This window comes from Rhinatrema bivittatum, chromosome 3, assembly GCF_901001135.1.
Source record: "Rhinatrema bivittatum chromosome 3, aRhiBiv1.1, whole genome shotgun sequence".
NCBI classification, from domain to species: domain Eukaryota; kingdom Metazoa; phylum Chordata; class Amphibia; order Gymnophiona; family Rhinatrematidae; genus Rhinatrema; species Rhinatrema bivittatum.
The window spans coordinates 492,961,024-493,196,613 of NC_042617.1; the positions used below are offsets into that span (position 1 = coordinate 492,961,024).

Consider the following 235,590-nt stretch of genomic DNA (forward strand, 5'->3'; position numbering starts at 1 on the left):
ACATTTCATCATTTAAATATATGCATAATTTGCATAATTACTATAAATATTTCTCCCATAAAAACTATAATTTTTTAAATTATCATTTATGGCTAAGCAGGTATTCTTAGAATCTTAGCAGGTTTTTATTTTTTAAAGATTTTGCTTGTTTTTAAAGTGATTTTAGACTGAAGATGGACAAGGCTTCCATTGGGGTAATTTACAAATTTAAAACACCTTTTGGGGGCTGGGGAGTTGGTGTCAGACAGGTGTCCAGGGTCCCCTTATCTGGCTACCCATTAAATTTTACTTAACTTCATTAAGCCACAGGTACCCACTGAAGTCACTGAGACCATAGCCTACACAGGTCTGTCATGTCGGAGGCTTCACTTAGGCCCTCTGATTGCAGTTTTTTTAGTTTTTAAATTTAAATTTGAGGTGGCGGCAGCATAATAAGAGAGGCACTCAGCCGAGCAGCAGTCATAATGATTTTGGCAGCGATGGCCCTGGCTTTGCTGCAACAGTCTCTTTTTTGTTTGGGGCTCTATTCATGGGCAGAGGATATCAAAAGCAGTGGTCAATTACTGCTGCTCAGCTAATTTATCCCGCTCCAGCTTTTCCGATGCTCGTGGCCTCGGCGGTGCTCATCTTCTGAGTCGTGGCTCCCTCTTTCTCTTCGTTGGTGGCCGGGCCCAGCAATCCGACACCTGGTTTCCCTCTCAGGCCCCTCCTCCGAGTGATAGTCAAGTTTCTTGATCCGGGTATGTCTCTCCTTGCACGGCAGCCTCTTCTCTTCCCAATAGAAGCAGTCATCTACCTCTCGCTGCTATTGCTCCACTGCACCATGTCCCTCTGTCCTGCCCTCTCTGGTCCAGTTAACTAAGGTACATCAGACTGTATGGTCCCCTCTTCCCCTTCATTTGCCTCCTATGAGCCTTCCCTGTATTACTTGGCCTCCTCCTGCTGATGCAGAATCAGCCACAGGCCCCTCTCTTACAGCCGCAGCCCATTTTCTCTGCTCCAGCACTCATTTTGCTGGTAAGATTACAGTTTTTCTCCAGGTCTATCTCTCTTTCTTCATCAGGTGGGCCCTGTTTTACGTTTTGCCCCTGCTACTGTTATTGCTGTGGATCACTGTACTTTTAGGCCATGAGGCCCAGGTATGGCTCTCTTATTTATTATTATATCCTATTTAAATATGGATGAAGTTTGTAAAATCTCTGAAACTACTGCTAGAATCAGAGTTTACATTAGAAAAACACATTTCCAAGGTAGCTAATCTGACCTTCACCATGTTAAATGTTATTTGTAAATTGCATCACACATCAGTTTCTCTCCTAGACTCACACATAGGCTGCAGATAGCACAAATGTCGTAGGCAGAGCAATTTTTGGCTGCTCAAGATATACGTCTACTATGTCATTGTTTCTGGCTACTGATTAAGCTATATGCTCAATTTAAGACCCTGTGTTTGATCTATCAGACAATATGAGATTACAATCCAACTTACTTGAGTGAAAAAACTGGATTGGTACATTACTGCATGTTGCCTTTATCACCTGCTACCGACCTCTAAATGCCTCGGAGATGCCGAGGAGACCAGGCAGATGGTGCTGGCAAGAGCCGGGTTAGGGGAAGATAGAGGAGTTGGGGCCAGGGGAAAAGAGAGGGAAATGGAGAGGAAGTGGGGGCACAGCGAAAGAGAGAGGGAGTGGAAGTAGGGGAGAAGCCACAGAGATAGAATGAGCAGGAGGAAAGAGAGAGGGGTGAATGACAGGTGGAAGAGAGAGATTTGAGGAGTGGAAAGCAGGAGTGGAGAGCAAGTGGGAGAGAGAAGGGGGCAGGGAAAAAGTACCCATAGAGACTTGCAAATGTTATTTTTCTGTGGATAATTTTTCCTCTGAAAAACAATGCACTAAGGGCCAAATATTCAAAGATATCTGGTAGTCTAATTTATCCAGCTAACTTAATAGGGATATTCAGCAGTACAGATATGCTGCTGAATATAACCAGATAAATTCCAGTTAGCTGGATAACTTATATCTGGATAACTTTAGACCTGCTATTGAGCTGGTCTAACATGTTTGGTTAATTTAACCAGATAAGGCTGAATATAATAAGCATTTATCTGGTTAAGGTAACCAGTTAAGTTGTCTTACCTTTATCCACCCATTGCCCGTCCCGAAAATATCTGGCTATCTACTTATCTGGTTAAATACTTTTCTGGCTAAGTGGTGGTCATTAAACATGGCTGGATATTCAGTGACTGCCACTTAGCTGGATGAATCCCTATTTATCTGACTTAAGTAGCATTAAATATCCGCCTCATAATTTTTAACATGGAAAGCTATGCATATTTTTACCTCCTCTGGCCTAAGCTCACCCTGGGAACTCCTCCAAAAAAAATACAGGTAAAAGGCACTTTGTTCCATCATTTACTACTTTTATCCATAATAGTGAGGACAATTTTCAAAAACCTCTTTTACCACGTAGCCTTTTACACGGGTAAATGGCTTTTGAAACTTGCTCTCAGTGATTTAATCAAGTAATGTAAGTAAGAAAAAATGACATTAAGTGCAAAAGTAAATTAGGAAATCAGCAGGTAGGGTGGTTGGAGAAGGGGTAGTAGAGGTTAGTTTGCTTGCTACCCCCTCAACTAAAAAGACATTCCATTGCGCCTATTTCTAATAATAATAAAACAAGGGGATACTTCATGAAACTAACAGCAGATTTAAAATAAATCATAGAAAATATTTTTTCTCAGCACACAGTCAATCATAGTGAGGTTTAAGGGAGGTTTAGACAAGATCCTGGAGGAAAAGTCCATAAAACATGATTAACCCGGGTACTTGTGATCCAGACTGGCCACTGTTGGGGAGACAGGTTGTTGTGCTCGATGGACTCTGGTCTGACCTGGTATGCAATATCATATAATTTTCTGTTCTTGTGAATGCTTAGTCATTGAAGAAGGATAACTTCAGGGAATGAGGTTAAAGAGATCTGTGAGGGAGGGTAGTTACCAATTAACTCGGTTTACTCCATGGAATCCCTGGCTTGTTGACAATGTTCTGTTTTCTAACATTACAAAGTATACTTTGGTTATCATATTAAAAACCTGTCTTTTTCATTTGTGCACCACAATCATGCTTTTCTTTCATGATATAATCTTGTCTTGTCATCTGGGCAGTTAGTTTTGGCAAGATCTGATTAGGGAGGGGACAATTTGGAGGCATGACGTTGTGAAAGAAAAGAATAAAATGTTGGTGGTAAATCTGGGACTTTAGGATATCTAACCAGAGGCAGCTCTTACATCAGGCAAAAGATTTGTATTTACAGTTTTAAGCTGTCTCAAACTTGTTACAATACTAAGCATAATGATTTTTTGGAGCTCTGTAATAATAATTTTGCTTTTTTTACTGATTTTCATTATTAGTAAACATGTTACAGAGAGTAGGACTCCTCAGAACTTTCCTCCGGGACCCAGACCGCTGCCCTTCATTGGAAGTTTGCACATGCTGGATTTGAAAAGACCACAGAAAACCTTTGTAGAGGTAAAAATGTTTTTGCTCACATTTGTATGTTTCTAAACCATAATTTGCAAAGTTATTCTATTCTTTCAGTGTTCTTGAGTATTATTGAAGTCGCTTGCTTATTCAGAAATGATGAAAACAGAATGGTCAGTTCCATGCCAGGGGATTCTATAACTACGTGCACAGGGCTAAAATAAGGGAGGAAAAAGTACTCGCTTACTTTGGCCCAAATTTCAAAGCATAAATCTACATTTATAACAGGGCTGTGAAAATTAGGACAGACTTGCTCGTGTAATGTTGATTTTCATAAGTATGCATGAAATTTATGCCTATAACTCCACCCCCAGAAAGCTTCTTTATTGTGCGCATAAATACATGTGCATAAATGAGTTCAACGTGTTCTTTTACATGAACAACTCTCGGGAATATTCAAAAGTCTATTTGTGTTTATAAAACATTTTTGCATGTAAACCCTTTGAAAATTCAGTCCCTAGCAATTAACCAGTTAGCTGAATAGCTGCAGTTTGAAAATTGACACCCCCCCCCCCCTTTATGCCTGAATTTTAAAAGCCCAGCGCGCATAAAAACCGGGGGATACGTGAGTGGCTGGGCCCTGCGCACGCCAAACACATTTTCAAAAGGCCCCGGGTATGTGTGTATCTCCCAGTATGCAGAGAAGTGCTGGGCCTACAAAAAGGGGCAGACCAGGGGGCAGGATCTGGGCGAGGCGGAGGCCAGTCAGGACATCGGTCAATATGCCCTGCCCCGGAGAAACATATACCATAACTTACTTCTGTTCCGAAGGAGCAGGTAAGTTTAAAAAAACAAAAAATAATAAGATAGATAGGTAGGCAGGGGCGGATTGACCTATCGGGGGATTGGGCTTCCCCCAGTGGGCCGGTCACTCCTGTCACGTGATTTTTTTTTTTTTTTTGTATTATAAAATTTTCAACCAAAGTATTAGGGGTCACCGTGAGCAGTGGTATCCCGAGGGGAGCCAATGCTCCTGGGCGCAAGGAGGTTCATGCCACCGCTGAGCAGCAGCATGTATATAGCAGGTAGATTGGCAGGGCTCATGTCACCACGGCCCAAAGAAAAAGATCGCGTTTAAATGCGCTGATGCTCCTCCTTTTTCCTGCCTGTGCGGCCTTGGAAGTAAACGTTGCCGGAGCTGCGTGGGCAGGAAGCAGGAGGGGCATCAGCGCGTGCAGAAGAGGAGCAGTGCTTACGGGCTGCCGCGAATCATCGCAGCGGCCCGAGAAGAGGAAGAGGCCCGGGTAGCAGGGCTGCTGTGGCCCGAGAAGATCAGGGCCGCTGCAGAGCCCATCCTGCGGTGACCCGTAAGAGGAGGCCCAGAGGTGAGAGAGAGAGGCTGAGGGTCTGTAGAGTTTGTGTGTGCATGTATGAGATGAGTTGAGAAATTGTGTGTGAGAGTGAGGATCTGAATGTTTGCAGAGACAGCATGTGAGAGCCTCTGTGTGTGTGAGAGAGACAGCATGTGAGAGTGAGAGCCTGTGTGTGTGTATATGAATGATTGTATGAGAGAGAACATGTGACAGTGAGAGCCTGTGCTTGAGTAAGACAGCATGTGGAAGTGAGAGAGAGCCTGTGTGTGTGAGAGTCAGACAGCATGTGCCAGTGAGAGACTGTGTGTATGAATGATTGTATGAGAGAGAGCATATGACAGTGAGAGCCTGTGTGTATGAATGATTGTATGAGAGACAGCATGTGACAGTGAGAGGCTGTGTGTGTGTGTGTGAAGAGAGAGAAAGCATGTGAGAATGAGAACCTGAGTGTGTGTTTGAGGGAAGAAGATGGAGAGAAAAGAAATAGAAAAAAAGACAATATAAAAGAAATTGGCAAAAAAATAAGAAAGGGAAGGTGGAAAAAAAAGCCTGTGACCAACCGATTAGAAAACTAAGATCAGCCAGCACAGGTAAAAAAAAATAAATTACTTTTTAGTGATTTGCACATGTAATCTTTGGGAATGTGCAAGAACAGCACTTTCTCTATGCGGATCTAACAATGTATGACATCAGCATGGAGAAAGTGGAAGCCCACGTGGCCTGCACAGAGGAGGCAGCAGAATGGACTTCAGTGTCAGTAGCAGGAATCGGCGCCTCCCCAATAGCCATGTGGCAGCAGTGACAGTGGCAGCAGAGGAATGAGAGAGGTTCCAAGGTTGTTGGCAAAAGAGAGAGAGGGGGGGGGGGGTCTGCCTTTAGTGTGTGCATGTGTATGAATGGGACTCTGCCTGAGGGTGTGTGTGTGTGAATGCATGGGTGCCTGCCTGAGGGTGTGTCTGTGTATGAAAATGTATGGGTGACTTCCTGGGGTTTGTATGTGTGAGAATAGGTGCCTGCCTGTGTGTGGTGTATGTGTGAGAATGAATTGGTGCCTGCCTGGGGGTCTGTGTGTGTGAGAATGAATGTGTGCATGCCTGGGGGATGGGGAGGGAGTGGTGTGAAAATGAATGGGAGCCTGCCTGGGGGTCTGTGTGTGTGTGTGTGAGAGCATGAGTGTGTATGAGAAAATCCAAGGGAGTAAGAGTTTGTGTGTGTGTGTGTGGGTGTGTGTGTGTGTGTGTGTGTGTGTGTGTGTGGAGGGAGAGTCTCTTAGAGCCTGAGAGTGTGTCAGTGTCAGTGAGAGCGAGAGGTTATGGTGGGCATAAGAGCCTGAATGTGTATGTATGTGACAGTGAATGTGTGAGAGAGAATGGATATGTGAGTATGTGTGAGAGAGAGAGGATAACCTCCTAATCCTCAACAATATCAGGGTGACTGGAAATAAAGAGCTCCCACAGAAGGGGACAGCAGGGGCTTTTTAAAATCCTTATTAGTTTTAATTATTGAATGTTATTTGATATATGTGCTGTTTTTAAATATTTTATTAGTGTTTGGGACATTGTAAAAAATGTATATGACTTTAATTAATAGAAATTCTATTTATCAGTAGTTTTAAAATATTCTGTTATTATGGTTTTACTATTATAACTGATGCTTTATGTTTCTTGATTTTATTTGTTTTATGAGGAATGGTGGTTCTATTTTTCTATTGTTAATACATGGAGTCTGGCTTCTTGGAGTTTCCATTTCAGTTTTTGTCATTTGTGCTCCTTCATTTTGCATTCTGTATTTGGTGAGAGTTTGTGTTCTGCATGCAAAGACTGAGATGAAGCATTCTTTTAGCATGTGGTTTCTCTGTAGAGATCTGTAGTAGCTTGGCCTGTTCTGTTTTCCTGATAGGAGGTGTATTGATATTTTAGATTCTGGTGTAATATTTGTGGTATTCTTTTTCATAGGTGGGGTTGTTATTCTTTGAGTGTTGGCAAATAGTACCGAGGATAGTCTTAAGAATGTGGAAGGGCCCCCAAGGAGCGGGTACCCAGAGCGTTCACAAGCCAGGTCAGTAAGCAAAATAGGAAGCTTCAGGCAAATGTATCTGATACTCAACCAGACTTTGTCTCTAGGTTGAAACTGTGGAGCAGGGCAATGGTGTGCATCGTAAAACTTCTTGGCCTTCTGTCCAGCGTTCTGGAGAAGGTCCTTAGTGTTTTTCCAGAGTTGGTGTAACTCATTAGCCGAGATCTGGGCTGCTGGAGAGGATACCGTCAAGGTACTGGTAGTGGAGGTAGCGGTTGTTGTCCATAGACGATTTGGAATGGTGAAGAGCCTGTTGAAGCCAACGGATGTGAATTGAGTGAGAATTTGGCCCAGGGGAGTAGCTCCGACCAATTGTTCTGCCTGGAATTCACATAGGCCCTCAGGAACTGCTTGAGTGTGCATTTGGTCCTTTCGGTCTGCCCGTTAGCTTTCAGGTGATATGCACTTGTAAGGTCCAATGAGATATCAAACTTCTGACATAAGGCTCTCCAAAACTTTGCTGTAAACTGGACCCCTCAGTCAGAAAAGATGTGTCTAGCTAAGCCGTGTAGTTGGAAAACATGTCGGATAAACAGTTTGGCTAGTTCGGAAGCCGAAGGCAATCCAGATAGGGCCACAAAATGAGCCATTTTGGAAAATCTATCCACTGTAACCCAGATAGTGTTGCTGCTGTCGGACTTAGGAAAATCTACAATAAAGTCCATAGCTATGTGCGTTCACTTGGAGCGGTCAGCGGTTAAAGGAGGCCCCAAGGGCGACCAGCTGGTGGTTTGTGTCTGAGGCAGGTGGAACAGGACTCCACATAGGCTTGGACGTCCTTCTTGATGGAAGGCCACCAATAGAATCGTAGTAGAGTGGCTAAAGTTCTGGACTATCCTGGGTGACTTGCGAGGCGAGAGTCATGGTACCATCTGAGTAGCTTTTTTCGCTGAGCTTGGGGAACCACAGTCTTACTGGCCGGAACCATGTGAGTTGCAGATATGAGGACCCTGCTGGGGTCAATGATGTGGCGTGGGGCGTCAGATACATCATCCATTGAGAAGGAACGGGAGAGTGCATCCACATGGGTGTTCTTGTCTGCTGGATGATACTTTAGAAGAAAATCAAAATGATTAAAAAACAAAGACCTCCGGGCCCGTCTGTGGTTCAGACGCTGAGCATGTCGTAGATATTCATGGTTTTTATGGTCTGTGAAGACCATGTTTTGGTGTTGAGCACCTTCGAGCCATGGGCGCCACTCTTCGAATGTCAATTTTATTGCTAATAACTCTTTGTATACTATCCCATAGCTATGCTCAGCAGGCGAGAACTGTCATGAAAAAAATGAGCAGGGATAAAAGGTGGTGTTGTCAGCATTCTGGCTAAGAACTGCCCCTACCCCGATGCCGATGTCTGAGTCGTCCACCTCTACGATGAAGGGACATCGGGGATCAGGATGGTGAAGGCATGGCTCCTGAAGAAATGCCTTCTCGAGTGTTTCAAAGGCAGTCACGGCTTTAGGGGACCAATGAGATGGGTTGGCTCACTTCTTTGTCATGGCTGTAAGAGGTGTGGTTAACATGGAGTAGTGATGAATAAATGATCTATAGTAATTTGTGAATTCAAGAAATCTCCTCAGAGCTTTAAGTCTAGTTGGTTGAGGCCAGTCCCAAATGCTTTTGTTTTTTTTGCGGATCCATTTGGAAGCCTTGACTAGATACCATGTAACCCAAGAATGGAACAGATTCTTGATGGAAGTAGCATTTCTACAACTTAACGTAAAGGTGGTTTTCTATTAGTCTCTGTAGGACTCTGATGACATCCGACTGGTGGCTCTGGAAATCCTGGGAAAAAATCAGTATATCGTCTAAGTAAACGATCATGCAGGTGTACAGCATGTCTCTGAAGATCTCATTCATCATGTTTTGAAACACGGCCGGGGCATTGCAAAGGCCGAAGGGCATGACTAAATATTCAAAATGGCCACCATGGGTATTAAATGTTGTCTTCCCTTCATCATCCTGTGTTATGCCGACCAAGTTGTATGCCCCTCTGAGGTCTAGTTTTGTGAAGATTTTGGATCCATGGAGTCTGTTAAAGAGCTCAGTGATCAGCGGTAGTGGGTAACGGTCCTTCAAGGTGATCTTATTTAAATCACGGTAATCTATACATGGGCAAAGGGAGCCATCCTTCTTGCCCACAAAAAAGAACCTGGCTCCCGCTAGTGACTTAGAAGGTCGAATAAACCCTTTCTCCAAGTTCTCTTGGATGTAGGAGGACATAGCTTTGGTCTCAGAGAGAGAAAGTGGGTAGACCCTTCCTCTGGGAGGCTCGGTGTTAGGCAATAAGTTAGTGGCACAGTCAAAAGTTCTGTGAGATGGAAGTGTATCTGCAGCCTTTTTAGAAAACACGTCTTGATAAGCAGTATGTTGTGGTGGTAGACCAAGAAGGGATGTAGTAGTGGTCATGTAAGGCAGAGGAGTCACTTCCTCGAGGCATCTCCCATAGCAGGACTTTCTCTATTGGGATAGTTGTATGGTGCTCCAGTCAAATCGGGGCTTGTGCGTCTGTAGCCATGGTAATCCGAGAACCACCGGATGTATTGCTTTGTCAAGCACAAGAAATGAAATGGTCTCCGTATGAAGAGAGCCTGTGCGAAGACGGATAGGTTGCGTGGAAAATGACACTTCATCTGGAAGAGGCTCACCATGGATTGAAGATAGCAGCAGAGGCTTGGGTGTTCACATGGTGGGGATTCATAAGTGCTTCTCGAGTTGCCTTAGTATAAAGTTCCCACCGGCTCCGTAGTTCACGAGGGCTAATGTATGAAATTCTAAGGCATCCGCATAAATGGAGACTGGGAGTGTCAGTGGAGGAGTAGGAGAGGTTAGACCTAGGCGGAGTCCTCCGGCGGATCCTAGGTCTGTGCGTTTCCCAGACAGATAGGACAGGAGGATACAGCGTGGCCAGGTTGTCTGCAGTACATGCAGAAGCCTAGTCATCTCCAACAATGCCTCTCTTTTGTTGATAAGTGACTGCGCCCCAGCTGCATGGGCTCTTCCTCCTCAACACTGGGCACAGCTGTGGTCTGGGTAACTGGTGCTGGATGAGAGCGTGGAACTTCTGATGTTATTTTCTTAGGACTTTTAAGTTCATGGGACCTCTCACGTAGACAACGATCAATATGTCCGGCTAGGTCAATGAGTAAGTCCAAGGTGTCAGGGAGCTCACGACCTGCTAGCTAATCTTTAATGCAGGAGTTGAGACCCTCCAAGAAAATAGTCCATAAACAACCCAGGTCCCAATGTAGTTCCGAGGACAAGGTTTTAAACTCTATAACATAATCAGTTAAGGTCTTGGTACCTTGTTGAAGGTAAAGAAGCATGGATCCTGCAACAGTCTTATGAGCGGGATCATCGAAAGAGCGAAAGAGCGCCAGAAAACCTTCCAAGTCCTTGAGTATAGGATCATTGTGCTCCCATAGGGGTGATGCGCAGGCCAGGGCTTTTCCGTCTAGCAGTGACAGGATATGGGTAGTCTTGGCTGCTACATCTGGAAAGTAGGTAGGTTGTAGAGAAAAGTGCATACAGCACTGATTAAGAAAGCCCCTACATAAGAGGGGATCACCTGTAAAACATGTAGGTGCTGGCAGAGGCACATAAAGGGCTCCAGGTCCATGGAGTTAGCAATCTATTACGTTTTGAATGGAAAGTGAACCCTGGACCAAGATGAGAGGTGACTCCTCCTACAGGGAGGAGCCCTGTGGGCCTCACTGTCGCTAGGTGCTGCCTCAGCAACGTAGGGCACAGCTGTAAAAGGAGACTTTATTAGGCAGGAGAGAAAATGTAATACCCCCGGAGCGGGATAGCAATTGAAAACAATTCTGATTAGAGATTATGCCCCAGAATGCAACTTCAGATAGGAAGGTCTGGTAGTGGCCCGTGGAGCAGGGTACGCCAGGCTGGTTCTTGTAGGAGAGCAGTATACCTCCAATGAGTGGATCCAGTAGTGGCCCACAGCACGGGGTACACCGAAGGTGGTTGAAGTGCAGGAAGCTAGGTGATCTCCGTAGAGCAAGCAGAAGCCTGCAGCACAAGCTGGATGTAGCGACTCCTACTGTAGAGAATGCAGTGGTGGCCTGAAGCAACGGGGTACACCGCTGAGGAAGGCAGTAGTTGAGAAATAAGGATGACATCCTCAGTAAGTTACTCACAAAGGAAGGTTCCGATGAGGTCCAAGGCAGAGAGACCATCCGAGGAGCTGATAGCCTTAAGAATGTGGAAGGGCCCCCGAGGAGTGGGTACCCAGAGCATTCACAAGCCAGGTCAGTAAGCGAAACCGGAAGTCCAACGTGAGGTGGAATTCAGCAAGATGAGACTCCTTGCTAACTCGTCTTAGCCAAGGGCTAGGCATCTTAAATACACGGAAGCGGTGATGTCATGCGGAGGGGACATCCCCAAGGTTCTCGCCATGACGTGTATAAGGAAAGGCCCGTGCGCGCTTGCGTGCTCAGTAATACCAGAATCAAGATGGCAGTCGGCATTGCCCACGCCATCCCGGGAACACCAGGGTGGTCAGCAGTTACTGGCAGAGGCCATCATTCGTCCTAGTACAGGCGAATATGCAAGAAAAGAGATGAGCATGAGAGGTCACAGCCATCTGCGACCGACGGGCGCAACATGAATCAGCCTTTGCCAACCAAACCTCACTTCTTACCCACTCTCCGGGGGGGGGGGGGGGCTGCACTCTGACTTTGTGTGCACTTGGATGCTGGCTGGGTTCTGCCACACATGCATGTCTGAACTTGCAATCTGGGAACAAACCAGTGACCTTGTTAAATCTCCAGCATACATCCGACCCTCCGACCGCCACTTTGACTGCCATCCCTGCTTTAATTTTACTCCCCGCAGCCCGAAAGGAGCTTGTCCCTCTTCCCCCACTACCTGCACTTGCCGTCCCGATGAGCCTTGTACCACCACTCCCTACCCCCTTTGCGCCACCTGCTCTCTTGTTGATCATCTGCATCAGCCACAGATGAATGTCCTGTGTACCCCATAATATATGGTGATTCCCCGCCATTTTATCCCTGAACTTCTCATCATAGTTGAGCCATGCCCAGCCTTCCTAGTCCTTAAAAGCTCCTAGTATGCTATCCGTGTATGCCAATAAAGGCCCGTACTGTGCTGGCTTAAAGTGCCCCACTATGCTAGCCAAATTCAAGAACCTCCTGACCCAATTCAAAATATTCTTCGACACCTTGAGACCCACTGCTCCCTCTTTCCCTTTTTTCTTACTTTTTTCTTTATTTATTTATTTATTTAACAACTTTTAATATACCGACATTCGTGAGGCACATCACGCCGGTTTACAGGTAACTCAAATATAGGAGGAAATTACAATGAACAGGGAGCAAGGGATTGGAGCAGGCCAGAAAGAGGAGAGGGGAAGGGGAGACAGGAGAAGAGAGGGAAGAGATAGGTAGCATGAGTAAGAAAAGAGCAACCATTAATGTTGATAGAACTTATTTACAGAGGTATGTATTTACAATAGAACTATTTACCATAGATTACATTAGTTTAGTTAAAACATTCTTGTAAAATTGCAATACGTTGGAATGAGAGGGCGGAGGGGGGATGCCTAGGGTGAGGGAAGGTCGGGCGGGGGGGGGGGGGGGGAGGGAGGGGGAGATTAGGAGGGGGAGGGCTATGTGGGTACGTCTAGGTTTGGTTGGTTTCCGGATAGGCCTTTCTGAAAAGCCAGGTTTTGAGACCTTTTCTGAAGGTGGCCAGTGAGGGTTCAAGGCGGAGAAAAGTGGGAAGGGAGTTCCAGAGTGTAGGGCCGGCTACACTCCTTCCTTCCTCCCCATCTGCCCTCCAATAATTTGAAAATATTAACGTATTTCCGCTTTCGAATACAACTCCACAACTTAATAGTTACTTCCTCCCATAGTTCCGTCAATGACGCTAATGCGAGATGCCCCATATCCTGCCTAGGGCCCTCTCCTAGCCCTGCTCACCTGTCTGCCTCCGATTCGCTTGAGGTGGATGTTGAACACAATAAGGAGCTGGTATCAGACCCTGAACTAGGCTGACGAGCCCTTTTTCTCTTTTTGACCTTACGCGCCCTCCTCGGCTCCCCTGTAAGCTCCAACTTACCAGCTCCTGCTCCCGAAAATCTGCTGCCCGTGGCCTCAGGTGCTCTATCCAATGCTGGTGAACCTCAATGCTCCCATATTTCCATGGGCCGTGAGAACGCCCTCTCTCTCCAGGCTTCCTGCTGGGACATGCCGGGATAAGCTGGACCCGCTGGATCGGTAGGAACAGACATACAGCCCGCAGATCTGCCCCTGCACCTTTAATCCGGGTATCCTCGCATACCGCGTCCCCTGCCACTGGCCGCTGAAACCCCCACTGGAGCTTCCACACCCTCACCCTCTCCATCCCACTAGTTCTGGCCATACACACCTGCTCTAGTGCAGCTATCAAGGCACCCATCCCTGTACCACATTGGCCAACCACCAAAACCTCCCCATCCCAGTAACTAGGGATGTGTAGAGGGACGCCATACGTTGCATTCGTGATTCGGATTCGTCGGGGAGCAGATACGTTGCATTCGGCCTTATGGCGCCCCGATGCGTTAATACGGGGATTTCTATTCGTGTCCCAGCTAAAATTAAAATTAACTACAACCCCCCACCCTCCTGACCCCCCTAAGACTTACCAAAACTCCCTGGTGGTCCAGCAGGGAGGCCGGGAGCCATCCCCTGCACTCTCACACCCTCGGTACCGGTTTCATCATGGCGCCGATAGCCTTTGTCACAGGGGCTACCGGTGCCATTGGTCAGCCCCTGTCACATGGTCATCAGCGCCATCTTGTGCTCCTACCATGTGACAGGGGCTGACCAATGGCACCGGTAGCCCCTGAGACATAGTATGGGCAAAGGCTATCAGCGCCATTTTGAGTACTGGCATCCAATGGCAGGAGTGCAGGAGGTCGCTCCGGGACCCCCGTTGGACCCCCAGGGACTTTTGGCCAGGTACCGACGGTCGGCCCCTGTGACATGTGAGGGCAAAGGTGATCTGCTGCCAGTATTCAAAATGGTGCCGATCGCCTTTGCCTTCACTATGTCACAGGGGTCGACCGTCGGTACCTGTGACATAGTGAGGGCAAAGGCGATCGGCGCCATTTTGAGTACTGGAATTGGACGGACAGCGTGCAGGAGGTTGCTCCCGGACCCCCGCTGGACTTTTGGCAAGTCTTGTGGGGGTCAGGAGGCCCCCCCAAGCTGGCCAAAAGTCCCTGGGAGTCCAACGGGGTCCCGGAGTGACCTCCTGCACTCCGGCCGTCCGATGCCAGTACTCAAAATGGTGCCGATAGCCTTTGCCCATACTATGTCACAGGGGCTACTGGTGCCATTTGGTCAGCCCCGTCACATGGTAGGAGCACAAGATGGCACCGATGGCCATGTGACAGGGGCTGACCAATGGCACCGGTAGCCCCTGTGACAAAGGCTATCGGCGCCATGATGAAACCGGCACCGAGGGTGTGATTGCAGGGGATAGCTCCCGGATACCCCGCTGGACCACCAGGGAGTTTTGGTAAGTCTTGGGGGGGGGGGGGGGGGGGTTTCAGGAGGGTGGGGGGTTTGTTTAAATTTTTATTTAGGTGGCCGTATAATTCAGGGAAGATTCGTGTATTTGTGGGGAATCGCGATATGTTTCGCTTCCCCACGAATACTACGAATAGTGTAATATTTATTTATTTATTTATTTGTTTATTTAGAAACTTTTATATACCGGTATTAGTGGGGATATCATACCGGTTTACATTTGAACAAAAGACTTGAAAGTACATATTAACAGGGGAAAAGAAAAAAACATGGGGGGGGGGGGTTAACCAGAGGCAGTATGGAAGCGATAGATTAAAATAAACTAGAACAAAAAACATAACATAGCAATATAGTAATATAGTTAAGTCCTTAACATAAGGAATATGTGATCACCGTGAGGTGGTGCAAGGATATTGAGGGGTATACTATTCTGGATAGGCTTGTTTGAACAGTAGTGTTTTTAATTTCTTTTTAAATTTGATAGCACATGGTTCAAGGCGCATGTGCACAGGGAGGGAGTTCCAGAGGGAGGGGCCTGCAATAGAGAGGGCACGTTTGCGAGTGGAAGAGAGATTGGCAGTTTTCAGTAAAGGGACGTGTAAGGTGCCTTTGTTGGTGGATCTGGTGAGACAGGTGGACTGGGGGGTGTTGAAAGGGATGTCAAGCCAGTTGGAGTTGTGGACATAGATGGATTTATGTACTATGGTCAGGGTTTTGTAGTGGATACAGGAGAGAATGGGGAGCCAATGAAGGTCTCTAAGGATGAGGGTGATGTTTTTGTGTTTACGCGTGTTTGTAATAAGTCTTGCTGTGGCGTTTTATAATATACCTTGCGGATCGCCAATACGGTGAAAACGAAAGCACACCCCTACCAGTAACCCCTGCCTGCTGTTAGGAAGGGAGGGCTCCCTCTGGGCTGCCTACCTGGACAGCTGAAAGAATCCCCTGTTGGTAGAGGAGGGAAACTGCTCCACCCCATCTGTGATGCCCTGCTGCATGCAGCGCTATGTCCTTCTGCATGCCACTCACAGAGTCGCCAGGCACACTGCCTGGCAGCCCTGACGCCCATCTTTTGCTTTTTTGGGAGGTGCTACATGCACCTGTGCTGCGGTGCAGAGTGTTACCGTGAGGGGGGATACTTGCAGGTATATCACCCTGGGCCTGCCCCTCAGCTGTGGATGCAACCTGACCCCTGCCACTTTTCCTGGGAACTGGGATTTTTCCCCTGCTCCTGTCGCGACTGGGTGCCTTCCCTACAAGGCACACCACTGCATCCCGGGTGGGCGACGGGGGGCCAGGGGGAGGGAGGGAAAAGGAGGGAGGGGGGAAGGAAGGTGATAGAAAAATTCTACCCTAGAGGCATCCAGGGAAAGATCTGGGTGGCATTCTTCCCCAGGGCTAGTGGGGAAGGCAGGGGGAGTGAGGGAGGGCCTACCTCAAGGCCACTCTCTCCCGAACTGGAAAGGGGGAAAATGGGGCATGGTGGAACACTTACCTTCTCTACGGAGAGGTCTGAGGAGGCTGGAGGAGACAGGCACCTGCCATGGGATCCAGATCTGCGGCTTCCTGTGGGGGTAGAGCTGGGCGGGATGGGTCTGGAGGAGGCCCACGATCACATCCTCGCCTCTGCATGCTCGGATGAGCTTGCAGTTTACCTACTACCACAATTTTTTTTTTTTACTACTTTGTTATAACTTTTTTTTTTTTTTTTGCTAAAACTGCCTAACCCCGATATTTTTTTTTTTAAATAGCACACGATCCCAGAAACATGATCGCAGCCTGTTTCTGCAGCTAGCCAGGTCCGTCTGGCAGGGAACCTACCATGTCACCGGCTAGCTGCCTGCCACGGCCAATAGCGGTGCAGCAATTTGTGCCGCCGTTCATAAATGTTGTACTTCTTTATCTTTCTCCCCAGAAATTATGTTTTCCATTTCTTCTAGAAAATTATTGATTAGTATTCTTTTTTTAACATTTTATTATTCACTTAAAAATTCATTTGTGGTATTTTTTTCTGTCTGAAATTTTTATTTCACAGTTAATTTTAGATTGACCAATTACTCTTATACTCGCTGGGGTAGATTTTCAAACCGCGCGATTTGGCGTACTTTTGCTGGCGCATCAGGCGCAAGCAAAAGTACGCGGGATTTTAGTAGATACGCGAGTAGCTGCGCGTATCCGCTAAAATCCTGGATCGGCGCGCGCAAGGCTATCAATTCCGTATAGCCGGCGCGCGCCGAGCCGCACAGCCTACCCCCGTTCCCTCCGAGGCCGCTCCGATTTCGGAGCGGCCTCGGAGGGAACTTTCTTTTGCCCTCCCCTCACCTTCCCCTCCCTTCCCTTACCTAACCCACCCGCCCGGTCCTGTCTAAACCCCCCCCTTACCTTTGTCGGGGGATTTACGCCTCCCGGAGGGAGACGTAAAAACCCGCGCGCCAGCGGGCTGCTATCGTGCCGGGACGCGACCTGGGGGCGGGTCCGGAGGGCGCGGCCACACCCCCGGACCGCCCCGGGCTGTAGCCACGCCCCCGGAACGCTCCCGACACGCCCCAAAAACGCTGCGCGGTTCGGGCCCGCCCCCGACACGCCCCTGACACGCCCCCCTCAGAAAACCCCGGGACTTACGCAAGTCCCGGGGCTCTGCGCGCGCCGGTAGGCCTCACCGGCGCGCAGGGCCCTGCTCGCCTAAATCCGCCCGGATTTGGGCGGATTTAGGCGAGCAGGGCTCTTAAAATCCGCCCCTATATGTTTAGTTTTTAATAAGAGTTTGTCTTTTCTTCTTTATTTATTTTAAATATTTTTCATTCAGTTATTTTTTTTCCTAACTTCTTGGTTTATTCCCACTGAATATACCTTATTACTTTGTTTTATTGACATGCAAACCTGTTAAGACCTATATAAAATCTTTTTAAATATCTTTCTATTCTGTTTCTTTGTCAATACATTCTTGATTCCATTTTAAGAGGACCAAAAGTTTAGCATACCTTGATGTTGGCCATCTTAAAATTTTAATATTTTGCTTTTATATTTTGCCTCCGCTTTTTTTCTGACAACAAAATGTATCATGATGTTACCACTGTTCCCCAGATGTTTTATGAAGTGCAAAGACATTCATGATCCTTGCCTGGTTACTAATAATAATCCATAATAAATATGCAGCAGATAAACTTTCATATACTGGGGCTCCAATGCATGCAAAGATATCTCATTCATATATTTACTGTGTATTTTCTGTAAACCTGAGTGACAGTGGGGTCCCTAGGACAAGTGTGGGAATCACTTCACTAAAAACGAGATCCAAAACTGAAGAGGGCTGTCAGTTTTACATCAATATCTTTTCTATTCTACATTTAAGCTCTCCAAAAAATATGGCTCGGTGTTCAGCATTCAGCTGGGAATGAAGAAAATGGTCGTTCTGACAGGATATGAGACTGTGAAGGAAGCTCTTGTGAATCATGCTGATGAGTTTGGAGAAAGGGCCAAAATTCCACTGTTTGATCAAACATATAAAGGACTTGGTAACTATCTGTTTCTTTTCCTGCTATTTTTCAGTATATAATTACAGACTTTGAATTACAGTGTTTACAGTACAAACATACATTTTACCAACAGTACATTAGTAATAATAATTATTGTATCTTCTATGAATACATCTACACATAACCTAATGGGTGTTCTGTAAATGTAAAACTTAGGTGTCACATCTAGAAACATGTATTCTATTTACAGTGTATGCAAATGGGATAAACATTATTACCTAGGGAAGGAATTACATGAGAAATGTATTTAGACAGGGTATATGCCTCATCAAATATTATGTATTTTATCTGCAGTGTATTCAGGAAAGAAATAGGGCAATACTTGGCACATCCTTAAAAAAATCAATTCATAATTTTAAAACATGCCAAACCCCCTTCAATTTAAGATAATGCAAACATTCATAATGTATATACTGTGAGAAAACCATTTATGCCTCTTTATGTTATGTGACCTTCAAAATAATCACAAACTAAAATTACTCCTAAAAGTTCATAAGAAATTCCCAAATATGATCAAGAAAACCCTGCCTATTCGATAGTAGTTAGTTGGATTTTTACCCATACTAGCAAGAGGCATTCTGGGAGGTGCAGTCAGGGCAGGGAATGTATTTATGTGCATATTTTCAGTTGTTGAAAGTACATGCAAAAATGCTATATGTGCTTGAGAGCAGGTGCAACTTTGTGTATAGATATGAATGTACAGATAGGGATAACCCACACATTTTCTAAGTAGACTTAAGTGCATAAGTCTGCTTTGAAAACTTATGTTAAAATATGTGGGTACATAGTACTTGCAGACTTTAGTCTATGCGGGCTGTTATAAAATTACCCTCAAAATGTTTAGAGTTCCAGAATACATGACATCCACTTAGTAAAACCCATACCAAACTTTTCTCCAAACGTTTAACAGAAATCATGGTTTTCCCGACTTTCTATTATGACAATATTAAGACTGAGGAACCACAGAAAGCAGAAATGTGAAAAAAAGGTTTAAAAATAAATGTCTTGCAGACAGTCGGGTTAGGAAAATGAATGCTCAATTTATGAGCATCCAATTTCCTGACCAGTGCACAGGCATTTCTCTTGGGTGCCCGATGCCGAGGAGGCACTAGGGACGCACAATTTCCCTTAGTACTTTCTTTTTAATGCAGCAATTCATTTGCCTACTGCATCATGGATGGTCGCGTGTTAGGAAAGCAGGCACCAATCATAAGCGCCCATTTTTCCCATGCGGATATTGCATCGGCCTGAGTGAAAGTGTGCTTTCTTTGATTTGTAATCCACCCTGGGTATAGAATCAGAATGGTGGAATGTAAATGTAAATCAAGCAGTGAGGAAGCATAGGAGGAGGAGGAGGAAGATAACCATAGCAACCTGTAGTGCATGCCTTTTTGTGTCTCAGTACTGTCAGACTGCTGACACTGCTCCTGACCTGATTGCCAGGGAGTAGTGAAGGCATTTTAAACATGGATAAGTGGATATTCAGTGCCACTTAACTGGATAAGTGATGATTTATCCAACTAAGTTGAGGTGTCTGAATAACTGGCTCCATTCAGTGGTTGGCAATTAGCTGGATAAGCACTTATCCGGCTAAGGCCTGGATTTATCAAAATGCGGTAAGTACTGCATGTGATTGCAAAAGGGGTGTGGTTTATTGCAATTTGTGCTAATTACCTATGTGAAGAGCTAAGTTAGTGCACATTGTGATAACATTATCAGAATTTGCAATAGGTGTTGGACCTGCATATGACTACTGGGTGGACCATTTTTATCAGTTGAGAGAGAAAGAGAGAGAGAGACTGGCCATAGTGCCATCCCCTTAGGTAGATATTTGTATCCCTATGGTAGGCCCACCAAGTAACTCGAGGTGGGGGTTTAGGTATGAGTGTAGGGGGTTAGGGGCCACTTTGACATTCTACGTGACACGTACGAACAGAACAGTGGTCTCTTGTGAAGATTTGATGGCCTTCGGAGTGAGAAAACTCACTCCAAGATGAGATTTGGGCAATGTTCTCTCCACCTAGCTTGATGGACTCTCTACCTGGGTAATATCAAGCTAGGTGGAGAGAACATTGCCCAAATCTCATCTTGGAGTGAGTTTCCTCATTCCGACGGCCATCAAATCTTCACAAGAGACCACTGTTCTGTTCGTACGTGTCACGTAGAATGTCAAAGTGGCCCCTAACCCCCTACACTCATACCTAAACCCCACCTCGAGTTACTAGGTGGGCCTACCATAGGGATGCAAATATCTACCTAAGGGGATGACATTATGGCCAGTTTCTCTCTCTCTCTCTCTCCCCCTCCCCCCCTCCTTACAGGAGACATCACAAACAGTGAGGAAACCTTACATCACAGCAGCTATACAATATGGTGCTATTGCATGCAAAAATGCCTTATCACACTTTGATAAATGACCCCTAAGCGATGATGGGAAATCAACATTTCAGAGAGGAGTTAGTTATCCAGATAAGTGCTAATATTTGGACTTACTCACGTAAGGTAACTGGATAAGTTAGACCTCAATAGCAGGTCTAAAGTTATTCAAATAGACTTCTTCAGCTAACTAGTGATTTCTTCAGTGATACTCTGCAGCATAGTTGTGCTGCAGAATATCCTTTGTAAGTTAGCTCTATACATGTCATCTGGGTAACTTAGACCCAGATTCATCATTTTGCTATAAACCTCGCATGAATAGTGCCCATGATAAAAAAAAAAAAAAAGGGGGCATGGTTATAGTAATTTTCGAGATACCGCAATGCTTGCTATTTTACTGCAACTTGTTATTTTCACATCACAAGCTGAGAAGTATCCTGACAGGCATTTTAAAACTAGCATACATCCCATTCCCTACCATGACCAGTTTCACCAATTTGTCCACCAGTTTTCCCAGAGTAGAGTTAAGACTTCAAGACCCCCCTGGTTTAATAGCCTGCACTCCACCCAGTTTACCCAGACCCCTCAAACCCTTCTGCAATGCCTGGAACTGGTTGTATTTAGACTTACACATCATCATCGATAGCAGAAGTAAAGGAGAGGACCCTGGCAATGCCTGGGCATATAAGTATTTATGCGCACTATCTCTTGGCTCTGCCCCAAAATGTCCCACATCTCATCCAGACCATGCCCCATTTTGAATCTGAGAGAGATGTGTGCGCCACAGGAGATGTGCACACATCTGGGCAGCTTTTAAAATATGGCAGATGCGTGTAAACCCTACATGCGCACATCTCACAATTTTGGTTTTAAAAATCTACCTTTAATAGTTTGGGGATTTTTTTTACTTTCCTTGCCAATTAAAGTCATCCTAAACAATTGGAAGGATAGTTCCTTCCTAAAGATGCATAGTTGGTAGAATATAGTATATTTGGTGTATAAATCTGATGCTGCCGCTCCTTGTGACCTTATGCAAGTCACTTCTCCCTTCAATATCTCAGGTACAAACTTAAGTTGTGAGCCTTCTAGGGATAGGCAAATACCTATAGTACCTGAATGTAATCTGGTTTGCAGTGCCTGAAAGGCAGAATATAAATAAATAAATGAAAAATGTGATAGATTTAGAAAATTCCAGGAAATCTGGAAACTTGTAGTTTATGTTCAACAAGTGCTATCATTGTAACTTTTAGTTGTATCATTAGATAAACGATGCTATAAAATATGGTAATAGTATCCTCCCAGATGATTTAATGTTATATTTGCTATATGGAAATAGCAAATACAAATTATTATGACTACAATAAAAATATATGGGTGCCAATATCCAGAAAGCCAATGAGTGGACAAGTTATCTGCTAAAATTAGCCAGAAAACTTATCGAAGATATTAAACACAAGAAATGTCATGCTGGTTCAGACCAAGGTCCATTGAGCCCAGCATCCTGTCTCCACTACAACAGTGACCAATCTGGATCACAAGTACCTGACAAATTCCATAAAGTTTACCTTTTTCCTGTTACTCACTCCCTGGGATAGCAATAGCTTTGTTTAGTCTACCTGACTAATAATGTTTTATGGGCTTTTTCTTCAAGCATTTGTCCAAACCTCTTTTAATGCCAGCAGTCCTAGTCGCCTTGACCATGTCCTCTGGCAATAGATTCCATATTTGTGCGCTGAATTAAAAGTATTTTCTACAATTTGCTTTAAATATGCTGGTGTTTAGTTTCATGGCATGTCCTCTTGTTTTAGTACTTTTGAAAGGGTAAACAACTATCCTTTATTCAGCTGTTCCAACTCACTCATGATTTTATAAACTTCTATCATGTCCCATCTCAGCTATATCTTTTCCAAGCTGAAGAGCGAAGCCTGCATAGTCTCTCATCATGAGAGAGCCATTATATCCACTTTATCATTTTTGTTGCCCTCCCTTTTCTAGATTTGCTATGTCTGCTATGAGATGGGACGAGAGCTGCACACAATACTCAAGATGCAGTCACAATATGCCTCGATACAGAGCAATATGATATTAATTTTCTGTTTTATTCTTCATTCCTTTTAGGATCAGTCCTAACATTCTATTTCCTTATTTAACCGCCAGCATTGAAATGAAGATTTCAACATATTGTCTGTCCTGTCTCTACAGGTGTTTTTCTGTTTATTCACTGATGTCCTGCTTTCACAGTGTCCTGTTTCCAAAGCAGTCTTTATCTTTATGTTACTATTGCTGTTGCTCTTGCTTTACTCAGCATAATTTGTTTGTTTCTGTTACACTGTCAACTGGTGGTCAGCCTGAGTGTTTACAGCTTCTGAGGTATTCATTGTAGCTGTCTCTATGGATTAATCTCTGATTTAGAAGCCAAAGTTTCTGGATATTTTTTCCTGTTGTCTTCAGTTAGCTCTGTTCTATCCAGCCTGTGTGATTCAGCAGCTAATCTGACCAGTTCTGGAGAGCAATCTTCATTTTACTTGTCTATATTTCTATGGCTCAGACTGCACTGGTTGCTGTTATCTTCAGTTTATGCATAGTAAGACTGTTTATTTGTTCTGCCTGCTAATAAAGTTTGAGTTGAAGAAGTGGCCTCATCTGTGAGTAAAGACTGAGTTAAACAGTTTTTAGAAAAACATATTTTTTAAAAAATATTCTTATTTTTGTTCTATTATTTTATTTTAATAAAGATTTTTGTTCAGTTTTTATACTTTTTTATTTTACATTATGATCTTTTAATATTTTATTAGTCATGTTAGTATTTATTTACTATTATTATTTTTTATTTAACCTTTTTTTGATTTGTGTTTTGTATCTTTTCTGAGTAACCCCATGATCAAATATATATAATTCCTTAATAGACAATTGTTTACTATCTGCAAGCCACTTATTTTTTATCTTCACACTCTACCATCTGATGTCCTGGATTTCAATTGTATACTAGTTAAATATACATTTTCACTCTTATTATTTTTATTTCATTTATTATACTTCATATTCCTGCTGTGTTCACGTTTCCTTGTTTCTAGATTGTGGAGAGGGTGTCTCGGTGTCTCTTTTTTTTTGGTTTTTAATTATTTATAGATTATTAGGAACATGTTGCAATTTAATGTTTGAGTTCTAATACTCTGGTGTGGATGCCATCTGGTCTGGTGATTTGTTACTCTTAATTTATCAACTTGCTCTATTATTTTCTCCATTATCATAGAGATTTGTTTTAGTTAGTCAAAATCATAACCATAAAAGAATGCTTTAGGTTTCGGTATGTTCCCAACATTTTCCTCACTAAAGGCAGAGGTAAATAATTCATTCAGTTTTTCCACTCTTTCCTAATCCTCCCTGACCCCTTTTTACCCCTCAATCATCTAGTGGCTGAAATGACTCTCTCATAGGCTTTTGTTTTGAATATACTTGATAAACCTTTTGTTACTGAACTAGTTAGTAAATCCCCAAGTAGACAACAGTGTTACCTTGAACCATGGTAAGGGACCGGCACACTGTAGGGAAACTCCGACTCCTCTCCGGGTTAACGGCAGGCAGAAAACAGGTACTCCAGAGCACAGTCAAATTCGGGGCAGGCAGCAAGCAGAGAAGAGTCTAAAGGCAATCTGGGGTCATAGCAGGCAGCAAGCAGAGTAGAGTCCAGAGGCAGTCCGGGATCAGGGCAGACAGCAAGCAGAGGCAGTCCAGGATCAGGGCAGGCAGCGAGCAGAGCAGGGTCGAGAGGCAGCCCGGAATCAGAGCAGGCAGCAAGCAGAGCAGAGTCCAAAAGCAATCCAGGGTCATGACAGGCAGCAAGCAGAGCAGGGTCCAGAGGCAGTCCAGGATCAGGGCAGGCAGTGAGCAGAGCAGGGTCCAAAGGCAGCCTGGAATCAGGGCAGGCAGTGAGCAGAGCAGGATCCAGAGGCAGTCCAGGATCAGGGCAGGCAGCAAGCAGAACAGAGTCCAAAGGCAGCCTGGAATCAGGGCAGGGAGTGAGCAGAGTAGAGTCCAATGGCAATCCGGGGTCAGGGCAGACAGCGAGCAGAGCAGGGTCTAGAAGCAGCCCTGGATCAATACACAAAAGAAACCACAATAGGCAGGAAAGCACCAGCACAATCAAGCCTGTAGCCGAGGCAATGCTGTGCTGGGCTCAGGAGTTTAAATAGTCAGGATTTCCCGTGCAAACACAGGGACTTCCGGCTTGCCGATGATGCATCCTGAGAGGGGTGGAGCGTGGACGTGCTTAAACGTCAGGTCGTGCTATCGCCGACAAATGCTGCCATGCTGCACCGCTGAGAGGCTCCCCGGACCTGCTGTCGCTGAAGGGTTACACTTTTTATTAGTACTTTTTGCATCACTACCTAGCTGCTAGTGCTTCTCAAATTCTTTCTAAGGCTGTCTTACTGCTGTTTTAAATGTAATCTTCAGTGCTTATGCTTTTGCCTATTTCCTTAATCAGGGTCTGTTTTTCATTTGTTGAACAATTGCACTTTTGACTTTAATTTCCTCATTTGCCTTACCATTAAACAATAATGGCAGTCATTTGGTCTTCCTTTGATCTTTTTAATGCATGGAATACATTTTATATGAGCTTCCAAGATGGCATTTTTAAACAATGCCGACACCTCATGCAAACTTTTAACCTATATAACTACTCCTTTTAGTTTTTTGCTAACTCATGTTATCAGTTTCTTTTTTATATACTACTGCATTAGTTTATTAATCCCCTCCCTCCAGTGATTATATCAAATTTGATTGCATTATAAGCCCTACCACAATAACCCATGCACTAGATCATGCATTCCACTAAGGCCTAGATGCCTCTTGTATAGATTCTAGGAGCAGTTGTTCCATAAAGCAGTCATTTATGGCATCCAGAAGTTTAAGCTCTCTAGCATGTCCCAATGAGACATTGAACTTATCAATACTAGACTATTTGAAATCTCCCATTATTATTGTTGTCAAATGTATTGTTATGCCTGTCGGTCACAGACGGCTGCGACCACCTATGCTCACCTCTTTCTTTGCTGCATTGTCAATTCTTGGATGAGTGGCGGCCTCCGCCAACCTCCACCGACCTGCCTGGCGTTCCCAGGATGGCATGGGTGCTGCCAATGGCTATCTTGTTTTAGGGATCACCTAGCCACATGCACAGGCCACCTTTGTACGCATCATGGTGGGAACCTCAGGGGCATCCCCTCCAGATGACTTCATCTCTCTGCTGATCGGCCCTATGCTTTGACGAGTTAGCAAGGAGTTCCCTCGTTGCGTATCTGCTTCATCCTTGGACTTCCGGTTCCAGACTCTACACTTGGCATGGGACGCTTTGGTTACCCACTCCTTGGGGGCCCTTCTGTGTTCCTGGCTATTCGCTCCTCGGAGGGCCTTCTTGCTTTGGACTGCTATCTGTCCCGCTTCCCAGGACCTTTCGGGACTACCTCCTGTGAGTACATCACTACTACAGACTTCAATGATACCAAGCTTCATTGTGGGATCCTCTTGAGTGTACCACGGGCCAATACCGCATCATACTCAGTAGGAGCCACTCCGGTATACCCTGTGCTGCAGGTTATCACTGCACCTACGCTACAGGACCCTCTTCCGAGTTCCTGCACCTCAGACTATCATCTCATCACCACTACAGAAGAGACATCTTCGGTGTACCCCGCTCTGCGGGCCACTACCAGATCTGCACGTCTGAGGTATTGATTATACTCTGAAAGACTTCCTGGTGTACCCTGCTCTGTGGGCCACTACCGGATCTTCACATCAGAGGTATCTCCCTGGGGTATACCCCTCTGCTCAGAACTGTAATTTAACTACTCCTCCCGCTCCGCTGGCTCTGCTTTCCTCTTTCATAATAAAGATTCTATTCCACAGCTGTGTATGACACCACTGAGACCATGTGAGACCTGTGAGCCTACCAATGGTGAGGCTCACAGGGCTCCTCCCTGTGGGCGGAAACACCTCTCACCTAGGCCCAGGGTTCACACTCTTACAAGTTATAATATGTATATGTTTTTCTATTTTCAGCTATCATTTTACTGTCTGTTCATCTTGGCTCTTACCTGTCACACATGGAATTTTTATCCATAAGGATTCAAAGTACATTTTGTTTCCTGCTGAATTTTAATCATGCTTGACTGTATGCCATCCTTTACATATGGTGCCACCCCTCCACCAGTTTGATCTGCTCTTTCATATCAATATAATTTTTCCCAGGTATCACAGTATTCCTTTGGTTATCACCCTTCTGGCTAAGGGAGTGATTCATCAAGCCGTGATAGTTTAATATGGGAGCGGCCAAATATTGTAGGGGGGATCTCCTTGATATTTGGCCACTCCCTGACTAATTATCACAGCATTACCATGGCATGATTTTTTATTGTGGAAAAATGCATGACATAAAATCACACTGCAGTAAGGGTCCTTCTTACACGATGATGGTCCACCTCAGCCAGGGCTGCCATCACTTTAAGGGCCAGTGGTCCAAACAATTATCTTCCCCCAAAGGGAAAAACACCCAAGGGTTGATGTGGACCCCCATCTGTCCCCTGCCACCTACTGAGGCAGCACTAGTCCCCCAAGATTAAAAATAAATACATGGCACATAGTTGGTGATGACTCTTTCTTTCCCTTCCTTACAATGCAAAAAAACCCCTTGGATTAAGGATAGCCCCCCTCGACCAGCTCATCCCTATCTGTCTTCCAAAGATAAAAACTTCCCTGGTGTCGAGCATCCCCCCCACCCCAACCTGGAAATATAGAACCCTGGTGGTCTGGGGGAGGCAGGTGGACTCCCACCCCTGGCCTCTAACCCTATACCTCAAAAAGGTTTCTTTGATAGCCAGCCTGGACCAGTCAGTGCCATTTTTCAAAGCAGTTTATTTCCATAAGGGAAGGAAATCTTTGGCTCAATAATTAGTATTTAACATGTGTTACATGCTGTTTAACCCATGATATTGTCATATTGTGGCTTAGTAAATCCAAACCTAAGCTGGTCAGATAATTTTGCTCTGCCCAGGAAGCCTCCAGAATGCCTATTTTAATCCAGCTAAGTTTTAGACAGATAATGCCTTATCCAGCCCCTGTGACATAGTGAGGGCAAAGGCGATCGGCGCCATTTTGAGTACTGGCATCCGACGGCCGGAGTGCAGGAGGTCACTCCTGGACCCCCACTGGACTTTTGGCAAGTCTTGTGGGGGTCAGGAGGGTCCCCCAAGACTTGACAAAAGTCCCTGGTGGTCCAGTGGGGATCCGGCTCCATGGTAGGAGCACAATATAGCACTGATGGTCATGTGACAGGGGCTGACCAATGGCACTGGTAGCCCCTGTGACATAGTAGGTCAAAGGCTATCGGCACCATTTTGAAACCGGCTCCGAGGGTGTGAATGCAGGGGATGGCTCCCGCCCCCCCCCCCCCCGCTGTACCACCAGGGAGTTTTGGTAAGTCTTGGGGGGGGGGGGTCAGGAGGGTGGGGAGGTTGTAGTTAATTTTAATTTTAGTGGGGAAACAAATAGAAATTGACATATTAACATATCGGGGTGCCATATAGCTGAATGCAACGTATCTGCCCCCGACGAATCCGAATCCCGAATGCAACGTATGGTGTCCCTCTGCACATCCCTAATCTGTAGTGGTCTTATTGTTGTGTATGGTAAACCCAGAAGAAGGGTATTACAATAGTCAGTGCTTGCAAAAATTAAAGCTTGTAACACTGATCTGAAGTTGGTAGGCATTAGCCGTGGTTTTAGATTTCTAAGTGTCATAAGTTTGGCATATCCTTCCTTTACTTTTAGAGATATAAGTTGTTTCATACTTAGTTCCATATCGATTATCACTCCAAGGTTTCGTACTTTATCAGCTAATTCTATTTTTTGGTTGTTTTTGAGTATGATAGGGTTTTGAATGATCTCTATGTTTTTACGTTCTAAATGTATGAATTCTGTTTTCTCTATATTAATAACTAGTTTCATTTGGTTTAGTACCTGTTTGATGATGTCTAGATACATGTGTTAGTGCAAGCAGTAGTGTTTCAGTGCTGTAGCTTTTGCGAAAACCATGCTGTGATGGGTACAGGATATTATTGCTCTCTAAGGGGCGGATTTTAAAACCCCTGCGTGTGCCAATTTTGCATAGGCCGCCGGCGTGCACAGAGCCCTGGGACGTGCGTAAGTCCCGGGGCTTCCTGTCGGGGGCGTGGCAGGGGCGTGGCGGGATGACGTGGCGTTTAGGGGGCTGGGCGTGGCGTTTCGGGGACGGCGATGTGGGCGTGGTTTTGACCCAGGGGCATTCCGGGGGCATGGCCGCGGCCTCCGGAATAGCCCCCGGGACCGGACCATGGAGCGGGGCAGCCGGTCGATGCGCGCAAAGTTACGCCTGCTTTCAGCAGGCGTAACTTTGCTGACAAAGGTAAGGGGGGGGGGGGTTAGATAGGGCCGGGGGGGTGGGTTAGGTAGGGGAAGGGAGGGGAAGGTGGGGGGAGGGCGAAGGAAAGTTCCCTCCGAGGCCGCTCCGAAATCGGAGCGGCCTTGGAGGGAACAGGCAATGCGCGCTGGGCTCGGCGTGCGCAGGTTGCACAAATGTGCACCCCCATGTGCACGCCGACCCCGGATTTTATAAGATACGTGCGGCTACGAGCGTATCTTATAAAATCCAGCGTACTTTTGTTCGCGCCTGCTGCGCGAACAAAAGTACGCGCTCGCGCGAGTATTTAAAATCTGCCCCTAAGTGTTCTGCTAATTGATTTTGTATAGTTTTTTCTATTAATTTTCCAATTAGAGATAGCTTGACACTGGTCTATAATTGATCAGGATGAGTGGATCGCTGTTTTTTTTCTTTAAAATTGGTTTTACGATTGCCCCTTTTTAGTGTATCTGGCATGGTTCCTTCATTTAAGGATAAATTAATGATATTTGTTAATATTGGAGATACCTTGTTGGCCAATTTTTTTTAAGTCTGTGGTTGATATTATGTCATGTGCATGTGGGGCGGGGTTTAGTTTTTTTTAGCATGGATTCGACTTCTAGTTCTGATATTTCATTGAATGATATTTCATTGAATGATATTTCATTGAATGTCATCCATTGTTTAACGTCTCTTTTTAACATTTTAATTTTTTGTTTAGTTATCTTAGGAATCTTTGTTTTTAGGTTCATAATTTAGTCATTGACGAATGTAGCTATTTCATTACACCTGTTTACTGGTAGGTTTTGGGGAGAGTCAACCAAGGTTCTTGGGTTATTTGCAAATTTTTCTATTTTAGTGCTGTAATATTGTTTCTTTGCGTTACTTGTTTATAGTAGGCTAGGTGTTTTCTGTATTTAGTTAGGTTTTCAGTTTTATTTTTTTTCCATTCCTTCTTTTTTTTCCTCAGATTTCTTATGACTTGCCGACTTTCTAGTACATGCAGGAAACAGAGCCTATGCGTGCATTTTTAATAATGAGATACATGCATACTATCCATTTTCCCACATGCACTAAAAAGTTAGCGAGATTCATGTGTATTCACAGAAACAGGTGCAACTAATGCACATCCCTACTAAGATATTCAAAGAAATATAACTAGATTCATGTTCTACTGAATATACCTGTATAGAGTCAAAGTTAACCAGATAGAATTATCTGGACAACTTTAGGGCAGCCCTTCAGAATGATCTGACTTACCCACATAACTTTTTCTGGATAGTGCTGAATAGCAGCATCAACCAGCTATAGTGAAATTCCAAACCAGGAATGCCCCCATCACTGCCTCTTATTTATCTGGGTAGTTTTAACTGAGTAATGACATACCTAGCTAATACTTATCTGCTGCGATGGACATGAAAGTGCAAACCTGAAGTTTGTCTAGCTTAGCTGGATAAACTCCTTTGAATATCGATCTCAATAGCATTCTTACCTCACATTGGGCCTCATTTTCTAAAGTATTGCAGGCCTGCGATACTTTACAAAATGAGGCCCAATGTGACGCCCCCGACTGCTCCTCTTCCGGGGCCGACTCCGCCCCGATTTCAGTAGCGCAGGCCTGCGCTACTTTCGCTAGCTATCGCAGGCTTGCGCTAACAGCGCAAGCCTGCGATAGCTTTGGAAAATGAGGCCCATTATTTGTAAACTAATCTTTGACATAGTCCTTCATCAAACAAGCTGCTATTCTTTTGCCCTTTTCTTTGAAACAGACAATACATTTTATCAAACTTTGGCAAGAAAAAAGTCTTTCTTGCATCATTTTATTTGCAATGTTTGTAAAATATGACTTCAAAGCTGGTCTTCTATGGAAATTATATAATTTCTTTATATATTTTAGGTATTATTTTCTCTTATGGTGAGAACTGGAAAGTGATGAGAAGGTTCTCCATAACAACCTTACGAGATTTTGGCATGGGAAAGAGAACCATAGAAGACAAAATTATTGAGGAATGTGGTTCCCTAATACAGCATTTTGAATCATTCAATGGCAAGTATCTCAAACATTTCTTACATGGTTTTCCTGTTGTGTTATGCAATGGATGGCTATTCCATGCATCTACCTCTTTTTTTGTAAAGAAATATTTTCTTAGAATGCTCCTGAATCTACCCCCTTTTACCCTCATCACATGGCCCCTCATTCTAGAGCTTATTTTCCAATGGAAAAGGCCTGCCTCCTATTCATGTATTCCCTCGAAGCATTTAAATATCTCTATCATATTCCCCCCCCCCCCCCCCCCCCCCGTTCCTCCACAGTATACATGTATAGATTATGTCTGTCCCCATATGCTTTTTAATGAAGTCCACTAACCATTTTAGTAACTGCCTTCTGGACCAACTCTATTCAGATTATATCGTTTTGAAGATGTGGTTTACAGAATTGTATACAATACTCCAAGTGAGGTCACACCAAAGACTTAAAAAGAAGCAATATCACCTCCTTTTCCCTTCTGGTTAATCCTCTCTCTATGCACCCAAGCATCCTTATGGATTTTGCCTTTGGCAGTTTCTCCACAATTTCATGAATCTTGGCACCCAGCAGACAGTACACTTCCTGAGACAACATGTCTGGTCAGCAGATAAATGCCTCCTCAGAAGTGAGTCATCAGCCACCACTACCCTCCACTTCATAGGTGCAGTGGGTTTTGGGCCTGCAGCTTTGGGGTTTACAAGTTTCATTTTCTCCTCATCCAGGGATGGTTTCTTCTCCTCCACTTCCAGGACTGCACAACAGTTCTTTAGCACAAGGGAGATTGGAGTCGGGGTGTATAGTCTGGTGGCTGTAGTAATCTGGGTCCAACCCTCATTTTGTGATCCAATTTCACTTTCCCCTCTACTTGATTTCCCCACCTTTGGTGCCTCAGTAAGCATTTCATCAATGTAGTACTTATTCTTCCGGATGCTTCCTTGCCTTGCCACCTTAGTGAGCCTGATTTTCAAAGTTGTTTACATGCATAAAACCTGTTTTTATGCATGCGAATAGCTGTTACAATATAGACTGGGTTCAGTGAGCATGAAAGTATGCACATAACCCAGTTTTGTGCGTACTTTTACGTGAACTTGACAGAGGTTTGGAAGGGGGCAGAATTGATACTTGCATGCATACATTTTAGTATGCTTATAATTATGTATGCAAAGATTATGCCCTCTGAAGAGCAGATGTTACATTATATGACATTTTCTGTGTGCCTGCCAGGCTAATTATCCATGAATTTTTAAAGCAAGCTTATGTGCATAAGTTTGCTTTGAAAATTCATTCAGGGTGAAGTCTGCACAAAAAGGTTATGCACAGATTTAACCTGAATGCACAGTTATAAAATTGTCCTCAAATGTACTATGTTTCATGCAATATTTTGTGCTCTTCTCCACAATCTACTCTTGTTCTTTAATAATTTTTAGGAAATCCATTTGATACTGCGATGATCTTGAATGCTTCTGTCGCAAATATTATTGTAGCCATATTACTTGGACATCGTTATGACTATGAGGATCCAACATTCCTGAGACTTTTGAGCCTTATCAGAGAAAACCTTAGACTCCAGGGATCACCCATAGCTACAGTAATGCTGTTTTCTTTATTACATTTATTTCACACCTTATTTATTTTCAATGTTGCATCAAACCAAACTGAGATACAATAATGTGGTGTTATCCTAAATATTCAGTTTCAGATTTTAACTGTGTATATTAGTTAACCCAGTTCCTCAGTAATACTTATAACCCTTCACTTTAGAATTGCTTAACAAGGCCCCACAGCTGATCCTGCCCCATTTGCCTCAATATATTCTTATTAGCAGCTTATTTGCCAGTATTTAACCTTCTGTGCAGCCTCTGCTCAGTCTTTGAATAGCATTTGTGATATTTGTCTAACCTTCTGGAAAAGCTATGTGTCATGACCTCCTTTTTAGGCCTCGGATTGGGTGAGTTGACCAATAAGAATGTATGTTCCTGCAGCAGGGAAATCTCGTGCTATTTTAGCTGTAAAAACAAAAAAAGAGTACTGTTGTAGCGCATTAAACCAAAAAACAGCTAAAAAAGATAATATTTTGAGAAGACTAGCAAATGAATTGTCATTGAAGATATCAACTAGTAATTGCAAATGAAGGCAATGAACTGGTGCTAAACCCCAATACTATGGAGGGAAGAGGAAGGAAGAGCAATATTAAAAGATTTTTTTACTTGGATAAATCCATGTTTACTTGCCTAAAATCAAATTTTGAAAACTTCCCGCTCTCATAGGCAGGTACTACTTGTACTTTTGCCTGCCCAAAAAGCTAGGCAGAATTAGGTCGGGTAGGGGGGATTGAAAATATATGTAGAGATTTCACTTTTGAAAATACATGTGTACTTTGCACTGGCAAGAAAGCCACTGCCACTGCCATTAGCAATGGTAACCTGGAATAGAATTTTTTTGGGTACTTGCCAGGTTCTTATGGCCTGGATTGGCCACTGTTGGAAACAGGATGCTGGGCTTGATGGACCCGTGGTCTGACCCAGTATGGCATGTTCTTATGTTCTTATGTTCTTAAACATGACCACATTCTGTGCACCAGGCACAAACTCCACAGGGATACTCAATATTTCATGTGTTCTTATTGCCCTCATTACATAGAAACATGACACCAGAAAAAGACAATTTGGCCCATGCAGTCTGCCCATCTATCCAATTAATTTAGCATTATTATTCTCCTCACTACCTTAGAGATGCCCTGTATTTATCTCATGCTTGCTTAAATTCAGGTAATGTTTTAGTCTCCACCATTTTCACTGCATGGCTATTCCACACATCCAGTACTCTCTTTGTAAAGAAATATATCCTAAGATTATTCCTGAGTCTACTCCTTTTCAACCTCATTGCATGATCCCTCGTTCTAGGTCTCCATGCACCTTCTGTGCATGGAGACCTTTGGGACATTTGAATGTTTCTATCATATCTCCACTATCTCATCTTTTCTCCAGGGTGTACATGTTTAGATCTTTTATTCTATACCCATATGATTTCGAATGAAGACCACTGACCATTTTAGTAGCCACCCTCTGGTTTGACTCCATCCTGTTTATATCCTGTTGAAGGTGCGGTCTGTAGAATTGTACAAGTGAGGTCTATACAGGGGCAATATAACCTCCCTTTTTCTGCTGACCATTCCATTTCCTATGCAGCCAAGCATCTTTCTGGCTTTTACCGTTGCTTTATCCACATGATTATCAGATACAATTATCCCCAGATCCTGTTTTACCTTTGTGCTTACAAGAATTTTACCTCCAACACAGTACCTTTCTATTGTGCTGTAGGTGGACCCTTGGCCTGGTGCAGGATTGGTACGACCCTCTGGGGGGACCCAAAGGGCGCCTGCCACTAGGAGGTGGAGCACACAATGAGACAGAGGCTAGCAGGAACTTCACCAATAATAGTCCAGGGGCTCCACAGGTTGGGCCCTTGGATTCCCGGACCACCTGGGGGTCTCCCAGAGAGATGATGGAGAAGTGTGCCCACCAAGAAAGGGCATGCGTGGCGATCGGTGAATAGGTGAGCTAGACCGGAACAGGGAGTACCTGAGACCATGGGTACAAGACAGGAACTTAAGGTCCTCTGGGAAGGATAGGCAGCGCCTAGTGGTCTAGCTCGAGGATGGTCATGGCAGCATTGAACAGGCGGACCTGGTGGTCATAGGAGAAGGAAAGAGAGTGTCCGAGTGAAGCGTAAGGGTCAAAGCCAGGGTATCTGTCCAAGTATGGTCAGCCAAAGTGATGGTCAGTTCCAGGTATCAGTCCAAGCATGGTCAAGAGCAGGCAGAGGTCAGTTCCAGGTATCAGTCCGAGCATGGTCAAGAACAGGCAGAGGTCAGTTCCAGGTATCAGTCCGAGCATGGTCAAGGGCAGGTAGAGGTCAGTTCCAGGTGTCAGTCCGAGCGTGGTCAAGAGCAGGCTGAGGTCAGTACCGTGCATCAGTCCAAGGAGGTACAACCTGGGTAGTGGAACGTGGAACAGGACATAGGAACAGACACTGGAACACAGGAAGGAACACAGGAGCAGACGCAGGAACACTGAAACAGGCACGGGAACACTGATATATGTGCCTGAGACTAACATGGAAACTATGGCTCACCCAGAATCCTCTGCTCCCTGGGCCTGTTTGCAGTTCTGATGACAGAAATCTTAACTGCCTTATTGACCCTGCATTGGAGAAACTACAGGAGACATCTGGACTGCAGCAGGAGATGTCAAACTTATGATGGAATATCATGGAGTCACAGATAAGCAGGAGGGAAAGGTTAGAATCTCACAGGCTAATGTTTCCACTAATTGGTACCAGTGAGGTCATGGGGACCTCCCTGAGGGTGAAGACTTGAGAGTGAAACATGACAGGACAAAGGACTAACAGAAGATTGACGTGACCATCTGGCAAGTGGGCCTCAATTTGGAGAGGTCAGGTTAACTTAGGTTTAATTTATCCTGTTTTGACACAAGAAACTTAATCCATGGTATTCTCATGAATTCCCTATTAGGGACTATTGTATGTTTTACCTATAAAAAACCAGCACTCACTAACAAACATTGAGCCACAGAGTGGTACTTCTCTAACAGAGAGACCTTCGACTCCGTTTCTCCCAAAGGCACCAGCATTACTTTTTGTTATGCAATAATAAACTTAAATTTGTTTCTATTAAATTTGGTTTGGTGCCTTTGTGATCATGGGGCAGTTCCTTTAAGCTGATTTATTGCTTAACGTATCATTAGAAAAAAGACAAACTTTTCCTGACAACCCCTCCATTATGTTGCTCACAAAAATGTTGAAAAGGACTGGTCCAAGGACCGATTCCTAAGGAGCACTGGTAATAACAACTGCCATTCAGTCAGATTCTAACCCAGTCAGTCACTCTAGGATCCATACCAAGGGTACACAATTTAAGTCTTCTGTGTGGAACTGTGAAAAAGCCCTTGCTGAAATCTAAGTGCATTATGTCTAGTGCTCTCCCTTGATCCAAGTCTCTTGTCATTGAATCAAAGAAATCAATTGAATTCAAAAAATTGCACTATTCTCTGTTTTAGTAACAATTCCATTAGTTTGCTCACCACAGAGGTCAGACTAACTGGCCTGTAGTTCCCAGCCTCCAACCTACTTACACTTTTATGAATAGGAATCACATCCGCCCTTTTCCAGTCCTCTGGAACTACTCCAGACTCTAAAGAAGCATTGAAAAGGTCAGTCAGTGGAGCTGCCTGGACATAATTAAGTTCCCTTAGTACCAATGGATATATCCCATCTGGCTCCATCACCTTATCTACTTTAAGTGACCTTTGGCAAGTCACTTTACCCTCCATTGCCTCAGGGGATAGGGAAATACCTACAGTACCTGAATGTACACCGATGTGATATCTCAGATCGAATGTTGGTATATATTAAAAATTAAATAAATAAATACTTAGCTCTTCCTGAACACACTGTTGTGAAAATCAGTTGAGGTTTACCTCACTTCCAATCTTATTTGTATTTGTTTTATGTAGTCCTGCTCCAGGCCCTTCCATAGTGAATACTAAACATAAATATTTGTTAAGCAATTTTACTTTTTCCTCGTCATCCTCTGCATATTATTTCCCTTCATCTTTGAGTCTCACAATGACACTTTTGCTCTTCCTTCTATCACTAACATGTCTAAAAAAATAGTCTTGTCCTCCCATCATTGGGACTATTCACTCACATTAATGCTATCCTGAAGAGCTTATTATATTTGTTGTTTTTTTTTTATTTAAAAAAGAGGACTAGAAAACATAGTAATACAATAATATAATGCCCCAAATTAGATTGTGGAGAGTTCCTGAATCCGGAACCGACCTAGTGGAGTCTCCTTTAGGCAAACTCTAATGGTCAATGTGTGCATGGTGCCTCCACCTGGGGAAGATTTTATTTTATTTTTATTTTATTTAAAACAATTTATAGACTAGTTAGTCAAAGTTAAAAAAGGTTTATGCGAGGTGAGGCTCGGGCCCCGATGGACTAGAACACCGATTATGTCGAGACTAAGCAGGAGAGCAGTTTGGCGGGTGAGTCACAACGAAGAGGGCGCAATGAGGCCGGCGCAGTGTTTAAGTATCGCTTGCCTGGCCGGAAGTAATATGCCTAGGGTGGGCGGTTTTGTGTCGCGGCGATCGTACTGCTCTCAGCCGGACTGTGGGGCGAGGCTCCAAGGCCCAACCCCGATGGGCTAGAACACCGATTGTGTCGAGCCTGAGCAGGAGAGCAGTTCAGTGGGTGAGTTGTGTCGAAGAGGGCACAACGAGGCCAGCGCGGTATTTAAGTATCACTTGCTTGGCCGGAAGTGATGCGCCTAGGGTGAGTGGTCTTGTGGTGCGGCGATTGTACTGTTCTCAACCAGAATGTGGTGCGAGGCGAGGCGAGGTGAGGCTCCAAAGCCAAATTTCAGAAAGTTGGTGAGCGGACAAGTTATTCAGCTAAAGTTAGCCCTGCTAGCTATATGACCAAATATGTTTGAATATAACTGGTTAGATTTGAAAGTTATCTGGCCATATGTAGCTGGATAATTAGTCACTAAACCAGCAGCTATTAGGGGTGGGGGGGGGGGGGGATTTATTTTATGTATTTATTTATTTATTTATTTCAGATTTTTATATACCGGCATTCGAGACAGCAGTCACATCATGCTGGTTCACATAGAACAGGGGTGCATAGTAAACATAACTATAACAATGGTGCTGAAAAGGCAGTTACATATAACAGGGTGATAAGAACTTGGCTGAGAAGGAAGAGGAAGGACAGGTTATTTTCATTTTTAATTTTGTTTTGGGAGGCTTTTCCATCATGAATTTTGTTTTGTGCAATGTTTATTTCATTTCTTTCATTTATAAAAAAAAAAAATGAAATAAACATTGAAATCCCTCCCCCCCCCCCAAAAAAAAAGAAATAAAGAAAACAGGACCTCCCATGCACCCTACCCATCTCTCCAACCTGGAAAAATGCCAGGCCAAGATCCTCTCTGGCCCCACTTAAACAGCCGGGGGGGGGGATCTGCAGACCAGGCCTAGGCCCTGGTCCAAGCTGGGGCTTGCATGGGAACAAGGCCAAGGTTGCAGCCAGCTTGCCCTGAAGCCTTGGTTTTGTGTAGGCCAAGGCTATGGTAGATCACCGTAACCTTCGTCTAGGCCCTATGCAAGGCCCAAGCTTGGATGCCTGGGACCAATGTCTGGGCCTCAGCCTAGACCAAGGCCTGAGCCAAGGCTCAATGCCACAGCCCACCCAAGAGGCTGGGTCTGGATGCCTGGCCTCAGTCTATGACAGGGTCTGGATCCAGGTCCATCACTGTGCCCCCGCTTGGAAGCTGGTTTCCAGTGCTGGAGCCTGGGTCCAGACCCAGCCCCAATGCCTGGGCCTGGGCCTAGGCCTAGGCCAGGGCCCGGACTCGGATCCAGGCTAAACACCAAAGCCCAGCCCGGAAGCCAGGTCCAAAGCTTTGGCCTCCACCCAGGATCAGGCCTTGGTCAAGATCAATGCCTGACATTGGGTCCTGGCCTGGAGACTAGTTCAAGATGCCTGGCTCTCAGCCTAGGCCAGGGTCCAGATCTAGGCCTGATATTTCAGCCTGGCCTGGAGTCTGAGTCCCAATGCTGGGGCCTTGTCCCAAATACAGTTCTCATGTTAGGGCCTGGCCAGGAGGCCAGATCCCATCATCTTAGCCTTGGTCTAGGATCAGGCTCAGGCCTTGGAGCCCAGGCCTCGGAGCTCCTCTTCGGTGTCTTCTTTCTTTGGCTCTTTTTGGCCAACCACATGCAAAGTTGCTCATTACCATTTTAGCATTATGTGAGTAACAATTATGCAGTACTTAATAAAGCATGTGTTATCGCTGATTTAAGGCATTTACCATACGGTAAGCACTGTTTACTGCATGGTAAATGCATAACATAACTTAAAAAATTATATCCTAGGTCAGAAGATGCAAGTAAAAATTGGTTAAGTTAGCTGAATAAATTTGCTCAACCCTGAAAAGCTCCCAGAATGTCTGTTTTTTATTTGGCTAACACTTGGCCAGTTGGGGAGGAAGGAGGCATGATATATTTAAACTCTAAATTTGTCCAGCTCAGTTAGGGACGTAGCTAGACAAATCTTTTTTAATATAAATCTCTATGTTGATAGTTTAAATATTCAGCAGTATTAACAGTTAAAAAATATAGTTTATCTCCATTACCACTTTATTCATACTTGGAGAGGTAAACTGATATAATCAGAAAGCAAGCGTGTTATGCATATCAAATATTTTTTCAATATATATTTTAAATTTTTCATTTTTATCCAGGTTTTTATATTATCCACATTATCTACTTGTAATTAATTTGCATCTTTTTTTTTTTTTTGTTTCATTATGTCTATTCCTAGTTATACAACATATACCCTAAACTTGGATTCCTTCCTGGAAGTCATAAGACCATATTTGAAAATGTAAAAGAGTTATATAGTTTTATAAAATCCATATTTATAAAACATCTTAAACATCTGGATGAAAATGACCAGAGAAGCTTCATTGATGTATTCCTTGTCAAAAAGGAGGAGGTAATGTGACTGAAATATGGACATTTTTGTTTTGAATATCATATTTGTATTAATATTATCAATGTCTTTGAAAACTTTATTTGGCAAATTATGTAGCCTACTCTAATATTTAGACAGGTCCTTAAAAAACAAGGGCTTCATTAATTATTAATTAATTAACAGGGCATCTAAATTCAAAGTTTGTCAGCTCATGCATTTGTCTAGACATGGGAGTGCTGTGGTATTAGTTCCCACAGGGAAAAATACATTCACCAGGGGAGAACAATTTCAAGCCCACTTAAATGAGTAAAAGCAATTTACCTACTTAAGGGCCTCAGTTTTCAAAATGCAGTAAGGGCTTATCGCATGCAAAAACATGTTTACTGCAGAGAGAGAGAGAGACTGGCCATAATAGCATGTCCCATGCATAGGTATTTGTATCCCTAGGATAGGCCCACCTAGTAACTCGAGGTGGGGATTAGGTAAGAGTGTAGGGGGTTAGGGGCCGCTTTCACATTGTACATGAGACGTACGAACAGAACAGTGGTCTCTTGTGAGGATTGGCTGGCCTTCGGAGTGAGGAAACTCACTCCAAGATGAGATTTGGGCAAGGGTCTCTCAACCTAGCTTGATGTTACCCAGGTAGAGAGTCCATCAAGCTAGGTTGAGAGACCCTTGCCCAAATCTCATCTTGGAGTGAGTTTCCTCACTCCGAAGGCCAGCCAATCTTCACAAGAGACCACTGTTCTGTTCGTACGTCTCATGTACAATGTGAAAGCGGCCCCTAACCCCCTACACTCTTACCTAATCCCCACCTCGAGTTACTAGGTGGGCCTATCCTAGGGATACAAATACCTATGCATGGGACATGCTATTATGGTCTCTCTCTCTCTCATTCATTGAAAAATGGGTCCCCCAGTGGTTGAATGCAGGAAATACATCAGGTTTGGCACATATCACAGAATATGAAGTGGTATTGCAATGTGCACTAACTTATCTCTTTGCATAGGTAATTATTGCAAAATGCAATAAATACTACACTAGCATAAACCACACCCCTTTTGCTATCGCATGCGGTACGTACCACATTTTGATAAATCTAGGCCTAAGTTTCTTATCTGAAAATTGCCTTCCTTGAGTATGCACATGATGTTCAACAACATATTTTTAGCTACATTTAGAGAAGACAGTCCCAGGGCCATATTTTGCTCAGCAGAGGAAGATAACGTGCATAGGTTGCACTTTCAGATCTGCACAATTTATTCTGTATGAAAGATATCCAGAGAAAATCAAAAGCAAATATCCACAAGGACATAAAAATATGCCTGTAATATTTCTTTGAAACTTGGGGCAAAGTATGTGGGAACGTGGGTAAACATTGCCTGTAGACTATGTCTCTGAATTTACTTTGAAAATTACCCCCCTATTCTAGAGCAGGGTGAGCAAACTGGGGGGGCAGGCTCCCCAGGGGAGGCCTCAACAACCCTGAATGGGGGTAGAATGGCTTCCCAATCAGGGAAGAAAAAATGGCTACACTGTTAAGTCTTAGTGTTGTGGAGGCAAAGCAAGCTGAGGAGGGAGAGATATGCCGGAACTTAGTGACATCATTGTAAGCATGCCACAGGATAGCCATGCATCTCTTTTGATGGGCCAGAGAGAGGAACTTCTTCTGCTGTGGTGGGCCAGGGTGGGGAGCTGCTTACTCTGAGGCAGAAGCGGACAAGTGAAGAGCCACTGCACTGTTCTACATTCCAAGAAACCTTTCATCCTCAGGATCTTGAGAGTCTCCCAGGATCTCAAGGCAAAGTGGTTGGAGAGCTGGTGATTGCCCCAGGAGCTCAAAACAATTCAAGCAATCAAGGAAGAGTTTTGAAGAGAGGTTTTTGAGAAGATTTTTGGATTGATTGACCAGTATCAGAGAGAAGAGCATACTCCCAGTATCACAAAGGACTGAATCAAAGATCTTTTTGCCAAGGTAACCATTAACAGTATGGGTCAAGAGAAGTTTTAAGACTTTTGTGCCAAGAACTCAAGAGAATTGAAGATTTTGCAGCTGAATTACCCAGTTTTTGTTTGGGATATTTCTGAACTTTTTATGCTTGGGGATATTTTTCCATATGACCAGTTTTATACTGGAGCTATACTCTAATTATACAACTCTCACTGGTAAGGATATATTTCCATGGAGAAGAGAAAGGGAAGAAATGGACAAGGAAATCATCTGTTTTGTTTTGATGATCTGCTTGATGCTGATTCTTATTTTTGTGTTTCTGGCCTAGATACTTTTCTTTAAGTTCCAATAACGACTTTCTTTTGAATACCACTTTTACACTTCCATTTACTTTTTTCCTACATCCCCAGCCTATTAACTGAATGGATAGACACTGGTTTGAAGCTTGGTTTCTGCCCCTTTTATTGGTTCGAGCTTCATTGCTTCTTTTTTAGGCAATTTGGCTCCTTCTGGAAATCCTAGAACTAGAGTATGAGTTTGTGACTTAGATTATGATTGACAGTGCCAGGGGCCTCAAAAGATAATTCTTTCTCCCCATCCAGAGTGGACCCAGACCCATAACATCCCTGGAGGTGGCTAAACCACCAAAAAGGGATCTACTACACAATAATGGCAAGCTAAGCTCTGCCCCTGATAATCATGTAAAAACCATCAGCATGGCAGCTCAATCCATGAAGACCAGGAAAACCAGGAAGATCGCAACAGGCAACAGGAAATCCTGAGAACCAAAGAGGATCCCAGCAGCACTGACCCTGCTAAAGACTAAACTTTAGGTGATATAAATCTTAGATGGGGTTACAAATTTCTATTTTGGATTATATGACCAGCTTCACAAGAGTAAGCAATGAATGTGGTTAACTTGTATAATACCCAAATCAAAAAAGACGAAGTAAAATGGAATTCAAATGCTGTGCAGACCACAGAAATAATTAAAGAATCAATTTTTCAATTTTTAAAATTTTTAAATGATACCGCATCAGCAAGCCAGACAACGGCAGTGAATAAACACTTGCCGTCCGGACTACTCGTCACTTGCGGTTAGATGTTATAAAGAGTGTCTTTTTAAATGTAATATAATTTTAGAATGTCAGCTGGTCCCCGAGAATGAACTTCAAAAGATAAATCCCCCAACAGCGGCCGGTGTTTCGCGATGCAAGGATCGCTTCTTCAGGAGTATTTCATAAATTGCTGAAAAGGTGCTGACAAACAAAAGATCAAAAAATTCAAGTGATTGAAAGATGTAAATTTAGAATTACTTATCTTAAAGCAGCACAACGACGCAAACCTTCTGTGTGGACTTGTACGTCTCAAACTCTATTGCAACCAGAACGGGACAGCAAGAACCCTGAAGACGCCGTGTCTTTAAAAAAGCCCGCGCTTCTTGCGCGTGATGACGTCAGGATGAGGCCGACGTCGCTGACGTCACTGGCGATTCGTTGCCATGGTTACATATAAACAACTGGAGAAAATGATGAACTGTGAGAACATTTAGAGAAACACTTGGAGTTCTAAAGACGACCATCAGGTTCCACACAACCCAGTCGATGGATCCAATGTTGTTCTGCGCACAGAAGCCGAACATTAAAATCCCCGCCTCTCCAATTAGGGGAAAGCTGTTCAAGCACGCAAACTCTGAGATCGTCAAAAGTATGTTGGAATCGAGAGCAGTGAGTAGTAAGAGGAGCTGTCAACCGGCCTGTAGAAATGCATGACTGGTGTTCTATCAAACGAGTCTTCAGTGCCCGTTGTGTTTTGCCAACATACAGATGACAGGGGCATTGTATGATATAAATGACCCCTGTTGAACGACAATCCGTCAAATGTCTCAAAACAAAAGTGAAATCCTTTCTGGTAAAGTGAATAGCTGATGTGTCAATCATAACATGACACACTGTACATGTGCCACACGAAGTATGAGCTCCTGTCACGTCAACTGAATGGGGTACAGTAGAATCGGAGTGAACCAAAAGATCTTTCATATTGGAGCTCCGAGTGAATGCAAATCTAGGAATGTTCTGAAATTCATTATAAAGCTGCAACATGTGCCAATTATGATGTACAATGCGTTTCATTGTCTGTGTCATAGTAGAAAATGGCAACACATAGGTCAAAGTATCTGTGGATTCCAACGGACAAGGTAAAAAGAGCCACTCTCTGTTAATAAACCGTGCTCGTATGAATGCTCGTTTTACACATCGCGGGGGGGGGTTAGCCTTTTTTAATGAAACGAAGTGTCAAACATTCTGCTTGATGACAAAATTCTTCTGTGGAAGAGCATAACCTTCTCAGTCTAAAAAACTGACTGACCGGAAGGTTAATCTTTAGAGACCGAGGATGCGCGCTGGTGTAGTGTAGAAATGTATTAGAAGCCACTGGCTTTCTATAGATGGTAGTCTCAAAACCAAAAGGTTGTTTCAGGATCTTTATATCCAAAAAATGAATAGTCGTGGTATGAAATTCTAAGGTAAAATGCAAATGGGAATTGCGCCTGTTGAGCCAAATAAGAAAATCTTGAACCATCAGTGAAGGACGTTGCCATAAAAGCAGTATATCATCAATATACCTTTTCCATGTGTGACCATTTTTTAGCACCTTTTGTAATTACACAAGCCTCTTACATCAGGGATTCTCAACAGATTGTCCAATTTTTGGAATCTTTTGAAGAAGACACATCTCAACTGCTGCTTGTCACTCTAGATGTTGAAGCACTTTATACTTGTATTCCACAAGATGACATGTTAGAGATTGCAGAAAAATTTTTTGATGCCAGACAACTCCCTCACAGGGTACCCACCAGTTTTTTGTCAGCATTATTGGACATCGCTTTGACGAAGAATTTTTTCGCCTTTGAAGGCACTTATTATCAGCAGATTTGTGGCACTGCCATGGGTGCGACCATGGCACCAGATTTAGCCAATCTTTATATGGCAGTTTTTGAAGACAATTGGATCTATCAGAATAATCCTTTCATTCAACACATTCACACATGGAAAAGGTATATTGATGATATACTGCTTTTATGGCAAGGTCCTTCACTGATGGTTCAAGATTTTCTTATTTGGCTCAACAGGCGCAATTCCCATTTGCATTTTACCTGAGAATTTCATACCACGACCATTCATTTTTTGGATATAAAGATCCTGAAACAACCTTTTGGTTTTATTTATTTATTTATTTAAAGTCTCTTTTATACCGATATCCGTTCGCACATCGCATCGGTTCACAAAAAACAAGAACTTTTGGGCGGAGCCCTTACATATAACAGAGAAATACAATTAACTTTTGGGCGGAGCCCTTACATGTAACTGAAAAAATACACTAAACAGGGAGAGTGGATAATACTGACTAGGGAAAGCAGAATCAAAATCAATAAATAGTTACAACAAAAACTATAAACATAACTGGAAACATAAATAGCAATGTACAAAGTACAAAAATCAGCGGGCATAAAGGCAATTCTTAGTCATAAGAATTTTGAGACTACCATCTGTAGAAAAGCCAGTGGCTTCTAATACATTTCTACACTACACCAGCGCGCATCCTCGGTCTCTAAAGATTAACCTTCCGGTCAGTCAGTTTTTTAGACTGAGAAGGTTATGCTCTTCCACAGAAGAATTTTGTCATCAAGCAGAATGTTTGACAGATCGTTTCATTAAAAGAGGCTACCCCCCGTGATGTGTAAAACGAGCATTCACACGAGCACGGTTTATTAACAGAGAGTGGCTCTTTTTACCTCGTCCGTTGGAATCCACAGATACTTTGACGTATGTGTTGCCGTTTTCTACTATGACACAGACAATGAAACGCATTGTACATCATAATTGGCACATGTTGCAGCTTTATAATGAATTTCAGGACATTCCTAGATTTGCATTCACTGGGAGCTCCAATATGAAAGATCTTTTGGTTCACTCCAATTCTACTGTACCCCATTCAGCTGACGTGACAGGAGCTCATACTTCGTGTGGCACATGCACAGTGTGTCATGTTATGATTGACACATCAGCTATTCACTTTACCAGAAAGGATTTCACTTTTGTTTTGAGACATTTGACGGATTGTCGTTCAACAGGGGTCATTTATATCATACAATGCCCCTGTCATCTCCTGTTTGTTGGCAAAACACAATGGGCACTGAAGACTCGTTTGATAGAACACCGGTCGTGTATTTCTACAGGCTGGTTGACAGCTCCTCTTACTACTCACTGCTCTTGATTCCAACATACTTTTGACGATCTCAGAGTTTGCGTGCTTGAACAGCTTTCCCCTAATTGGAGAGGCGGGGATTTTAATGTTCGGCTTCTGCACACAGAACAACGTTGGATCCATCGACTGGGTTGTGTGGAACCTGATGGTCTGAATTCGTCTTTAGAACTCCAAGTGTTTCTTTAAATGTTCTCGCAGTTCATCATTTTCTCCAGTTGTTTATATGTAACAAATCGCCAGTGACGTCAGCGACGTCGGCCTCGTCCTGACGTCATCACGCGCAAGAAGCGCGGGCTTTTTTAAAGACACGGCGTCTTCAGGGTTCTTGCTGTCTCATTCTGGTTGCAATAGAGTTTGAGACGTACAAGTCCACACAGAAGGTTTGCGTGGTTGTGCTGCTTTAAGATAAGTAATTCTAAATTTGCATCTTTCAATCACTTGAATTTTTTGATCTTTTGTTTGTCAGCACCTTTTCAGCAATTTATGAAATACTCCTGAAGAAGCGATCCTTGCATCGTGAAACACCGGCCGCTGTCGGGGGATTTATGTTTTGAAGTTCATTCTCGGGGACCAGCTGACATTCTAAAACTATATTACATTTAAAAAGACACTCTTTATAACATCTAACCGCAAGTGACGAGTAGTCCAGACGGCAAGTGTTTATTCACTGCCGTTGTCTGGCTTGCTGATGCGGTATCATTTAAAAATTTAAAAAATTGAAAAATTGATTCTTTAATTATTTCTGTGGTCTGCACAGCATTTGAATTCCATTTTACTTCGTCTTTTTTGATTTGGGTTTTGATTAATAAGACGAGCACCGCAGTTCATTGTTGTATTGTTGAACTTGTATAATAAACATTACATGATTCCATTATTTTTTTTCTCTTCATTTTGGATCAAATAAAGTCAGGCATGGGATTGGGGGATAGTCCTCTAGGGGCTCAGCTTACAATGGCATGAGCACAAGAGCTCATGGGGAGGCCCACAGATCAGAGCATGCTCTATAACATCCTGGGGGCCATTATACAAGGAGGAAGAAAATATCACTTTCAAGACAGAGTTTCTTCTTTCTGGTACTCCTTCACTTATAAGTACAGTTTCAACTAAATCAGCACACAAATTCCAAGATTTGTTGTTCAAGAAAAAATTCTTTTACTGGCACTCAAGATGAACAATACAAAGACCAAAGTGTAGCTACACTTAAGAATAGTATACCAACTCAGCAACAAGTCCAAAAAATTAGCACAAACCAAAATCAGTCTCTTTCAACAGAATCACCTTCTCTTGGAAAGGTCTGCTCCCTTTAGTAGAGGACTTTCATGCCCTATGTTTTTTCCCTGTGCCTGCTCAGTAAGCTAGCTGTCCTTTTTTCTCTCATCAGCTTCTGGCACCAGGATGTACTTCTGCATAAATTCCTATGTCAGAGAGGAACAACCATAAGATCTCTCTTCTGGTTGGTAGCTTTGGGGTCTATTTTAAAAGGAGCACGCATGCATCCATGTGCTCGCGGTTCCTGACACGAACACAGGGACATGCCAATTTTATAACATGTGCGCACCGGCTCATGCATGTCATAAAATCTGATGGGCACGTGCACAAGCATCAGATTTTAAAATCAGCATATGCAGGCGGCCCATGACTCACGTGTAGGAGGGGGATGTTCAAATTACGTGTGTTGACACAATCGGCCTTTTTTCAAGTTCCCTAATCTCCTAACCTTCCTACCCTTTTCCCTCTCCACTCTGACGCCTAATCCCTACCTACCTACCCACCCTATTTTTTTTTTGTTCAGTAACTTACCTGCTCAGCATCGAAAGGCACTGTCCCGACCTACATCCACCCCTTTGGAGAGGCCTGGCACTTCTGGGTGTAACCGGGCCTTTCAAAAAATGTGCACAGAGCACACAAGGCCTGGCCATATGCGTAATCCCCATTATTTACGGGCATGGCCCTTTTAAAATTGGGCCATCTTTTTTTCTCTCAGTGAAGATGAAATCCTCCAAGGTACACAATTCACCAAAAAAACTTCTCAGATATGGATAAGGTATATCCCTTCTCATCTCCTTCCGACAATTTTTAATTTGTACACACCACTTTCCCCAGGCAGGAAATAATTATGTTTCTCCTCATTCCTGGAACTTTACCTGTAAAGGAGCTACTCCTACTGACACCACTCTGGGGTGAGATGGATATATAGGGAGATATCCCATGTTTTACCACTGAAAGCATCACATATGAATCATAATAGCCAAGAAGTATGCAGATATGTATACTGACAGGCCAAAAACAATGTCATAGTTAAAGAAAAACAACTTTGACCAGATGAGAACTTTAAACTAGCACTGAAGAATTCTTATCAAGATCTGCCTGTTTGTAATAGCCTGTGTAAATAAAACCAAGCCAGAGGGACAATGAGGTTACTTAAGCTCATAAACTGAAGTCACGGACCAGCCAAGGGAAGTCCAGAGGTCAGAGAGACCCCTACACTTGGATGAAGGGGGAGCATACTAAAATGGAGAAAACACTGACATTGGCATATAGCTTGACATACAAACATGGCAGGACCCCCCTGAAGAAAAAGGGAGGGAGAAAAGACCTGTAATGTGGCAAAGGCCCTCCACCCACTACATGATTATGCATGAGCTTATGCATATTTATCAGTTGGAAAGTATAAGATGAGGCAAATAAAGAAAAAAGAGCGAACCCAAAGCAATCCAGCACCCTCTACTATCATATTGGGAGAAGACTAGGTGTGGCCAGGAGACCAGAGATGGGGGACATACTGCTTATGGTTTTTCAGTGACACAGAGTCTGAGATGGTAAGTGGCCAAGATCAGCCCAGCAGTTCTGCTAGCACCAGAACCAAAGCAAGCCATAGATAACCTATCAGATCTGCCAGTACCAGATCTAGAAGCAAGCCTCTTTCCCTGCCCACATTCTCCAGATCTCCAGCCAGAGCATGTTTCAGAGGTAAACAGGGAGATCACCTGAAGTTGGTTAGCCATAAGTATTAATATATTAAGCAGGCTAAGGTTTATGGCATGTTTGAATCCCCCGTTGTACATAACTTTCTTTAGGGTAAATTGGTGCTTAGTGGCTAGGATGTTAGAGACAGGAATTGTTGTTATCTTCTAAATGCTAAATCCTGCCAAATCTGATAAATAAAAGTCTGATTCTGAGGAGAACACATTGTCTTTTTTCTGAATTTAGGATTATGAAGTAAACTGGAAGTGTCCCTTAGCAGACAGGTCCCTGCACCTCTAAACTTACTTACAGATACCAAGACTCCTAGAATCCTACTTCAAAACTCCTTAATCTCTGACCCTCTAAATACTGACATCCCAGATTGCATCTGCATCACATGGTTGCAGAACGTTTATTGCTATTAAGACCCCTCCCATTAAGAAGTGCCACACCTACTTAACACCTCTTTAACCAGAACCTCATAACAGGCGTAGTGTTGTTGAGACCTCCAACTCTAATATACTGGTACACTAGGTCTGTTGAGACCCCTGTGGCCATTAAAGTTAAGACACTTCTACTAGTATGGGGGAAAACTGTGGGTCCTGTTACACATTTTCCTTAGTCCATACACTATATCACAATCACATATCATAAATACAGCACTAAATAACATATTGTAACAAGATTTCACCAAAATTGTGTTTAATTTGAGAAAATAGAATTCTCACTGGGACTGATGACAAATACTTTAAATATTAGATAATGAGCCTGTTTGAATTGGGAAGAGAGATAAATCTGCTTTGTGGACACCTCTGGGCCCACTGCTGATAATTAGAAAATGGACATGGAAGAAATATTTCTTGTCTACCTCAACACGTCTCAGTGATAATAGGAACTTTTGCATCACTAATTGTCTATAGTTATGGAACAGACTGTAGTAGAGCTATGATGGTTCAATATACAGTAAGTGAAAAATTCCTATGTTTCCTTTAAAATTAAATTGATGGATGTCAATCTGTAACACTGTATTATTCTATATGTTTGTAACCCTTTTCTGGGTAATATGTCTCATTCCAAAGAGCCATTAAAGAATTTGTTAAAATGGGCTAACTCTTTAGCCATTTAACAAACTCTCCTATCTCCAAGGGGTGGATACATTTCTGTGGGGGGAAGGCTAAACTTCTGGGCCCAGGCACGGGAAACCTTCAGTGTATGGTTTCCTTAGCTCTTTGGGGAAGATCCCTGAACAGACCAGGCAAGACTCACTAGATAGATTTTCAAATAATATGTTACTGTGAATTTTAGTAAGACAGTCAAAATGTATAAGTAACTTAAGGTCCAGTTACATCCAGATTTAATGATGGCTTTATAGTACTGGATTTTAGACATTATTTTCCTTTGTAAGTGTCCCTCAGTGTGGGAAATTGAGATCTTGGTATTCTCCATTGGGGAAGAATAGTTATTGCAACATGGCCGGGATGTCCTATCAGAGTGTAATTTCCATGAGGTCCTGAGGTCCATGGTTAATGTCCCAATCTCCAGCCTATATGTGATCCTGTATCCTGGGGTGGAAGCTCCATTTGGGGGTCTCCAGGGATCCTCCTTCTCTTTTCTTCAATTTGAATATCCTGGGACCTTTTGGGGGAAAAGTTCTACTCTGGAAGGAGATCTTAATACTGGAATCTTTCCATGGCTCTGTAACCTCCTCTTGGCTAGGCAAAAAAGGGATACAGTTTCCTCTTGCATTCCTGGAGAGGGTGTTTCTGCCTCCCAGAAGGTACAGGCTAGAAGTTAAAAATATTGAAATTATTTTAAAGTGAACAAAACCCCTCCTTTCCATCCTCTCTACAATCTTTTATACAAAGAGCTGGCAGGGCTCTTTGTATATACACAGCCCTGCCAGCTCTTTTATACAAAGAGCTGGCAGGGCTGTGTTTCTCCCTCACCATGCTAGATTGAGGGCCTAACTTGGACAGCACACAAAATACATCTTCCTTTAACAAACTCAAAGCTACACTGCCTCAACTAAACCTAAATTCACCCCAATTTCTGGAATGAGATTATACAACCCAGCCAGGCTCATGAGGAGATGCTGTAAGGAATGATATATCCCTTCAAGCTGATTAAATGCAAGGTCAGGGAGCTAGAGTCATCTAGTGGAGACCTAAGTATCTCTACATGTTTAATTGTTTTGATTATTTAAATTATTTTTAAAACATTTACAGTTCAATTTATGATTTTAATTTATAGGAAAAGGCTAACCCAAATTCATATTTCCATGAGGATAATTTAACTTCTGTTGTGAGAAACTTGTTTGTTGCTGGAATGGAGACAACTTCCACTACTCTTTGCTGGGCTCTATTATTAATGATGAAATACCCAGAAATTCAGGGTAAGAAATGTATTATAATTTATCACTTTCCATTATAGTATGCCAGTTCAAGGGTGTTATAGGTTACAAACTGATTTGACATAAGTCCTTCAAAATGGCATACTGTTTTTTTTTATTTTGTTTTTTTAATGAATTTAATATTAAACTCAAGAATAACTTGTACCAGAAAAAGAGATATGCTGAATACATGACATGAAAAAAGGAAAAAAAAAGTCAAACATAAATTAGAGAGAGAGAGAGAGAGAGAGAGAGAGACTAACCATAGTGCCTCCTCCCTAGACAGGTATTTGTATCCCTATGGGAGACCCACCTAGTAACGCGAGGTGAGGGTTAAGTATTAGTGTAGGGGGTTAGAGGCCACTTTCACATTCAACGTGAGATGTACGAACAGAACAGTGGTCTCTTGTGAAGATTTGCTGGCCTTCGGAGTGAGGAAACTCACTCCAAGATGAGCTTTGTGCAATGTTCTCTCAATCTAGCTTTTTGTTACCTAGGTAGAGAGTCCACTTTGTATGAGGCATTACAGCAAAGTAATTGATCCAGGAAACGGAGCACGGAGAGATCTCTCTCGACTTGCTTCTCAGATGGCAGCCATCTTGGTCTCCTTGGGATTTTTCTCTGTTTTAACAATATAATCTGAAGTAGTGTAACTGTTTCCCATGTTTTAGCATATGAAATGTTTGTGTGTGGTGGAATATCAGCAATAGGCCTCTCTGGCACTCTCTTCCTCTATCTTTCCCACCGCAAATACTTAAATAATCTGATACATTATTGACATTCCAACCTATCTTTCTCTGCCACTGTCCACTGATTGCCAGGGTTGCTACAGACATTTTACCAAGATTTCAAACTGATCATGGAAACAGACACTCACCAAGGTTATGCCTAGTGATCCATCCTACAAAAGAACATAAGAATTTCCATACTGGATCAAACCATGGCTCCATCAAGTCCAGTATCCTGTTTCCAACAGTTCCAATCCAGGTCACAGGTACCTGGCAAGAACCCAAACAGTAAATAGATCCCATGCTGCAATAATGCAGTGATAAGTAGTGGCTATTCCCTAAACCCTGATTTTCAAAAACATTTACATGCTTAAATCTAGGTTTTACATATGTAAATGCACTTTACACATGTAAGTTAGCTTTTGAAAATTGCTATAATAGTATATTATTTTTACATGCATAACTTCTTTGAAAATTCACCTGTAAATTTACTTGGTTAATTAGTTTATGGACTTCTCCAGGAATTTGTCCAAACCATTCTAAAACCCAGCTATGCTAATTGCCATTACCACATTCTCCGACAATGAATCAATTTTGCGTTGAATGAAAAAGAATTTACTTCAATTTGTTTTGAATGTGCTATTTACTAACTTCATGGAGTGTCCTCTAATATTTGTATTTTTTAAAAAGTAAATAATCAGTTTACATTTATCTGTCCTATTCCATGAGGGCTGAACATTTATGCTGATAGTAAACACATCTAGTGCCTTTAATAAGTACCACAAAAGCACCTGGGATTGCTCTGAACCATTATCCTGGATTTTAAAATGGGCCAAATACTCAGGTACTGGATGTTTGGGAGGGCTTCAGGGGCAGGTTGGTGGCATGGGGGGGGGGGGGGATGTTGAGGGGAACAAGAAGGCAGTATATTTTTAAGTATTTACCAGGAAGAGAAGGGAGGAAGTCTAGAGGGCTGAATCACAAATTTTTTTTTAATTTAGAGGAGTTTGATAGGGGTCCTGGTCAGTGAGGATTAATGATATTTGTGGCAGTGTGGTGGAAATTGGGCAGGATGCCGATTGATGAAGTTTTATTTTGATAGGATCCCCACTTCACTGGACATCTTTTGAAGATATCCAGTTAAGTGGCAGATTATAAACGTGTTTAACGCATGCGATCGCACCATATCGTATGGTGCGATGCAAATTCAGAAAATAGGAGGAGTTAGGGGCGGAGAGTGGGTTGGGTTAGCCTGTCTGCGAAGAGCTATCGCACAGCCATAACGCCAATTTTAACTACACATCTTTGGATTGTGTTAGGCTGTGCGATAGCTGCCGTGACCGTGCGGTAAGCTTTCATCACCATTTGTGATGTCTCCCATAAGTCCTATTTCAGGTGAACTGACAGGTGAGAGAGAGAGAGAGAGAGAGAGAGAGAGAGAGAGAGAGAGAGAGAGAGCGCCTGGCCATAATATCATGGCCCATAGGTAGGTATTTGTATCCCTATGGTAGGCCCACCTAGTAACTCGAGGTGGAGTTTAGGTAAGAGTGTAGGGGGTTAGGGGCCACTTTGACATTCTACGTGACACCTACGAACAGAACAGTGATCTCTTGTGAAGATTTGCTGGCCTTCGGAGTGAGGAACTGTGTGTATGTTTACTGAATAAGGATATTAATCTCCAGGTAGTAGCCGTCTTTCCCGCAAGCAAGCCGCCCCCGTGCCTCTTCTCTTCATACACATCCTCTAGATTTTATGGATCCACAGTGTTTATCCCACGCCCTTTGAAATCCTTCACAGTTTTGGTCTTCACCTCAAGCTTGCAAAATGAGATGGGAAACACTTTCTTTCTGCTTGTTGCTGGAATTTGTAATAATCTTTTGGCTTTCTTAAGACAATTTTAGCAGACAACCATCACAAAATTTTGTAAAACACTCATTGGCAGTCTTGCCCATGTCCTCTGAACCCAGCTTTTGCTTCGACTTAATTTTTCAGCAATCCATTTTTTTGTAATAAACATTGTTCCAGTATCATGTGCCTCACAAAATGCAATACACTTAATATAGTCAGTCAATTTGATGCTGTTTTTGCTATGAATTTGCAGGGGAAAAAATTAATTTTCATTATTCGGTTTGTTTTCAGGAGTTTTTTTCCCCAAACATTTTGGTTTGTGGATTCTTGGTTCATTTCATTCATGGAAAAAAAAAATCAAGCAAAAAAAAAAAAACCCCTCCCTCCAAGATGGCAAAAAAATGAAAGCAAAGCCTCCCTTCCTCCCACAAAAGTATCGGGACCAGGATCCCCCATGGCCCCACTTACCCAGTCCGGTGTGGATCTGCCAGCTATGACTAGACCAAAGGTTTGGACTTACGTAGGCTGAGGCTGTGGTAGGTTGCTGCAGCCTTGGATTACTCAGCATCTCAGCCTCAGTCTAGTTTGGAGCTCGGACCCAGGTACAATGGTGCAACCCAAACGAGAGGTCGGTCCTGATGCCAGGACCTCATGCCTGGACCCTGGCCCATGCTAAGACCTGACCTAGAGGCCGGGTCCTGACGTTGATTCCTCAGCCTGGACCAAGGCCTGACAGTGCAACCTGGCCCAGAAGCTGGGTCCTGAAGCTTGGGCCTCAGCTAAGGCAACAGCCCGAGCCCAGGTCCAATGCTGTAAACCGTTTCAGAGACCGGGTCCCAGCACCAGTGCCAGGGCCTAGGTCCGGATCCAGACCTGACACTGTGACCCAACCTGAAGCCTTATCCTGATGAATAACCCTCAGCCTAGGCCAGAACCCAAGCCCAGGCTTGATGCCGTGACCCGAACCGGAAGCCAGGTCCCGGTGCCAAAGCCTAGAACTGGACTCAGGCCCAATACCGCTACCTGACCTGGAGGCTGTGCCCCAACACTGGGGCCTAGGCTCAGACACAGGCCCGACACTGGTGCCTCAGCCAGGAGGCGGGATCCCAACACCTGGACCTTGGCCCAGGATCAGGCCCAGGAGCAGGCCTCAGTGACCAGGCCTGGGAGCTCCTCTTCAGGTCCTCTTCTTCTTTTTTCAGCTCTTCAATGCCAAATGACAGAGTCCTCTGAGGTTACACAAGAGTTATTTAACTCCAGCATATTCACCCCAGTGGATAGTGCCATTTTGATATACAACAATGCAATACACAATGCTGTATATCAAAATGGCATCATCCACTGGGGTGAATGCACAGGAGTTAATTAACTCTTGTCCAACCCAGTAATGCCATCATGTGTGATTAAATAGCTGAAGAAAGATGAGGACCAAAAGAGCTCCCATGTCTGGATTCCAAGGCATGGGACTGAACCTGGACTGAGGTTCAGGAATTGGAACCCAGCTTCCTGGCCAAGGCATTGGCATTGGGACTGAGTCCAGGCTGAGGCCCTGACATCGGTACCTGGCCTGTGCGTCAGGTCAGAACATTGGGTCTGGGTCTCGGCCTAAACCCCTGTCCCAGTACCCGGCCTCCAGGTAGAATCATGTCATCAGGCTTGCACTCAGACTCCAGTTAAGGCTGAGATACAGGCATTAGGATCCTGGCCTCTGGGAATAGTCGAGGCATAGGACCTGGGTCCTGGCTACGGCCTAGTCTGAGACCCAGGACTCAACCTCCGGGTCAGGTAGCGACATTGGGCCTTGGTCCGAGCATTGACCCCAGCATTGGGACTGGACTTCAGAGTGGGTTGCAGCTTGGGCCTAGGCCAAAGCCACAGCATTTGGACCCAGCCTTCATCAGATTACCTGATGGATCAGATAATTCCAAATTGAATGTCATACAAAATGGTACAAAAATTATAATTAATTTATAACAATGGCTCACTTCCTCAAATTCTTAATAAACTAAAAAATTTTTATGGTATCTTTGAGGATATTTGCTAAAAAACAATAACTTTGACTTTATGTTTTATCAAACGAACTCTCAAGGGGTGGTATCAGAAAAAAGTGCTCACAGTCTCACAGGCTCTTGCCCTATACAGGGCTGCAACCCTTCTCATGTGTTGGCACTACTGAATCGCGTCATCTACCATTTCCCCTGAGAGCGTTCAGTTTTTTGTTTTTACTTTTATCCCTTTTTACTTTTCAGTTATAGAATATAACACCCAATAAAATTTATTCTTAAAAATAACACCCATCCGTTAAGTGAATTTATGTGATGAAATTACTTATCTCTTTGTTTGTGTTCTCATTATTAGTTATACCAGTATTTATATTGCGCTTGCTGTCAGCTGTCTGCTGTCTTCGCGCCTGCCCGACATTGACAATGTTTCGGCGCAACGAATGCGCCTGCTTCAGGGGCTTACTGCTCAATACCTAAAAAGACAAGTTATATTTAATGCGCTAAAGTTCTTGTATTTATCTCACTTTTAAATGATAATGCTAACAATGGTACTCACTCTTCAGCTTAGCGCTGTCTCACCCGATCCTTCACAGCATTCAAATATGGCGCTTAGACGCTTTCACTATCTCCTTACCGGAAGTTTATGTTTATATCCTGTTGTCATTAATTAAAGCACCTATCAAATGGATTTTACAAATATACCGACCAATCTACTTCCTTGTTGAGACCAGCTGGCGCTACCATATTCAACTTAAAAATCCACTTTTGCTTGCGCTGTAATAAGCACAGGTTTAAATCCCCTCCTCTTTCATCCGGTTCCATTACCTCCAATACCGTACACTTTAGACTGGAAAAATTATGAGATTGTTCTAAACAGTGTTGTACCAATGGGGCTTCTAATTTATTTCGTTTAAGGGCACTTTTATGTTCTATTAAGCGAGTTTTCAACTGTCTGGTTGTTTTGCCTACGTATAATAAACCACAAGGGCACCAAATAGTGTACACCACAAAAATAGAATTGCAGGTAGATTTTCTTATTGGTTTGAATCTCTTAAGTTTTTCTAGGGGTATGCTGATGTTTGAATGAGCTAGTGGACACATCGTACAAGATCCACAAGCGGAGTGTCCCTCGCGACTTATTTCATTTCTAAAGGACCTCTTAAAGTGCGATCTAACTACTTGATCCTTTATGTTTGTCCCTCTCTTGAAAGCGACCATAGGTCGCGACTCAAAAACTGAATGTACTTGTAGGACATTCCAGTGGCGTCTGATACTGCGCGCCACCTCATTCACCCCCAGAGAGTATGGTAGTACACAAGTAAGACGTTGCAAATTTCTTTTTTGTTGAGGTTGTAATAAGGTTTCCCTATGGTTCCATCGTGCTCTTTTGCAGGCTTGTTTTATCACTTTTAAAGGATAGCCTCGGTCTAAAAATTTTTGGCTCATCTCCTTAGCTCTTAATTTGTATTCTCCTGTTATTGAACAAAGTTTCCTCAGCCTCAAAAATTGGCCAAAAGGAATACTGTTTTTCAATGGTAATGGATGACAACTCGAATACTCTAGTAATGTATTACGATCTGTAGGCCTTTGATAGATCGTAAAGAAAAATTTATTTGCCTTTATTGAGATGTTTATATCCAAAAATGAGACTGTGCTTTTATGAAAAATATAAGTAAACTGTAATGCCTGTTCACGAGTATTTAACCATTGGACAAACTCTTTGAATAGAACTTCAGTGCCTCTCCACACTATGAAGATGTCATCGATAAATCGACGCCATACCAGAATGTTATTTTGATAAGGAGAAACTGACAGCCACTGCGATTCAAAATGTCCCACATAGAGGCTAGCGACACTGGGAGCCATCGTGGCGCCCATCGCTGTGCCTCCCACCTGTTGGTAATAGATGTTATCAAATACAAAAAAATTTTTTTTCAAAGCTAAACCAGCTAGTTCAACTATGAAGGTAACTGGTGGATGAATCTCAGAAGATTGTGTGGTTAATTTTGAATGAATCACTTGCAGGGCCCCATCTTGGGGTATATTCGTGTAAAGGGACACAATGTCAGTTGTGGCGAGAGATACTTCTTCAAAAGGGATACTCAAAGTTTCCAAAAATTGTATTAATTCACCCGAGTCACGCACATACGATGGCAAAGAGGGTATCAAAGGACGCAAGAATGTGTCCACATATTGAGAAAGCGGTTCTAACAGTAAACCTCGCGATGAAATAATAGGGCGTCCCGGAGGGTTCTCAAGATTTTTATGAATTTTTGGAAGATGATAAAAAGTTGGCACCCTAGGGTGTTCAACTTTTAAAAAACGGAATTCTCTTGTGGTGATCCATCCTTGTGCTAATGCATCTTCCAAAAGATTATCAATGTGTTCTTTTAGCTGTAATGTAGGGTTGGCATCTAGCTTCTTATAAAAGTGCTCATCCGCTAATTGTTTTAATGCCTCTGCCCTGTAGGAATCTTGGTTCATTATTACCACCGCTCCTCCTTTATACACACTTTTTACCACTAACGATGGATCTTCTCTTATTTCTTGTAGTGCTATGCTTTCTTGTTTAGTTAAATAAAAGACCTCAATTTAGAATCTTTCTGAATTCTATCAATGTCTTTTTGTACCAGTTTTGCAAAAGTATGTATGACCGGGTCAATATTGCCTGGAGGACACCAGGTCGATTTTGGAAATACCACCGATCTATCTCTCTCCTCCCCTGGTGTTTTTTTTTATCAAAAAATAATCTCAACCGCAAATTTCTTAAGAATTTTTGAAAGAATTTACTAATTTCGAAATGGTCATATTGCACCGTCGGTACAAATGTTAACCCTCTTTCTAACACTTGGACCTGTGTACGTGATAAGGGACGCGACGATAAATTAATCACTGTGGATTCTCTGATCTCTGTTGATTCTCTAATCTGCCTTTCGACCGTGTCCACCTCTTTTGCTGTCTCTGTCCCGTAGGAGGATCCTGAGTGTGTTGTTGAAACCTGACTTTGCGATCCTGTCTTGCCTCTGGAAAAGGGGTAGTAGTGGAACCACTAATGGTGGAGGTTTTTTGACCACGTGTAGGTTCTTCCCCAGATGAATCTTCTGAACTAGATTCAAATGTTTTTCTTGATTATAAGTCCTCTTCATTTGTGGATTCATCCAGTAATATATAGAACCCTTTTTATAATCTTGTTCATCCCTAACAAATTTACTGGTTTTGCCTTGCTTGACCTCCTCTGTGAATTCATTTATGGTTTCCTGAAACTCTTTTAATTTAGCATCAAAATTATCTAAATTTTGGTTTTTAATTTTTTCCAACAACTGTTCATGTTCTATCTGTAAGGTTTCCATTAACATTTTAGCTCTTTCTATGACCAAAAGCATAAGGTCAAGAGAACATTTGTTAAGGATCTGGTTCCATTTTACCAGAAAATCTTCAAATTCTACATATAATTTGGGTTTCTTCATTATACGCAATCCCCTAGGGATTCGTTGAACTCTACAATACTCAATCAATGTCCCATAATGTAAATTTGTTCTTGCCATCCTTTTATTTAAACGGACCAAATTTTCCCAACTTTCTCCCTGATTTCCAGGCATAAACACTGATGGTGCTGATAAAATCTCTTGTAAATGTGTTTGCGAGAAACTGAATGTGTCTTCCCATTGAGTAGCCATCTTTTACTTACTACCGGCCAAAAAATCTTATATTCCTCCGAATCTAATATAATTAATTTATAACAATGGCTCACTTCCTCAAATTCTTAATAAACTAAAAAATTTTTATGGTATCTTTGAGGATATTTGCTAAAAAGCAATAACTTTGACTTTATGTTTTATCAAACGAACTCTCAAGGGGTGGTATCAGAAAAAAGTGCTCACACTCTCACAGGCTCTTGCCCTATACAGCCTGCGCCGAAACATTGTCAATGTCGGGCAGGCGGGAAGACAGCAGACAGCTGACAGCAAGCGCAATATAAATACTGGTATAACTAATAATGAGAACACAAACAAAGAGATAAGTAATTTCATCACATAAATTCACTTAACGGATGGGTGTTATTTTTAAGAATAATTTTATTAGGTGTTATATTCTATAACTGAAAAGTAAAAAGGGATAAAAGTAAAAACAAAAAACTGAACGCTCTCAGGGGAAATGGTAGATGACGCGATTCAGTAGTGCCAACACATGAGAAGGGTTGCAGCCCTGTATAGGGCAAGAGCCTGTGAGACTGTGAGCACTTTTTTCTGATACCACCCCTTGAGAGTTCGTTTGATAAAACATAAAGTCAAAGTTATTGCTTTTTAGCAAATATCCTCAAAGATACCATAAAAATTTTTTAGTTTACAAAAATTATAATAGCAGGATAAACCAGTGGGACCCTAGGAGGGAGGCAAAGGTTATGCAACACATGGGACATAATATTTGTAAACATCAAAAGTGTGTGCATATTTTTGGTTTTCCACAGACATTTACCTGCACACAAAAGAGATGATCTAAGTGATTTCCAAGGCAGGGCAAGAGAAACGTGTAAGTTGCTATTATATAAGAGATTTATGTGAATATATTAAGTAACTTATTCACACAATTTTACACCTGCTAATTATCTACTGCAATTGATATTAGCGTCAACTGTTGTCCACTATTCTTGGGTGGGAGGTTTGGGTGAACTGTGGGGAGTTCAGGGTGACATATTAGGAAGATCTTGGTGAACTGGAGATGGTCTGGTTGAACTGGTGGTGATATTGGCAAATGGTGATTTCAATTACATATGCATTTTGGTTTATACTTTGCTGCATTTAATAAAAAGTATTTGTTTTATGCAAACAAGTTGATTTTTTTGCACATGAAATATACAAGTGTCTATTTATAAAATAAATAGAAAAAGTACATATTTTTTGCAATGCTAATTTTTGTGCATAATGAAGCACAGTCCAGATGTATTCCACATATTAAGAAAGGTGGAAGGAAGGTAAAATGATTACTGGCATGGTTTAAAGGTGAAGTGAAAGAGACTATTTTAGCCAAAAGATCATCATTCAAAAATTGGAAGAAGGATCCAACAGAAGAATATAGGATAAGCATTGGCAAGTTAAATGTAAGACATTGATAAGGCAGGCTAAAAGAGAATTTGAAAAGAAGTTGGCCATAGAGGGAGAAACTCACAGTAAAAACTTTTTAAACTATCTGAAACAGAAAACCTGTGATGGAGTCAGTTGGACCATTAGATGATTGAGGGGTTAAAGGGACACTTAGAGAAGAAAAGGCCATCGTGGAAAGATTAAACAATTTTTTTGCTTTGGTGTTTACTGAAGAGAATGTTGAGGAGATTCCCGTTCCAGAGAAGATTTCATGGGTAATGATTCAGATGGACTGAACCAAATCACAGTGAACCTAGAAGATGTGGTAGGCCTGATTGACAAACTGAAGAGTAGTAAATCACCTGGACCAGATGGTATATATCCCAGGGTTCTGAAAGAACTAAAAAATGAAATTTCAGATCTAATAATAAAAATTTGTAACCTATCATTAAAATCATCTATTTATTTTATTTATTTTTAACTTTTATATACCGACATTCCTGTATAGCATACAAATCACACCGGTTTACAATGAAACAATAACATCGCATGAGAGCGTTACATGGAACAAATAACAATGCGTGAACTTTCAACAAAAAACATTGCAAATGTGTGTAACATTGAAAATAAGAGGGAAACGTTGAAATAAAACAATGGAAAACAAGTAACTAGATAGAATGTGGGCTTGAAGTAATCTGTAGAGCTATGTGATTTTACTCAAAATGGTTAATGGATACTTAGTCAAAACTTGAAAACTTGAAATACTTAATAAACATGATAAAGCAAGTTGATGAGCTGGAGGATAAAATATCATTCTAGCAGAAGGGTGTAGAAAAAACTTCCAAGGATTGGCCAAGGGTCATAAATAGAAGTGCGTATCTGAAGGTGATCTGAGACTTAGGACAGGGACTGAGGTCCCGCACTAGGGGAACTTGACATACAATGGAGCATTTCGCTCATAGATGAGGTTCGATTGAAATTAGATGATAGGTAGGAAACAGTGACATAAGACATTAGGTAGGAACGATTGAAAGTAGACCCTAGGTAGGAGCATAGATGGTCACGAGGTAAAGGCATGCTAGCGTGAATTGGTCAGGCTAACGAGTGGTTATGAACTGGTGTCCTCAGTCTGGAAACGCTGCTCTAAAAAGCCATGTTTTGAGTTTTTTTTTTGAAAGATATCGGGCAGGGGTCTTGACGGAGATCCAATGGGAGGGCGTTCCATTGAGGCGGGCCTGCTGTAGATAGGGCTCATTTCCTTAGGGATGTTTTTGTAGGAGGGGCGTATAAAGTGCCTTGATAGGCTTTTCTGATCGGTCTGACAGAAGTGTGAGGATGAAGATGGATGGTAAGATCAATATGGGAGAGATTGTGTAAGGTTTTATGAATTATGGTAAGGACTTTGTAAAGGATCCTGAATTTGATGGGAAGCCAATGGAGGCTGTAGAGGATGGGAGTGATGTGATCTCCTTTTTTGTGTTCGTCAGAATCCTGGCCGCAGAGTTCTATAACATCTGTAGGGGCTTGATGGTGTTTGCAGGAAGACCAAGAAGCAGAAAGTTGCAGTAGTCCATTTTAGAGAGAATGATTGATTGCAGTAGCAAACGGAAGTCATGAAAATGAAGGAGGTGTTTCAGCTTTTTTAGGACTGGCAGTTTGAAGAAGCATTCCTTAGTGGTGTTGTTTACAAATTTTTTTAGGTTAAGCTGGTTGTCCAGGAGCACGCCCAGATCTCTCACATAAGGCGAGTGATTGAGGTTAGTGGAAGGAGAGGAAGGAACGTTAATGAGAGGGATGTTGTCTTCCTAAGAGATAATGAGGATTTCAGTCTTGTTAGTGTTGAGGACTAGATTGAGACTGGAGAGGAGCGTGTTGATTTCCTGGAGGCAACTATTCCAAAAGCTTAGGGTTTTTTGTAGAGTTTCAGTGATAGGAATGAGAATTTGAACATCATCCGCATAGAGATAATGTTTGATCTTTAGCTTAGTGAGAAGGTGGCAGAGAGGTAGGAGGTATATGTTGAAGAGGGTTGGTGAAAGTGAAGATCCTTGGGGCACACCCAGGTTGGAACTGACCGGATGCGATTCTTTGTTATTTATTTTAACCTTGAAGGATCTGTTGCAGAGGAAGGATTTGAACCAGTTGAGTGCTGTACCAGAGATGCCTATGTCTGCCAGCCGGTCTAAAAGGATTGCATGGTTAACCGTGTCGAAAGCCGCAGATAGATCTAGGAGGGCGAGTAGGTATGGTTGTTTTTTATCTATGCTCAGGATGATGGAGTCTGAGAGAGAAATTATAAGGGATTCAGTGTTTAGTGATTTATGGAATCCATATTGCGACGGAGCTAGAATCTTGTGTTCTTCCAAGTATTCCCAGAGTTGTTTATTTACTATTTTTTCCATGAGTTTGGCGATGAGAGGCAGGTTGGCTATAGGACGGAAGTTCGCTGGGTCCGCTGTCGACAGGTTAGGTTTTTTTAATAGAGGTTTTAGGATATTTTTATAGAGGTTTTAGGATATCTATTGTACCTCTATTTTTATAGAGGTTTTAGGATATCTATTGTACCTGAATACTGGAGGATGGCTAATATAAACCCAATATTTAAAAAAGGACTCCAGGGGTAATCCGGGAAACTACAGACCAGTTAGCCTGACTTCAGTGCTAGGAAAAATAGTGGAAAGTGTTCTAAAGATCAAAAACGCAGAACATATAGAAATGCATGGTTTAATGGAATACAGTCAGCCTGGATTTACCCAAGGCAAATCTTGCCTCACAAATCTACTTCATTTTTTTGAAGGAGTTAATAAACATGTAGATGAAGTGAACCAGTAGATGTAGTATATTTGGATTTTCAGCAGACAGGTTGTTTAGGTAGCCTAGATGGAATTCCTGTATCCTCTCATACAGCTAAAGACAAGAACTGTAGTCCGCTTGAATCACAGTAAGAGGCACTCTCAGTAAGCAACTCAAAAGCTGTGATGAGATGAAATATTTTGCTGCAGGATGTTAAGTTGCTCATACAATAAGTATAAAAATAGTAGATGCTCTTAGGAGTTAATTTTCAAAGGAGTTAACGTGAATAAATGTAACATATTATCGTAGCAATATTCAAAAGCCATTTACTCCAGTAAAATGTACTTAAGCAAGTAAATCCTATGGACAATTCAATGGCATATATTATAGCAATTTTCAAAAGCCCACTTACTTTGAGAAAATTTATACTGTAAACCCAATGTTTATGCAAGTAAATGCCTTTTAAAATCAGGCCTTTAGAGTAACTGAGCTGTACCTCAAACACATATTCTTCTTAGATCAAGTAGAAAGACAAGCACCACCCTCTTCAGACCTCTTTTATATAAGCTGTTGTTAATTGTGAGAAATGAACATCAGATGTGTTTCAGCTGTGGCAAGTGACCATCTGATTTCATCCAACTGGTCATCAGTAAGAGAGGTGCAATGAAGATCAAATAACTCTTTCCTTAAACACAGCCAGAAGCAAATCTTTTTTAAATTGATCCCCAAGATTTTGTTTTGGCTTCCTTTCAAAAGTAATCAAATAGAGTAAAATAAAATATTATGATGGAGGGCTGGCTCTCAAAAATGCCAAAGGAGGATGAGAAAAATAAAATAAAAAATTGATTTTTCCTCCCACAAAATATAATGGAACAAATAGAAGCCCAGCTGAGCTTATTCTTACTCTGAGCAGAATTAAAATATTTGAGATGGAGTCCTCTAGGAAAGTAATCATCACCCTATGTATAGTTGAGTGAATTCCTAGTTATGGATTGGAAAAGAAGTGAGGAGAAATCTAATAATAGAACGTGTAGATAAGCACTACCTCTTGCATCTCGCAAACATCTGTATTTGTGAATATCTTTTGGAGAATTTGAAAACAGCTCAAATAGCTACAAAATATCCCTTTCTATGACAATAGATGTTTGGGAAAATCTGTTGTTACTGAACTACTATATGCCTCTTGGAGGCCAAAATATGGGGAGGAGGGGTGGATTATTCAACCTGATTATGTTTACTGGATATTTTGAAGGGAGAAGAAATTCCTACTGCTTATCTAAAAAATATACATTGAATTTGGTTCTTTTCACGTATTCCCTTATTTTATGAAATTTTAGAAAAAGTTCAAAAAGAGATAGAAAGAGTCATAGGATCATCTCAGCCTCAAATTGATCATCGGAAACAAATGCCATATACTGATGCAGTCATCCATGAAATTCAAAGGTTTGCAGATATTGTTCCAATGAATTTACCTCATGAGACTACCACAGATACCAATTTTAAAGGTTATTTTCTACCAAAAGTAAGTGTAAAAAATTTTAAAGTTTTTGATTTGTTCCATTTTTATGAAGTTAAAGATTTCTTATATTTTAAAAGTTTATTTATTTATTTCATGTTGTTGGAAACCAAGCAGTGATTCCCAGGCTGGAGACACAAAGCCACATGGACTCCGCCTTTGCTAATGCAATTTTGACTTTATTTATCAAACAATGTAGCACAACACCAGACTGCCTACCTTTGCATTATTCAGTTACACACACAGGGTTATAGACTGCCTTCCCTCTGGACAGTGGTTTGATCAGGATATATTTATAGGACACATGGGGGCGTCCTGAGCCCAGATAGGTATAACCAAGTTTTAAAATTTAAAATAAGAGGGCAAATACTTTTTTTTTTTTTTTTTACTGAACTGAGTCCAAGGGCTGTAAGAAAACATTGCTGGGATGTGACATGTTTTCCCTTTATCACTGGATATGTGTCTTCCCTGAGGGAAGTGACTTGTTGTAGCTCAAATTGGAGAAATTCTTGTTCAAATTCTTGCTATCATTGCTGGCAAGAATAGGGAAACTCTTGGGAACTTAAAAGCCTCTGGGATGGTAAGGAATCAGTTGGGAGAGAGTTTTTTTCTGTCTTCCTCTCCCCATCCAGTTACAAGGGTTGAGCAGGACTGAAATAGAGTGAGCAATGAAGGAGGATCAGGGCTGCAGATTTTGATTGTCAGTTTGCTATGTCAGTCCTGCTAAAGCTAGGGCTGATGAGAATTCCATGCTGAAGCGTATGCAAATTACCAGTCCCCATTATCTAGTGAGAGCTTTAGCATGAGGAGAGACTGAACACAGAAGATGCCTTGCTGCTTCTGCCTTTGCTCCTTTCATAGGGCCTATTTTTGTGTTCAGTATTGGGAAACACAGAGGGAATTTAGGCAAACTTGTTAATGTCTGCATGTTTAGAGTGATTGAAGTTGTTTTGAGAGCATTTAATCCTAGGAATTCTAGATAAGGTGCAGGACAGACAGATACTTGGAAGGTCCAAAAAAACACACCGGAAACCGGTCCAATATTGCAGTAGCAACCAAGAGAAAAGAACCGGTAAATACCACGGATTCTTAATTCTTTATTAATCATCAGGACATATAAAACATGTATAAACATATAAATATATATAAAACCATTTAAAACCATTTAAGACATATGAAGCCAAACAACAATCAACACACATCACCATCAATATCACTATTAGCTACCTCTTACAATGTAATTATATGTAATTATCTGGTTTTCCTTTTCCTTTTTTTCCTTCTTACTCCAAGTTCAATTTCCCCTGTTACATGTAACTGCTTTTTCCGCACAATTGTTCAAGTTTAAGCTTATTTTGCACTCCTGTTTCATGTGAACCAGCATGATGGGACTATTGTCTTGAATGTTGGTATATAAAAAACTTAAATAAATAAATAAATAAATAAATACCAACAAGAACTAAAATAATAATAAATAATAAATTAAGACATACTATAATATAGCCATATACATAAAAACACAAAAAATACAATGATTTACATACTCTTTATGTGTAAATATGTATGTTCAATCTATGAAAAAATGTGATTGAATAGACAAAGAATATCCAAAGAGTAGCAAGATGGTATTTAATGATTTTGGTCCATTTATTTATTTAAAAGTATGTATATACTATTTTATAAAATCAGTTTTGTCAAAGTGGTTTACATTGGATGAAAATTAAAAAATAAAAAATAATATAAAAATAAAAATTATAAAGAAACAATCAAAAACAAATTAAGTTAAAAGATACATAAAATTAATTAATAGCTGGAACAATTCTAGCTAAAAATAAATCAAATATTTACTGAAATAAATAAAATAAAATTGTTGCCATCTTGCTACTCTTTGGGTATTCTTTGTCTATTCAATCACATTTTTTCATTTGCCCATGAAAGACTTTCAAAAATTGCATTTGTTGAACCCCAGGATTCATCAAGCAGTCTTGACCTATTCATTGGTCCAGACTACCAGAGCTTGGCCTGAGCCCTTATACTGTATGCGTGATCCCCAGATGATGTGCCAGTTCTAGGTCTCTTTCAAAGATGGTATGGGTGAATGTACTGGGGTGCAATGTGAAGTACTGGAGAGTCTAGATGAAAGTCTGCATGAACTGGTAGGGCTATTGACAAAATGGTAATTCCAAGCAAGTAAGTATTTTCAGAAGTGGAATATATGCAATACAGGGTAAAGTGATTTGTCCAAGCTCACAAGGAGCGACAGTGGGATATGAACCCTGGTTTCCGTGGGTCGTAGCCCATTGCTGTAACCACTAGGCCCTGAAAAAAAATGCTGTCAATCTGGTAACACTTTTTTAATTAGTTTCTGAGCAGGCAGTGCTCACCTCACTGGTATCCAGACAGACAGAGAAAAAAAAAATTACAAGCACTGCTGCATTTCTCCACAGGATCTCCAACCTTGACCTTTCCCAAGTGAAGAGAAAAATCTAAATCAGCAGCAAGTGCCACTGGTTCTCTTTCTTTGGCACCTTTTAAAGCCCCCCTCAGTGGCATATCATTATCTTTTTAAAGATACTCACATCCTCTAACCCAACAAGTCAGTTCTGTATCCTCAGTGTAAACCTTTGCAGCAATAAACAATAAGGCATTGCTTTGTTTAAATCTAACTTCACATGCTTTTTATTTTAGGGAACCTATATCATCCCATTGTTAACATCAGTACTGAAAGACAAGACTCAGTTTGAGAAACCAGAAGAGTTCAATCCTCAGCATTTTCTTGATTCAGCTGGAAATTTTGTAAAGAAAGATGCATTCATGCCATTTTCCGCAGGTAATCTGACTTTTTGTGTTTGCTGCTTTCATATTAAAAGGCCATTTAGTGTACATCTGGAATACTGGGCTATGCACTAAAGGCCTAGAGTAGAGTATACACTACCCTTGCCTGAACAGATATTACGGTACATTTGCTAAAATAAGCACATAACCATTTTTAAATGAAAATTTACTAGGAGCACACTAAATAATGTGGTATGCTCTCTTCTTTACACTTTTTTTAAATTATATATGTAAATTGTTAGCCATCGAGTACCTAGGATCGAGTGGGTTATAGATTCATAAATAAATAAAAATAAAATACGTAGCACATGCTTGCTAATATCTGACATTAAACACCTGCCTCAGACCAGATATTACATTTTCAGCTGTTTCAAGGGTTCATCCAACAGGCAGCATTGTGGGTTACTGATGGAAGAAACGGGACTCTTAGAGTAGGAGATGTTGTAAGAGACAGGGCAAGGAACACAGAGAAGGAATTGGAAGAGAGTGAGAAAGGAAGGTGCCAAAAAGGAGACATATTGACACAGTCCTATGCACTTCCAAAACAAATCTACATTCATTAGACAAAAAATGCATTTTCAGACTAAAAATTTGTCAAAATTGTTGAATATTTCATTGTGTATAAGGCATAATTTATAGCTAGTGTGATTCCAAGTTTCTTTGAATGACTGAATTTCTGGCTGGCTAAGTCAATCCTTACTTTTCAAATTATCTGGGGCCAAGTATAAAGTTTGTCTATATTTGGCTTATTGTGTGCCATTTTGAGGGGGCTACTTTAACTTAATTAACAAAGGGGGAAAATGGCTTATATTTTAAACTTGGCTTCATAAAGAAGAGAAAAAAATGTTACTGACCTTCTGTCTAGGAGAAAGTTTATAGCAATTGAAAAGCATTAGGCCGGTGATTTCCAGCTAATCTGGGCCACGTGATTCCAGGTCTTTGTGAATGTCTGGACTTTTGATAGGTTAAGTCTAAATCTCTGCTTTTCAAATAATCTGGAGCCAACTATAAAGTATTGGCCGAATTTTAAATGCCTGGCGCGTGTAAAAATCAGTACTTATGTGCATGGCCAGGCCCTGCGCGTGCTGTGTAATTTTAAAACGGGCCCAGCCACACGCATAAGTGCCAATATATGCACAAGTACCAGGCCCTGAAAAAGGGGTGGGCCTGGGGGCATGGTCTGGGCGGGGAGGAGCAGAGACGGAGGCCGACTGGGACAGCAGCATTAGCTACTGTCTCAGGGAAGCACGTGCCAGCAGCCAGCTGGAGTGCGTAAATTACTTTTGCTCTCCTAACCGCCTGCCTAGCCTTCCTTCTCCTTCTCCTTCCCCTCTCCTCCCCACCCCCTACACAATCATATCTATTTTATCCACACAGCACAGAGGCTGCGCTGCTTGGCGTGAGCAGGCTGCCGATTTTGCGCAACCTTGCACGCTGACCCTGGATATGCTCGCCGACCCCAGCTACGCGCATATCTATTATAATCCGGCGTACTCTTGTTTGCGCCGGTCGCGCGAAAAAAAGTACGCGCGGGCGTACTTTTTAAAAATCTGCCCCTTAGTGTTTGTTTGGAACTTGTGGGATGAGCTTTTATTTGCATTAGTTAAAACCTTGTGCTTTATACCTTGTTCAATGTTTGCAAATCTGAAATACCTTTTCTTACGTAAATTAATATGGAATTTGTTTGGAAGTGCTCAAGTACATTGTTTTCTTTTCCTTTTTGGCTGCATGCTCCTTTTGTTCTCTCCTATTCCTTTGTCTCTTCCTATCCTCTCCTACACACCCCCACATCTTCTCCTGCTCTAACAGTCCATCACAGAGCTCCAGTGCATCCTCTTAGCTGAGCCCTTGAAATAGCATGTGAGCTAAAATGTGAACACCTAGTATGATACAAATTTGTGCTAAATAGAGCATGATGAAGCACATACCATGCTATTTGGTTTGTGTCCCCTAAAGCCTCATTTCATTGGCATGCAAGTATATAGTAATTTTAGTGTGTAACATTTTTTCAGACTGGTTTAATGTGCTTGCTAGTGTCTTCATGCTTTTTAGTATGCATATTAAATTATTTTGTCATGGCTGCTGAGCTATAGCATAGGGGTATGCACTGGAATCATTTTATTTATTTCATTTTACCTACCTTCATTTTTTATTGCATTTTTTAAATTTCATTTTGTTTCATTACTTATGTGTGTAAAATGCATGTTTACTTGTGTAAATGTTCACATACATGCATAAAATCAATTTTAGTTGCATGTAGATATGATTTTACATGCACAAAAATGTTTATAAACTACAAAATAAAACAAATGTACATTCCTACTTTTAGGTCCCCAAATTCAAATATTTCCTTAGTATATCTGGTGAAATACTTTAGCCCTTCTTAGGTATTTTTATTTTGTATGAAATAAATGAGATCCCACTTTTTAAATTTCTGAATTCAATTTTGCTTTTTCTTTCAGGTCGGAGGGTCTGTATGGGTGAGACACTTGCCAAAATGGAACTTTTCCTTTTCTTTACAAGCCTGCTACAGAAATTCATCTTCCGTCCTCCTCCTGGTGTAACTCACTTTGACCTCACTCCTGCAGTTGGGACTACATCTCCACCCATGCCCTACTTGCTCTGTGCTCTGCCACGTTCTTGAACAGACACAGTTACATATCTATATACTCAGTTGTTAAGTTGAAAGAAAACCAATCTTCTGACTCCCTTGTATCTAGATTATAATCAAGTGCCCCCAGTTTCCTGTGGCATATTTTTTCAAGATTCTGTGATAAAAACAAAATGACTCCATCATTACTATTCTTGTTTGATAAAGAAGATTTGTAATGACTTAGCAAAGTGGAATGATTATTATCACTTATCTTGGTTACAGAGAATAGCTAGGTTAAAAATGGATATCTTGCCAAGGCTTAATTATGTATTTCAGTCCTTGCCAACTACAATCTCAGAGTTTAAATTTAATCATCCTAAAAAATGTGTTTCAGCATATTTGGAGGAAAAAATCCACCAAGAGTTATATGAGCAATTTTTTTTTATCAGGAGAAAAGACAAGGGGGCCAGGAATTCCAAATTTTAAGCATTACTGACCAACAGCACAGCTACGATCAATAGTCAAATGGTAAAAAGGAAGAGAAGAGAAGTAAGTATAGTTATAACAGAGTATTTGGGAAAAGACATTTATAGAGTTTCTACTGTGGCAAGCTATGCAGAATATAAAAATTGGTGAAATAAGGAATAGGGATGTGAATCGTTTTTTGACGATTTAAAAAATCGTCAGATATATTTTAAATTGTCAAAAATCGTTAGAGGCACGATACAATAGGAATTCCCCCGATTTATCGTCAAAAATCGTAAATCGGGGGAGGGGGAGGGCGGGAAAACCGGCACACTAAAACAACCCTAAAACCCACCCCGACCCTTTAAAATAAATCCCCCACATTTTTATATACCGGCATTAGTTGTGGACATCATGCCGGTTTACATCAAAACTGGTAAAGTATGGAAGTTACATTTTAACAGGGAATTAGAAACTGGGAGGAGGGTAAATAATTAAATAGGATAGACGAGAAGTAACAGTAACATTAACATTAACATGGTTCCTCGGTGTGAACGAGGAGAGAGGATAACAACATATGGTTCCTCAGTATGAGGAAGATGGAACAGATGCAATGTGGTCTATTTTTTTATTGGAGGAGGTGTGAGTTTTTATTCTGGGTAGGCATGTTTGAACAACCATGTTTTCAATTTTTTTTTAAGTTGTTCAAGGCGTAGGTCAGGCGGCAGTGTGTTCCAGTGAGTGGGACCTGCTATGGAGAGAGCACGGTCACGTGTAGAGGTGAGATGGGCTGCTTTAAGGGAGGGCACAACTAGGGTGCCTTTATTGGTCGTTCTAGTCTGTCGATTGGACTGGGTGTTGTGAAGGATAGGTCTAGCCAGTTGGAGTTGTGGGTGTAAATTGCTTTATGCATTATGGTGAGTCTTTTGTAGATAATACGAGAGGCTATGGGGAGCCAGTGTAGGTCTCTGAGTATAGGGGTGACGAGAGTTTGCAATGAGTCTCGTTGTGGCATGTTGTAACCTTTGTAGAGGTTTGATGGAAGAGTAAGGGAGTCCTAGAAGAAGAGCATTACAGTAGTCTAATTTGGATGATATGGTGGCCTGTATGACTGTACGAAAGTCTTGGGTGTGAAGAAGGGGACTGAGTTTTTTAAGTACGTTGAGTTTGAAAAAACAGGCTTTGAGAATAGAGTTTATGTAGTTCTTCATGCTTAGTTGGTGGTCAAGGAGAACTCCAAGGTCTCTCACAGCTGGTTGTGTTGAGAGGAGGTGGAGTTTGGAGGTACCAGATGGCGGAGGTGCAGGGGCAGCGTGAGGTGAGATGAGTAGAAGTTCAGTTTTGTTCGTGTTGAGGGCGAGGTGTAGGTTGGTGAGCAGGGAGTTGATGGCTGTAAGGCATTTCTCCCAATGTTCTAGTGCATCATGGAGTTCTGGATGGGGATGATGATCTGAACATCATCAGCGTAGAGGTAAAACTTGAGATGGAGATCAGAGAGGAGTTGGCACAGGAGATCGCTCCCGGACCCCCGCTGGACCCCCAGGGACTTTTGGCCAGCTTGGGGGGGCCTCCTGACCCCCACAAGACTTGCCAAAAGTCCAGCGGGGGTCCGGGAGCGACCTCCTGCACTCGGGCCGTATTGCAAAATGGCGCCGGCCGTATGGACTTTTGGCAAGTCTTGTGGGGGTCAGGAGGCCCCCCCAAGCTGGCCAAAAGTCCCTGGTCCGGGAGCGATCTCCTGCGCTCGTGACGTCGGGGGACAGGAACCAAAATGGCGCCGGCGCTACCTTTGCCCTGTCATATGACAGGGCAAAGGTTGCGTTAATAGAAATGGCCAGTGCCATGGCCAGTGCCATGGCACTCTCAGGCCATGGCACTCTCGGGCCAGTGCCATGGCCGTGGCCCGAGAGTGGAAGATCACACCGGGACCCCCCACCCGACCCCAGGTAATTTAAAACATTTTGGGGGGGTTCAGGAGGGTGGGGGATTTATTAAAGGGTCGGGGTGGGTTTTAGGGTTGTTTTAGTGTGCCGGTTTTCCCGCCCTCCCCCGATTTATGATTTAAATGATTTTAAAAAAAACAAAACCGCGACGATCAGATTCCCTCCCCCCCCCAGCCAAAATCGATCGTTAAGACGATCGATCACACGATTCACATCTCTAATAAGGAATCCTTTTATTAAACATATATTGCGAATATGGGATAGACAAAGGAGACTAGGAAAAAAATTGTTGCGATTCAGAATTCGTTTCGCTGGGACCCAAATCCATTGCTTTCATTGGGGGGGAAAACCAATTCGTTAATTAGTTTTATTTGTTTTCCGATTTCCCATTAAAGTCAATGGGGGAAGTATTTGCAGCCTATTTTTGGCTGCAGAATTAGAGTTTTCTTATCAATTCTGATGAAACTTCTGGGGAGGAATCATCAGAATGAGAAAAGAGCTCCAAGGTACTTAGACTGTGGCAAAGTGGCACTAAAGTGGCATGAATAGCCTAAGGCACTGCAAAGGGGCAAAGGGGTACCAGGAGTGGCAAGAGTGCTTTAATAAAGGTGCAGAGCAGCAGCGAGAGTATAAAAAACACACCACAGTTTCAAAAGAGAGCACCGATAACAGATGCATGAACCCTCGAAGGCAGCACGACAGGCAAAGCGGCAAGACAAGTAACATCAACATCCTACAGCACAATGAAGGGGGAACATAGCAAGCAGAAAGACTAGCACCAACACACTAAGGAACCATGATGGTGGCAAGAACACCAAAAGGAGTTGAGTGAGTCATCTGCTGTATGGCAGCAAGGCAGAGTGGCAGAAGATTGATAGGAGAAAGACAGGCTGGCAGAACTGAGGTAGATAGGTCCCTGTGGTTTTGATAGGGGCAAGACAGGTTAGCCCCGGGGAGAGTTACCTTTCCTTTGTGCAGGAAAGGGCTCCCTAGAATGGGTTCGACCCTAGAGTGGGGTGTTTCCATTGGTGTCTAGTGAGCTGTTGCTGGTCTTTTAAAATCTTGTGGACGGAGCAGTTATACAAACGAGAATTTTCAAGGTCGAGGTGGAGGAGAGTGCATGTGAATAGTGGTTCAACATGGGTCAGAGGGTAGATACAGGCTGGCTACACGGAATGGGTTGGCCCCTAGAGTGGAGCACGAGCCTTCAAAGCGTGGCGACGTACAGGAGGGTGCCATGTGAACAGCAGTTCAACATGGGTCAACAGGTTCTAAGAGATAGGTCGGCTACCCCAGGGAGAGTTCCCTTTCCTTTGAACAGGAAAGGGCTCCGTGGAATGGGTTGGCCCCTAGAGTGGAGCATGTGCCTTCAAAGCGTGACGATGTGCAGGAGGGTGCCATGTGAACAGCGGTTCAACATGGGTCAACCAGTGCTAAAAAATAGGCCGGCTACCTCGGGGAGAGTTCCCTTTCCTTTGAGCAGGAAAGGGCTCCGCGAAATGAGTGTATAATGGTGTATAATGATACAAATTGTTAGGATTTAAGCATGTGCAAACAGATCATGACTTCATGAGCAAGATGGAGGAAGTTCTCTTCTCTGCCCTGAAACAAAAAGGAAATTGTTTGTTTTACTTAAGGATTCATACTGTGAAGGATTAGTATTTTGAATTGCAGGAGACTGAGGTTTCCATTTGCATGAGGGTTCAGCTATTAGGACCAAAAGAAGCACTGATGTCATCTCCCACTGAAATCTACAATATCGACCTATGTTGACTTTGTACCCTACATTGCCTCTGTAAACTATGGGAACACAGAGGATGAACTAGAGTGCAAGAACTTCAGTATTCTATAGTACTAGAAGAAACATTAATGTTGGCACCTATGAAAGATTTATGGAACATGGCCCATATTATAAAGGTCAGGAAAACTATTAAGCATATAAAATATGCAAGCTCCAAACAACTGAAGTCAGCTTTTTATGTTCTTACATTCCAAATGTGGATGGACAGGCACAGCATTCGAGGTCAAGTCCTTTTAGGGACATAAGGCCTGGACGGACAGGCAAAGCATTGGAGATAGTCAAGCCCTCTTAGGGGTGTAAATCCTTGACGGACAGGCAGGCACAGCATTCGAGAATAGAGGTCAAGCCCTCGTAGGGGCGTAAAGCCTGGACTGACAGGCAGGCACAGCATTTGTAGGGACATAAGACCTGGATGGACAGGCACAGCATTCGAGGATAGAGGTCAAGCCCTCGTAGGGACGTAAAGCCTGGACAGACAGGCAGGCACAGCATTCGAGGATAGAGGTCAAGCTCTTTTAGGGACATAAGTCCTGGAAGGACAGGCACAGCATTAGAGGTCAAACCCTCGTAGAGACGTAAAGCCTGGATGGACAGGCAGGCACAGAATTCGAGGATAGAGGTCAAGCCCTTATAGGAACGTAAGGCCTGGACTGACAGGCACAGAATTAGAGGATTTCCTTTGTGCAGGTATGTTGTGGTTTGATCTGTCACTTCTTATTGAACTAGTTCACTGCCAGAAGAAAATGTCATCTTTTTCATTTCTGAAAGATAATTTAATAGAGGATGCTTTTAGAGCAATATAGATTGCCATTTGTGAAGCAAGAACTGAGTTGGAGATTATTTGTGAATACCCAGAAGCTATTAACTGTACATATGCACTTCAGCTGATGACAAAGGAACATGAAGAGCTCTCAGAAATAAGAAAACCACTATTCAAGCCCAAATCTACAATATCAACCTATGTTGACTTTGAAGTTTACACATTGCCTCTGTGAACTGTGGGTACACACAGGATGAACTAGAGTGCAACTACCACCAGTTTTCTATAGTACTAGAAACATTAATAATTGGCACCTAAGAAAGATTTAGGGAAAATGGCCCATATTATGAATGTCATGAAAATTATTGAGCACATGAAATATGCAAGCTCCAAACATCTTAAGTCAGCTTTTTATGTTCTTACATTCCAAATGTTGCAAAACAGGAAAAGAATATTCTGGAAAGAAGTGATATACAAATAGATGAAACTGAAATTAGAAATATTAGAACTATACTCAGACAGGCACAGCATTTAAGGTCAGGCCCTTGTAGAGACATATGACCTGGACAGTGGACGAACAGGCACAGCATTTGAGATCAGGCCCTTGTACGGTCTAGCAGTGGATGGACAGCACAGCGTTTGAGGTCAGGCCCTTGTAGGGACATACGGCCTGGACAGTGGATGGACAGGCACAGCGTTTCAGGTCAGGCCCTTGTAGGGACGTATGGCCGGGACAATGGACAGACAGGCACAGTGTTTCAGGTCAGGTACATGTGCTGATAATATCTGGAGCATAGGAGGCAGTTGGAGCTGCTGCAAGGCTTTCAATTGCTTTTATTCATCTTGCCATTCACAGGGAAAATTTGGAAACCCAAGCAAAGGCAGGTTTATTTTCAAAAACACTAGCATTTCCATCCACTCTGGTGCCAGCCTTGAGAGGTGAGGGCTCATGATATCCTCTGTTGTTGAAGATACACGTTCACTGGGCACACTGGTTGGTGGACATGACAGATATCCCTGAGCCACTCTGGCTAAGTGTGGCCAGACAGTTGACTTGTATGCCCAATATGCCAGCAGTTCTGTCTGCATGTCCTCTCTGGGCTCTGAGAGATACCGTGTCACTGACATTTGTGCTGGTGTCTCCTTTGCTTGGGTGGGCTGAGATTCACTCATGCCAGCTGCTTTCTCTCTAGTCCGTTGCAGAACAGATGATTCTTTATGGGCAACATGACTTTGGCGTACTGAAGTGGAGGAGGAAGTAAAAGCTGTAGCTGACAGTGCTGCTCCTGCTTGGGCTAGCACAACTCTCTGAGGTGCTCACTATTTCCTCCTCTGCTTCATGCCTAATCTGTCTCTGCCTATGGTGCTCCTGTTCACGGACTTTTAGCAACAGCAGGTCCTTCACAAATGAGAGACAATTGGACTGTAGGGCAAGTTTCCCTTTCACATGGGGATCATAGGCTGTTGTGTTAAAGGCCTTACTCTCTCTTATACCTGCTGCTGCAAAATGTACAGACAATGCAGCACCTCAGCTGTCATTCCCTCTTCCTCCAAATTTTCATCCAAGAAATTAACTATAGGGATGATGTCAGCCAAGGTGGCACTTCTGGAACTCAGCTCCTCCATGACATCCTTGAAGGGCTGTAGGATTTTTACCAGCTGACTCATGACTAACCAATCAAGATGCCCTAGGGGACTCTGCACACCTATGTCCATTGAACCAGAAAGTTCATGAAGGGGTGTCTGCAGCTCCACTAACCTCTGCAGCATCATAAAGGTGGAATTCCACCAGGTGGCAATGTCTTGAATTAGACGCTTGTGAAGCATCTCCAAATCAGTCTGCTTTTCTCGGAGAATCTGCCCTGCCTTCACACTTCTGTGGAAGTGTGCTGCTATGTTCCTGTACTTGAGTATTAACATATGCAGGTATTCATTCTCTTGGTGATTGGACTCCAACCCCAGAGCTGACTTCACTACCAGGTGCAGTGTGTGCAAAATATTGGTTGTTCTGATAGCACCTGCCGGTTATTACCTTTACCATATTTTCACCATTGTCTGTGACAAAGAACCCTGCCTGAGGATTCCTGTCTCCCTGTTGTAGTTGCCAGCCCATCAGCCTCTGTCTGATGCATGCTAGAATATTGTTTGCGGTATGAGCCTCGTCTGACAGGTGGGTGTGCCGTAAAGCCTACCTCTACCCTGATACTTGTTCACTAATGCTGCTGCCTGCCCCTGCCTCAGTCAGGTCCTACCAGTGTGTTGTCAGGGAGAGGTAAGAGTGTGCAGCATTCATGGAGGTCCAGATATCGCCGGTGAAATGCACATTCCCCTGTGCCTTAGCTAGCAGCACTTGGATGCAACTGTGACACTGCTTGTACAGGCTAGGATTGAACTTTCTGCTAAATATGGTTCTGGGGGAGACTTTGTAATTTGGAACTACGACCTTCAGAAAATGCTTGAAACCCACATTCTCCACTATCTGCAAGGGGTAGTCATCAAGTGCAATCATTTCCCCAATGCTCCTGGTTACAACTTTTGAGGCTGCCTGCCTCCTACTCCGGATTAGTGTTATGCACATCACCCCATTTCCTCTATGGTGGGTTGTTGCTTCTGACACATGGCAGGGGGCTGCTGGCCTTCCACCTGACAGCTAGAAGGGCCTGAGGGTGTGGGATGACTCTGCTCCTTGTCAACCACTTTACACGGCCTGGGAAAAGGGGTTCCCTGACTGGTACTGCCACCATCCCCAGATGGCAGTACTGTTGTTGGGTGTTGCCTCTTCATATGATGCGTCATGCCAAAATTAGATAGATGTCCCATTTGCTTGCCTCTGCTAATAGCCCTGCCACAGTATTTATGCTGAGTAAAATGCGGGTCCTCCGTCACTTTAAAGTGGCTCCAGATAGCAGATGTCTTTTGTGATGCCTTCTCTATAGCCTTCGGAGTGGATGCTGGCACTGGAGCTGAAGTAGTGGGTGCACCCTGAGAAGCAATGCCAGGGGCATCAATCACACTCTGTGCCTGCGCTGACTGCTCTTCCTCTTCAATATCATCAGTTTCATCTCTCCCCTGCAGCACTGAAGTGGAGGCTAAGACAGAACTAACGAATCCTCCTAAACCTTCGTCAGCTATTACTTTTTCCATTTCTGATGATGAGAATCCCACACAAGGTAATTCTTCATCAGAATCAGAAGTAAACTGTGTCTGCACTACATTTTCAACACTAGGTTGAGTCTGCTGTCGCACTGCTGCTTTTGGGTCTCACCCTTTTCTCTTGCATGACTCAGCCTCCCCTTCCCTCACCTCCAAAACTACAGGGTCAGAAACAGGTGGTGGCGATGCATCATCTTTAGATTTCATTTTTTTCCAGATGGAACTGCCTGCCCCTCCAGAGATTTTAGATTGGAACAGGTCCCTTTTTAATCTTTAATCAGGAACTGTCACTCCCTTTTGAGGTACCTCCTCTCCCAGTCCCAATCACTCGACCACGTCCAGCTTTCCCTGACATTATGGATGTAATGTCAGTGCCTACTAGGGATTTCAATTAAAATAATTATTTCCAAAAGAGGCCCACTGGGGATTTGCCTTCGGAGACCACCGCTGTCCCAATATGCGTGAGTCTGCAAAACTGGCTGCCCACAGGCACAGTGCCTTGATGTGTGCACTAATATAATGTATGTGCACATAACAAAGTGTTAACTATAAAAGAGGTCCACTGGGGTTTTGCCTTCGGAGACCACCGGTGTCCCAATATTCATGAGTCTGCAAAACTACCCAGTACCCACTGTAACTGATGCCCAGTGCACTGCCTTCTTGGATTAAAAGAGCAAAGAGAGACAATGAGTTCAATAAAAAAAACAAACTGCAGTTATGCCAGTTAACAAAAAAGCTTAGCTTGGCACAGCAGCAAAATCGATGAAATATCTGTTTCAATGGCAATTCTATGAAACTAGCTAGAAATTGAATATATCTCCCATCCACAACATCCAAATGCTGCTTGCAACCTACCACAGGGGGGCAAAATAAGAAGCAAAATGCCACTGCTAGTGCTAGCAGCTTCTCTCCATGGCATTGACAGAGAGACCATCTCAGATCAATCAAAAAAAGTGTGGTCAACAAAAACAGGGCTAGCTGGCACTGCAGCCAAATCGAACAAATATCTTTTTCTATCGAAGTAGCTAGCAATTGAATACAGATTTGATACACTCAGACTAGCTCTGAGTTCAGCCACCTCCCAGACCACTTCCCTACCATCCCCGCCAAGAAAGTGCGTGGCACGCCATGTGCTTCACATATAAATAGTGCTGCGTCATCAGGAACAGTATCACAGAGCACTGAGTGAGAGCAACGATTGGTTGCATTGCAAAAAATGCTTAGCTCTGATAGGTTGCATTCTGGTCTCCTTGCCAACCTGTCTGATCCACTCTATGACAGGGCTGTGAGGACACTTATGACTCATAGGAAAGGGCTGGTTTTTGCTATCTCCTATTTCAAACGGCCGCTAAGAAATCACTGCGAGCCAAAAGAATGAAACTAATGATATGTTTGTATTCGTGGGGGATTGCGATCTGTTTCGCGAACCCACAAATAGAACGGATAGGGATGTATATGTTGCGGATTGCCAATATGTTACAAACGAATGCACATCCCTATAGGAGTCTATTGAATTTAAGTAGCAGCACATCAGTGCTACTGCCTATAAGATACAATACAGCTTTTATATCAGGGATGGAGGAGACAGTGTTTAAAAGATGAAAGGGTAAGAGCTAATAATATTAAAGGAAGTTGTCAGTGCCAATGCAAGGGTGTCCTGCTGCCCTAGGTGGTGACCTCTCTCTCTCTCTCTCTCTCTCTCTCTCTCTCTCTCTCTCTCTCTCTTTCCTCGCCACCTGACCCCTCCCCCCTTCCAAATCTCATACTGTACACTTCCAGAGCTGCATTCCCATGTGCCAACTTTTCAAAATCCATATCTCCGAAGCCCCACCCACTCTCATTTGCATTCTAAAATGCCATTCTCACATCGAACTTCAGCACCCTGCCCACTTCTGGTGCTCTAGGCAGCTGTCTATCCACCTAATGTTCCCATCAGCCCTGTAACTAGTTAAGGATATCCAGAAGAATTATGGGTTACTGTGAACAGATATTTTTGGTTTTATGCAAATAAAGCACTATGTGGAACAGAAAAAAACTAAATAGTTAATGTGAAAGAAACTGGATCTTATTGCCAGCAGAATACTAAGATTAATCAGATCTTTAGAACTGAGCCAAAAATCCAATCATATTCTAGCATGGAAGGAGGAGTTAGAGGAAGAATTAATGGAAAAATAGTGGGATACTAGGATTTTCTGGGCTCCAGATTTTCTGGACAAGGCTGATCCAGTCCTGGTTTTCTCCCCTGCATGCAGGCATTTATAGTCTTGCTTTTCTTAGGGAATGCAATAGGAAAATCAGAATAAGTCCCAGCATGCCATGGGGTAAAATCAGTACTGGTCAACTTGTCCTGATAATCTGGAGCCAGTTGGCAACCTTATGGGAAGCTATTATATTGTAAACCTCCATGATTGTGGGAATAGCAATAAACATTCTTAAATACATAAATAAATAAATAAATAAATAAATAAATAAATAAATAAATAAAACATCAATATCTACATTTCTTAAATAAAAGTTATTGTATATTGCAAAGGCAGTATTTAAGATCATATAAATAAAGTAAAGTTTTCGAGGAGGCAAAGAATGACTATTGCTGAAGATGTAGAAGAGTGGGAACTATGCTCCATATTTGGTGGGGATGGCATAACAAATATAATTATTGGAAAATGATTAAGGAGGAGTTACAAATGATAGTGGTGAAACAATTCTTGTGGGATCCAAACATTAATATTGGTATTAAACAGGGAAGATAGCTATGCTCACTCAATGCTTGGTAGCGGCAAAATGCGAAACAGTGTGGCTTGGAAAGAAGAATACACTCCTAAGCTGGCTGCCTGGTTTAAGTGGCTCTAGAATGTATATTTAGTGGAGAAGTTAATGACTCTGAGGAATGAGATATGATAAGTTCATATGGGTTTGAACACCTTTTGAGGTCAATATGAGAAGCTAGAATAGCAATTATGCTATTCAAGGAGATGAGAAAGAATAAGGGTTTGAGGTTATTATGTGGGTTCAGGGAAAGTAGGAGTGACTACAGTGGGAGGGGAAAGAGAGTGAAAGGGGGGAGGAACTGGAGTGGGAGAAGGGGAGAAAATAAGAGAATGGTGGAATCCATATATATCTAAGTACTGAGAATGTCTTGAATAAGATTATAATTGGGGTAATGCTTTTGAAAGTTGATGTGATTTATGCAATATATTTTCATTATTTGCATCTACTGTTCTTTAATAAAAATAAAATCAAATGAAAGGTTTTTTGGCAAGTGTTAACATATTCTATGTCAGATTTTTCAAAATTCTGTGGCACATTTGCATATTTTCCATATATTTGCATATTAAAGTATATTATCAGTTTTCTTTATAAAAATAAAGTTCTTTCTGCCACTTCTGTGTCTATTTAATTTATTTGGGACTTTTTTGGGGGAAAGGATCTTAGTGATGGTACTAGAAAGGGAGGTGGGGGAGAGAGAAAAGGTGAATCTGGGGGATGGGGAAAGAGAGGGAATCTTGAGAAGGAATCTCAGTCAGGAAGAGTAGAAGGATAGAAGATGGAGGAGGATAGAGGCACAGGAAGAAGGGGGGATAGGGAAAATCAGGGATCAGAGAAAAAGGGTGATAGAGGTAAGAGGGATCAAGGAGGAGTTGAACACAGCCATGAGGTTGAAATTTGCAGTCAGGCCCAGATGGCGAAAAAGGAGGAAGAAGCCTGACATGTCCCTGTATTCTCCCCTCTTCCTGCCACAGGATCAGCACAGGGAAAGGGGAGCAACTTAGAAAGAGTTGTGGGTTGGGCCCTGATCTCCCATGGCAATTCTGCAGAGATGGGAAAAATCCATAGACAAGGTTGGGCTTTGGAACCTACCCACAGCTGTGGAATCACAGGAGACTAAGGAACCTGATTATAATCCAGTGGAGGGTGGTAAATCATATACCAAGCATGCATCAATTGTGCTAGTAAAATTTGTAAAATTTAGATCAAATATTGAATCCTCTGTGAGGTTTCTTGCAGTCACAGTCTGGCAGCAACTGTAAATGCTAATAAGAACATAAGAATATAAGAAATTGCCATGCTGGGTCAGACCAAGGGTCCATCAAGCTCAGCATCCTGTTTCCAACAGAGGCCAAACCAGGCCACAAGAACCTGGCAATTACCCAAACACTAAGAAGATCCCATACTACTGATGCCATTAATAGCAGTGGGCTATTCCCTGAGTAAACTTCATTAATAGCAGTTAATGGACTTCTCCAAGAACTTATCCAAGCCTTTTTTGAACCCAGCTACACTAACTGCACTAACCACAACCTCTAGCAACAAATTCCAGAGCTTAATTGTGCGTTGAGTGAAAAAGATTTTTTTCTGATTAGTCTTAAATGTGCTACTTGCTAACTTCATGGTTGGGTCACGGCTTTGGGCCTGAGTCAAAGCCAAGGACCAGGCATCTGGACCCAGACTCTGGGTCAGGTGGTGTTATTCTTTAGGAGAGTTGTGGGTGGATCCTTGCCAGTGGCAGATGACCATGCCCCCGGGGGAAGATCCCGAGAGGGACCACCGGTCAGGCTCAGAGTTAGGAGACAGACACACACTAGTTCTTTTATTAGACAGTATACTGAAACACCAGAGGTGGCAGTAGTGAGCTGGAATGCCCAGCTGGGCTGTAGTCCCTCAGATACTGGAACAGCGATCCCTGGAGGCTGAGCTGAGAGGAACTGAAATATAGTGAGTAGGCAGGGTATGCAGAGTTCATGGACAGAACCTGATGGTAACACTCACACAATGTCTCATAGAAGACCGGAGCTGGAATGAAGTAGGCCCTCAAGGAGCGAGTACCTGATTCCAGGGAAAGCTCTGAGAGTGTGATGGTAAATCACAGATGTAGTAGGCAGTGATGACTTCCAGGCAGAAGAGAATTCCGAAGAAGTCCGGGAATGAGGGCCTTCGAGGAGTGAGTACCAGTTCCAGACTGCAACCTACAAAGTAAGAGAGAACGAGGCCCCCGAGGAGCGGGTACCCGTTTAGTCTGAGGAGGCAGAGTAGCATAGATAGAACAAATCCTTATCCATATCCGTATCCTTGCTAACTCGAGTTGTTAGCAATTCAGAGACCTTTAAATATCTGAAGCAGATGATGTCATCTCAGGGGGACGCCCCTGAGGTTCGCGCCACTTCTGGTACTTGAGGCGGGGCCATACCGCGTGTGCGCCCCTAGGCATCAGGTCACCATGGCGGATTGCAGCGACGGGCAGGTCCGGGGATGCCAGATAAGGACGGCCAAATGATGCTGTGGCAGCCAGCCTTCCATCAACCCCGGAGGGAGTGGCCAATGCGGTAAGGTGGGCGGAGTGGAGACGTCGGGCTGCGATGGTCGCAACAGTACCCCCCTTCAAAGGGTGATCTCCTCTTCGGGTACCAGGTTTAGGTTTTGAAGGATGCTCGAGATGGAACTGACGAAGCATCTCTTTGTCCAGGATATTGGCCTGAGACTCCCAAGAGTTTCTTCAGGGCCGAAACCTTCCCATTTTAGAAGGTATTCAAAAGTATTGCCTCTCTTACGAACATCCAGAATCTCTTCGACTTTGAATTCTAAGTCATCTTCTGCATTGATGACAGGTGGATCTTGAGTCTTGGAAGAAAATTCACTGAGTATGTTGTTGTAGATGTCAGCAGCGATGGATGAGCTGCTGGGGACGTCACTGAGATTTTCAGTGGAAGTGGCGAAGTTGGGGAATGTCCAAAGCCCACTTCAAGTTGTAACACAATAGTGGCTCTTCTAATTTGATGAGGGGACTCCCCAGGTCTTCCACTAGACGTCTGAGAATGAAGTTGCCTCCTGCCCCTGAGTCCACCAGGGCAGGAGTCTGAACCGTGATCGTTCAGTAGGTCAAGGAGACTGGGAGAGAGAGTGGAGGAGATGTCGCGGTATGGCCTAAGAACAGTCCTCCTGCAGGACTTAGGCCCATCTGTTTCCCAGATGAATGGAGCATGTAGAAACATCATGGCCGGGTTGACCACAGTACATACAAAGGCCATGCTTCTTCCGAAATCTTCTCTCCTTTGAAGTCAAGCGTCCATTACCAAGTTGCATAGGTTCATCTGTATCAGCAGCAGGGATTACTGGAACCATCCGAGGTGTAGAGACAGCACTGGCCTGTTTCAACCCAGGTAACACCCTAGGCTGGAGTTCCTTCACCATGTCCCGGAGTCGTTGATCAATTCGAGTGGCCTAGGCTACTAATTCGTCCAGCGAGTCAGGTGTTTCACGAGCAGCCAGCTCGTCCTTTAAATGGGTATCCAGGCCTCTGCAAAAGAGAGTCTTGAGACACTTGGGGTCTCAGCGAAGTTCTGCCGCAAAGGTTTTGAACTCTATGGCAAATTCAGCCAATGGTCTGTTGCCTTGTTCAAATCCATTAAAGCAGAACCGGCTACAGATGTTGGACCAGGGTCATCAAAAACGGATTTAAACAAGTCCATAAATCCTTCTATGTCCTGCAAAATAGAGTCCTTGCATTCCCACAAGGTGGATGCCCAGGACAGGGCCCTAACATCCAGGTATGAAAAGATGTAGGTAGTCTTGGAGAGAGCTGTAGGAAATAAAGACGGCTGTAAGGCAAAGTGCATGCAGCACTGGTTCAAAAAGCCCCGGGTCTTCTGGAATTCTCCGGAAAAGCGGATTGGAGCTGCCAGTGGTACAGCAGTCTTCAAAGTTACCTCCAGTAATTGACCTTCTTGGTTGGAGGCTGTGCCTTGAACCTTTTGTGTGTGTAGCTGATGCAATGCTGAAGTAAGTTTCTCCATGGCGTCTTGCTGCTCCACAATGCGCTGGGCCAGGCCTGGTAAGGCCTGCAAGGCATTGAGTTGTGCCAGATCCATGGAGTTAGCAATCTGTTATTATTTAGGAGAGTTGTGGGTGGATCCTTGGGCCAGTGGCATATGACCACGCCCCCAGGGGAAGATCCCGAGAGGGACCACCGGTCAGGCTCAGAGTTAGGAGACAGACACACACTAGTTCTTTTATTAGACAGTATACTGAACCACCAAAGGTGGCAGTAATGAGCTGGAATGCCCGGCTGGGCTGTAGTCCCTCAGATACTGGAACAGCGATCCCTGGAGGCTGAGCTGTAGAGAAACTGAAATATAGTAAGTAGGCAGGGTATGCAGAGTTCATGTGCTGAACCAGATGGTAACACTCACACAATGTCTCATAGAAGCCCAAGAGCTGGAATGAAGTAGGCCGTCAAGGAGCGAGTAACTGGTTCCAGGGAAAGCTCTGAGAGTGCGATGGTAACTCACAGATGTAGTAGGTAGCGATGACTTCCAGGCAGAAGAGAATTCCGAAGAAGTCTGGGAACGAGGGCCCTCGAGGAGCGAGTACCGGTTCCAGACTGCAACCTACAAAGTAAGAGAGAACGAGGCCCCCGAGGAGCGGGTACCCCTGCTTAGTCCGAGGAGGTAGAGTAGCATAGATAGAACAAATCCATATCCATATCCGTATCCTTTCTAACTCGAGTTGTTAGCAATTCAGAGACCTTTAAATATCTGAAGCGGATGATGTCATCTGAGGGGGACGCCCCTGAGGTTTGCGCCACTTCTGGTACTTGAAGCGGGGCCGCACCGCGCACTCCCTTAGGCATGAGGTCAACATGGCGGATTGCAGTGTCGGGCAGGTCCAGGGATGCCAGACGAGGATGGCCGAAGGGCGCCGTGGCAGCCAGCCTTCTATCAGCCCCGGAGGGAGTCGCCAATGCGGTAAGGTGGGCGGAGTGGAGACATCGGGCAGCGACGGTTGCAACAGGTGGTGGTGTTGGACCTGGATTCTGGCTCCAGCCTCAGCGAAGGCCCAGGCATTAGGTCCTGGCATCTAGTCGGGTTGCAGTGTTGAGCCTGGATCTGGGCCAGTCTAGGTCATGGAGTTGGGCATGTTCTCGGGCTGCAGCCTAGGCTGAGGCCCAGGTTTCAGGACCTGGCCTTTGGGTCAGGTCACGACATTGGGTCTGGGCTTATACCAAGGCCTCAGCAACAGGACCCGGCCTCTGGTTCAATTTGTGGTATTGGGTATGGGTCCTGGCCAAGGTCCTGGCATCAAGGCCAAGCCTCCAGGCTTCAGTGTCAGGCCTGGGTCCAATCCGAGGCCCCGGTGTCAGGACCTGCCCTACTGGTTGGGTCATGGCATTGAGCCTGGCTCCAGGTCCGAGTCTGACCTAGAGCATGACCCTGGCTTCAGGACCTGGCCTTTGCATCTGCTCAAAGCAGTGGTCCCCATCTTGGCTGAGGCTCTGGTGTTGGATATACAACAAATCAGGTAAGTTTAATTTTATAAAAATATTTGGGGGTCTCGGCTGAGGCCCCGGCTTTGGTCCTAGGCTGAGCCAGAGGCATCACGCATGGGATAGGCCACAGCTCCTTCTTAGGGCCTCGGGCTATGTCCTAGGTCAGTCTAGGCCCAATACATTAGTTTAAATGAAACGAACAAATAAGGTTTGTTTCATTCGGGGGACCTCGATTCAGTTTGGGGCCCCCAAATGAAAAGAATTAGCCTTATTGTTGTGTCTTGCACTTACATTTTAAATGAATGCACATCCCTAGCTAGCAGCAGTTCCATCATTTGCTAATTTTATCCATAACTGTGCAGAAAAGATTCAAAAAGCGTTCACCCACATATCCTTTTACACAGGTAAATGACTTTTGAAAATTTCCCTCAGTGATTTAAGCAAGGAATGTAAGTAAGAAAGAATCACATTAAGTGCAAAAGTATATTAGGAAATCAGTAGTTAGAGTGGTTGGAGGGAGGTAGTGATTAGTTTGTTCCCCCCCCCCCCCCTCGCCAACCAAAAAGACATTCCATTGCCCCTATTTCTAATAATACTAAAACAGGGGGATACTTCATGAAACTAACAAACATCAAATTTAAAATAAATCAAAGGAAATATTTTTTCACTCAGCACACAGTCAAGCATAATGGGATTTAAAGGAGGTTTAGATAAGATTCTGGAAGAAAAGTCCATAAAACATGATTAGCCAGGTAGACTAGAGAAGGCTATCACTAGGCCTGGATTGAATATCTACTTTTTTGGTTCCTGCTGGGTACTTGTGATCCAGAGTGACCAATGTTGGAGAGACAGGATATTGAGCTCGATGGACTATGGTCTGACCTGGCATGTAATTTCATATATTTTTCTGTTTTCGTGAATGCTTAGTCTTTGAAGAAGGATAACTTCTGGGAATGAGATTAAAGAGATCTGTGAGGGAGAGTAGTTACCAATTAACTCGGTTTACTCCATGGAATCCCTGGCTTAATGTCAATATTCTGTTTTCTAACATTTCAAAGTATACTTTGTTTATCATATTAAAAACCTGTCTTTTGCATTTGTACACCACAATCATGCTTTTCCTTCATGATATGACCTTGTCTTGTCATCTGGGCAGTAACTTTTGGCAAGAACTGATTAGGGAGGGGACAATTGGGAGGCATGACGCCGTGAAAGAAGAGAATAAAATGTTTGCGGTAAATCTGGGACTTTAGGATATCTAACCCGAGGCAGCTCTTACATCAGGCAAAAGATTTGTATTTACAGTTTTAAGCTGTCCCAAACTTGTTACAATACTAAGCATAATGATTTTTTGGAGCTCTGTAATAATAATTTTGCTTTTTTTTCTGATTGTCATTATTAGTAAACATGTTACAGAGAGTAGGACTCCTCAGAACTTTCCTCCGGGACCCAGACCACTGCCAATCATTGGAAATTTGCACATCTTGAGTCTGAAAAGACCACAGAAAACTTTTGTGGAGGTAAAAATATCTTTGCTCACAGTTGTATGTTTCTAAACCATAATATGCAAAGTAAATCAATTCATTCATTGTTCTTGAATAATATTGAAGTTGCTTGTTCATACAGAAAGATGCAAAGAGAATGGTCCGTTCCATGCTGGGGGGGGGGGGGGGGGGGGGGGGTTTGTGTTATTCTATAACCATGTGCAAAGGGCTAAAATAAGTGAGTAAAAAATACTCGCTTACTTTAGCCTGAATTTCAAAGTACACTACTGTGCATAATTAGGCCAGATTTACATAATGTTGATTTTCAGAATTATTCAAGTAGATTTATGCATGAAACTCCACCCCCAGAATGCTTCTTTATTATGTGTGCAAATACAAGCACACAAGTGAGTTCAATGTGTTCATTTATATGAACAGCTCCCCAGGAATATTCAAAAATCCATTTATGTGCATAAAACAGGATTTTATGCATTTACATCCTTTTGAAAATTCAGCCCCTAGTAATTAGCCAATTAGCTGCATAGCTGTACTTTGAAAATTGATCTCCTAAATGAATAGTATGTGAAATATGATTTTAATCTGCACACTAAAAGATGAATTTTCAAAGGCTTTTATGTGGAAAAAAGGCCATATATCCCTGTATGTGGCCTAATTGCATGTAATATGTATTTTAAAATGGGGTCAGATTCCTGTGTATATGTGCATTTGCGAGTCAAAGTAGATACCTAAGAAAGGTGCATGATAGGTGCGTGTCGGAGAAGGATTTTTACATATGATCGTAATGAGCTATTTTAAAAGAGATTATATGTGCTAACATCATCAGGCGTTCTTGGGCACATTTATTACTCTCATTAAGCACACAAGTGCAAACTTTCCTTTTGGTTTTCAACTTGGCCTTAGAAGGGCTGACTTCTGTGTGAGTAGATAAAGGAGCTGGCTAGGAAGTGGGAGGCAGAGTACCTAGGATATACTGGATCCTACTGGGGGCAAACTGGGATAGACTGGGTCATGGGGGTGTAGGAGTGAGTGTAGCTGGGAATGACTTCACCATATTGGGTGGTAACTAGGATATACAAGTTTATACTGGGGGTTATTGGAAGAGATTAGGGAATAACTGGGATTTACAGGGCTATACAAGGCACTAGGAAGTGAAATTTAGTAGCTCAAATTTCCTTTTGAATATGACTCTAATGGCCTTATGTCACAATGGCTGAGGAGGGAGATAGAATAGAAGAGGAAGTGGTGGATACCCCTTACAGAGAATATAAAGGACTAGGGCACAGTTTTTGGATCTGTCAGACGAGCAATTCATGCACAAGTCAGTTTCAACAAGGAAACCATTGTGTACTAGTGCCAGCAGTTGGAGCAGAACAAGCAAACTACAACCCGAAGGGGCCATGCCTTATAAATACACATCAAGGTCACTATTGCCCTAGCATTTTTGGTAGGGATGTGCATTCGTTTACAACGAATGTGACATCCGCAACAAAAAGGTCCCTATTCATTTTATTCGTGGGACCACGAAATAAATGACGATCCCCCACGAATGAAACATATCATATTAGTTTCATTCATTTGGTTCACAGTACTTTCTTAGCAGCCTTTTGCAATAGGAGAAGGTCATGTGGGAGTATCCACAGCAACCAGCCCTTTCCTATGAGTCATAAGTGACCTCACAGCCCTGTCATAGATTGGGTCGGACAGGTTGGCAAGGAGACCATAAGAACATAAGAACATAAGAAATTGCCATGCTGGGTCAGACCAAGGGTCCATTGAGCCCAGCATCCTGTTTCCAACAGAGGTCAAAACCAGGCCACAAGAACTTGGCAATTACCTAAACACTAAGAAGAACCCATGCTACTGATGCGATTAATAGCAGTGGCTATTCCCTAATTGATTAATAGCCATTAATGGACTTCTCCTCCAAGAACTTATCCAAACCGTTTTTGAACCCAGCTACACTAACTGCACTAACCACATCCTCTGGCAACAAATTCCAGAGCTTTATTGTGCATTGAGTGAAAAAGAATTTTCTCCGATTAGTCTTAAATGTGCTACTTGCTAACTTCATGGAATGCCCCCTAGTCCTTCTATTATTCGAAAGTGAAAATAACCGAGTCACATCTACTCGTTCAAGACCTCTCATGATCTTAAAGACTTCTATCATATCCCCCCTCAGCCGTCTCTTCTTCAAGCTGAACATCCCTAACCTCTTCAGCCTTTCCTCATAGGGGAGGTGTTCCATCCCCTTTATCATTTTGGTTACCCTTCTCTGTACCTTCTCCATCGCAACTATATCTTTTTTGAGATGTGGCGACCAGAATTGTACACAGTATTCAAGGTGCGGTCTCACCATGGAGCGATATAGAGGCATTATGACATTTTCCATTTTATTAACCATTCCCTTCCTAATAATTCCTAACATTCTATTTGCTTTTTTGACTGCTGCAGCACACTGAGCTGACAATTTTAAAGTATTATCCACTATGATGCCTAAATCTTTTTCCTGGGTGGTAGCTCCTAATATGGAACCTAACATCGTGTAACTACAGCAAGGGTTATTTTTCCCTATATGCAACACCTTGCACTTGTCCACATTAAATTTCATCTGCCATTTGGATGCCCAATCTTCCAGTTTTGCAAGGTCCTCCTGTAATGTATCATAGAATGCCAGAATGCCAACATATCAGAGTGAAGCATTTTTTTAATTCAGCCAATCGCTGCTCTGTGATGCTGATCCTGGTGTTTTTCTACCTTGAGAAAGTGTACCACAGTGCACTTTCTTCTTGGGTTCTGTCTGAGAAGGTTGTTTGCTGATTTAGCTCTCTGAGTGTCTCAAATCTCTATTCAATTGCTGAAAATCAGAGCTATTGCTATTGCTGAAAAAGAGTTTTGTCCTTTTTTTGCTGCTGTGTCAGGCAGCCAGGCTTTTTTTTACTGCACTCAGACTGTCTCACCCATTGAGACAAGCTACCAGCAGTGGCATTTTGCTGCTGATCTTACCCCCCTGGGGTAAGTTGCAGGCAGGGTTTGGGTGGTGTGGATGGGAGACAGTGAGAGAGTTGCAATGGCTTTTTGGCAGTGGGCATTGTTCAACTACAAGCAGCATCACAGTGAGCATTGTAGGAATTTGGCTTGCAGTCTCACAGCAGGTGTAGTCAGGCTAAGGCTTCCAGTGTTTTGGAGTTTCTGGACTTTCAGTTTTTGTGCACATAGAGCAGTCTCAGTTGTAGTGTACAGCAAGACACTGCACTGTGTATTTGTGTGTGAGTAGTTTTCATACTCACATATATTGGTACAGTGGGGTTCAGTACAACCAATAAAGAAATAATCCTTTTAATCCAAATCCCAGTAGGTTGTGACATTAAAATCCATGATGTCAGGGAAAGGTACATGTTGAGTGATTGGCACTGGCAGAGGAGGCACTGGCAGAGGAGACACTTCAAGAGGCAGTCCCCCATTAAAGTTAAAAAGGGACCTATTCCAATCCAAAATCTCTGGAGGGGCAGGCAGTTCCAGCCAGAATAAACTTAAATTTAAAGATGATGCATCACCACCACCTGTTTCTGACCCTGTTTTGGTGGTGAGGGAAGAAGAAGCTGAGCCATCCAAGTCAGTTGGGGTAGTGGAGAAAGCAAAAGAGCGAGACCCAAGAGCAGCAGTGGGACAGCATACTCTAGTTAGCACTGAAGATGTAGCACAGTCACTGTTTGCTTCTGATTCCGATGAAGAATCATCTTGATTGGGTTTCCCTTCAGCAGAAATGGAAGACATAATAGCTGAAGAAGGTTTAGGAGGATTAGTTAATTCCGTCTTATCCTCCAGTGCTGGAGGAGAGAGAAGAAACTGGTGATGATGATGATGATGAGGAAGAGCAGTCAGAGCAGGCAGAGAGTGTGACTGATGCCACTGGCATTGCTTCTCAGGGTGCACCCACTACTTCACAAACGTGGCTCCAGATCACAAAAGAAATCTGTGATCTGGAGCCACTTTAAAGTGAGGGAGGACCCACATTTTGCTCAGTGTAATGACTGTGCCAGGGATATTAGCAGAGGCAAGCAAGTGGGTCATCTAACTAATTCTGGAATGATGCATCATATGCAGAAGCAACACCCAACAGTACTGATATCTGGGGTTGGTGGCAGTACCAGTCAGGGGACCACTTTTTCTAGGCAGCGTAAAGTGGTTGAAAAGGAGCAGAGTCATCCCACGCCCTCAGCCCCTTCCAGCAGTCAGGTGGCAGGCCAGCATCCCCCTGCCATGCGTCAGAAGCGACAACCCACCATGGAGGAAATGGGGTGAAATTCAGTAGCGCTATCCCAGGGAAGGAGGCAGGCAGCCTCAAAAGTTCTAACCAGGAGCATCTGGGAAATGATTGCCCTTGATGACCAGCCCCTGCAAATAGTGGAGAATGTGGGTTTCAAATGTTTGCTGCAGTTCTTAGCTCCAAATTACAAAGTCCTCTCCAGATCCACATTTAGCAGAAAGGTCATCCCCAGCCTGTACAACCAGTGTCGCAGTCGCATCCAAGTGCTGCTTGCTAAGGCAGAGGGGAGTGTGCATTTCACCTGCAATATCTGGACTGCCATGAATGCTGCACACACTTACCTCTCCCTGAAAGCACACTGGTGGGACCTGGTTGAGGGAGGGGCAGGCAGCAGCTCTATTAGTGAACAAGTATCAGGGTGCAGGTGGGCTTTACTGCACACCCACCTGATGAATGAGGCCCATACATTGGCTAATATTCTATCATGCATCAGAGGCATGCTGGAGGGGTGGCAGCTACACCAGAGAGCCAGGAATCTTCAGGCAGGGTTCTTTGTCACAGACAATGGTGCAAACATGGTAAAGGTAATATCCGACGGGGACTTTCAGAACATCTGATGTTTTGCACACACTCTGTACCTGGTAGTAAAGTCAGCTCTGGGGTTGGAGTCCAAGCACCAAGACAATGAATACCTGCATACATTAATACAGAATTGCAGGAACATAGCAGGGTACTTCCACAGAAGGGTGAAGGAAGGGCAGGTTCTCCATCAAAAGCAGACTGATTTGGGGATGCCTCACAAGCGTCTCATTCAAGACATTGGCACCCGGTGGAATTCCACCTTTATGATGCTGCAGAGGTTAGTGGAGCAGCAGACACCCCTTCATGAACTTTCTCTGGAAATGGAGATAGGTACGCATAGTCCCCTAGGGCATCATGATTGGGTAGTCATGAGTCAGCTGGTAAAAATCCTGAAGTCCTTCAAGGATGTCATGGAGGAGCTGAGTTCTAGAAGTGCCACCTTGGGTAACATCATCCCTATAGTTAATATTCTGGAGGAAACTTTGGAGGGCTTTAAATAGGAAGAGGGAATGACAGCAGAGGTGCTGCATTGTCTGGACATTTTGCAAAAGCAGGTGCAAGAGAGATTAGGACCTTTAACAAAAGATGACAGATACATGCTTGCCACTGTCAGTGATCCCCGTGTGAAAGAGAAACTCGCACTATACATTTGTGAAGAACCAGCTGTTAGAAAAGGTCTGTGAACAGGAGCGCCATAGGCAGAGACAGATTAGGCATAAGGCATAGTGGATAATACTTTAAAATCGTCAGCTCAGTGTGCTGCAGCAGTCAAAAAAGCAAATAGAATATTAGGAATTATTAGGAAGGGAATGGTTAATAGAACGGAAAATGTCATAATGCCTCTATATCACTCCATGGTGAGACCACACCTTGAATACTGTGTACAATTCTGGTCGCCGCATCTCAAAAAAGATATAGTTGCGATGGAGAAAGTACAGAGAAGGGCAACCAAAATGATAAAGGGGATGGAACAGCTTCCCTATGAGGATAGGCTGAAGAGATTAGGGCTGTTCAGCTTGGAGAAGAGACAGCTGAGGGGGGATATGATAGAGGTCTTTAAGATCATGAGAGGTCTTGAACGAGTAGATGTGACTCGGTTATTTTCACTTTCGAATAATAGAAGGACTAGGGGGCATTCCATGAAGTTAGCAAGTAGCACATTTAAAACTAATCGGAGAAAATTATTTTTCACTCAACGCACAATAAAGCTCTGGAATTTGTTGCCAGAGGATGTGGTTAGTGCAGTTAGTGTAGCTGGGTTCAAAAAAGGTTTGGATAAGTTCTTGGAGGAGAAGTCCATTAATGGCTATTAATCAATTTTACTTAGGGAAGAGCCACTGCTATTAATTGCATCAGTAGCATGGGATCTTCTTAGTGTTTGGGTAATTGCCAGGTTCTTGTGGCCTGGTTTTGGCCTCTGTTGGAAACAGGATGCTGGGCTTGATGGACCCTTGGTCTGACCCAGCATGGCAATTTCTTATGTTCTTATGTTCTTAGAGGAGGAAACAGTGGGCACTTCAGAGAGTAGTGCAAGCCCAAGCAGGAGCAGCACTCTGTCAGTGACAGCTAGTACTTCCTCCTCCACTTCAGTACACCAAAGCCTTGTTGCCCCTAAAAAAATCATCTCTTCTGGCACAGGCTAGAGCAAAAGCAGCTGGCAAGATAATAAATGTAAATGTAAATGTAAAATGTTTGCTGTAGTGATAGCCATAGGCAAACAAGCTCAAGAGCTGACATGAAGTGCTCTGGAATCTTTATCAGTTGCCCCATCATCGTGATCAGACTTTAAGGGCCAGCTTGGATCCCTCTCGATGCCTCCACCATCATATGCATGTCTTGAAGAAAAGATTCATCACACACTGGACCATGGTCTGGAGTGAGTGCTTCAGCTACTGAGTCAGACTCAGTAGCTACTGGAAGGCCAATAGATGATGGCAGGAGGGGGTTGAAGTGAGTCTGGGCCTCCCTTGGTCAGCAAAGACTGCACAGCATGACTCCCTGTGTTCCTTGATGCTGGGGCAGGAGGGAAAGGAGGACCTATTGGAAAGTGGAGAGGGATGGCTTCTGGACCTGGCCCAGGGACCTCCCATCAGTGGGGAAGGGACTGAACTGCCACCATTGGGTCCCCTCCATTTGTTTATTGAGGGGATTCTAATGGCCTGGCTTCTAATCCCCAGTGATGGCCTTGGTTGCAGCAGCATTATCTGGAGGGGCCAGGGCTTCAACTTCCTCTTCCTCTTCCACTTCCTTCTCTTCCCCCTCTGATAAAGATGATATTACCTGTGAAATGAATACAAAATATGTGTCATTTTTTGTGTTCATATGCTCACACCTGTAGATATTTGACTTCTAGTTATCCTGAGAATGTTATGCATTAGCGGGGTAGGTGGGGTGGGGTGGGGGGGAGGAATAGGGGACAGGGTGGAGGCAGTATAGGCACCAGTAGTAGCATGCACACGAACCTTCTCACATATACACACATGCAAACACACTCACATCTCACATATATATACATTTACATTTATTAAAATGTATGACTCACCTAACACTTAAAAGGTCTAGGCGATGAAAAGAGAACAATCATAATTTAAAACATACAAACAAAATAATACATTCATATACAAATGCAGTCAATTAAAATCATAAAATCAAATACAATAGTGCATTCTTTTAAAATTAATCATGAAATCAAATAAAAGAACATAAATAGAATTAAAAACTTGAAATTATAAACAAACAGATAATGATAACAACATAAAAAAATAAATTAAAGTAAAAATGATATAAGAACATAAGAAATTGCCATGCTGGGTCAGACCAAGGGTCCATCAAGCCCAGCATCCAGTTTCCAACAGAGGCCAAACCAGGCCACAAGAACCTGGCAATTACCCACACACCAAGAAGATCCCATGCTACTGATGCAATTAATAGCAGTGGCTATTCCCTAAGTAAACTTGATTAATAGCAGTTAATTGACTTCTCCTCCAAGAACTTATCCAAACCTTTTTTGAACCCAGCTACACTAATGCACTAACCACATCCTCTGGAAACAAATTCCAGAGCTTAATTGTGTATTGAGTGAAAAATAATTTTCTCCGATTTGTTTTAAAAGTGCTACTTGCTAACTTCATGGAATGCCCCCTAGTACTTCTATTAACCGAAAGTGTAAATAACCGATTCACATCTACACGTTCAAGACCTCTCATGATCTTAAAGACCTCTATCATATCCCCCCTCAGCCGTCTCTTCTCCAAACTGAACAGCCCTAACCTCTTCAGCCTTTCCTCATAGGGGAGCTGATCCATCCCCTTTATCATTTTGGTTGCCCTTCCCTGTACCTTCTCCATCGCAACTATATCTTTTTGAGATGCGGCAACCAGAATTGTACACAGTATTCAAGGTGCGGTCTCACCATGGAGCGATACAGAGGCATTATGACATTTTCCATTTTATTAACCATTCCCTTCCTAATAATTCCTAACATTCTTAAAGTGATCTTACCGAGGGGAAGGCCTGCGTGATCGGCGCCGAGCCCCATCGGGGGAAGGTTAGTGATTTCGCTCCCCTCCCGAGCGGCCTCAACGCCGATAGCGGGCGATTCTGAAAAGTAAAAAACGCTAAAGAATTCAAAAACCGCGCCGAGACCCGCCGAGACACGCCCACCGAGCCAGCTCCAGCCTATCACAATAGGCCCTACTGGACTTTAAATTCCAGCTCTTCTCGGCGCCATTTCTCTTCTTCTCTGCCGCTGCTCACCGTGGGGAAGGCCTGCGCGATCGGCGCCAAGCCCCGTCGGGGGAAGTTTAGTGATTTCACTCCCCTCCTGAGCGGCCTCAGCGCCAATAGCGGGCGATTCTGAAAAGTAAAAAACGCTAAAGAATTCAAAAACCGCGCCGAGACCCGCCGAGACACGCCCACCGAGCCAGCTCCAGCCTATCACAATAGCCCCTAACAGTTAAATCTGTTCCTGAGCTACTTTAGAAATAAGCCAAAACGCACCTATAAATCTTTTTTCAGCTCTCAGCTCCAGGAAAACATCCCAACTCTATTTATTGTTATCTGGTCTTACAACTGTGCTCTACCAACACTCAGCAGTCAACCAGCATTCAATTCCACCAGCACTCAACTCTGCATTCAATCAGCACTCAGCATTCAACCAGCTACAGACAACAACTGCCCAGCACTCAGCAGTCAACCAGCATTCAATTCCACCAGCACTCAACTCAGCATTCAACCAGCACACAGCATTCGTCCCCCAGAACCCCAAAACATCTCTTCCAGAACCCCTTTTCCTTTCCTCATGCATACCTACAACATCCCAATCATTCACAACCGAAGGAGAATCTCCATAATCAACTCCACCAACAGCATACAAAAAAGAATTATTCCAATCATGACCTCTCCATTGAACCAACTACTAGGCCTTACACTACTCTCAGTAACCCTTATCAATGCACAATCCCTAACTAAGAAGACACACATCCTAAACGACTACCTCCAGGATACAAATCCAGATATCTGTGCTATCACAGAAACCTGGCTAAAAAACGCCGATATTGCTCTAATCAACCAACTTCCTAATCATATATATATGACATCTTCACCTTCCACAGACACAAAAAAAGAGGAGGCGGCCTTCTTCTAGCTACCAAGAAAGAACTCAAACTATCCGCACATACTATCAAGACTGAGTCTAAATTGGAATTGGGTCTAGTCAAGTCAAAACAGCTACAAATACTGCTATTCTACGCTCCCCCTGGAGTTCTAGAAACAGACCCCTCGTCACTCATAGAATCCATCGTGAAACATATCAACTCAGACCTCCCAACTATGATCTTAGGTGCTCTACCAACACTTAACCCACCTACCAACACTTAACCCACCTACAACGTCCCATCCCATACGCATCTCACTCCACTGACCCCCCCCAATCCACCCCCTCACCCCAACCCCCCAACCCCCCCTCCCCCCCAAACCCCTCACCTTACCGACCCTCCTCCCAACCCCTCCTGTCATTTAATTCATAACTAAATGATCACCATGTTATTGCAAACATTGCTTCCATGATGTAATATAGTTATAGTTATACTCTACCTGTTCTACTGTTACCGTGTTATAATGTACTATAATTATAATGTAATATAGTTATATTCTTCCATGTTACAATGTAAAATAGGGCGGACCCCGCCCTATCTCTCAGTTTCCTGTAAACCGATGTGATATTTCGATCGAATGTCGGTATATAAAAACAAACAAATAAATAAATAAATAAATCTTAGGTGATTTCAACCTTCACACTGACGCCATACCTCACTCCTCAAACTGTGAAGTGCTCCTCACCACCCTTAGTGCTATGGGATTCACGCAGATCATCAATAGCCCTACGCATAAAGCAGGACACACCCTGGATCTAATTTTTATCAACTCTAATTTCTCTTGCACATCAGAACCTTCTTGCACCCCAATCCCCTGGTCAGACCATTTCCTGATAGAATCCTCCTTCTCCATAGACAAACAGACACACACCTCTCCTCACCTTTCTACCATTCAATTCAGGAAATCATGCCCTTCCGATATACTTAGTGATCAGCTCTCCAATGAACTCATGAACCTAGACCTTTCCAATCCTGACTCAGCCCTATCCTCCTGGCATAAGATCACGGAAACAGTTGCAAACAAATGGTGCCCAATAGTCTCCAAAACAATCAATCCTACAAAAAAAGGAAATCAACCCTGGCTCACCCCTAAACTAAAACAGATGAAACAGGAGCTACGTCACAAGGAAAATATATGGCGTAAAACCCCCAACACAGCTACCTTGTCAACGTACAAAGGCTTTTTATATCACTACAGGACTTCTATTCTACTAACAAAAAGGGAATTCTATGCCAACAAAATACACCATCTCCAGTACGATGCCCAGGCCCTGTTCTCATACGTAACTCAAATCACTAAATCAACCCCTCCGTCTATTCCAGACGAACAAGCACTATCTAAGGCTAATGAACTTGCCTCATTTTTTCAACAGAAGATTCTGAATACGCTCGCATAACAGCAGATTGAATGGGACATCTGGTCCTTTTCTGCCTCATTGCAATGTTACTATGTTATGTAACTATACAGAGACACATAGGTTGTCAGTCACTTTTGTTCGATTTTAAAATTTATAGCTTTTATGGATGAGATAATCCGAGTAATGCTGGGCACTTTTCAGTAGTATTTCAAAGAAATGAATAAATAAATAAATAACTATATCATCAACGAAACTGCCATTAGCTATCCTTACAACCTATTGTTGTGCGCAGGAACTGGAAAATAATGTTGGTCACTACTTAGCAGCTAGAAGATTTATTGTTATCAGGATTTGTTTATTCTGCTTCTCTTTACCAGTGAAAAAACAAAATGGTAGCATTTAGCATTAAAGTTAAGGGAAATGAAAGAGAATTATTATTCTGCTAATAAGACTTGACTCTAATATCAGTTTCTATGATAATGCCATTAGTAATCATGAACATCGCAATCTAACTTTTGTTTTACCTTTTTAAACCTAAGCTCTCGAAAAAATATGGCTCAGTATTCAGCTTCCAGATGGGACCACGGAAGACAGTTGTGCTGACGGGATACGAAGCAGTGAAAGAAGCTCTTGTGGATCATGCTGATGTGTTTGCAGAAAGACCTGACATCCCAATATTTAAATTATTTCTAAAAAATATGGGTACTGTATTACATTTTATTTATCATCTTAAATAGATTGTGTTTATTGTAGGGAGTTGAATTATGATTTAGAAAAATACAATAAGTTAATTTACCCTGAGAACCTCTAGAAAATAATTTGTGAAACTGGCTTCTACCATACAGGTGCCAGCTGTAGAAAATTAATAGCTGCACAACCATTTTTTGGGCCCTATTTACTAAGCACATTTCGCACAGACAGAAAATGGGAGAAAATCTTTAGTAAATAGACCCCATATAAGAATAACATATTGCTGTTGGTTTTTACTTTTTCAGTTTTAGAGATTGATATTTATTATTAATCAGGTCCCATTTTCTTAATCTGGTTAGATGATCAACAATAAGTACAATTGAAAATAATACATGTAGAAATTGATTTGTAAAGCCATAAGAGTGTTTGCTTATCGAAACTGTACCAGCCTTGTCTTTCTCAAGCCCAATCATGACTCTATTGTTGCTCTTCCCGGCTGCGTCCGCTCCTCGGCCGATCCTGCTCACCTCTCCCATCCTTCCACAAGCTATGGGCTTACCTCCTCTGCCACCACAGCCTATTCACGGCATCCCTGGCTCCCCCGCTCACCATCTCCGATGCTGGCCTCACAGTGGAGCTCCCGTAGGGGCTCCGCGTCTTCCTGCTCCTTGGCACTACCCCTAGGCCCAACTTAAAGGGCCAAGCACGGGAAACCCAAACCCGGCACTCCCTGATGACATCATGCTACCCAGGCATATAAGGAAAGGCCCGTTCCCCTGAACGGTACCTTGGCAATTGGGTCGTATACTCCGGTGTGTCTAGTTTGCCTTCCAGCGTCTCCTGTTCCAGTGTCTCTATGCTTGTTCCTGACCATTCTTGATTGCTGCTTGGAACTGACCTCTGCCTGTTCTCCGACTACTCTTGATCGAGGCCTGGAACTGACCTCTGCCTGACTACTGATTACTCCTGATCGCTGCCTGAAACTGACTTCTGCCTGATTACCGACTACCCTTGACCGCTGCCTGGAACTTGACCTCTGCCTGAGTTGACTACTTCCGGATTGACTACAAGGTACTGACCCCTGCTTCAGCCTGCCATCCTGGACTGATACTCTGGCTTTTATTCTCGCTATACACTCAGACCCCCTGTTCTGGCCTCCTGTGACCTGTGGACATTCTGCTCTGAACCTTGACCGCGCACCTTTGTTTGTGGTGAGCATACCCCTGCGCTTCCTCTCGAGGAAATCCTGAGAGGCCCACCTAAGACCAGGCGGCCCGGGTAACCAAGGGCTCAACCTGAGGGACCCCGGGTTGCTAATGGTGAAGCTCCAGCTAGCCTCTGTCTCCTCCTGGGCTCCGGTGGCAGGTGCTCTCCGCATCTGACCGGAAGGCCTTACCAATCCTGCACTGGGCCAAGGATCCAATCTTGGCGCAACAGGTTGCCAAGCCCATGGTCTTGGCGGAGTGTCCCGCCTTGCAGGCCATCCCTGGCCTAGCAGCTCATGTCCGAGAACAACAGCGAACCATTGAGGCTTTGACTTCATCCGTGGAGAGACTACGGTCTCAGCTACAGGACTTTGTCATGGCCAACTCTGAGGGTTGGGCTCAACCCCCGCCTCCACAGGCTTCACTGGCTCTTCCAGCTCCACCTCATTTCAACGGGGATCCGCGCCTCTGCCGAGGCTTAATCAATCAGTGCTTTATGCAATTTGCACTGCAGCCTGCCTTGTTTCCAAGTGAGACCACCAAGATTACCTTCTTCCTCTCACAGTCTTGAAGGGAAGGCCCTGGCATGGGCTTCCCCACTTTGGGAGCATTCTGATGATATCCTCTATCATCTCTCCCATTTCATGACTGACTTCAAGCAGACTTTTGAGGACCCCGGTTGCGGGTCATCAGCTTCTTTACCTCCGTCAAGGCTCACATTAGCTCACAGAATTCACTGTGGAATTCAGGACATTAGCCACTGAACTGGGGTGGCAAGAGGACTGCCTATGGGCAATCTATTTGGACAGCTTGTCTCCTGCCCTCAAGGATGAGCTGACTGCTCATGAGATTCCCACATCTCTAGATGACCTGATTTCCCTGGTGGGCAGTATTGATCATCGCCTACGTCAGCGACACCAAGAGGTAAAGGTCTCCCAGTCATCTGCCTCTCGCCCAGTTCGTGCTACGAGTCCCCCGTTGAAGGCCTTACTGGCACCTCCTCCATCACCAGAGGAGCTGATGCAGATCAATCATGAGCGCTTGTCTCCTGAAGAGCGTCTTTGTCGCAAGAAGGAAGGCCTTTGCCTAAATTGTGGTGGTTCCGGACATCTTCGACAATCCTGCCTTGTATGTCCAGGAAACTGCAGAGCCTGAGCCCGGTGGGGGTCCCGAGCTTGGGCACCACTGTTACTGGCCCCCAATTCCTGTGTCCCTCTCAAAGAAATCATGTTGCTTTGCCACAACCTCACTCGTGGACACCAACGCAAGTGGCAACTTCATTCTAAATAACATTGTAACCTTACTCCAAATCCCTCTGCAGCCTCTGGAGGTACCTCTTTGAATCACATCTATCCAGGAAGAGCACCTCCCCGGATGCATCGCTCATTGCACAGTGGCCTTCCGCCTCTCTGTGGGAACCCTTTATGAAGAAGAGATCTCCCTATACATCCTAAAGCGTTCTACGAATCCTGTAATCCTAGGACTTCCGTGGCTCCAGATTCATGGACCCCAATTTGATTGGCAATCTCTACAGTTGATTCAGTGGGGACCCTAGTGCCAGAACCGCTGTCTGTGACAAGTTGCCCCAGAGGTCACCATTCTGAACTCTACAACCCTTTCCGGGTTACCTGCTCCATATTCTGATTTTCAAGATGTCTTCTCCAAAAGAAATGCTGACATCCTGCCTCCAATTCGTGAATTCAATTGCCCCATTGAGCTCCTGCCAGGTGCCATGCCTCCCAAAGGCAGAACTTTCCCTCTCACAGTACCTGAAACTTGAGCAATATCTGAGTACATTAAAGAGAACCTGGATAAAGGTTTCATAAGACCCTCTGATTCCCCAGCAGGAGCCGGATTCTTCTTCGTATGGGTTGGTGGTATTCTTCACTTTGGACTTTGTAACACTCCTACGGCCTTTCAGCGCTTGATAAATGAAATCCTCCGAGACCTACTATATTCATTTGTCGTGGTATATCTAGACGATATACTGATCTTTTCCAAAGACCTGTTCACACCGTTCTCCAACATCTCAGATACAACCGGCTCTACACCAGATTAGAAAAATGTATCTTCGAACAGACTCGTCTTCCATTCTGGGCTACGTTTTCTCCAATCGTGGTTTTACCATGGACCCTGAGAAACTTCAAGGCATTCGAAACTGGCCCCAGCCAGTAGGCCTCCGTGCCTTACAAAGGTTCCTTGGGTTTACAAATTATTAAAGGAACTTCATTGCTAACTACTCCATGCTAGCCGCTCCACTCATGGCCATGACTAGGAAAGGTAGTAACCTTCAAGTTTGGAGTCCCAAGGTTCAAGCTGCCTTTCACGCCTTGAAGGAGGCCTTCTGCACTGGACCCTGTCTACGCCACCTGGATCCTAACTGCCCCTTCATCGTCGAAGTGGATGCCTCTGCCATTGGGGCAGGGGAGGTCCTGAGCCAATATTCCTCCAAGGGGGCCTTATTCTATTCTATTCGCACAAATTTTCCCTGGCAGAGCAAAACTACATGATTGGGACCGTGAACACTTAGCGGTAAAATTGGCATTCCAAGAATGGCGCCCTTGGTTAGAAGGAGCACAGCATAAATTCACGATCTTTACAGATTATAAGAACCTCAAACACTTAAAGGAGGCCCAGCTATTGAACCCCAGACAGGCCCGCTGGGCGCTATTCTTTGAACGTTTTAACTTTGAACTCCGCTACCGTCCCACAGCAAAGAACACTCGAACAGATGCTCTTTCTTGCTCTCTCGAGCCAGAGGATACACCAGAAACTCTGAGGCACATCATCGACCCAGCTTGCAAAACCCTCGCAAATACCAACACGGTGCCAGCTAGGAAGACGGTGGTCCCACGCTGTCTCCGAGAGCGCGTCCTCCGCTGGGCCCACAACTCGAAGTTGGCTGGCCATCCTGGCCGAGCCCGGTCCCTTGAGATGTTAAGAAGACACTACTGGTGGCCCAGCATGGTTAAGGACTCTTGTAGTTATGTAGATTCCTGCTCCATATGCGCACAGCAGAAGCCTCCAACCGTCCGCCCTTGGGGACTCCTCCAGCCTCTTCTGGATCCCACCGAACCAAGGTCAAGCATCTCAACAGACTTCATCGTCGATCTGCCCCTGTCAAAAGGTAACATGGTTATCTGGGTTATTATCGACCAGTTTTCAAAAATGGGCCACTTCATTCCTCTGCTGAGCCTCCCATCGGCTCCTGAATTGGCAAAGCTCTTTCTAAAGAATGTATTCCGCTTACATTGGCTACCCAGAGAAATTGTTTCTGATCGTGGACCACAATTCGCTGCCAAATACTGGAAATCTTTGTGCACCAAGTTTAATATCACTCTGAACCTGACGTCGGTCTACCACCCTCAAGTGAATGGCCAAGCTGAGAGGACAAATCGCTCACTGAAGATATTCCTTAGATCCTACATCAACGATCAACAGAATGACTGGTCTGATCTCTTGCCGTGGGCCGAGTTATCCCACAATACCCACGTCGCCTCTGCCACTGACATTTCACCCTTTTCAGTGGTCTTTGGCTGTCAGCCACATCTGCTTCTTCCAGTGCCGCTTTCAGTTCCCTCACCCATGGCTCAGTCCACAGCTCAGACAATATGTCGCATATGGAATCAAGTTAAAGAAAGATTAACCCAAGCAGCCGAGAAAACCAAGCAACACACGGATGCTCATCGTCGCACTGCACCCTTGTTCCGAACTGGCCAAAAGGTTTGGCCGAGCACCAAACATATCAAATTGCGACTCCCATCTCAGCGACTGGCTCCCAAGTACATCGGGCCATTCCCGATCCTCAGAAGAATAGGGGCAGTGATCTCTCAGCTGTAACTCCGTCGCAATATGGGCATCCACAACACATTCCATGTCTCCTTATTGAAACCATTGGTCTTGAACTGGCAGTAGTCCTTAGAGGCTCATCCTTGGTGCGAGAGAATAGTGCATCAACTGGAGAGCAGGTCCATGCTAGAAGATCACTTCTTGCTGCTGTTGGTGATGATCTCTAACCAGATGACCTTTCTCCTCCAAAGCAGCACAGGGTTTGCCACACTGGAGTTGGGACTTGGCTACTATGTTCCCGAAAGTCTTATCTATATAGCTATTCGTTGCCTCAGTTTTGCCAAGTGTGACACTATGGACTTATTCTCTGAGAGCCACGAGCTCTTTGCACTGGGTGTACACATACAACCTCTCATTAACTAGTAAATAGTCATACACGTGGAACTCAGTATGAAAGACTAGAAGGCCTCATCTCCTCATCTTGCTGCTGGACTGCTGTCTTCATCTTAATACTGTTGAGTTCTTAGTTAAATTTAGGTTGCTAACGGAATAGGGATGCATATATTTTTCACTATTAATATGGTAGTGACCTGCAAGGGCATAATTAAACTATTGATATGGGCTAAGGCAATCCTGCATTTTAAATGAAACCCTGATCTATTTTTAATTGGAAAGTTTATCTTGCCTGTAAATCAAAGAATGAGCTTACGGATAGGTGGGAGGCAAAGAAAGACACTAGAATTACCTCCCATATGCTTGCTTTTTACTCAGATGCACACAACCACTATAAACAATTACCTACCTTTTAACTTTTTACTCCAGGTTTTCAATAGCCACCATTATATTTCACTAGATTTAGGGTCATTTTGTTTTCCTTACATTACCAACATATGGGAGATAGAGGTTGATGCTAAGAATTTGATGCAGACAGCTTCTATTGAAAAGGACACCTACCTGCACATTTATATTTCATGTCTTCTCTGTTGGAAGGTTTTCCGGTGGTGAAAAGGCCATTTTTTGCAGCACCTTTTCTTCCCATTGTGTGATGATAGTTGTGTTCTTGCAACCAAGATGTAGTCTATCCCAGTATTTGAGTGTTAACTTTACACACATCTCACTGGCACATAGAGGAGTTAAGACCTAAATGGAGACATATAGCTCTGTAGTATTATGGGTATTTCAGCAAGGATATTTGGGAAGCTTTGCATTGACTTGGCACCCTTATATTCAGGATCATAACTGAGGCTGCTGATAGGGTAGGAAAGAGGAGGAAATAAGTTATTGGAATAAGCAGGATGCAGTGCTACATGTTGTGGATGTTTGTTTGTGTGAAGTTTACTATCTTGAAAGGTACTTGAATCTGGGGTGACATGGCACTTAGCATGCAAAAGAACAAGTCACATGCAAATCTTAACAATTGTAAATGAAGTAAATAAAAATAAAATAAATAGCTGCCCTATTGTTGCTGGGTCTACGGGAGCCTGGGGAGCTCCCGGCAGCCAGAAAGAGCCCAGAATGCTGCAATGAGTTTTTTATTTTTTAAATAGATAAATGCAGCTCAGTGTGGCTGCTGCCACACTGCAGCAGCAGATCTGGGAATGCAGACACTGCCATCTTAAGCCAGCAGACAGTGTCAGGGCTGTAATCAAAGCCCCAGCACAGACTTGGGACAGTGGTTTCAGCAAGAGGCTGCCTACACAGTGCCTGTAGGAAAACTAAACTCAATTAAAAACCTGTTAGAAGCTGGGGTTTGGTGGTGATGGTGGTCAGCAGATGAGATCATATAAATATGGATTTAACCCTTGACTTGGGGAAAATTGTTTATTGTGTAAGTTAAAAATATAGTTAGCTGTAAAAAAATGTTAAAATAGCTAATATTGTCATGAAAAGACATAAGAAATTGCCATGCTGGGTCAGACCAAGGGTCCATCAAGCCCAGTATCCTGTTTCCAACTGTTATAATCTGCTATGCTGATGGAGGAGCAAGCAGATGGGAGTTAGCAATGTGTTACGTTTCTGCTCCTGAAGAAGGAGGAGTTAGCAATCTGTTATGAATTAGGCTGCATAATTAGCAATCTGGTAAGGACCACCCCACCGGGGGGGGGGGGGGGGGAGGGAGGGGGCGGAGTTAGCTATCTGTTACGGATCTTCCTAGGGAGTTAGCAATCTGATAGGCTTGGCTCCTGTAAGAGGAGGAGTTTAGCAATCTGTTAGTGCTCTGCTCCCCCAGAGGTAAGGAGTAGCAACTGTTATGCTTTGTTTCTGTAGAAAGATGAGCCAGCAACCTTTATGATCCCCACAGGGAGATAGCTATCTGATATGGATCAGCTTCCGTAGTAAAGAAGTAACACTTAGTAGAAATAGTGCATCCCTGGGCCGATGGCAGACGACAGCGCCCTCAAGTGGAGATCCTGAGAGGGACCACCAGTTAGGCTGGAGTATTGAGACAAACACAGATAGTTCTTTATTAGACTGGAAGTAGAACCACCAGAGGTGGCAGTAGTGAGTTGATGTGCCCGGCAGGGCTGAAGTCCCTCTGATACTGGAAGTACGATCTCTGAGTTGCTGAGCTGTAAGGAGAGACTATAGGTAGTGAGAAGACAGGGTATGCTGGGCATAACCAGTGGTAGATGATACACTCACAATTGTAGATATTTGTAATGTCCTCTTATGCAACAAAGAGTCTTCAGTATTCAGGAACAGGAGCCGCAGGCGAGTACTGGTTCCTGTAGGCAGTCTGAAATAGAACTCACAATAACTGTATATGGGATGGCTTCTGAAATAGAGGAGAGGCTAGGAGAAAAGGTATTAGGAACATAGGCCCTCGTGGAGCGAGTACCGGTTCCTATCTGCAATGGTAACTCATGAACTCCATACCTGCGATAATATCTTAGACTGAAGGGAGCCTTAGAGATAAGGAACAAGGACCCTCGTGGAGCGAGTATCGTTTCCTCTCTGTAATAGGACTCACTGTGTTCATGTCTGCAATCGCCTCCAGGCAATAGGAGTCTTCTGAGTCTTCGGGAACGTAGGCCCTCGAGGAGTGAGTACCGGATCCTGTCCAACAATCTGAAATCAAGAAGAGAGAGAGAGCGGAGCACCCAGGAGCGGGTACTCCTGGTAAGTTCGAAAAGGCCGAGCAGTGGAGAAAGATTTCCCCTTGCTGACTCGGATCGTTGTTGCAAGTAGCGTGGACTGCCGAAGCAAGTCACGTTGGAGTTCCTTGCTAACTCATTTGAGGTTAGCAAACAAAGACCTTTTAAATTGAAAATGGATGACTTCACTAAGGGGGGATGCCCCCGTGGTTCGCGCCCTTGCTGGTACAAAGTCTGGAGCCCGCGTGCATGCACACCCTTATGACATCAGACACATGATGGATCCATGGCGTCAGGCCAGCCCGGGGATACAGAGACCAAGAGGCGGGGAGAAGCCGCGGCTGCATCTGTCCGCCAAAGAGAGTCACCACAAAGGTAGAGAGGGTGGAGCGAGGGTGAGAATAGGCATGAACACAACACCAACAGAGGCCAAACCAGGCCACAAGAAGCTGGCAAGTACCCAAACACCAAGAAGATCCCATGCTACTGATGCAATTAATAGCAGTGGCTATTACCTAAGTAAACTTGATTAATAGCAGTTTATGGACTTCTCCTCCAAGACCTTATCCAAACCTTTTTTGAACCCATCTACACTAACTGCACTAACCACATCCTCTGGCAACAAATTCCAGAGCTTAATTGTGAGTGAAAAAGAATTTTCTCCAGTTAGTCTTAAATGTGTCTCTTGCTAACTTCATGGAAAGCCCTCCTGGTCCTTCTATTATACGAAAGTGTAAATAACTGATTCACATCTACTTGCTCAAGACCTCTCATGACCTTGAAGATCTCTATCATATCCCCCCTCAGCCATCTCTTCTCCAAGCTGAACAGCCCTAACCTCTTCAGCCTTTCTTCATACAGGAGCTGTTCCATTCCCTTTATCATTTTGGTTGCCCTTCTCGGTACCTTCTCTATCACAACTATATCTTTTTTGAGATGTGGCGACCAGAATTTTACACAGTATTCAAAGTCTGTCTCACCATGGAGTGATACAGAGGCATTATAACATTTTCTCTTTTATTAACCAGTCCCTTCCTAATAATTCCTAACATTCTGTTTGCTTTTTTGACTGCTGCAGCACACTTAGCCAATGATTTCAATGTATTATCCACTAAGATGCCTAGATCCTATTCCTGGGTGGTAGCTCCTAATATGGAACCTAACATTGTGTAACTACAGAAAGTGTTATTTTTCCCTATATGCAACACCTTGCACTTGTCCACATTAAATTAAATTTCATCTACCATTTGGATGCCCAATCTTCCAGTCTTGCAAGGTCTTCCTGTAATGTATCACAGTCTGCTTGTGATTTTGTATCATCCGCAAACTTGATAACTTTGCTCGTCGTATTCCTTTCCAGATCATTTATAAATATATTGAAAAGGACCGGTCCAAGTACAGATCCCTGAGTCACTCCACTGTTTACCCTTTTCCACTGAGAAAATTTACCATTTAATCCTACCAGTTTGTAATCCAGGAAAGGACATCGCCTCCTATCCCATGACTTTTTAGTTTTCTTAGAAGCCTCTCATGAGGAACTTCATCAAATGCCTTCTGAAAATCCAAACACACTACATCTACTGGTTCACCTTTATCCACATGTTTATTAACCCCTTCAAAAAAATGAAGCAGATTTGTTAGGCAAGACTTCCCTTGGGTAAATCCATGTTGACTGTGTTCCTTTAAACCATGTCTTTCTATATGCTCTACGATTTTGAACTTTAGAATAGTTTCCACTATTTTTCCTGGCAATGAAGTCAGGCTCACTGGTCTATAGTTTCCTGGATCACCCCTGGAGCCCTTTTTAAATATTGGGGTTACATTGGCCATTCTCCAGACTTCAGGTACAATGGATGATTTTAATGATAGGTTACAAATTTTAACTAATAGATCATAAATTTCATTTTTGAGTTCCTTCAGTACCCTAGGATGCATAGCATCTGGTCCCGGTGATTTGCGTACTGCATCTTCCAGGTTCACAGTGATTTGGTTCAGTTTGTCTGACTCATCACCCTTGAAAACCATCTCCGGAATTGGTATCTCCCCAACATCCTCATTAGTAAACACAGAAGCAAAGAATTCAATTAGTCTTTCTGCAATGACCTTATCTTCCGTAAGAGCCCTTTTACCTCTTGGTCATCTAACGGTCCAACCGACTCCCTCACAGGTTTCTTGCTTCAGATATATTTTAAAAAGTTTTTATTATGAGTTTTTGCCTCTACAGCTAACTTCATTTCAAATTCTCTCTTCGTCTGTCTTATCAATGTTCTACACTTAACTTGACAATGCTTTTGCTTTATGCTCTTTTCTTCAAATTGATCCTTCTTCCAATTTTTGAAGAATTATTTTTGGCTAAAATAGCCTCTTTCACCTCACCTTTTAACCATGCCTGTAATCATTTTGCCTTCCTTCCACTTTTATTAATGCATGCAATACATCTGGACTGCGCCTCTAGGATTATATTTTTAAACAATGTCCATGCCTGTTGAACACTTTTAACCTCTGCAGCTGCACCTTTCAGTTTTTTTCTATTTTCCTCATTTTATTAAAGTTTCCCTTTTGAAAATTTAGTGTTCAAGCTTAGATTTACTTATTGTCCCCCTTCCAGTTATTAGTTTAAATTTGATCATGTTATGATCACTATTGCCAAGTGGCCCCACCACTGTTACCTCTCTCACCAAATCCTGTGTTCCATTTTGAATTAAATCTAAAATAGCTCCCTCTCTTGTTGGTTCCTGAACCAATTGCAGGACTACTGTTACATTTATTTAGAACGTAACCTGAAAGTTTAGTGTGATTTTGGACTATGCAAGTGGAGTTTTTTTTATTGTTTCATTTTCCCATTCATTTTAATGGGCAATCTAAAAATTAGTAAAAAGTACAGTGTAGCTTTCAGAGAAAAAAAAAGTAAACTCTTTGCCATCCCATAGACAATGCCATGGTAACGGTATAGTAAAGCTAGCCCACACCAATGTCTATGCAAGGCTGCTGGGTGATTAGTTCTGTGTAATAACACCAAGTTGAGGCAAAACACAGAAAGATTTGAGAAGTAATTTTGCCTTTAAAAAAAGTTTAAACACACTAAAAATTCTTTTGAAAGCTGTGTTCTTTAGTCAAAGTGTTTTTAAAAAGTTTCTTGGTGGATAAGAAGGTGTTCTAAAGTAGATGAGAACTATTTCTTGAGGATACTTTAGAGGATTAAGGATCTCTTCTGAGGAATTTTTTTTAGAAAGCAGTCTGAGGCAGAAAAAGTATGTGGGTTCCACATACTGAGGCAGGGAGAGATATGTTTTGGTACTACAGGCAGGGCTGCTGGAGATTGTAGAGAAAGCCCATGGAGCCTGAGGCAGGCCAGGAGGGAAGGGTTAGGTCGGCCATCATAGTTGGTGATTCAATTATTAGGAATGTAGATAGCTGGGTGGCTGGTGGGCGTGAGGATCGCCTGGTAACATCCCTACCTTGTGCGAAGGTGGCGGACCTCACGCGTCACCTAGATAGGATTTTAGACAGTGCTGGGAAGGAGCCGGCTGTCGTGGTACATGTGGGCACCAACGACATAGGAAAATGTGGGAGGGAGGTTCTGGAAGCAAAATTTAGGCTCTTAGGTAGAAAGCTTAAATCCAGAACCTCCAGGGTAGCATTCTCTGAAATGCTCCCTGTTCCACACGCAGGTCACCAGAGGCAGGCAGAGCTCCGGAGTCTCAATGCGTGGATGAGACGATGGTTCAAGGAAGAGGGATTCAGTTTTGTTAGGAACTGGGGAACCTTTTGGGGAAGGGGGAGTCTCTTCCGAAGGGATGGGCTCCACCTTAACCAGGGTGGAACCAGACTGCTGGCGCTAACCTTTAAAAAGGAGATAGAGCAGCTTTTAAACTAGAACAAAGGGGAAAGCCGACAGTCGCTCAGCAGCGCATGGTTCGGAGAGGTATCTTTAAAGGATACTAATGATGCATTAGAATTAGGGCATCCCGACAGTGACGTTCCAATAATTAGAAAAGTAGTCCAAAAGCCTGTAACTGAAAACTCACCTGAGCTAAAAAAGTCTAACTTATCCCTATCAATTAAAAAGCAGAATGAAAATACAAACAAAAAACAAACTTTAAACATCCTGCATGAGACTAAATACAAAATTGAATCTTTATGGGTAGAAATTCCTTGTGTGTCGGGGAAGACTATAGTGATAGGGGTATACTACCGTCCACCTGGTCAAGATGGTGAGACGGACAGTGAAATGCTAAGAGAAATTAGGGAAGCTAACCTAATTGGTAGTGCAGTAATAATGGGAGACTTCAATTACCAAAAACACAACAAGTGCAGAAGAACTTATCGGATCCACAATTTATTTTTATTTTTATAACACAGTTCATAAGGCAACTCCACTGTCAATTTTTTATGTATAATTCCAAGCACAAGTAGGGGTCCCCCGACACGGACCCTGTGTTTCGCCCACTGGCTGCGTCGGGAGGGACAACACCATGAAATCACAAATCTTCAATATTTTCAGCGACCGGTTAACAGGGAGTGCACAATCCATCCTAAAGAAAGCCCCCATACTCCAAGATTTGCTCACTGACACCAACCCAGATATCTGTGCCATCACAGAATCCTGGCTAAAGAACTCAGACCATGTTTTTAACAATCAACTCCCGACACAGACGTACGACATCTTCTCCATCCCAAGGCCCAAAAAAAGAGGAGGAGGCTTACTTCTAGCTACCAAGAAACACCTTAACCTTAAGTTACAAACAAGCTCCCCCCCCCCCCCCCAAGACTTGAAATCGGTCTTTTTAAATCCAAATCCCTGCAGGTCTGCCTTGTCTACGCCCCCCCTAGTATACTTGAACAGGACCCATCCCCCCTCATCGAATACATCACCGACAACATAAAGCCGGATACACCCGCAGTGATACTCGGAGACTTCAATCTCCATGTAGACACCCACCCCACCACGCCTGCTTGCGAAACCCTACTCATCACCCTCAACGCCCTGGGCTTCAGACAACTAATCTCCGAGCCTACACATAAAGCTGGTCACACACTTGACCTCCTTTTTGTTAATACAAGCATCACAGTACCCCAAGCACCTATCACCACCCCCATCCCATGGTCCGACCACTTTCTCATCAATGCTCACCTCACCATCAATACCAACACACCGATCTCAAACTCACATAAAAAAACGATTTCTTTCCGTAAACCATGTCCTCCTGAGCAACTCTCCCTAGCCTTCAGCAAAGTAAGTGAAAACATCGACCTTACTAACCCAGATACCGCTCTACAGTCATGGGATAAGTCCATCTCCAATATTGCCGATGATCTTTGCCCCACTATCCACAAAATAATAACCCCTACACGCACCGAGAGAAAGCCATGGTACACCAATAAATTAAGAAAACTGAAGCAAGACCTCAGATCCAAGGCGCAAACAATCCACACCCAACACAAAATGGCTTACAAACATACACTGCATGCATACCGTCAAGCAACTCCTCGCCAAACGTGACTTCTACGCAGCTAAAATCCATAGCTATAAATTCAATCCTAACGCCTTATTCTCCTTCGTTGCAGATCTCACAAAATCTCCCTTTCCTTCCTCCCAAGATGAAAATAGCATAGAGAAATGTGAGAAACTAGCAGACTACTTTAAAAATAAAATCTCCAATATTCTAACTCGGCTCCCCTCCAATCCTGCCCCCACAGACCCACTACCTATTGACAATAAAATTAATCTCAGCTCCCTTGACCTCACCTCCTTGAAGGAAGTTGAATCCATACTAAAAAAGATGCGACCAGCCACCCATTTCGCAGACGCCATTCCATCAAAAATTCTCCTCACCATTCCTTCCGCCATTGCAAAACCTATAGCAGATATTATAAATTGCTCCATCACCACCGGAAAAGTCCCCGACCCACTTAAACTTGCCATTGTAAAGCCACTACTAAAAAACCCACCCTTGACCACAACGACCCTGCAAACTACAGGTCCATTTCCAATCTGCCTCTTATATCCAAAATCATGGAGAAGGTGGTTAATACTCAACTCACCGATTTCCTAGAAGAAAACAATATCTTACATCCCGCTCAATATGGCTTTCGTCAAGACCGAAGCACCGAAAAACTCCTACTTGCCATAACAGACACCATCCTCAAAGGCATGGACCACGGCCAATCCTATATACTTGCCCTTCTTGATATCTCAGCCACCTTCGATACTGTAAACCATCAAATCCTAATTTCACGCTTAGCGGAGATAGGCATCTCAAATACAGTCCTATCCTGGTTCTCCTCATACCTCGACCACAGAAAATACTTAGTCAAGCTTGATAACTTTGAATCCGCTCACATTCCCCTCACACAAGGCGTACCACAAGGCTCCTCTTTATCGTCCACCCTCTTCAATATATATCTACTCCCACTTTGCCACCTACTCTCTAAACTAGGACTAAATTTTTTCTTATATGCAGACGACGTACAAATACTTATTCCCATTCGGAAATCCCTCAACGAAACCCTGCAGTACTGGGAAATATGTCTGACATCCATCAACACTCTCCTCTCCAATCTCCACCTTGCACTCAATGCCTCAAAAACTGAAATCCTTATCCTAACAAATCAACCAATCGACTCGATCCACCAAATGATTCAAAATGCCTCACAAGCTGACACACTACCGCCCAATGTCAGAGACTTAGGAGTTTCCCTAGACAATCAACTAAGCTTCAAATCCCACATTAAATCTCTGCTAAAAGGGGGCTTCTATAAACTTCAAACCCTCAAAAAACTGAAGCCCCTCCTACACGCCCACGACTTCCGTACTGTTATGCAAACTACCATATTATCTAAACTCGACTATTGTAACTCCCTCCTCATAGGCCTCCCAGCTTCCACTATTAAACCCCTTCAAATCCTCCAAAATGCTATGGCAAGAATCCTAACAAACACCAGAAAAACTGATCATATCACTTCCATATTACAAGATCTACATTGGCTCCCCATTGCTTTCCGTTCCCAATACAAAACACTTACCATCCTCCATAACACATTATACAAAAACAACTCCCCCTGGCTTGAAGATATGCCACAGTTCCGTCAAACTAATCGCCCTGCTAGAAACTCCCTCGCCGGCACCCTTCAAACCCCCTCACTCAAAATTGGGCACCTTACCACTACCAGGGAAAGAGCCTTCCCCATCGCGGGCCCCACCCTCTGGAACTCCCTTCCTGCCAAACTCCGTTTAGAACCGTCCCTGAGCCACTTCAAAAAAGGAATCAAGACATGGCTCTTTAAACAGGCTTACCCCAACTCCTCTGAACCCTAATCATTGTTCATCTCTGAACTATCTCAGCTCCCGCCCAGCCTCCATACCTTCTCCTTACCTCCCTCTTACCATCCCAGTACCCCCCCCTGCTCCCTTCCCCACACCTTTCCCCTGTACCCCCAGCCTCCCTTCCACCCCGCCCGTCACCCTCTAGCAACCTTTCCCTGAAAGTACCTTGCCATAATGTTTCCTTGTTCCCTCCACCCCCTCCTCCTTTCCCCCCTCGCTCCCTCCCTCCTCCCTCTGCATATAATTGTACATAAGTGCACATGCCTCCTTTATACTGTAAATAAGTTCACATACTAAGTTTATAAGTGCACACAAACGCCCCCTTAATATTGCTTAAGCATATTTTATCTTAACATGGATAAGCAAATTCCATGTCGTTCAACAAAGTTTATCCCTGCTCGTTGACTTTCTATCCTGTACTTTCATATGTTATCCAGTTCGTATATTATCCAACTATTTCCCAGTTAGCCCTCCATCCTCGTTCATTGTAATTTCCTTTCTCAGTTACTTGTGAACCGATATGATGTGTCCCACGAATGCCGGTATATGAAAAGTGTTAAATAAATAAATAAAATAAATAAATATGAAAATTTGTGGATTTTCCTTTCATTTTGTCAGGCCCCTGAAATGCAACAAAATAGGAAATATCGTCTTTATTTTCTATTTCATTGCAAATGAATGCACATCCCTAATACACACACGCTAACAACATTATAGACTGCGGAAGATTGGCGATGTGAGGCAGTCAGTTTTACTGATTTGGTTTGAGATAGCGTAGTAGGTGTACCATTGTATCCTGAGACTTCATGGTCAAGAGTGGTAGATCAGGTTCAGTCTATGACATCAAACAGCATGAGCTATTCTTCAATCACAAGCCATCAAAGTTTCACATCATTCCTGAGTCAGCGCTCTCTACCCAGCGTTCACAAATAGTGCTCTCAAAAATTATTACCCAGGAATCAAAGATAAGTAAGCACCAACAAACTGTGACACAGTTTTGGTAAATTGTACTAGTGCAACACACAAGGGGTCAAAGTCATTGAGTTAAAACAGGTTAAAGATAAAAGTTGTTAATATTTACCTGGAGATTACCAGAATTTCCTAAAGAACTTGAAATTACAAGTTAACACAAAGAATCAGATTTCTTGAATTAAAGTTGAAATTCAACATTTGTTCTCATTAAGAAGTAATCTTTGTACAGGAACTGGTTTCTACTCCATAATGTGTTAAGAATTAGAGTGACAGTCACATATGAAAAATTGTTTTTGTGCACCAGAAGTAAATTATTTCTCTTTGAAATTATTGACATTATTTAATGGTTTGTTTGTTCAATAATTACACTTGTTTCTAGAGGTGAAGAACCTAGAAAATTATCCATTTTCCAGCAAAATAATATCCTTTAATTTAATTGTAAAAGTGCCTCTGAAATCTTTTTTCTATTTTGATTTATTTTCTTGTGAAGACACTCTGAGTGTGCAAACTATCTCCATAGCATCTTTAAAAGTGGAAACCCCAATACCCTTACCAGATGGTAAGGCTATTGTACAATTGTATAATTTTATAGAAAATATCTTATAAATAACTTTAACACTTTAACAAAATAAGAGGAGGGGAAAGGAAAGGTTGGGCACATAACTATGTACACAACAGAAAAGGCTCCACGAATCCCAAGAAGTTAGGTCCTGCTAGTTTTAGATGGCTGGAGACAGTAGTGGTCAGCACAAGCCAACCAGCTCAAGAGCAGCAGGGGAACCCCTTCTCAGCTTAGGCACGGTGCTGCACCACCACCATCAGCCTCCTGGGGTCAGGTCCCATGTGATTATCAGTTACTCCATCCTCTGAAAAGCTGTACTTCTAGCCATGAAAGACTGGGCTTCTGGGCTAGAAGTAAGTGCTCCTGCCACACAGCCAGTCTCCATAACATGATGTACTAACCTGAATCAGTGGCAAGTTTCCAGCATGCTTGCCTTCCCGTGCAATGGCAGAGCATATTCAGGACCATCATCATGAGGTTCTGAGAGAGAAGTGGTAGGAAGCCCTATGTTGGGAGAACAGGAATGGAGGCAAGAAGTTTGATCTGTCAGTGGGGGAGAAGCTTGGAGTGACAAGTTCCCATGAGGTCTGGGGACACTTGTGTCTGTGTAAGGGGGGGAGTTGGCTGGGCTGGTGCAAGTGGTAGGGGTGGTGGTGTTGTGACTGGCCCCTCACAGCTGGCACCGCAGCTCCATCAGTGGGAGGGGGACTCATCCATATCCTTCTCCTTGGCCTTGTCCTCCTCCTCCTCATCAAAGGAGGAGCTGTGGTGTCTGTAAAAAGTGGGTAGCGATCCATCAGCTGATGTGAAAAGGGTTGTGATCCAGAACATAATGAAAACTGTAATATTGAGTTCCATTTATGGAAGGGATTGAGGCTAAGGGATGTGATCCAAAGCAGTGTGTCACCTATCAGCAATAAGGGGTTGCAAGGCAGGATATAGGTTCAAATGGAAATAGAGGCTTCTGTATGGCTGGCTTATATGGTGACCACTTAATGTGATTTGGAGTGCTGTTCTGGGAGGCTGCCTTGCGTTCCAATGCCTCTGCTCTATGAAATAATCAAGAATTCTTATTATATGAAGTAGAGCCCCTGATGCAGCCCCATTCTGAGAGGGCGAAACTCGGCCTCAGTCGGGCTTTTTAAAGATATTTATTTCCACAATAAAGAATCCAAAAGTTGGACATTTTGGCTTCTAATTCTCATCTTGTTGCCTCCACGGCTTTGTTAGACAGCCTTCCTTGTTGCATTATGAATCTTAGCAATGTATGGCCATACATCTAAATGATACCAGTCACACCAGTGGAAGGAACCAAAGTGATGTTTCTCCTATGTCATCCTTTCTGGGGGCAGCATCACTTTTCAAACACAGGGACACAGGCAAGACCACAGGAGATCTGGGTTTAGGGCTCGGTGCCAGAACCAGATATTTGGCTGGGTCCTGGTGTCAGGCCTAGGCTTTGACTCTAAATGTACATGTTATCAGCTTCAGAAAATAAAAGTTATACTCAGAAAATATATATTCTGAAATTGAATCCAAAGAGAAAAAAGAAGCTGCCTACTAGGTTGTGTTAAAGATTTCTGATAATCATTAGAGATGTGAATTGTGTCCTCGATCGTCTTAACGATCGATTTCGGCTGGGAGGGGGAGGGAATCGTATTGTTGCCGTTTGGGGGGGTAAAATATCGTGATATATCGTTAAAATCGTTAAAACCCGCTAAAACCCACCCCCGACCCTTTAAATTAAATCCCCCACCCTCCCGAACCCCCCCCCCAAATGAGTTAAATAACCTGCGGGTCCAGCGGCGGTCCGGAACGGCAGCGGTCCGGAACGGGCTCCTGCTCCTGAATCTTGTTGTCTTCGGCCGGCGCCATTTTCCAAAATGGCGCCGAAAAATGGCGGCGGCCATAGACGAACACGATTGGACGGCAGGAGGTCCTTCCGGACCCCCGCTGGACTTTTGGCAAGTCTTGTGGGGGTCAGGAGGCCCCCCCCAAGCTGGCCAAAAGTTCCTGGAGGTCCAGCGGGGGTCAGGGAGCGATTTCCCGCCGCGAATCGTTTTCCGTACGGAAAATGGTGCCGGCAGGAGATCGACTGCAGGAGGTCGTTCAGCGAGGGTTCCGGCGCCTCGCTGAACGACCTCCTGCAGTCGATCTCCTGCCGGCACCATTTTCCGTACGGAAAACGATTCGCGGCGGGAAATCGCTCCCTGACCCCCGCTGGACCTCCAGGAACTTTTGGCCAGCTTGGGGGGGGCCTCCTGACCCCCACAAGACTTGCCAAAAGTCCAGCGGGGGTCCGGAAGGACCTCCTGCCGTCGAATCCTGTTGGTCTATGGCTGCCGCCATTTTTCGGCGCCATTTTGGAAAATGGCGCCGGCCGAAGACAACAAGATTCAGTAGCAGGAGCCCATTCCGGACCGCTGCCGTTCCGGACCCCCAGGTAATTTAAGTCATTTGGGGGGGGTTCGGGAGGGTGGGGGATTGAAGGAGGTAGGATTTGGCAAGGAAATGTTTAAGTTATTTGGGGGGGGTTCGGGAGGGTGGGGGATTTAATTTAAAGGGTCGGGGATGGGTTTTAGTGGGTTTTAGTGTGCCGGCTCACGATTCTAACGATTTATAACGATAAATCGTTAGAATCTCTATTGTATTGTGTTCCATAACGGTTTAAGATGATATTAAAATTATCGGACGATAATTTTAATCGTCCTAAAACGATTCACATCCCTAATAATCATAGCCCTATTTGTGCTTTATAGAAAACAGCAACAAAAATTTAATGCCTGCACAGTAAGGCATCTTGCTAACATTTATGATTTCTTGAATTTCTTATTTCAGGGATTACTAATTATTATTTCTCCTGCAATGTTGTATCACCTAAATTACCTCTCAAATTGGAACACTATTTCTGAAAAAAATGCAATAATACCATATCATTTTTTCACTAGAAAAGGATTATGGAAAAATATGACCCAGTAGTCACATGAGCTTTGTTTTAATAGAAAAGTCCTTACTTTGGTAAAACATATTACATAACTTGGCCAGGAAAACACAAATAAAGAATAATTATTTTGGTTTTAAAACTGTATTCTACATGAAAATTTCTGTGACCACAAGAGTGACAAACACCTTGATGATAAAGAAGTGAAAACTCTAAAAAGTGAATTGATCTCCTGGAGTTTAGATGACCCAAATTTGTCCTAGAGTGACTTTGACAAGTTTATTGTTGAATGATGTTTTTTCAAAAGATTTGCATGTTGAATATTTATTACTTTAATATTCTGAAATTAAATGTATTCGAATGTAAATATGTTTTAGGAATTCTTTTTTCTCATGGTGAAAACTGGAAAGTAATGAGAAGATTTACCCTAACAACTTTACGAGATTTTGGCATGGGAAAAAGAACTTTAGAAGACAAAATAGCTGAGGAATGCAGTTTTTTGCTAAAGTCCTTTGAATCACAGAAAGGTATGTGAGTTTTTTTATACCCTTCTGGCATTCTCTTTGTAAATTCATCTGCTTTACTGTTTCCATTTCATACTTATATGTCCTGCTACCAGTGGTGTACTAAGGTGGGGTGCGGGGGTGTGGTCCGCCCTGGGTGACAGCCAGAAAGTCAGAGGCCATGAGCAGATCCCATCCCACTCGAGGTAGAAGAAGGGGGAGGCCTACAGGCCACAAACAGTGGGACAACTGGGTGGCCACCTAGAATGCCACGGGTCTGGAGCTGGAAACTGTATAGGCTTTTCTTCTTCCCGCCCCCCATGGCCTGGAAGAGGAAGTGGTGGGCCCGCGCAGGTGGGAAGAAGCAAAGGTCATGCAGTCGCAGCCTGAAGCAGGAGGAAGTGCAACAGCACTAGCCCCCACTCTCCCCACTGCATATATGTTTTTAATTGTGCATTTGTTAATAAGTTGTACACCGATGTGATGTTTTCTACGAACGTCGGTTTAAAAAGACCTAATAAATAAATAAATATACAGGAAGTGGAGCTGCACCAGCCCGGGTGCCACCTCAAGAAAAATGAAGAGTCCCCGTCTGTCACAGGGGCTGAAAGAGGAAACTGCTACTGTGTTTCTGAAGGGGAGCGGGGTAGGAAGTGAGATGAAATGTGTGTTTGTGTCTATATGTGTGTGTGTGTATGTGTGTGTATAGGAGGGTGGGTGCATATTTGTGTGTGAGAGAGGGAGCTGTGTGAAGGGGTGTGCATGTATGAGAGAGAGAAATGGAGGGAGCCTGTGTGTATGAAAGTGTGTGCAAGAGTGAGAAGGAGCCTCTGTGAGGGAGAGGGGAACCAGAGAATACTGGGCAGGGGGAGGGAGGAGGGACGGAGAAGTGAACGGGGGGAGGGGGGGAGGAGGAGAGATAGAGATGTGACAGATGGAGGGGTGCCAAAGGAAGTATTCACTCCAGGTGACAAATACTTTAGGTATGCCACTGCCTGCTACTATTACCATTTATTATTTCTGAAGTACTACTAGACACATACAATGCTGTACAGGTATATCAGAGACAGTCCCTGCTCATTGGAGCCCACAATCTAGTCAAGATAAACCTACATGACAAATAAATCTATGAGAAGTGCATTTATTCTAGAGAAGAGTTTAGGTTTTAAAAGCATCTTGAAAAAGGTGAGATTTTAAAATTAATTTCAATACGGATAGAGAGGGAGTGTGACATCAGAGCCAGGAAGTCTATTGCAGGCATAGAGTTTTCTTTTGAAAATTAGGTCTGGCAGGGTTTGGGAAAGCAGGTTCTTTGAAGCAGATGCAAAGTATTAACTTGTATGTAATATATTAATGAATAATATTTTGTATTTATAGGTTGCCCTCAAATTTTAGCTCAAGGCAATTTACATTTTTTCAGGTATGATAAGTTTTTTCCCCAAAGAGTATATAATCTAAATGGGTACCTGAGTCAATGGTAGATAAAAGTGAATTGCCCAAGAACTGCTATTGAGAGAAGTTGGATTTGAACCTTGGTTTGCAGCCCATTGCAGTAATCACTGGGCTCTATGCCTCCTTGACCTAACTCTGACCTTGTCTACCAATACTAAGGGAGTAATTTTCAGAAGCCATTTTTATGCAGGTGAATATGGGTTACCATTTCATCCTTCTATAGCAGTCCAGTCCAGTCTGAACTAGTGAATTATATCTCCCTACCAGCAGAAGGAGGGAGAGCACACAGGCTTTCTCCCTAAAATCAATACCACTATGTATAGATAATGCAGCACAGTATTCCAGTATTCTCTGCCTCCAGCAGATGGTAGGACTCACTATTGGTGCAGCAGGATTTTCAGGATAACTTTATTTTATTTATTTAAACAATTTTTATTTACTGGTTTTTTACTGGGAGGTAGTCAAAACAGTTTGCAAGGTGAACATACATATTAAAAACAAAATAGAATACTAAATACAGATAAATGTTACGATCCTGCCCGCGAGGAGCGCGGGCAGGCCCTTATCTTCACGCGGCTAGTCGAGCTGCCGACGCTGCTGCCGCTGCCGCGATCCCTCCGTGGTATCCGGGCTCCTCCCCGGCTGCCTTCTCCTCCGTGCAGCGGGGCCGACCCACCGCGAGCTCTCCCTCGCGGCCGGGAACCCCGCTGTCTGTCCGGGCTCTCCCCGACGTGCCTCTGCCTTCCCGGGGTCCTCAGCCGGCAGGGAGGGCATCCCTGCCGGTGCCCGTGCTGCAGCCCGGGTCCTCGCCCGGCAGGGAGGCCGTCCCTGCCGGTGCCTGCAGCCTACACAGCCCCTGCAGCCAGCCTTACCTTCTCTCCTGCTTCTAACTTCACGGCTGGAAGCCGCTCCAGCAGCCTGCCACTTCTCCAGCTTCAGGGCAGGGCTGCCCCCATGCTTGCCTGGCTTCCATGGGTCCTCCACTATGCTGAGAACGCCACCAGCTTCCAGCAGGCGCGGGCGCGCGCCTGCTGGAAGCTGGTGGCGCCACCAGCGGGCGCGCCACCAGCGGGCGCGCGCCTGCTGGAAGCTGGTGGCGCCACCAGCTTTCTTAGGCGCGGGCGCGCGCCTCTCTGCTCCTCTTCAAGGGTCAGCCAGGTGTGGCCCCCTGCTGACCCCTCCCTGGGCGTTGTCCACTTCAGGCTACTAAAGGGCTCAGCGTTCAGTCTGTCTTTGTCTTCGCAAGGAGTTGGTCAATCCTGAGATCCTCGTTCCAGGAGCTGCCTTGAGTTCCAGCCTTCTGCAAGGTCCAGTGTTCCATGTTTTCTGTCAGAGCTTCTTGTCCAGTTGTTCCAGTCCTGATGTTTCCAGTTGTTCCAGTCCTGATGTTTGCTTGTTCCTGTTCCTGCCTTGAGGTCTGATTCCTAATCCGGTATCCATGGTCCAGGCCAGATATACAAGCCTTGTACTTTGATCCTGAAACTCGCCTGAAAGCTAAGTACCTTGCTCTTGAATCTCCTGAAAGCTAGCACCTTGATCCTGTGTCCTCCAATGTCCTGGTACCTCGCGGCAAGCCACACCGTGGTCCGTGACCAGCCCTCGGGGCGGGCTGATTAGGGCCATCTGTGATGCAAGCCATGTACCTCGTTTCTAAGTCTCTGAGAAGTCCTTGTTCCTGATCCTGTTACCTGCCTTGGCTGCCGGTGTGCAGCAATTCTGCTTTGGCTGCCGGTGTGCAGGAATTCTGCCTTGGCTGCCGGTGTGCAGCAACCTGCTTCTTCCCTGTTGCCTTGATGTCGGTGCCTGATCCAGTTCCTAATCCAGTCCCAGATGTTCTGCCCTTTGTCTTCGTCTGGCTCCTGAGCCTTCTGGCCTGTTGCGCCCTGGAGTGGCCAACAGGTGGGATTCGTCCCTGTGCTTTGGAGCTTCCCTTCCTGCCAGCCGACGGGGCTTCGGATGTCAGTATCCCAGCATCGGAGTTCACTTCGCCTGGATCTCTCCTGCATTCTCCTGTTCTCAGCATGGTCCGTGACCTGCCCTCCAAGGCAGTGTTGGGGACGCCTGGGACAGGGTGGCCCTTGACTCAGTCCCAGGAGTGGTCTGAGCGGGGTGCCCTGAGGGACAGTGCCCATGTTTTCCTTCAGCCCTTGTTCCTGAGTCTACATCTGCACCTTCAGTACCTCATTTCTGAACCTACCTCTGCATCTTCAGTCCTCGCCTCTGAATCTACCTCTGCACTCCCAGTACCTTGCTTCTGAGTCTACGTTAGCACACCCAGTATCTTGTCTCTGAGTCTTCGTCTGCACTTCCAGTACCTTGCTTCTGAGTCTACGTCAGCACGTCCAGTACCTTGCTTCTGAGTCTACGTCTGCACTCCCAGTGCCCTGCTTCTGAGTCTACGTCTGCACTCCCAGTGCCCTGCTTCTGAGTCTCGTCTGAATCTATGTTCCAGTCTTCGCTGTCCTGGCCTCCGTCCGGCCTGCCGCTTCATGCTGTATCCTGCGGCAGGTCCGAAAGGGCTGGGAACGGTCGGAGGACTGTTCACAAGACCAACATTGCGTTGTTGGGTCTTCCGAAGCATGCAGGTCCGGAGGAGGGCCTGTCGCATGGTCATCGCTCCAGTCTTGCTTCCGTCCTACCCATGCTCGGGCATGCCACGCCTCCTGCGGCCCTCTTCGGAATCCTCTGGGGTCGAGCCGCGGCCCAAGGACACACCTCTCTCAGGAAGTGGGATCGCTCTCCGAGCGCTCCGCAACAATAAAGGTATGTAATAAATTAAAAGGTTTGAGTTAAATTAAAATCATAAGAACAGGTAACATAATTAAAATTGAAGGAGAAAAGAATTAGATTCCAATTGGATTGTCAAGAACAGACATGTAGTAAGAATATTGAACGAGGTCTCTGGCCTTTGACCTGGTGCAAGGAAAGGCCACTGGTATGTCCAGCAGTGTGAGCCCACTTGGGGGCCGATGTAATACGGGGGTTCAGCTTAGCTTGGTGGCAAGGGCATGGTTGAATGCACATTTTTCGAGCGCAGAGGGAACACATATGCAATATCTGGTTTTATATATCCCTAACACACAAAAAAAATTTGCGTATAGGGAATAGTGCTGTGCCAATAGAATGCAAATCTATTTAAATGCACCAATTAGGTATTAGTACCCGATGCAGTAACGTGCACAGAAATTTTGGACGTCTTTAGTGAGTTTTTTTGCACTAGAAATTTTGCGTCTGCTTTTGTTGTGGAGCGCTAAGAGAGCGGTCCCACTTACCAAGAGATGTGTGTTCTTGGGCTACGGCTCGACCCCAGAGGAACTCTGAAGAGGTGCCATGGTAGGCGAGGCATGCCCGAGCATGGGCTGGACAGGAGCGAGGCTGTACAGAAAACTGTGGATACTGACCCTCCTCTGGACCTGCACGCTTCGGAAGTCCAACAATGCAATGTCTTCACGGCTGGGAGCTGCTCCTGCAGCCTGCCACCTCTCCAGCTTCAGGGCAGGGCTGCTCCGCTACCTACCTTGCTCCTTGGGCCTTCCAAGTGGCTGAGGACGCCACCAGCTTCCATCTTTCTCTTCTCCAGCTCTCCTAAGGCGCGGACAGAAGCAGGAAGCAGAAGAAGGGCTGGCTGCAGGACGAGCAGGGAGCTGTAGAAGGCTGCAGGCGCCGGCAGGGACGGCTTCCCTGCTGGGCGAGGACTCGGACTGTAGAAGGCACTGGCAGGGATGGCCTCCCTGCTGGCTGAAGACCCTGGCCTCGTGGGAACAGCTGCAGGGACGGCCCCAGCTGATTCGAGGAAGCAGGAGTGGCAGCGGCAGTCCCCAGCCGCATGAAAGAGCTCCTGGCGGCCCGACACTGCTGCGTAGGGCTGGAGGCAGCCAGGGAGGAGTCCAACGACGGCGGCACACCTGCCGTGAAGAAGATAGCGTCAGCGGTCCGACTGGCCTTGTGAAGGTAAGAGCGCAGGCAGGATCACAACAGCTTTACACTGGCGTTATTGTTCCTGAGGGTTTCTGTTTCTCTAATGGAAACTGTTTCCTTGTCATGTTTGACCTTTTTCTTGTGTCTGTGAGGAAGAATTAGGGCAACTATACAGGCAATAGCAAATAAACCTGCCAACAACAGAAGACCGGAGAATCATGCAGATCGCATGGAGCAGGTAGAGGTTAGGAAATGACTCTTTCCTTTTAAAGTTTCATTGAAATCTAAATTTTTGGGCCATTAGGATACCCTGGGGTTGGATGTCGGTGACATCGATGTTTTACAGTTGAACGGTCATTAATTTTGCGTCTTTAAATAACCCCACAGTCCTTTAGTTCTGGGTCTGTTTGCAACATATTCTTTTGTATCCCACCAGACACTAGGGATGTGAATTGTGGGCCCGATCTTAACGATTGAAATCGTCTGGCAGGAGAAGAAAATCGTGTTTGGCACAAGTTTTAGTTAAAAAATCGGTTTTTCCGATTAGTGCGCACTAACGGGAGTTAGTGCGCGCTAACAGGAAGTTAGCGTGCACTAACCATTGTTAGTGCGCACTAACAGAAAATGATACAATTTGACACTTTTCAGGTCAGTTAAGGTCAGTTTAGGAATGAATATGTATTCCTATTGGCTGCCCTCTTATTTATTCATGTTACCAAGGTTCCCACTGACAATATATGGGGGATGGGAAATGGAAACAGTTGGTAGCTTGACAAAAAAAGTAATGTGATCAGTCAATGTGACTAGAACTTGTGCCCTATCCCTGATACCGGGAGTGTTGTGATCTTCCTGCACGCAGTGCCCTATCCCTGATACTGGGAGTGTTGTGATCTTCCTGCACGCAGTGCCCTATCCCTGATACCAGGGGTGTTGTGATCTTCCTGCACACAGTGCCCTAACCCTGATACCAGGGGTGTTGTGATCTTCCTGCACACAGTGCCCTAACCCTGATACCGGGAGTGTTGTGATCTTCCTGCACACAATGCCCTATCCCTGATACCAGGGGTGTTGTGATCTTCCTGCACTCAGTGCCATATCTCTGATACTGGGAGTGTTGTGATCTTCCTGCACACAGTGCCCTAACCCTGATACCGGGAGTGTTGTGATCTTCCTGCACACAGTGCCCTATCCCTGATACCGGGAGTGTTGTGATCTTCCTGCACGCAGTGCCCTATCCCTGATACCAGGGGTGTTGTGATCTTCCTGCACTCAGTGCCATAGCCCTGATACTGGGAGTGTTGTGATCTTCCTGCACACACTAGTGCCCTAACCCTGATACCGGGAATGTTGTGATCTTCCTGCATGCAATGCCCTATCCCTGATACCGGGGGTGTTGTGATCTTCCTGCACTCAGTGCCCTATCCCTGATACCGGGAGTGTTGTGATCTTCCTGTACTCAGTGCCATATCCCTGATACTGGGAGTATTGTGATCTTCCTGCACGCAGTGCCCTATCCCTAATACTAGGGGTGTTGTGATCTTCCTGCACTCAGTTCCCTATCCCTGATACCAGGGGTGTTGTGATCTTCCTGCACTCAGTGCCATATCCCTGATACTGGGAGTGTTGTGATCTTCCTGCACACACTAGTGCCCTAACCCTGATACCGGGAGTGTTGTGATCTTCCTGCATGCAATGCCCTATCCCTGATACCAGGGATGTTGTGATCTTCCTGCACTCAGTGCCCTATCCCTGATACCGGGAGTGTTGTGATCTACCTGCACGCAGTGCCCTATCCCTGATACCGGGAGTGTTGTGATCTTCCTGCACACAGTGCCCTAACCCTGATACCGGGAGTGTTGTGATCTTCCTGCATGCAGTGCCGTATCCCTGCTCAGTGCAGGAAGATCACAACACTCCCGGTATCAGGGATAGGGCACTGCGTGCAGGAAGATCACAACACTCCCGGTATCAGGGTTAGGCACAAGTTCTAGTCACATTGACTGATCACATTACTTTTTTTGTCAAGCTACCAACCATTTCCATTTCCCATCCTCCCAACCATAACCTCAGTGGGAACCTTGGTAACATCAATAAATAAGAGGGCAGCCAGCCAATAGGAATACATGTTCATTCCTAACTGACCTGAAAAATGTCAATTTGTATCATTTTCTGTTAGTGTGCACTAACTCCCGGTTAGTGCGTACTAACCCCTGTTAGTGCGCACTAACTTGATTAACGATTTTTTAACGATAATCATTAGAATTCCTATTGTATCATGTTCTTTAATGATTTAAGACAATTTTAAAATTATAGGACAATAATTTTAATCGTTGAAAAACGATTCACATCCCTACCAGACACACAGCTGTGATAAGCTGAGGATGTGGTTGGTCTTTAGAAAAACACCTGGGTCTGACCCAGTATGGCATGTCTTATGTTCCTTATGTATTATGTTTCCAGGTGCAGCCCTTTAGTTCTGGGTCTGTTTGCAATTGTTCTTTTGTGAGCTGAGGATGTGGTTGTTCTAACTGTTAGAAAAACACCTGATAGACCCTTGCTGTGACCCAGTATGTCTTATGTTCCTTATGTTAATAGGATTCCAGGTGCAGCCCCGAGCCATTCATAGATCTTGCAGGCAGCATTCTATTCAGCCACACACAACTCTCCTAGGATTACCTGAGTCTGAAGTGGTGTGAAGTTACCAACTCAGCTCTAGAGCAATTGAGACCCTGTACCAGGACCTGCACAATGATGTAGATCCCATCGCCTCTCGCAACCATGCTGTCCCAGAGCTGGCGAAACATCTGTGTGCTTTGCATTTTTTTGCAACAGGAAGTTTCCAAAATACAGTCAGTCTGGTTTGTGGGATGAATCAGTCCTCAGTCTCGCGGCACTTTGGACAAGTCTTGAGGGCTATGATGAAACGTATGTGACAGTATATTTATTTCCTGGTGGGCCCAGTGCAACTGCAGGAGATCTGGCATGGATTCTTTGACATAGCTGGGATGTCCAATGTATTGGGAGCAAAAGACTGCACCCATAACTCACTTACCCCCAGCTCAGAACAGGAGTGCATTCCACAATTGGAAGTCATTCCATTCGATGAATGTGCAGGTGATATGTGATGCCCAGCAACGGATCCTGAATGTACTTTCTAGGTTTCCGGGGAGCTGCCACGATTCCTACATCCTTGCTCGTTCCTCGCTTGGAACCGATTTTCCCAAAGGGAAATACGGTGATGGCTGGTTCCTCGGTAAGTAACAGTAGGTAACCGTAGTCTTGATAGAGAACCAGGTGGCAAGGAGTAATGCACAAGTAGAATTGTTTTATCCTAAAATATTTTGGTACTATTGTGTATATATGTGTTTCCTGGTGTTTGTTTTGTCAGTGTCAAAGATGCAATAGTTATTACCTCTGTTATAGGTGATGCTGGCTACAGCTGTGAGCCGTGGTTGCTGACTCCACTCCTAGCCCTGCACATACCAACACTAGGTCTGTCATCAAACAGACATTTGGCTTGCTCAAAGGACGATTCAGATGCTTGGACCAATCAGGTGGTGCTTTCCCATACAGTCCTGAAAAGGTCACATGCATTATTATGGCCTGCTGCATGCTACATAACCTTGCGTTGCACTTTGGGCTGGAAGTGGAGATCCCTGAAAACTTGCCCCCACATCCACCTGTAAAACCAGCTGCAGAAGTGGACAACACAGTGCGAGGCTCAGAGGTTTGCCAAAGGGTCATTGAGGAGTATTTCTCATGTAGGTTCTTAGAGGTCTTACAAATAACCCCTCTCCTCTGTCTAAGATGTTTCCAATAATCCATTGTTTTGTGTTTTCTATTTCAGGAGTTGAAATTGGAGTCTGAGAGGCACTGAAGGATGTTCCAGAATTTTCTAATGTTATCTTTGTTTTCTGACTTCTTTATAGTTAACAAATAATGTTTCTACAGCTGAGTGTTTCTGTGGTTTAATGTAATTCCTTAACATCCTTACTGATGTTCTGAACTTGGACACTTACGTCCAAGGCGTCCCTTGAATGCGACAAACTAGTGCCACAAACTGCTCAAGTCCGGTCCCTGGAAAGGATGCCGTAGTCGTCAACGTCCATGAGGGGCCACATGAATGGACATGAATGTCCATCCGGCCCCTTTAAGGGATGCCCCGAACTTGGACATCCTTTTTCTTCAACTCATGCAGTTCCTTCTGTGTATGTCTTACGAAGTCCATCCCCCATGGCCATGCCTGAAATGTCCATTTAAGCAGAACTCTTAGCAGTGGTCAGCATGCTGCGAGGCAGAGTCCACTTGCCAAATTTTTTGAAAGGGGATGTGTGGCTGCTAGTCATCCTGATTGTCCAAGATGAGAGGCACCTCTTCTTTCACCCTGGGTGCCGGCGGAATCAAGAAAGAGCAGATGCTGCCTGGCTGGCGCTCAGGGCGACATTTAATGCGCAAGCATCCAACCCAAGAGAGGTGAGTATCGGTGAGGCCTTGAATTGTAGCTTGAATTGTAGAATGGGTGGGAGATGCAGGACCTGCATTAAATACTGTATATAGTAATGTTTGCATTTTTTATTCCTGCTGCCAGGTGGAGGCATTGAAAAAGAGGGCCAGGCATCTGCGACAGGAGGAGAAGGAGTGGCTCCTGGCCCTCCATGCCAGACATGGGCAGCCATATGGTGAGTATATTAGGAATTACAGACAATTATTCAACCCCCTAAATTGATAATATGGCAATTGATGCGTGTGCTTGATCAATGACTTTCCATTTCTGTCAATATAATTATTGTTATAAGTAGAAATAATAAGGTTTATTTATATCTGTTGTGTTAAATCAATGCATCCTTCCTTCCATCCATCCATCCTTCCGTCTTCCTTTTCCCCAACACTTTTTGCTATTTCCTATTTCAGACACTTTAAGCTCAGAGGAAGAGGAGGCTGTGGCAGAAGAGGGGACAGAAGAAGAACGTCACCCATCACCGCCACCCCTAACACCGCCACCCCCAACATCTCCACCCCAACTCCTCCTCCCCCAACACCGACGCCCCCATCACCACCAGATGTTTGGCCACCATCCACAACACCACCACCTCCAATACTCCCAACACCACCAGATGCTTGGCCCCTGCCTCCAACACCACCACTCCCAACATCACCATGGCCCAATCCCCACCCCATGTCCCAGAGGGACGAGGAGGAAGTCGTCATTCATGATGTGGAGCCCTTCATTGATGCTCCATCTGCGGCCCATGATCGGCAGGAGCAAGAGACAGCATCTGAGGATGTGCCTGGTGAGGAAGGAAGGCCTTCTTCAATTGAGGCATGCCTGGATGCTATGCTCGCACTGCTCTGTCAGCTGGACCACAGGATGGACACAATGCAAGGGCTCCTGGTATATGTGGGGGACAATTTGGCAGAGCTGGTACAAGGCCAGCAGCAGATGATCGAGCTTCTGTCAACCATGGCAGGAGCTGGCTCGCTGATGGTCCTGTCCCAGCCTCGGCCAAGTGGGCCCCCACCACCCTGCCAGTGATGCTCCTCCTCGTCCCCCCAGGAAACATGCACAATCCCTGTCCTCTATCCCAACCTCCACCCTCCACATATATTTGTATATATGTAAATAGGTTTATTTTTAAAAATAAATCACAATTATGAATTAGACATTTGATGCTTGTCCTGTTGGCTCTCCAGTATTATGACCAGCACCAGCCTCCACAGTGCTGTCCCTGTAATGCACAAAGGCAAAAATATGATAGACTGGGAAAAGGTTAGGGGAGAGGATGATGACAAGGGCAATGCTACAGTCAGGTGGGAAATGGGGAGAGGGTAGCTGAAGATACCAGGTAAGGGGTAGGGGTGTCTAGGTGGCGACGGCTAGGGGTTGGGGGAAGAGGTGAGAAAAGGGAAAAAAATCTGAGGTTGTGCCATTATCTCCTGTGTTTTTATTAGCATGTTTGGGGAAATGCTTAATCATAGTTGAATAAAGCATATGAAGGTAAAAAATAGACAACTTGAAAACACTGGAAAAATGAGAGGCATTACAGCTTTTAAAAAACACGGAACTACCGTATTTTTCGCTCCATAAGACACACTTTTTTTCCCCCAAAAGTGGGGGGGAAATGTATGTGCGTCTTATGGAGCGAATATAAAAAAAAAACTAAAAATCTAACAAACCCCCCCCCCCACCCTCCTGACTCCCCCAAGACCTGCCGACTTAATTTACTACAACCCCCCACCCTCCTGACCCCCCCAAGACCTGCCGACTTAATTTACTACAACCCCCCACCCTCCTGACCCCCCCAAGACCTGCCAAACGTCCCTGGTGGTCCAGCGGGGGTCTAGGAGCGGTCCGGGAGCGATCTCCTGGACTTGGGCCGTCGGCTGCCAGTAATAAAAATGGCACCGACGGTCCTTTGCCCTCACTATGTCACTTGGACCGACCAATGGCAGCGGTAGTCCCTGTGACATAGTAAGGGCAAAGGGCTGTCGGCTGCCAGAATCAAAATGGCGCCGACAGCCCTTTGCCCTCACTATGTCACTGGGACCGACCGCTGCTATTGGTCGGTCTCAGTGACATTGAGAGGGCAAAGGGCCATCGGCGCCATTTTGTTTACTGGCAGCCGACGGCCGAAGCCTAGGAGATCGTTCCCGGACCGCTCCTGGGCCACCAGTAACGTTTGGCAGGTCTTGGGGGTTCAGGAGGGTGGGGGTTGTAGTAAATTAAGTCGGCAGGTTTTGGGGGGGTCAGGAGGGTGGGGGGTTGTAGTAAATTAAGTCGGCAGGTCTTGGAGGTGGGTCAGGAGGGTGGGGGTTGTTAATTAATTTAAAGGGTTGGGATGGGGTTTTTTTTGGGGGGGAGGGGTTCCCAGAGAAAGAAAAGTTTTCTGATCTAGGGAGTGGACCGAAATGGCCCTCCCCAGACCCGAAAACAAAATGGGGAGAAAAAAAAAAGCTATGCACTCCCCTAATTTGCTCCATAAGACGCCCAGACGCAGAGCTGGTTTAGCACAAATTTTTTTTTTTTTTTATTTTCCTCCTCTGAATCCTAGGTGCGTCTTATGGTCAGGTGTGTCTTATGGAGCAAAAAATATGGTATTTTATTGTGAAAACAAAAATGTAACTGTCACTGTGGGCTCGCTGATGTGAAGGCTTGGCTTAAGGCCTTCACGGCCACAACCAGTCTTCCTACCAATGCGGTGATGTTGTTGTTCTGAAATTCGGCATTATCCCGCTGCATCTGCTGGAGGACCGATTGGACTCCGGTCCACCCCTCTGCAACAGCAGTGTTGTGAACTTGCTGCTGTTCAATCAGGTTGGTCACCATGTTTTTGGCAAGCTCATCCAGGCAGATGATAGGCATGGCAACCTCTTCCAATTGCTGCTCAATTGGAGCCCCTGTAGTCTCCACCGGCTTTGTTTGAAGGGTGTCCTCTGGAGGGGTGTCCTCCTGCAGGGTCAGTGTCCAAAGTTCCTCAGGCTGTGTCTCCTCGACCAGTTCGGTCTCAATGGGAGGGTTTTCATCTCTTATGTCGGAGATCATGAATTCAGGCATGGAAGGAGAGTCTGAATCTCCTTCCACAGCCTCATTCATATTGTTTGTGCTCCCATTGTTTGCCACTGCAGCTGCAGGAATGGATAAAACAATCAATAATTAGGGTGCAGTGTGGAGAGGATCAGCTCCTCCAGGGGAGTCAATATCAGAGTACAAGCAGGTCTACCACCTGTCCGTTTTCATGATGCCGCAATTTTTCCAGCTTTCTCCTTCACCTCCCTGTGGGTGTCATGCCAGTGGTGCTGAATCTGCTTGACATCCCTGGTCTTGACCCCCTGGAGATTGCCCTCTCATACAATCTGCTCCCAGATTTGCTTTCTGGTAGATTGTGAACACTATGGGGCAGATTTTCAAAGCCCTACGAGCGCCGGGCCTATTTTATAAAGGCCCGGCAACGTGCATAAAGCCCCGGGACACGTCTAAGTCCTGGGGCTTCGAAAAAGGGGCAGGGAGAGGGTGGGGCGGGGGCAGTGCGGGGTGGTCTGGGGCGAGGTGGGGCGGGGCCAGAGGCCTCCAGCACAGTGACAATTTGCCGCTGATTCGGAGGATTGCGTGCTGGCTGGCTGCCGGTGCACGCAATTTGTGCCTGCCATGAGGCAGGTGCAAGAGGTACGTTAAAGAAATGGGGAAGTTAGAATAGGGCTAGGGGGTGGGAAGGTTAGGGATAGGGGTAGGAAGGATAGAGTAGGGGGAAGGGAAGTTGCCTCACAGGACGCTCCTAAATTGGAGAGGCCTGGGAGGGAACGGGTGAAAGCCATGGGCGTTGGCGTGTGCAAGATGCACTAGTGTGCACCCCCATGCGCATGCCGACCTCTGATTTTATAACCTGCATGCGCACGTTATAAAATCGGGCGTCGCATGCACATGGACAGCCTCGCGTACCTTTTAAAATGTACCCCTTTGATTTGAAGAGCATCCTGTAGTTCTCAGAGACACTCCAGCAGAGCTGCCCCTTCTCTGCATCAGATAAACGCATATCACGTACACACTTCTGTGGAGTTTGGATACCATTGGGGCCCGCCTGCTCTTCCTGCACAGTTCCTTGTTTTTCATCCAGATGCAAGATTCATTTTCTTCCATTCTGCTGTCTGTCCAGTTGACCATCAGCATTTCGACCGTTGTTCTCCATTTAAGTTGCTCACTGCCGAAACAGAGACAGGAAACAAAAGTATTGTACACCAGTTATTGGCAATTTCAAGAACAGCAATGATATATAAGAAAACAGATTAGATAGATACAGAGAGAGAGAGAAGCAAAGAAACACAGGCCCCAGAGAGCATGAATAGATAGAAAACAAAGAAACACAGGCCCCCCAGAGAGCATGGACAGAGAGAAAAAGGCCTCCCAGAGAACATGGACAGAGAGAGAAAAGCCTCCCAGATTGCTACCCTGGAAAGGCGGGTTTTAATGGTGCAAAAAAAATGAATCACCGGCGTACAAGGATCGAGCATCCTTTAAGAAGCTAACAGACGTTCTTAAGTACTTGTTGCAATATCGATTTCAAGGGGCCAGAATGCAAGGATATTCGAAAAGTGAATAAGAATATCGGTGCCAGGGGGCAGTCACCCACCATTTATAAAGCATTTCCAAAATCAGAATGTCCCTGCATCCCAGCTCCTGGTATTATAAACATTCAAGCATGAAATAAGAACATAAGAAATTGCCATGCTGGGTCAGACCAAGGGTCCATCAAGCCCAGCATCCTGTCTCCAACAGAAGCCAAAACCAGGCCACAAGAACCTGGCAAGTACCCAAGCACCAATGTCGATCAGCAGAACACAATTTTATGGACATTCGATTACTGGATGTGAGCCGGGCATACAGGAATAGGACATCGATAAAAATCATTACTACACGCTGAGAAAAATGAAAAAAAATTTAAACAAGCGGTTTCCAGGAATTGTAATGTAAAGACACTGAAAAAAATTTAGATAGCCCCCGGACACTTTAAACATTCTTATCTACTTTTTCAATACCCTTGCATAGCGGGCCCATTATAATTGATTTTGCAGCGCCCCATTTTTGGATGTTGATCCTTAATACGCTCTATCCTTAAACGCTGTATTCAAGGACGTACATTTACTATATATGCCAAAAAATATATATATAATAAGGGGTAGATTTTATAAATTTACGCGCGCGTGTACTTTTGTTCATGCACCAGGTGCCAACAAAAGTACCCTGGATTTTATAAGATACGCGCATAGCCGCGCGTATCATAAAATCCGGGGTCGGCGCGCACAAGGGGGATGCACATTTGTGCAACCTGCACGTGCCGAGCCCAGCGCGTGCTGCCTGTTCCCTCCGAGGCCACTCCGAAATCGGAGCGGCCTCGGAGGGAACTTTCCTTCCGCCTCCCCTCACCTTCCCCTCCCTTCCCCTCCCTAACCCACCCCCCTGGCCCTATCTAAAACCCCCCCTACCTTTGTTGGCAGATTTACGCCTGCTGGAAGCAGGCGTAAATTTGCGCGTGCCAACGGGCTGCTGGCGCGCCATCACCCGACCTGGGGGCTGGTCCAGAGGCCTCGACCATGCCCCCGGGCTGGCACCACACCCCCCGGTCCCACCCCGAACCGCCCCCTGACCCCTGGACATGACCCCGGACACACCCCCTCCCGTCCCTTTTTCGAAGTCCCGGGACTATGCGCGCGCTGGCAGCCAATGCAAAATAGGTGCGCCGGCGTGCGAGTGCCCTGCGCGCGTAAATCCAACCGGATTTACGCGTGCAGGGCTTTTAAAATCCGGCCCTAAGTGTTTATATAAGTAGAAAGCAACCAGTTCTTACCTTTGCAAAAAGAAGGAAATGAAGAGATGAAATGAAGCTCAAGTCGCATGAATTCAGGGAACCATCTGTAGGCAGTACAGGTCCAATTGAACTCGGCACAAAGGGGAAGTTTGCCTCGTTGCAGCAATTTATATACCCTGCTGCTGATAGGATTATATCATGCTTGCCAGCGACGGATTCACGATGTCGGACCGGCCCGGGTATTCGCTGCCCAGGCCGGCCCAGGAAACATCATGTGGTCTGCCGAGCGTGGCTCTGTCACGGCCGTGCACAGCAGACCACGTGACTGGAGCGATCGGCCCACCGGGGGTTGCCCGTTCCCCCGATAGGCCAATCCGCCCCTGGTGTTTGCAGACGTCACAAGCACAGTGGGGGAGCAAAGCTGATTTCAAATATGTTTTTCTACTTAAATTATCATTTTATTGTACTTCAACAATTGTATTACAGTTGCCAAACCTTTTTTTGACAGACAGACGCAGACTGATCACACACGCGATGCAATATTGAACGTCCGATGCAATAATAACGATGGCACTATGGACGCTCCGTTTCAAACAAGTGTGCCTTTTTCACGCATTTTTTATTTCAGATAAATTTAAATATTGTATCCGCGGTGCCGGAGTAAAATTGTGCACGCCTTTTTTTTTATAGCATCGGCCCCTTGGTTAGCTGCCAGTCCTAGAGGGGACTAGGGAGAGCTTGGGGAGGGGGAGCGCTTCTCCTTGTTTTAAAAATAAAATAAACAAGGGAATCAAGAGTTTATTTCTTCTGGTCTGCTTTCTTGTGCTGCAGAGAGGATTCCCCAGCATCCTCCCCCTCTGCCCACAATCTGTGCCTTTTCCTTGCCTGTCTCTTTAAGAGTGGAAAAAAAAAAAGAAAATGAATTAACAGGAATTAGGGCAAGCTGTTTCTGTGCAGCGGTGTTGGGCAGGTCAGCTCACAGGAACCTTGGGAGAAAGCCAAGAGCTATGTTTGCTTCTGTGGGGTACATTTTACTTTCTCCGGAGGCCTTGGGAAGCAGAGCCTCTGCATGACTGCAGACTGTCCAAGAATGGAGAAGGGAGACAGGAGCTTCCAATTTGGCATGTGTGGGAGCAGGCAGTTAGTCTTCTCAGGGCCCTTGCACTCTGATTGCTTGTGGGCAGGACTGATGATGGGGGAATGCTCTCAGGTTTCCATTGTCAGCACGTTTCCTCCGCAGCCAAAAAAGATCTCTTCAGCTACTTCTGGATTGGATCCTGAGTCTGTGGAGGCCATCCCTGCGCTGGTTCTCGTGGGGACGGTGGCCATTTTTCATTAGCTTGCGCTAGCCTTACAGCAGCTGCGTGAAGATTTGGAGGTTGAGTTTGGGGATCCTCCCCTCCTTTCCTTAGGAGACAAGGCTTTTGGCAAGCCTGATTTAGCTCAGTCTGAGGCTGAGTTTTCCCTAGCATTTTTTCATTTTTTGAATCAGGTTTTCTGCACCAATTAGGAAACTGATGCAAAGTGTAAGGCCTCTTTGAGGAGATTCTTCTGGTCAGATTGGGAGGTTGATTCCCCACAAAAGGGCAAAAGAGAGGACTGAACCACTTTCCCCTAGGGCTGAGTATCCTTTGGGAGACCATGATGATTTCCCAGGCTCTGGTAGTGGGACTTCAGAAGAGAAAGGTGAGATTTCTGCAAACAGAGAGAATGAAACTGTGATTCAGCTCTTTCATAGGGAGGAAATTGCATCCCTGATTGACCAGGTTGTGTCATGTCTGCAGCTTGCAGATCCTAAGGAAGAGGAATCTCTCATTTGGGACCCTATTATTAAGGGAGTTAGAAAGTCCTCCAAGGCTTTTCTTCACATGGTGTTGGCAGAGTGATAGTCCCCTGAGAGTGGTCTCAAGAGGGTCAAAAACCTCCTCAAGTTGTATCCTCTTTCACAGGATGCCGTGAGGTGTTTGCTTCAGTTGCCCAAGGTAGATGCTCTTGTTAATATGATCACCAGAAGGACTATAATTTCAGTTCAGGGTAGCATTGCTTTCAAGTAATCTCAGGATTGAAGGATAGATCTCCCTTTGAAATATCATTTTTTTGGCTTTAGTCCTGGCTGATCAAGTTTCCATCTGTTGCAGTATGGTGCTGTGTGTGATGCTATGCTAGATTCAGCAACTTCCAGAGAGCAAAGACTTGGCAAGAATGGAGTATGCGGTAGTTTTTTTGATGGATGCCCTCTATGATCTCCTCTTTATGTCATCCAAAACTGTAGCTTCTGCCGTAGAGGCAAGGTGGTTGATTTGGCTTCACTATTGGTCCAATGATTTCTTATATAAATCCTGAAGCTCTTCAAGGATGCCATGGAGGATCTTTTTTCCTCAAGAGCCACTCTGGGTGAGGTCATTTCCCTAGTTAATATTGTGGAGAATAAGTTAGTGTTTTTGACAGAAAGAGTAACTGACATGAAAGGAGTTGCTGGTTATGGACTCCTTACAGCAGCAGATGCAAGATAGGTTGAATTCTTACACCCAGAAGGATACTTATATGCTAGCCATGCTGAGTGACCCACAAGTGAATGAGAGTATAGGGTCTGGTCTGACACTCTTAATTAAGTGGAAGGAGAAGTTGTTGGCTAGGGTGCAGGAATAGGAATAGGAGTACCTAAGTCAGAGATAAGAACATAATAACATAAGAAAATGCCATACTGGGTCAGACCAAGGGTCCATCAAGCCCAGCATCCTGTTTCCAACAGTGGCCAATCCAGGCCATAAGAACCTGGCAAGTACCCAAAAACTAAGTCTATTCCATGCTAACATTGCTAATGGCAGTGGCTATTCTCTAAGGGAACTTAATAGCAGGTAATGGACTTCTCCTCCAAGAACTTATCCAATCCTTTTTTAAACACAGCTATACTAACTGCACTAACCACATTCTCTGGCAACAAATTCCAGAGTTTAATTGTGCGTTGAGTAAAAAACAACTTTCTCCGATTAGTTTTAAATGTGCCCCATGCTAACTTCATGGAGTGCCCCCTAGTCTTTCTACTATCCGAAAGAGTAAATATTATGGGGATACGGTTGAGGATAATAGACACCCTACTCAGTAGTGACAGTCAGAGCTATCAGCTACTACTTCCTCCTTCACATTTCAATACTACCCCTACTTGGCCAAGGCAGAACACTCTCTGTTGGCACAGGCCATAACTACAGTGGTTGGAAACAGGGGAGCTCATCCTCTCCACCAAAGGAAATGCAAGAAGAAATAGCATTCACACTTTATTTCACAGAACCCATAGATCATATCACCACAGATCTTTTGGTATATTTTGCCCATAAGGCTGTGGTTTGGCAAGACCTTGTCAAGGTGGTCCATGATTTCCTTCCATAACTGCCAACTAGCTTGCCTTGTGAATGGGTATTCTCAATGGCAGGAGAAATCATGAGCTCATATATGTCAAGGCTGGCACTAGTGTTGATGTCTTAAAATAAAGCTCTCGCTGTTGTGTTTCCTGGAATTTCTATGTAAGAGGCAGGAGATCTGAGTGTACAGATACAGAGACCAATGCCCTCAGCACTTTGCTGCATTGTTGTTAGGAGACTCTCTTGTCATTGCTACTGCACTGGCCTGCTCACTACGGGTGGGGGTCTTGTCCAGTCTCTCTCCTGGTTTATCAAATTATTGTTTTCATTTACAACTTTTGGGTCTCAACCTGGTCCTCCCTCCATGCTTTTCTTTTGGTTATACTGAGATGTTTTGTCCCCCAAAACAAAACATTTAAAAAAAGAAAAAAACAATTACACATTTTTCCTCCTACCCCACCCTTTCCTGGTTCTTTGCATGTCTTGTTATTCTGTCAGTGTTACTCTCTGCCCTGATTTTAGCCCTCTCATAGTGTCTTTGAGAATTCCTAACACTGCTGGTACCATTTTGCCCCTTCACAGTTCCTTGGAGTATTCCTGTCACTGTTGGTGCTGCTTTGCAGTTCTTTTGGTGCTTTGGGCCATTCATGACACTGTTCTTTGTGCCCTTTGCCCCTCTCAGAATGCCTTGGTATTTATATGCCATTGCACTGTTTGATAAAACCTTTACACTATATCTTGGGGGGTTTGATGCCACTGTGCTCTTTACCATACTCCACTCTCTAATCCTTGGATATTCATGCCATTGTTGCTGCTACTTTATTCCATTTTCCTGTAGGTACCAAGTAGTGTTCATGCCTCTGTTGTTGGTGTCATAGAAACATAGAAATGATGGCAGAAGAGGACCAAATGCTCCCCTAGTCTGCTCAGCAAGCTTATGCCAGTATCTGCTGCACTTTGCAGGTTACCCTCATGCTTATCAGTTTCCAAGACCCTAAAAGTCAGGGCCATGGGATGTTGTCTAAATCCAATTTTCCCTAACCCCTGCTGTGGAAGCAGAGAGCAGTGATTGAGCCGAATCAAAAGTATGTGATTTCCTGCCACTGCTGCTGCTGCTACTACTTCAACCCTCCGACAGTGATATGGGGTGTTGTTACTATACCTGTTTCTTTGTTCTTCTGCTGCCTTGTAGTGCTCCTGCCACTATTGTTAGTGTCCTTTGCCCCACTATATTTGCCTTGTTGTGTTTATGCTACTGTTATTGAACCATTTCCTCCTCTTCAGTTGCCCTGTGGTGTTCATACCACTATTGCTGTTAAACATTGTACCACTTTAGGTACCTCATGGTGTGGGCACTGCTGCAGCTGCTTTGCCCCTTTCATTGTGCCTTGCTGTGTTCATGCTACTGTTTCTGCTGCTTTGCTCCTCTTTAGATGTTTTAGGGTGTTCATACCACCATTGTTAATGACATTTCCTCCTTTTTAGGAGCCTTTGTAAGCTCACTAGCTTGGGTCACCAGGGACTTGCACTCTCCAATTCAAGTATGTGAGCTCAACAACTCAGATGCCCCTTTAGTGGTCCAAAAATATTGATGGAGCAATAGGGAGTCACCAAAGTCCATTATGCAGGCTCCACAAGCTCCCACCATCATTGATTAAACTGTATAATTCGTTAGGCACTCCTCAACAGAAATATTTAATCCTCATCTAGGGTAACCTAATATCTAATCCCCATCTAGGATGACCTGAAGTTGAGCTGCTTAAAAGTTAATGGTTAGGTGAGTTCTTTAGCACAGCGTGTCCCTGTACTGTCATGAGCTATTACTTTGACAACTTCTGCTGTCAGCATTTCCTTTTTTTTTTTTTTTTGTTGTGTTCTTCCTCCTGGAGCTCTTGTTCACATAATTTCATATGTCCAAAATAGGGTTATTTAACTTTTGCCTTGTGGGAAGTGTCTAGCTGAGTGGCTGGTGCCCAGTTTGAGAGTACTTGCAATTAAGTACAAATTCTGAGCTAACTGATTGGATAAGACTGGTTTGCTGTTATACTATGATTGATCAGAGTTCACTTACTCCTAATGCAGAACATCCTGCTTACATCAGGAGTTCATAGTCAGGCCTGACTTGCGACATTTCACTTCACACCTTATTTGGTCAGCATTTAGACATTCATTATCACCTGTTTAAAAGGGTCAACAGTATTTCCTTACTTTTTTCTGCTTAGTCTTGTCTAGACATTTTCTTGCTGACTTACTGAGTTCAAAATTATCCGTTCAGGTGCAGCCCCTGTGATTTCTGGTTTTCAAAAAGGGTCACCTGTGAAAGATCACAGACTGAACTCCCCCTTTTTACCTCTTGGAGTAGCTCTAAGGAATTTAAAGTGACTTTAAAAGAAATATTTCACATCAAATCAAAACTTCCTCTTTGTACTTTCTTTATTGAAAGAAACATAGAACAAGATAGGAAATCAAAGCTGCTCTGCCTGTTAGAAACCCAGATAGGCAATAATATAATTCTCACTTATCACTGAAAACATATAGAACCAATCAAAAGTTATAATTCACATACACATTTCCCTGAATCATATCTGTATGTCTGTTGCTATACTCTGGAGCCAAAATCAAGGGTCATGTCTACAACCCGCAACCATCTGATTCATCAACTTTTATTATAATGCCATAGCCCTTCCCTTTTTCCACCATCGTAGGTCTAAAGCCACCATCTTAGATCTGTCCATGTATTCCTTAAGCCTCCATTTTAGAAAGGCACCTTGTGATATTTCTCCATTCCAACTCATTATGGGGTAAATTTTCAAAAGTACGCGGGGGCGTACATGTGCGTTCGTTACCCGACATGCACACATGTATGCCCGATTTTATAACATGCGCGTGAATGTTATAAAATTGGGGGTCAGCGTGCAAGGGGATGCACACTAATGCACCTTGCGTGTGCCAATGCCCGTGGGCTTCCCCCATTCCCTTCCCCCTAAACTGACCTTCCCACCCCTTCCCCTAACCTTTCCCCCTTCCCCTAACCTTCCCACCCCTTCTCCTAAACTTTCCCCTTCCCCTAACCCCCCAAATTCTTGTCTCACCTTTTGCGCCTACCGGCAGTCTGCTGACACACAATCCTGACAAGTATCCAAAAACTAAATCTATTCCATGTTACTTTTGCTAGTAATAGCAGTGGCTATTTTGAAAGTCAACTTAATTAATAGCAGGTAATGGACTTCTCCTCTAAGAACTTATCCAATCCTTTTTTAAACACAGCTATACTAGCTGAACTAACCACATCCTCTAGCAGCAAATTCTAGAGTTAATTGAGTGAAAAATAACTTTCCCTAATTAGTTTTAAATGTACCACATGCTAACTTCATGGAGTGTCCCCTAGTCTTTCTATTATCTGAAAGAGTAAATAACCGATTTGCATCTACCCGTTCTAGACCTCTCATGATTTTAAACACCTCTATCATATCACCCCTTAGCCGTCTCTTCTCCAAGCTGAAAAGACCTAACCTCTTTAGTCTTTCCTCATAGGGGAGTTGTTCCATTCCCCTTATCATTTTGGTTGCCCTTCTCTGTACCTTCTCCATCTCAATTATATCTTTTTTGAGATGCGGCGACCAGAATTGTACACAGTATTCAAGGTGTGGTCTCACCATGGAGCAATACAGAGGCATTATGACATTTTCCGTTTTTCCATATTATCCACTACAATGCCTAGATCTCTTTCCTCGGTGGTAACTCCTAAGGTAGAACCTAATATTGCGTAACTACAGCAAGGGTTATTTTTCCCTATATGCATGCATCACTTTGCACTTGTCCACGCTAAATTTCATCTGCCATTTGGAAACCCAATCTTCCAGTATCTCAGGTCCTCCTGCAATTTATCACAATCTGCTTAAGATTTAATTACTCTGCATAATTGTGTCATCTACATATTTGATCACCTCTCTCGTCATACCACTTTCCAAATCATTTATAAATATATTAAAAGCACTGGCCCAAGTACATATCCCTGAGGCACTCTACTGTTTACCATAAAAGGACATCAGCTCCTATCCCATGACTTTTTAGTTTTCTCAGAAGCCTCTCATGCAGGACCCTGTCGAACGCCTTCTGAAAATCCAAATACACCACATCCACCGGCTCACCTTTGTCTGGGTGTTTATTTACCCCTTCAAAAAAGTGTAGGAGATTTGTGAGGCAAAACTTCCCTTGGGCAAATCCATGCTGACTAGGTCCCATTAAACCATGTCTATCTAAATGTTTTATGATTTAGGTACTGTTATGATTTAGATACTGTTACGATTCCTGCCCGCAGAGCCCATCCTGCAAGAAGGCCTCTCCACTCACCCCTGCTGCCAACCACCCAAGCGGCTAGGAGGCCACCACTGCTGACGCATTCACGGCCTGGTGCCACCACTAAGCCCCTGCTGCTGACTCCTTTTTAAGCTACAGGAGTCGCCACCAGGATCTCCTGCCTTGCGGCAGGGAAGCCACACACCTCACTCCTCTTCATGGCCTAGTGCTGCCACTGACCTGTCTCTGCGGCATGGAGCTGCTGACGCTGTCGCCGAGGTCCTCTTTGGATGGCAGGAAGCCGTCTCAGCTTTTGCCTGCATCTCTGCTTCATCTGCTTCACAGCAGTGTGCCGCTGCGAGGCCCTGTTCCTTCATGTGGCTGGGCCGCTGTCCGAGGTGCTGTTCCTTCCTGCTTCCTGTCTCTTGGCACCGGCGACTTATAATGGACAAAGGCAAGGGGCCTGATGAGATTCATCCTAGGATACCAAGGGAGCTCAGTGATGTGTTGGTGAGTCTGCTGAGTAACCTATTCAAAAGATCTCTGGAAACAGGAGTTGTGCCAAGAGACTGGAGAAGAGCAGTAGTGATCCCGCTTCACAAGAGTGGGAGCAGAGAAAACCTGGAAAATACAGACTGGTTAGCTTCACCTCAGTGGTGGAAAAGTTAAAGGAGACTCCGCTGAAGGAAATGATAGTGAACTACCTACAATCGATTCGAGACAGCATGGAGTCACCAGAGGAAGGTCCTGTCAGATGAATCTGATTGATTTCTTTGATTGGGTGACTCGAGAACTGGATCAGGGAGGAGCACTCGATGTGATTTACTTGGATTTTAGTAAAACCTTTTATACGGTCCCAAATAGAAGACTCATGATCAAAATGAAAAGCTTGGGAGTGGGCGCCAAGGTTGTGGCATGGATTATTAACTGGTTGATGGATAGAATACAGTATGTGATGTTAAATAGAACCTACTCTGAAGAAAGAATGGTGGTTAAGTGGACTGTTGCAGGATCGGTGTTGGGACCGGTTCTGTTCAAAATCTTTGTGAACAACATTGTGGAAGGGATACAATGTAAAGTTTGTCTATTTACGAATGATACTAAGATCTGCAACAAAGTGGACATGCCGGAAGGAGTGGAGAGAATAAGATGAGATTTAAGGAAGCTTGAAAACTGGTCAAAGATATGGCAACTGGGATTTAATGCCAAGAAGTGCAGAGTCATGCATCTGGGGTGTGATAATCTGAAAGAACTGTATGAGATGGGGGGTGAAGGGCTGCTGGGCATGGAACAGAAGAGAGACCTTGGGGTGATAGTGTCTAATGATATGAAGATGGCAAAGCAATGTGACAAGGTGATTGCTAAAGCCAGAAGAATGCTGGGCTGCATAGATAGTGCAATATCTAGTAAGAAAAAGGAAGTGATAATCCCTTGTGGTTTCTAGAATTCGTGTAAAATGTTATCCCTAACATCAGGATCCAGCAAGGAATATTTCAGGGAGACTACCTTTCTCCACTCTTGTTATGCCTGGCAGTGAACACAGAGAGTACCCTTATTAATGTTTTGGGCTATGGATTTTGCCATAATTCCAGAGATGTTAATGATCAGGAGACATCATACCTACTATTTGTACATGACTTGAAGCTTTAAAGCTCCTGTGATCATCATTTAGCAGAACAGCTCAGACAAAATAAGAACATAAGGACATAATAACACAAAAGTATTGAAGAGTTGCTCAGATGATTTTAAGATGATGTTCAGCCTGCACAAATGTGCTAACTGGACTTTCAATATGGAAAATTAAGCAAAACTGAAAACATCTCTCTGACAGAGGACTGTAGCATAAAAGAACTTGAGCAGGAATGCATATACAAGTTTCAGGAGGTAGTAGAAGGTGCATAAATCCAGTACAAGCTAATGAGAGAAAAGACTAATGAAGAATACTATAGGAGATTGAACTTGATTTTGAAAAATGCTTTAAGAACATGAAATAAGATACAAGTTATCAATCAATTTGTAATTCCCACACTCTCCTATGGGTTTATTTATTTATAACTTTTATATACTGACATTCAAATGAATATCACATCGGTTCACATACAACTGGGAAACCAAAAAACTAGTAGTGAGAAAGGAAGGATAAAGTTACAATTAACAGGGGTCATAAGGAACGGGGAGAAAATGCGGAACGGTCTAAGGGACCAAGTGAGAGTAATAGCAGGAAGGATACAGCAAACTTACAACTTTGTTGAGATAGCAACTATATTACATAATATATTTACAAAAACTGTATGACAGTCAAAAGGCCTAGTGGTTGCAGCAAATTGTTATGACAATGTATAATGTTTGAGTTTACCAGAGATAGCTATAGGAGTGTTAGGAGGATAAAGGTTAAATGGATGGAGTAATGGAAAATGGTAGGGGTGCAGAGACTAGGATGGGATTAAGTGAATACTTGGTTGAATAACCAGGTTTTTAACTTTTTTTTAAAGGTGTTTGGGCAGTGTTCCAGGCGAAGGACTGGCGGCATCGAGTTCCATAGTGTAGGACCTGCGATGGAGAGGGCACGTTCTCGGGTGGAAGTGAGCTGGGCAGATTTGTGTGAGGGGGCAGTAAGAGTCCCTAGGTAGGCTGATCTGGTAGGCCTGTTGGGGATATGAAACTGGAGAGAGTCATTAAGCCAGTGTATCTCCTTATTGTGTAGGGTTTTGTGGATGATGGATAGGCTTTTATGAAGGATTCTAGCTGTGATAGGAAGCCAGTGAAGGTCTCTGAGGATAGGTGTGATATGGTCTGATCTGCGGGAGTTGGTAAGAATTCTAGCTGCCGCATTTTGCAGCATCTGCAAAGGTCTGGTGGTGGACGCAGGCAATCCTAGAAGTAGGGTATTGCAGTAGTCAATTTTTGAAAATAAAGTAGTTTGGAGGACAGTACGGAAGTCGTTATGGTGTAAAAGGGGTCTTAATTTTTTCAGGATGTGTAATTTGTAAAAGCAGTCTCTTGTAATGTTGGTTATGTGATTTTGGAGATTGAGGTGGTCATCCAAGGTGACGCCCAGGTCTCTGAAATGTTGTGAGAAGGGGTGAGTTGGGAGCGGGGGAGTGTGAGGGTGGCGGGCAGGAGAAATGTAGAGTAGTTCAGTTTTTTGATGAATTGAGGGCGAGGTTAAGGTTGGTGAGAAGGCTATTGATTGAGGATAGGCATTTATCTCATAATTTAAGGGCATTTGTTACAGAATCGGTGATAGGAAGAAGTATCTGGACATCATCTGCATATACATAGTGTGTGAGTCCAAGATCTGCAAGCAATTGGCATAGGGGTAATACGTAAATGTTAAAGAGGGTAGGGGAGAGGGAAGAGCCTTGGGGAATGCCATGAGTTAACTTGACCGGGTTAGATTCATGATTGCCTATTTTAACTTTGTAGAAGCGGATGTCTAAGAAGGAGGACAACCAGTTCAGGACTGAGTCTGCAATACCGATATCTGAGAGGCGACTGATAAGGAGATTATGGTTGACGGTATCGAAGGCCGCAGAGATGTCTAGCAAGGCCAGGATGTAAGATTGGCCTTTATCTAACCCTTTGAGAATTGTGTCGGTAAGGGATATTAGTAAGGTTTCAGTATTGAAGAATTTTCGAAAGCCGAATTGAGAGGGGAAAAGCAAGTTGTGACTATCGAGATGTTCTATAAGCTGGGCATTAACTACTCTTTCCATGAGTTTAGATATGAATGAGAGATTGGATATCGGTCGGTAGTTGGCTGGGACAGCAGGATCCAAGTTAGGTTTCTTTAGAATGGGTTTGAGGGTAGCTTGTTTCAGTTCATCGGGGACCTTACCTAGGGTGAGGGATCGATTGATAATTTCGGAGATAGGTTTAGCTATGGTGTCAGGAATAGCAAGGAGCGATTTTGTGGGGATGGAATCTTCGGGGTGGAGGGAGGGTTTCATTTTCTTTAAAAGATTAATTATCTCTGCGGCAGAGGTGAGTTCGAATGAGATGAGAGTGTTACAGGATGATTTTTGGGTGGTAAGGGGGAGGGGGGGTTGTGGGGAATCTCGAGATAATATTGGTGATTTTGGACTGGAAATAGTTAGCTAATTCCGTACACTTGTTTTTGGCGTCAGTATCTGAGAAAGGGGGAGGAGTTGAATTTGTGAGAGAGGATACATACTTAAAAAGGGCTTTGGCATCATATTGGTAGTTGTGGATTTTCTGAGCGTAGTAGTCTCTTTTTGTTTTCATAATGGAGGTTCTGTAGGAGTGGAGGGTGTGTTTGTAGGAGGCCTGGAGAGCTGGGGAGGGGTTCTTATGCCATTTCTTTTCCTTGGCCCATAATTGGAGCTTAAGGGCTTTGAATTCAGGGGTGAACCAAGGCTTCTTTGGGTTTGAAGGTTTTATTTCTTTGGTGATAATGGGGCAATTTTCATCAGCAATTTGTTTAGTGATGTTCTTCCAGGAGCTGTAGGCCGTGATCTCGTTAGTGAAATCTATATTCTGTAGGTTCTTTGAGAGAGCTAGGGACAGGTCCTCTAGGGGACAAGACTTCCTATATTGTATAATATTGTTTGTTTGTTGTTAGAGGTAACCATTTTGTTTGTAGAGAGGGTCGTATTTATGAGTGTATGATCTGACCATGGTATGGGGGTGCAGATGGGAGGTGATGTTGTGAGGAGGTGTGAATTTGTGAAAATCAGGTCGAGGGTGTGACCAGCTTTGTGAGTAGGACTGGAGACAATTTGAGTGAAGCCCATGGCTGACATAGAAGTTAGGAAGGCCTCGCATGATGGTGGTAATGGGATGCTGTCAACATGTAGATTGAAGTCTCCCATGATGATAGCGGGGATGTCTATGTCTATCAGATCTGCAATGAATTCGATGAGTGGTGATGCGTTAGCAATGAGGAGGCCAGGAGGAGTGTAGACAAGGCATATTTGCAGCTGTGGAGATTTGAGGAGGCCAACTTCGAATTTGTGAGCAATGTTAACTTCTTGAGGGATCAGCTTTAATTCTTTCTTTGTAGCTAATAGGAGGCTGCCTCCTTTTTTTTTTGGGTCTGGGGATGGAATATATATCGTAAGAGTTGGAGGGGAGTTTATTCAGGAGTACAGTATCTGTTGGAGTAAGCCATGTTTCTGTGATAGCACAGATGTCGGGCTGAGAGTCTTGGAGTAGGTCATTCAGGATTGGGAATTTTTTTGTTAACGATTGTGAGTTGGAGGAGAATGGAAAACGTGGTGAGGCAGAGTAGTTGTGTTACTGGGGTGATCAAAATGGGGACCAGAGATCTAAGGCTTGAAGGAGGGGTAAGTGTGGAAATTCGGTTACGGACCAATGTCCGAGTATTGAGAATGGGAATGGGGTAGTAAAATATGTTGGGGGGGGGGGGGGGGTAGTGAGTAGTCTGAGTGTTTGGTAGTATGGCCGTGGGTATAAGAGGTCTGTAGGATGGGGTGGGTGGTGGAGGTTGGGAGGAATGCAAGGGAGAAATGAGTCTGTAAGGAAAGTTGCACTGTAGGAGTCTAAGACCTAGGGGATAGTGTGGGATATAGGGTGGACCGGGGGGGAGAGCAGGGGAGGAGGTAAGGGGTAACCTGATTGGGTAGAGATAAGGGGCTGCACTAAGGGGCGCACAAAGGGGCAGGTTTGGAATAGTAGACTGCCCTGATAAATATCTTAAATAGTTGGATATAAGAATAAGATAACTTCTTTATGCATACTATGTAACCTATAAGAATAAGTGTATGCCAATATTTTTCTTTCCAAGAGCTAAAGACAGTATGGGCCTTATAGAAACAGATTATACATATGGAACTGCAATTATAGTCTTTCAAGCATAGCTAACAGCATCAACAGATCCTAAAACTCAAAAAGTGCTGAAGTATGAAAGTAAACAGCCAAAATCAGTCTCCATCCTTAAGCCTGGGTGATTGTTTCACGACTGGAAGAAATTAATGAGAATTTACCAGCACATGTTGGGGAAAAAAGCAAAGGAATTTGCAAAACAAGTGAAAGAGCTTTTTAACGGAGAGGTTTGATTCCAAGATCACTCCGAGATTTCATACTTCTTTCTCAAGTTTATTGTAAACCGGCGTGATGTGCTTGCACGAACACCGGTATATTAAAAGCTGTTAAATAAATAAATAAATAAATAAATAAATAAATAAATAAATGACAGGAATTTCATAACCTTGAAAACAAAGCTTTACAGGAAAGAAAGCTTTGGACATTTACTAAGACATATGGTTTCGGTTTTACTTAAATTTAAGGATAACTGATTGTGAGCTAATCAAGCAGTGATAGCATTAAGATGTATAGAGCTTGATATTGAAATGACAGATAGCCATATAAATACTAATCTAGCTATCTGACAGCCACTGAATATCTGGGTAAACTCAGCAGCTGCTAGATAGCAGTATAATTCACTTATCCAGCTGTCTTTTAGCTGTCAAAAAAGTGAGTGGGCAATATGCGGATTATGGGTAGCACTACTTAGAGAGAGAGAGAGAGAGAGAGAGAGAGAGAGAGAGAGAGAGACTAGCCATAATGCCATCACCCCTAGATAGGTATTTATATCTCTATGGGAGGCCCACCTAGTAACTCGAGGTGAGGTTTAGGTATTAGTGCAGGGGTTAGGGGCCACTTTGACAAACAAAGTGAGACGTATGAACAGAACAGTGCTCTCTTGTGAAGATTTGATGACCCTTGGAGTGAGGAAACTCAAATGATATTTGTGCAATGTTCTCTCAACTTAAACATAGAAACATAGAAACATAGAAGTGACGCCAGAAGAAGACCAAACGGCCCATCCAGTCTGCCCAGCAAGCTTTCACACCTATTTGTTTTCATAATCTGTTACTCTGACCGCTGAGGTCAGGGCCCTTATTGGTAACTTTATGGTTCCAATTCCCTTCCACCCCCACCATCGATGCAGACAGCAGTGCTGGAGCTGCATCTAAGTGAAGTATCTAGCTAATTGGTATGGGGTAGTAACCGCCGTAATAAGCAAGCTACTCCCGTTTGTTTACCCTGCATGTGCAATTCAGCCATTGTTGGTTGTCTGAATAAAAATCCTCTTTACTTAATTCCCTCTGTTGCTGAAGCAGTGAGCTGCGCTGGATACTTATTCCAAGTCAAGTATCATGCTTAATTGATTCGGGGTAGTAGCCACCGTAACAAGCAAGCTACACCCATGCTTATTTGTTTACCCAGACTATGTAATTCATTCCTTGTTGGTTGATGCTGATATAAATCATCTTTTCTTCATTCTCTCTGCCGTTGAAGCAGAGAGCTATGTTGGATGTGCATTGCAAGTGAAGTATCAGGCTTAACAGATTCGGGGGTAGTAAGCGCCGTAACAAGCCAGCTACTCCTATGCTTATCTGTTTACCCAGACTATGTAATTCATTCCTTGTTGGTTGATGCTGAATATAAATCATCTTTTCTTCATTTTCCCTGCCGTTGAAGGAGAGAGCTATGCTGGATGTGCATTGAAAGTGAAGTATCAGGCTTATTTGATTTGGGGTAGTAACCGCCGTAACAAGCCAGCTACTCCCATGCTTATTTGTTTACCCAGACTATATAATTCATTCCTTGTTGGTTGATGCTGAATATAAATCATCTTTTCTTCATTTTCCCTGCAATTGAAGGAGAGAGCTATGATGGATGTGCATTGAAAGTGAAGTATCAGGCTTATTTGATTTGGGGTAGTAACTGCTGTAACAAGCAAGCTACTCCCCTGCTTTTTTGTGGATGCAAATCCTTTTTTCCACATTTCCTCTTGCCGTTGAAGCATAGAGCAATATTGGAGTCGCATTAACTGTGTGTATGTTTATTGAATAAGGATGTTAATCTCCAGGTAGTAGCCGTCATTCCCGCAAGCAAGCCACCCATTGCCTCTTCTCTTCATTCACATCCTCTAGACTTTATGGATCCACGGTGTTTATCCCACGCCCCTTTGAAATCCTTCACAGTTTTGGTCTTCACCACTTCCTCCGGAAGGGCATTCCAGGCATCCACCACTCTCTCCGTGAAGAAATACTTCCTGACATTGGCTTGATGGACTCTCTCTCTCTCTCTCTCTCTTGTAAACTGCAGGGTCGAATGAAGGTCCAAAGCATTTAGAAGAAAAACATTTTCCAAAAATTAAAAAATTGTCTTTAAAAATTGATCTAATAAAGTTAAGCTGATACATTGAAAAAAAACAATTATTCGATACAATGTGTTTTTCTCCTAACCTTTTGGCACCTATGGGTGATGGATGTTTCTGCCTCTACACCTGATGTCTTCAAATTTCTTTTCAAATGTTCTTATGGTACTTACTAACTATTGGTCTTGCCATGCCAATCCAATACTTTACACACTTGCTGCAACCTCTATGGTCCCTTGGAAGGTGTGCATGTCACTGTCAGTTCTGCTTTGCTCTGATTTTGGTGAATTGAAGTCTTAGTGCCACTGTGATACTAGGGTACAAATTATATTGAAATGATAGGATGCATCAAATTGGTAGATGGGTGGCACTATATGTTAAAGAAAGTATTGAGTCAAATAGGATACATGTTTTACAGGAAACAAAATAAAATGTTGAATCTTTATGGATACAAATTCCAGATGAAAAAGGGAATAAAATAGTAATGAGGTAAGTTACCATCCAGCTGGCCAGAATGAATTAACAGACAATGAAATGTTAAAAGAAATTAGGGAAGCTAACAAAATCAGCAGCACAGTAATAATGGGTATTTTCAATTACCCCAGCACTGACTGGGTGATTGTTACATCAGAACATTCTAGAGACGTAAAGTTCCTAGATGAAATACATGACTGCTTCATGGAGCAGCTGGTACAAGAACCAACAAGAGGGGAAACTATTTTAGACCTATTCCTTAGTGGAACACAGGATTTGGTGCAAGAGGTAACAGTGTTGGAGCCACTTGGCAATAGTGATGACAACATTATCAAATCTAACTTAATAACTGAAGGGAGCACAAAAAAAAATCTATTACGACAGCATTTAACATTCAAAAAGGTTACAATGATAAAATGAGAAAAATATTTAGAAAAAAACTGAAAGGAACAACTGCAAAGGTTAAGAGTTTAGCTCAGGCATGGACGTTTAAAAAGACCTTTTTGGAAAACCCAGAACAGATGTATTCCATGCATTAGAAAAAGTGGAAAGAAGGCTAAAAGACTACTGGCATGCTTGAAAGGTTAGGTAAGAGAGGCTATAGTATCTAAGAGAACATCTTTCAAGAAATGGAAAAGGGATCCAAATGAAGATAACAGGAAACAGCATAAGCACTGGCAAGTCAGATGCAAAGCAATAATGAAGGCAAAGAGATGATTTGAAAAGAAGCTTGCTATGGAAGCAAAAACTCATAATAAAAACCTTTACAGGTGCATTTGAGGTAAAAAGCCTGTGAGGGATTCAACTGGACCATTAGATGATCAAGGGCTAAAAGGAGCTCTTAGGGATGACAAGGCCATAGCAGTGAAACTAAATGAATTCTTTGCTTCAGTATTCACTGAGGAAAATGCCAGAAATGATATTTAAAGTTGATGATTCAGAGGAACTGAAACAAATCTCTGCTTCAACAGCAGGGGGAATGAAAAAAAGTGGATCTATATACAGACAACAACCAACAAGGTCTGAATTACATAGTCTGGGTAAACAAATAAGCATGGGTATAGCTTGCTGATTGTGGCGGTTACTACCCCTAACTAATTAAGCTAGATATTTCACTTAGATGCAGCTCCAACACTGCTCTCTACATTAATGGGGGGGGGGGGGGGGTGGAAGGGAAATAGAACCAAAAGGTTACTAAGAGCCAAGAGTAACATAAGTATGAGGAAAAAAAAAGTGCAAAACTTGCTGGGCAGACTGGATGGACTGTTTGGTCTTCTTCTGCCATCATTTCTATGTTTCTATGTTTCTATGTGAACATGTAAGATTTACAAGGGCAAATTGAAAAACTAAAGAGTAGCAAATGTATTTATTTATTTATTTCACATTTCTTATATACTGCTCAATAGATACCAGATCTGCCCAGAGCAGTTTACAACAAAAGACAAATAATATATACCTAGACCAACTGATATACATCCCAGAGTGCTGAATGAACTGAGAAATTACATTATGGACCTGCTATTGGAAATATTGTAAACTATCAATAACATCATTTATGGCACCTGAAATCTGAAGGGTTGCCAATGTAAAGACAATTTTTAAAAAGGGAACAAAGGGTGATCCAGGAATTATAGACTTGTGAGGCTAATGTCTGTGCTAGGTGAAATGGTAGAAACTATCATAAAGAACAAAATTGCTGAACATATAGACAAGCATAGTTTATTGGGACAAAGCCAATATGGATTTAGTCAGGGGAAGTCTTGCCTCACAAATCTGCTACTCTTTTTTGTGGGCATAAATAAACATATGGATAAAGGTTAGCCAGTAGGGGTGTGCATTCGGATTGACCGCATTAGTAAAACGCAACTCATATTTTTTTTTTACTTAAAAAATTGATTCGACATAAACGATCGGATTTCCCACATATCGAACATAGATATGTTCGATATGTGGGAAATCGCGATTGTTGAGCCAAAATAAAAATATAAACCCCCTCACCCTCCTTAATCCCCCCCCCCGACTTACCACAACTCCCTGGTGATGGAGCGAGGAGTGAGGACGCCATTTCTGCAATCCTTGGCGAGAAGCATGTGACATCGGCGGCACGTCGAGTGACGCCGGCGTCACGTGATTCCCGGCTCGTTCGCGCCGGACGGCTCGTTCGGCCCAAAAAGAACTTTTGGCCAGCTTGGGGGGGCCTCCTGACCCCCCCAAGCTGGCCAAAAGTTCTTTTTGGGCCGAACGAGCCGTCCGGCGCGAACGAGCCGGGAATCACGTGGCGCCGCGTCACTCAGACGCGACGTCACGTGATTCCCGGCTCGTTCGCGCCGGACGGCTCGTTCGGCCCAAAAAGAACTTTTGGCCAGCTTGGGGGGGTCAGGAGGCCCCCCCAAGCTGGCCAAAAGTTCTTTTTGGGCCGAACGAGCCGTCCGGCGCGAACGAGCCGGGAATCACGTGACGCCGCGTCACTCGACGTGCCACCGACGTCACATGCTTCTCGCCAAGGATTGCAGAAATGACGTCCTCACTCCTCGCTCGATCACCAGGGAGTTGTGGTAAGTCTGGGGGGGGATTAAGGAGGGTGAGGGGGTTTAAATTTTTTTTTTGCACATATGTACATATACCCAACTCATTGGATTTTTTTTATGTCCATATTGGCCGCAAGTGGGACCCCCTTTCGGACATAAAAAATATGAACATAAAATTTTGCTCTGCACATCCCTATTAGCCAGTTGATTTAGTAGTACAGCTGGATTTCCTGAAAGCATTTGACAAAGTCCCTCATGAGAGACTTCTTTGGAATTTAGGAAGTCATAGTTGACAGTGTCTTATTGTGGATTGCCACTGGTTAAAAGATAGAAAACAGAGAATATGGTGAAATGGTAAATTTTCCCAATGGAAAACGTTGCATAGTGGTGTGCCCCAGGATCTGTTCTGGGACCACTGCTTTTTAATATATTTGTAAATGCTCTGGAAATGGGACCAAAAAGTGCGGTGATCAATTTTGCTATTGACCCAAAATTATTCAAAGGTGTCAAATCACAAGAGGATTATGAGAAATTGCAAGAAGATATCACAAAACTGGGAGACTGGGCATGCAAATGGCAAATGAAATTTAATGTAGACAAATGCAAAGTGATATACTTAGGGAAGAGTAACTCAACTTATAGCTACAAAATGCAAGGTTTCACATTAGGAGTCACCACTCAGGAAAAGGATATAGGTGTCGTTGTTGAAAATATGTTGAAATCTTCTGCTCAGTGTGCAGCGCAGCCAAGAAAGAAATAGAATTCTAGGGATTATTTGGAATGGAATGGAGAATAAATCAGAGAATATCATAATCCCTATCTATCACTCCATGTTGCCACCTCACCTTTAATACTGAGTTCATTTCTGGTCACCACATCTCAAGAAATATATTGTAGAATTAGAAAAGGTACAGAAAAAGGTGACCAAAATGATAAAGGGGATGGAACAATTCCCTTATGAAGAAAGGCTAAAGAGGTTAGGACACTTCAGCTTGGATGGCTGAGATGAGATATAATAAAGGTCTATAAAATAATGAATAGATTGGAACATTTAAACATTAATCAGTTGTTTATTCTTTCAAAAAATACAAAGACTAGGGTATACATAATGAAGTTACTGGGTAGTCCATTTAAAACTAATAAGAAAAAATATGTTTTTACTCAAAGCATAATTAAGCTCTAGAATTCATTGCCAGAGGATGTGGTGAAAACTATTAGTATAACTGTGTTTAGAAAAGGTTTGGACAAGTTCCAGGAGGAAAAGTCCATTAACAATTATTAAGGTACAGTTGAAGAAATCCACTGTTTATTTTTTGAATAAGCAGCTTGGAATCTATCTAACCCTTGGGATCCTGCCAGGTACTTGTGACCTGGCTTGGCCAATGTTTTAAACAGAATACTGGGCTTGATGGACCCTTGGTCTGACCCAGTATGGAAAGCCTTATGTCCTTATGTCATTATGTTGTTGGTGCCTTTTGCTCTTTACCAGGAATTTTGGGTTGCTCTCTCGACTCTCCTTGCTGCTTTGACTCTTTCACAGTGTTTTGGTGTGGTGATGTCTTTGTTTGGGCTACTTTTCCCTGTCACAATGTCTTGGTCTATTCATACCACTCTTAGTTCCATTTTAATACAATCTTGGTGGCTGGTAGTGCTTTTCCCTCTGCTGCTGATGTCTGCCAGAACTAAAGCTGAATAAAAAGTCCCATTGATCAATCCTGTATTGAATTTGCAGATATAAACATTTGTAAATAAATTTGGAACCCAAAATAGGATGCATTGCTTCCCCTATTGACTTTAATGGGAAATGAATGAATGAATGAATGAATGAATGAATGAATGAAACAAATAAAGAAAAAAATGTTTCCATTTGAAATGAACGTAATTTATTTATTTTATTTATTTAATAACTTTTATATACCGACGAACGTTGGGAACATCTCGTCGGTTTACAGAGAACAGAACTTAGCAACAGGCTTTACAATTATTGCATAATTATATGAGGAACAGTAAAAAACATACAAATAACAGAGGAGATTATACAAGTAATAATTAGCTAAGTGGGATACGTGATTGAGGTTATCTAAATGGGGGGACGGGGAAATTCTGATAAATAGGAGGGTATCAACATTTGAAGGAGGTATATATACACGTGTTTGGGAACAAATTTTCTTATATACAATATGCTGTTCTGATAAATTCACTTTATGGGAGGTAGGGGAGATGAGAAAGTTTTAAGTAGAGAGAAGGGGGTAGATAGGGGGTGGACAGGAGGGGGGGGAGAGGGAAGGAGGGAGGTTAGGAATTGGAGAGGGGGGATGAAAGTGATTGTGTGAATGTTAGGTGTATGAGTGTTTAAAGAACCAGGTCTTCAGGTTTTGCCTGAATATTTTTGGGCAAGTTTCTTGGCGGAGGGAGGTGGGTAGTTTATTCCAAAGAAGCGGGCCTGCTAGGGATAGGGCCCTTTCGTTTGTGGTGCGGAGTTTAGTAAGCTTAGGTGAGGGGGTGTGTAGTGTGGCTAGATATTGTTTTCTAGTAGGTCTATTGCTGTTGTGAAAGGAGAAATGTTCTTTGTACCAGTGCATGTTCTGGTTGTGAAGAGATTTGTGTATTAGAGTGAGGGCTTTGAAGGTAATTCTAGATGCTACGGGTAACCAATGTAGGTGTTTGAGTACCGGGGTTATGTGATCTTTTTTGTGGGTGTTGGTGAGTATCCGGGCGGCTGCATTTTGTAGGAGTTGTAAAGGCTGTATGGTGTTTTTAGGCAAGCCTAATAGCAAGGAGTTGCAGTAATCTATTTTCGATAATATGAGGGCTTGTAATATGGTACGGAAGTCATTGAGATGTAAGAGTGGTTTGAGTCTTTTTAGGGTGTGCAGTTTGTAGAAGCAGTCTTTGAGGGTATTATTGATGAATTTCTTGCAGTTAAGGTGGCAGTCAATGGATACACCGAGGCTTCGTACATGGGTGGGGAAGGTGAGGTTAGTGGAAGGATCATTGTTGTGTGTGAGTGGGGGGGTCATAAGAAGGGTGGGGGTGACGTTGGGGGGTGATACGAGGATGAGTTCCGTTTTAGTAGTGTTGAGGGTGAGAAAGTTGTTGGATAAGAGGCTGCTAATTTCAGAGAGGGCGGATTTCCAAATTTCAATGGCTTTGTGTATTGAGTCTTTAGCCGGAATGAGTATCTGCACATCATCGGCATATATGAATGGTGATGGTGTCGAATGCAGCGGAGATGTCTAGGAGAATGAGGATGTGTGAGAGACCTTTGTCAAGACCTTTCAAAATTTGGTCGGAGAGTGAAATGAGTAAGGTCTCTGTGCTATGGTGTTTGCGAAAGCCAAACTGTGAGGGGGAAAGGATGTTGTTTTCATCCAAGTAGTCTGATAGCTGTTTGTTTATAGCTTTCTCAAGGACTTTTGTGATTAGTGGCAGGTTGGAGATAGGTCAGAAATTGGTGAGATCAGAGGGGTCTAGGGAGGGCTTTTTCAGTATGGGTTTAACAATGGCATGTTTAAGGTTTTTGGGGATACTGCCAAGTTCAATGGACTTGTTTATGATGTTTGATATGGGTTTGGCGATGATCCCGGGGATGGAGAGGAGATGTTTTGTGGGAATGGTATCTGTTGGGTGTGTAGAGGGTCTGATTTTTTTAAGGATAGATTCGATTTCTAGGGATGAGGTGGTGTCAAATGATGAGAGATTAGTAGTAGATTGGTGTTGAGTAGTATCGTTGTATGTTTGCTTGGGGGGGAAGCGTGACATGATGTTGCTGATTTTATTGTGGAAGAATAAGGCTAGTTCTTCACATTTTGTCTGGTTGTCTATGTCTGGTATAGATGGGGTGCAGGGTTTAGTTAAATTGTTTACTAGTTGGAATAGGGCTCTTGGGTTGAATTGTAGGTGGTGTATGCGTTGCGAGTGGAAGTCTCTTTTGGTTTTATCGATAGCCACCAGTTATGGTGGCCAATGAAACTAGTTAATGAAGCAAGCTGAAATTTTTATCATGCACATCTCTACTGGCTCGTCTGTTACTGTATTAATCTAATACCACATAGTTTGATAAAAATATACTTAATAAAGGTGGACTGCTGTATCATTTCAGGAAATCCATTTATGAGCAAAACAATAATTTCTACTGCTGTATCCAACATCATTGTTTCTATATTACTTGGGCACCGGTTTGACTACCAAGATCCATTGTTTCTGAGACTGATAAACTTGCTCAGTGAAAATGTTGTCCTTCTAGGAAGTCCCTCCGTTATGGTAACTATATCTTTAATACATTTACTTATACATGATATAATAAATAATAAGCTAGTGGTAACTTTATTATGTACTGCTTTCAAGATTTAAAATGAGCTATCAAAGTAAGAATAAGAAATTAGTAGGACTGTGCTCATCAGTAAGTGCAGGTAAGAAGTGTTTGGAGATTATTTTATATAGTACTGTCCTCTTGTAATCCTTTACTCCAGATGAATTAGAAAGTAATTAGAAATGAACAAGGATTGTCATCAATTAATTTAGAAAACAATAAAAGTTAGCCTTCCTTATCTGAGAAAAATCCAGCCAGAAAAACTTATTGGTATAAATTGAAATCTAAGGCAATTAGAGACTCTGGAATTGTGATTAATTCAGATGGTTCACCCTGTTATCAGCTTTTTTCAACCATTAGCTGAAGGTACTCTGTGCAAAAATCTGATATGTTTTTCTTCTGCCCCTCTGGGAGCCATACCTTAACTTGGTGCCTGTGCTTCCAGCTTCCAGCTCATCTTCCTCCCCTTTTTGTTTGTCTTCATCAACCTTGGCTGTGTGGTAATATGAGCTTTGACAAGTAAACTTCTGCCAGAGTTGGCAAAGCCAAAGGAAATTGTGAAAAACTTCCTGGCAGGGCCAGAGGAACATTTAGGGGCAGATTTTACAATACGTGTGGGCGTAGATTTGTTCATGCAACCCAGTGCGAACAAATCTACGCCTGATTTTATAACATGTGCTCACTGCCACGCGCAAATTATAAAATCCATGGTCGGCGCGCGCAAGGGTGTGCACAATTGTGCATCTTGTGCGTGCCGAGGCGCGCAGCCTGCCTCCGTTCCCTCCGAGGCCGCTCTGAAATCGGAGTGGCCTCGGAGGGAACTTTCCTATCGCTTCCCCCACCTTCCCCTCCCTTCCCCTGTCTAAACCACCCCCCAGTGCTACCTAAATCCCCCCCTACCTTTATTTGAGAATTTACGCCTGCCTCCGGGCAGGCGTAACATGCGTGCGCTGGCCGGCTGCTGGCGCACAGTCCCTCAGCACGGCGGCTGTTCCGGAGGCCCCGGCCTCGCCCCTGGAACGCCCCCGGGCTGGCACTCCGCCCCTGCCCCTGGAATGCCCCTTTTTCAAGCCCCGGGACATACGCACGTCCCAGGGCTTGTGCGCGCTGCCGAGCCTATGCAAGATAGGCTCGGCGCGCGCAGGAGCAGGTTTTGGCAGCTTTTTGGGTGTTACGCACGTATGTTACACGCGTAACCCTTTGAAAATCTGCCCCTTAATGAATAGGAAAAGCATCCGAGGCATGGCTTCAGGAATGCTTTCCAATATGCATTTGAGAAAAGTTGTGCATGGATATGTGTGGGGTTGTATTAGCTGTTGTTCTGCAGGGAATGGAATGTGTTTGGAGGAATTGTGTGTTGCAAGATGAATGTATGGAATATATGTGTGGTTGTGAGTGCAGCGTCATGTATGTTTGGGTGGATATGAAGTATGTGCAGAAAGTATGGGTTACTTGTGAATGTGATGGGTTTATGTAGTGTGTATGTGTGAATGTTTGGGGGCACAGGTATGTGTGTTTATGTTTGTGTTGGGGGTAATTGGGTGGAATAGCTATGTGAGTGGTTGAATGTAGGGAAATGAATGTTAGCTATTTTGTACTTGCAAATTTAGCAAGAAGGAATGAGTTATTTGAGGTCTTGCTATGTTGATATATATGATATATCTGATCAACAAAAGAATAATATTTGGGATAATGTTTTATATTATATTTTATTGTTTGTATATTTTTGATAAATGTCTAAATCACTTCAAGCTATTTTTAGTCTGGGGTGATGTAAAAATCTAAGAAATAAATAAAAAGTGCACTAGGGATGCTAATAAGAATAGCTGCCTCCATTACTTCTTCCTACAAAATTGTTCAGAGTAGTTAAATCACTAGCAGATTGTGATAAATTGCAGGAAGACCTTGTGAGACTGGAAAATTGGGCATCAAAATGGCAGATGAAATTTAATGTAGATAAGTGCAAGGTGATGCATATAGGGAAAAATAACCCATGCTATAGTTACACAATGTTAGGTTCCATATTAGGTGCTACATCCCAAGAAAGAGATCTAGGCGTCATAGTGGATAACACATTGAAATCATCGGTTCAATGTGCTGCGTCAGTCAAAAAAGCAAACAGAATGTTGGGAATTATTAGAAAGGGAATGGGGAATAAAATGGAAAATGTCATAATGCCTCTGTATCGCTCCATGGTGAGACCGCACCTTGAATACTGTGTACAATTCTGGTCGCCGCATCTCAAAAAAGATATAATTGCGATGGAGAAGGTACAGAGAAAGGCTACCAAAATGATAAGGGGAATGGAACAGCTCCCCTATGAGGAAAGACTAAAGAGGTTAGGACTTTTCAGCTTGGAGAAGAGACGGCTGAGGGGGGATATGATAGAGATGTTTAAAATCATGAGAGGTCTAGAATGGGTAGATGTGAATCGGTTATTTACTCTTTTGGATAATAGAAAGACTAGGGGGCACTCCATGAAGTTAGCATGTGGCACATTTAAAACTAATCTTTTTTACTCAATGCACAATTAAACTCTGGAATTTGTTGCCAGAGGATGTGGTTAGTGCAGTTAGTATAGCTGTGTTTTAAAAAGGATTGGATAAGTTCTTGGAGGAGAAGTCCATTACCTGCTATTAATTAAGTTGACTTAGAAAATAGCCACTGCTATTACTAGCAACGGTAACATGGAATAGACTTAGTTTTTAGGTACTTGACAGGTTCTTATGGCCTGGATTGGCCACTGTTGGAAACAGGATGCTGGGCTTGATGGACCCTTGGTCTGACCCAGTATGGTATTATTCCCTGTATCAATTTTTATGATTAAGTATTACAAACCTAAGGGAAATCAGAATATGAGGAGAAAAATTAATACTGAAATCATACAGAGAATGTTGAGGAATGTGGACAGCAATACAATCTTCCTTTGAAGCTAAATGATGGTAAATGTGGCTAGCAAGAACCTGTATAGAACCAGGAAGTTTTTTCTTTGAGGCCTACAAGCAACACTTCACAGATCACACCCCAAGCTCATAAAAATGCCTGCAGGAGGTAAGCATGCAGGAAGTCCCAGGGGAAAGAACACTTCATCGCCCCCTCTTTACAGCTTGAATTATGGGAGGAGGAAAGGGGAAAAATGCAAGAGGGGTAGGAACTGAAACAACTGCTGAATCTGGTGATTACTGGGCCTCTGGGAACAGTGGTAAACAAATAAACAATTAGAGAAGTAATTCACTATGAGAAGTGTGTCCTCACCTCAGAGCACATTAACTGGAGGAGGATCAGTATGTGGGAAGGAGAGAGTAATGATTTGTCACCTGCCTGAATAATACAAATCTCTGAAGCAGTAGTCTAAAAGGCAAGAATAAAGGACCCAAGCTTCCACTTTAATTGCTAGCCACAGGGCAAATCTAAGGACATGTATCCAGCCTAAATGAACAAGAAAACACAGTTTACTACAGCATATTATAGCGTTCAATGTGAAGGAATAATTTACAAAAATGCAAAGTGATTGAATACCTTGGGATAGCATCTCCTGGGATGTAAATGAGTGGTAAGCGATCTGAGAAAAATCCAGCTAGGAAAACTTTATGGCATAAATTGAAAGCCAAGGCAGCTAAGGCCTCTGGAACTGTGACTAATTCAGATGGGTAACCCTGTCGAGGACTTTAGAACCCTCTTGAATTTAGCACTGTCAGCTCTGTTCAACCATTAACAGAAGGCACACTGTAGAAAAGTCTGATTTGTTTTTCCCCTGTTACCCTGCATAAGAAATTTAACATCTGAGCACAATTTACATTAAGCAGACATGTAATTTAAGCCTAATGTGTGTAACTCCCACTCCCAGTTATTTGGCCAATCAAGGAGAAAGGCTCACTGAAGGGGAAAGCTGTGTATTTAAAAAATATTTCTATTCCACCTCATATATAATAAGTCTGATATCAAAATGGCACTTAACTGACTCACTTCTAGATTCATCAAAAGTGTTAATAATGCCCACATTAAGAAAAAGGGACATATTGAGAGAGAGAGAGAGAGAGAGAGAGAGAGAGAGAGAGAGAGAGAGAGAGAGAGAGAGAGAGACTATCTACAAGGCCCTCATAGTAGTTAAGTATTTATATATCTATAGGAGGGCCATCTTATAGGTCGAGGTAAGGTGTTGGTGGTGGTTTAGAGTTTAGGGGATAGTTTTGCATGTAGAGTGAGACGTACGAACAGCACAGTACACTTTGGTGAAGATTTGATGTCATTTTGAATTGAGGAATATCTCAAAAAGATGAAATTTCTACTAAGTTCTCTCACTCTAGCTTGATGGCCTCTATAAGAGGGAACCATCAAACTAGGGTGAGATAACATAGTACAAAATTTCATCTTTGTGAGACTTTTCTCACTCCAAATGATGTCAACTGTTAACCAAAGTGTACTGTGCTGTTTGTACATCTCACTCTACATGCAAAACTGGCCCCTAAAATCTAAACCACCACCAACACCTCACCTCAACCTATTAGATGGCCCTCCTATAGATGTATAAATAGGTGCACACAGTGAGGCCCTCCCCAGAGGCTGTTTCTCTCTTTCTTTCTTTCTTTTTCTACTCCACTCCACTCCATTCCTCCCCTCTCCCTGCCCAAGCCCAGAAATATCCAAAATGCAATTCCAAAAATTTATCGCAAATTGCGTTATGGCCATTTCGGGCATATCGCACAGCCTATCGCCTGGAAAAAAGGTGTAGTTATTTCCGCCATTAAAAATGTGCAATAACACCCCTCATTTAACTAAATCCCACCCAAACTCCTCCCTGATCCCACCCCTCCAAAAAATGTGCATTTGTGCCATGCGTTATGATGTTAACATGTTATCACATGCCTTAACACCATAACGCATTTTGATGAATGACCCGGTTAGCCAGCCATAAATTGCTGGATAAGGATTAGCTGCTGTCTAAGTCCCAATATTCGAATAATGCCACTTAACCGGCTTATACTGAATTTAAGTGGCTAAGTGATGCTGAATACTGGGCCCTCCATGTCTGGATATCCTGAATCTTAGCTGGAAAAATGAAGGAGCCAAATTATAATGAGAAAGATATGAATACTTGATCTTAGTTTAGCTCCTAATGCATGGGATGCTAACTGTATTCTGGAGAAAGATGAATAGAATACCCTATGGTCCATAAAAGAATGTAGAATAGGGTTGCCAACTGGCTCCAGGTTTTCAGAACAGGTTGATCCAGTCCTAGTTTTACCCCATTCTGATTTTCCTATTGCATTCCCTAAGAAAATCAAGACTATATATATTTGCATGCAGGGGAGTAAAACCAGGACTGGACCACCTGTCCTGAGAATCTGGAACCAGTTGGAAACTCTAACATAGAAGGATGTCAGAAGAAAACACCACAAAAGAAGTCATTCTAATGTTCCTTACTTATGGGGCAAGGCTCTGATCTCATGGGTTTTGCTCCAAGGCTAAATCTAACATCTGTTGATTAGAAAATGACAGAATGTGAAATGCTGGAAGTTATGTTTAGAAAGGATGGGAAGGGGAACATTTTTGATTTGCTTTTCATTTCATTTGGGGGGGTGGGGGGCTTTTCCCCATGAATTTCATTTTATGTAATATTTCTTTAGTTTCTTTAGTTTAAAAACAACCAAAATAAACACTGAAAAAAAACCACCCGAAAAATGAAATAGGGCCTCCCATGCCCCCCAACCATCCCATCCACCCAGAAAAATGCTGAGGCCAGAATCCTCTCTGGCCTCCACTTAACCACTGCGGGCAACATCCACAGATGAGGCATAGGCCATGGTCAGGGCCAGTGCTAGCTTTTTTGCTGCTCTTTGCAAACAATTATTGTGCTGCCCCGCCTCTCCTGGTTCATTCAGTTTTTGTTCCGGGCCCAGAAAAAAAAGCCTAGCTCCCTCCAACAGTTCAAACTCTAAAACCTGACACCTCCCTTGGGTCTTCACCCCCTGCCCTGGAATACATGACCAGTGCAAGAGTATTAGATGGCCTAGGTGAACCTTATAACCTTGCCCAACACACAATTGCATGCTGGCCCACTCCACACACACAATTAAGAGTTATGCATTTATAACATTTTGCATAAAAAATATAAAAGTACAGTATTCTAAGTTAAAAATATCACTTACATTATATCTACATGCACTGCTGTGATGCCAATGAGAAATCCCTGCAAAAAAATAAAAAAGAAAAAAAAACACTTGAACCCATAGGGGCAGATTTTCAGAGCCCTGCTCGCCTAAATCCGCCCAAAACCGGGCGGATTTAGGCGAGCAGGGCCCTGCGCGCCGGTAAGCCTATTTTACATAGGCCTACCGGCGCGCAGAGCCCCGGGACTCACGTAAGTCCCGGGGTTCTCCGAGGGGGGCGTGTCGGGGGCGTGTCGGGGGCGGGCCCGAACCGCGCGGCGTTTAGGGGGCGTGCCGGGAGCGTTTCGGGGGCGGGCCCGGAGGCGTGGTTACGGCCCGGGGCGGCCCGGGGGCATGGCCGCACCCTCCGCACCCGCCCCCAGGTCGCGTCCCGGCGCGCAGGAGGCCCGCTGACGCGCGGGGATTTACGCCTCCCTCTGGGAGGCGTAAATCCCCCGACAAAGGTAAGGGGGGGGCTTAGACAGGGCCGGGTGGGTGGGTTAGGTAGGGGAAGGTGAGGGGAGGGCAAAAGGAAGTTCCCTCTGAGGCCGCTCCGATTTCGGAGCGGCCTCGGAGGGAACGGGGGTAGGCTGCGCGGCTCGGCGCGCGCCGGCTATACAGAATTGATAGCCTTGCGCGCGCCGATCCAGGATTTTAGTGGATACGCGCGGCTCCGCGCGTATCTACTAAAATCCAGCGTACTTTTGCTTGCGCCTGATGCGCCAGCAAAAGTAGGCCTATTCGCATAGTTTGAAAATCTACCCCATATGTTATTAGGCCTGTTGTGTGTTGTATGTGGTTTGACTCTCTTAAAGCCTTAAAGCACTAATACACTTCCTATTAGGAGACTACTTCACCTCATTCACACATGCAGAACATAAATAGACCCCTCACCAAATACAGAATAGAGCAACTATAAAGTAGAAATACAAACATGACAAAACCTAAACTGGAAACTACAAGAAGCCAGACTCTTTATGCAATGAAACAATAAAAAATCTGAACTATTACCATTCATCAAACATCAAACAAAATAAAGAAATATAATAAATACATAATCATAGTAGTAAAAACATACTAATAATAATATTTCAAAGACAGATGACAAATAAAAGATCAAATAATTAAAAACTCATAAACATGTTTTTAATGTCCCAAACAATAAAATATTTCAAAACAGCAGACACATCAAATAACACCCAAATAATAAAACTAAATAGGATTTTTAAAATTTCATGCTGTCCATAATTGGGAGCTTTTGATTTCTAGTCATCTTGAGATTGTCGTGGATTATTGGGAGTGGGGTGCACAAACTTTCTCCTCTCTTTCTTATATACTATGGGGCGGATTTTCAGAGCCCTGCTCGCCTAAATCCGCCCAAAACCGGGCGGATTTAGGCGAGCAGGGCCCTGCGCGCCGGTAAGCCTATTTTACATAGGCCTACCGGCGCGCGCAGAGCCCCGGGACTCGCGTAAGTCCCGGGGTTCTCCGAGGGGGGGCGTGTCGGGGGTGTGTCAGGGGCGGGCCCGAACCGCGCGGCATTTGGGGGGCGTGCCGGGAGCGTTTCGGGGGCGGGCCCGGAGGCGTGTCTGCGCCCTCCGGACCCGCCCCCAGGTCGTGTCCCGGCGCGCAGGAGGCCTGCTGATGCGCGGGGATTTACGCCTCCCGGAGGGAGGCGTAAATCCCTCGACAAAGGTAAGGGGGGGGCTTAGACAGGGCCGGGTGGGTGGGTTAGGTAGGGGAAGGGAGGGGAAGGTGAGGGGAGGGCAAAAGGAAGTTCCCTCCGAGGCCGCTCCGATTTCGGAGAGGCCTTGGAGGGAACGGGGGTAGGCTGCGCGGCTCGGCGCGTGCCGGCTATACAGAATTGATAGCCTTGCGCGCGCCGATACAGGATTTTAGTGGATACGCGCGGCTCCGCGCGTATCTACTAAAATCCAGCGTACTTTTGCTTGCCTCTGATGCGCCAGCAAAAGTAGGCCTATTCGCATAGTTTGAAAATCTACCCCTATATATACTCACACAAGCTCACACACTCGTACTTCTTTCTCTCACACACACTCAGATGTCTCCAGCTCTTCTTTGATGGGGATCTGCCAGCAGCTTCCTCTTCATCTCGCCTGCTGGCAGGTTGAGATCCACCTATAGCTCCATTCTCTCTCTCTTTCTCTCACACACGCAACCTAGGCAAGCTCTCATTCACACACGCTCACCCACGCAAATTCCAGGCTGACTCCCATTCACATACACCCACCCATCTCAGCCAGTTTCCCATTCTCATACACATGCCCCACCCATCCCAGGAAGGATCCCATGCATGCATGCACATGCCCACACACAGACACATAGGCACACACACACACACACACATCTTAGGCAGTCTCCCATTTACATCCATCAAAAACTCTGGCAGGCTCCCATTCACATCCACCCATCTATCTCATGCAGGCTTTCCTTCAGACATATCCACTTATCCCCGGCAGGTTCCCATTCTCACACACACTCCACCCATCCCAGGAAGGATCTCATGCATGCATGAACATGCACGCATACACACAGATACAGACACACACACACTCTCACACATACACACACATAGCAATCCACCCATCCGAGACACCCCTTCACACCCAACACAGTCAGGCTCCCATTCATATCACCCACCCATCCCAGGTAGGCTTTCATTCACACAGACACACCCAGCCCAGGCAGGCTTCCATTCACACATACTCAGCCATCCCAGGCAGGCTTCCATTCATACATATCCATCCATCCCAGGCAGACTCCCATCCATATACCCTCCAGGCAGGCTCCCAAACACACTCACCCATCTCACAGGTCGATCCAGTAAGGCCGCGGTAAAAACAGTGAGGTAGTGTCAGGCGCACCCTTCCTCCCCGCACGCACAGTTCTCTTCACTAACTCCCCGATACTCTCCTCTAATCGCATGCAAATGCATGCCGCGGCTGTGAAGCGTTAGGGAAGGGTTATGCCCGCGCAACCCATTTTACTGTATAGGCGCTGTAACAGCGCCTATACAGTAACCTGGGTGCGCTGGTACCTGTCATTTCAAATGACATTTGAAATGACAGGCACCAGGAAGTGTAAAAAAGTTTAAAAAGTGTAAAAAACAAAAAACCTGTGTGTTATATAAAAAAATAAAACAATTTTAAATACCTGTCGGAGGGCCGTGGGTCCCGGTGGGCGGCGGGCAGCCATCAGCGGCATCCGGTAGTCCCTTCTCCCTTCCTCCCTCCCTCCCCTGCCTGGATGAGCGCCAAAATCGCACGGGCGGGTCGGCAGCGGGGGGGGCGGCAGCAGGATCCGGGAGCGGCGGGTAGGCGGCAGCGGGTTCCGGGGGAGCAGCGGCAGCGGGGTCCGGGGGTGGCAGCGAGATCCGGGGAGCCAGCAGCGGCAGCATGTTCGATCGGGCAGGCAGCTAGGTGGCAAAGTAAAGATGGCCGCCTGCACGGGAAAATCGTGCAATTGGCCGCTGAAGACGTGACGTCACACCCCGTGACGCCAAACGTCGTGACGTCACGTCTTCAGCGGCCAATTGCACGATTTTCCCGTGCAGGCGGCCATCTTTACTTTGCCACCTAGCTGCCTACCCGATCGAACATGCTGCCACTGCTGGCTCCCCGGATCTCGCTGCCACCCCCGGACCCCGCTGCCGCTGCCCCCCCGGACCCCGCTGCCGCCTACCCGCCGCTCCCGGATCCTGCTGCCGCCCCCCCCCCCCTCCCCCGCTGCCGACCGCCCGTGCGATTTTGGCGCTCATCCAGGCAGGGGAGGGAGGGAGGGAGAAGGGACTACCGGATGCCGCTGATGGCTGCCCGCCGCCCACCGGGACCCACGTCCCTCCGACAGGTATTTAAAATTGTTTTATTTTTTTACCCTACACTACACTACACTAACTCCTACTAGGGGGAGGCGGTAAACTAGCAGGTTAAGGCCGCGGCAGAACAGCGGGTTACGGAGGAGATAATATCAGCGCCCGTTACAGTATCGCAGGGGAATAGCTAATTCCTTCATTATACAGCTTTTTCGTTCATTTACATGCCGGGTGCGGAAAGGGTTATGCGTCTGTTTTCAGAAGCGATACGGACGCGTGAAACTGGAGACTGTATCGCCGAATTGCCTTGCGCGCCCGAATTGTGCGCTACGAGCACGTTACAGACGGGCAATCCTCGAGCGGACGATACTGGATCGACCTGTTAGGAAGGCTCCCATTCACACACATACATATATGCATCCATTTGAGCTTTATATGCAAGCTTTCCTACAACTGATTCTCCATCATAAAATAAAGTGTTTTTCTACTTTTCCATCTTTAGTTAAATTTTTGCCATTTTTTTTGTTTTTCAATCATTCAGATCGTCAAGCTCACAAATGGGACTAAACAAACCCCCAAGAAAACTCCTCTTGTGCATTTTCCCCAGGCAAGCAGGGTCCATAGAGACTGCTGCATGGAGATGTATCTCTTTCACTGGGGAAGGCAGCCATTCTGGGACTTCTCCTGATGTTGGCACCATGGTATTCAATACTTGCAGTGCTAGCCCTTCCTGTATACTCATGTCATACATCACGAGATGAGCATAGAGGACGAGTTAGCACCGCAAGGCCTAGGCCTAGGCCTCATCTGTGTATCTCCCCCTCACCGGGTAAGTGGGGGCCTGGGAGGACCTCAGCCCCAGCATTTTTCCAGGTAGGAGGGATGGGTGGGGGACATGGATGTCCCTGGGAGGCCTTTTTCCTTTTTTTTCCATTTTTTGGATGTGGATGTAGAAAAAGAGGATTTGCATTCAGGCAACAACCAACAAGGACTGAACTTCACAACTGGGGTAAACAAATAAGCGTGAGGGTAGCTTGCTTATTACGGCAGTTACTACCCTAAACCAATTAAGCCTGATACATTACTTTGAATTCATATATAGCATTGCTCTCTGCTTCAATGGCAGGGGGAAATGTGGAAAACAGGATTTACATTCAGGCAACATCCAACAAGGCAATGATCTGTGCATCAGGGTAACTTGCTTGATGTGATGGTTACTACCCTTAACCATTAAGCCTTATGCTCATCTTTGATGCAACTCCAACATTACTCTCTGCATCAATGGCAGGGGCTGGCAGGAAACTTGAATCAAACAGTTACCAACAAGGGCCCTGAAATTGGTGGTTTGTGAAACAGATACGTATTGGAAAATAAGTGTGGGAGCTTGCTGGGCAGACTGGATGGGCCGATTGGTCTTTTTCTGCTGTCATTTCTATGTGTTTATGTTTCTGGCTGACAGATGGAGGTCGGCTGGAGCTTCACCAATACCAGCCCTCATTCCCTGCAGGTTGAGCCCTTGGGTACGGGGCCAGCTGGAGTTAGGTGTGCCTCCATCCGAGGGTTTTGATGGACGAGGAGGAGGTCAGTTAGGGACCAGTAGTGGTAAGAGTAACGGTTCTGATCTGAATGAGGCGGAGTCCGAGAATTACGGACGCCAAATGGAACCAGAGGCAGACAGGGGGTGCCCAAGTAAGAACAGACCGAAGTCTGAAAAGCCAAGTCCAGAATGAGTATGGCAGAGGCGTCATAGAACAAGATGGAGTCAGGGCAGGCGGCAGGCAAGGTATGGTGGTGAGGCAAGGCAATGATCAAGTCCAGGAGATAATCAGTGGCGTAGTCAGACAAAGCAGTAGGGATGTGCAGAGCAAAATTTTATGTTCATATTTTTTATGTCCGAAAGGGGGTCCCACTTGCGGCCAATATGGACATAAAAAAAATCCAATGAGTTGGGTATATGTACATATGTGCAAAAAAAAAATTTAAACCCCCTCACCCTCCTTAATCCCCCCCCCAGACTTACCACAACTCCCTGGTGATCGAGCGAGGAGTGAGGACGTCATTTCTGCAATCCTTGGCGAGAAGCATGTGACGTCGGTGGCACGTCGAGTGACGCGGCGTCACGTGATTCCCGGCTCGTTCGCGCCGGACGGCTCGTTCGGCCCAAAAAGAACTTTTGGCCAGCTTGGGGGGGCCTCCTGACCCCCTCAAGCTGGCCAAAAGTTCTTTTTGGGCCGAACGAGCCGTCCGGCGCGAACGAGCCGGGAATCACGTGACGCCGGCGTCACTCGACGTGCCGCCGACGTCACATGCTTCTCGCCAAGGATTGCAGAAATGGCGTCCTCACTCCTCGCTCCATCACCAGGGAGTTGTGGTAAGTCGGGGGGGGGATTAAGGAGGGTGAGGGGGTTTATATTTTTATTTTGGCTCAACAATCGCGATTTCCCACATATCGAACATATCTATGTTCGATATGTGGGAAATCCGATCGTTTATGTCGAATCAATTTTTTAAGTAAAAAAAAAATATGAGTTGCGTTTTACTAATGCGGTCAATCCGAATGCACACCCCTACAAAGCAGAGGTCAGGTTCAGGAGAAGAACAATAGCATGGTCAAGCAAAGCAGAGGTCGGGTCCAGAAGATGATCAGTAGCATGGTCAGGCAAAGCAGAAGTTGGGTCCAGGAGATGATCATTAGCGTGGACAGGCAAAGCAGAGGTTGGGTACAGGAGTCAATCCGTAGAATAAGCAGAATAACGCAGGAACACAGTAAGAAAGGAGAATACCGAAACTAGGATCAGGAACAGGAACAAGACAGGAACCAGGAACATGAAGGAATCACCAGGGAAGCAACAGAGTACACGACCAGCATGGAGACCTGTTGCAAAGGCAACTAACTGAAGCAGGCCACGGTCTTATATACCGGGACCCAGTGACATCATCATCCGGGGCCGTGGGTTTCCCGCCGCGGCCCCTTTAAAAGAAAAGGAGATGTGCACGCGCCTAGGAAGGGGCACGGCATGGGATGGCGGCGTCTTCCTGCGGACTGCCCAAGGAGGCCTGCCGCAGAGCATGGATATCTGTCATGGAGACAGAGGCATCGGAGTTGGCCTGTGGTCGTAGACGGCGGCCCATGGCCGCGAGAGAAGTGGAACCAGATGGTGGAGCAGGCAAAAGAGGATAAGAAGGCCTGGCCGCAGGCCTGCTGTGGCTGGCATATGCTACAATTACTATATTACAATGTATACCAGAAATCTTTACACAACATTGATCAAGGAGCTTATCATTTATGCAGGCCATACTGTGTTTTTATTCCTAATTTGTTGTACACCGTGCTTTCCAATTCAAGCATGACATATATTGAAATATGAATTAACCTGCATTTCATCAGCAATTATTGCTCTGATAGTTAAGATAAAATATGTTTATTACAAAGTTTGCTTTATTTTATTAGGTGTACAATGTATATCCTGCTTTGGGATTTTTACTGGCAGGACATAGGAGTATTAAAAAAAATACAGATGAATTTCGCTCATTCATAGCAAAGACTTTAATTCAACATCTGAGACAATTAGATGCCAATGACCAGAGAAGTCTTATCGATGTATTTCTTGTCAGACAAGAAGCGGTAAGGTCATTTTTCTTCCATTATAAATTTCAGGGGGAGTGTTGGGGTGGGGAAATTATATTCATGCACACTTTTGCTTTTCTAAAGTATGAGGTAAATTTTAAGACCCGCGCGTGGGTGCACACATGCACATGGATGTGGAAATTTTATATATGTATATATACATATATATATGCACATTTTATAAAATGGGCTCTACGCATGTACATGTACGCATGATTTTATATTGCTATGTACATCTGCGCGCAAATGGCGACTCGAGCGCGTAAGTAGAGGGAATTTTAGTAGACACGCATGCCGATGCAATTACCTATTTCACTAGTTCATTCCTTAATCCCCTAGCTAACTAGCGTCCCTTTTACCCTATTAGCTCTGACCCTTAAAACCCCACTGACTAACCTAATTGTTTTTGTTACATGACTTATACAACGTCCATAGCAGAAGTAAAGTTACACAGTAGGGGACAACGGTGTGTGCTTGTGTGCGTAAATACATACACACTGACTTCATTTTACAGACTCAGCCCACCCATGACCCGCCATGCCCCACCCAGACCCTGCCCATGCCCTGTCCCTTTTTTGAATATTTGTGATTTTTGCACAAGGTGGGAGTTATGCGCCTATCTACTGGTACACAGGTTTAAAATCTGCGAGTAACATGCATATTTCCTGGTTTTGGCGCACGTAGGGATTTTAAAATCTACCAGTATACATGCACATCTGCACTCAAACATTTACATCTGCTCTCAAGCAGGTGTAAAAGTGTGCGTGTATTTTGGCACTGTTTCCACACACACCCAGAATTTTTCAAAGGTAATTTATGTACCTAAATCTACTTTGAAAATCCAGGCTAAAGTCTGTGCATTTTTACATATAGACTTCAATCCTATGCAAACTGCTGAAAATTGCCCTCAGTACGTCTTACTGGCTTAAATATACCAGCAGAAATGGATGATATATATTCTTTTTAAATAGTGATGTTTGATAGGAAATGTTTTGCTCTTCTTTACAAGGGGGTCTGTATTATATTGTTTTATCACATGTTATTTTATAAATAGAAAGGAAGGAGCTAGGGTGAAGTAGGTAGGAATGAGACTAGTGTTGGCTGTTGTAGAAAGGAGGTGGGAGTGAGATTAGAGGAAGGGTGGGGTGTCGTCTTCCGTGTCTAAACTTAATGGATAGAAGAAAGAGGAGGTAGCGAGGAGAGGGTAAAAGGTGTAGAGAAAGAAAATGTGCAGATCATGTGTAGGCTTTTGTGAAGAGCCATGTCTTGAGCTTTTGTTTAAAGGTTTTTGGAGATAGTTCCAGGCGTAAGTCAGTAGGCATGGAATTCCATAGCATAGGGCCAGCTAGGGATATGGCGCGAGCTTTGGTGGATGCGTATTTGAAGAGTTTAGGTGAGGGGGTTTGCAAGGTGGATATGTAAGGTTTTCTAGTAGGCCTGTTGGAGTTCTTGAATTGAAAGGAATTGGAGGGCCAGTTCATTTCTGGGTTGTGGAGGGATTTGTGGATAAGTGATAATATCTTGTATTGTATGCGATAGTGGATAGGGAGCCAGTGTAGCTCCTTAAGTATAGGAGTGATGTGTTCCTTGGTGGGCGTATTCGTGAGGATACGAGCTGCAGTATTTTGCAAGATTTGTAGTGGGTGTATGGCATTTTTAGGCAGGTCCACTAGCAAAGCATTACAATAATCAAATTTAGAAAAAACCATGGCTTGTAATACAGTACGAAAATCGGAGAAGTGTAATAGTGGTTTAAGTTTTTTGAGTGTATGGATCTTGAAAAAACACTCCTTGAGGGTAGCATTAATAAATTTTTTGAGAGACATTTGATCATCTAATACAACTCCAAGATCACGGACTTGTTGGGAGAAATGTGTGTGTGATGGTATAGTGAGTGATGTAGGTATAGCCTGTGGGGGTGTAGGGGGTGAGATAACCATAAGTTCAGTTTTTGTAGCGTTAAGGGCAAGCTAAATAGAATTTAAGAGGTTGTTAATTGAGGTAAGAGTAGTGTGCCAGATATCCAGGGTTTTTGGAATAGATTCAGTAATGGGAATAAGAATTTGTACGTCATCAGCATACAAATAGTGTGGTAGCTTGAGGTTAGAAAGGAGTTGGCAGAGGGGTAGGAGGTAGACATTGAAAAGTGTAGATGAAAATGAGGAGCCTTGAGGTACTCCCTGCCCAAGGAGGATTTCTTTAGATTCATGGTTGCCAAATTTAACTCTGTAATGTCTGTCGCTGAGGTAGGAACTGAACCATTTGTGGGTGCGGTCGGTTATACCTATATCGGAGAGACGCTGGAGGAGAATCTGTTGACTTACAGTATCAAACACAGCCGAGATATCAAGTATAACTAGTAGATGGGAAACTCCTTTATCTAAACTTTGCAATAAGTAATCAGAGAGAGAGAGAAGAAGTGTTTCTGTACTGTGTAATTTGCGGAAACCAAATTGGGATGGAGAGAGGATTTCTTGCTCATCTAAGTAGTTACTAAGTTGACGGTTAATAGTTTTTCTAGAATTTTTGCAATAAAAGGAAGATTAGAGATGGGGCGGTAGTTGGTCAGATCGGCGGGGTCGAGCTTAGGTTTTTTAGGGCGGGTTTAAGGATAGCTTGTTTTAGTGGGAAGGGTACAGTACCAGAATCAATGGAGGCATTGATTATCTTTGAGATAGGCGGGGCTATTAGGTCTGGTATGGTGAGGAGGAGTTTTGTGGGGATGGTGTCAGAAGGGTGGGATGATGGTCTAGCTTTTTTGAGTATGGATTCTATTTCCATTGCAGACGTGTGTTCAAACATTGTAAGTTTTGTAGAGAGTTTATTAGATTGCACAGTATAACTATTCTGGGGAGAGTGAGGAATAATGGGAAAGCGTGTCATGATTTTGTTAACTTTATCGTGGAAGTGTTCAGCCAGTTGCTCACATTTATTTTTAGCTTCTTCTTCAGGAATGATATTTGGAGTGAGGTTGGTGAGTGAGGTAACATAATCAAATAGGGTTTTGGGGTTGAATTGGTACTGATGTATTTTGGTAGCATAGAAATTTTTTTTGGCCAAGTTGATTTCATTATTGTAATTGTATAAGGAGGTTTTGTAGCGTGCAAGAAGGGTTGGGGAAGGGTTTTTGCGCCAGTATTTTTCAGAGTTTCTAAGGGCTTGTTTTTGTTCTTTTAGTGTGGTATTGTACCAGGGTTTTTTTGTGTTTTTTTGAGAGGATAGTTGTTTGGTAATAAAGGGGCAGATTTTATCCGCAACTGCTAGTGTGTGTTCATTCCATGATGCTAGGGCGGTATCAGCATTGATAAGATTAAGGTTTTTAAGAGAATCTGACAGCGCTGTGGTAAGCTCATCTTTGTTGCAAGATTTGCGGATTTGTATAGTTGTAGATATATCAGGAGGGGTGGGGGGGCCTTTCCAGGGTGTTGGAAGTTCTTATGATGTAATGGTCAGACCAAGGAATGGGTGAACATGTTAGGGAATTAGTTGTAATATATTGGTTAATGAAAACTAGGTCGAGTGAGTGGCCAGCTTTGTGAGTGGGCAAATTGATAATATGATTAAATCCTAGAGATTTCATCGCTTCGAGGAAGGAGGAGCAGCTAGGTGAGAGCGGGATAGTGTCCACATGCAAATTAAAATCTCCTAAGATGATGGCTGGGGAGTCAATCGAGATGTTTTTAGCTATGTATTCAATTAAGGCAGAGGGGTTGTTGCTGAGCGCACCAGGGGGGGCATAAATAAGACATATTTGAATGTTAGGCACTTTAAACAAACCAATTTCAAGTTTTGGCGGTGGTGATGTAGCTTGAAGGGTGAGTTTAAATTGTTTCTTAGAGGCTATTAAAATGCCTCCACCCTTCTTTTTAGGTCTGGGAATGGAAACGATGTCATAAGTATTGTTGGGAAGCTGGTTTAGGAGCACATTATCAGTGTCTTTTAACCAGGTTTCGGTTATTGCTAGTATGTCAGGTGTTTCATCTAGAAGGAGGTCGTTAATAATGGAGGTTTTTTTGTTTAGTGACTGGGTGTTAAAGAGAATGAGAGATAATGCAGTGAGTCCGATAATTTGGGTGAGTGGTGGGGCGATCATAGTGGTGTGAATGGACTTAAGGTATGAGCGGTGGCGTGAGGCGTAGTGAGTTGGAGGTCTATATCTATTGTAATTGAGTATCGGGATATTTAGCATGATTGAACCAAGGAAAGAAAAGAGAAAGGTGGTAGAATAGTTTCTCAAACAGTTTAGGTAGATTCCAGGGAAGAGGTTGCAGATATGAATTAACCTGGTGGTGGAAGTAGTGGTGGGGAGGGTAGTTAATGCTGGGGTGATAAGATAAAGATACAGTTAGTAGGTTGATGATATCAGATGGTTATATAGTTGCTTAATGTAAAGCCAAGTATGATATTAGTGGGTAGCATTTAGAGACAGGAGTCATCTAAGCGTGCATAACGCCAAATAAAGGGTGTTAGAATATATGGTGCAATTGAGGAGCGTAGTAGTATTGTCAACGCTGCGACTGGTAGATGGTTGTCTGCAGCTTCAGCTTGCTGGGGTGGTTTTCCAGACCCCCGCGGGCCGCGTGTTGGAGCACACGGGGAGATTGTCGCTGTGTGTCGTCTCGGATGGTTGGTTCGGTGTCCAGATGGGTGCTTCAGGTTAGATATATTAGCAAGGGATGAAGCTGGTCCGTCACTCTTTCCCCCAGTTTTGGGGCGGCAGTTTGCAGAGAGAGGCGATAGCGTAGGGGGGGGGGTTCAAAACGGTCCAAAAGGGGCTGTCGACGGGGGCTGCTCGAAGGGGCGCTCAAAGGGGCAGGCCCCTTTGTCGCGCTCCTTCGGCGCACGACGCACAGAATCCTATATTCCATCTGAAATAAATCTATCATAAGTGATCTCCATATTGCCAAAGTAGAAGGTATCAATTAAATCCAGTTTAGCAAGATACACCTCTTTGCAATTAGACACACCTTCAACAAGAAAATTGTGAATACTGATTCTATGCAGACTTCCCATTCATCATAACCCAAAATACAAAAACAGTTAAACCTTTGTACATCAGATTCTGTCATCATGCACACCTCCTTTCAAACCATTTCCCAAAGTGGTTGAATTTCCAGACACTGCCACAAGCATTGAAATATGGTAGCTTGCAAGGACCCACATTTTAAACACACACTAGACTCTATAAAGCCCATTTTAGATACCTGTTGAGGTGAAAACTGTTGCACCGGAGGTGGACACTTGGGCCGAGGTGGGATTGACGCTACCAATAGGAGGGATCCTATGGGTCCCCACCGTCGACAGGCAGAGAGGGCTGACGGACAGAGGCCGGCTGGCGTTTCACCAACACCAGCCCTCATTCCCCGCGGGTTGAGCCTTTGGGTGCCGGGGCCGGGTGGACTTAAGTGGCCTCCATCAGTGGTCGTTGATGGGTGGATCAAGGTGAACCCAGAGGCAGCAACTAGTGTAGGTATCAGTCTGTACTGGATGAGGTGGAGTCCCGGAGACCCAGGCGCCAATAGGAACACAGTCTGACAGAGGGCGCCCGAGCAAGAGCAGGCTGAAGCCTGAATGAACCATGTCCAGGACAAAGGCTGAAGAGGCATCTTTAAGCAAGCTGGGTTCAGGGCTGTCAGCAGCCTGGAAGCAGTGGCAAGCAAGGCTGAGGTCTAGACAAGGAGAGAGTCAAAGGATGGTCAGACGAAGCAGATGTCCAGGGCTGGAGAGAAGCAACGGCTTGGTCAGGTGATGCAGAGGTCTGGGGCTGGAGAGAGGCAATGGAGTAGTCAGGCAATGCAGAGGTCTGTGGCTGGAAAGAGACAACAGAGAAGTTAGGCGATGCAGAGGTCCGGGGCTGGAGAGAGGCAACGGCATCGTCAGGCAATGCAGGGTCAAACCAGGTTAGCAATCCGAAGGAGAGATGAAGGAACAGGAACAGGAACACCGGAACAAGGAAACAGGAATGAAGGCAATCAGGATCAGGAACCAGGAAATGAAGAGGCAATGAGTACTTGACTAGCGAAGGGACATGTTGCAAAGGCAATTTGAGAGAGCGGAGCCCAGCCTTATAAACTGGAGCTTAGCTGACATCTTCATCCGGGGCTGCGGCCAGGCTACCGCCGTGGGCCCTATTAAAGGATCAGCTGTGCACGTGCACACACCTAGGGAGGTATGAGGCACTGGTCAGGACAGCATCTCTCCGCGGGGCATGCAGAGAGGCCCGACAAAGCATCAGGAACTGTAGAAGATCTGGAGGCCCCAGGGGTGGCCCGAGGATGGAGCCAGTGGCCCACAGCCGCCAGAGACGAGGGATCAAGTGCTGGATCACTTTGAAAGAGGTGAGGGGGCCGAGCCGCGGGTCTGCCGTGGCCGGCGTGTGTAACAAAAGCATGGTCCCATGAAAAACTCTTAATTGTAATTCCCATAAATTAACATTAATGGACACCTTATAAATAAATGCTTGGCAATCCTCATCCAGAACCCCTCCCATATCTTTTGCCATCTAGTGGTAGAGCTTCAAAAATGGTTCTTGCTCCCAAATTGTTATACGTATTGCAGATGCTCCCTGTGAATCTGTGTGTTAGAGAAAATTGACACTTATAGAGGATACTTACTAAATTTTAGTGACAAGGAAGGCAAGGCTTTCACACTGAATTCTGATGGCCTCCAGATAAAAGGGAGGAATGGTGATCCCAGATTTCAAAATGACTAGTTGGGTGGCCAATGAGATTTTTGGGTGGTTGTTATGTGAACAGTCAGATTATACAGATTATCAACTGGAGAGAGCAACATGTACTCCCTTTAGTCCTACAGGAATTGCATGTGTCATCAATATTGGTTAAATCAGTGAAAATAATTTGGATTATTTTACATAAAAATACAACCTTAGCTACTTCCATTTCTTACTATTCATTATTGATGAATAATCCACAATTTCCTCCAAATGTGTTGCCAAAGCAGCATGCATTCAAAGTAATTCATGAGTGGCATTCAGTGGAATTCCTTGTTAAAAGTACTGGCTTGTTATATTCTTTTAAGCAATGTCAGAAAGGTCTAGGATTAAAAAACATCCTTTTTCTCCTATATGGGCAAATAGAAGCAAACTTCTTCACTAGGGCCAACCCTTCTATTAGTGCATTGATTAAGCTGTTTGTGTCTCATCAAGGGTCACTATCTCATCTTTATAAAGCTCTACAACATACCCCGCATTCTAAATCTCAGGGTTTTCCTACCACTGTTGCTTCTGTTTTTGGTGCTCTGTAGATGCCTTGGGGTGCTCATCCCACTAATGTTTTTCTCCTTTGATCCTCTGTAAGTGCCTTCTGGTATTCATGCCACTATTGTTGCGGCCATTTACCCCTCTTTTAGAGATTTGGGTTGTTCTTACCACTCTTGGTGCTGCATTACTTTGATGTAGCTTCCTCTGTTTGGGCTAATTTGCCTGTTATGATACCTTCCCTTGAACTATTCATGCCATGTGGGTGCCAGTTTGACACAGTCTTGGTTTCTTGGATTGCCCTCTTCTGATGATGTCTACCCACATGTTTCATTACAACATATAAAACCCCCTTGTTTTGGAGTCTAATTGGATGCTTTGCTTCCCCCATTGACTTTAATGGAAAACAAATGAATGAATGATACAAATAAATGAAAATATTTTTGTCATTTGCAATAAATGGAGCAAATTATGGAGGTACATGAAACATTCTTTTCGTGATGCTGCTGAAATTTTAGAATATATATGAGAAGTAATAAAAATGTTAACTGAATCCTACTTTTTAATTTTATAAGTGGTACATTTCTGTTTTAAAAACCTTTTGCTTTGAATTTGCAGGAGAAATCTAACCCAAGCTCATATTTCCATGAAGACAACTTAATAAGCCTTGCCAGCAACTTATTTGCAGCTGGAACAGAAACCACAACCACCACCCTTTACTGGGGACTTTTGCTTATGATAAAATACCCAGAGGTTCAAAGTAAGAAATCTGACATCTGATCTTTCTGTAGAATTCCTTGCTAAATATTGATTTGTAATGCATTTTATTATTAGACTATATTTATTATTCGATTATTAGACTAAATTTACTATATTTATTAGGGCTTCTGATCCTAGAAGTTTATAAATTGCAAATGTATGGGTTTGTTTTTCCAGCAATTAGGGGTATTTGGTAGGGATGTGCAGAGGGGCCGCATACGTTACATTCGGTATTCGTATTCATGGGGGGGCAGATACGTTGCATTTGGCAAGGGGGGGCCCCGATATGTTCATGCATTCCATTCTTATTAGTTTCCCAGCTAAAATTTAATTAACTACAACCCCCTACCTGCCTGACCCCCCAAGACTTGCCAAAACTCCCTGGTGGTCCAGCGGGCGTCTGGGAGCCATCTACTGCACTCACACTGTCGGCTGCCGGTATTCAAAATGGCGCTGATAGCCTTTGACCTTACTATGTCACAGGGGCTACCGGTGCCATTGGTCGGCCCCTGTCACATGTTAGGAGCAATAGACGGCCAGCGCCATCTTGTGCAGGACTTGCCAAAAGTCCCTGGTGGATCAACGGGGGTCCTGGAGCTATCTCCTACACGGGCCGTCGGCTACCAGTAATCAAAATGGCGCCGATAGCCTTTCCCCTTACTATGTCACAGGGGCTATCGGCGCCATTTTGAATAACGGCAGCCGATGGCGTGAGTGCAGTAGATGGCTCCCGGGCCCTCACAGGACCACCAGGGAGTTTTGGTAAGTCGTGGGGGGTCAGGAGAGTGGGGGTTTTGTTTAAATTCGCTCCTTTAGACGGCCAAATAATTCGGTGAAGATTCGTTGTATTTGTGGGAATCGCGATACATTTCGCGACCCCATGAATATAACGAATATGTCCCTATACTTTGCGGATTGCCAATATGTTGCAAACGAATGCACACCCCTAGTATTTAGCTGATACTAAAAATTAGAGATTGCATTGGTAAAACCATTCGGTTCGGGCATTGTTTTCGGCCCTCTGTGGGAAATTTCATTTTTCCCATGGTTCGGCCTTTTTTTTTTGGGGGGGGGACCCTGATTTTCGGGTTAGTGCACACTAACAGAGTTAGTGCGTGCTAACATTTTAAAGTTTAAATTGTCTAATTCATCCAAAACTAATGCATGTCCTTACTAAAAATAGTTGTTTTTCAGTGAGCTCACTACACACGTTATAATGGTGAATTTTCAAGTGGATTCAATTTAAAAAGATGTACATTAATTTATCTTCACATTTTTGCATTATGCTGATTACATTTCTGCTGGGGGAGGGGGGTCAGTAGCCTTTCTGAGCAGCAGTCTCAGTCTCTCTCTCTATCTTTCAGTCACTCAGTCTCTTTCTCCTCTTCCTCAGTATGTCAAACCTCAGATCTGTACTTTAATAGAGAAAGAATCCTGAGAGTAAAAAAAGTACTATAGCATAATCACAGATCTCACTCACATTAACAGAAGACACTATTTCAGAAAACTCACATATCTTTTAGTAAGGCCTATTACAGGAATCAATAGGACTATACCATATTGCTTTGTGCCTTATGTCCTGTTATTCTGTGCTTATGTATTTATAAACATCAGTCTTAGGCCAGGATTCATCATTTCGCTGTAAATATAGTGAAATAGCACCCAAGATTTAAAAAAAAAGAAAAAAAAAGGTGTGGTTAGGTAAATTTGCGGCCTGCCGTGTCAAATAGCTAAGTAACACACACAGTGTTGCGGCATCGCATGCCGCGATGCGGCATTGCATCTAGCGTAAATTAGTGTGTGCTGTGTTCTTTTTTTCAGTTTATATATACTGGCTTCCTGCACCTGCCTCTTTGAAGGTGTGTCAGACGTTAGAGAGAGAGGAGTGGAGGTTTGTTGCTTAGTTGGAGTGTAGAGGAGTTTTTGGGGATTACCTAAGTGAGTTGTCCTGTTTTCTGTTGTTATCTGTTTCCCTTTACCTAGATATTTTGTCTTCTTTCTTGGAGTGACAGTTTTTGTTTGTTAGTCCAGTTTGCCTGTCTGTCTTTTGCTGTGGAGGAGTGGTGGTGATGGAGTGGAAGTGGAGTGGAGGAGGCATGTGGTAAAGGAGAAACTACCTTACACCGTGGAAAGACTTTTATTAGAATTGCCCGACTCAAAATACAAGCTGAGTTTCGCCAGCCTGTATTTTGAGTCGGGCAATTCTAATAAAAGTCTTTCCACGGTGTAAGGTAGTCCCTTCTGTTTTTTTGCCTTGGCTACGTGGGACCACCTTCCGGTTTGTTTCATTGGACCTTCCCTCATGTGGTAAAGGAGGACTGGATGTGTGTGGAGGTAGTGAATGGAAGAGTGGAGGGTGTGGAGAGGATGGAGAGAGTGGTGTTGGGAGAGAGGAGAAGTAAGGCATGAGGAGAGGAGAGGATGCGAGAGGACCAGGGCAGGAGTTCTAGAGGAAGGAGGAATAGTAGTAGGAACAGGGACAGGAGTAGAGTCAGGCAGGAGGGAAGAGATAAGAGGAGTGAGAGGGGAAAGGGGATAGGCAGGCGAGCACAAAGGGATCAGCATGCCAGGCCAGGAATAGAGAAAGAGGGCAGGGGGCAAGGGAGTCAACAGGGTAGGGACAGGAGGAGGGGGCAGAAGGGAGGGGAGAGGGGAGTGAGATGGAGAGTGAGGAAAGGGAGGACAGCTCTCTGGTAGAGGAAGTGGCACCTTCTGGCAGCCAGACAGCACCAAGGCCTTATCTCAGGACTATCAAGTTTAGCGTGTAGGGGAATGATATGGTGATTGCAGGAGTTCCTGCAGAATTATGCCATGCTGTTTGGCAACTGGGCGGCAAGACATCCAAGGCAGCCAAGGGACAGATCTGGCACAACATAGCCCAGGCCATCACCAGGAGCAGCCAAGTCCCTAGAAGTGGAGAGCAGGTCACCCACCAGTACCAGGACATAAAGGTGTAACTAAAAGGCAAGGTAGCGACCAGAAACAAGTACTTTCGGAGGACTGGAAGAGGAGCTCCTTGTCCAATTGTCCTGACCAACATGGAGGAGCGATTAGTGGATAGGCTGGGACCTGATGTCTTTGAGGGCTTCGCTGAGCACTTGGACAGCATGCGAACCGCAGTTGGTAAGTTCACCTCACCTGTAAATGGGCAGCCAGCAACAGGTGTACATATCATTTGGCATAAGATGCTTACAATGAAAAGACTCAAAGTGCACCTCTGATGTCAAATGTAAAAAGCATACTTGCTGGCATTGGTACTTATGTCTTATGTTTTTTTTCCACAGCTCTCGCCCACAAAGCTGCTGGTCCCAGCCAGGAAGCTCCAGGGACCTGCTGGAAAGACCCAGGGACCAACAGCACACCACCCCTTCTGCAGATGTCCTTACTCACGGATGCCCAGACACAGGTCATTGAGGAGGAGCAGCAGCAGCCGGCACAAGCTGAGGACCCATTGGTGATACTGCGCCCCCCCCCCCCCCCCCCCGGTTCTAACAGTCCACTCAATGTTTCCCTGACAGGCTTCATGGAAGATACAAGCCTTGAGTGGGAAGTTCTACATCCTGCTGAACCTCAAACCAGCAAACCACAGCACCAGCACAAACCACCATGCCCTTGGAAAGAGGAGTACACAAGCTCACTCATGCCAAATTTGGAGGCTGAAATCCCAGCACCAGCACCATTAACATTCCTATAACCAGAGGAGTCCATGCATGACCAGCTGGACCAGCTGCAAAAGAGCCATGGGGAACACCTCATACAGATTCGGGCAGAGCTAGTGTGCCTCAGAAGAAGTGTCAACAGGCAAAATCAGATCCTGCAAAAGCAAACAGCCGTGCAAACCCAGAATTTCTTGACACTCGCTGCAGCTATGAACAGCATGACAAATGTGCTCACGCAGATGCTGTGAAGGATGCATGAGTAGCCATCTGGTTCGTCCCCAGCATCAGTTGAGTCCATACCCCTAAACTGCATAGCAATCCCTAGGATTCCAGTTGCCCAAGGGGTAAGCCCCCCCAAATGCATGCCCCTCCCAAGTGGCAAGCCACGATGTGGCAAGGGGCCATGAAGATCTGTAAGACCTGGCCTCTAAGGGAGAAGAATAACACTTGTAGGACAAGCCTGGCTAGGCCTCTGTACAGAGTTCCTGTGCCAGCTAGATGGAAGAAGTCTACTGGACATGTCCTCACTACAGAGTTCCTATGCCAGCTAGATGGAAGAAAACTGCTGGGCTCATCTCATTACAGAGTTCCTGGGCTGGCTAGATGGAAGAAGCCTGGTGAGCTCATCCTCACTGCAGAGTTCCTGTGCCAGCATGCAGAAGGGATGGTCTACTGTCAGCCATTGTGTTCTAGCAGCCTAACTGTAAAGCCCTCCTCGATGCTCTGCCCGTATTCCATCCTCCTTGATGCAGCCTGCAGTCATGGTCTAGCTGCTGCCTCTTCTCTTCATATCACATCTCCTGATATTGGTGTATCTTCTCATCTCAGCTCCTGCTGCTGCTGCTGCCTCCATGCTGCTGGTATGTCCTCTCATCTCAGCTCCTGTGGCTGCCTCCATGCTGCTGGTGTGTCCTCTCAGCTCAGCTCCTGCTGCTGCTGCCTCCATGCTACTGGTGTGTCCACTCAGTTCAGCTCACCTCCTGCTGCTATTGCCTCCATGCTGCTGGGTCTCTTGCTGGGCCTCCTCCCTCCATGCTTCTGGGTCTCCTCCTAGGCCTCCTCCCTCCATGCTGCTGGGTTTCCTCCTGGACCTCCTCCCTCCATGCTGCTGGGTTTCCTCCTGGACCTCCTCCCTCCATGCTTCTGGGTCTTCACCTGGTCCTGCTGCCTCCATTCTGTTTGGTCTTCACCTGTTCCTCCTGTGTCCATGCTGGGTCTTCACTTGCCCCTGCTGTGTCCATGCATCCATGCCTTTGCTGCCTTGGCCCTTAAGCTGTTCCTGTAAGTGCATTCTTTCAACATGGAGTGTCTGGGGTCTTTACTTGAACTTTGCTGCCTTGGCCCTTAGGCTGTCTCCATGAGTGCACTCTTTGAACATGGACTGTCTGGGGCCTTTTGGTTAACTGGTGCTTTTACCTTTAACATTTGAGCTAGACTGTAGCTATTGGTGTGCCACTTCTGCTTTCTATGTTCTATGTTTGTCATGATTGGGCCTAAAGGATAAGATGTTAACCCTGTATATGTAATGATGCCTTTTCAAACAATGGATTTTAAAGTCTACTCAGAATATGCTATTCATTAAATGTACAAGGTTTTGTGGTATTTGCTATCTTGACTTTGCACATCATGATTACCTAACATATTGACTTTATTTCAAATACTGCACTACATGTCTTTGCTAAGAAAGTGGTCACTGGTTTGAAAAAGACACTTCCTGGTTTGATCCCTTCATTGTGTGGTTTTTGTGTTAACAGTTCACTAGGTACACGGTTTGCCCTCTATTTGACCTTGCATGCTAGAATGCCCATGCACAGTCCAATTTGCCACTTATCTATCAGGCAATAGCATATGGCATAACCCATAGAACTAAACGTTCAGTATGCTGCAAAGAAAAACAGGAAGAGCTAAAGAAGAAGCTCATTACTGGGGACCTCCACTATTGGCTCTTGTTTCCATCTTCATACTTCATAATCATAAGTAACTCCTGCTTACATGGGCCTGTATGTGTTATGCTAGTAGGTAGGTATCACCCACACATCCATATCACCTTCCATATCACCATTGCAATGACTCAACATTCTCCCTACTTTTTTTTTGTCTAATTCCCTCAAAGATGGTATCACGGAACTCGGACACTGCACTTGTTAGTTCTTCTGTTCTTCAATCTGGCTGTTGAGCTCTTGTACACAACTTCATGTTACTGCCGGGGTTGACGGATAGCTTGGCTCACAGATAATGTCATCCACGGTGCTCACTGAACATGCTGAACTTCACATAATCTCAAATTCTCACTGTTATAAGATTTATTCCCTTTCCTTCAGGAGTCTGAAGCAAAGTTATTAGAACCTAGCACCTGCATCCTATAATAGAATTTTCCCTTCATTATACATGTTCCTTTTTCCTGTTACAGTTCATCAATGCAAGTCATGCCTCACAATCTCATGTCATTTAACTCATCTGAGTAATGAATACCAAGAACTTTGCCCTGAAGCAACTCCAACATAACATTGAAACGATATTTGAGGTGGACTTACCATACATTTGAAAAAGATGGAACTGATGACGTCCTTCTCAACTATGTTACACACCTCTGCCCACTGAGTGGGTGTCCATGCTGATTTTACAGTTGTGTAATAAATGCTTTTGCCTCCTTATCTTCAGTAAATATTTTAGTCTCTCCATTGTGAAAGACTTTATTGTTGTGATCCCGGTCACGGCTCTTACCTCCCGCGAGTCTCTCTGTTTGCCGCAGCAGTCCCAAACTCTCTCTGGGCCTTGGTAGGCCTTCTCTGTGGCAGCGTCTCCATGAGGGAGACGCTGTCAAATTCCTTTCTCTGTCCCCACCCCTTAGGCACGCGCGTGCGCGCAAGGGGCTCTGATTTAAAGGGACCTTGGCGGGAAACTTCAGCCAGCCTCCTGGATGATGTCAGACGCCGGCAAAGTATCTAAACCCATCTGCTGCTTCAGGTCCTTGTCTTGCAATGAGGTTCTCTCCCTGGAGTCATCAAGTTGCTGTTCCTGATCCAGCCTTGTTCCTGATTCCTTCGGCTTGTCTTCCTGGTTCCTGACTTCGGTACTTCTTTTGGATTTCCTGTCTGCTGCCAGCCCCAACTATCGGACCGTCCATACGTTCTGCTTCTCTGCCTCCACTGTGAATTCCAGATTATCCTCTGGACTTTACTCTCAGGGAGACCGCACCTATGTCCAAGTGACTCGGATCCCCAAGGGCTCCTCCCGGGGGAACCTCGAGCTTCCGGTTGTGAAGCTCCTGGTTGGTCTCCTGGCTCTGTTCCACCTCCTGGCCACAACATCTACTGCGGACTTCTCAGCATTTCTTCACCACCCGATGGCCGGCTTAAGGGTCCACAAACCATAACAGTTTGCAAGGTAATGGACCCGGCAGATATTTCTGGACTACAGGCCATTGCTTGAATGGCACAACGGCTGCAGTAGCAACAGCACTGTCTAGATGTTCTAGCAGCCACCGTCGAGCAATTGGCTAATCGCTTGGTTTCCAATCCACCAGAGACTCCCCCGGTTCATCCTCTGGTTCCAGTTTCTAGGCCAGCTGCCTCCACACATTTGCTGGCTCTACCCCGATACTCTGGTGATGCCAAGCACTGCCAGGGATTCCTAAACCACTCTTATATAAGGTTCTTTTTTCTTCCAACCCAGTTTCCGTATGACTCAGTGAAAATTGCTTACATCCTTTCGTTACTGGATGGGAGGGTCCTGGCCTGGGCTTCACCTTTGTGGGAGTGCAATGATCCCATGCTGAGTAACCTCCAGCAATTTGTGCACAACTTCAAGCAGGTGTTTGATGAGCCAGCACGCCACTCCACTGCAACCACGGTACTCCTACAGCTGCGCCAGGGGTCCCGGTCACTGGCAGATTATGCCATCGAGTTCCGCACCCTAGCTACAGAGTTGGGCTGGTGAGAGGATAGCTTACGTGGCATTTTGCTGGAGGGATTGTCCGCTTGCATAAAGGATGAATTGGCAGCCAGAGACCTTCCAGATGATCTCAACAACCTGATTGATCTGGCGGGTAGAATTGATCGCCGGCTTCAACAGAGGGCTCATGAGGCTAGACTGCCCCAGAGGCATGTCTCTCTGGCTCCGGCTTTCTCCAGGCCTCTGATGTCCCCACAATCTCAACTGAACCCTCATACTGATACTCATACAGATGAACCCATGCAGCTGGGACGTAGCTCCCTGACTCCGGAGGAGAGGTGGTGACGTTGAACATTGGGCCTCTGCCTGTACTGTATCCTGGAGGGACCTTCTCCATGCTCGCATTTATTGACTCAGGAGCGGGAGGGAACTTTATCCTGTCTGACTTGGTACAACAGCTACAGATTCTGGTTCTCCCTCATAACCAACCATTGTGGATTACCTCCATTCGTGGCACACTGCTTCCAGGGTGTGTTTCTGCCTCTACCACACCAGTGACCCTCCGTACCAGAATCCTTCATACAGAGGAGATCTCCTTTCTGGTCTTGGAAAAAGCCATCCACCCCATCATGTTGGGGATACCTTGGCTCCAGAAACACTCCCCTGTTATCCATTGGGATACCCTACAAGTGGCAGCCTGGAGTTTGAACTGCTTCTAGTCCTGCTTGCTGACGTTGCCTCGGCCCTGTGTGGCATTAATGACCACACCGCTTGCACTACCTTCCCAGTATGCGGAGTTTGCAGACGTGTTTTCCAGAGAAATGGTGGAGCTTCTACCACAGCACCAGCCATTCGATTGTGCTATTGATTTGTTGCCTGGTACAATGCCACCCAGGGGGCAAGTTTATCCTCTGTCTCTTCCGGAGACACAAGCCATGTCAAAATATATCAAGGAAAACCTAGCCCATGGATTCATCTGTCCCTCCAAGTCCCCAGCTGGAGCAGGCTTCTTTTTTATTGGGAAGAAGGATGGGTCCCTCAGGCCCTGCATCGACTATAGAGGACTTAATGCTATCACACGGCGGGATCGGTACCCGTTACCACTCATTCCTGAACTACTCGACTGGCTACAAGGGGCCAAGGTTTTCACCAAGCTCGATCTCCGTGGTACTTATAATCTTGTGCGAATCCGCCCCGGGGACGAGTGGAAGACCACCTTCAACACCTGGGACGGACACTACGAATACCTAGTTATGCCCTTCGGGTAATGTAATGCCCCAGCGGTCTTCCAAAACCTGATGAACGAGGTACTCCGGGACATGCTACACTCATCTGTCATTGTTTACCTAGATGACGTCTTGATTTACTCTAAAGATGCGTCTATCCACCGTCAGCACGTGAGACAGGTTATAAGGATCTAGAGAGACAATCGTCTCTTTGTAAAATTGGAGAAATGCTTGTTTGAGCAGGAGTCACTCCCATTCCTGGGCTACATTGTTTCATCTACTGGATTCCATATGGACCCAGACAAAGTGTCCGCCATTAAGGAATGGCCTCAGCCTATGGGAATTAAAGCCCTCCAAGTTTTCTTGGGTTTGTGAACTTTTATAGGCAGTTTATACCTCACTACTCTCAAAGAGTCGCACCCCTTACAGCCCTCACTAAGAAAGGAGCTGACGCAAAAGAATGGCCCTTGGCTGCTTGCCTTGCTTTTGAGGACTTGAAGAAGGCCTCTTTATTGGACACTTGTTTACATCAACCAGACCCTCAACGACCTTTCATTGTGGAAGTGGATGCCTCTGATATTGCAGTAGGTGCAGTTCTCAGCCAAGTTTCCAGCAAGGGGAAGTTACTTCCTTGCTCTTACTTCTCTCGAAGATTTTCTGCAACACAGAGGAATTATGGCATTGGGAATAATGAACTAGCTATCAAGCTAGCATTTGAAGAATGGCAGCAGTGTTTGGAGGGGGCTCCACACCCCATTGTAGAATATACAGATCACAAGAATTTGGAATTTTTATGCCGAGCTCAACATCTGAATCCCAGGCAGGCCCGCTGGTCACTATTCTCAAGCCGCTTCCACTTTTCAATGCGCTATAGAGCGGCAACTAAGAATATACGTGCCAACTCATTATCATGTACTATAGAGCCTGAAGAATTGGTTAACCCACCTCAGTAGATCTTAGACCCAATAAAGGTTAGTGTGGCCAGCACAGACATAGCCCCAGCAGGGAAAACTGTGGTTCCAAGTCATCTAAGGAGAAAATTTCTCTCATGGGCACATGACTCTCTCACAACCGGAAATCCTGGTAGGGTAGGAACTTTAGAACAACTTTCCTGATACTACTGGTGGCCTCGCATGGGACAAGACGTCCGGATGTACGTAAGCTGCTGCCCGACTTGTGCCAAACAGAAACCGCTAACAGGTCGCCCTTGGGGACTTCTGCAACCTCTGCCAATTCCGGTGGAGCCATGGACACTCTTATCCACGGATTTTGTAGTTGATCTTCCACTATCCGAAGGGAAAACAGTCATTTGGGTCACCGTGGATCAATTTTCCAAAATGGCCCATTTTGTCCCGCTATCCAAGCTTCCTTCAGCGCCAGAGTTGGCTCAACTCTTTACGCAACATATCTTTCGAGCTCATGGACCTCCTCTTCATATTGTTTCTGACAGAGGTTCACAGTTTACAGCAAGATACTGGAAGGCTCTTGCAAGAAATTTGGGGTCCGCTTGGACTTCACCTCTGCATTCCACCCCCAAAGCAATGGACAAGCAGAGCGTACCAAGTTCATTAAATTTGTCTTCGAGCTCTCTGTTTTTAGCCATCAGCCCCACCACCGAGCCATTCAGTGGCTTGAGGATACCATCGTGGTCAGCAATAGTCTTGATATCTATGTTGTCCTTGAGGTTGTATTTGAAGCCAATTTGCAAGCCAGACCAGTTCCAATGGGGGTTCGAACAAGGTACCAGACCATTTGCTTTTCCTTTTCTTGAAACTTTACTGAATTGGAGCTCCAGGGACTAATAAAAATAATTTACAGATTTGTATGGTATTTCTCTGATGTGCAGTAATGCCCAACAAGAATATATGAATGTAGAGCAATTAAACTGTGGCCCAATTTTCAAAATCACAGATTGGCAGTATTGCCATTCTTAACTTTTCAGTACGGTTCAAATGAAAAAGTTGTTATATTTTGACCTTTTCTAACTGCATTCATTTTCAGGAAAAGTTCAAGAGGAGATTGAAACAGTGATGGGCTCCTCACAGCCTAAAATTGAGCATCGGAAAAAAATGCCTTATACTGATGCAGTCATCCATGAAATTCAAAGATATGCTAATATTTTGCCATTGAGCGTGCATCGTGAAACAACTACAGAGATTAAGTTTAAAGGCTATTTAATTCCAAAAGTAAGTTGAGTACTGTATTTGCTTTTCCCACAGCCTATAGAAACAGTTACAGGCCAATGTAATATGGTGGGCTGGCCACAGCGCACAGCTCAACTATGGTTACATGTGAATTTTGGACACGCGGCCATAACCTCCGATGCAAAACGGGGGTTATCGCATCTAAAACGTGCACCCACCTACCCACCTACCCAGTTTTCAAAATAGTTTCCTTTCTGCATTAATTTTTTAAGAACTTGCTATTATTCTGATTTTTCTAAATACCTAATTAAGACATCAAAGTTTATTTAAAAGTGAGGTCATATTCAGCAGGTATGTCTGTCTAAATTTGGGACTTAGCCAGGCAACCCTCAAGATTTAAAAATCCTGCTGTGCTGAATGCCTCTAATTTATCCTAGTAAACATTTAGATGGCTAAAACTTACCCAAATAAAGTAGATGCATTTTCTAGTTTATTGGAGTTTATATACAGTCATATCAGAAAACCATCACGGCAGTTTACAGTAATCTATATAAATAAAAAAGTAAATGTTCGTTTGTCCAAAATCTTAAATCTCCGAAAATTCTTCACCGATTGCTTTGAAATTTTGACACAACGTTGCATTTGAATACGTGCATGTTTTTATATACCTATATTATATAGATGTCACACCTGTGACAGGTAAAAACATGCTTTTTTGGAAAAATAGCGCCATCTGTTGGATGTAAACGCAACACATGCTATCTACAATATAAATGGGCTCTGACCGACAGACCGCAAATGCGCAGTAGAGAGCAGCTCTATCGCACATGTGCGGACCATAGAGCTCTGCGCTATGTGCTGGGTGTCACAGAGGGGGGGAGGAAAGGGTAGACGAGTCGCCCCTCTGAGAAATGGCTCATCCAGTTCCTCCGCTGCTGGGGAAAGGGGGAGGGAGTAGGGACTGCCGGACAGTTACACACAGGAGAAGGAAAGGGTAGAAGAGTCGCCTAGCCAGTCCGTCCACCTCCGGGGAAAGGGGGGAGGTAGTTGGGACGGCTGGAGCAGAGCAAATGCAGTAGACAGCGGCTGTGAAGAGATCTCAAGCAGCTGCAGCCTGCAGCAGCCAAAGCGCAAAGAGCTGAACAGAGAACAGCTCGCCCTCCTTCCCTGCCCCCTGAGTCCCGCAGATAAGGAGAAGCCAAGTAAAAAAGAAGTCACTGCATGAAATTCTCAAAAACATCAGATGACTCTTCCCAAACTACTATGATGTCATCATTATAATGTTTCCACAATTTAACATGGTCTAGAAAGGGATTAATGGGCAACCACATATCTTCAAAATACCCCTAAGGGCCTGAACAAGGAATTGGACTGGTCAGTGTTTTGATTGATCGTATATACTGATTGATAGGAGGTGATGATGTAGAACTTTGGGCGGTATTGGGTTGCAATTGAATAGTAACCCTGGGCAACATTGAGTGTTCTGGATTTTTGATTGACATGAACAGTGACGTATTATTTCCGGTTAGGCTGGGCTTTAAATTGGAAAAGAAAGCCTGGGTAACATTGAGCGTTTTTGACGCCATTGGAAAATCGGCATTGGAAAGTTTACCCTGTCTTAAGAGTTCTATTGTGCTCTGCATAAGGTAAGAAAGTGTTTGTATTTCTGATTATTGGGTTGCCGGGTTGCTAAAAAATCTTGTTTTGGTGATATATTTTCTCTCAGGTGTGAATGTTTGATTGTGGTACTATTATGTGGTGTTGATTTTAAAATTGTTATGAATTGTGTGATTCGTTATTTTAGGGTATGGAGATACTAAGGGGTCGTGGCGAGGCGGTAATAACTGTATGAAAGAAAATCCCCTGATGAAGGCTACTTTTAGCCGAAACATGGTCCATGTTGAAAATCGGCATTGGAAAGTTTACCCTGTCTTAAGAGTTCTATTGTGCTCTGCATAAGGGTATGGAGATACTAAGGGGTTGTGGCGAGGCGGTAATAACTGTATGAAAGAAAATCCCCTGATGAAGGCTATTTTTAGCCGAAACATGGTCCATGTTGGGAGCAACTTGTGACTTATGATACAGTATTGGATGATGATGATATCGATATGTCAATGATCGAGCTAAGTATCTTGACAAAATAATTTTTGTATTTGAGTAATTTTAGAGATTTCTTGGATAAATAAAATTAGACAACGAGACAAAAAAATAAAATAAAAACAATAATAAAAATCAAAAGATATATGTATAAGAGAGTGGGTACGTGATTATAACTAATGGTGCCATAAGAGCTGATACCGTTTGTGGCCCTATGTGGGCGTGAGATAGTGGATTGACACTAGTAGGCACCTTATCTATTTATGATACCTGTCTCCTTATTTGCATATATTGATTAATTTGTTTTTAATATATTTGGGAATATAGTTTCCCTCTCCATATTATATTATTTCAATAATAATAATATGACATGAAATTAATAAAATAATATAGAAACTTAGGGCTATGCCTGGTGAAACTACTAAATCATCCTTAGGAGAAAGTAACAAGGTGGGAGAGGTGGCGTAAATGGATGGAATAGATCGGAGGGGTAGCGTAACTGATGGAATAGCTTGGAGAGGTGGCTTAACTGATGGATAACAGGAAAATACTAACTTGGAAGTAGGCAGGTTAAGAGGGAAGAAAACCACCGTGCATTAAGACGTTTAACTTAAAAGGATTCATAGAAAGATTAAATGACTTGTGGCTGTGCGAAGGTCCGCGGTTAGGTTAAGGGATTAATGTGGTCTTTGTCTCCTGGAGTAGTCAAAGATCTGGGGCTATATGGAGTGCCGGTGTAGATAGGCGGGTTAGAGTCACAAATCTGGTCTATAGTTGGACATAAACCAGGGAGGCCTTAGTGTGAGGATTATCTCTTAGCAAAGGCCTGGCTGAAGAGCCATGTTTTCAGTTTCTTTTTGAAAACCAGAGGGCAGGGTTCTTGGCGGAGGTCAGGCGGGAGTGAGTTCCAAAGGGGAGGACCGGCTATGGAAAGGGCGTGCTTCCTTAATGAGGTTTTAGCCGGTGGGGTATACAGCGTGTCCTTGTATGCTCTTCTGATGGGTCTGTTTGAAATGTGTGGCCGTATTTGGAATGTTAGATTGAGGGGGGAGATATTGTGCAAAGCCTTGTGAATCATCATGAGGGCTTTAAAGAGAATCCTGAATTTGATTGGTAACCAGTGAATGTTCTGAAGGATGGGCGTGATGTGTTCCTTTTGTTGGAGTTTGTGAGAATTCTGGCAGAAGCGTTCTGGACCATCTGTAGTGGTTTAATTGTGTTGGCGGGTAGACCCAGAAGGAGGGAGTTGCAGTAATCCACTTTGGATAGGATGATAGATTATAGTACCAAGCGGAAGTCTCGGAGGTGTAGGAGTGTTTTTACTTTTTTTAGTACCTGCAATTTGATAAAGCATTCTATGGTGGTGTTGTTTACGAATTTTTTCAGGTTAAGTTGGTTGTTGAGTAGGACACCCAGATCTCTCACATGTAAGGAATGATTAATTGATGTTTTGGCTAGTTGGGAAGAGCTTGAGGAGGAGGAGAATGTTGTTGCCCTGAGCTATTAGAAGGATCTATGTCTTGTTGGTATTGAGGATGAGGTAGAGGCTGGTGAGAAGTTTGTTGATTGCTAGAAGGCAGCTATTCCAAAGGGACCAGGTTTATTGAAGAGACTCGGTGATAGGGATGAGGATCTGGATGTCGTCCGCATATAGGAAGTGGGTTAACTTTAGGTTAGTGAGTAACTGACAGTTAGATGTTAAATAGCGTGGGTGAAAGAGATGATCCTTGGGGGACTCCCAAGTTGGAACTGACTGGATGAGATTCTTTGTTGTTGATCCTTACCTTGTAACACCTGTTTTCAAGGAAGGATTTGAGCCAGTTGAATGCAGTTCTTTTGATGCCAATGTCTGCAAGTCATTGTAATAAGATCGTATGGTTCACGGTGTCGAATGCCGCAGACAGATCCAGAAGAACGAGTAGATATGGTTTAGGAGGATGGTGTCCGAGAGCGTAGATAGTAATGATTCCATGTTTAGTGCCTTGCGGAAGCCAAATTGTGTTGGGGCGAGAATCTCATTTTCTTCTAGGTATTCAGATAGTTGTTTGTTTACGACTTTTTCCATGAGTTTGGCGATCAACGGCAAATTTGCAATGGGACGGAAATTAGCTGGGTCTGATGGAGAAAGGTTGTTTTTTTTTTTAAAGAGGTTTAAGCATTGCAAGCTTGAGCTAGTCTGGAACATGACCTTGAGCTAAGGAACAGTTTATGATGTCTGCTAATGGCTTAGCAATGATATTCGGAATGGTACAGAACAAGTTGGATGGTATGTGGTCTGATGGGTGTGAAGAAGGTTTAAGTTTCTTGAGGATGTTTTCTATTTCTAGAGAAAATGTCGATTCAAAGGAGACTAGAGATGAGTTACATTGATGACTAATGGAGTGTGTGGGGGTGGGTGGAGGAATGGGCGCCATGAGGGGCGCGATGAGTGTGAAGATTTTACTCTTGAAGAAGTCAACCAATTCATTGGCTTTACTGGTGGCTTGGTCGACTGGAATGAGGGGTGTGGACGGTTTAGTGAGGGCTGAAACGTAAGTGAACAGAGCTCTGGTATCAAAGATGAAGTATCTTTTTTGAGAAGAATTCTCTCTTTGTTCTGTTGATAACATTCCTGTAGGCATTTAGGCAGGATTTGAAGGCCTCTAGGGTTGACGTGGAGGGGTTTTTACGCCACCTTTGTTCTTTACTTCTGAGGTCTTGTTTGAGGGACTTCAGTTCAGGTGTAAACCACGGTTTCCTGTTGTCCCTCTCCGGGTGAAGTGTTTTAGTGGTCGTTGGGCAGGTTTGTTCAGCTACTTTGTTAGTGATGTTGATCCAAGACAAGGTTACAGAGTTGGCGTCCGAGAGGTTGAGTTGGGTTAATTCATTGGAGAGCTGTGTGCTGAGGAGCTCTCTAGAACAAGGTTTCCTGAAAGTTACTGAGGTTATAGGGGCTGCCTGGGGAGGGTGTTCTTTAATCTCTAGGACTGTGGAGATGATCTGGTGATCCGACCATGGGATTGGTGAGCATGTTGGATTGGCAGGAAGCGAGATGCCCTCATTTATGAAAATGAGGTCTAAAGTGTGGCCCGCTTTGTGGGTTGGACTGTTGACAATTTGTCTGAATTACTTGACTTTTGATACTGAAAGCATTGGCATCATGATAGCCATCAGATTAGATCTATTTTTAAAGTTTTATCAGTATAAATATAGGCTATTAATCTTAACTTGTTTTATTAAAACTGGCATGTTGATGTTTATATGGGAGATATATCGTGAATTACCAGTGCTCTGCTATGTTGGGGGGTTTTTCAGAGGTCTTTGTGACTATTCTCTTACACAGTCTAGCCTTATAGGACTGACATTAAAGACTAGAAACACATATCCAAAATGCAAGAAAAAAAGTATTTTATGTAATGTATTTTTCAGGGAACTTACATCATTCCTGTGCTAGAATCTGTACTGTATGACAAGACTCAATTTGAGAAACCAACAGAATTCAATCCTCAGCATTTTCTTAATTCAGAGGGATTGTTTATAAAGAAAGAAGCCTTCATGCCCTTTGGAGCAGGTAATATAAACAGTTTTCATTTGCAGTAAGTACTGTGAATTGAATTTAATAAAATATTTTTTGTTATTCATTTATCTCAGTTTCACATCTCACCAGTGTTTCTCAATAGAAAGAAATCATTCTAATCTTGAATTCAAAAAATAATAATTTGTGTGTACATTTAGGAGGATGGGTAGAGGTCGTGGCTGGTTGGCTGGAGATATTTGCCTATGTCAGTGAAATAAGACTGACATCAAAACAGATGTCACTAAAGAGGAATCATTCAGCAATATTGTTGCAGTTGAATTGCCTTTATTCCTTTCAAGCATCATTCAGTGACCTTAGTAACTATCTTATCTAATTAGACTTCGTAATACATAAAGCTTGTTTTATTTTATTGCAGTATTGTTTTATGGCCATTTTACTTTACTGCCCTAGAACAATTTGGTGCAGACTGTATCTGAGGCTGGCACCATCTTAAAGAGAGAGTAGGTGGAACAATACCAACTGGGTATCACTCCTACTTCTTTCTACAGTGAAGACCACCATGAAAGAGATAAGTGGGGGCCAGGGAGGCCTTAGCTCTGGCTTATTTGCAGGGGGCAGGGGCAGAGAGGCCTGGGAAAGTCCCAGCTTTGCTTGGCTTAGCTCAGCCCATCCTTGGCCTATATGTTGCGGGGGGGAGAGGAACGGAAGGACCCAGAAAGGTGACAGTAAGGGGCTCAGTGTTGCCAAACTGTGCTGGGGTGTCTGGGAAGGCCTCATTTTTTTAGGGGGAGGGTTAGTAATGAATCTTAAATATCCAACATTTTTTGGATATTTTTGGGTAAGCTGCATTGTGGTTCGTTCCATTCAGAACAAACCAAAAATCTACCTTTTTGTTACTATAAATGCATTTGCTTTTACAAATGCACATTGCTATTGTACATTTCTTCTAGCAGTGCTTCTATCTGGGACAAAGCAGATAATGCAATGAGCTCTCATGACTGTATTAATCATGGGGTAAATATTCATAGCTGGCCATATAAGTAACTTAGGGGGTCATTCTCTAATGCTATCAAATGCGAAAAGGGACATTTCACACTTAAAAAGTCCCTTTTCACGTGCAATAGCTAGCTCGGGGCGGAGTCGGGGTGGAGTCGGCCCTGGAAGAGGAGGAGTCGGGGTGGTACCGGGGCCAACGCTGCGAACACATCGTTAGCGGCGAAAGGTAAGATTCCTTATCGCCGCTAGTTTCGCGTCGAACAACTACACCTTTTAGGGTGTAGTTATTCGGCGTGAAAGCCGGCAGGGATTGTACCGCGGAGGTGCGATCGCTGCCGGCTATCGCAGGATCGCCCCCTGCTTTGCTGCCCCCGCCCCACGTTATCGCCAGATTCTCTAAGGTCTGTGACCTTAGAGAATCCAGGCCTTAGCCAGATAGAACTTATCTGGCTAAGGTACGATGTATATTCAACAGCATAGTGAAGTCACTGAATATACTCCTATATATACATACTTAACCAGAAAAGTCTACCCAATTATGTTTATCCCTGCTCTATGGGTCATCAAACATACACAAATACTTATGCGGCTAACTATGAGTGTCAGTATTTAGCTGTATAAGTTATATGGATAACTCGATCTGCCCCTGATCTGCACAGTATATGTCAGCTTTTTGTGCGTGTAACTTTTAGCCATATAAGGGACTTATATGGCTAAGTGGCAGCCATTGAACATAGTCACATATTTAGCAGCCGCTACTTAGCTGCATAAGTCTCGCTTATCTGGCTAAATAGCACTGAGTGCACTTTGAATTTCGGGCCCCACATTATTAAGCTCTGTGTGAGGCAGTGCCCCTAGTGTTCCCCTATTTACCTGTGTGGTCCCAGGCTAGATGCCTGGTCCATCTTAAATGCCTTAAGGAGCATATGCTCTAGGGGTGGGATCCTGTGGTGGAGGTGGGGCTCAGAGGGCGTAGCCAGAGACTGGGGAATAAGAGCTGGGATCCAAGTGGTGATAACCAGACCAGGCCAAGTCTCCGGGAGAAAGATAGCTCCTGTATACAACACTGTCCAAACACTGAGCTAAGATGAAGCAATACACTGTAAGTAAAGTGATTACACTGTCTGAGGAGAAGACAGTTTATTGTTCTGCTTGTGTCAAATTGTAATAAAGAGATACTGTTTTAAGAAGGCTGGAATCAATCTAGTTTGTCTCCAGGCCTGTGGTAATCACTGCTCGTTCCCATACTCTGAATTAGACATTTTAGCACATAGATTTTCTTGATGGATGACACAGTGAAATTTAACTGATGGGAGGCTGATTTGATCTCAAATAACTTTATCTATAAGAACATTAAAACATTTGTAGGTCTTACCTCATTTTGTATATTGGTGATATTGTGCTGTGGCCCTTCTGAGCTTCAGTTGAACTAAAATATTGTACGGGGTGGATAATGATTTTTATGCAGCACATATAAGATTAATTCCCAGCTGGACTGTTGCCTGGTGGAGATCCACTTAACATACTGTAGGGATGGGCAGAGGGATGCCATATGTTGCATTCGAGATTCGTATTCGTTGGGGGCAGATACGTTGCATTCAGCAAGGGGGGCCCCCAATACATTTATACGTTAATTCTTAATCGTTTCCCAGCTAAAATTAAATTGACTACAACCCCCCACACTCCTGACCCACCCAAAACTTATGAAAACTCCCTGGTGGTCCAGCAGGGGGTCCGGGAGCCATATCCTGCACTCACACCCTTGGCTGCCGGTTTCAAAATGGCGCCAATAGCCTTTGACCTACTATGTCACAGGGGCTACCGGTGCCATTGAACATGAACAGCATGGTCCTTCTTTTGAATACATTCTACTGTGTGTGTCCAAGAAGACTCTTCAACTTTTTTTTTTAGGAGCTGACATACTGTCAAGTGTAGCTATTCTTCAACTTAGTAAAAAAAAAAAAAAAAGCCAAACAGGGTCATTTTTCAAAACACGATGGGCCGATATCGCATGTGTTAGGGCCTTATCACATGCAATAACGCCCTAACACACATGATAATGACCACATTGCAATGATAAAATTTAAATGAGGGAAAGGGGAGAGGTTTGGGTGGGATTTTAAAAATTGGGGGTCCAGTTTCAGAATTCTTAGCATAAGCAGCAGGCATTTGTTGCTCTAAGGACCTTGGAAATTTAACAAAAAAGATATAGGGGTACTGGAAGATTAAGGAGTAGGACATGCTTGCGCATAGCAGGGGCTGGGAGAAGGAACTAGGGGTTGGCCCGGGGATTTTCATTTTTCATTTAATTTATTAAAATTTATTAATCGCCTAACACAAACAGGCCTAGGCGATGTACATAATAAACATACATAATAAAAACATATGATTAACATAAACTTAACACACATGAATCGTTAGTTTCACAGAAATTAAATAACCAGTACCATATGGATACATTCAGTATCACACAATAACAGAGTATTGCAGGAAAGGGGAGGAGCTGTCATAATCCCCCAGGCACAAATGAAAGCAGCATCGGGTGGGAGGCAGGATCAGCATAGACTCCATGATATGGCTTCCACTTGACTCACACTAAGATTGACTGAGTGCATGATAAAGTGACTTACCATAAATATGAACAGCTGTGTGAGTGCTAATCAAAATTATTTCAGGTGCCGCCTTTGGCACCCATGCCACAGCATGCCTCTACTTGAACTATAATAATTATATGTAAAAATATAGCAGTGTTACCAATACATGGCCATGTTAAAGACAATACAGCCATGGTAATTCAGGTTATGCTCTGCATATAAGGTTTCCCCTTGTTAAACAACTAATGTGAAAAGGTCTTTTAGCTCCATATCTCCTGTATCACGATTTGCCCTCCAAGCCAGTGACCCCCTCACCCATTCCCCACAGAATGCAAAAGGGTCTCGGAGCCTGCACCCTCCTCCACAACTTTCCCCTCCCCCATCGGAATGTTACTGCAACTTTCACAATCTTCAACTGGGCTTTTTACACGTCCATAGAGCCCTAACCCCCCTGAAAACTGATTGAGCCTTTTTAGCTCCCTTGGACTTCCACCCCCATTCCTCCAAAAGCTAAAACCGACGAGATGTTCCCAACGTTCGTCGGTATATAAAAGTTATTAAATAAATAAATAAATAAATAAATAATCAGGCAAGTATTTCTATGTGAAAGGCGGTCGGGCTTTTGTAGGCTCCCTAGTTCCTCTATCACCTCCAAATTTGATTCAGCTTTTATGCACACCCCTTTCCCTTCAATCCCTGGAGACAATTTCTTTCAAGCCTCCTCCAGATTCTCCCTCATGCTTTGGTGTAGAGATCAGAGGTTGGCAGCAGCATTTTATATTGAGTACCATGGCCAACAGAAGGGAAGCCAGTTTCTTCCTGCCAATAAAGTTCTGGTCCAAGCTAACATGAGCCATTGGCACAAATGTTAACTACTAATGAAAGTCTGCATAAAAATGTATTCAATGACATGTCAGAATAACAATGATTGAACATTATTTTTATATTCTGTGCATATATTTCTAACGCCAGGTATTACTTGTGAAATACCACGGCTCATCTTGTTTTGTTGATAGGTCGAAGAATCTGCGCTGGAGAGACTCTTGCCAAAATGGAGCTTTTCCTTTTCTTTGTCAGTCTGCTGCAGAGATTCACCTTCCGTCCTCCACCTGATCTTACTGATTTTGACTTCAAGACTTTAACTGGGATTACCATTTCTCCAAAACCATACAAAATCTGTGCTCTGCCACGCTCTTAAAACTGTTATTTTTTTTTTTAAAGTATGCCATGCTCTTTCTAAAGAATATAAGCTTCTGAAATAGAAATGATCTAAGTGAATGCTATTGAATCCTGATATAAAGCAGGAATTCTATAATACCTCAAAGGTCTTATTTTCATCTATCATGTGATACATCAAGTTTAATAAATAATAATAATAATAATAGCCATTGAAATACTTGTGGGAATTTTATTATATAAGAGCAATTTAAAAAAAAATAGTCTAATGCTATTCATCTGTATACACTGGAAATATTCAAAAGAATATAGGCACCTACATTTGGAGCTAGGTTTCCTAAATCCCTGTGTGTGAAATTTGGCTAAATATATCATTGTACTTCCAAAACATAGTTAAAATTAGCTTCTGTGCAACTTGGCATTCCTGGGATTGAGTTTGGATTGAAGGAGAAAACACTGCAGGTGTGATTGGATTTTCAGTTATACATAGATATTTTCTCCCCAGAACTCAAATCACAGAAATAGCAGGGCAAAATCCTTGAGTAATTTGTTTCTACAAATCTTGATTCAATTTTCGAGAAACTACCCTTGTACCTGTGATGCTGAGACATCCCCCACAAAATGATTGCCAGGCACTGAAAACATTAAATTTCAGATAACAGAGTTGGAAACTGTTATCTGCAACCCTTGGTGCACAAAAATCCAAAGGTACTGACAAAAGATCTCATAAAAACAAAAAGCTCTTCTGCCAGGGGCTTGTTCTATCAAAGGCATTAATCTAGGGACAGATTAGGAGGGAAACAAAGGTAAAATGGCTATTAAGATCCTCAACAAGTGAATACAAAACAGATTCTAGTATAAGTGAAGAAAAAAGGATTTTTTTATTGGGTTTTAACATGTTAAAACATACAAACAATTGAATAAATCCTTATGTATGGGGGAGATGGGTATGACAGGTACGATAACTATGATAGCTAAGAGGAAAATACCTGGAATATCTACTTGAACATTTGTTGGATGTTTGTAAAGTTTACCTTCCAAATATAATAAGAAAAAAGGATTTTAAAGTGGACATCATGGTACACTTGGGGACCAATAATCTGGCACAAAACAGTCAATGTAGTACTAGAGGAGGTTAAATAATTTAGAAGAGGGTACTTGTCAAACAATTTTGGATACTTGTCAAAATCTATGGTATTATCTTTTTATGGTAAGGAGGAGAAAAGGCTATGTCATATCACAAACTTCAATACATAGCTCTAAACCTGATGGAAAGAAGAGGGTTCTGGGTAAATTAGTGGCTAGGACTGTGTTTGGGCTACCCGGGGCCTATACTGTGGAAATGATCTATATCTGTCTATGGGAGAGGAAAGGATCTTGGGGGAGAAATTCACTTCATACATTGCCATGTATTTAAGAAAGAAAAAGATAGTGATGGATGTAAACCAATTGATTTGCGCTGTTACCCCCCAAAGAATGAATGAACTAATGAAGATTGACACAATAGCAAGAATCAAACAAGGCTATCCTTAATCAACAGGTATATAGGAGGACCAGATATGAGATTATACATAGTGCAGATACTGTGAGAAAAACTAGTTGGAAAGCTATGAGTATATATACTCAGTCTAGACAATGAAATCCAGATTTGCAAGCTCTAATGGTAGAGGCAGACAAGGATATTGTTGTTATCACAGAGACATGTTCAATGAGTCCCATGAATGGGATACAGCTAAATTACAAAATAATCTGTTCAGGAAGGATAGGTATGGCACAAAGGTGTGAGGAATAGGTCTTTATATAAAAATAATATCCAAATTCCTAAAATGTAAGAAATATAAAGGAAGAAGGAGGAGCCGTGGCAGATTATTTTAAAGAGGTAATAACACTTTTATCTACACTGGTGTGATATACAAGTCCAAAATACAGGTGGAAGAATTGAATACAGATCTAATTGAGGATATCCAAAAGGTGTGAAAAAAGTGGGCAATGTAGGTGGGTGATTTTAATCTTTCATATGGATTGGTGTATTCCTTTATGAGCATTAGTCAGAAGTAGAGAGATCCTGGACTGGATTCCCTTTAAAACGGACTTTCCTCAGACAAATGGTATCAGACTCTACGAGGGAGAAGATGATAATAAAGGTGATTCTATGAATTAGGAAAACATTTCTAATGTCTTGGTGGGGGCTCATTTATGTACTTGTAATAATCAGATAGTATGGTTTGATATAGTAGCCATGGTGAATAGAGATCAAAGTCCTGTTTTTCAAAAATATTGATTTTAGTAAATGGAACAGAATCTAAAGTAGACACTGGAAGGGTAGGAAAATATAAGTGAGGTATAAAAACTGTTGGATAAACTAACAGAAGCTATAGAAAAAGCAATATATCTCTGTGTAATAAAAAAAAGTAAATAAATAAAAGAATGGGTAAACGTTATCCAGCTAACTTTCTTGGGATATTCAGTAGGGATGTGCAGAGGGTACAGATTCATCTGATTCAGTATTCATATTCATCGGGACCCAAATACGTTGCATTCGTTCAATGACGCCCCCGATACGTTCATATGTTGCATTAGTTTTCCGGTTCCCATTAAAGTCAAAAGCGGAAGTATTTGCAGCCTATTTTTGGCTGCACAATTGGGGTTTTATTATCAATTGTGATGAAACTTCTGGGGAGCAATCATCAGAAAAACAAGAGCTCCAAGGTACTTAGACTGTGGCAAAGGGAGCCCTTTCCTTTGTGCAGGAAAGGGCTCCCTAGAATGGGTTCGCCCCTAGAGTGGGGTGTTTCCATTGGTGTCTAGTGAGCTCTTGCTGGTCTTTTAAAATCTGGTGGATGTAGCTGATATACAAACGAGAGTTTTTAAGGCCGAGATGGAGGAGGGTGCATGTGAACAGCTGTTCAACATGGGTCAGAGGGTAGATACAGGCTGGCTACACCCGAGGAGAGTTCCCTTTTGTTTGATCTGCGAAGGGCTCACCGGAATGAGTTGGCCCTTAGAGTGGAGCATGAGCCTTCAAAGCGTGGCGACGTGGAGCAGGGTCCATGTGAACAGCGGTTCAGCATGGATCAACAGGTACTAAGAGATAGACTGCAACACCGGGGAGAGTTCCCGTTCCATTGAGCACGAGTCTTCAAAGCCTGGTGACCTGGAGCAGGGTCTCACTGTGAGCATGGTCTCACCGTGTTTGCCACAGTCTAAGTACCTTGGAGCTCTTTTCTCGTTCTGAACATGGGTCAACAGGTGTTAAGAGATAGGTTGCTACACTGGGGAGAGTTCCCTTTCCTTTGAGCAGGAGTATAATGGTACAAATTACTAGGATTTAAGCATTTGTAAACAGATCATGACTTCATAAGCAAGACGGAGGAAGTACTCTTCTCTGCCCTGAAACTAAAGAAATCTGTGTGTTTTATTTAAGGATTCATGCTGAGAAAGATTACTAGTTTCAATTGCCAGAGACTGAGGTTTCCCTTTGCAACGAGGGTTCAGCCGTTAGGAATGGACATAAGGTCTAGACGGACAGGCACAGCAATCGAAGACAGAGGTCAAGCCCACGAAGGGACATAAGGCCTGGACGGACAGGCACAGTAATCAAGGACACAGGTCAAACACTCTTAGGGACATAAGGCCTGGACAGACAGGCACAGCAATCGAGAACAGAGGTCACGCCCACGTAGGAACATAAGGCCTGGACCGACAGGCACAGCAATCGAGTACAGAGGTCAAGCCCACATAGGGACATAAGGCCTGGACAGACAGGCACAGCCATCGAGGACAGAGGTCAAGCCCACATAGGGACATAAGGCCTGGATGGACAGGCACAGCAATTGAGTACAGAGGTCAAGTCCACGTAGGGACATAAGGCCTGGAGAGACAGGCACAGCAATCGAGGTCAAACCCTTGTAGAGACGTAAAGCCTGGACAAACAGGCATAGCAATCGAGGACAGAGGTCAAGCCCACGTAGGGACATAAGGTCTGGAAGAACAGGCACAGCAATCGAGTACAGAGGTCAAGCCCAAGTAGGGACATAAGACCTGGACGGACAGGCACAGCAATCGAGGACAGAGGTCAAGTCCACGTAGGGACATAAGGCCTGGATGGACAGGCAGAGCAATCGAGAACACAGGTCAAACACTCTTAGGGACAAAAGGCCTGGACGGATAGGCACAGCAATGGAGGTCAAACTCTTGTAGAGATGTAAAGCCTGGACAAACAGGCATAGCAATCGAGGACAGAGGTCAAGCCCACATAGGGACATAAGGCCTGGATGAACAGGCACAGCAAGTGAGGACAAAGTTCAAGTCCACGAAGGGACATAAGGCCTGGACAGTCAGGCACAGCAATTGAGGACAGAGGTCAAGCCCACGTAGGAACATAAGGCCTGGATGGACAGGCACAGCAATCGAGGTCAAACCCTTGTAGAGACGTAAAGCCTGGATGAACAGGCATAGCAATCAAGGACAGAGGTCAAGCCCACGTAGGGACATAAGGTCTGGATGAACAGGCACAGCAATCAAGTACAGAGGTCAAGCCCAAGAAGGGACATAAGACCTGGATGGACAGGCACAGCAATCGAGGACAGAGGTCAAGTCCATGTAGGGACATAAGGCCTAGATGGATAGGTACAGCAATCGAGGACACAGGTTAAACACTCTTAGGGACAAAAGGCCTGGACGGACAGGCACTGCAATCGAGGTAAAACCCTTATAGAGATGTAAAGCCTAGACAAACAGGCATAGCAATCGAGGACAGAGGTCAAGCCCAAGTAGGGACATAAGGCCTGGACAAACAGGCACAGTAATGGAGGTCAAACCCTTGTAGGGACATAAGGCCTGGACGGACAGGCACAGCAATCGAGGACACAGGTCAATCACTCTTAGGGACATAAGGCCTGGATGGAGAGGCAGAGCAATCGAGGTCAAACCCTTGTAGAGATGTAATGCGTGGATGAACATTCATAGCAAGCGAGGACAGAGGTGAAGCCCACATAGGGACAAAAGGCCTGGATGAACAGGCACAGCAATCGAGGACAGAGGTCAAGACCACATAGGGACACAAGGCCTGGACGGACAGGCACAGCAATTGAGGACACAGGTCAAACACTCTTAGAGACATAAGGCCTGGCTGAACAGGCACAGCAATCGAGGACAGAGGTCAAGCCTATGTAGGGACATAAGGCCTGGATGGACAGGCACAGCAATCGAGGACACAGGTCAAACACTCTTAGGGACATAAAGCCTGGATGGAGAGGCACAGCAATCGAGGTCAAACCCTTGTAGAGATGTAATGCGTGGACAAACAGGCATAGCAATCGAGGACAGAGGTCAAGCCCACATAGGGACATAAGGCCTGGATGAACAGGCACAGCAATTGAGGACAAAGTTCAAATCCACGAAGGGACATAAGGCCTGGACAGTCAGGCACAGCAATCGAGGACAGAGGTCAAGCCCACGTAGGGACATAAAGCCTGGATGGACAGGCACAGCAATCGAGGACAGAGGTCAAGCCCACCTAGGGACAAAAGGCCTGGACGGACAAGCACAGCAATCAAGGTCAAACCCTTGTAGAGACGTAAAGCCTGGATGGACAGGCACAGCAATCAAGGACACAGGTAAAACCCTTGTAAGGACATAAGGCCTGGACGAACAGGCATAGCAATCAAGGACAGAGGTCAAGCCCACATAGGGACATAAGGTCTGGACGGACAGGCACAGCAATTGAGGACACAGGTCAAACACTCTTAGGGACATAAGGCCTGGACAGAAAGGCACAGCAATCGAGGTCAAACCCTTGTAGAGATGTAAAGCCTAGACAGACAGGCATAGCAATCAAGGACAGAGGTTCAGCCCACGTAGGGACATAAGGCCTAGACGGACAGGCACAGGAATCGAGGATTTCCTTTGTGTAGGTATGTTGTGGTTTGACCTGTCACTTCTTCCGGAACTGGTTCACTGCCAGAAGAAAATGGCATCTTTTCCATTTCTGAAAGATAATTCAACAGAGGATGCTTTTAGAGCAATAGAGACTGCCATTTTGTGACATAAGAACTGAGCTGGAGATTATTTTTGAATACCCAGAAGCTTTTAACTGTACTTACGCACTTCAGCTGTTGAGAAAGGAACATGAAGAGCTCTCAGAAATAAGAAAATCGCTACTCAAGTCAAAATTTACAAAATGAACCTATGTTGACTTTGTGGTTTACATAGTGCCTCTGTAAACAATGGGAACACAGAGGATGAACTAGAGTGCAACAACCACCAGTTTTCAATAGTATTAGAAGCATTACTATTGGCAAGGTCATGAAAAATATTGAGCATATGAAATATGCAAGCTCCAAACATCTTAAGTAAGCTTTTTATGTTCTTACATTCTAAATGTGGATGGACAGGCATAGTGTTTCAGGTCAGGCCCTTGTAGGGACATACAGCCTGAACAGTGAACGGACAGGCACAGTGTTTCAGGTAATGCACATGTGCTGCCGTGCTTATATTATCTGGAACATAGGAGGCAGTTGGAGCTGCTGCAAGGCTTTGAATTGCTTTTATTCATCTTGCCATTCACAGGGAAAATTTGGAAACCCAAGCAAAGGCAGGTTTACTTTCAAAAACACTAGCATTTCCATCAACTCTGGTGACAGCCTTGAGCATGTGACATGTTCACTGGGCACACTGGTTGGTAGACATGACAGATATCGCTAAGCCACTTTGGCTAGGTATGGCCAGACAGTGGACTTGTGTGCCCAATATGCCAGCGGATCTGTCTGTATGTTCTCTGTTGTCTCTGAGAGATACCGTGTCACTGACAGCTGTGCTGGTGCCTCTTTGCTTCAGTGTCATTGACAGCTGTGCTGGTGTCTCTTTGCTTGGGTGTGCTGAGAGTCCCTCATGCCAGCAGCTTTCTCTTTATCTCATCGCAAAACAGATGAACCTTTATGGGCAACATGCCTTTGGTGTTCTGAAGTGGAGGAGGAGGAAGTACTAGCTGTCGCTGACAGAGTGCAACTCCTGCTTGGGCTAGCACAACTCGCTGAAGTGCCCGCTGTTTCCACCTCTGCTTCATGCCTAATCTGTCTCTGCCTATGACGCTCCTGTTCACGGACTTTTGCTAACAGCATGTCCTTCACCAATAAGAGACAATCGTACTGTAGGGTGAGTTTCCCTTTTACATGGGGATCACAGACTGTGGCGAGCATGTATGTGTTCTCTTCTGTTAAAGCCTTAATCTCTCTTCCACCTGCTGCTGCAAAATGTCCAGACAATGCAGCACTTCAACTGTCATTCCCTCTTCCTGTTTAAAGGCCTCCAAATTTTCATCCAGGAAATTAACTATAGGGATGATGTCAGCCAATGTGGCACTTCTGAAACTCAGCTCCTCCATGACATCCTTGAAGGGCTGCAGGAGTTTTACCAGCTAACTCATGACTAACCAATCATGATGCCCTAGGGGATTCTGCATACCTATGTCCATTGTACCATAAAGTTCATGAAGGGGTGTCTGCAACTCCACTAACCTCTCGAGTATCATAAATTTGGAATTCCACCGGGTGGCAATGTCTTGAATGAGATGCTTGTGAGGCATCTCCAAATCAGTCTGCTTTTGTCGGAGACCCTGCCCCACCTTCACACTTCTGTGAAAGTGTGCTGCTATGTTCCTGCACTTCTGTATTAACCTATGCAGGAATTCATTCTCTCGGTCATTGGAATCCAACCCCAGAGCAGACTTTACTACCAGGTGCAGAGTGTGTGCAAAACATCGGATATTCTTAAAGTGCCCGTCGTTTATTGCCTTAACCATGTTTGCACCATTGTCTGTGACAAAGAATCCCGCCTGAGGATTCCTGTCTCGCTGGTGTAGTTGCCAGCCCTTCAGCATCTGTCTGATGCATGGTAGAATATTGGCTGTGGTATGGGCCTGGTCCATCAGGTGGGTGTGCAGTAAAGCTCACCTCCACCCTGATACTTGTTTAGTAATAGAGCTGCTGCCTGCCCCTGCCTCAGCCAGGTCCTACCAGTGTGCTGTCAGGGAGAGGTAAGAGTGTGCAGCATTCATGGTGGTCCAGATATCACAGGTGAAATGCACCCCCCCCCCCTGCCTTAGCCAGCAGTGCTTGGATGCAACTGCAACATTGCTTGTATAGGCTGGGGATGACTTTTCTGATAAATGTGGTTCTGGAGGGGACTTTGTAATTTGGAACTACTACCTTCAGAAAAGCTTGAAACCCATATTCTCCACTAACTGCAAGGGCTGGTCATCAAGGGCAATCATTTCCCGAATGCTCCGGGTTACAACGTTTGACGCTACCTGCCTCCTACCCCGGGATATCGTTACCACACTCCACCCCATTTCCTCCATGATGGGTTGTCGCTTCTGCCACAGGTCAGGGGGTTGCTTGCCTGTCACCTGACTGCTAGAAGGGGATGAGGGCGTGGGATGACTCTGCTCCTTTTCAACCACTTTACGCTGCTTGGAAGGGGTCCCCTGACTGATACTGCCACCATCCCCAGATGGCAGTATTGTTGGGTGTTGCCTCTTCATATGATGCGTCATACCTAAATTAGATAGATGTCCCATTTGCTTGCCTCTGCTAACAGCCCTGCTACAGCAATTACACCGAGCAAAACGCCGGTCCTCATTCACTTTAAAGTGGCTCCAGATCGCAGATGTCTTTCATAATAAAACCTCAGTACAGAAACCCTTCTACTCAATCTTTCTGATACCTTACTAAGAGGCTTCGATAACAAACTAGATCATCTTCTGATCCTCCTTGATCTGTCAGCAGCCTTTGACACAGTGGACCACAAAAGGCTTATTTCTAGCCTGGAATCCATCGGTCTCACTGGAAAAACCCTTAACTGGTTTACCTCTTTCCTTAATAACAGGTTTTTCAAAGTCTCCTACAACAGCATTTCATCAGAGGCCATACCTCTGGAAACAGGAGTTCCTCAAGGGTCGGCTTTATCACCTATTCTCTTTAATATCTACCTTCTACCTTTATGCCAACTCCTTTCAAGCCTTAACATCATTTTCTATATGTATGCTGATGACATACAACTGCTCATTCCTATAACTTCGTCTTTAGAAGACGCAATGTCAAAAGCAGCTTCACACCTCGATGCAATACGAAAATTGCTGAACAACCTAAGATTATGCTTAAATATGAGCAAAACAGAATGTATTTTAATGACAAGAAAAACCTCTGGTACAACATCCACTCCACCCTTCCAATTCGACAACATTCAAATTCTTCTTAAAGACAACGTTAAAGACCTTGGTATTTGGCTAGATAATGAACTAAATTACAAAAAACACATCACAACAAGAACAAGAGAAGGCTTCCACAAAATTCAAATTCTCAAACACCTAAAACCACTGCTTCACCCCCAGGACTTCAGAACCGTTCTTCAAGCCCTCATCTTCTCCAGTTTGGACTACTGCAACTCCCTTCTAATTGGCCTTCCTAAATCAACCTTAAGACCACTGCAGTTACTCCAAAATGCAGCTGCCAGAATTCTGACTGGCAAAAGAAAATCCGACCACATATCCCCAGTACTCTACAACTTACAATGGTTATCGGTTGAAAAAAGAATAGAGTACAAAATCCTCACAATCCTACACAAGACAATTCATAAAGTAGATTACACTGCCCTGGACAATATTATACATTTACATAATTCATCACGTACAACAAGGTCAACATATAAAATTCAGCTGGATGTTCCTTCATTACCACAAGCCAAATTATCCTCCACAAGAAATAGAGCCATCTCCATCGTCGGCCCAAAATTATGGAACTCATTACCTCATCACCTCAATTCGCAAGTAAACGTTAAATCTTTTAAAAAAGAACTTAAAGCCTGGCTACTCTCACAGTCCTACAATGGTTGCTCACCTAATGACAACAGAACATAAATCTTTGATTTCACCCTCTGTACGTTCCATTCTACGTGAGCAATCCCCCTTCTACGACGACCGCCCTGACTCACAGAAACCTTCTCGCTTTTGTTACGGTATCAACCGTCCCCCTACAAGATTTTTTATACAATCATATTTTCTAATATTTAATGTATTTATTGACCATTACTAAGTTATTGTTCTGATTCAATTTTTTACTGTTATACTGTTATGGATTTAAATGTAACTGGTTTGTTATTATGTAAACCGGAGTGAAGGCAATGTCTGCTATACCTCGGTATATAAACGAATGCTAAATAAATAAATAAATAAATAAATAAATAATCCTCCCTTCTGTATAGCCTTGCGGGTAGATGCTGGCACTGGAGCTGAAGTAGTGGGTGTACCCTGAGAAGCAATGCCAGGGGCACTCAGACACCCTCTGTGTCTGCACTGACCGCTTTTCTTCCTCCTCCTCCTCATCATCAGTTTCATCTCTCCCCTGCTGCACTGAAGTGGAGGCTAAGACAGGACTAACTGATCTTACTTCTTCCATTTCTGATGAGAATCCCACACAAGATGATTCTTCATCTGAATCAGAAGCAAACAGTGCCTGCACTACATTCTCAATGCTAAGTTGAGACTGTTGTCCCACTTTCTTTTGGGTGTCAACATTTTGTCTGGCATGAATCAGCTCCCCTTCTCTCACCTCCAAAACTAAAGGGTCAGAAACAGGTGGTAGCGATGCATCATGTTTAGATTTTTCCAGATGGAACTGCCTGCCCCTCCAAAGAGTTTAGATTACAACAGCTTTTTGAAGTGCCTCCTCTGCCATTCCCAATCACTCGACCACATCTAGCTTTCCCTGACATTATGGATTTAATGTCACTGCCTAATGCCTACTGGCTGCCCATTGGCCCAGTGCCTTGATATGCTCTAATGTAATGTGTGCGCACACACACAGAGCTTGTAACTACAAAAGAGGCCCACTGGGGATTTGCTTGCACACACAGACCATTGCTGTCCAAATATATTTGTCTGCTAAACTATCCAGTGCCCACTGTCGCAGTGCCTTGATATGCACTAATGTGATGTGTGTGCTCAGACCGAGCTTGTAACTACAAAAGAGGCAGACTGGGGATTTCACTGCACAGACTGTCCCAATAATATACTTGAGTCTGCTAAACTACCCAGTGCAGTATCCACTGTCACATTGCCTTGATATACACTAATGTGATGTGTGCTCAGACCGGGCTTGAAACTACAAAAGATGCAGACTGGGAATTTCACTGCACAGACTGTCCCAATAATATACTTGAGTCTGCTAAACTACCCAGTGGCAGTGCCCACTGTCACAGTGCCTTGATATGCATTAATATGATGTGTATGCACAGACCGAGCTTGTAACTACAAAAGATGCAGACTGGGAATTTCACTGCACAGACTGTCCCAATAATTTACTTGAGTCTGCTAAACTACCCAGTTGCAGTGCCCATTGTCAAATTGCCTTGATATGCACTAATGTAATGTGTGTGCACAGACCGAGCTTGTAACTACAAAAGAGGCAGACTGGGGATTTCACTGCACAGATTGTCCCAATAATATAATTGAGTCTGCTAAACTACCCAATGGCAGTGCCCACTGTCACAGTGCCTTGATATGCATTAATATGATGTGTGTGCACAGACCGAGCTTGTAACTACAAAAGATGCAGACTGGGAATTTCACTGCACAGACTGTCCCAATAATTTACTTGAGTCTGCTGAACTACCCAGTTGCAGTGCCCATTGTCAAATTGCCTTGATATGCACTAATGTAATGTGTGTGCACAGACCGAGCTTGTAACTACAAAAGAGGCAGACTGGGGATTTCACTGCACAGGCTGTCCCAATAATATACTTGAGTCTGCTAAACTGCCAGCCCACTAGCACTGATGCCCAGTGCATAGAGACACTGAGTGAGTTCAATTAAACAAATTCAGTTTAAAAAAGCTGGAACTGTTGACACAGCAGGAAAATTGAATATATCTCTCCCACCCACAACACCCAAATGGTGCTTGCAGCCTAGCCCAGAGGATGAATTAAACAAAATGGCACTGCTAGCAGCTTCTCTCCCTGGCACAGAAAGACCGACTCAGATCAACTAAATAAAACTGCTTAAAAAAAACAAAACAGGGCTAGCTGGCACTGCAGCCAAAAAAGAATAAATATCTTTTTCTCTTAAGTAACTAGCCTAGCTAGCAATTGAATACAGATTTGAGAACTCAGACTAGCTCTGAGTGCATCCACGTTCCGCAGAGACAGACCACCACCCAGCCTCCCCAGGTCACCCCTGCAAAGAAAGTGCATGGCACGCTGCATGCTTTAGTATATATAGTGCTGGGTCATCAGGAAAAGCATCACCAAGCACTGAGTGACAGCGCGATTGGCTGCATTCAGTGTATTTCAAAAAATCTTATAGCTAATACGTTGCATTCTGGTATCCGTGCCAACCTGTCCGATCCACTCTGACAGGGCTGGGAGGTCACTGATGACTCACAGGAAAGGGATGTTTTTTGGCTATGGATACACCCAAATGGCGGTCTCCGATTGCAAATGGCAGCTAAGAAAAGCACGCATGCCACGCGCCGCACAACATATGGAATGGATGTTGTGTTATATTCGTGGGGAGTCGCGATACATTTCGCTTCCCCATGAATACAACGAATAGGGGATATATGTTGCGGATTGCCGATACGTCAAAAACTAATGCACACCCCTAATATTCAGTGGCACAGCAGCACTGCTGAATATACCTGACTATATTAAAGACAGCCAAATAACTTTATCCAGCTGACTTTATGATCTAATTCATAGCATGACCAGAGATAGCCAGATAAGTTATTCAACTAATTCTAAATTTTGGAGATAGTCAGTTAACTTACAGGCTGAATCAGTAAAAGTCGCCTGTACATGCGATTCAGGGGGGAAGAAGATGAAAATGAGGGCCCGCGGTAAAAAGAGGCGCTAGGGACACTAGCGTGTCCCTAGCACATCCTTTTTGAAAGGAGCAGCGGCTGTCAGTGCTGACAGCCGATGCTCAATTTTTCCAGTGTCGGTTCTTGAACCCCCTGACAGCCACGGGTTCGGAAAATGGACGCCGGCTAAATTGAGCATCCATTTTCTGACCCGCGGACCATAGGCCACTTTTTAATTAATTAATTTATTTTTTTTACTTCTGGGGCCTCCGACTTAATATTGCATGATATTAAGTCGGACAGCGTACAAAAAAGCATTTTTTTCTGCTTTTCTGTACACTTCCCCGGTGCCGGCCGAAATTAACGCCAGCCTTTGGCGGACAAAGGCACTAATAGGGTACAGAAGAACCATTGGGTTTAAATAAAAATGTAGACTGGACAGCACTTTTATTAGGTTAAGCTGCAGTTTGACTGGTGTAACTTAAAAATGCAGTAAATTGGAAATGGTGCCAAATGAATTTAAAAGACTATTCTCATCTATGGAACATTATGTGGCTCAAAAGCTTGAGTACACATGCTAGACTTTAACAGTTAGAAGTTATTGTGGGTTCAAGTCCTGGCGTGTCCTTATGCATAAAAAAAAATCTTTGGAGAAAAGAATAGACACCTAAATAAAAAGGATTTGGTTACATATTTGTGTCAACTATGTAATACTGCTAAAGGATAAAATTGTAGTAGCAATAATATTTGTATTTATTAATCACTTAACATAAAATAGGACTAAGTGATTTATAGTAAAACATACATAAAATTAATGTTGATAACAACACATACATAATAAAAAACATAACAATAATTAAAAATCAACCAACAACAACACAAAGTACCATCTGTTGGCTCTAAGGTTGAGACAGCATTAGAAACTAAAAGGCAGATTTTAAAAACTTTGTGCATGCAAAAATGGCCACATATGTATGCTATGGAGGAGGTAAGTGAATTTTAAATAGTTGGGAATGGTGCATGCATAGCACTGATGTGCATAACTTTTTCTCAGCTGGTGTGCATATATTACTTTGTGAGAGAGAGAGAAAGAGAGAGAGAGAACACTTCTTTATAAAGTTCAGTCTGATACTATATATTAGAGATGTGCAAAGACTGAACCTTTCGGTTCGGGCTTCATTTTTGGCCCACCTCAAGAAAATTCATTTTCCCTGGTTTGGGCTTTTGTTTTTCGTGGGGACCCGAAATTTCAGGTTAACGCACACTAACTCCTGTCACATCTTGCTGCTTCCTAACATTTACCCAACCATAATTCTCAGGCTTGTTGCACTCTGCTTCCTCCTGACATGTCTCTAAATAACACTGGGGGCCTGTTACACCCTGCACCCTAATAGCACATTCCCATCAACAACACTGGGGCCTATCACAACTCGTTATCTCCTGTCATGACCCAATCAACCATACTGGGGCCTGTCATACCCTGCTTCCTTGTGAAATGTCCACATTAACAACACTGGAGCCTGTCACAATCTGCTGTTTCCTGACACATCCCCATAACCAACACTGGGGCCTGTAATACCCTGCTTCCTTTTGACATGACCCCTTTAACAACATTGGGGATTCACTCCTCCTCCTACCTCCTGACCCTTCCCCGTCAACAGGGCCGGTGCAAGGGTATTAGGCGCCCTAGGCGAAACGTCAGCTATGCCGCCCCCCCCCCCCCCCCCCCGCCTCCACACACAATTAACTTACATTGTGCATTAATGAAAATAACAAAGTCTGTATTTATAACAGAACACTTATTTGACATTTTTATGCCATGTAAACCATTGAGATGATTTGTCTTATCGACGGTATAGAAACCTTTATAAATAAATAAATAAAAATAAATAAAATAAACATAAACCAAAGCTATACTTGTTGCTCAAACAAAAAAAGCAGACACATCACATAATCTTAAATAATTAAAATGGCAGTCAATCAAGAAAAATAAACTTAAAAAGCCATCTTTACTTACCCCCTCCAGCAGCTCTCTTACTCCTCTTTCATGCAGGCTGTAGTACACACCAGAAGCAGCAGTAGTGGCTAAGCTCTATACTCATGGTCCTCTTCCTTAAGGCCCATGTCTCTCACACACACACCATATCAGTCATGCCCCCATGACCAGTTTCTGTCTCTCACACACCAATCATCTCCCAAACAGTCTTTGACAAACACACCAGTCACCTTCCTGAACAGTTTCTCTCATGCCTTACACACACAGGCTTCCCACTCCCGTGTTCCACTTACATGTATGGGCTTCTCACTCTCATAATCACTTTCTCTTTCTCACACACACTCACCAGTCTCTCACTCTCATGCATGTTCTCTCCACATGCACAGGCTTCTCATTCCCATAATCACTTTCTTTCTCTCACAGACACACACAAACACACACCAGTCACCTGATCTCTCTCATGCATACACACACACACAGGCTTCCCACTCCCATGTTCTCTTTCAGATATACAGGCTTCTCAATCCCATGCTGTATCTCACACACTCCCAGCTTTCTCACTCCCATGCTCACTCTTCACATGCACAGGCTTCTCATTCCCATAATCACTTTCTTTCTCTCTCTCACATACACACAAACACACACCAGTCACCTGTTCTGTCTTACATATACAGGCTTCTCCCTCCCATGCTGTGTCTCACACACACCCAGGTTCTCACTCCCATGCTCACTCTCTTCACATGCACAGACTTCTCATTCCCATAATCACTTGCTCTCTGTTACACACACACACACACACACATACACCAGTCTCTCTCTCATTTCCATGCTCGCTCTCCAGGTGCACAGGCTTCTCATTCCCTGAATCACATTCTCTCTCTCTCACATTCACATACACACCAGTCACACCGTCACCTTACCAACCAGTCTCTCTCTCATACATGCACACACACACAGGCTTCCCACTCCCATGCTCTCTCTCACATAATCAGGCTTCTCACTCCAATGCTTTCTTTCACATACACCCCCACAACACCAGGCTTCTTACTCCCATGCTTTCTCACATACCCAGAGTTCTCACTTCCATGCTTTTTCTCTCTTTCACACACACACACACACACACACACACATCAGTCACATCCCTGACTGTCTCACACTCTCACACATCAGTCATCTCCTTGAGCAGTCACTTTCATTGTCTCTCACATATACACATACATCAGCTCTCTGACCAGTTTCTCTCAATCACACACACATTCTCTCAATCACACACAGGCAGGCAGGCTGCTTCTCTCTCTTTCTCTCACTCACTTCCTCCCCCCCCCCCCCAGCACAAATGGTAGCTGCAATAGCCTCCTCCTCCAGCCCCCGCAGGCCAAGAAGGAAGAATCCCATCGGCCGCGGGAGGCTCATGCTGCTGACTCCTTTCCCGATTACCGGCTGTTTCAATTGCTCGGGGGCCGATGCTGCTGTCGCCGCTATTTTTTTCATGCGGCACGGCTCTTTCTCCTTCTCGCGCATCACTTCCTGTTCCGGGTCAGGGGGGGGGGGCGGGAGGAAGAAAAGGGCAGCCGCGGATGCCACAGCTTTTTTTTTTTTTTCTTTTGCACCGCTGCCGTTCCCGCTGGGCTTGAACGTGCTGATAGCCCGGCGGCAATGGCAGCAGGGAGAGACCGGGAGAGACGGGGAGCACGCGAACCGCTGGGGGAGGTCAGATGGGTCTTTTGGGGCGGGCTGCCGGCAGCGGCTCATTTATTTTTATTGGGGGGGGCGGCGGCTTAATGCAGCTCTTTTAATTTTACCGGGGCAGCGGCTGAGCGCGGCTCTCTTAATTTTACCGGGGCAGTGCCGCCCCCGGGAAGCTGGCGCCCTAGGCAACCGCCTAGTTCGCCTAGTGCTTCCGCCGGCCCTGCCCGTCAACAACACTGGGGCCTGTCATACTCTGATGATTCTTGAAATGTCTCCATTAACAACATTGTATTTTCACACCTCCTCCTATATTCTGATATATCCCAGAAACAACATGGGGGCCTCTCACAAACTCCTGCCTCCTAATATGCCTCTAACAATATCACCGGGGCTTGTTACACCCTGCTGTCTCCTGACATATCACCATCAAAAACATTTGTGCTTAACATTTGTCCTCCTGCCTTTTCATATGGCCCCATCAGCATCACTGGGGCTTGTCACATCTTATGGCATACTAACATGTCCCCACCCAAAATACAGGGGTCTGTCATACCTTGGTGTCTTTTGACAAGTTACCATAAAATACATTGGTGATTTAGTCCTATTCCTTCTATATCTTGACATGGCCCCATCAACAACACTGGGTTCTGTCACATCCTGCTGCCTGCTAACGTTTATTCAACCACAACACTGGGTCTGAATCAGCTTGCATCCTCCTGAAATGTCCTCATCTACAAAACAAGGGCCTGTCAAAACCTGCTGCTTCTTAACAAGTCCCATCCACATCACTGGGGCCTGTCACATCCTGCTTCCTCTTGACATGTCCCCCAACTACAATATTGGGGCTTCACTCCTATTACTGCCTAAAATATCCCCATCAACAACTCTGGGATCTGTCACATTCTGCTGCCTCCTAACACTTACCTGATCACAACATAGTGGCCTTTCGCACTCTGTTTCCTCCTGACATGTTGCTATCAACAACAGTTGGGCCTGTTACATGTATTTCATCCTGAAATGTCCCCATCAAGAACACTGACATCTTTCACACCCTACTTCCTCCAGATATGATCCCATAAACAACACTGGGGCCTTTAACACCTTGCTTCCTCCTGACATGGCCCCATCTACAACAATGGGGCTTATCACACCCTGCTGCCTCCTAACTTGTAACCAACCAAAACACTGGGTTCTGAATCAGCTTACTGCATCCTGACACTATGGTCTGTCAGACCCTGCTAATTTCCGACTTGTCCCCATCAACCACACTGTGGCCTGTCATAACCTGTTACTTCCTGACACATCCTCATCAACAACAAAGGGGGCTGTCTCACCCTGAAAACTCCTGACACATCCCCATCAACAACACTTTGGCTTGCCTCATCTTGCTCCCTCCTGATATATCCCTCTCAACAACATTAGGGCTTCACTATACCCCTACCTCCTGACATGTCCTCATCAACAACACTGGTACCCATCACCTCCTGATATCTCCTGACATACCAAACTACAACTCTGGCACCTGACTCTTCACATGTCCCCATCAACTACATTTAGGCTTCACTCCTCCTCCTAACTCCTGACACAATAGCATCAACAACACGGGGGCCTATTACACCCTGCTTCCTCTTCACACAACCCCATCAACAACACTGGGGCTTCACTCCTCCTCGTAGCTTCTGACATGTCCCAATCAACAACTCTGGGACCTATCACATTCTATTGCTTTCTAACATGTCCCAACCACAATACTTGAGTCAGACTCAGCTTACGTGTTCCTGACAGGTTCCTATCAACAATACTGTGGCATATCACATCCTGCTTCCTCCTGAAATGTCCCCATAAACAACATTTGGGCTTCTCTTGTCCTCCTACTTCCTGGTATGACCCTTCAACAACACTGGTGTCTCTCTCATTCTGCTGCTCCTAACACATTCCCAACCACAACACTGGAGTATGAATCAGCTTACTGTCTCCTGAAACATGCCCATCAACAACTCTGGTGCCTGTCACACCCAGCTTCTTTCTGTCATGTCCCCATCAACACTGGGTATGAATGCCACCTCCTACCTCCTGACTTATCCCTATCAACTACACTGGTGCTTGTCACACCTTACTTTCTCTTGACATGTCCCCATCAACAACATTGTGATTTGTTACATCCTGCTATATCCTTCCATGTACCTAGAAACTACATTGGAACCTGATTCCTCCTGAAATTTTTCCATAAATCACATTGGAGCTTCACTTCTCCTCCTACCTCCTGACATGTTCCCTTTAACAACACTAATGTCTGTCATACCCTGCTTCCTTCTGACATATCTCCATCAACAATGACTGCTTCATGGAGTAATTGGTCCAGGAACAAACATGAGAAGGAGCTATTTTACATTTAATTCTTAGTGGAACGCATGATTTGGTGAGAGAGGTAACGGTGGTGGGGCCACTTGGCAATAGTGTTCAAAACATGATCAAATTTGAACTAATAACTGGAAAGGGGACAATAAGTACATCTACAGCTCTAACACTACAATTTCAAAAGGGAAAATTTGATAAAATGAGGAAAATAGTTAGAAAAAAAAGGTGCAGCTGCAAAGGTTAAAAGTGTCCAACAGGCAGGGACATTCTTTAAAAATACAATCTTAGAAGTGCAGTCCAGATGCATTCACACATTAAGAAAGGTGGATGGAAGGAAAAATGATTAGCAGGCTGTTTTAGCCAAAAAAATCCTTCAAAAATTGGAAGAATAATCCATCTGAAGAAAATAGGAAAAAGCATAAGCATTGTCAAGTTAAGTGTAAAACAATGATAAGACAGGCTAAGAGAGAATTTGAAATGAAGTTGTCCATAGAGGCAAAAACTCATAATAAAAACTTTTTAAAATATATTTGAAGCAAGAATCTGGTAAGAGAGTCAGTTAGACCGTTAGATGACCAAGGAGTTAAAGGGGCTCTTAGGGAAGATAAGGCCATTGCAGAAAGACTAAATGAATTATTTGCTTCTGTGTTTACTAATGAGGATGTTGGAGTGATACAGGTTCCGGAGATTTTTTTCAAGGGTGAGTCAGATAAACTGATCCAAATCACTGGAAGATGTAGTAGGCCAGATTGACAAAGTAAAGAGTAGAAAATCACCTGACCAGATGGTATGCATTCCAGGGTTCTGAAGGAACTAAAAATGACATTTCAGAACTATTAGTTAAAATTTGTAACCTATCATTAAAATCAGCCATTGAACCTGAAGACTGGTGGGTAGCCAATGTAACCCCAATATTTAAAAAGGGTTCTAGGGACGGTCTGGGAAACTATAGACCAGTGAGCCAAACTTCAGTGCCAGGAAAAAAAGTATAAACTATTCTAAAGATCAAAATCGCAGAGCATATGGATGGAATGACATGGTTTAATGGAACACAGTCAACATGGATTTACCCAAGGGAAGTCTTGCCTTACAAATCTGCTTCATTTTTTTTTAAGGGATTAATAAACATGTGGATAAAGGTGAACCAGTAGATGAAGTGTATTTGGATTTTCAGTTTTTCAAAAGGCATTTGACCAAGTCCCTCATGAGAGGCTTCTAAGAAAAGTAAAAAGTCATGGGATAGGAGGCAAAGTCCTTTCGTGGATTACAAACTGGTTAAAATACAGGAAACAGAGAGTAGGATGAAATGTGCAATTTTGTCAGTGGAAAAGGGTAAATAGTGGAGTGCCTCAGGGATCTGTGCTTGGACAGGTAATTTTCAATATATTTATAAATGATCTGGAAAGGAATACGACGAGTGAGGCTGTCAAATTTGCAGATGATACTAAATTATTCATAGTAGTTAAATCACAAGTGGATTGTCATAAATTGCAGGAGGACCTTGCAAGACTGGAAGATTGAGCATCCAAATGGCAGATTAAATTTAATGTGGATAAGTGCAAGGTGTTGCATATAGGGAAAAATAACCCATGCTGAAGTTACACGATGTTAGGTTCCATATTAGGAGATACCACCCAGGATAAAGTTCTAGGCATTGTAGTGAATAACACATTGACATTATTGGCTCAGTGTGCAGCAGAAGTCAAAAAAGCAAATAGAATGTTAGGAATTATTAGGAAGGGAATAGTGAATAAAACGGAAAATGTCAAAATGCCTCTGTATCACTCCATGGTGAGACCACTTCTTGAGTACTGTGTAGTGTACAGTTCTGGTCACTGCATCTCAAAAAAACATATAGATGCATTGGAGAAGGTACAGAGTAGGGCGACCAAAATGATAAAAGGGATGGAACAGCTCCCCTAAGAGGGAAGTCTAAAGAGGGCTGTTCAGCTTAGAGAAGATAAAGCTGAGGGGGGATATGATTTAGGTCTTTAAAATCATGAGAGGTCTATAATGGGTAGATGTGAATCGGTTATTTAATCTTTCAGATAATAGAAGGACTAGGGGGCACTCCCTGAAGTTAGCAAGTAGCACATTTGTTACTAATTGGAGAAAATTATTTTTCTCAAAATGCACAGTTAAGCTCTGGAATTTATTGCCAGAGGATGTGGTTAGTGCATTTAGTGTATCTGGGTTTAAAAAAGGTTTGGATAAGTTCTTGGAGGAGAAGGCCATTAACTGCTATTAATCAAATTGACTTAGGGAATAGCCTCTGCTATTACTGGCATCAGTAGCATGGGATCTACTTAATGTTTGGTACTTACCAGGTGCTTGTAACCTGGTTTGGCCACTGTTAGAAACAGGATGTTGGGCTTGATGGACCCTTGGTCTGACCCAGTATGGCAATTTCTTATGTTCTTATGCTCTGGCATCAGGATCTAGCCACCAGGTCAGTTTGTGGCATTGGGCCTGAGTCCGGGCCATGGCCCCGGTGTTGGCAGCTGGACTCTTGGCCGGGTTGTGGCATTGGGTTGGGGTTGAGCCCTAGCCTAGGCCAAGACCCCGACATCGGGACCTGGCCTCCGGGGCAGGCCTAAGCCTTGGCCTTGAGTATGCCTAGGTCGCGGCGACCTACAGCTCCCTAGGCCCTCACAAGTCCAAGGTAGATCCTCACTGTAGTGGATAAGAAGGTGTCAGGGGTATCCCATCCTGGGCATTTTTTCGGCCAGGTAGGTAGAAGGCCCAAGGAGGCCTCGTTTTCATTTTAACAATTTTTTGGCCATTTTTTTTTTAATTGTTTGATTTGTTTCTTTCTCATGAATGAAAACAAATCAAACAATCCACAAACCAAAATTTGTGGAAAAATACCTCGCAAAAATAAACTGAAAGCAAAAAAAAAAAATGTTTTTCTCCTTCATATTCCTACTAATCAAGCTACTCTCAGGGTTGTTAGGCCACTCTACACTTTAGGCAATCCAAGGCCTTCTATACGCTGGAGGTTAAGAGAACCAAGTTTGCTTCATTCTCCTTTCTGTTCTAATCATAGAAAACCTGGCTGTTTTTGAGGCTTTCCTATAATTGCCTTTGTGCTTTCATGAAATATTGAATGCAGAGGTCCATTTTATTTTTCTCTAGTGCCAACCATGCTCCCTGGGATTCAAAGGGCCATGCAATGCTCAATTTTATTTTTCTTTGCAGCCAGAACACACAAAAAACCCCACTTGAACTCTACTCCCTTGATCCTTAGGCTGTCCCCCCTTCAAGTGCACTGTTTCAACATGAAATGTCTGAGGCCTTTTCTCTTGCCATCACATAATAAAGCTGCTATCAGCTCTAACATTAGAGCAGTACTTTAGCTATTGGGGGTGCCAGATCCTCTTTCTATATTCTTTGCTGTATTCATGATTGTGCTAAAAGGATAAGATGCTAAGCCTATTTATGTAATGATGCCATTCCAAACAATATGCTGTTCAGTTCATGTATAATGTTATGTGCTATTTGCTAACTTGACCTTGTAGAATGTGATTACCAAAGCCGTTGACTTTATTTGAAACAGCTGACTACATTTCTTCACTAATAAAGTGGTCACTGATCTGAAAAATACACTTTCTGGGTGGGTCATTTCATTGTGTGGTTTTTGACTTAATGGTTTACTAGGTACAAAGTTTGCTCTCCACATGGCTTTGCATGCTAGAATGCCCTTGAACATTCCAAATAGCCACTTATCTAGCAGACAAGACCATATGGGCTAGGCCATACAACTGAATGCTAAGGAAGTCAGCAAGAGCTGAACAAGATGCTCCATACTGGGGAGTTTAACTATTGGCTCCTGTTGCCTTCTTCACACAGTATACTGTTAGCTAACTCTTGGCTACAGGGCCTTATGTTAGATGGACACTAGCTAGCTAGTGCTCAGCTCCATACACTGTCTGGAACAATAGCTGTGGAAATGCTTGGCTATAGGTGTACTATTAACAAACTGCTTAATATGATGTAACCAATTAATACTTAATACTGAACAACATCATAAAGGTGGAAACTATTATATCTAATATTCATATGGTGAGTAGAGGTCTTTACTCACCATATAAATATTAGATATAATGGCTATAGGGGTAGTCATAGTGGCATGATAACAACTTATTAGCCTCTTCCTAGTGAAGATATTTATTTATTTATATTCCGCTTTTCACACTTTTTTCAGCACTTCAAAGCGGATTACATTCGGATACTATAGGTATTTCCCTAATCCCAAAGGGCTTACAATCTAAGGGCTAGATTCTGCCATGGTAAAGGGGATGAGGGCGCTAGTGTGCAGACAGCTGCATCACGGTGGTGTGGTTTCACCTGCCGCAGTACGGCCATGCTACACACTATCGCCCCCATAGAACCACACTAAAAGGTGGTGCTATTTCCTGCACTACTGCTAGAAATAATGTTTTGGAGCTTATTGCCAGCAGCGGTGCCACCACACCATTTCCCTAAACCCCTCCCAAACTCTACCCTTTCCCCTAATTTTAATTGTACTGCCACCATAAGCCCATTATTGCATCTCTTAGGGTGTTATTGTATGTGATAATGTCCTAACGCACACGATAATGGGCTATCACACCTTGGAAAATGGCCCCTCTAAGTTTGTACCTGAAGCAATGGAGGGCAAAGTGATTTGCCCAAGGTCACAAGGAGCAACTGTGGGATTTGAAACCTGGTCTACTGGTTCATAGCCCACTGCTCTAACCACTACTTCTCCATGGCCCTTTTTGCTGTCTATGGCACAGAATGCTTTCATTACAATACTCTTTTGTTAGAGGCCTACTTGAAAAGTGACTCAAGGCCAAGGTGTGGTTCATCTGTAGGAAGCTGAAATGTGTAGCTGCAGGTTCCTAACCCACAGAGTACATTGTGTACATGTAGAGCTTGCGTGGTGTTAAGGGGAAGTTATAGTATTCATCACACAAGACTTTACCTTGGGACCCCTTTCTTGTGTCATGACTCCACTTCAAAGGCTATCTGTACCCAATCCTATTTAGGTTTCTCACTAAACAAAATATGTCATCTATTTGCAGGCTGCAGGAACAGGGTGTCAGATGTTGTGTGACAACTGAGGAGGAGTGAGGGAGTAGTATCATGTAGATAATATCCACAGGCCAAGAGCAGAGGGCCTAGAGTGCTGCTGCTTGGGACCAGGCAGATGTCCACAGACTGGCTGGCACATCTTTAGTGGCCCGGCTTGGGAATCTGTATAGTACATGTAAGGTAAGGATGGCTTTACAGGTAGTATCTGCCAGGTACTTGTGACCTGGATTGGCCACTGTCAGAAACAAAATGCTGGACTCAATGGAACTTTGGGCTGACCCAGCATGATACATCTTATGCAGTGCCCAAATACTCCCTCCAGGGCTAGGGTAAGGTTATTAGGCACCCTAGGCAAACATTCAATTTTGTACCTGTTCCCTTACACAACTGCTTGTTCTTGGCAGCTCTGGCACAGAATTCTGTTCTCTCACCCTGCTCAGCCTCCACCTCTCACTCTCCTTTTACCCTTTGCCAAGCCCTGTATCCCGATCACTTTACTCACAGTGCTCTGTTCCTCTGTCCAGCATCTCTCCACTCTTTTTCTTCCCTCCAGCATCCTTATCCCCTTTACTCTCTGATCAGCACACCAGCATCAAGCCAATTTCTTTTTGCTCCCTTTCTGCAGTACCCACCCCATCTCTTTCCACCCTGTACCTGCCCAGATTCCTGTTTCTCTCTCCCTCCATCTTACCATCACCTGTCCATTACATTCTCTCTTTCTCTCTGCAACCAATCAGTACCCTTTCTCCTCAAATTCCTCACCCATCCAACTTCCTCTTTGGCTGCAACCCCACATCTACCCTCCATCCATTCCCTTCTCTTTGGAACAGCGCTTTAAAAGTGAGTTGTGGCACTTGGAGGTTTCTGGGGGTTTACTGCCCCCCCCCCCCCCCCCAGTGACTTAGATGACTTCTTCAGCTAATGGAAGAACTGGCCCTGGCCTCTGAAATTGTGTGGGCATGGGAGAAATTACATAATTTATAACTTGCCACACAATGAAGAAACCTGAAGCTCCCTCACCTCCTAATTTAATCACTTGTAGAAAACTACAAGGTGTCAGCCTTTAGTCTCAGCTCTGTTTCTGCTTCCTTCTCCAGCCTCTCTCCTGGCAGGCAGCCTACAGGGAACAGGAGAAGAGGGGGATGAGGCTGAGGCTGGAGCAGAAATAACGGAGCTCCTCCCCTCCTGTCGCCCCCCTCCCCCCCTCCCCACATCCTCAAGAGAACAGGAAGGGAGAGGTGAAGCTGGACTGGAAAGCAATCAGAATGTTGGATCCCTCAAACATTTCTTAAATCAAACCAAAGATGATATAATTCCTGGATGGAATGATGACCCTTTAAAAGAATTTCATTTTTATACAGCTCGACAGCACAATGACCTGCATACGTGGCCAATTATGCATCAGCTACAAAGATCTGGATGATGTTAGGAAGTCTGCATCTACTGATCTTCTACAACTATCAGAGGGGCATTGATTTTAATTCATAAAAGCATTCTGGTAATTCAACCTCGTTTTGTGTCTTACCATATGTTATTAAATCGGGGGTCAGCACGTTCAAGGGAATGCACAATTTTGCACCCTGAGTGCGCCTCACCCGCGGGCTTCACCGGTTCCTTTCCCCCTAATCTGACCTTCCCACCCCTTCCCCTAACCTATCCCCCTCCCTAGCCCTATCCTTAATCCCCCCCAAATTTTTATTTTACCTTTTTTCGCTTGCCTGGAGGCAGGCGCAAGTTGTGCACGCCGGCAGCCTGCTGACACACGATACTCTGACACAGCGGCAAATGGCCGCTGTGCCAGAGCCTCTGGCCCCACCCCCAGACCGCCCCTTTTGTAAAGCCCCTGGACAGAGACACATCCTCTGGATTTACGCACGTAGGGCTTTTAAAATCCGGCCCTATATGCGCATGTATTTTCTGTGCTAATACTGAGGCATTTTCATCCTTTCTAAACTCTTATACATGGAAAATACAATGACTTTAAAAAAAGTTACTAACCCTACCCTGGTGTGCCTATACTGCAAAGGTGGGGCCATAAATTTATTTGTAGTCTCTTTGGGGCAGGGACTCTGGCTAGTGGTAGGCACTATCTCTTTTCTCCCCAAGGTGAGGGGTCCTTGTTGGATGGGAGGAAAGTTACCTTTTAAGGCCCCAAGTGCTAAGGAAGTATCCCATGAGAAAGTGAGCACTGTGGGCCCATTGTACAAGAACCACTCCAGATCCTGAGGTAGTGTCCAATATCAAAGTTTATTTTTTGATAATAATAGTGTAGTGGCAGAAGTCCACAGATAAGGTTAACTTAATTACAGTTCCTTCTCTCAATCTGTGCAAGATATTTCCTCACAGGGTCCCCAGTTATCTCCACCCTCCAGAGCATGGAAGAGTGAAGACTTTGTGTAGAACAAGTACCTCTTTTTAGGTGACATTTTCCAACCTTGGATGAAAACAGATAAAACAGTCTTGGTACAGAGAGTTTCAAATCCTCTCTCTCCTCAAGGGTGAAGACTCCTGTGTGGTGTACTCAGAGTTCTCAATTAAATGGTTACTCCCGGTTTGTAGTTTTCTTAGACTCTCTTGGTGCTTGGATTCCTTATGAGAGGAATCTTGTTGGTTCAGCAGCTCCCAATATTCCCTCCAGATAAGAAGGGGCAGCCAAACACTTCTTCCTGAGTCTCAGAACAGAATCTCTTCCCTTGTACAGCAATTTAACACCAGAGGGTCCTGGCACCAGGTCACCAATACTTTATCCTCACTGAGGTATAGAAGGTCAGGCCTTCCCTAACTTGGGCAGCCCCCAAATCAGGGTTCCCCAATCACTCAGTCCAGGTGGTGCACAGGATTTCACTAGACCTCCTACCAAGAAAATGTAGAAAGCCCAAAATATGCCTAGAGGGAGAGCCCAACCAGCTAGTAAGTAGACTGGAAGGAAGCCCTCCCAACCCTGGTCAGATTTCACAGGCTGGGTTAGCTTGATTCCTCTGATTGGGCCTGAAAAAAAAAAATAAAGGCTAAGCTTCTCACTACCTCCTAACTTCACAAAAACCATAATGGACTGCCCCACAGACTCTTTCTAGAGAGCTGATTAAAAAACTTCCCTGGGGGACTGCCATTCCAGACCCCTCAAAGGGAGGGGATCCATCTGAATGGTATCCTCCTCCTTTATGACCTGCACTGCTCTAACTTGAAAACAGGACTTACCCATTACAAAAAGAATGGTTGTACTGAATTTCTATTTAAAATTAAAGTGACATTTTAAGTTAAAAATTTGTAATGTATATGTCTTTACTTGATAAATAGTTGATTTTTATATTTGGTAAATGTCTTTGTTTATAGTTTGTTTAAAAACAAAAATTGTGAAAGGTTTTTAAGAAAAGTTTGACTTGTTTGCACAGTGAGAGCAGTGAATATTTATGCAAAATTATACAAATTTACCACAAAATTTTGAAAAATCTGCCTCTCACTACAGAATCTTCATAAATCTGCAGCAGGAAACTGATGGTTCTGGACTTATGCTCTTATGTTCTTAATCTTAAACTCTGGCATTTCCCACATTTTTACATGGATCTTTATTTTGGAAGAAATACAATGTTGCCCAAAATCCATTTATATTATGGGTGTGCAGGCCCAAAACTATTTGGTTTAATATCTTTGGTGGGGGGGGGGGGGATTGTTCTCATTTGAATTCCATTTCTTTGGGGACATTTTTTCATTTTTCTTTCTCTTTTTTGGTAAATAATGCACACTATTATTGAATAGCATGCCCTATAGTACATATTATTCAAAAGGACAGTGACTTTGAAAGGGATGCACTGGCACACATTGACGCATATGCATCGGTGCACACCCAGGGATGCGTCAATTTTATAACATATAAGCATATTAGAAAATAGCCTGGGCGCGCATATGTTTGCATCTCGTTTTGCAACTGGGTGTGCCCAACAGTGCACATCCGGGTACAAGCCGTGCAAGTTTGGGAATTTTATAACCAGTGCAGGTCCACACCATGACCAGTTTCCCCAGTTCATCTACCAGTTCACCCAGTATAGAGCTAGGTCCTCCAAAGGACTCTGGTTTAATAGCCTGCACTCCCCCCAGTTACCCCAGATCCATTAAACCCTCAGAGATGAATGTACTTTCTTTTTTTAAAACTTACACTTCATAGCAGAAGTAAAATTATGTGGCACTGCACCAGGGCGTGTGCCCAGCGCTTAAGTTTTTGTAGGCACATCTCTTGCACTTGCCCTGGAATGCCTATGCCCCATCCAAACCATGCCCACACCATGCCACTTTTTGAAGCAGAGTGAGATATTCACACATTGGGCTATGTGAAAGCATGTAGATGGCTTTTTAAAATCCCCTGGGTGCACATGTCCTACATGTGCACATATCTTCCGATTTTGGCATGCACTGGGCTTTTAAAATTCACCTAAAAATAGCACACACTAAAAATGAAAGAAAATAATGAAATGTCAGGATTATTACTGTTTTATTTAAAAAGAGGTGAAATCATATAGACTATGTTATTGACCTTGTGTTATTTCAAACAAAACTACATCCCTACTATCTCTCTCTCTCTTTACATACATATATATACACACACATACAAATGGCAGGTTTCTGCAAGTTTGTTTCATGCTGGTGTGTGTCCTTTGAGTTTGTGTGTTTCTCCCATAGTCTCCAGATGTGCTGGAGGTAATTAGTGGATGTTGTTTGGTGTGGCTGAGCAGAGTGGATGGGCTGCATGGTCTTTTTCAGCCACCATATTTCTATGCTAATTAGAATTAGTATGCGCTAATTATATATAGTACATACTAATTGCATCCAGCTCATGACAGACCATAGGAGAAATTGGCAAAACTAATGGGCACATGAATCTCAGCCTATCGCTCCCACTCAAGTTTGAAGTAATTATGTCCCCCAGAACTCCAGTCACCCCCTCTCACCCCTCTTACTTCTATGTAAAAATTCAAAAGGGTCACTGACTGACTCACAGCTCTCCCTTGCTCCTTTACTTGGAGGGTAAGGAAAGGCTCTGTTCAGCCCATGCAATTTTAAATTTTAGTACCAGAGTCGCAAGACCTTGCTGTTAGGACAAAACAATTTCCATCCAGTCTGGAACCAGGGTTATCTTGGTTTGGATTTTGTACACTACATGACAGACTGGTTCTGAGGGATCCAGGTCAGATTAATGATACTGAGGTGTGTCCTCTTTCTGATGATCCAGATTGGTCCTAAGGGGATTCAAAAAGAATGTTGGGATGCCAGAAAGGTGTTCTTGGCATTTAGAAGTCGGGGAGACTAAGCGATGACATGGGATCTTAGTGGAAGATCCGTGAGCTCTTAATCCTGTGTTTAATGATGTTATATAAGGCTTCCAACCTTATATTTGCCCTGCCCTGAATAAGCTGGGAAGATTTACCAATAGGCAGAACAGACTCATGCCTATGAGCAGCCAATCAAATGGGACATCTGATTTGCTATTTGAGTCATTTATTTTACATCAGTTTTGCAAAGAATAACCTATACTTTGACACAAAAGATTTATGCTATGACAGTAATTGAAACCCTTACAATCATGTAAAAACAAGTCAAATTGTTATCTTATGAGTTTACTGTTCAGGAAATCCTTTCTTTCTTACTCTAAAATATCAAGGACTGTTTCCATTTATTGCTATTGGGTGCGTAATTAAGAATTGTGACATAAATTAGAGTTCTTTTTCCATGTTACTTATGATATATTATAATATGTAAGGGAGGTAAATTTGGTAGTTATATGTGAAAGCAGTAAAAGATAAAAGAGGAACCAAATGTAGCACTAGACATGCATCTTAATGTTTATTTGAAGAAAATCAACAATAAAAATCATAACATGAACTGATCAATATATTGAGGTACATCTTAGGAAAGCAATTTCTTCTCAAGAGACATTATAAGTTTTTAAGATCCATTTTTATTTTACAGACTTAAAATTTACAACTCAAGCATTGCAAGAAATAATACCCCCACAATTTCACAAATTTCTGAAATATCTTAGATTTAAAAGAGAATACATGTTCATCTTCCATCGGTTAATATTTTTAAAGAAGAGTTTCTTGGAATCTTGTAATTTTTTGTATTGTTTTGTTTTGCAGTTAGTACATCCCATTTCCATCAACTATCAGCCTCTGGCCAACCAGTCATAAAGGTAAGAGGATCCCTTGTTTTCCTTTTTCAATCCAAAGACCTTCTACCTGTAAGTTTCTGAACCAAGTAGTGTGAGAATGCCAATTAAGAACAAAGGGAAGAAGGGCCAACGTTAGCTGTCACAGGCTATTGGGATTATTCTGTAAGGGGTAGATTTTAAAAAGCCTACGTGCGTAAATCCATTGGATTTCCGCACGTAGGTAGGGTTACGTGCGCCAGGCCTATTTTAGAAAGGCCCTGCGACACACGTAAAGCCCTGGGACGCGCATATGTCCTGGGGCTTCAAAAAAGGGGTGGGGAGGGGATGGGGAGGGAGCGGGGTGGGGTGGTCCAGGTGGTGTGGCAGGGCGGGGCCAGAGGCCTCCTGCACAGTGCAATATTTTATAATAGTAAGTATACTTTTCACAGAAAGATAATTAAGTTTTACTTTGTTCGTTTGCGGATACAGTAAAATCTGAAAACTGGTTTTCCTAGCAACAAAATATCAGAAAAGTATTTTTTCTAACACTTCCACTTATTCTTACAACTTTGTTTTTATATTTATTCTTAGTCTAATGCTAAGAACTGATTCTTTGTGTCGCTTTTGTCTTTTAGATGAATATTTCTAAGAGAAACCAGGGCTTGGCTAAAGGTAAGTATTCTATGTGTCTCTATTTTCTTTATGTGTATCCTATTTCTTGTGTTTGTCCTATACTTCCGTCAGTAAATATTCTAGTGTTTCAGTTTGTGAGTGCACTCGCATAACTCCATGTTCTCTGAAGTTGAAGCTGGGGAGCAGAGCTTGGAATTGTAGCTAACTAGCAATGATATTGAAACTCCCTTTCATCAAATTCTCTTCCACCTATTAAAATGTAGCTTTAGTGTGTGTTGAAAACAGAGATGGTAACTTTTAAACAGGTGCACGGCGCACATGTGAACACGTTCGTCAGCCTGAGCCCAGAGTACCATCCATGTTATAACATATGTGCGTATGTTATAAAATAGCCTGGACACATATACGTGTGCTCAATTTTTATTGAACATATGTATGTGCACACAAGTCCTATATCTACTGCATAAGGGGGGACATTTTACAATAGAAGTGTGCTGACACTAGTCACCATTTCCCCAGTTTTCATCCAGTATAGGGATAGGATTTCCAAATCCCCCTAGTTTAGTAGCCTCCCTTCCATCCTTTTAGCCCCAACCCTTAAAACCCCGCTGACTTGCCTACATTTTTTTGTTTTAAAACTTACATGCCATCAATAGCAGAAGTAAATTTATGTGGCAGGGGACCTGGTGCGCATCAGTATGTGTAAGCATTTGTGCGCTGATCTCTTGACTAGGCCCTGACACCCCCACCCCCCCACCCCACTCAAATTACACTCATGCCCCATTCCTTTTTGGAAAATTTTTATTTGTGCATGCAGTGGGAGATACATGCATCCTTGAGCAATTAAAAAAATCTCTCAGTGCATGCTGGCCCGAATTGTGCGTGTATCTCCCAGTTTTGGCATGTGCTGGGCTTTTAAAATTCACCTTGCAATGTACTCAGAAAACTAGCTAATAAAAATCTAAAGATAATTTAGTCACCCTATTTATTATCTCATGAGAAGCTTTTTAATTTGGGAAGGTGTGAGATGTGTTTATATGAACTGCGTTCTGAGTCTCAGATCACTTTGACCGAGAGTTTGCAAAGGAGTGCATTCTGTGGCACAAATGTGGCATACATGTTCACCACTTCGCACATTTCTTTTCCTTACATTATTATTATTATTATTATTATTAATAAAGGCTTTTATATACCGAATTTCTTGATACAAATCAAATCAGCTCGTTTACATCGAACAAGTAGAAACTACAATCACTCATTGCTTCTCTTTTGGTTTCTCTGTATAATTAAGAAAACTTTTTTATTTTAATCCAAGTAATTTATATTCTGCACAAATTGAATTTAGTATGTGATAAACAGTGTAGGCTGTTTTAATTTGTTTTTCTGTCCTCTTGGTAGTCTTCCAAATTCAACTCAACTTTGCTTAAGGTTTAGCTAAATAAACCTTAAGCAGGACCAAATCCGGAGGTAGTACTTATGTACTATATGTGTTGTGTATGCCAACTTTGACTTCCTTAAATGGAAATTTAATATTTAGTAATCTAGTAATTTTATAAATTGGGCTTAGTATGAAGACAAGGCTTTTTAAAGGGAAAAACGGCTTATAATCATCAACCTTATGCCTTTTCTTCATAAAACCAGAGGCTCATTGTATAGTTGAAGTTCAGTGTCAACCCCCTTAATTAATATTCTCTCATCCATATTTCCTTCATTCAACTAAATAAAAATGCTGAGAAAACACATGAATCGGCATCAATTTACTTTTAACTCTTGATTTTCTCTCATCTTACCTTTTCAGGTTTTACAATAACATAAAATAATTCTCATTCACTCATGTACACATCCAAGAATGTTCCCTCCTTATCTTTTAGTGTTTTAAGGCATCTGACTAGGCCTTAGTTAGGACAGAGGCAACATAGTTCCTCTCTCATTTATCATCAGCACAGCTCACTCATAACATTCTAAACTGTCACTGTCTTATTTCCAGGGTGATTCCTACTTTCAGTGATGTTATTGCCAAAATAATACTTCTCCTATTCATTTTTTCTATATGGCTCCATATATCTAAACTGAAACCACTCAGCCCATGTACATAGGTGATAAAATATTTTTGGCAAAATTAAAATTTTCTCGAATCGAATAAAGAATGCTAAAAATGATTGTGCTTTGTCTAAGATATATATAATTACACTTGCCTCTTAGCATTTTAGCTTCAGGTAACTGTTCCGTCGCCATGGCATTTCCCCAGTAACAGCTCCCTAGTGACAGGGTTCCCTGCTCTCCCAGCTAATGGACCTTCTTTTTTTTAACTATGTCCTGCAGACCTGCACCAAAACTCAAAATAAACAGGAATAAATCCAATAAAACTAATCCAAAAATCCCAATCCAACATTCAAACTGGTCCAAACTCATCATATCCTCACCAATATATCAATACCTAGCTGTCCTCCGCTCTTAAACACCCATACAACCAGTCACTAATACGCTCAAGCACACCAGTTCCCATAATTTAAAAATAAAAATATTTTATCACAAACTACTGGCTAGATGATGATCCCTGATCCTCCCCAGATGTCCACCATTGTCTCCTAAATTTTCTGAGGTGTTTGTGCAATTTCTAAAACCACCTGTGCTCTGTGGAAAATGAGTGGGCAAACAACTTAAAAAACTAGTTTTGAGCTCAACTTGTGGTTTTGTTCATCAACATGTATTAAATTTAAAGAGTTTTAATGAGTTTCCCTCCTTCCTCCCAGCACCCGGTTCGCTGAGGTGCTTCCCAGTTCATGAAAATTAGAAGGGATCCTCTCCTCAGGCTGCTCACATGAATCACTGCTTTTTCAAAATTGTAATTACGTTAGTTCCTTTTTTTGCTTTTACTTTTTATTTTTCCCTGGGCAGCTCCGTGGGTGCCTTCTGACATCAGTGATGAAGTCATTGGGA

The 235,590-nt window shown here is 43.9% G+C and overlaps 2 protein-coding genes across 3 annotated transcripts; both read left to right on the top strand.

Annotated features, from left to right (window-relative positions):
* Positions 1–3,111: 3,111 nt before the first annotated feature.
* LOC115088125 (cytochrome P450 2K6-like) lies at positions 3,112–70,638 on the top strand. Its single transcript, XM_029596099.1, has 9 exons — positions 3,112–3,530; positions 17,833–17,995; positions 30,724–30,873; positions 32,283–32,443; positions 39,271–39,444; positions 50,855–50,996; positions 64,784–64,968; positions 67,651–67,792; positions 70,260–70,638. The coding sequence occupies exons 1-9, from the start codon at positions 3,354–3,356 to the stop codon at positions 70,439–70,441; spliced, it is 1,476 nt and encodes a 491-aa protein (XP_029451959.1). The 5' UTR covers positions 3,112–3,353; the 3' UTR covers positions 70,442–70,638.
* A 17,353-nt stretch (positions 70,639–87,991) lies between these two features.
* Positions 87,992–202,114, top strand: LOC115088126 (cytochrome P450 2K6-like). 2 transcript variants are annotated; one of them, XM_029596102.1, is made up of 10 exons: positions 87,992–88,010; positions 88,178–88,295; positions 99,682–99,844; positions 120,101–120,250; positions 158,806–158,966; positions 172,448–172,621; positions 180,459–180,600; positions 191,380–191,564; positions 197,028–197,169; positions 201,743–202,114. In XM_029596102.1, the coding sequence occupies exons 3-10, from the start codon at positions 99,718–99,720 to the stop codon at positions 201,922–201,924; spliced, it is 1,263 nt and encodes a 420-aa protein (XP_029451962.1). In that variant the 5' UTR covers positions 87,992–88,010; positions 88,178–88,295; positions 99,682–99,717; the 3' UTR covers positions 201,925–202,114. The 2 variants fall into 2 exon arrangements, with proteins under 2 accessions (XP_029451962.1, XP_029451961.1); XM_029596101.1 differs by lacking the exon at positions 87,992–88,010 and having other exon boundaries at positions 88,018–88,295.
* Positions 202,115–235,590: the final 33,476 nt, after the last annotated feature.

What these genes read in the sequence shown, in the direction of transcription:
- LOC115088125 (XM_029596099.1), top strand. Translation starts at nt 3,354, where the DNA reads ATGATTTTTTGGAGCTCTGTAATAATAATTTTGCTTTTTTTACTGATT. An exon ending in TCAAACATATAAAGGACTTG is followed by an intron (nt 17,996 to 30,723) that starts GTAACTATCTGT and finishes TATATATTTTAG; the next exon opens with GTATTATTTTCTCTTATGGT. An exon ending in GCATTTTGAATCATTCAATG is followed by an intron (nt 30,874 to 32,282) that starts GCAAGTATCTCA and finishes AATAATTTTTAG; the next exon opens with GAAATCCATTTGATACTGCG.
- LOC115088126 (XM_029596101.1), top strand. Translation starts at nt 88,119, where the DNA reads ATGATTTTTTGGAGCTCTGTAATAATAATTTTGCTTTTTTTTCTGATT. An exon ending in TTCTTGTCAGACAAGAAGCG is followed by an intron (nt 172,622 to 180,458) that starts GTAAGGTCATTT and finishes TTGAATTTGCAG; the next exon opens with GAGAAATCTAACCCAAGCTC. An exon ending in AAGGCTATTTAATTCCAAAA is followed by an intron (nt 191,565 to 197,027) that starts GTAAGTTGAGTA and finishes TGTATTTTTCAG; the next exon opens with GGAACTTACATCATTCCTGT.